Below are 288,358 nucleotides of genomic sequence, written 5' to 3' on the forward strand. Positions count from 1 at the left end.
TTCACTATATGCAAAATCTGAAAAACAAAAGAGCAAACAAAACAGAACAGAAACAGACTCAGATATATAGAATTAGTGGTCGTCAGAGAAGAGGAGAGTTGGAGGATGCACAATATAGGTTAAAGGAGTTAAGATATACAAATTTTCAGTTATAAAATAAGTCATGGGGATGTAATGTACACATAGGGGATATAGTCAATAATATTGTAATAACTTTGTATGTTGACGGATGGTAACTGTACTTATAGTGATTATTATTTCATAATGTATAAAAATATTGAATCACTATGTTAGACACATGAAACTAATATAATACTATATGTCAAGTGGTGTTGGAGAAGACTATTGAGAGTCCCTTAGACTACAAGGAGATCAAACAAGTCCATCCTAAAGGAAATCAGTCCTGAACATTCATTGGAAGGAGTGAAGTTGAAGCTGAAACTCCAATACTTTGGCCACCTGATAGGAGGAAGTGACTCATTGGAGAAAACCCTGATGCTGGGAAAGATTGAAGGCAGGATGAGAAGGGGACAACAGAGTATGAGATGGTTGGATGAGATCATCGACTCGATGGACATGAGTTTGAACAAGCTCTGGGAATTGGTAATGATCAGGGAGGCCTGGTGTGCTCCAGTCCATGGGGTCGCAAAGAGTCGGACATTATTGAGCAACTGAACTGAACTGATATGTCAAGTATAACTTAATAAAAAGAAAGAACACTCCCTTCCCTCAATGTTGCTCCCCCAAGAAAACTGATAATAGTTTTGAAAATAATCTTGCAGACCTCCTTCAATGCTTATATCTGGCTTGTCCAAATTTCTCTATATTTTAAGAGAATAAATAGGACCATGGTGTTCTGAAACTTGCTTTATTCCAGTTCATATTACTTGAAGATTTTATGTCAGTGCATTTACAAGTACTTTGTTTTTTAAGCTTTTATAATGTCACATTGAATGAACATGCCATAGTTTACTTAGTTGAGTTCAGTTCATTCGCTCAGTTGTATCCAGCTCTTTGTGACCCCATGGACTGCAGCTTGTCAGGCCTCCCTGTCCATCACCAACACCCAGAGTATACTCAAACTCATGTCCATTGAGTTGGTGTTGCCATCCAGCCATCTCATCCTCTGTCGTCCCTTTCTCCTCCCGCCTTCAATCTTTCCCAGCATCAGGGTCTTTTCAGGTGGCCAAAATATTGGAGCTTCAGCAACAGACCTTCCAATGAATATTCAGGACTTATTTCCTTTAGGGTCGACTGGTTGGATCTCTTTGCTTTCCAAGGGACTCTCAAGAGTCTTCTCCAACACCACAGTTCAAAAGCATTGATTCTTCGGTGCTCAGTTTTCTTTATAGTCCAACTCTCACATCCATACATGACTAGTGGAAAAACCATAGCTTTGACTAGATGGACCTTTTTGGCAAAGTAATGTCTCTGCTTTTTAATATGTTGTCTAATTTGGTCATAACTTTTCTTCCAAGGAGCAAGTGTCTTAATTTCATGGCTGCAGTCACCATCTGCAGTGATTTTGGAGCCCCCCCAAAATAAAGTTTCTCACTGTTTCCACTGTTTCCCCATCTATTTGCCATGAAGTAATGTGACCAGATGCCATGACCTTAGTTTTCTGAATGTTGAGATTTAAGCCAACTAATTCACTCTCCTATTTCACTTTCATCAAGCGGTTCTTTAGTTCTTCTTCACTTTCTGCAATAAGGGTGGTGTCATCTTCATATCTGAGGTTATTGATATTTCTCCCGACAATCTTGATTCCAGCTTGTGCTTCTTCCAGCCCAGCATTTCTCACGATGTACTCTGCATATAAGTTAAATAAGCAGGGCGACAATATACAGCCTTGATGTACTCTTTTCTCGATTTGGAACCACTCTGTTGTTTCATGTCCAGTTCTAACTGTTGCTTCTTGACCTGCATACAGATTTTTCAAGAGGCAGGTCAGCTGGTCTGGCATTCCCATCTCTGTAAGAATTTGCCACATTTTGTCATGATCCATGCAGTCAAAGGCTTTAGCATAGTCACTAAAGCAGAAATAGATGTTTTTCTGGAACTCTCTTGCTTTTTTGATGATCCACGGATGTTGGAAATTTGATCTCTGGTTACTCTGCCTTTTCAAACCCAGCTTGAACATCTGGAAGTTCATGGTTCATGTACTGTTGAAGCCTGGCTTAAAGAATTTTGAGCATTACTTTGCTAGCGTGTGAGATGAGGGCAATTGTGCAGTAGTTTGAGCATTCCTTGGCATTGACTTTCTTTGGGATTGGAATGAAAACTGACCTTTTCCAGGCCTATGGTCACAGCTGAGTTTTCCAAATTTGCTTTCATATTGAGTGCAGCACTTTCACAGCATCATCTCTTAGGATTTGAAATAGCTCAACTGGAATTCCATCACCTCCACTAGCTTTGTAAAGATTTACTGAGCATGGTCCCCGCCCATCAGAACAAAACCCAGTTTCCCCCTCAGTCATTCTCTTCCATCAGGAAGCTTCTGTATGCCTCTTTTCCTTCCCCATCAGAGGGCAGACAGGCTGAAAACCACAATCACAGAAAACTAACCAGTCTGATCACATGGACAATAGCCTTGTCTAACTCAATGAAACTATGAGCCATGCCATGTAGGGCCACCCAAGGTGGACGGGTCATGGTGGAGAGTTCTGACAAACCGTGGTCCACTGGAAAAGGGAATGGCAAACCACTTCAGTATTCTTGCCTTGAGAACCCCATGAACAGTATGAAAAGGCAAAAAGATAGGACAGGAAAAATGAACTCCCCAGGTCGGTAGGTGCCCACTGGAGATCAGTGGAGAAATAACTCCAGAAAGAATGAAGAGACAGAGCCAAAGGAAAAATAACACCCAGTTGTGGATGTGACTGGTGATGGAAGTAAAGTCTGATGCTGTAAAGAGAAGTATTGCATAGGAACCTGGAATGTTAGGTCCATGAATCAAGGCAAATTGAAAATGGTCAAACAGGAGATGGCAAGAGTGAATGTCTACATTTTAGGAATCAGCGAAATAAAATGGACTGGAATGGGTGAATTTAACTCAGATGACCATTATACCTACTACTGTAGGCAAGATCCCTTGGAAGAAATGGAGTAGCCATCATAGTCAGCAAAAGAGTCCAAAATGTAGTACTTGGATGCAATCTCAAAAATGAGAGAATAATCTCTGTTCGTTTCCAAGGCAAACCATTTAATATCACAGTAATCCAAGTCTATGCCCCAACCAGTAATGCTGAAAAAGCTGAAGTTGAACTGTTCTATGAAGACCTACAAGATCTTCTAGAACTAATTTATTTAACCAGCTCTCTATTAGTGAAAACTTATATATATATATATTTTCAAGGTATGTTATAACCATTGCAGCAATGAAATGTCTGTAAACTTTTGTTTAAGGATTGCAGTTTATCTGATTTCAAGAGTAATATGTGTTCACTATAGCCAATTTGTAGAATATATAAAATTATAAACTAAGTTTAAAAACACCTGGAATCCTACCACTAAAATACAAACATTGTAAACGTTTTGGTATATAGTGTATCTCTCTTTTGTGTCACACAGTCATATCCCACTCCTTGTGACCCCATGGACTGTACCCTGCCAGGCTTCTCTGCCTGTGGAATTCACCAGGTCAGAATACTTCAGTGTGTAGCTTTTCCCTTCTCCAGGAGGTCTTCCCAACCCATGGATTGAACCCAGGTCTCCTGCATTGCAGGCGGATTCTTTACCATCTGAGCCACCAGGGAAGTTACCCATGCCAGTATTCCTGTGCGTCCCTTGTGGCTCAGCTGGTAAAGAATCTGCCTGCAATGCAGGAGACCTGGGTTCGATCCCCAGGTTGGGAAGACTCCCTGGAGAAGGGAAAGGATACCCTGGTGGCTCAGAGGTTAAAGCATCTTCCTGTAACGTGGGAGACCTGGGTTTGATCCCTGGGTTGGGAAGATCCCCTGGAGAAGGGAAAGGCTACACCTCCAGTATTCTGGCCTGGAAAATTCCATGGACTACAGTCCATGGGGTCGCAAAGGGTCGGACACTACTGAGTGACTTTCACATTCCTTCTTCGGAGAAACATCCATTTAGGTCTTCTGTCCACTTTTTGATTTTGATTGGGTTGTTTGTTTTTCTGATATTGAGCTACATGAGCTGCCTGTATATTTTTGAGATTAATTCTTTGTCAGTTGTTTCATTTGCTATTAATTTTTCCCATACTGAGGGTTGTCTGTTCACCTTGCTTATAGTTTCCTTCATTGCTCAAAAGCTTTTAAGTTTAATTAGGTCTCATTTATTTTTGTTTATATTCCCATTATTCTAGGAGGTGGGTCATAGTGGTTTATGTCAGAGAGTGTTCTCCCTATGTTTTCCTCTAAGAGTTGGAAGCAACCTTGATGTCCATTGACAGATGAATGGATAAGAAAGTTGTGGTACATATACAGTTCTAATAAGGTGGATAAACCTACAGCCTGTTATACAGAATGAAGTTAGAAAGAAAGACAAATATTATATATTAACACATATATATGGAATCTAAAAAGATAGTGCTTATGATCCTACTTGCAGGGTAGCAAAGTAGACACAGACATTTTGGACACAGTAGGGGAAGGAGAGGGTGGCATGGTATGAGAGAATAGCATTGAAACATATACATTACCATATGTAAAATGGATAGATAGCCAATGGAAGTTTGATGTGTGACTCAGGGAACTGAAAGCCAATGTTCTGTGACAACCCAGAGAGGTGGGATGGGGAGGGAGATGGGAGGGGGCTCAAGAGAGAGGGGGCATATGTATATTTAATCCTGATTCATGTTGATGTATGGCAAAAATCATCACAATATTGTAACTCTTTGTGACCTTGGACTATAAACTGCCAGACTCCTCTGTCCATGAAATTCTCCAGGTCAGGATACTGGATTTGGTAGCCATTCCCTTCTCCAGGGGATCTTCCCAACCCAGGAATCAAACCCAGGTCTTCTGCATTACAGGCAGATTCTTACCATCTGAGCCACCAGGGAAGCCCTGAAAAGTAATTATCTTGTAATTAAAAATAATAAAATATAAAAAATTAAGCTCATAGAGAAAATAATTGCACAGGCAGACAGGACCTTCAAAATATAGAAAGAGAGAAGTTTTTTTTCTCACACTAGAAATGGATTCTTCTAAGCTGGGGGAGAAGAGTGGAGCCAAAACATAAGATTCTTGAATAGAAACAAGGATCTTTTACTTCATTTTGTAGCAGTTCTAGCAGGGAAGGATTAAGACCCTAGAAAGCAATGGCTGTGAGGTGTTTCTTGGCAGGCAAGTCTGTATGCAGAGTTGGCAAAGATTCCTGAGCCCCAAGAGCAGTGGGAAAGCAGCTAAGGACCTTTGATTTGAAGGGGCCAGGAGAGTGAGCATCTCAGTAGTAGTCGATATAGACCTCTGATTAATAACTAATAACTGTATGTTTGTCCTTTCATCACTACTATTCACCCCAATTACCTCCAACATCCAGGCACCACATAAAATATTGACAGTGTGATATTGATAAATCTTGGGGAAAAGACCATAAGAACTGACTGAGGTTAGTTTTTTCCCACCAGTCCCCCACCATTGAGCCCTTGGGGTTCAATGTCTGAAAGATAGGTGTTATTTTAAAATAGCTATATTTTTGCACAATAGAGATGGAGCTCTGAGGGTCATACACACTATAACGCCTTTAAGGGTCAATTCTCCAAACCCCACTTTTTATATCATGTAGTGGTTCACTTTGATGTTTTCTGCTCTGTTCAAGAAAAAAAAAAATTGTGACAGAAGGGAATTTATCTCATACTTATAAAAGGCTTGAATATCTGTATCTTAAGATTTTGGCATTAACTTTTACCCCTAACTCATATCCACATTCAGGGTGACACAAAGCTATACCCAAACAGAAGTCAGTTTCAGAATGTTCAACTTATTATCAGCTAGCTCCACCATAATTTGAAGTTATGATGCCAAGAAGTCTAGTTATTTGAAATCTGAAAAGAATATTGCCAAACCACACCTTTCAAAAATGTTATTAACATGTGATTTTTTTTTTTTGCTAAACAAGGAAGATGGGAAATGTAGTTGTATTCAGAAAGAATGTATGGAGACTGCCAAGAAAGCAAATAATTTTTGAAAGTCACCCTTATTTGGAAATATTCAAGTCATAGAACCATGGTTGTTTAAACAAATTCATCTACCATATCTCCTTTAGAAAATATGTGCTTCAAAAATATATGAAAAGGATTGAATACTATGCTACTCAGTTCTATGATTTACTTGAAAACAGCTCAGGTTAAGAAAAAAAATAGACAAAGCCTGCCAAGAATTGCAAGCAGCTTCCTGTAGTCATTGTGATGTAGTGGAAAAAGCAAAGCCTTTGGAGTTGGAGAGACCTGTTTGTGAAGCTTGGCTGCACTCTTAACTAGTTGGGTGACCTTGGGCAAGTAACTTTATCTTCCCTATGATTCATCTGTAAAAATAATTAAATTATATTAAATGAGAAAACATATGTGAAAGTGCTCATTGAAGGATATTTCCCCTTCTAGGCCACAATGGAAAAACAGAATAGTTATACATGGTTATTAGGTACAAAGTAATAAATACATGCATTCCTTAGTATGCACACAAAACTATTTAGATAAGTTCTGAAAGGCTCTGAACAGAGCAAAACAATGTAAAGTGATATTTGGCCAAATGCAAAATTATAACTAGAGCAAGATACATTGAAATAAATTCTACTTATTCTACTTTAAACTGCTCCTATAAAAATCCCTTTTAAAGTCACTAGTTGCTTTATGAAATTTGCTATGAGTGGGACATCTAAACAGTCTATTGTTTTTTTTTTTTTTTTAAATGCCAGGTGTTGCTATTTCTAAAGGAATTATGAGAAAGAGAGTAATAAAAAATATGGGTTATTTCTATCCTTTTAGCCATAATAAAACATCAGCTCGAGTCCAAAAGCAGCAAATAAGGTGACTCTTAGTGGAAGAAGACACTAAGGTTGATGGCAAAATTATAAGGTATTCACCCAACTCAAGGCATTCTCTTAGTTGTCCAAAAACTTCATGATGTTCTTTGTGTTGAAATAATATTCCCAAGAAACCCATGCTCTACTATAAATGCTATAACCTAGGGAGCAAACTATGGCACATGGGTCAAATTTGGGATGCTGTGTTTTTGTAAATAAAGTTTTATTGAAATACAGCCATCCTCATTCAGCTATGTGTTGTTATGGCTGGTTTCGCACTATCAAATTGAGAGAGTAGCACTGATATATATACACTACTGTGTGTAAAATAGATAGCTAGTGGGAAGTTGCTGTATAGCACAAGGAGACCAGCTTGTTGCTCTGTGATGACCTAAATGATTGGGATGGAGTCAGGGGTGGGAGGGAATTTCAAGAGGGTGAACATACATGTACACTTATAGCTGATTCATGTTGTTGTATGGCAGAAACCAACATACCATTGTAAAGCAATTATACTCCAAATAAAAAATAAGTAAATAAATAAATGAGTGGGGGAATAGAGTTAAGGAGTTGTGACAGAGACCACATGGCCCACAAAAGACCAAAATATTTACTATCTGTACCTTTACAGAAAAAATGTGCCAACTTCTACTCTAACTCCTAACAACTCACTTGCTACCTAAAATCAAAGGCAATATATTTAACCTATCCATGGGATATTTTCTTTAAAAGATGGCCATATTAACTCTATTTGCTGATTGACTGGGCTAAAATTTTTGAGCAGAGAAAGAGGCCTCCTTGTGCATTTTACCCATGCTTATTCCCTTTCCAACATAAAAGAAGTCAGCGATGTGGCACCCTACATTGGAAAGTTTGCCACATTTTGAATTTAGTGTGACTGTAGACTTTGCATTACAATACAGGCATGTGGAAGCTAATCTGAAGGTAGCTGCCTTTATTTCATTATTTTATTTAAACAAACCTTAGTACAGCCAAAGTCAGCTTTTCTGGGATCTACCAGTCCCTTAGATTTGCTCTGAAATAATTTGGCTGAAACACATTAGCTGTGTCACATTCTTTATAAGGTTTTGAAAACTTCGCAAATCACAGCAATGATATTTCTTGGAATACCGAGCAATGAGCTCCAGCACTGGTGAGCTTCATAAAACTTCCTCCCAAATCACCATTGACAGTCTGATTCAACCCACAGCTCATCCTACCAAATAATGTGATTTGAAAGATAAGGTATGCAAATTAAGTAAAATAGTGGCTGAAAAAACAGCAGAAGACAGGAATCGGAGCAAAATCTCCATTCTGAGTATGCAAGACTTCAAGATGGAGTCATGCTACAACGAGTAATTCAAATGCTTTAACTTACATATGTCAAAGGGTCTTTGATATAAGAATCTGGAGGAGAGAAAGTCGAGAAGATTAGTCTGGCTTTCTTTGTTCTTCATGGACATATTCCAAAATAAAGTTCAAATTAATGTTAGTCTTGGTTAGTTTTATCATGCCTACAACAAAAGTAAGGCATCTGTCATATTCTTCCCAATAAGTTGCAAGTTTGAAATATATTTTCAAAACCAATGTGGTGGGGGGAGCTTCTTTTTAAAAATAGAATCAAAATAAATGCCAGAAAAGTTTATAGTATGGCTACTGAGCAGAGGGAAATTTTAAATGGCAAATTAGTGTATCTTTAGCAACAGAGCAACATATAATGATATAGTTTCATATATTTCAGATAGCTCTTACTCAGTTCTCTATCTGGTTCTGCCATTTGGTGGCAAAAACTTTCACTTCTCAGTTTTTCTCTGTGAGAGGGGGAAAAAAACAGAATGAAAGCTATTCCTATAATAATATGGTGATTTGAGGACTTTAAGTTCTAAATTGTGTTATAAGTGTATCCAAATATATGTTGATTCTTTTGGAAGAAAAGAAAGGAAGCTTTTACCTCATTCCCTGGGGGCCATTTGCAAATATACTTTGACAGAGAGGTGTCAGTGAAGGGCAACAGGACAAGTATCAGCACACCAGAAGTCTCCCTATAGGGTCAGTAATTATTTAGGAGAGTCCAAGTAATGAAATGCCACTAGGTTAATAGCAATATAGTGATACATCTACCCACAGGATTAGGCAGTTGCAAAATGGGCTTGTGTCCTTAAAGCTGAGTGGCCAGCCACTGATGAGGGGCCTTGGACCACCAGTGAGGAAGACATGAAAACTGAAACACTAAAGCCAGAGAACAGGAATATTACTGGGTTTTCTTGGGGTGTGCCATTATGGTAAATTTCATTTTGTCCCAAATAAAAAGACTTTGGTCTTTATTGGAGGCCATGTCAACTGTTCATCAGGAATCGGGGCAATTTTAACCTATACACAGACAGGAGCAAGCAGAGGACTTTTTAATTGTAAATCAGATCATGCTAACCTGCTGTTCAACACTTTCAGTGGGTTCCAGTCACTTTCAGAATCAATCTGAAATCCTAATCATGGACTAGTATGGCCCTACATGCTTTTTTATTCTGGCCATCTCTCTGACCTCAGGTCTTACTGCTTAAATACCCCACTACAGCCAAAATCTTCTTGCTATTTTTAGAACATGACAAACTCATTCTTACCTCAGAACCTTCAGATTTGTTGTTCCTGTGGCCTGGAGTGCTAGTTCCTTGGACCTTTACACAGTTTATTACCTTAGTACATTAATGTCTTTATTCAAACATCACCACTTAAGAGTGGCTGTCCTTGATATAAAATTTACCCCCCATTTGCTTCATATGACCTCATCCTGCTTTTATTTTCCTTCCAATAATTATCATCATGTAATCATAGAATACCTATTTGTTGATTAATTTATCTCTCCCTCACCAGATTACAAGCTCCATGAGGGCAGGAACTTGGTTTTGTTCAGTCTTTACCCATGAGGCTTAGAAGAGGGACTGACATATACTGGGTACTCAGCTGATATTTATTGAATGGATAAATGAATTTTAAACAGATATTCAAATGAAATCAGCTTGTATAGAAATTTTGCTTCCAGACTGTTCAGTTCAGTTCAGTCATTCAGTCATGTCCGACTCTTTGTGACCCCATGAATCGCAGCATGCCAAGCCCCCCTGTCCGTCACCATCTCCCAGAGTTCACTCAAACTCACGTCCATCAAGTCGGTGATGCCATCCAGCCATTTCATCCTCTGTCGTCCCCTTCTCCTCCTGCCCCCAATCCCTCCCAGCATTAGAGCCTTTTCCAATGAGTCAACTCTTCGCATGAGGTGGCCAAAGTACTGGAGTTTCAGCTTTACCAGTAGACATCAAATATCTGAAACAGTCAAACATAAGACAATCAAATTTTAAATACTTCTGGAAAAGTTGATTCCTTAAGTGTCCTTTATCATTCCACAATTTAACTCGAGTTTTGATTTCATCCTACATGAAATCATTTAAGCTTGGTTCCTCTTCAGTAGCAAGGCATAAGGTTGGTATAATGCCAATTATTGGTGTCAGAATATCCAAAAACCCTATTTTGGCAAGGCTAGAGAATGATTTAAATTTCTTTTGTTCAGAAGAATCCCAGAAAGAGCAGACATAATTACTCGAGTCAAGCCTCAATTTATTATCCCCACTTAGTGCTATATAACTGCATACTCTTTCACTTGGAGTTGCTTGTCACTTAATCCGTAGGACACTTTTAATCAGCACTCGCTATTGTTTATGGAGTTGGTATGATGAACTGAATTAATCCACACACTTATTCGGGAGCACCTTAGAGAGAAAGTTGGAAGATTCTGGATGCAGTCTAGGGCCATGGAATGAAGACTTTATCTGTATTAATAAAGGTCAACAGCTCAGTCAAGTATAAACAGTAACACCATTATTAGCTCTACTATGTAGGTACCTAATTGAACAAATATTTCCTGCATTAGTTTACATTACTCCCTTTTGGGTTGTATGGCATCACTGATCCAATTGACACGAGTTTGAGCAAGCTCTGGGAGACAGTGAAGGACAGGGAAGCCTGGCATGCTGCAGGCCATGGGGTCGCAAAGAGTTGGACACCACTGAGTGACTGAACAACAACTCCCTTTTGGCATTACATATTCTACTCTGGTCATATTACATTACTCCTCTTTGTTGATTATTCCCTGTGGTTTTCTGCCTTAATACCTGTGCTCCAATTGTTCCCTATCTTCTACTATTGTTTGTTTCTTTTTAATGTATCTAACATACATCTTCCACTCACTCCAGTGTTCTTGCCTGGAGAATTCCAAGGACGGGGTAGCCTGGTGGGCTGCCGTCTATGGGGTCGCACAGAGTGGGACACGACTGAAGCGACTTAGCAGCAGCCACAGCAGCAGCAGCAACAACATACTTCTTCTTGTCAACTATAGGCCCAACCATTCACAGAAGGTCAACATCACATCAAAAAGGAAAAGAAAATAAATCTAAAGATCTGATCAGAAGATTTCATGGCTAAAACTTGTAGTAGAAGTACAGTAGGAGGAATTTTTTATGACAAATCTAGCCACTGAGAGTCTTGGGCTGACAGTCAAATTCCATGAGGGTCCATCTCCAGTGTATGAGATGAGAGTGACATAGTTCTGTGTCACTCAGTTCAGTTCAGTCCAGTCACTCAGTTGTGTCCAACTCCTTGTGACCCTATGGACTGCAGCATGGAAGGCCTCCCTGTCCATCACCAACTCCCAGAGTATACTCAAACTCATGTCCATTGAGTCGGTGATGCTATCTAACCATCTCATCCTCTGTAGTCCCCTTCTCCTCCTGCGTTCAATCCATCCCAGCATAAGGGTCTTTTCAAATGAGTCTGTTCTTCACATCAGGTGGCCAAAGTATTGGAGTTTTAGCTTTGGCATCAGGCTTTCCAATGAACACACAGGACTGATATTCTTTAGGATGGACTGGTTAGATCTCTTTGCTGTCCAAGGGACTCTCAAGAGTCTTCTCCAACACCACAGTTCAAAAGCATCGATTCTTCAGTGCTCACCTTTCTTTTTATTTATTTATTTATTTTAATTGGAGGCTTTACAATACTGTAGTGGGTTTTGCCATACATTCACATGAATCAGCCATGGCTGTACATGTGTTCCCCACCCTGAATCCCCCTCCCACCACGCTCCACATCCTATCCTTCAGGGTCATCCCAGTGCACCAGCCCTGAGAACTTTGTCTCATGCATCAAACCTGGACTGGCGATTTGTTTCACATATGATAATATACACGTTTCAATGCTATTCTCTCAAATCATCCCACCCTTGTCTTCTCCCACAGAGTCCAAAAGTGCTATACATCTGTGTCTCTTTTGCTGTCTCATATATAGGGTAATCATTACCATCTTTCTAAATTCCATTTATATGCGTTAGTATACTGTATTGGTGTTTTTCATTCTGACTTACTTCACTCTGTGTAATAAACTCCAGTTTCATCCACCTCATTAGAACTGATTCAAATGCATTCTTTTTAATGGCTGAGTAATACTCCATTGTGTATATGTACCACTGCATTCTTATACATTCGTCTGCCAATGGACATCTAGGTTGCTTCCATGTCCTGGCTATTATAAACAGTGCTGTGATGAACTGTGGAAAATTTCGAAAGAGATGGGAATACCAGACCACCTGACCTGCCTCTTGAAAAACCGATATGCAGGTCAGGATGCAACAGTTAGAACTGTACATGGAACAACAGACTGGTTCTAAATAGGAAAAGGAGTACATCAAGGCTGTATATTGTCACCCTGCTTATTTAACTAATATGGAGAGTACATCATGAGAAACCCTGGGCTGGAAGAAGCACAAACTGGAATCAAGATTGCCAGAAGAAATATCAATAACCTCAGATATACAGATGACACCACCCTTATGGCAGAAGGTGAAGAGGAACTCAAAAGCCTCTTGATGAAAGTGAAAGAGGAGAGTGAAAAAGTTGGCTTAAAGCTCAACATTCAGAAAACAAAGATCATGGCATCTGGGCCCATCACTTCATGGGAAATATATGGGGAAACAGTGGAAACAGTGTCAGACTTTATTTTGGGGGCACCAAAATCACTGCAGATGGTGACTGAAGCCATGAAATTAAAAGACACTTACTCCTTGGAAGGAAAGGTATGACCAACCTAGATAGCATATTGAAAAGCTGAGACATTACTTTGCCAACAAAGGTCCATCTAGGCAAGGCTATGGTTTTTCCAGTGGTCATGTATGGATGTGAAAGTTGGACTGTGAAGAAAGTTGACCGCCGAAGAATTGATGCTTTTGAACTGTGGTGTTGGAGAAGACTCTTGAGAGTCCCATGGACTGCAAGGAGATCCAACCAGTCCATTCTGAAGATCAGTCCTGGATGTTCTTTGAAAGGAATGATGCTAAAGCTGAAACTCCAGTAGTTTGGCCACCTCATGCGAAGAGTTTATTCATTGGAAAAGACTCTGATGCTGGGAGGAACTGAGGGCAGGAGAAGAAGGGGACGACAAAGGATGAGATGGCTGGATGGCATCACCGACTCAATGGACATGAGTTTGAGTGAACTCTGGGTGTTGGTGATGGACAGGGAGGCCTGGCGTTCTGCAGTTCATGGGGTTGCAAAGAGTCGGACATGACTGAGTGACTGAACTGAACTGAACTGAGCTGATGAACACTGGGGAACACGTGTCTCTTTCAATTCTGGTTTCCTCGGTGTATATGCCCAGCAGTGGGATTGCAGGGTCATAAGGCAGTTCTATTTCCAGTTTTTTAAGGAATCTCCACACTCTTCTCCATAGTGGCTGTACTAGTTTGCATTCCCACCAACAGTGTAAGAGGGTTCCCTTTTCTCCACACCCTCTCCAGCATTTATTGCTTGTAGACTTTTGGATAGCAGCCATTCAGACTGGCATGAGATGGTACCTCATTGTGGTTTTGATTTGCATTTCCCTGATAATGTTGAGCATCTTTTCATGTGTTTGTTAGCCATCTGTATGTCTTCTTTGGAGAAATGTCTATTTAGTTCTTTGGCCCATTTTTTGATTGGGTCATTTATTTTTCTGAAATTGAGCTGCAGGTGTAGCTTGTATATTTTTGAGATTAATTCTTTATCAGTTGCTTCATTTGCTGTTATTTTCTCCCATTCTGAAGGCTGTCTTTTCACCTTGCTTATAGTTTCCTTCGTTGTGCAAAAGCTTTTAAGTTTAATTAGGTCCCATTTGTTTATTTTTGCTATTATTTCCATTACTCTGGGAGGTGGGTCATAGAGGATCCTGCTGTGATTTATGTCAGAGAGTGTTTTGCCTATGTTTTCCTCTAGGAGTTTTATAGTTTCTGGTCTTAAATTTAAATCTTTAATCCAATTGAATTTATTTTTGTGTATGGTGTTAGAAAATATTCCAGCTTCATTCTTTTACAAGCTGTTGACCAGTTTTCCCAGCACCACTTGTTAAAGAGATTGTCTTTTATCCATTGTATATTCTTGTCTCCTTTGTCAAAGATAAGGTGTCCGTAGGTGTGTGGGTTTATCTCAGGGCTTTCTATTTTGTTCCACTGATCTATATTTCTGTCTTTATGCCAGTACCATACTGTCTTGATGACTGTAGCTTTGTAGCATAGCCCGAAGTCAGGCAGGTTGATTCCTCCAGGTCCATTCTTCCTTCTCAAGATTGCTTTGGCTATTCGAGGTTTTATGTATTTCCAAACAAACTGTGAAATTTTTGTTCTAGTTCTGTGAAAAATACCATTGGTAGCTTGATAGGGATTGCATTGAATCTATAGATTGCTTTGGGTAGTATACTCATTTTCACTATATTGAGTCTTCTGATCCATGAACATAGTTTATTTCTCCATCCATTTGTGTCATCTTTGATTTCTTTCACCAGTGTTTTATACTTTTCTATATATAGGTCTTTTGTTTCTTTAGGTAGATATATTCCTAAGTATTTTATTCTTTTCATTGCAATGGTGAGTGGGATTGTTTCCTTAATTTCTCTTTTTGTTTTCTCATTGGTAGTGTGTAGGAATGCAAGGGATTTCTGTGTGTTAATTTTATATCCCACAACTTTACTATATTCATTGATGAGCTGTAGTAATTTTCTGGTGGAGTCTTTAGGGTTTTCTATGTAGAGCATCGTGTCATCTGCAAACACTCAGAGTTTCACTTCTTCTTTTCCATTCTGGATTCCTTTTATTTCTTTCTCTTCTCTGATTGCTGTGGCTAAAACTTCCAAAACTATGCTAGATAGTAGTGGTGGGAGTGGGCACCTTTGTCTTGTTCCTGACTTTAGGGGAAATGCTTTCAATTTTTCACCATTGAGGATAATGTTTGCTGTGGCTTTGTCATTTATAGCTTTTATTATGTTGAGGTTATGTTCCTTCTATGCCTGCTTTCTGAAGGGTATTTATCATAAATGGATGTTGAATTTTGTCAAAGGCTGTCTCTGCATCTATTGAGATAATCATATAATTTTTATCTTTCAATTTGTTAATGTGGTGTGTTACATTGTTTGATTTGCAGATATCAAAGAATTCTTGCATCCCTGGGATAAAGCCCACTTGGTCATGATGCATGACCTTTTTAATATGTTGTTGGATTCTGTTTACTGGGATTTTGTTAAGGATTTTTGTATCTATGTTCATCAGTGATATGGCCTGTAGTTTTTCTTTTTTTGTGGCATCTTTGTCTGCTTTTGGTATTAGGGTGATGGTGGCCTCATAGAATGAGTTTGGCAGTTTACCTTCCTCTGCAATTTTCTGGAAGAGTCTGAGTAAGATAGCTCTTCTCTAAACTTTTGGTAGAATTCAGCTGTGAAGCCATCTGGTCCTTGGCTTTTGTTTGCTGGAAGATTTCTGATTACAGTTTTGATTTCCATGCTTGTGATGAGTCTGTTAAGATTTTCTATTTCATCCTGATTCAGTTTTGGAAAGTTATACTTTTTTAAAAATTTGCCCATTTCTTCCAAGTTGTCCATTTTATTGGCATATGGTTGCTGATAGTAGTCTCTTATGATCCTTTGTATTTCTGTGTTGTCTGTTGTGATCTCTCCATTTTCATTTCTAATTTTGTTGATATGATTCTTCTCCATTTGTTTCTTGATGAGTCTGGCTAATGGTTTGTTAATTTTATTTATCTTCTCAAAGAACCAGCTTTTAGCTTTGTTGATTTTTGCTATGGTCTCTTTTGTTTGTTTTGCATTTATTTCTGCCCTAATTTTTAAGATTTCTTTCCTTCTACTAACCCTGGAGTTCTTCATTTCTTCCTTTTCTAGTTGCTTTAGGTGTAGAGTTAGGTAATTTATTTGACTTTTTTCTTATTTCTTGAGGTAAGCTAGTATTTCTATGAACCTTCCCCTTAGCACTGCTTTTACAGTCTCCCAAAGGATTTGGGTTGTTGTCTTTTCATTTTCATTCGTTTCTATGCATGTTCTGATTTCTTTTTTGATTTGTTTTGTGATTTGTTGGTTGTTCAGAAGCGTGTTGTTTAGCTTCCATATGTTGACATTTTAAATAGTTTTTTTTTCCTGTAATTGACATCTAATCTTACTGCATTGTGATCAGAAAAGATGCTTGGAATGATTTCAATTTTTTGAATTTACCAAGGCTAGATTTATGGCCCAGGATGTGATCTATCCTGGAAAAGGTTCCATGTGCACTTGAGAAAAAGGTGAAATTCATTCTTTTGGGGTGAGATATCCTATAGATATCAGTTAGGTCTAACTGTTCCATTGTATCATTTAAAGTTTGTGTTTCCTTGTTAATTTTCTGTTTAGTTGATCTATCCATAGGTGTGAGTGGGGTATTAAAGGCTCCCACTATTATTGTGTTATTGTTAATTTCCCTCTTCATACTTGTTAGCGTTTGCCTTACATATTGCGGTGATTCTATGTTGGGTGCATATATATTTATAATTATTATATCTTGTTCTTGGAGTGATCCTTTGATCATTATGTAGTGTCCTTCTTTGTGTCTTTTCACAGCCTTTATTTCAAAGTCTATTTTATCAGAGATGAGTATTACTACTCCTGCTTTCTTTTAGTCTCCATTTGTGTGAAATAACTTTTCCAGCCTTTCACTTTCAGTCTGTATGTGTCCCTTGTTTTGCGGTGCATCTCTTGTAGACAACATATATATGGGTCTTGTTTTTGTATCCATTCAGCCAGTGTTTGTCTTTTGGTTGGGGCATTCAACTCATTTACATTTAAGGTAATTATTCATAAGTATGATCCCATTGCCATTTACTTTGTTGTTTTGGGTTCAAGTTTATACACCTTTTCTGTGTTTCCTCTCTAGAGAAGATTCTTTAGCATTTGTTGAAGAGCTGGTTTGGTGGTGCTGAATTCTCTCAGGTTTTGCTTGTCTGTAAAGCTTTTGATTTCTCCTACATATTTGAATGAGATCCTTGCTGGGTACAGTAATCTGGGTTGTAGGTTTTTCTCTTTGATCACTTTAAGTATGTCCTGCCAATCCCTCCTGGCCTGAAGAGTTTTTATTGAAAGATCAGCTGTTATCCTTGTGGGAATCCCCTCATGTGTTATTTGTTGTTTTTCCCTTACTTCTTTTAATATTTGTTCTTTGTGTTTGATCTTTGTTAATTTGACTAATATGTGTCTTGGGGTGTTTAGCCTTGGGTTTATCCTATTTGGGACTCTCTGGGTTTCTTGGACTTGGGTGACTATTTCCTTCCCCATTTTAGGGAACTTTTCAACTATTATGTCCTTAAGTATTTTCTCATGGCTTTCTTTTTGTCTTCTTCTTCTTCTGGGACTCCTATGATTCGAATGTCGGGACATTTGACATTGTCCCAGAGGTCTCCGAGGTTTACCTCATTTCTTTTAATTCTTTTTTCTTTTTTCCTCTCTGCTTCATTGTTTTCCACCATTCTATCTTCTAATTCACCTATCCTATCTTCTGCCTCTGTTATTCTACTGTTTGTTCCCTTCAGAGTGTTTTTTTTTTAATCTCATTTATTGCATTATTCATTATTGATTGATTCTTATTTATTTCTTATAGGTCCCTGTTAAATATTTCTTGCATCTTCTCAATCCTTGTCTCAAGGCTATTTATCTGTAACTCCATTTTGTTTTCAAGATTTTGGATCATTTTTACTATAATTATTCTGAATTCCTTTTCAGGTAGAATCTCTATCTCCTCTTCTTTTGTTTGGTTTGGTGGGCATTTATCATGCTCCTTTACCTGCTGAGTATTTCTCTGTCTTTTCACATTGTTTAGATTGCTGTGTGTGGGGTTGCCTTTCTGTATTTTGGCAGTTTGTGGTTCCTCTTTATTGTGGAAGTTCCTCCCTGTGGGTGAGGTTGGACATAGCTTTTCAAGGTTTCCTGGTTAGGGAAGCTTGCGTCAGTGTTCTAGTGGGTGGATCTGTATTTCTTCTCTCTCCTTTTGAAAACAATGGGCTGCCTTTCTGGGTGCCAGGTGTCCTCTGCCAGCGTTCAGGAGTTGATTTGTGGAATTTCCTCAGCGTTCAAATGTTCTTTTGATGAATTTGTGGGGGAGAAAGTGGTCTCCCCATCATATTCCTCTGTTATCTTTTGCCTGCCCCACAGTTTTCTTTATAGTCCAAATCTCACATCCATACATGACTACCGGAAAAACTATACCCTTGACTAAATGGATGTTTGTTGGCAATGTAATGTCTCTGCTTTTCAATATGCTGTCTAGGTTGGTCATAACTTTTCTTTCAAGGAGCAAGTGTCTTTATCATGGCTGCAGTCACCATCTGCAGTGATTTTGGAGCCCCCCAAAATAAAGTCTGTCACTGTTTTCCCATCCATTTAAAATGAAGTGATGGGACCAGATGCCATGATTTTAGTTTTCTGAATGTTGAATTTTAAGCCAACTAATTCACGCTCCTCTTTCACTTTCATCAAGCGGCTCTTTATTCCTTCTTCCCTTTCTGCCATAACGGTGATGTCATCTGCATATCTGAGGTTATTGATATTTTTCCTGGCAATCTTGATTCCAGCTTGTGCTTCTTCCAGCCCAGCATTTCTCATGATGTATTCTGCATATAAGTTAAATAAGCAGGGTGACAATATACAGCCTTGATGTACTCCTTTTCCTGTTTGGAACCAGTCTGTTGTTCCATGTCCAGTTCTAACTGTTGCTTCCTGACTTGCATACAGATTTCTCAGGAGGCAGGTCAGGTGGTCTGGTATTCCCATCTCTTTCAGAATTTGTCACAGTTTTTTGTGATCCCCATAGTCAAAGGCTTTGGCATAGTCAATAAAGCAGAAATATATGCTTTTCTGGAACTCTCTTGCTTTTTCAATGATCCAGTGGATGTTGGCAACATGATCTCTGGTTCCTCTGCCTTTTCTAAATCCAGCTTGAACATCTGTAAGTTCACAGTTCACGTACTGTTGAACTCTGGCTTGGAGAATTTTGAGCATTATGTTGCTAGTGTGTGAGGTGTGTGCAATTGTGCAGTAGTTTGAGCATTCTGTAGCATTGCCTTTCTTTGGGATTGAAATGAAAACTGACCTTTTCTAGTCTGGTGGCCACTGCTGAGTTTTCCAAATTTGCTGGCATATTGAGTGCAGCACTTTCACAGCATCATCTTTTAAGATTTGAAATAGGTCAACAAGAATTCCATCACCTCCCCTAGCTTCATTCGTAGTGATGCTTCCTAAGGCCCAGTTGACTTTGCATTTCAGGACGTCTGGCTCTAGATGACTGATCACACCATCGTAATTATCTGGGTCTTGAATATCTTTTTTGTAAGTTCTTCTGTGTATTCTTGCCACCTCTTCTTAATATCTTCTGCTTCTGTTAGGTCCACACCATTTCTGTCCATTATTGTGCCCATCTTTGCATGAAATATTCCCTTGGTATCTCTACTTTTCTTGAAGAGACCTCTAGTCTTTTCCATTCTACTGTTTTCCTCTATTTCTTTGCATTGATCACTGAGGAAGACTTTCTTATCTCTCCTTGTTATTCTTTAGAACTCTGCATTCAAATGGATATATCTTTCCTTTATTCCTTTGTCTTTAACTTCTCTTCTTTTCTCAGCTAATTGTAAGGCCTCCTCAGACAACCATTTTGCCTTTTTGCATTTCCTTTTCTTGGGGATTGTCTTGATCCCTGCCTCCTGTACAGTGTCATGAACCTGCGTCCATAGATCTTCAGGCACTCTGACTATCAGATCTAATACCTTGACTCTATTTCTCACTTCCACTGTATAATCATATAATCAAATCACGTTGACATTCCAGGAATCAGCAAACTAAAATGGACTAGAATGGGTGAATTTAACTCAGGTGACCATTATATCTACTACTGCGGGCAGGAATCCCTTAGAAGAAATGGAGTAGCCATCATTGGTCAACAAGAGTCTGAAATGCGGTACTTGGATGCAATCTCAAAAACGACAGAATGATCTCTGTTCATTTCCAAGGCAAACCATTCAATATCACAGCAATCCAAGTCTATGCCCCAAGCAGTAATGCAGAAGAAGCTGAAGTTGAATGGTTCTATGAACACCTACAAGAGCTTTTAGAACTAACACCCAAAAAAGATGTCCTTTGCATTATAGGGGACTGGAATACAAAAGTAGGAAGTCAAGAAACACTTGGATAACAGGCCTTGGAATACAGAATGAATCAGGGCAAAGACCAATAGAGTTTTGCCAAGAAAATGCACTGGTCATAGCAAACACCTTCTTCCAACAAGACAAGAGAAGACTCTACACATGGATATCACCAAATGGTCAACACCAAAATCAGATTGATTATATTCTTTGCAACCAAAGATGGTGAAGCTCTATGCAGTCAACAAAAACAAGACCAAGAGCTGACTGTGGCTCAGATCATGAACTCCTTATTGCCAAATTCAGACATAAATTGAAGAAAGTAGGGAAAACCACTAGACCATTCAGGTATGACCTGAATCAAATCCCTTATGATTATACAGTGGAAGTGAGAAATAGATTTAAGGGACTAGATCTGATAGACAGAGTGCCTGATGAACTATGGAATGAGGTTCGTGACATTTTCAGGAGAGAGAGATCAAGACAATCCCCATGGTAAAGAAATGCAAAAAAGCAAAATGGCTGTCTGGGGAGGCCTTAAAAATAGGTGTGAAAAGAAGAGAAGCAAAAAGCAAAGGAGAAAAGGAAAGATATAAGTATCTGAGTGCCGAGTTCCAAAGAATATAAGGAAGAGATAAGAAAGCCTTCCTCAGCGATCAATGCAAAGAAATAGAGGAAAACAATAGAATGGGAAAGACTAGAGATCTCTTCAAGAAAACTAGAGATACCAAGGGAACATTTCATGGAAAGATGGGCTCTATAAAGGACAGAAATGGTATGGACCTAACAGAAGCAGAAGATGTTAAGAAGAGGTGGCAGGAATACACAGAAGAACTGTACAAAAAAGATCTTCATGATGAAGATAATCACGATGGTGTGATCACTCACCTAGAGCCAGACATCTTGGAATCTGAAGCCAATTGGGCCTTAAGAAGCATGACTACGAAAAAAGCTAGTGGAGGTGATGGAATTCCTGTTGACCTATTTCAAATCCAGAAAGATGATGCTGTGAAAGTGCTGCACTCAATACGCCAGCAAATTTGGAAAACTCAGCAGTGGCCACAGGACTGGAAAAGGTAAGTTTGCATTCCAATCCCAAAGAAAGGCAATGCCAAAGAATGCTCAAACTACCGCACAATTGCACTCATCTCACACGCTAGTAAAGTAATGCTCAAAATTCTCCAAGCCAGGCTTCAGCAGTACGTGAATCGTGAACTTCCAGATGTTCAAGCTGCTTTTAGAAAAGGCAGAGGAACCAGAGACCAAATTACCAACATCCGCTGGATCATTGAAAAAGCAAGAGAGTTCCAAAAAAGCATATATTTCTGCTTTACTGACTATACCAAAGCCTTTGACTATGGGGATCACAATAAACTGTGGACAATTCTGAAAGAGATGGGAATACCAGACCCCCTGACCTGCCTCTTGAGAAATTTGTATGCAGGTCAGGAAGCAACAGTTAAAACTGGACATGGAACAACAGACTGGTCCCAAACAGGAAAAGCAGTGCATCAAGGCTGTATATTCTCACCCTGCTTATTTAACTTATATGCAGAGTACATCATGAGAAGCGCTTGGCTGGAAGAAGCACTAGCTGGAATCAAGATTTCTGGGAGAATTATCAATAACCTCACATATGCAGATGACACCACCCTTATGGAAGAAAGTGAGAAAGAACTAAAGAGCCTCTTGATGAAAGTGAAAGTGTAGAGTGAAAAAGTTGGCTTAAAGCTGAACATTTAGAAAACGAAGATCATGACATCTGGTCCCATCACTTCATGGGAAATAGATGGGGAAACAGTGGAAACAGTGTCAGACTTTATTTTTCTGGGCTCCAAAATGACTGCAGATGGTGACTGCAGCCATGAAATTAAAAGACGCTTACTCCTTAGAAGGAAGGTTATGACCAACCTAGATAGCATATTCAAAAGCAGAGACATTACTTTGCCAACAAAGGTCCATCTAGTCAAGGCTATGGTTTTTCCAGTGGTCATGTATGGATGTGAGAGTTGGACTGTGAAGAAAGCTGACCGCCAAAGAATTGATGCTTTTGAACTGTGGTGCTGGAGAAGACTCTTGAGAGTCCCTTGGACTGCAAGGAGATCCAACCAGTCCATTCTGAAGGAGATCAGCCCTGGGATTTCTTTGGAAGGAATGATGCTAAAGCTGAAACTCCAGTACTTTGCCCACCTCATGCGAAGAGTTGACTCATTGGAAAAGACTCTGATGCTGGGAGGGCTTGGGGGCATGAGGAGAAGGGGATGACAGTGGATGAGATGGCTGGATGGCATCAGTGACTCGATGGACGTGAGTCCGAGTGAACTCCGGGAGTCGGTGATGGACAGGGAGGCCTGGCGTGCTGCTGTTCATGTGGTCACAAAGAGTCGGACATGACTGAGTTACTGAACTGAACTGAACTGAATGGTCGAGTGGTTTTCCCTATTTTCTTCAGTTTAAGTCTGAATTTGGCAATAACGAGTTCATGATCTGAGCCACAGTCAGCTCCTGGTCTTGTTTTTACTGACTGTATAAAGCTTCTCCATCTCTGGCTGCAAAGAATATAATCAATCCTATTTTGGTGTCGACCATCTGGTCATGTCCATGTGTAGAGTCCTCTCTTGTGTTGTTGGAAGGGGGTGTTTGCTATGACCAGTGCATTCTCTTGGCAAAACTCTATTAGCCTTTGTCCTGCTGCATTCTGTACTCCAAGGCCAAATTTGCCTGTAACTCTAGATGTTTCTTGACTTCCCATTTTTGCATTCTAGTCCCCTATAATGAAAAGTACATCTTTTTTGATTAATTCTAGAAATTCTTTAGATCTTCATAGAACTGTTCAACTTCAGCTTCTTCAGCATTACTGGTTGGGGTATAGACATGGATTATTTTGATATTGAATAGTTTGCCTTGGAAAAGAACAGAGATCATTCTGTCATTTTTGTAACTGCATCCAAGTACTGCATTTCCAACTCTTTTGTTGAGTATGATGGCTACTCCATTTCTTCTAAGGGATTTTTGCCCACAGTAGTAGATATAATGGGTTATATCTGTGTCACTGGGTTAGCCAAAAACGTAGTTCAACAAATATTTTTAACACTTGTATACAAAGTCAAATAAGGCACATTTCCTGCCATAAGGGGTAAAAAAAAAGCACATGAACTAACAAATATAATAAATAAGATACATAATAAAATGCAATATGCTTAGGAACATATCATCTTATTCCTCTTTACCTCTGTCTCAATTTCTAACAATGTCTTGTACATAACAGATGCTTAATAAAGATTCATGAAATTGAACTAAATTCAAATTTCCAAAGTAGAAGGCATGGATTCAAATTCCACCTTGGAATAAATATTCTTTGTTCAATAAAGGCTTGCTATAGGGTATGTGGAACACTGGAAGCTTGTAAACATTAATTTCAAGTGCTAGGTCAAAATAACATTGAAAAAAAAAAAAGATCATTTTAACCCTATGTGCAAACTGCTACACTAAAATGGAAATTGAAAAATAAGGTAATAACTACTTATGATGCAAAGTTTCAAGTAAGATATATGTTAATATATCACAGCATCACCAAAACTATGTTTTCTCACCTCCAGCATTTTAAAAACAAATTTTCTTGGATTAAAGGCAAATAGGAAATATTCCACATTTCAGAGCCAGTTATCTTTGAAAATTCTGGAAATTCTTTCTTTCCTTTAATTTGGCTGTCCTGGCATGGCTTTCAGGATCCTAGTTCCTCAACCAGGAATCAAACCCAGGCCACGAGACTGAAAGTGCCTAGTCCTAACCCTTGGACTGCCAGAGAATTCCTGGAAATTATTTATCTTATTAATTTATCATGTAATGGGCTCATTACCATAGGTTACCATGTGACACAAGAAGGAAAATGGAGGCTCACAGTTCAGTACTCAATTTCTAAATTTATTTTAATGTAAAGTGACAGTTGGTAGAGAGATATCTTGAATGTTCTCCAACTTCAGTACTTATTTTAACCTATAAATTTGTGAGGTACAGGGCTGGATTAAACCCCTTAGAGACATTTGGCCCTGAAAACATTACAGTGACTTCACTTTACATATAATATAAAATTTAATATACAATTCACTGAACTGTACATTAAAAAGTCAGTTTTACTACATGATAGCCTGAAAAATAATGAATGATGTAATATCAACTAACTCAAGACATTCTATTTTTCCCATAGTGACTATCTGGATGTCTTGTATAAAGTGATAAAACCAAGTTCTGCCACCCTGAAATTTGTGACCCAGGTTTATAAACATGTGCTCAGACTACCTATTAGCACTTTGTAAGAAGACACTCACATTGCCTCCTCTATCTTTAGAATCCTAAGGACAATATTTCTTTAGTGCAATTCAGAGCTGAGGAACATCCAAAAATAAGCTTGCCTTGAGCAGATGTGTGAAAGATATAGGTCTTATACTGGCTACCAGTACAGACTTTCTGAGATGCAGAGAAGCCAGGTGCTGACATAATGTGATTTGAGGGCAATCTTGGGGCAATCTGATCTTACTGACCTGTATTACTCACCATGTACTCAATCCTCATGGCTCTTCTTAATGAGAAATGAACTACTTATCTGGATTAAGGCATTCTGTTATATCAGAGGAATAACATCTTCAGGAATTGGTTTATTAAACTAAAGTACATTCTTTTGCCACCCAGTCAAGCTCAATCCAACGATATGTGCAAGACTGGTCAACTGCGATGGAACAGGGATGGCAATGAGAGGAAAATAAAGCTGAAATGTGGTTCATGTTTTAATTCTGTTTCTACGTGTTTTTTAGTTATGCTTAGGTGTAGCTGCATTTTATACAATCAAACTATTTTTAGAGGATGGTGTAGATCTTAAAATAAATACTCTTGCATGTGTCAACTCACTCAAAGACGAGCCAGTGCATGGATGGCCAATTACAGATGGCAAAGAAGAGGAGAGCAAAAGAAGAGACTGAAAGGCACTCTATTTAGGAAAGAACTGGTCAGCAAACAGGTGAAGGAAGTGAAGGGGCAGTTAATGTTGTAGGAATTGATTAATTTTTCTGTCGTGGAGGTTGAGTGAATGAGATAGATTCTTCCTTGGCTTTCAGGCAAGGAAAGACTGGTCCAGGAAACAAAGCCAAGTGCCACAAGATACATGAAGCAGTCAAGATGCTTCTTCTAGGGTAGCTAAGCTTTATGTGGAAGGTGGGGAGATACACAGGGGTTTAACTCTGGATGGAACTGTTAGAAGTCTAACTCAATAGCCAAAAAATGAAAACAGCGCAAATATTTATCAGTAGATGAATGAATAAACAAATTATGACATATACATATAATGGAATATGATTCAGACATTAAGAAAGGAACAAAGTACTGATACATGCTACAATCTGGATGAACCTTGAAAACATTAAGTTTAGTAAAAGAAGCCAGACATGAAAGGTCACATATTATATAATTCTGTTTATATGAAATGTCTAGAGTAGAAAATTCCATATGAACAGAAACCAGAGGTTGGGTAAGGGGAATTTGGAAGTAAGTACTTCATAGGTAGGGGTTTCCTTTTGGGGTGATGAAAAATTTTGGAACTAGACAATGATAATGGGTATACAATATTGTGAACCACTGAACTGTTCACTTTAAATAGTTACTTTTCTGTGAACTTCATCTCAATAAAAAAATTAAGTTTTATTCAAATCAAAGGACCTCTAACTTTCAATACTCAAGGTCACTTAGTTCTTTTAAAGTTTGAGTGACATCAAAATCAGAAAATAATAACATTTAAAGATTAATGAGAACAGAGGCTAATTAGTTTTAAGTCTATTTCTATATGCTTTTATTTACTTATATGCTCTAACAAAGAATAAACAAAAATATGTATAACCAGTAGTGATATTCAAAATATTTAGCAAGTTGTACAGCATGGACTTTGACCAATAAGGTACAATGCCAGCTGTCAACAACCAACAGACAAGTATTTCCCTCACTTTATCTCTAATGACCAAATGTGATAGTTAATTTTATGTGTCAACCTGATGGGGTCACCAGGTACCCAGATATCTGGTTAAACATTGTTTCTGGGTGTGTCTGTGAAGGTGTTTCCTGATGAGATTAGCATTTGAACTGGTAGAATGAGTAAAACAGATTGCCCTCCCCAATGTGGGTGGGCATCATCCAATCTGTTGGATAAGAGGTAGAGCATTTGTCCCATCTCTGCCTGACTGCATGAGCTGAAATATGGGTCTTCTGCCCTTAGACTAAGAATTACACCATTGGTTCCCCTGGTTCTCAAGCCTTCAAACTCTGACTGAATCACACCACTGGCTTTCCTGGGTCTCTAGCTTGCAGATGACAGACTGTGGAACTTCTCACCCTCCAAAATCCCAAGAGCCAATTCCTCATAATAAATCTCATTCTATATATCTATATATATCCTATTGGTTCTGTTTCACTGGAGAACCCCAACTAATGCACCAAACTACTGGGAAGCTTAGCTAAGTAAACAATGAAGCTATAACCAAGGATCCATCACATCTCCTAAAACACTGCATCTGATGTACACACCTAGTACCCGGAAGAAAATAAATACTTTCATGAGTACTGGTATTGAAAGCCATATCATATATGTTTGTAAAGTATTACGGGCTGAATATTTGTGTCCCCTAAAAGTTCATATGTTGAAGCCTTAATCTCCACTGTAATAGTATTTGGAGATGGGCCCTTTGGGAGGTAACTAGAGTAATTAGGAGGTAATTAGATGAGGTCATGAGGGCAGGTCCTTGATCTGATGGGGTTACACCCTTATAAGAGACATCAAGGACTTCCCTGGTGGTGCAGTGGCTAAGACTCTGTGCTCCCAATGCAGAGGCCTGGGTTCCACTCCCGGTCAAGGAACTAGATCCCACATGCCACAACTAAGATCTGAGGCAGCCAAATAAATAAAATTTTTAAAAAGAGACATCAGAGAAGTTGCCCTCCCCTCCACTACACAACTCTTAACACCGAGAGGTCATGTGAGCACACAGTGAGAGGGTAAGTGCACGGCCTCAGAACAAAACCTACCTTCTCAGTATCTTGATGGTAGACTTTCCAGCCTCCAGAACTATGAGGAGGAAAAAAAAAAAGTTATGTATTTAAAGTCACCAAGTCTATTTGTTATGGCAGCCTGAATGAAGTAAGACATAAGGGTTCTAATTTTTCAACTTTTATCACCTGTATGAGGTCTTAATATTTCCTGTTTGAGGAGGTCAAAGAAGGGTTTATAACCTTATCCTGATGGCATTCTGTGTATGGGTCATTTTCTACATTACTTTCTTGGTTAGTATGAATATTAAGTAGCCTGATGTGGAACAAGGACTGCCGGAGTCCAGCCCCGGCTGATCCAGGGTATTAGAAGTGGGGACGGCGTCGGCGAGGGTCAGGATACAATAGCTTTAATTAGTTATTAATTAAAAATATAAAGAGTAATAGAATAAGGATAGCTCAGTAGGAAAATTCAGTGTAGAAAAGAGGCTGAGTAGCTTGGTTTACGCAGGAGACCAATAAAACTTCAAGACAAGAAGCTTGCACCACTCACGTAGGCCGCAGGCATCCTTCTGTTCTCCCGAAGGAGAGGAGACACTGAGGCCTCCCCAGTCGGATCTTAGAAGCCCAGGCATAATTAGTAAGCATGGTGGGTTCCGCGCTCCAGATGGAGACTCAGCCAGAGTGAGAGAGAGACATGGGGAGACCAGTATTTCGAGAAACTGATCCCAATTCTTTATTTTCAAGAGTCTGTTTTTATACACTGAGATGTTATACAAAAGTCACGTGGGGACAGCAGTCCTGACTTTTATTAAAGTCAGGTGCTTCACACAAATGTATACAGAGGTCTTAGGAGTGTTACATCATCTTCTGGCCAGGGGGGCCTGCTGACAATTTATGACCCTCTTCTTGTGACAGTGGTCAGTCAACCAGAACACTTTTTTCTCCAAGGGTGATTATTCTTAAAACAGACGCCACCCAAATAAAGTTACATTCCTATACGGTGAGGGTGTAGTGGGTTTTAGTTAAGGAAAGAATTTACTTAGCCTAAGGTCTAACGTGATTAATATCAAAGGTTAATACTTATTTCTTCTATATATTCATTAATGTGTGTAAGGGCAGGGGATATGGAGACTTAGCAACAAACATTGGCTCAACAAATGAAAAACCCTTCACCAATACAATTTCTAATCAGCCCATTATACTTATACTAATAGTTTTCTAACTTTTCTAAGGAACCTGTTTTTAGAAGGTTTAAAGCATCTCATGCCTCTCACAGTAGGGAGGCTGTGAGTGATCACATGTGGCGGGACAAGCCTGTCAGGCAGGCTAGAGAACCTTCAGAGGAGTTTGTAGGTTAAAACACTCTTATCACACCCAGGAATTTTGATTAACTGGAGCTCTAGCTTAACTCCTTCTCCGAAAGAGGTGGTGGGGGACAGCCCCCCGTAAAGTCAGGGGTGTAGATGAGCACAAAGTAGTAAAGTAGGCAGGGTCTGGTTATGGGGGTAGATGCTCGAGGATTTCCAGGGGGACTCCTGAGGCTCGATCCCGCCTTTGCGTATGTCAAGCCTCCTTTCTCATGACCTTTGTCACGGGCAGAATACCTCACTCTGGCCCGCAACAAAGGACAACACATTCTTTAGCATTTATAAAAAGAATGATGAGATGATAAAGTCAAAGTGATCTTCTCGTTCCATGTATCAGCAATTTTAAGTGAATACATACTTATTATTGATAAGTTGTAAATGATATAGGGGTTTATTTTTTTTCATTCCTAAAGTTCAGAACACTGAGATCTTTATTTTTTCAGTGAATTGCTTTGAACAAGCTTGCTTTGACCTTTCAAACTTACTAGTGAATAGTTTCTTGCTTGGCTTAAATGTTTCAGTTACCTAGTGCTTTTCCTAGCATGGTCTGCAACAGGGAAAATCATTAGACTGCATGTCAAGCTCCACTTGCTGTTGTGAGATTCAGTCAACAAATGCCAGGAAGGGGCATCCACAGGCCTTTGGAATTGAAACATGTCGACATGCCACATAAAGGTGAAGTGATAGATCTGGGTGACTTTTTATCATCTTTTCATCTGTTCTTGAACTGGTCTCAGACAAAATACATTTATGCTCTGATTACTATGATTAAGACTGGTATCAAGATGACCTGCTTTGTAGCTGTCTGACCAGGAAAACACATTCTATTCAATCTGTAGCTCATAAAATAACTTTCCATAAAAATAAAAGAATGAATGCCTTTATACTTGATTTGTCTCTTATATCTTTAAGATCTAATTCCCCTTCTATAAGGAGTAAAGTAAAATTTTGACTAAAATCTGTGAAAGGTAGACTTGCTACATTTAAAACAAGATTCCTTTTGTATCAGTTCAGTACAGTTCAGTCACTCAGTCATGTCTGACTCTTTGCAACTCCATGAATTACACCACATTAGGCCTCCTTGTTCATCAGCAACTCTCGGAGTTCACTCAAACTTGTGTCCATCGAGTCGGTGATGCCATCCAGCCATCTCATCCTCTATCATCCCCTTCTCCTCATGCCCCCAAGCCCTCCCAGCATCAGGGGCTTTTCCAATGAGTCAACACTTCGCATGAGGTAGCCAAATTATTGGAGTTTCAGCTTCAGCATCAGTCCTGCCAATGAACACCCAGGACTGGTCTCCTTTAGGATGGACTGGTTGGATCTCCTTGCAGTCTAAGGGACTCTCAAGAGTCTTCTCCAACACCACAGTTCAAAAGCATCAATTCTTCGACGTTCAGCTTTCTTCACAATCCAACTCTCATATCCATAAATGACCACTGGAAAAACCATAGCCTTGACTAGATGGAACTTTGTTGGCAAAGTAATGTCTCTGCTTTTTAATATGTTATCTAGTTGGTCACTTCAAGGCTGTATATTGTCACCCTGTTTATTTAACTTATATGCAGAGTACATCATGAGAAACGCTGGACTGGAAGAAGCACTAGCTGGAATCAAGATTGCTGGGAGAAATATCAATAACCTAAGATATGCAGATGACACCACCCTTATGGCAGAAAGTGAAGAGGAACTAAAAACCTCCTGATGAAAGTGAAAGTGTAGAGTGAAAAAGTTGGCTTAAAGCTCAAGATTCAGAAAACGAAGATCATGGCATCCGGTCCCATCACTTCATGGGAAATAGATGGGGAAACAGTAGAAACAGTGTCAGACTTTATTTTTGGGCTCCAAAATCACTGCAGATGGTGACTGCAGCCATGAAATTAAAAGACTCTTACTCTTTGGAAGGAAAGTTATGACCAATCTAGAGAGCATATTCAAAAACAGAGACATTTCTTTGCCAACAAAGGTCCGTCTAGGCATGGCTATGGTTTTTCCTGTGGTCATGTAGGGATGTGAGAGTTGGATTGTGAAGAAGGCTGAGCGCCGAAGAATTGATGGTTTTGAACTGTGGTGTTGGAGAAGACTCTTGAGAGTCCCTTGGACTGCAAGGAGATCCAACTAGTCCATTCTGAAGGAGATCAGCCCTGGAATTTCTTTGGAAGGAATGATGGTAAAGCTGAAACTCCAGTACTTAGGCCATGCGAAGAGCTAACTCATTGGAAAAGCCTCTGATGCTGGGAGGGATTGGGGGCAGGAGGAGAAGGGGACAACAGAGGATGAGGTGGCTGGATGGCATCACTGACTGGATGGACGTGAGTCTGAGTGAATTCCGGGAGTTGGCAATGGACAGGGAGGCTTGGCGTGCTGCAATTCATGGGGTCGCAAAGAGTCGGACACGACTGTGCAACTGAAGTGAAATGAACTGAGGTTGCTCACAACTTTCCTTCCAAGGAGTAACTTTTAATTTCATGGCCACAATCACCATCTGCAGTGATTTTGGAGCCCCCCCCCCCAAAATAAAGTCTAACACTGTTTCCACTATTTCCCCATCTATTTCCCATGAAGTGATGGAACCAGATGCCATTTGTATAGATTTTTGAAATTAGCTTTCATCTAAAGTGCCTTAAATTGACTATTCACTTTTCTAATAATGTTTTAGAAATCAATCACTTTTTATTTTAAAATATTATTCATGTGACATAATGTAGTAGGAAATATAATCAAATGGTTGTTTTTTCTGTCCATTCAGTAAATGTTTACAATCTAGAAAAACAAGTTGAAGGGTATGAGTGGTGTGCTGATTTAGGAGAAGAGATTGGGAGGTTCTCCTTGCTAAGTAGTAGATATTCAACACCATAGCAGCAGTTAATGATATGGTAAAATCCATGGAGAAGATCACATAGAAAATGAAATAAATCTTTTCATGTGTTTGTTAGACATATTTATGTCTTCTGTGGAGAAATGTCTGTTTAGTTCTTTGGCCCATTTTTTGATTGGGTCATTTATTTTTCTGGAATTGAGCTGTAGGAGTTGCTTGTGTATTTTTGAGATTAGTTGTTTGTCAGTTGCTTCATTTGCTATTATTTCCTCCCATTCTGAAGGCTGTCTTTTCACCTTGCTTATAGTTTCCTTTGTTGTGCAGAAGCTTTTAAGTTTAACTAGGTCCCATTTGTTTAGTTTTGCTTTTATTTCCAATATTCTGGGAGGTGGGTCATAGAAGATCCTGCTGTGATTTATGTCAGAGAGTGTTTTGCCTATGTTCTCCTCTAGGAGTTTTATAGTTTCTGGTCTTACATTTAGATCTTTAATCCATTTTGAGTTTATTTTTGTGTATGGTGTTAGAAAGTGTTCTAGTTTCATTCTTTTACAAGTGGTTGACCAGTTTTCCTAGCACCACTTGTAGGTACCATTTCACGCCAGTCAGAATGGCTGTGATCCAAAAGTCTACAAACAATAAATGCTGGAGAGGGTGTGGAGAAAAGGGAACACTTTTACACTGTTGGTGGGAATGCAAACTAGTACAGCCACTATGGAGAACAGTGTGGAGATTCCTTAAAAAACTGGAAATAGAACTGCCTTATGACCCAGCAATCCCACTGCTGGCCATACACACTGAGGAAATCAGAATTGAAAGAGACACGTGTACCCCAATGTTCATTGCAGCACTGTTTATAATAGCCAGGACATGGAAGCAATCTAGATGTCCATCAGCAGATGAATGGATAATAAAGCTGTGGTACATATACACAATGGAGTATTACTCAGCCATTAAAAAGAATACATTTGAATCAGTTCTAATGAGGTGGATGAAACTGGAGCCTATTATACAGAGTGAAGTAAGCCAGAAAGAAAAACACCAATACAGTATACTAACCCGTGTATATGGAATTTAGAAAGATGGTAACAATAACCCTGTATACGAGACAGCAAAAGAGACACAGATGTATAGAACAGTCTTTTGGACTCTGTGGGAGAGGGAGAGGGTGGGATGATTTGGGAGAATGGCATTGAAACATGTATAATATCATATATGAAACGAGTCGCCAGTCCAGGTTTGATGCACGATATTGGATGCTTGGGGCTGGTGCACTGGGATGACCCAGAGGGATGGTATGGGGAGGGAGGAGGGAGGAGGGTTCAGGATGGGGAACACATGTATACCTGTGGCAGATTCATGTTGATACATGGCAAAACCAATACAATATTGTAAAGTTAAAAAAAATTTTTAAAAAATAATCACAAACATACAAAAAAAAAATGAAAATGAAATAAAATGAGAAGATCCATCCAGATGAAATTAATATAAAGAATAATACACACAAATAGAAGTAATTACTGGACTTTGATGGTCACTGAAATGCATGAATTCAGAGAACATTTTCTCTTATGTTTGGATTTCCCATCACTTTTCCAATTGTGTGGCTTTCAGCTAGTGTATTTATCTTTATGGACACAATTGTGAGCACACTGTTCTTTTTGGTAATTATAAATTATTATAAAAATTAAAAATAAATATGGATTCAAAGAATAACTTTTTAAAAAGGACACTTTTATATTAAGTGTCTCAACCACCCAGGAACTGGTTTTGAAAACATGGACGGGGAGCTGGCTTTGAAAAAAGAGAGGTGAGCTGTGGGACTCAGGTAAGTCTCTATTCTTCTGTTTCTTTGTCTGTAAAATGGGGATATAATGGCATCTATCCTTTAGATGTCAAAAGTGTAGTACAAATAAATTCATGTAAAATACTTAGCATGTACTAAGCACTACATCAATAGTCTTTCCAAATGCCTTATTTTAACTCTATTCTATTAGAAGTATCATTGAAGAATTTCAGTAATAGCGTTTTATTCTTTTACCATACTTGCTGTGGCTTTCACACTTTTTTTGCTGCAGTGCTCCCTTGTTATTCCTGTTCATCCTCTTCATTCTTTTAATGTATTATTTCTTGCCTAGTTTGATTTGCCAATGGCACTTTTATCTTCAGGGACTGCTGCTTCCTTTCTAGTCTACCTTTTTCTTCATCCCCTTGCTACTATCTCTAGGCTCTCATCTGCTTTCACTCAAATCTGCATTCTTTTAGGACTTACAACCTCTGAGGCATGTTTAGTGTTTGACAGATTCTTGTTCAGCAGCTAAAGCCCTTCAGAGGAAAAGTAACATATAAATGAGGTGAGACTGGGACATTACTTTAGTGATGTGACTAGATTTTTTTTTTCAATACACATGCTAGAACTTATATTTTCAAGTAAGTGTTGTTATAGTCAAAGTAGTCACTGTGGGAATTCATTTATTTGTCTATAAGTATATAATTTTTATTAATAATATGGGTCTCAGGCAGTAAGTGTATTGTGATTTGGAAAGTTTATTGTGTTGCCGAATTCAGAGGCAGCCTTTCAACCTTCACACTCCATCAACTGCCTCATGGTTCCACTTCCCAAATTCTCCATCACAGTGGCTAGTCATTATAATCACCCTCTCACATTTAAGCTCAACTGTATTCCTCCTTGCTACATATTACATACTTGGAAAAAATCCCAACTCCAGTTAAATTTAACTTTCTGCAACCTCAAATAGAACCTTAATGTTCTTCAAGAATCATATTACATTTCCCAAGTCCATTCATTCTCCCACTCTCATAAATTGCTATTTCATATTTCTACTCTCCTTAAACTTTGAAAATTTCCTCCTCCCATTGTTACATTCACCTGAAAGAAAATGGAAAATAGAAAACTCCCATAATCCATGCCACTGCATGGACCCAACTACATACTACAGAACTGTTCCTGTTTGCACATGTTCTTATCTAACACCAACTCTTCTACTTGTCCACTAGATCCCATCCCCAGTCACCTACTCAAGGACATCACCCTGCAATTCATGCCTCTTTTTCCTGTATCACCCAGTTTCTACTTTCTACTGTATCATTGCCATTAGCATTTAAGAAACACTGTTATTTCTCTCATTCGTAAAATGAGAGATCTTATTCTATGTCTCCCTCTAGCAACTGCTCCACTCATTTTAATTCTCTATAGCAAATCACCTCCTAAATAGAAACTGTCCACACTGCCATTCTCTGTTGAGCCCATTGCAGTCAGGCTTTTGTCACCATTGTTCCACAAAAAGTTCTTTCAGGATCACCAATGGTCTTCACATTGATAAATCCAACGTTCAATTCTCAGTTCCAACCTTATCTGACTTATTAGCAGTAATGGGTATAGTTGATCACTCTCTCTTGCTTGGCTTCCAGGACCTCACACTCTTCCAATCATTGACCTCTTTTTATGTCCTTTACCAATTTCTCTCATTATCCCAACTTCTAGAGAGCTTGAGGTCAATCCTTGGTCTTAGTCACTCCTGCATCTATTGAACCTTGAGGCACTTTTTGGTAATCTCATCCATTATTTAAATAGTTTTTGTATGTTGATGTATATAAAATCATCTAATCAGACTTCTCCCTTTTCAGACCTACACATACAACTGTTTACCCACTGTGTCTATTAGGGTGTCTAATAGGCTTCACACCCTTCAGTTCAGTTCAGTCGCTCAGTCGTGTCCAACTTTTTGCGACCCCATGAATCACAGCACGCCAGGCCTCCTTGTCCATCACCAACTCCTGGAGTTCACCCAAACTCATGTGCATAGAGTCGGTGATGCCATCCAGCCATCTCATCCTCTGCCGTCCCCTTCTCCTCCTGCCCCCAATCCCTGCCAGAATCAGGGTCTTTTCCAATGAGTCAACTCTTCGCATGAGGTGGCCAAATTATTGGAGTTTCAGCTTCAGCATCATTCCTTCCAAAGAACACGCAGGACTGATCTCCTTTAGGATGAACTGGTTGGATCTCCTTGCAGTTCAAGGGACTCTCAAGAGTCTTCTCCAACACCACAGTTCTAAAGGATCAATTCTTCAGTGCTCAGCTTTCTTCACAGTCCAACTCTCACATCCATACATGACCACTGGAAAAACCATAGCCTTGACAAGATGGACCTTTGTTGGCGAAGTAATATCTTGGCTTTTCAATATGCTATCTAGGTTGGTCATAACTTTCCTTCCAAGGAGTAAGCGTCTTTTAATTTTATGGCTGCAATAATCATCTGTAGTCATTTTGGAGCCCAAAAAAATAAAGTCTGACACTGTTTCCACTGTTTCCCCATCTACTTCCCATGGAGTGATGCGACCAGATGCCATGATCTTCGTTTTCTGAATCTTGAGCTTTAAGCCAACTTTTTCACTCTCCTCTTTCACTTTCATCAAGAGGCTTTTTAGTTCCTCTTCACTTTCTGCCATAAGGGTGGTGTCATCTGCATATCTGAGGTTATTGATATTTCTCCTGGCAATCTTGATTCCAGCTTGTGCTTTTTCCAGCCCAGCATTTCTCATGATGTACTGTGCATATAAGTTAACAGACCCCAAATCAAATTCCTGTTATCATCCCTCAAACCTGTTCTCACATTTTCCCCTTATCTTAATAAAGAACAACTCCATCTTTCCAATTGTCCAAGCTAAAGGTCTGTCATCCTTATTCTTCTCTTTTCCCCATGCTGCTGCTGCTAAGTCACTTCACTCATGTCTGACTCTGTGCGACCCCATAGACAGAAGCCTACCAGGCTCCCCTGTCCATGGGATTCTCTAGGCAAGAACACTGGAGTGGGTTGCCACTTCCTTCTCCAATGCACGAAAGTGAAAAGTGAAAGTGAAATTGCTCAGTCATGTCCAACTCTTTGCTACCCCATGGACTGCAGCCTACCAGGCTCCTCCACCCATGGAATTTTCCAGGCAAGAGTACTGGAGTGGGGTGCCATTGCCTTCTCTACCTTTCCCCATGTCCCACATCTTATTTATTTACAAGTCCTGTCAAAAGTACTTTCAAAATATATCTGGAATGCAAACATTTCTCACCATCTCTACTGCCACTGTCCTGGTCCAAATTATTACTGTATTTTTCTGGATTACTACAATGCTGGTCCAAACTATTACTGTTTTTCTGGATTACTACAATAGTCTTTCCCTGCTTCCACTTTTGCTCACCTCCTTGCAGTGTCTAGTTGCAAAACAGCAACCAGAGCAATCCTGTTAAATACAAGTCAGATCACCTAACTTGTTATCTCAAACACTGTAATTTCTCAGAGTTAAATTCAAATCTGTTACAATGACCCATAAGGCCTTACTATATATGATTGCCGTTTTACCCTCTGAATTCATTTCCAGCCCCTTGCTCACTTCAGGTCAGCCACAGGGGTCTCATTTCTGAAACCTTCCAGTCATTTTTCCTCCTTCAGAGCCTCTTCACTTGCTGGTCTCTCTACTCGTAATATTCTTCTCACAGACAATCACGTGACTCACTCCCTCACTTTATTCAAGTCTTTCAATGCTGTTTTCTCTTGTACTTTTTCTGAATTATTATTTATCACCATTTCACATATATTTTACTTATGTTGTTAAAAGTCTGTCCCCTCCTCCAAATCATAATGTAAGTTCATGAGGCAAAAATTTTGGTTGATTTGTTCATTGTGTCTACAGGACCTAGAATGGGGCTGAGCACATAAAACATGCTCAATGCATTACGTTGCATAAACAGTTTCTGGCTTAAAGGCCCTCAGCAGACAACCATTCACATTCTGTAATATGGCATACTTATCTGGGGATTCTAGGAGCAATAATGCTGATTTTAAACAACAAACAAATAACTTGGAAGTAAGGTAAACAAAATAACAAAATGGAATTCCAAAGGGAATGAGATTGCAAAGATGAGAAGTTGAGGAACAAAGGGAAGAATAAGGCAGTGAGAGATGAACAGCATGAGCCCTTTGACGGGGGTGCCCCTAATGCCATCATCACACCCCTAAGGCCCCGAGGTCCGTCGTGTATTTTCTAAATGTCCACCTGCACTGAAGTGAATGTGGTCCAGTTTGACAGTTGAGTGGGACCAGGAATGCACTGATTAAGTTAGAAGATGTCTTAGAACATATCACAGCATCCACTTGGATATGAGGATTTCCTACTATTAGTTGCATTGGGATACAGACTCTCCTACCATGCAATGTAGTAGTTGTGAAGAAACCACTGAAAGAGTTACAGAGGATACAGACGTTCTCTTATGATACCATTGTACAGTTAGTGGAGAAATCGCACCACTTTGGATTTTTCTTTAAATTCAAAGCCTTGAAAGCCTATTAAAGTCTCCATTTGCAGGAAGAATAATAATTAGGAACCCATATGGATATCACCAAGTACAAATCTGATGATGAAGGAGGTGGCATTTGATTGATGTGTGAGTACAGGCTCAACAACAGTCTGTCTTCTGCCAGCTGATGGTGAGTACAGCAAGCTTGTTCTGTATGACTCAATTTTGGCCTCACACTACTAGATTCCTTCAGTGCCTAACACCTCATCTTCTGTCTCTGGGTGAGTGGTAGCAATCCTCAAGAATCTTAGATTCTGGGCAAAATGTCCAACATCATTGCAGTGGAAAGTAGGGAGGTAGGGGACCAAAAACCCTGTTCACCTGATGAGACTAATAAACTCATTCGAGCCAGGTATCGTGGATACAGCAATGAATGATATACAACCCCTGCACTCAAAAGCTCAAACTCTCATGGGGATTGGATTGGGGATATATAATCATATAAATAAGCCATAATATAATGTGTTAGGCTTCCCTGGTGGCTCAGATAATAAAGAATCCATCTACAATGCGGGAGACCCGGGTTCAGTCCTTGGGTTGGAAAGATCCCCTGGAGAGGGGAATGGCAACCCACTCCAGTATTCTTGCCTGGGAAATCTCATGGACAGAGGAGACTGGTGGGCTACTGTCCATGGGGTTACAAAGAGTTGGGACATGACTGAGCAACTAATACATAACATGTTTAGTGCATTGTAAAAGTAAAAGATGCTGTAAAAGAATATCAAGGAAGGAAATCTAGACTGAGTGGGATCAGATAAATCTTTCAGGAGGTGATGCCTGAACCAAGGCCCAAAGAATAAGTAGGAAAATACTATAATAGGAGAAGGAGCATTTTTGGCAGAGAAGATTATGAGCGAAGGAATGAAGGTGAATCATGGCATGGTGTGTTCTGAGGAACTATAAACCATTCATGGTTGCTGGCTAATGAAGTTTGAGTTAGTCAGTAGTGGGTCATGAAGCTGGAGAAGCAAGGGAGAGCCAGATCTTGGAGGCCCTCTGTCCCAGCTTAAGGACTTTCCCTTGTAAAAATGGGTGCAGGAGAACAGGGGGCAGTGGATATGAGCATGGAAATAACATAGTCAGCATTTCAGAAACTTTCCCTCACCAGAGAATGTAGGCTGCATTGAAAATGGCAAGATTGGAGACAGGAAAAAGAGCAGGGAAATAGTGATTGTAACTCAGGAGAAATGATGATATTTAAACTAGGAAGATGAGAATGAGGATGGAGAGAAGAGCTGAAGAAACACGCCAAAGCTAAAATAAGTAGGTCTTAAATGTTTACCAGGGGGAAAGGGAGGAGGGATAAATTGGGACATTGAAATTGACTTTTACACACTACAATATATAGGGTTGGGCAAAAGGTTCCAGAAAAACCCGAATGAACTTTTTGGCCAGCCCAATAAAATACCTACTGTCTAGCACAGGGAACTCTACTCAATACTCTGTAATGACCTATATGTGGGAAAGAATCTTAAAAAAGAGTGGATATGTGTATATGTATCACTAATTCACTTTGCTGTACAGTAGAAACTAGTACAATGTTGTTAATCAACTATACTCCAATAAATTTTTTTTACATTAGTAGGTCACCAATGACTGACTGGATGTTGGGATGAGGAAAAAAGGAAGAAGCAAGGATAATTTCTAGCTTGGATATCTGCATGAAAGGGGGTATCATACTTTCAAACAGGAAGTAAAGGAAGAGGAGCCACTTATGAGAGAAGGTACTGAGAATTACTGGACTGGCATTAGTGGCTTGCCACCTCTTAATTTGTTAGAGCAGCTGACTTTAGGGGTCAATGGAAGCTGAAAGTTGAATGTAAAGCTAAATTGCAAAAGCCAAAGAGGGGCTATGTATTAAAAGATGGAGCACAGTTCTAGGAATCAAAGACCAGAGATGTGAACCCAATAGATGGCATGTGAGGAGAGGTACATAAAATTGCACTCTGACTTATAAGGCATGAAGTTAAACTGGCTGAGGTTAAAGCACCAGGAACAGAATAGTCAGTGATATGTGCTTTGAAACTTCTTTGTAAGCATGTTTTCAGCTATATGGAACAGAAAATCCTACCCCAAACGGTGTAAATTGTGAAGACAATGTCTTAACTCACAGAACAAGAAGTGTCAAGGTTGAGTGGCTCCAGGGTTTTGTTTTGCCTTATCTTCAGTGTTTCAAAGAAAAATTCAACGACAAGTTTCATCCCATCTTTGTGCTCTGCCATCCTCAAAGTGTCAGTTTTCTACTCATTTATTCTTCTCACTATCATAAGATGAATATTATAGTTGCAGCCATAACATCTAGACGTAACCATGACCAGTGGAAGCAGAGACCATATGTTCTTGAGGCTATCTTTCTAAAGTAAGGAAACTATTTCCAGAAAGCCCCAATGAAACATCCTCTCATATCTCATTGATGAGAATCGAGTAATATATCCATACCTCAAACACTGACAAGGAAAAGGAATTTATTATGATTGATTCAGACTAATAATGATTCATGACCTCAGCAGGTGATATGATGGTGGAGATGGTTTCATGGATGTATACATATGTCAAAACATAATAAATTGCACCCCTTAAATATGCACATTTATAAAAAATATATAAATATTTTGATTATTCTTCAATAAAAAGTTTTTGGAAAATATTTCCATTGTCAAAAATTGTAGAAATAGCATACAATGTTTGAGATTTTTCTAACCTCGGAGGCTGGAAATGCACACTCATAGATTAGAAGTTTAGAGAAGACTTGAGTATATAAACCTACTTCAGTTCAGTTCAGTTCAGTTCAGCCACTCAGTCATGTTCGACTCTTTGCAACCCCATGGACTACAGCACGCCAGGCCTCTCTATCCATCACCAACTCCTGGAGTTTACTCAGAGTCATGTCCATTCAGTCGGTGCTGCTATCCAACTATCTCATCCTTTGTCATCCCCTTTTCCTCCCACCTTCAACCTTTCCCAACATCAGGGTCTTTTCAAATGAGTCAGTTTTTTGCATCAGGTGGCCAAAGTATTGGAGTTTCAGCTTCAAAATCAGTCCTTCCAATGCATATTCGGGACTGATCTCCTTTAGAATGGACTGGATCTCCTTGCAGTCCAAGGGACTCTCAAGAGTCTTCTCCAACACCACAGTTCGAAAACATCGCTTCTTCAGTGCTCAGCTTTCTTTATACTCCAACTCTCACATCTATACATGACTACTGGAAAAACCATAGCTTTGACTAGACAGACCTTTGTTGGTAAAGTAATGTCTCTGCTTTTTAATATGCTGTCTAGGTTGGTCATACCTTTTCTTCCAAGGAGCAAGTGTCTTTTCATTACATGGCTACAGCCACCATCTGCAGTGATTTTGGAGCTCCCAAAAATAAAGTCACTGTTTCCATTGTTTCCCCATCTATTTCCCATGAAGTGATGGGACCAGATGCCATGATCTTAGTTTTCTGAATCTTGAGCTTTAAGCCAACTTTTTCACTCTCCTCTTTCACTTTCATCAAGAGGCTCTTTTGTTTTTCACTTTCTGCCATAAGGGTGGTGTTATCTGCATATCTGAGGTTATTGATATTTCTCCTGACAATCTTGATTCCAGCTTGTGCTTCTTCCAGCCCAGCATTTCTCATGATGTACTCTGCATATAAGTTAAATAAGCAGGGTGACAATATACAGCCTTGACGTACTCCTTTTCCTATTTGGAACCAGTCTGTTGTTCCATGTCCAGTTCTAACTGTTGCTTCCTCACCTTCATACAGATTTCTCAAGAGGCAGGTCAGGTGGTCTGCTATTCCCATCTCTTTCAGAATTTTCCACAGTTTGTTGTGATCCACACAGTCAAAGGCTTTGGCATAGTCAATAAAGCAGAAGTAGATATTTTTCTGGAACTCTCTGGAGTTTTTGATAATCCAGCAGATGTTGGCAATTTGATCTCTGGTTCCTCTGCCTTTTCTAAAACCAGCTTGAACATCTGGAAGTTCACGGTTCACGTATTGTTGAAGTCTGGCTTGGAGAATTTTGAGTATTACTTTGCTAGCGTGTGAGATGAGTGCAATTGTGTGGTAGTTTGAGCATTCTTTGGCACTGCCTTTCTTTGGGATTGGAATGAAAACTGACCTTTTCCAGTCTGGTGGCTACTGCTGAGTTTTCCAAATTTGCTGGCATATTGAGTGAAGCACTTTCATGGCATCATCTTTTAGATTTGAAATAGGTCAACTGGAATTCCATCACCTCCACTAGCTTTGTTCATAGTGAAACTTCCTAAGGCCCACTTGTTCACATTCCAGGATGTCTGGCTCTAGATGAGTGATCACACCATCATGATTATCTGGGTCATGAAGATCTTTTTTGTGTTGTTCTACTGTGTGTCCTTGCTACCTCTTAATATCTTCTGCTTCTGTTAAGTCCACACCATTTCTTTCCTTTATTGTGCCCATTTTTGCATGAAATGTTCCCTTGGTGTCTCTGATTTTCTTGAAGAGATCTCTAGTCTTTCCCATTCTATTGTTTCCCATTCTACTGGGAAATAGAAATCTCCTTCACCCAACTTTTCTCAAAGTTCTGTCACAATAATATCCTTCCACTGTGTAACAGTTAATATCCCATAGACATTTTGGAAAAAGCTGCCCTGATAATGGTTCTCAAAATGTGGCTCACACACCAGCAGCATCAGCCTCACCTGCAGACTTGTTGCTGCTGCTAAGTCGCTTCAGTCATGTTCGACTCTGTGCGACCCCATAGATGGCAGCCCACTAGGCTCCTCTGTCCCTGGGATTCTCCAGGCAAGAACACTGGGGTGGGTTGCCATTTCTTTCTCCAATGCATGAAAGTGAAAAGTGAAAGTGAAGTCGCTCAGTCGTGCCCAAATCTTAGCGACCCCATGGACTGCAGCCTACCAGGCTCCTCCATCCATGGGATTTTCCAGGCCTGAGTACTGGAGTAGGTTGCCATTGCCTTCTCCGGCAGACTTGTTAGAAATGCAAATTACCAGGCTCTACTTCAAGCCTACTAAATCAGAACTGTGAGGGTGGAGCCCACGAATCTGCATTGTAACAAGTGCTTCAGGTGATTCTGAAGGACACTAAAGTTTGAGAAACCCTCTTTTAGAATGTGACTGATCTCTTGTATTTCTGATAAACTCTGTAAACAATGATAGTATATTTGGAATGAATAAATAAATAGATCCTTTTGTTGCTGTTGCTTAATTGCCCAGTCATGTCTGACTCTTTGGGACTTCATGCACTGTAACCTGCCAGGCTCCTCTGTCCGTGGGATTCTCCAGGCAAGAATATTGGAGTGGGTTGCCATTTCCTTCTCCAGGAGATCTTCCTAACCCAGGGATCAAACCCAGGTCTCCTGCAAATCTTCTGCATTGGAAGGCAGATTCTCTACCACTGAACCACCTGGGAAGCCAAAAAAATCCTACCAAGAAAATATTTCTGTTTCATACCCAGCAGGACGACTATAATTAAAAAGACACAAGAGCAGGTGTTGGTGGGGATGTGAAAATTTGGATTCCTCATATGTTAATGGTGGGAACGCAAAATAATGCAGATTGGAAAAGTTTGGCAGTTCCTTATAACTTTAAACTTAGAGTTGGTAAGATGCTGTTCCTATGGATAGATCCAAGAGTACTGAAAATACAGTCACTAAAAAATTTGTTCACAAATGCTCATATCAACATTATTCATAATATCCATTGGTCAAAACAACCCAAAAGTCCATCAATACTAATGAACATATAAAACTGTTAGATCCATGCAATGGAATATCATTTGGCCACAAAAAGGAATGAAGCTCTGATATGTGCTACAATGTGGCTTGACTTTGAAAAGATGCTAAATGAAAGAAGCCAGTCATAAAACCCCAATATTATATGATTCCATTTATATGAAATGTCCAGAATAGGTAAATATGTAGACACAAAAGGTATATTAGCAGTTGTGAGGCACTGAAAAGAAGGGGATATTATTGAGTGACTGCTAGTGGGACAAGGTTTGTTTTGAGGGTGATGTAATTGTTCTAAAAATTACATAATGGTGATGAATGTACAACTCTGTAAATATACTGAAACCACTGAATTAAACACCATAAAAGGGCAAATTTTATTGTATGCAAATTATATCTCAAAGATAACATTAAAAATGTAATTTCAGCTACCTTTGCTCTTAAGTTCAAATTGTTTCTCTGCACTGTGTTTTGCAATATCTGGATAACATGCTGATGATAGTTATCTGTAGTGAATTTTCAAAAATGAAACCATATGAAATGTCTGTGTTGCTTAATGCTCTGTTGAGATCTGAAATTTGATTCTTCTACTTCCTCAAGTGAATTTCCCCCTTTTTTAGTTGCCAGGGTGTGTGTATGTGTGTGTGTGTGTGTGTATAAAACATGATGAAAAAATTTTAAAAACGTAAATAAATAATATGGTTGGGTTGCTATTTCCTTCTCCAGGAGATGCTCCCAACCCACAAATTGAACCCATATCTACTATGTCTCCTGCATTGGCAGGTGGATTCTTTACCACTGAGCCACCAGGGAAGCCCTTAGTTTGTGGTAATTTGTTACAACAGCCACAGGAAACTAATGCACTGTCTTTTTGATTTTGTGAACTTATGCTTTGGCTCAATAAGTCATAGCCTGTGTGCCCTAAACTTCTAGGAGCCAGCAAAATTACAGCAAGTAATTCTCATATCCTGATATGAAGCAAGCCTGGTATTAGATCATTTACATTTATCTTGAATATACATCTAGTATTATTTTTTCAAATATGTCCATCTATGGTATTTAATAGTATATTAACTCATATTATTAAAGTCATAGTAGCTTTCTGTCATTATATAATACCTCAAACAATGGCTATTGAAAGTAATAATATTATGTAAGTTTACAAATACATTTTTAATTTAAATTTATTGTTGTAAAATGAACATATAAAACTTACAATTTAAATCATTTTAAAATACATAATTCAGTGGCATTAAGTGCATTCATAATGTAGTATAACCATCATTACTATCTAGTTCCAGCAGTTGTTATCATCCCAAAAGTAAGCCCCATACCCATTAAGCAGTAACTCCATAATATACCCTCCCTACAGCTCCTAAAAATCCCCAATATGCATTCTGTCTCTAAGGATTTGCTTATTCTGGATATTTAATTTAAATAGAATTATACAATATGTGTCATTTTGTTTTCAGTTTATTTTAATTAGTATGTTTTCAAAGTTCATCCATATTGCAGTACAAATCACCACCTCATTCCTTTTCATGGATGAATAATATTCCATTGTATGGACTTACCACGTTTATTTATCCATTCATTCACTGATGCATGTTTGGGTTGAGTCCATGTTTTGAGTAGTGAATTTGAATAGTGTTGCTATGAACATAGGTATACATGTCTTTGACTATCTGCCTTCAATTCTTTGGGGTATTTATCTAGGAATAGAGTTGCTGATTTCTATGGATTCCCTTCTTGGATCACAGCTTTTTCAAGGTGAAGGAGCTTGTGAAACTCAATGAAGCTGCCAGCTGTGCTGTGCAGAGCCACCCAAGTTGGACAGGACATAGTGAAGAGCTCTGACAAAATGTGGTTACTGGAGGAGGAATGGAAACCCACTGCAGTATTCTTCCCTGGAGGATCCCATGAACAGTATAAATGGCATAAAGATATGACAGCAGAAGATGAGCCCTCAAGTTTGAAAGGTGTCCAATATGCTTCTGGGGAAGAGCGGAGGGCAATTACTAATATTAATAGCATCAGTAAGAATTAAGTGGCTGTATCAAAGCAGGAACAATGCTCAGCTGTGGATATGTCTGATGGTGAAAGTAAACTCCAGTGGAACCTGGAATGTTAGGTTCATGAATCAAGGTAAATTGGATGTGGTCAAGAGGAGATGGCAAGAGTGAACATCAACACTTTAGGAATCAGTGAACTAAAATGGATGGAAATGGGTAAATTTAATTCAGATGACCATTAGATCTATGACTGTGGGCAAGAATCCCTTAGAAGAAATGGTATAGCCCTCATAGTCAACAAGAGTCCGAAATGAAGTACTTGGGTGAAATCTCAAAAACACAATGATCTCAGCTTGTATCCAAGGCAAATCATTCAATATCACAGTAACCCAAGTCTATGCCCCAACAGCTGATGTTGAAGAAGCTGAAGTTGACCAGTTCTATGAAGACCTAAAACACTTTTTAGAACTATCACAAAAGATGTCCTTTTCATCATAGGGTATTGGAAAGCAAAAGTAGGACGTCAAGAGATACCCAGAATAACAGGCAAGTTTGGCCTTGGAGTACAAAATGAAGCAGAGTAAAGGCTAACAGAGTTTTTTCAAGAGAACACACTGGTCATAGCAAACATCATCTCCCAATAACCCAAGAGATGACTCTATACATGGAAATCACCAGATGGTCAGCACAGAAATCAGGCTGATTATGTTCTTTGCAGGCGAAAATGGAGAAGCTCTCTAACAGTCATCAGAAACAAGACCTGGAGCTGATTGTGGCTAAGATCATGAACTCCTTGTTGCAAAATTCAGGCTTAAATTGAAGAATATAGGGAAAACCAGTAGGCCATCAGATATGACCTAAATCAAATCCCTTATGACTATACAGTGGAGGTGATGAATAGATTCAAGGGATTAGATCTGGTAGACACAGTGCCTGAAGAACTGTGGATGGAAGTTTGTAACATTATACAGGAGGCAGTAGCCAAAACCATTCCAAAGAAAAAGAAATGCAAGAAGGCAAAGCTGTTGCCTGAGGAGGCTTTATAAATAGCTGAGAAAAGAAGAAAAGTGAAAGGCAAGGGAGAAAGGGAAAGATACACCCAACTGAATGCAGAGTTCCAGAGAATAGCAAGGAGAGATAAAAAGAAAAGTCTTCTTAAATGAACAATGAAAAGAAATAGAGGAAAACAATAGAATAAGAAAGACTAGAAATCTTTTCAAGAAAACTGGAGATATCAAGGGAACATTTCATACAAGGATGGGCACAATAAAGAACAGAAACAGTAAGGACCTAGCAGAAGCAGAAGAGACTACGAAGAGGTGGCAAGTATACAAAGAACTATACAAAATAGGTCTTAATGACCCAGATAACCACAATGGTGTGCTCACTCACCTAGAGCCAGACATCCTGGAGTATGACATCAAGTGAGGCTTAGGGAGCATTACTATGAACAAAGTGAAGAAGACAGAATTAACAGTTGAGCTATTTTGAATCCTAAAAGATGATGCTATGAAAGTTCTGCACTCAGTATGCCAGCAAATTTGGAAAACTCAGCAGTGGCCACACTGGAAAAGGTCAGTTTTCATTCTAATCCCAAAGAAAGGCAATGCCAGAATGGTCAAACCACCGCTCAATTGTACTCATTTCACATGCTTGCAAAGTAATGCTCAAAATTCTCCAAGAGATGGGAGTACTGGAATACCTTATCTGTTTCCTGAGAAACCTGTATATGGGTCAAGAAGCAACAGTTAGAACTGAACATGGAACAACTGATTGTTTCAAAATTGAGAAAAGAATAGGACAAGATTGTATATTGTCACCCTGCTTATTTAACTTATATTCAGAGTCCATCATGCTAAATGCCAGGCTGGATGAACCACAAGTTGGAATCAAGATTGCCAGGAGAAATATCAGCATCATCAGATATGCAGATGATACCACTCTAATGGAAGAAAGTGAAGGGAAACTAAAGAGCCTCTTGATGAGGGTGAAAGATGAGAGTGAAAAAGCTGGCTTGAAACTCAACATTAAAAATACTAAATCATGGTATCTAGTCCCATCACTTCATGTCAAATAGAAGGAGAAAAACTGCAAGCAAGAATGGATTTTATTTTCTTGGGCTCCAAATTCACTGTGGACAGTGACTGCAGCCATGAAATTAAGATGCTTGCTCAATGGAAGGAAATCTATGACAAACCTAGACAGTGTGTTAAAAAGCAGAGACGTCACTTAGCTGACAAAAATCCATATAGTCAAAGCTATGGCTTTTCTAATAGTCATGTACAGATGTGAGAGTTGGTCCATAAAGAAGGCTGAGCATTGAAAAACTGATGCTTTTGAATTGTGGTGCTGGAGAAGACTCTTGAGAGTCCCTTGGACTGCAAGGAGGTCAAACCAGTCAATCCTAAAGGAAACCAACCATGAATATTCATTGGAAGGACTGATGCTGAAGCTGAAGCTGCAGTACTTCAGCCACCTGATGCAAAGAGCTGACACATAGAAAAGACCCTGATGCTGGGAAAGATTGAAGGCAAAAGGATAAGAGGGAAGCAGAGGATGAGATGGTAGATTGTATCACCACCTTAATGCACATGAATTTGAGCAATTTCTGGGAGATAATGGAAGACAGAGGAGCTTGGCCTGCTACAGTTCATGGGGTCACAGAACGCTGGACACGACTTAGTGACTGAACAGCAACAACAATGTTACTTCTATACTTAACTTGAGAAACTGTAAAAACTGTTTTATACAGTGCCTGAACCATTTTACATTCCCACTAGCAACATACCAAAGTCAATTTCTCCACATCCTAGTCAACACTTATTGCTTTTGTGTGTGGGTGTCCTTCACATGAAAAAGAAATAAAACACATGGGGTACAAAATTAATATATAGTAGCCATCATAATCAGTGTGAACTGACATCTCACTGTATTTTGATTTGTATTTTCCTCATGATTAGTGATGCTGAGCATCTTTTCATGTGCTTATTGGAAATCTGCATATTTTATTTAGAGAAATATCTATTCAGGTCCCATGCCCAAATTTCCATTGGGTTGTTTTCTTTTTAGTTGTTGAAATATAGGAGATGTAGAAACAGTGTCAGACTTTATTTTTTGGGGCTCCAAAATCACTGCAGATGGTGACTGCAGCCATGAAATTAAAAGACACTTACTCCTTGGATGGAAAGTTATGTCCAACCTAGATAGCATATTCAAAAGCAGAGACATTACTTTGCCAACAAAGGTCCGTCTAGTCAAGGCTATGGTTTTTCCTGTGGTCATGTATGGATGTGAGAGTTGAACTGTGAAGAAGGCTGAGCGCCGAAGAATTGATGCTTTTGAACTGTGGTGTTGGAGAAGACTCTTGAGAGTCCCTTGGACTGCAAGGAGATCCAACTAGTCCATTCTGAAGGAGATCAGCCCTGGGATTTCTTTTGGAAGGAATGATGCTAAAGCTGAAACTCCAGTACTTTGGCCACCTCATGCGAAGAGTTGACTCATTGGAAAAGACTCTGATGCTGGGAGGGATTGGGGGCAGGAGGAGAAGGGGATGACAGAGGATGAGATAGCTGGATGGCATCACTGACTCGATAGACGTGAGTCTGGGTGAACTCTGGGAGTTGGTGATGGACAGGGAGGCCTGGCGTGCTGCGATTCATGGGGTCGCAAAGAGTCAGACACGACTGAGCAACTGAACTGAACTGATATATAATCTGGATGCTAGACTCTAATAGATCTGTGATTTGTAACTATTTTCTCCCATTCCATTGATTGCCTTTTCACTATCTTGATACTGTTCTTTGATGCAGAAAAGTTTAATTTTGATGAAGTCCGTTTTCTTTTTTTTCTTTTGCTGATTGTGCTTCTGGGGTCATATCTAAGAAATCATTGCCAAGCCCACGGTTACAAAGTCTTACCACTCTGCTTTTCTTCTAAAAGCTGTATAGTTCTTGTTCTTATATTTAGTTTTTTATCCATTTAGAGTTAATTTTAGATCTAGTGTGAAATAGGTATAACTTCTGTCTTTTGCATGTGGATATCCCATTGTCCCATATTTATATGTTTGATGTTATAAAGGGATCCTTAAAGAAAGAATATGCTCAGTAATATTCACTGTAGTATTCTTCATAGTAGCAAAAAAAACTAAAACACCAAACATGTTCAACAATAGATCAGTAAAATCAATTGAGATAGACCCTTATGATGTAATATTATGTAGAAAAATAGTACTGTGTATATGTATTTATTGTAGTAAAAAGTTGCTCATAAAATATCATTAAGTTAAAATTTTGATTAAAATTCAGTGACTGCATACATGGGCTTCTCTGTTGGCTCAGTGGTAAAGAATCTGCCTGCCAATGCAGGAGACTCTGGATCAATCCCTGCAATTGGGAAGAGACCCAAGAGAAGGAAATGGCAAACCAGGCCAGTATTCTTGCCTGGAAAATCCCATGGATAGAACAGCTTGGTAGGCTACGGTCCATGGGGTCACAAACTCTGTGTGTGTGTGTGTGTGTGTGTGTGTGTGTGTGTGTGTGTATACACACATATATTTGTATATGCATAGAAAAAATTTTATGAGATGTACACCAAAGAGCTAACTGTGGCTATCTCATTCCCTGGAGAAGGGAAAGGCTACCCACTCCAGTATTCTGGCCTGGAGAATTCCATGGACTGTATAGTCGGACACGACTGAGCGAATTTCACTTTCACTTCTGGAAGTATTTTCTTATTTTTGTTTAGATTTACTCTCTAAATTTTCTATAGAAGTAAAAATTATTGCTTTTGCAATTTTTCATAAAGCTTCATCTTACCAGTGATGAGTAGTCTCCATTTTCTAAAAGATCAGAAATGAATGATTGTTCTAGTCTGTCTAAGCCTCTAGTACCAACCCGTTCTAGCCTGCATTAGCTGACTTGCCTGTCCTTGGCATCTTGCCTATCTGAGCTCTAATTTCCTTCTGATACTTCTCATTAAAGCAAGCTACACTTTCAAGTCAAGTCATTCTACCATGCAGCTCTTGTCTATTGGATTTATCCACTGCAAAAATAAAGGTGTGAGTATGGGACATGACTGTTACAGTTCATCTCCCAGCCTAGATTAGCCCTCATGTCTATTTTAAGTCTGTGGTTTAGTTGGTCAGATTAGCCTTTATTCTGAGCACACCTTAAAAAACTGCAATTGTGACTACCAACTAGTGGAGGTGCTGCAGAAATTTGCATATGCTGAGGGGAGAACAGAAACTGAGCAATCAGTGGCTCTCCAAGATCTTTGTTTCTGGTTAAGACCCATGTATGGTATCCAACATATGTAGTAGTACCAGTTCCTCTCTAAACTAGAAAATTTCTTTTCTTATTTTTATGAGTGTTGATTTTCACATTTTATTGCTCGGTTTGCTCACCCTTAAATAGTTCTGCTCAAATCTTTGAGTATACCATGCTGATCTGCAACCAACAGTTAGATATTTTTCTCCTTTTTATTTAATGGATTCCAGGAGGCCTGATCTCTTGCCAATGTTTTCTTTGTGATTTCATCCAATGACTATCAGGCAGACAAAGTCAATTTTTCAGAATCAATTTCTTTCTCTTTCTCGCACCCTCCCTTCCTTCCTCCACCCCTGTTTTCTCTCAAAATGCTTTTATCAATAGCATGGGCTTAGAAATTGAACATACTATGTAATTTTTCTTTATTAGAAGAGATTTGTTTCTCTGTAATGATATATCTGCTATTTGAATCCATTGTTGAGATTAAATTCAATCAAAATAATCATCAGTTTGTATCTATTCAGCCTCTTTTCCATTTTTTTTTCCTTCTGATTTGCCTCAGAGTTCTTCTTCCTGTTTATTCACACCTGTCAGAATCTTAGTCACATTACTAATTCCTTTTCAGCTTAAGCTCTCTTCAGCCAGTATCCAGATAAATCACTTGGAGTAAGCAAGATCATCTTTGATATCTGATTCTAATTGAACTCCAACTTTGTGTACAGCTTAAACTCTTCATTCAAAGGGCTTCATACTCCCAGAAATCCACAAACTTCAGGGAGTTTTAGCTTAAGAATCATTTTTCAGTGTTTTCTGGTCTTTGTTCTCTCTCCTATGCCTGTTTGACAAACATAGACATAATATCTGTGTTCCTTGGACATTTCACTCTGAGACCTGTATTTCTTTTTTCCCTTAGAAAATAGTTGAATTCTTTTTTGTTGAGTTCCAGGGTGTTTGGTACATGTGGGTTCTAATAAATCATAAATAGGAAAGCTGACTCTCCTGTATAAGAAATAAGATATTTTTTCATTGTTGTTGTTGTTATTTAGTCAATCAGTTGTGTCCAAGTCTTTGTGACCCATGGACTGTAGCCTGCCAGGCTCCTCCATCCATGAGACTTCCCAGGCAAGAATACTGGAGTGGGTTGCAATTTCCTCCTCCAGGAGATCTTCCCAACCTAAGGATCAAACCTGCATCTCCTGCATTGGTAGGTGGATTTTTTTTTTACCACTGAGCCACCAGTGAAGCCCTATATGCCTGTGAAAAAAACACCCAGGGCATTTCTCCATTAGCTTTATTAGATTTAAGAGGAGAATTTTTTTTCTATGGTCTGAGTCCTGTAGACTTAGTGGAGCTATCTTGCCAGCATATTTACACCATATAATTCAGGTGATGGCTTGATGAGATCCTGACTAGAGAGATTCTAACACATAACACTCTTTCAGTCATCATCATAGAAGATCACACCCTTCTTCTTGAAACAATGTTCCCTTGATTTCTATGACATCACCCTCGTTCAGCTTTCTTCCTTTTATCTGGCTATTCCACTGGCATCTTTGTTGGTTACTCCATTTTTCACCAAACTTTAAATCTTGGAGTTCCTCAGGGTGTGGCCTTTTCTGCTTAGTTGATTTCATTCATTTGCAGGGTTTTAGTTATATACCAGTGACACCATCCTAGAATTTCATACTGAACCCAAAACCTGTCTACTATAGGTATCTGATAGGTACCAAAAATTCATCAGGACAAAAGGTATATTGAAGATTTATATTACCTTCCCCAAACTTCTGTTCTTCCTTTGGTACTTGGCATTTCAGTTAAAGACACCACTATCCACTCAGTTACTCAACTCAGAAAACCAGGAGTCAACTTCAAACTCATCATCTTTCTTCTGCCAACAGTTAATCACTATGTCCTTATTGATTCTACCTCTGACATCTCCCTCAAATCTGTCCACTTCTCTCCATCTCCATTGCTAGGACTCTATGACAAGACAACAGGTATCACTGGCCCTAGGTCTAGCCTTGTCGAGCTCTCTGATCCATTTTGCACACTGTCCATCTAGTGACCTTTTAAACACATTAAAGAGGTTGTATTATTCTTGAACAAGAAAACCGCTCAGTGATTTCCTGTGACTCTTAGGATAAAGCCCAAGAGCCCTCACTCACTCTCCTTGAGCTATTCTGGCCTTCTTTTACATTCTCCAACATGCCAAGTGCCTTATCAAATCAGATCCTTGGCACATGCTGTTCTATTTGGAATATCCTACAACATCCTCTCCCTCTACTCCCAGTTTAACCTTCAAATGAATTAATGAAGGAATGCATTCTACTAGAACTGATACTATGCGAACTATGAATGGTGGTAGTTAGGAAATTCTTTGGTTCACGTAATGGCAAACACATCAAACAGAAAAATATACAAGCACTATAGGAAGTTCTTCCTGTTAGACCTGCCTTAGTATGAATTAATATAATCAAACTTGGTTTGTTTTTCTTGTTGATAAAGCAATAATCTCTTCTATACAAAGAAATGAATAACTTTAAGAAGATGTTTCTGCAGCATCCACACTGTTACAGCAAAAACGTTGCATGAAAAATGGAAATTTTACTGTGTCATCATGCAGATGTAAATATAGATTTTTGACTGAATGTTTCCATTTTCATCTAAATATTTGTGGTTGTCTAAGGCAGAGACATTATTTTGCCAACAAAGATCCATCTAGTCAAGGCTATGGTTTTTCCAGTAGTCATGTATGGATGTGATAGTTGGACTGTGAAGAAAGCTGAGCGCCGAAGAATTGATGCTTTGGAACTGTGGTGTTGGAGAAGACTCTTTAGAGTCCCTTGGACTGCAAGGAGATCCAACCAGTCCATTCTAAAGGAGATCAGTCTTGGGTGTTCTTTGGAAGGACTGATGCTAAAGCTGAAACTCCAGTACTTTGGCCACCTCATGCGAAGAGTTGACTCATTGGAAAAGAATCTGATGCTGGGAGGGATTGGGGGCAGGAGGAGAAGGGGATGACAGAGGATGAGATGGCTGGATGGCATCACTGACTTGATGGACATGAGTTTGGGTGAACTCTGGGAGTTGGTGATAGACAGGGAGGCCTGGCGTGCTGCAGTTCATGGGGTCGCAAAGAGTTGGACATGACTTAGCAATTGAACTGAACTGAACTGATATACATTATCTGCTTTATTAAACCATCCACTTATTTTCAGAAATATTTAAAATATGGTACTTAAATTATCAAACTAGATTCCTGTGGATCTAAGCCCTCTGTGAGGCCAAAGATGAAATAATTATTTTTTTAAATTTAATTTTATTTTTAAACTTTACATAATTGTATTAGTTTTGCCAAATATCAAAATGAATCCACCACAGGTATACATGTGTTCCCCATCCTGAACCCTCCTCCCTCCTCCCTCCCCATACCATCCCTCTGGGTCGTCCCAGTGCACTAGCCCCAAGCATCCATTATCGTGCATTGAACCTGGACTGGCATCTTGTTTCATACATGATATTTTACATGTTTCAGTGCCATTCTCCCAAATTCAGATGTTATTACTGAAATAATTATTTAAGTAATAACATCTGGATGATAAGATTTTCCAAAATTATATTTAGTAGCAAGATAGGACATCAGAAAAGGTTAACAGTGAGATTATGTTGGAGTTAGATGGTTAGTGGCTCAATAATTTTTTTTCTATATTATTTACATTTTATATGTGAATTTAAAAAGATAAATTGTTTTTGCTTTGTGTTTAACTATATATATGTTTCTTTGTTCAGTAATACGGAAAGGATATTGCCAATAGGAAATGTTAGAACAATGCCCCATCTTAGTCCAATTTTATCCCTAGATTGCTCAGAGTTTAAAATAAATAAGAAGCAAATTGTCCTAGGCATGTAACCGGATACTGTTCAAGGGCTGTCTCCTACTGTAACAGGTGTGCTTTCAATGGTCTTTTATTGCTCTTTTTATCCCCTTCTTGTTCTGTTGTCCCCTAGAGTCAACAGCTGTGACTACTGTTTGGTCTCTATAGCACCCAGATTCCTTTCTCCTTTCATTTTTCAGCAATCTCATTTTCCTAATGTATTTGTTTTACTGATATTGATTACGCTGCAGGGTGTACTGCAGTGGCTGTTAGACTCTGAAGCTCTATTTAATCTAGTTTTAATGCAAGTGATTCCATAAATTTGTGTAGATTATACAGAAGCTAACTCTTTCTGGACATAGTAGAAACCCTCTAGCTCCCTATACCACATGCTCTAAAGCCCCATGGCCTCTTCACTGGGAATGACCCAGGACCCCAAAGTAAAGCCTGCCGCAGGTCAGACATACATTCTCCTCCCAAACATTCATCTCTTACTTGTTCAAAAACTGTTTATTGAAAACTACTATACCACCATGTGTAAAATAGACAGCTAGTGAGAAGTTACTGTATAGCACAGGAAGCTCAGCTCAGTGCTCTGTGGTGACCTAGAGAGGTGGGATGGGCAGGGAGGGAGGCTCAAGAGGGAGAGAATATATATATACTTATGGCTGATTTATGTTGTACAGCAGAAACCAGCACAGCATTGTAAAGCAATTATCCTCCAATTTAAATTAAAAAATTACTTTGTGCAAGGTATTTTACTAGGAAATGGAGATATATAGATAATGAAGATGCAGTGCATGCTTAAGACTGACAAGTCTTATGCTCTGTTGAAGGAAAGCCTCCTAGGAACTTGTTTGGAAAACAATGATTTTCGAGGAATACACTAACCAGTTCTGTCTCCAGGCTGGGTTTCTATCCTGCTATTCAAATCTACAGATACTAGCTACATCATCTAACTGGATTTTCAGCCTCTAGCAGCAAGGCTTACTTTGTGGCCAGCCCCCACAATCCTAATTGACGTTAACTAATTCCTTTATCTACCTTGTTGTTACTGTCTCTCCTGAGAAATAGGGATTTTGTACAATTCAGGGGTTTCAATATACTGACAGAGTCCTTAGTTTGTCTAAAGTGTAAAATCAAAGAGAGATTATGTCAACAACCAAGGACCTCTCAGTTCAGTCCTGAATGTTTTTTTTTCCTCTAAGTGCAACCCAAAGTTGTAGATGTCTTCTTGAACTGATAGTGTTTACTGGTGTCACTAAATATGTACATGTATACAGACAGATTTTTACCATCCCCTAGATTCTCTAATGTTTAGTATATTCTACACCATCTAATGTATTACATCCTTAAAGCCATCCACCCGATTATCTTTCCATTTAAAAAATTGGGACATAAGGTTAGAATATATTTATACATGTATTTAATGTATTATGGACTCTGTGGGAGAGGGAGAGGGTGGGAAGATTTGGGAGAATGGCATTGAAACATGTGAAATGTCATGTATGAAACGAGATGCCAGTCCAGGTTCAGTGCACGATGCTGGATGCTTGGGGTTGGTGCGCTGGGACGGCCCAGGGGGATGGTATGGGGAGGGGGGAGGGAGGAGGGTTCAGGATGGGGAGCACGTGTATATCTGAAATTTAAAAAATAAAAAAAAAATAAAAAATAAATGTAAGTACAATGAAATGACAGGAGAAATATCAATTACCTCAGATACGCAGATGACACTACCCTTATGGCAAAAAGTGAAGAGGAACTAAAAAGCCTCTTGATGAAAGTGAAAGAGGAGAGTGAAAAAGTTGGCTTAAAGCTCAACATTCAGAAAACTAAGGTCATGGCATCTGGACCCATCACTTCATGGGAAATAGATGGGGAAACAGTGTCAGACTTTGTTATGACCAACCTAGATAGCATATTAAAAAGCAAAGATATTACTTTGCCAACAAAGTTCCGTCTAGTCAAGGCTATGGTTTTTCCAGTGGTCATGTATGGATGTGAGAGTTGGACTGTGAAGAAAGCTGAGTGCTGAAGAATTGATGTTTTTGAACTGTGGTGCTGAAGACTCTTGTGAGTCCCTTGGACTGCAAGGAGATCCAACCAGTCCATCCTAAAGGAGACCAGTCCTGGGTGTTCATTGGAAGGACTGATGCTGAGGCCGAAACTCCAATACTTTGGCCACCTCATGCGAAGAGTTGGCTCATTTGAAAAGACCCTGATGCTGGGAAGGATTGGGGGCAGGAGGAGAAGGCGACGATAGAGGGTGAGATGGCTGGATGGCATCACCGACTCCATCCACATGAGTTTGGGTGAACTCCGGGAGTTGGTGATGGACAGGGAGGCCTGGCGTGCTGCAATTCATGGGGTCGCAAAGAGGCGGACATGACTGAGCGACTGAAATGAACTGAACTGAACTGACAATGAAATATGAAAACTGTATACTCCCTCAAAAAAGACTTGAGTCTTATGGTAGAGACAAACACAATTGCAGAAAATTACTTTGAAATATGGTAAATAAGGGTGAAGGAGAACTATGGGAATCACAAAATAAATACTTTTAGTGTCAGAAAAGCTTCCCAGAAGAAGTAATATCTAAGTGGGGATATAAAAGGTCTGTAGGAATTAATCTCACTAGAGAACAGCTATCTTAGGTGGAGAGGGCAGTATGTGTTTATAAAGGCATAAAACCTTATAATAGCATGACTTTCTGGTTCTATTTATCAGTAATTTTTCATGACTACAACTTATGATCCACAGGTAAGATTAGAATAGTGAAAGAAGTGTGAGGATGAAACTAAGACAAATTAACTACACTCAGAAGTATCATAGGATCTATAATTTGGAGCAATAAGATCCATAAAATGTAAGTAGAGGTATGATATAATCAGAATATAGTCTTAGATGCATCACTTTTGTGGCAGTATGGAAATACAGATAGGAAAGAATAAAGACTTAATGCTGTTGCCATGATCCAAATGAGAGATGACGATAAACTGAGCTAAAGCATTGTAGTGGGAATGTAGAAAAGAGGACATGTTCAAGAGATATTTAGAAAGTTGAACTTGCTAGTACATGTAATCATAGAGTTATGATACAATATGGGAAGTGCTGTAATAATAGTAAATACAAAATAGTATGTAAAAGAGAGAGCTTTATCTTTTGTCTGGAAGGGCTGGCAGAAACTCTAATGAAGGTGAGCTTTGGTTACCCCAGGCACAGGAAATATCATGTGCTAGGACACAAATAAGGAATGGAAGTAATTGTGTGTTCAAGTGAGTAGCTTTGTGTGCATGTGTTTCACCAATACTTTCCCCCAACTAAATCTTTCTCTGAATCTTAATATTTAAAATAGAAGTGATGAACAAATTCCTCACGAAGTTTAAATATTTTGGCAAAAAATTCCACTGTTTAATAATTCCACTATTTGCAGGACTCTGGAGCACCCTACCCTGTGAGTTCCTATGGAACCCAGTTGAAAACGTGCTGGGGTAGAACTTTATCTACTCAAGTCCAAAGCACTGAGCTAGGCCTAGAAGTAGATTGTTAGACCACTCAAAAAGAAATTACATGAGCTGCCTCTGATAGGTGGGCTGTCCCCTGAGTCTCAGCTGTGTGCCATATATTACCTAAAGCACTTAGTGTCCTGTGCTGTGCTGTGCTTAGTCACTCAATTGGGTCCAACTCTTTGCAATCCCATGGACTGTAGCCCACCACACTCCTCTCTCCATGGGGATTCTGCAGGCAAGAATACTGGAGTGGGTTACCATGCCCTCCTCCAGTGGATCTTCCCAACCCAGGGATTGAACCCAGGTCTCCCACATTGCAGGATGATTCTTTACCAACTGAGCTACCAGGGAAGCCCACTTGAAGCACTTCAAAGAGATTTATTTAACTTCTATAAAGGAGAATCAGCAAAACCAGGTAAATGGGTAACTTTGTGATTCTCATCCTCCCTTTTCTGTACTGAGTTCCTTTGTCTAAAGAGCCAGTGGCATTTCTGCAACCCTCCTCCACCTCTGTACCATCATCTACACTTGAGTCTGAATATAAGTGAATGAATCCCTTGTCCCAATGACATAAGCAATGCATGCATGTTGAGTTCTAGACTGAGTATGTAGTAATGGTGGTGGTTTAGTTGCTTTAGTCATGTCTGACTCTGTGCGACCCCATGGACAGTAGCCTGCCAGGTTCCTCTGTCCATGGGATTCTCTTTTCAAGAATACTGGAGTGGGTCGCCATATCCTCTTCTAGGGGATCTTCCTGACCCAAGGATCTAACTTGTGTCTCTTACGTTTCCTTCATTGGCAGGCGGGTTCTTTACCACTAGTGCCACCTGGGAAACTAGATTGAGTATATGACCTTTTTAAAAATCGTATTATAATGTCTTGATGAAATCCCTAGGGATACTGCCTTCCTTCTTATTCTAATCTCCTGCTTTACACATTATTCTGTCCTGTGGGTCAATGTTGTTTCAACTGGGTACCCATTCTCCTAGGATACACAAAGACTTTAAAGAGTTACATAGGCAGGTTTTGTTTGTGTCTGTTTTTAACCAATTTCCAGATTTTTTATTTCCATGGGTACTCTTTCTTGAGCTTGATCTGTGTGAGAATAAACCTGATGGTCTTACTTTTCCACCTTCCCTTCTCCCACTTTACAAAAGAAAAGCATGTCTCTAACTCAGGTCAAAGCTCACCTTGGTGTGTGGTCCCAAGGTATAAATACCTCCTAGACATCAAAGATGGGAGAAGGCAATGGCACCCCACTCCAGTACTCTTGCCTGGAAAATCCCATGGACGGAGGAGCCTGGTAGGCTGCAGTCCATGGGGTTACTAAGAGTCGGACACAACTGAGTGACTTAACTTTCACTTTTCACTTTCATGCATTGGAGGAGGAAATGGCAACCCACTCCAGTGTTCTTGCCTGGAGAATCCCAGGGATGGCGGGGCCTGGTGGGCTGCCGTCTATGGGGTCGCACAGAGTCGGACACAACTGAAGCGACTTAGCAGCAGCAGCAGCAGGACATCAAAGAGACCATTGGAAATATTGGTGTTGTTATTCAGAAAATATATTACTTTAATGATGTGATAACAAATCCTTTTGTAAACCAAGTACAGCTGGCCCTTTCTATCCACAGATGTGGAAACTGTAGGCTATGGAGGGCTGATTATAGTTTTTTAATGCCATGTTGTCATTTGATAAGTCATTATATATAATTTTGATAGATCATCATTGTGTAATTTTTGGAGTTAGTATTCAGAAAATGTTCAATAATGATACTGTTTTAACTACACTCTGTTCATCCCTTGGCCACTTATACAAACACGATTTCTCAACACTTAAATGTACTGAAAATGCTGAACTTGGTATCCTTCTAACAATAAGTAACATTTATCCACAGAGAAAGGAACTACTTTTTAAAAAAATCCCCTTCCATCATATTAAGAGATGTATTGCCAATAATAGTCTATTTTATATTTATTAATTATAAAGTTAAACATATATTTGTGTTATTTTAATCATGTACTGAGTGTAATGAAAATAATCCCTAAGGCTCAGAGCTTTACAGTCACAGGAAACAAGCATATTTACAATGTAAGTTTATGTTTGTTTCTATGGCAGAGATTAGGCTGCAATGATCAAAGACTTTCATAAAAAAATATATTACATTAGGATATAATTCTATGGCATGACTAGAATGAAATTAAGAGTTCAAGAGAAATAGGTAAAACATTTGACTATTTAAAAGAAGTTAATTTGTCTTTTAAAAAATTTTATTGGAGTATAGTTGATTTACAATGTTGTATTAGTTTCAGGTATACAACATAGTGATTCAGTTATACATATACAGTCCCTGGAAACATTTACAAGCAGCTGCTATGAGTGTTGGCTGCTGAGGGCTCACAGTTGCCCCTCTTCTCTGGAGAACTGCTGTGGGCTGATAGGAGATGCTCACTAAGAAGGTTACACTCCAGTCTGGAAGGCGCAGATATCCAGATTAACTGATAAGAGCTTCAATAGGCTGGTCACCAGGGAACAATACCACTGTGTGGTTCATGCTACCAATCAATCAGTATGGAGCTGTCCTTTCCAGCTCTAAAACCAAGCACACTCATCTCCTCCTTGTTGATCTATTCTATCTAGCATCTTTCCCCTCAAACAAACCAGTTTCAAATATACTGAAATGTGCTCAGTAAATACTCCCTCCCAACACCAGCCCCTTAGAATCTCATACAATAACTGGTATCTTAGAGAATCCTCTAGCAACCTTAATCTATCACCATCTGATTTGACTTTCCTGCCTAGATTCAAATGGTCTTGAACTCAGGGAACCCAGAGCATAGAGGAGAAGTAATTGCTTGTGAAGCATTCATTCATGTCTTCATTCATTGAAAAATACATTTTGAATACTCAGTATGTCAGGGACTGTTCTAGGCTCTCAGGATAGATATATCAGTGAACAAAAGGTCCTTGCTCTCATGGAGCTTACATTCTAGCATGGAGAAACAAGACAATAAACATAGTAAAGAAGAAAATTAAATATTGAAAGGAAATAACTGCTGTAGAAAAAGAAAAAATTTAAAAAAGAAAAAGAAAAGATGGAGCAAGGACAGACATGGGAAAAGGAGGCTGTGTGAATAAAAAGGGTCATCATATTAAATTGATGCAAAATAATATCTTCATTCACAGCATTTTTTACCAGGCTTAGCTTTGGAAGCTTGGAACTTCTTTTTTTTATTAATTTTTTAAACACTTCATGCATTGATTTATTTGAACAGCTTTATCGAGATATATTACATATATTGTAGAAGGCACCCATTGATTGTACATTCTTTTAAAAGATTTCAATATATTTGTAGATATGTGCAGTCATCACCACAATAAATTTTTGTTTGTTTTTGGCATCCAACAGCATGTGGGATCTTGTTCCCCAACCAGGGAGCAAACCTGTGTCCCTTGCATTGGAAGCGTGGAGTCTTAACCACTGGACCACCAGGGGAAAACTAGCCTCCTCCTAAATTAATATTACACTAATAGGCATAGGACCTATTTGAGTTTGAGCAAACTCCAGAAGATGGTGGAAAGAGAAACCTGGCTGCAGTCCATGGGTTCGCAAAGAGTCAGACATGACTGAGCAACTGAACAACAACAAGGCATAGGACACTGATGCTAGGCCCCAAGTCCCACATTCAGAAATTTTCCATTTCCTCAATAGATTTAAATATCCTCTCTCTGATCATTGTGGATTGCAAAAGCACAAAACTTTTTATATTTGTCATTATTTGCTCTTTGTCATCCATAGTTGTTTCTATTACAGAAGGAGTTACCCCATTAAATACTGGTCATTTCTCACCAATTTCAATTTTTTATTCTCTACTTTTATTTTTGTCATGACTATACTAATCTCGCGACATAACACCGTCTAAATTTCTACTCATGATGACACGGAGTAAAGTTGCCAGTTTTAGCAAATACATTTAAATTTAAGTGGGAATTTCAGAGAAACAACAGTTTTTCTCTGTAAGTATGCCCTGTGCTATATGTGGGACATAGTCATACTTTGTATTTATATTATATATAAATATATATAATTGTATATATAAATACATAATAGAGAGAATAGTTATATTATATTTATACAAAAAATAATTTGTTGTTTACATGAAATTCAAATTTAAATGGGCATCCTATGTTTTATCTGGCAGTCTCATGCATGATTCAATTAATTTCATCAAGGTTGATTGACGATTAATATCTATGATGCAATGTTATTCTATATAAAGCACTTATTCTCAAATTATAATCCTAAGACTAGCAGCATCAGCATTACCTGGGAACTTGTTATGAATGCAAATTCCTGGGTTCACCTCAGGCAAAACAAATGAATCAGAAACTCTGGGCTTGGGGCCCAGAAATGTGTTTTAGCAAGCCCATCAGGTAATTCTGGTGTATACTAAAATTTGAAAACAACTGATATAATCACTTAAGTGAAGAATCTTTTTTTAAAAAATGATACAAATAAACTTATTTACAAAACAGAAACACAGGGATTCACAAACTTAGAGAAGGAATTTATGGTTACTGGGGGGAAGGGGGGCATAAATTGGGATATTGGGATTGACATATATACACTACTATATGTAAAATAGATAACTAATAAGGATCTACTATATAGGACAGGGATCTGTACTCAATACTTGGTAATGGCCTATATGGGAAAAGAAGCTAAAAAAGAGTAGATACATGTATATGCATAACTGATTCACTTTGCTGTATACCTGACACTAACACAACATTGTAAATCAACTATACTTTAATATAAAATAAATTGTTTTAATTTAAAAAATTATAAGAAAACATCTGATATATACAGTTCTGTTACTGTCCTGCCCAGATCTCACTGGTACACCCACCAGGCAGCTGCTGAAGTCCCACAGTTGTCCCCCTTTATTGGGGGAATTGTCCTCAGCTGTCAGAGCTGACTCTCTCAGGTAGCTGTGCCCCAGGTTGGGGGTGGCACATCACTTCTTTTTTTATTTTTAATTGGAGGGTAACTGCTTTATAATGTTGTATTGGTTTCTGCCATACAACAATATGAATCAACCATAGGTATACTATCCCCTGAACTTCCGAATCCCACCAGGGGTTCGCTGGTGGCTCAGACGGTAAAGAGTCTGCCTGCAATGCAGGAGACCTGGATTTGATCCCTGGGTCGGAAAGATCCCCTGGAGAAGGAAATGGCAGCCCATTCCAGTATTCTTGCCTGGAAAAGCCCATAGATGGAGGAGACTGGCAGGCTACAGTCCATGGGGTTGCAAAGAGTCAGACACAACTGAGCAGCTTCACTCAAATGCTTTCTGCCATACAACAATATGAGTCAACCATAGGTGTATGTGTATAGGTGTGTGTGTATATATATATATCCCCTGGCCCATAACTTCTGAACCACTGATAGAGGTGTGAAAGGCTGACTTCTTGACAAAAATGGGAGAATTCTGAAGTGTGGTTTATGCTCCAGAATCCTAATCCCATGGGTCAGATCAAGGCTTGGCTTTAATCTGAGACCACATCTTTTCCCAGTTCTTTTCCCTTTTATCCTGCTCCTCTGATTCATTGACAGGTGTTTCCTAAAGAACATTCTCTCGACACATTATTCACAACCAAATCCCTGCTTCTGCAGAATCTGACACAAGATGAATGGGGTTGATAATATTCATAAAATACTGCAACATTAGGCGTAAACACAGCACATTCAGCGAGTAGACTAAATGTCTGTGTGTTAGTCACTCAGCCGTGTCTGACTCTTTGTGACCCCATGGACTGTAGCCTGCCAGGCTCCTCTGTCCATGGAATTCTCCAGGGAAGAATACTGGAGTGGGTCACCATTCCCTTCTCCACATGTAACCACGGATACTCTTTGAAGACAAGGAAAAATCATTGCAATATTTTAAGCATCAAGTTTAAAGAGTTAGCATTTAGATAGTAAGAAGGAAAGAAGAGGAGAGAATTAAAAGGAATTGATGGGGGAAAAGGGAGAGAAGAGGATGAATCTGACACATTAAAGAACAACACTGGCAATATTAAAATATGCTTGCATATAAATCAGGTAACAACTCAACTCAATTACCAAAAATAGAGACCCTTGAAAGCTGATGCCATGTCTTCAGCACTTTGCATGAGACCTGGCTCACAGTAGATGCTCCACAAATGTCTGTGAATGATGGGTGTCCAAGGTGATACCAAGATTTTTAGGTTGGAAACATAGATGAACAACATCAAGAAAAATAGAAAGCTGGGAAGATGATTTTATTTTTAAATAAAGGATTTGAGGTGACCCAAATTTGAGAAACTCAAATGAAGATAACTATAGATAGGTGTGGCCAAAAAAAGTTGAAAGGTCAGGGCCAAACATATATATTGGAGAGTGAGTTTCTGTTATTACAATGTCATTCTTCATAATTTGGCACCAAGCCTAGGCATCTGATCACAGTTTTAAATATACAAAAAAAAATTGTTAAATACAAGTATCTAGCTACTCTTTCATTTGAATCATCTTTTAGAAATTTTTCTTAGAGGAAACTTTTTGGTCAAGGACTTAAAATTTAACAAAAGATGCTTCTGTGTAGCAAATGATTGTGGAAGAAATTTATTCTCACCAGGCAGCAACTTTAAGAAGATTAGACCCAGCAAGATAAGATGCCATTGGTATTTAACTTTTCCCTTAGGAGAAGTTTGTGTTTCAATTAGCCTGTGGGTTTTCACATATTTTTTTTGATAACTTTGGTTCCCCAATGAGATTTGAAATGATATTTTATGAACTAGCCACTCCTGAATCTCTGCACAGAAAAATAAGATCTTGCTTGATTCACTGCATGAGATAAGACTGAGTTAAAAAACAGACATTTCCTATAAAAGTCCCTGTCTCTTCTCTGAGACCTTGAAGGCATGTTTCTTTGATATTATGTACCGATTACATTATGTATTGAGGACGTGATGATTCATGCCTCCCAAGAACCATGTGTATTGTCTATGTAGCTCCATTTTAAGAAAAGCAATTTCATGTATGTTGAAGAAAATGTAGGCAATATGGATGTGGCTCATGAGAGATAAAATATAAATGTGCAGACAACCTAGAATTTAAGATGACTCTGAATCAAGTGTAAACCATAAGAGAAAGGGCTGAAGTAACAAGAACAGACTAGAACAAAAGTAAGCCATAGAACCTGAGTGATTGAGTCAAGAACAGCTCATGGAACCTGACTAGGTCAAGTGTCCAAGCTAAGGTTTTATTCAGGGGATCTGAAGGAGAGTAGTTCAACTAGGCTGTCAGGGTAATTGCTATTTTGCTGTTTTATCATTGATCTAAAATCTTAGGCTTATGTATAAAGTCCAGTTAGACCTATTTTTCTGTAGTTACCATGGGATTAATAGTTGTTCAAGTTGGCATAAAGGTGAAGGAGGTTGAAACTAAGAAGACAAATGTAGCCTTGGCTCCAGTCTTATCTAGACAATTATCATTTGTTTTCCTGGGTATGTTTTGGAACCTGAAGTTGTTCACAGTGTGAATGTTCATACATCCTTCATGGTGGGGCATAAATGTCAATTCTGTGGAGAGTTCTGACACCCAAAAGGAAAAATTCTTCATTCTCTGAGCAATGGGAATGAGTAACTGGTGATAAAAATGGCAAATGTTCTGTTACTTGAATAGTCCTGACATTTTTGGCCAAAGATAGCATGTTAAAAGAAAAGAGACACCTTTCTAGTGAACATCTCTAACGCTCTGCTCTTTAAAACTGTTAAAGATTTTTAACTTCTGTGAAAGACATTGAAAAGAGAATGGTTAAAATAAATTTGTTTTTCAAAGAACGATTTCTGGAAGTAATCAAGAGTGCATCCTAAAGAATGGCAATTGTCCATCCTTTCTTGCTAGTAGCTATCAGCTGCTAGTAGCAAACAATGCATCATTTGGTATCAACTGATACTTTTTTCCCCACGTTTTTAGATTCCATTTTTAATGATACATTTTTCTTATTTGTGCTTTTTTTTAAAATGTGTGATTTTCTTTTACAGTTGATGGGCATTGTACCAGGCATTTTATTTCATGTATTAGGCTAAGTTGATAAACAATGAAGAAACTAAAAAAATACAGTGGCTGAAATGACATAGAATATGTTTTTCTCCTTTGTAACAGTCTGGAGGTAGGAAGCTCTGCTCCACAAGGTCATCCAAGTCCTTGGGGTTCTTCTATCTTTGCTTTCCTTGTTCATATGATCAACACCCACTCAATTCTCATGAGAAAAGGAACAAGGATGTGAAGGGCAAGCAGTTTCCTTTTAAGAATGTGACCTGGAGGCTGTACTTGCCACTCACACGTGATTGGCCAGGCGGTGGCATGGCCAAACTTAGCTGCAAAGCAGATTGGAATATGCAGTCTTTGAGTCAAAACTCAGGTAGTTCTGTTACTAAGAGAAAGAAGGTAAGGATGAATAGTGAGGGACAAATAGCAAACACAGACATCACACACTCTATGGATCCAGAGTAAATAGCTACATCTTTCCAGTTTGAATTTCCCTTTTTTATTTTTTTTTATGCATCTTAAGAAATCTGAATAGTCTTTGAGAATACTCCAATTGGCTGTGTATCCATCATCATCATCATGAAAGTAATGGCTACCTCTTATTCATTGCTTACAGTGATGTGGGCAATCATTAGTGTGATGTATTAAGGTGGCATTAAAAGCATTTATGGAGAAGGCAATGGCACCCCACTTCAGTACTCTTGCCTGGAAAGTCCCATGGACAAAAGAGCCTAGTAGGCTGCAGTCCATGGAGTCGCTAAGAGTTGGACATGACTGAGCGACTTTACTTTCACTTTTCACTTTCATGCATTGGAGAAGGAAATGGCAACCCAATCCAGTGTTCTTGCCTGGAGAATCCCAGGGACGGGGGAGCCTGGTGGGCTGCCATCTATGGGGTTGCACAGAGTCGGACACGACTGAAGCGACTTAGCAGCAAGAGCATTTAACATCACTGACGTGGTGGCTCACTTGGTAAAGAATCTGCCTGCAATGGGGGAGAGCCAGGTTCTATCTCTGGGTTGAGAATATCCCATGGAGATAAAAATAAAAAGCAGTCTGGGTGGCAGACTATCTTCACATGTCCCCAAGTCTGTGAAGTACCTTAGAGAGAAGAAATGGCAACCAACTCCACTATTCTTGCCTGGAGAATTCCATGGACAGAGGAGCCTGGCCGGCTACAGTCCATGGGGTCACAAAGAGTTGGACATGACTGAGCGATTAACAACCAAGAGAATCTAAGTAGTATTTAAGTTCTGTGATTCCTCACAAAAATATTGGGGTTTACAGTCATAACTGAACCCCAATTTTAAAATTGTACTCTCTACTTTCTATGCAGTTTCCTTTTCTGTTAAACAAACCACTTAATCCAAAAATGTATCAGCATTCCTCCCTAGTGGGTGGCTAAGATATAAACTAATTCTGAGTACTTTACTTACTGAACCTGGAGTTGGGCAAAAGCTGAAGCTCTAAGACATCTAGTAGGAACCAAAATGGGAAGAAAAGTCACCCAAGAGAAACAAATGTGAGGTGAACCAGAATTGACAAAGTGGCAAGATGAAAGAAAATGTTTTTAACTTTCTTGTATAAGCATGTTTCAGAATTTCCACTTTGAAGCAAGACTAGACACATTTGTGCTCTGTTCTCCATATGACCTATCCATTCCAGCAACACGCTGTCAATAAAAAGCAGTCTGGGTGGCAGACTATCTTCACATGTCCCCAAGTCTGTGAAGTACCTTAGAGAGTCTTTGAAAGCTGGCACTGGTGATAGTGTATAAATTCTCACAATAGTACTATGATGGGAGTATTATCAACTGGTACTTTTAAATGAACCCCAGCCAAATAAAGAAGTACAAGTAATTACTATAAATAAGATGGAAGGACAAAAAAGACTGTGTTACTATGGTGTGCAAAAGAATATTCATGGTGTATTTGGCAGAACATATGTTTTCATCAGCTTATATTGTGTACTCAAATCCATATTCTAGAGGCTGCATTTAATATTGCCCACTTGTCACATAGGCATGTTTCTATTAGGAAAACTGTTCATTAAGAGGAGACAGTAGGTACATTAGTTACAATCACAAACTTTGAAGTCCAGAGTGCAAATCTTGGTTATCACTTCAAGGTTGTTTGACTCTGGGGAAGTGTCTAAACGTATTTGAGCCTCAATCTTCAACACAGCGCACAGGGTTATAGTGAGAGACAAATAAAGTCATGCATGTAAAGAGATTAGCAGAGTGCTTGATACATAGGAAGTACCCCCAATGACAGGTGCTGGGATACAGCTATTATTTCATTCTCATGGAACTAAATGAAAAAATATATATCAATTTGTTAAAGTCCCACAAAGAGCACCATGACTTTCAAGCACCGTGACTAACACCTGAGAAGGGGCTTCCTTGGTGTTTCAGCAGTAAAGAATCCACCTACCAATGCAGGAGACATGGGTTCTATCCCTGGGTAAGGAAAATTCCCTGGAGGAGGATATGGAAACCCACTCCAGTACCCTTGCCTGGAAAATCTCATGGACAGAGGAGCCTGGTAGGCTGCAGTCCATGGGGTCGCAAAGAGTCAGGCACTACTGAGCAACAAACACTTACACTTAGTGACTAAACAGCAACAAAAACAGTTGAGCAACCTTGAGAATGACTTCCCCAGTATAGCATAGCCTGTGCCTGAATTCAAGATACTACACCTTAGAAGAGAATTGGACTAGAAGTTAACCTTTGGATGAACAAAAGACATGAAGAGACTTCAGGAAGGAAAACCTCAAGAGGAAAGATGGTGCTGAAGGACAAAAACCCACATGCAAAGGTCAGAGGGTTATGAATCACTTAGTCAAAGCTATGGTTTTTCCACTAGTCGTGTATGGATGTGAGAATTGGACTATAAAGAAGGCTGAGCACCAAAGAATTGATGTTTTTTAACTGTGGTGTTGGAGAAGACACTTGAGAGTCCCTTGGACACCCAGGAGATCAAACCAGTCAATCCTAAAGGAAATCAACCCTGAATATTCATCAGAAGGACTGCTGCTGAAGCTGAAGCTCCAATAGGTTGGCTACCTGATGCGAAGAGCTGGCTCACTGGAAAAGACCTTGATCTAGGGAAAGATTGAAGGTAGGAGGAGAAGAGGGTGACAGAAGAAAAGATGGTTGGACAGCATCATTGACTCAATGGACATGAGTTTGAGCAAGCTCCAGGAGATGGTGAAGGACAGGGAGGCCTGGCATGCTGCAGTCCATGGGGTCACAAAGAGTCAGAGACGACTGAGCAACTGAACAACAACAGCAGCAGCAGAAATTTACACAACATTGTAAATCAACTATAGTTCAATTTTAAAAAGAAAGAAAAAAGTCATAGGTTATGAAGTACAGGATCTTCAGGAAGACTAAATATTACTGCTTTGCACTTGAGTTTCCACAATTGCACTAGCTTTGTAGAAAAGGGAGGAATCACAAGTTCATGTTTTCCTGGCTCCATTCCCATGCACACTCTAGTAACTTCACTCCCTATTTTGTACCCATACATTCCCTTAGGTCGTCTCTCTGTCCCTTCCCCACTGCTCACCACCACCAAAAAACAACCTGTTAAACCAAGATAATACCTCACAAGTTCTCTGGGAATCAGTACTCATGGCCACCGCATATCTCCCACTTCTCTTCTCTTCTTCTAGGGCTTGCTCTGGGTATATATACTGTCCTGGCCAATGGCTACTCAAAGCAAAACCTCCACTTGGTATCTGCCAAAGGCAAGCCTGGTGACCAGCAGTATCTATTCCCAGGTTGTCAGTACCCAATAGGGAATGTGCTCTCTTCCAACGTTGCACTCTCCTGGGTGCTGCCAAAGCTGCTGGCACTGAGGTTGCTGTCATATTACAACAAGGTTTTTTTTTTTCTTCACATTTTTTTTAAAATTGGAGATCTTTTGATGTAAGTTTCAGGCCTGGGTTCAAAGTGCGGGGGAGCTGGGAGAGATGATATCTGTGACAGACATTTTTGATAGACTCACATAATCTAGCCAAGGCTCTAACATGAACCCAACTGCCCTCGAATCAAGTTATGTGACAGTCTTTTAACTTTGGATGATTTCTTTCCCAGGAGGCTTCTTGATCCTTATGCCTTATCAAACCTCCTATGTGCCCAGCTAGTTGCACCTAACTTTTATAGTAACTGCCACTGAAGTTGACAATAGGGTTCTTTACTATGATGGGATGGTCAGAAGAATGGACAAAGGACACAGAGGTGAAATTCATTGAGTAGTTCAGTTTATCAAGGATCACTGAATAAACACTGTCTGCTTCACAACGGCCTTGCAAGGCTTCCATTATTACACTCATGTTCCAGGTCTTATACTCTGTTATACCGATGCTCAAAGTAATGGGATCAAGGTTCACACAGACAGTAAAGGACAGAATTTAAATTAAGTCTTCCTACTCCAATTGCCCCTACCTGCAGTAACAGTCTGCATTTTAATCACAAGGAATAAATATAATTGACCCTAGGGGATTAGGGTAAATGTATGAGGAGATAAAAATGCACACATTGGAGTCTAGAGCATTACATTTTTACAACAGACTGTGACCACTCTAAGTGTCAACAAATTATGACCTGAAGGCCCACAACTTGGTTTTTTAAATAGTTTTATTGGAACACAGCTGTGCTCATTGTGCTCATTCATTCACTTACATACAGTATACAAGCACAGAGATGAGTTTTGTCACAGAAACTATATTCATGCAAGCCTAAGATATTTATTTTCTGGCTCTTTAAGAAAAAAGTTTAGGAACCCCTGCTAACCCATCAAAATGTCCCAAAGGTTCAGGAAATGTCTTCATTAGTACATGATATCCCCCACCACCCCACCCAATCTTTAGAACCATAATGAATCTGAAAAAGACTTAGTCCTATATCTGGGGAGAAATTATCAACACAAAGTACCCACAGAGCTCTAGGTCATGCTTAAGAATAGTGCCATGGCACAAAAGTTCTTAAACTGGGGCTAGTATGTATTTGCATAATAAACTTTTTGGGAGAAAAGATCCATAACTTTATCATATCAAAAATAGTTAGGAATAACCAATGTAATTCTTGTCAGACGGATATAGGTTTAAGTCCCAATTCAGGTACTGACCAGCTGTGTGATTTTAGCAATTAGTTAAACTCTTGGAGTTTCTCTTATTTAAAAAGTGGTTTATATAGATGATCTCCTAGGACCAGGTCATCCCCTGAATGTGTGCATCTACCTGAAACTTTAGATCACTAAGTGATTCCTGGACTTTGTCCTTTCCCTATTCCCTTAAAATGAATGTGACCACCACCTGGACCACCTCATCAGGTGAAGCAAACTATGATATATCCATACAATGAAATATTACCTACCCCACAATTAAAAGGAACTACTTATCCATACAATGGATAGATCTCAAGAACCTTATGCTGGGTTAAAAAAAGTCAGACTCAAAGACTATTAACTGTATAATTCTATTTATATGACATTCAGGAAAAAACAAACTACAGGGACAGAGATCAGATCAGAGGTTGCCAGAAACTAGAGTGGAGCAAAGAGATTGATACAAAAAGTGAGGGAAACAGAATTTTGAACTCCTGTGACCTTCAGCCTAGGTTTTATGCCCATGAATATGTTGTGTTACAAAAGGAACTCTGTAGTTGTAATTAAGGTTATTAGTCATTTAACCGTAAAATGACAAGATCAACCTGGAGTATCTAGGTAGGCCCAATGTAATCATATGAGCTCTTAGAAGCAGAGGAAGAAGGGAGAGATTTTTGAAGCACAAGAAGGATTCAACTTGCTGTTGCTGGCTTGAGGATGGAGGGGCCAAGTGTCAAAAAAAAAAAAAAAATGGGGAAGTTCAGTCCTACAGCCCCATGGAATTGAATTATGCCAATCACTTGAATGAGCTTGAAAGCAAATTTTTTACTCATCTCCAAAAAGGGACTCAAACCTGGGGAACACTTTGATTTCAGCCTTGTGAGACCTTGAGCAGAGAAACCAACACTCTGTGCCTGGATTTCTGACCTATGGAAATATGAGTTAATAAGTGGATGTTGTTTTAAACTGCGAAGTTTGTGGTAATTTGTTTTGACAGTAATAGAAAACTAATACAGCAGGGCATGAAGGAAGTCTTATGGGTAGAAGAAATACCCTATCATTTATTTCAGGCATTTTTTCAGGTTTACTGAGATATGATTGACATATAATGTTGTCCAAGTTTCAGATGTACAACATGAAGATTTGATAATATGTAAAGATTGTGAGTTGATTACCACAATGCGGTTATTTAACACATCCATCATCTCACAGAGTTATTTTTTGCTTTGTGGTGAGAATTTTTAAGATCTACTCTCTTCAGATCAGATCAGATCAGATCAGTCGCTCAGTCATGTCCGACTCTTTGCGACCTCATGAATCGCAGCATGCCAGGCCTCCCTATCCATCACCAACTCCCAGAGTTCACTGAGACTCACGTCCATCAAGTCAGTGATGCCATCCCGCCATCTCATCCTCTGTCGTCCCCTTCTCCTGCCCCCAATCCCTCCCAGCATCAGAGTCTTTTCCAATGAGTCAACTCTTCGCATGAGGTGGCCAAAGTACTGGAGTTTCAGCTTTAGCATCATTCCTTCCAAAGAAATCCCAGGGCTGATCTCCTTCAGAATGGACTGGTTGGATCTCCTTGCAGTCCAAGGGACTCTCAAGAGTCTTCTCCAACACCACAGTTCAAAAGCATCAATTCTTCGGCGCTCAGCCTTCTTCACAGTCCAACTCTCACATCCATACATGACCACTGGAAAAACCATAGCCTTGCCTAGATGGACCTTTGTTGGCAAAGTAATGTCTCTGCTTTTGAACATGCTATCTAGGTTGGTCATAACTTTCCTTCCAAGGAGTAAGTGTCTTTTAATTTCATGGCTGCAGTCACCATCTGTAGTGATTTTGGATCCCAGAAAAATAAAGTCTGACACTGTTTCCACTGTTTCCCAACTTTCAAATAATATGCTATATCTTGATTATGGTGGTAGTTAAACAACTGAGTATGTTTGTCAAAATTCATAGAACTGTACACCTAAAAAGGCTATAGTTTATGTAATGCATGTGTCAGTAAACCTATAAAAATAAAATAAAACTAATCAAAATAGATTGTAAATGGGTAAATTTTATAGTATGTAAACTATACCCCAAATAAAATGGATTTTAAAAACCAAATTGAAGGGTCATCTACTAGAGAGCTTTCCCTTTACTCTCATCTTTCCCTGACTACAGATAACCAACCACTTTCTTGCTACAACTGCACTTTTTTATTTACTTCTATTTTTCTCCTAACACTATATTGCCATTTTGAATTATAACTGTATTACTAGCAGACTCTAAGTGCACAGACAGTGTCTTCTAGTCTGGATCATGAGTGCCCAAAATACAGAAGGTGTTTTATCATTTTTATTTGATTTATGTTTTTATACATGAATGTTTTTAAAACCTTTAAAAGATTTTTTTTCAAAAATGTTCTGCCTGGATCTTTTCCTCAGAGTAATAAATTCCATATGTTTATTACTGTGTTAAGCATTTCAATTTCTTTTAAATTCAAAATCACTTCCTTAGATTTCAAGGGAGTACTCTCCATTTCTGGTATTTTTTAATACAGTGAAATAATCCAGGTGTGTCTTATTTGGAGACTTAGATAATATATGTATTTTACATACAGTTTTTCTAGAAAATAATCAGGCTGGAAATGCCCTTTCAACAATATCTATGTCCATCATAGGTAGGGGTGCCAGATAAAATACATCATGCCTCAGTAAATTTGAATTTCAGAAACACAACAAGTAAGTCTTAATAAAAGTATGTTTCACACAATATTTAACTGGGTGTTATTTGTTTGTGCCCTCCAAGAGGAGGAGTTCTTTATTTAGGAAGGTGCTAAGTCTGACAGCCTTAATTATAGCATACACTTATGAATTAAAGCAAGAGTTCAAGAATCATGTTTTACTTGGTTTTATAAATTTTTAAAAATATTTATTTCTTCAGCTCTGCCAGGTCTTCACTGTGGCATGTGAGATCTTTAGTGGTAGTATTTGAACTCTTAGTTATACCATTTGGAATCTTGTTCCCCAGCCAGGAATCGAACCCAGGCTCCCTGCATTGGAAGTGTGGAGTCTTAGCCACTGGGCCACCAGGGAAGTCCAAGAGTTCAAGACTAACATTAATGTAAATTTGTGTTTTAAGTATGCTGAGGTTTTACTAAGTGACAATCACCTACATCATGGGCCTGGGTGGGAAGTGAGATGTGCAGACTAACTCTGAGGGCAGGGATGCAGGCAAAAAGGAAATCTGCAATAAACTGGATCTGCTAAGAAGTGACTTCATGCTACTGGGGAGGGCTGCAAGCATTGCCTGAAAGTTGTACACTAATGGAAGTAAGAGACTGCCACTTAGAAAAACTTATTCAGGCAGAGAGGACTTTGGGGAAGAAATACTGGATAAGGAGGTGCCAGAAGGATTCCACAGGAAGGTGAAAGTTTGAGAGTTAGGCAGATGGCTGCTGAGAAAGAATCTTTAATTCCTTAATTTGAACCAAAAATATTGAGCACCTAATATGTGTCATACACTGTGCAAGCGACACCATTCAAGGTAGAGATAAAAGCCCCCCTCCTCATGGAATTTACATGTCAGCTGGGGAGCAGGGATACACAGCATATACAAATCAATAAGGAAAGCATATATAGTGCTATGGAGAAAAATGAAGCAAGTACGGAAGATAGGAAATGTGGATGGAGAAACTTAAGAGTACCCAGAGAATGCCTCATTGACAGTGACATTTGAGCAGAGACCTTAAATAGGTGAGGAGAAAGGTGATGCTTCTATCTGGTGTAAAACTAGTCCAGCAAAGAGAACATCTATATGTGTGATAAAAACCCAGCTTTGTCTAGGAAAAGCAAGGTCAATGTGGCTGAAGCCCAGTGGAACTAGTAGGAGAGGGGTTAGGGAGCGAGATGCAGAGACTTCCTATGGGGCCTTATTGGATAATATAAGGATTTGTTCTTTTAACTGTGAGTATTAGCTGCTGGAGATTTCTGAGCAAAAGAGTGATTCATAAAAAGCTTGCTCTGGCTGCTTCCCAGGTGGCGCAGTGATAAAGAATCCGCCTGCAATGCAGGAGACACAGATTCGATCCCTGGGTCGGGAGGGCCCCCTGGAGAAAGGCATGGAAACCCATTCCAGTATCTTGCCTGGAAAATCCCATGGACAAAGGAGACTGGCAGGCTACAGTCTATAGGGTCACAGAGTTGGACACGACTGAGCACACACGCATTGGCTGCAGCATAGAGGATAGAATGCAAAGAGACAAAAGACAGAAACAGCATGACCAGTTTTAAGACCAAGTCCAAAAAAAAAAAAAAGACCAAGTCAGGTATATGAATAGCTGATTCACTTTACTGAACACCTGATACTAACACAACATTGTAAATCAACTATACTCTAATAAAATCTTAAAAAATAGAAATAGAGTAAAATAAAATAAAATAAAAAGACCAAATGAGGAAGAGATTGCAGCTTCCTTCACTGAATTATAGCTAAAAGTGGTGAAAATAAATATTTAGTAAAATGACACTGAGGTGCTGGTCTTTTCTTTTAAGTAAAGACAGTTTTGTGTAGCAGAATCCAATAGCTTAGCTAGGTGCTTTGTTACAGATCTGAAGAAGGAGGATCAGTACGTTGCATTACAAGAATATTGCAAACAGTCTATGAATTATATAACTTGTCTGGGCCCACCTATCTGAAGCCTCTTATCTCTTTAGGACAAGCTTATAAGGTTAGTGTGATAATGGTCTAGCTAAGCTAAATGTTGTAAGTATAGAGCTGTAGAAACTGAATTGTAAAGAATGGGGACTTGGTCTTGCTTAATGCTTATGTATGTGGTTATCTGCCTCTGCTCTTGGCAGCTAACTAAAGCCAACCTTAGCCTATGAGCATGTTCAATGTTGGATGCTTTTCTATTTGAGAAATTTAAATATAACATAAAACTAAAAGCGGTTTTGTATTTACTAATGCATTGTCCTTGTTTGTTTAGTTATGCTCTGTAGTAAAGAAACACTCCTATGACATTCTGGTTTTACACAATAGATAAATAGAGTTCTGAATGATTTAGGCACCACAGTTCCCCTAGGTGATTCGGATGTAATTTGGTTGAGGCTCATGGAGCCTAAAGAGTAAGTCAATTGGCCTGGAGGGGGATTCAAACCAGAAGCTTAATGAACCAGCTTTAAAGCTCATTAAATAAGACTGTTCACCGGACTATATAAGGACAGCCCGATGTTCCCCATACTGTCAGGAGAAGCTCCTTCTAAGTGAGGATATGTTGGACTAAGGAAGTTTCAAGTGAAAGAACATAGAAACAAAGCAAAAGCAAAACAGCCCAAAGCTGAGGCCATGTGGAGGAGAATCTGTTTAGCAGGCATACTCTGGCAAGACACCAGTAACAAAGAACTGCCAGCCACATGGCTCTCTGATGATGCTCACCCTTAGCCAGTTTCATTAATTAGAGTTGTCATATTATATACAGTGGTCCCTTGGTATCCAAGGGGGATCAGTTCCACAACCCCTGTGAATACCAAAATCCATGGATGCTGAAGTTCCTTATATAAAATGGTATAGTGTTTGCATATAACCTATGCATAGCCTCCTGTGTACTTTAAATCATCTTTAGATTATTTATAATACCTAAAACAATGTCAATGCTATGTGTGTACTTGTAAATACAATGTAAATTATATGTAAGTATCTGCCTGCATGTAGCAAATTCAAGTTTTGCTTTTGGGAACTTTCTGGAAATTTTTTTTAATATGTTTGATCCATGGTTGGCTGAATCTAAGGATGCAGTATCCATGGATACAGAGGACCTGACTGTATATGTAGCTTTATCCCCACTTCTGGGGATTTCTGCCTTTTTTTCTATCATTTTCTTCATCATTTGAGTTTCTTTTCTCTGCATCTTTTCCAACACTATTATACCTGTCTTATACACAAAGCACAACTACAAAAAAAATGTCACAGGAACAGACACCTCAAGGATTTATGGAAAAGTAGGATGATGACCTACTGGAGTCTTCCCTCTTATTTTTCTTAATGATATTGAACATTATCCAGATTATTTTAGTCAAAGCAACATTTGGGCAGCTGTCTTCAGGAAACAGTCTATAAAGACTTTTGACTCCCTTTCCTAGGATGCAACAGGTCAGAACTCATCATTTTAAAACATGCTTGAGGGGACTTCCCTGGTGGTCCAGTAGTTGAGAATCTGCCTTCCAATGCAGAGGACTAGGGTTTGATCCCTGGTTTTGGAACTAAGATCCCATATGTTGAGGAGTAAGTAATCCCGTGTGCCAAAACTACTGAGTCTGTGCGCCATAACTAGAGAGTCCGTGCACTGCAATGAAAAATCCTACATGATACAATGAAGATCCTGGGTGCTGCAATTAAGATCTGATGCACCCAAAAAAATTAAATATTTTTTAAAAATTTAAAAAGACATGCTTGAAAAGATGGAGAAGTGAAGAGACTGGAAAGGTGGAATTATAATTTGAAAAACCAATTTGAATGGAGGTAAGTTTTTGGGAACATTCATTTGAGTGGCTTTTTGGAGAAAACACTTTATGTTTGTATAGTGCTTTATAGTTTAAAAGCATCTTTCACCGTATCAGTTTAGTTCAGTTCAGTCTCTCAGCCATGTCTGACTCTTCGTGACCCCATGGACTGCAGCAGGCCAGGCTTCCCTGTCTATCACCAACTCCCGGAGCTTACTCAAACTCATGTCCATTGAGTTGGTGATGCCATCCAACCATCTCATTCTCTGTCATCCCCTTCTCCTCTTGCCTTCAGTCTTTCCCAGCATCAGGATCTTCTCCACTGAGTCAGTTCTTCACATCAGGTGGCCAAAGTATTGGAGCTTCAGCTTCAGTGTCAGTCCTTCCAAGGAATATTCAGGACTGATTTCCTTTAGGATGGATCAGTTGGATCTCCTTGCAGTCCAAGGGACTCTCAAGAATCTTCTCCAATACCACAGTTCAAAAGCATCAATTCTTCAGCACTCAGCTTTCTGTATAGTCCAACTCTCATATCCATACATGACTACTGGAAAAACCATAGCTTTGACTAGACAGACCTTTGTTGGCAAAGTAATGTCTCTGCTTTTTAATATGCTGTCTAGGTTGGTCATACCTTTTTTTCCAAGGAGCAAGCGTCTTTTAATTTAATGGCTGCAGTCACCATCTGTAGTGATTTTGGAGCCCCCAAAAGTAAAGTCTCTCACTGTTTTCATTGTTTCCCAATCTATTTGCCATGAAGTGTTGGGACCAGTTGCCATGATCTTAGTTTTCTGAATGTTGAGTTTTAAGCCAACTTTTTCACTCTCCTCTTTCATTTTCACCAAGAGGCTCTTTAGTTCTTCACTTTCTGCCATAAGGGTGGTGTCATCTGCATATCTGAGGTTATTGATATTTCTCCTGGCAATCTTGATTCCAGCTTGTGCTTCATCCAGCCCATGATGAAGTACATCTCATGATGTACTCTGCATATAAGTTAAATAAGCAGGGTCACACTATACAGCCTTGATGTACTCTTTTACCAATTTGGAATCAGTCTGTTGTTCCATGTCTGGTTCTAACAGTTTCTTCTTGACCTGAACACAGATTTCACCATACAGTTGCATTTAGCTCTCACTGGGACTCTGAGGAGAAAGGTGAGTGGACTTCTCCAACACTACACAGTAATTGAGCAATGATGCTGGTATTATAAACAAAGTCTGGCTCCTCATTTCAGGCTAAGCTGCATTATTATTTATTAGGATCCCCTGCAGAATCTTGACATCACAAAACAAATTTAGAAATATTTAGAAAAAATTTTATTTGAAAAATAAATCTAAAAGTTTTATAAGGTAAATGTGTAAGAACTTTATGAGGTTGAAGGTTTCAAGCTCTAAAACACTAGTGATCAAAATCACTATGAGGGACCCAAGGAGAATTTTATCTAAGATCATCAATGGTCAAAAGCAGCTACAGCTGGAGGACTTCTAGAATTCTTCATTCTTGGTGAAAGATATTTTCATTTCATGCCGGGAGCTGTTATTTCTCCAGCACTCAGATTACTTTATGAGCCATTTGCTTTGCAAGTAAGTAGTTTTTTTCTCTTAATGGAATGAAATAATACACTGTGACAGCTCATTATCAAATTGGAATGCAGAGACAACCTTGGCTCATATAAATTTGCCACTGTAGAAATTATAAAGAAGAAAATAACTATATAGTATATAAAGTGAAGTTTGTTACCCACTGAAAAAACTCTGAAGAGACTTTAGTACAGTAAAGGATTTCAACTTTAGTAAAATATTCAAATCATGAATAACATGCAAATGAAGTAAGACAGTTCATATTTCTTGAAATTCAGACTGCTCAAAAAGCTTTGAAATCTCAGAATATAGATAGAACAGTTTCCCTATCTATAGATGTCTATGAATATGAAGTCACTTAGCAGTCATTTAGCAAACTAAATAAATATAAGCAAAATGTTACTACTGGATATTAGTAGATGAATGGAACAGATGAACTGGTATCAACAAGTAGGAAAAGAGGTTGATTCTAAAGATGGAAAGAAATAATTATGTAGCACATCACAAATTCAAAGGCTCATATTCTATCTAGAACAGTGCATACTACATCATTTTTGTTCTTTTTGAAGAAGTATAAAAATATTCATAAAAGGGCTTCCCCTGTGGCTCAGAGAGTAAAGCATCCACCTGCAATGCAGGAGGCCCAGGTTTGATCCCTGAGTCAGGAAGATCCCCTGAAGAAGGAAATGGCAATCCATTTCAGTATTTTGCCTGGAAGCTCCCAAGGACAGAGGAGAGGATTCAAAGAGTAAAAGATTAATGATTTTGGACTATGACATCTGAATGTGCTAAAGAAAACATTGTAGGGAAATAAAAAATAACACTGTTGGTAAGCCATGTAATATAACAATTTGGCTATCTGCTTGGTTGAGTATAAAGCTTTATGTGTTTTCCCAACGGAACCCAAATATTTAGCATGAGAACAATAATGCTGGTACTTTTTTAAAAAAGCATGCTATTTTAAGGCCTTTGTAATTATTTATAGTCTGCCCTGTGAATGCCTCACAAGTCTAAATCAGAAAACCATAGTTTTTTTAAAAAAAAAAAATTGTTCTTTGCTTGCTCCTAATCATCTGATTTTGGAAAGTACAAAATTCTGGGAATTTTATGTGATTATCTTTGATATTACTAACACACTGTGGATGGATCTTTAATGGCAATTGACAATTAATGCAATTATCTGAAATGACCCAGGCAAAAAGCTCATTCTTATCTGTATTTATAAAGCATTTTACTCTGATCATCAATGCTGAAGGTATAGTAGCAAGATGGTGTCTTAAATTTTTGATGCTAATAAATTTGATGTTAAACTCACTATGTCTTAGAATATAAGTGTTAGAAGTGGGATAGGAATAAGCATCTATTAACCACCTTATTGGGAGAGTAAGTTGGTGCAGCAACTGTGGAGAACAGTTTGGAGGTCCCTCAGAGAACTAAAAATAGGATTACCATATGACCCAACAATCACACTCTTGGGTATATATCCACACAAAACTATAATTCAAAAAGATATATGCACCCTTATGTTCAAAGCAGCACTATTCACAATAGCCAAGACATGAAAACAACATAATTGTCCATCAGCAGATGAATAGATAAAGAAGATATGGTATATATAATGGAATATTACTCAGCCATAAAAAGAATGAAATAATGCCATTTTTAGCAACACAGATGGACCTAGAGAGTACCATGCTAAGTGAAGTAAGCCAGACAGAAAAAGACAAATACCATGTGATATAACTTATATGGGGAACCTAAGTGTTGGTCAATTGTGTCCTCTTTGCGATCCCATGGACTGTAGCCTGCCAGGCTCCTTTGTCCATGGAATTCTCCAGGCAAGAATACTGGAGTACCCTTCTCCAGGGGATCTTCCTGACCCAGGGATGGAACTCGGGTCTCCTGCACTGCAAGCAGATTCTTTACTGTCTGAGACACATGGGAGGCCCTTATGACACTAATGAACCTATCTATGAAACAGAAATAGACTCATAGACATAAAGAATAGACTTGGTGGTTGCCAAAGGGGAGGGGGTTGGGGGAGAGTTGGAGTGCGAGGTTGAGATTAGCAGATGTAAGCTTTTGTATATAGAATGGATCAACAACAAGGTCCTATTGTATAGATAGGGAAATATATTCAATATTCACCATAATGGAAAAGAATATTTTTTAAAAGAATGTATGAAGTGAAGTGAAGTGAAGTCACTTCAGTCGTGTCCAACTCTGTGCGACCTCATAGATGGCAACCCAACAGGCTCCCCCATCCCTGGGATTCTCCAGGCAAGAACACTGGAGTGGGTTGCCATTTCCTTCTCCAATGCATGAAAGTGAAAAGTGAAAATAAAGTTGCTCAGTCGTGTCTGACTCTCCGCGACCCCATGGACTGCAGCCTACCAGGCTCCTCCATCCATGGGATTTTCCAGGCAAGAGTACTGGAGTGGGGTGCCATTGCCTTCTCCAAAAAAATGTGTATATATATATATATATATATATATGTGTGTGTGTGTGTGTGTGTGTGTATACCACCTGATTTCATAAGGAAGGAACTCAAGCCCAAAGAGGTGAAACGATATACTATATATCACAGAAGTAAATGCTGATGCAGTGGGAATACAACTAGGTCTCCAGTTTTCCAGCACAGTATACTTCTGACTTCAAGAGATTGTCTCAAATTTTAATTGGTTACTGCCAAAAGTATATGATGATCTATTTTACAGAACTTTCTGATTTTAAAGTGATAGGAAGAGTAACAATTCACTGACCACCTGGTAGGTACCCCCGCCTCTGTGCTAGTCAACTTATTATTTGGAAAAACTGACATTATTGGCAACATCATGTCTTCTGACCAATGAACATGGTATATCTCTCCATCTTTCATTTCAGACAATATTCAACTTCTTTTGGCAGCTAAGTAAAATCATTTCACTCTGAAAACACTGTTTTTTTTGCTTCATTTATTTCTGTTTTTCAGAACAGTTGCTGGGCCATTCTGCTCTCATTTTAAGATGGAATGATAACCAGTAAGAATTCAGGGAAAATACAATGTGTTTATTCAGAGGAACACAATTGGCTCTAAATTAACATAGAAATGCCAGCAAGATACTTCTATGATATTCACTATGAAAGATTTTCAGGAAAAATATTATAACCTGATATTTAATTTTTAACATCTTTATTAGGATGTAATTTGACATTCCATAAACTAGATACAATTAAATTTTACAATTAAGTTCTGACACATGTGCATATACATGAAATCATCACCACAACCAACATAGTAGACAGGACTTCCCTCATGGCTCAGTGTCAGAGAATCCACCTGCCAATGCTGCAGATATGGGTTTGATACCTGTTCCGGGAAGATCCCACATGCTGAGGAGCAACTAAGCCCTTGGACCACAACTACTGAGCCTTGCTCTACAGCCTGGGAGCCACAACTACTGAGCCCATGTGCTGCAACTACTGAAGTCTGCTCACCCTAGAGCCTATTCTCCATAAGAGAAGCCACCACAATGAGAAGCCCACGCACCACAACTAGAGTACCCTCCAGTCGCTGCAGAAGAGCCCATGCTGCAACGAAGACCCAGCACAGCCAAAAAAATAAATATATTAAACAAATAAATAAATAACACTTTAAAAAAACATTGTTGTTGTTCAGTCTTTAAGTCATGTCTGACTTTTTGCAACCCCATGGACTGCAGCACACCGGTCTTCCCTGTCCTTCACCATTTCCTACAGTTTGCTCAGACTCATTTCCATTGAGTCAATGATGCCACCCAACCAGTTCATCCTCTATCATCCCCTTCTCCTCCTGCCATCAATCTTTCCCAGCATCAGGGTCTTTTCCAGTAAGTCAGCTCTTTGTATCAGGTGGACAAAGTATTGGAGCTTCAGCTTCAACATCAGTCCTTCCAATAAATATTCAGGGTTGATTTCCCTTAGAATTGACTGGTTTGATCTCCTTGATGTCCAAAGGACTTTCAAGGGTCTTCTCTAGCACCACACAGTGGAAAAATATAGCACTCCTGAAAAGTTCTCTTGGCACCCCTTTGTCATCCTTTCCTAACACTCAATCCCTACCTTCTGCATTCCCAGGCAACCACTAATCTTTTGTTCACTGCAGGCTTATTTGCATATTATAATATTTTATATAAACATGGAATCATACAGTCTGAATTCACTTTTTGGCTATTCAAGTTTTTGCATGTATGAAAATTTCATTTCTTTTTAATACTGAGTAGTATTACATTGTAAGATATATCACTTTGTTTATCCTTTCATTTGTTGAAGGATATTTAGGATGTTTCCTGTTTGGGGCTATGTTACAAATAAAAATGTTATGAACATTTGTGTAAAAGAATTTTCATGGACATAATTCTTTAATTTTTCTTGAATAATTGCTTAAGAGTTTAATGGGTATATCATATGTTAAGTATATGTTTAATATTTTAAGAAGCTGCTTTATCTTTGACAAAGGAGGCAAGAATATACAATGGAGAAAAGACAATCTCTTTAACAAGTAGTGCTGCAAAAACTGGTCAACCACTTGTAAAAGAATGAAACTAGAACACTTTCTAAAACCATACACAAAAATAAACTCAAAATGGATTAAAGATCTAAACATAAGATGAGAAACTATAAAACTCTTAGAGGAGAACATAGGCAAAACACTCTCCGACATAAATCATAGCAGGATCCTCTATGACCCACCTCCCAGAATATTGGAAACAAAAGAAAAAATAAACAAATGGGATCTAATTAAAATTAAAAGCTTCTGCACAACAAAAGAAACTATAAGCAAGGTGAAAAGACAGCCTTCAGAATGGGAGAAAATAATAGCAAATGAAGCAACTTACAAAGAATTAATCTCAAAAATATACAAGCTAATCCTGAAGCTCAATTCCAGAAAAATAAACGACTCAATCAAAAAATGGGCCAAAGAACTAAACAGACATTTCTCCAAAGACATACAGATGGCCAATAAACACACGAAAAGATGCTCAACATCACTCATTCTCAGAGAAATGAAAATCAAAACCACAGTGAGGTACCATTTCACGCCAGTCAGAATGGCTGTGATCTGAAAGTCTACAAGCAATAAATGCTGTAGAGGGTGTGGAGAAAAGGGAAACCTCTTACACTGTTGGTGGGAATGCAAACTAGTACAGCCACTATGGAGAACAGTGTGGAGATTCCTTAAAAAAAAAACTGGAAATAGAACTGCCATATGACCCAGCAATCCCACTGCTGGGCATACACACCGAGGAAACCAGAATTGAAAGAGACACATGTACCACAATGTTCATCACAGCACTGTTTATAGTAGCCAGGACGTGGAAACAACCTAGATGTCCATCAGCAGATGAATGGATATAAGAAAGCTGTGGTATATATACACAATGGAGTATTACTCAGCCATTAAAAAGAATACATTTGAATCAGTTCTAATGAGGTGGATGAAACTGGAACCTATTATACAGAGTGGAGTAAGCCAGAAAGAAAAACACCAATACAGTATACTAAGGCATATATATTTAATTTAGAAAGATGGTAACAATAACCCTGTATGAGAGATAGCAAAAGAGACACAGATGTATAGAACAGTCTTTTGGACTCTGTGGGAGAAGGAGGGGGCAATGATTTGGGAGAATGGCATTGAAACATGTATAATATCATATAAGAAATGAATCACCAGTCCAGGTTTGATGCAGGATACAGGAAGATTGGGGCTGGTGCACTGAGATGACCCAGAGGGATGGTATGGGGAGGGAGGTGGGAGGGGGGTTCAGGATTGGGAACACGTGTACACCCATGGCAGATTCATGTTGATGTATGGCAAAACCAATATAATATTGTAAAGTAATTAGCATCTAATTAAAATAAATTTAATTAAAAAAAAAGAAGCTGCCAAACTGGCTTCCAAAGTGATTTTACATTTTGTATCCCCACAAGCAGTATATGGGTGTTCAGGTTCCTCCACATCCTTGTCAACACTTGGTATGGTCAGTCATTTTCATTCTAATACAGGCATACCCCAGAGATAATTGTGGGTTAAGGTCTAGACTACTAGACTAATAAAGTGAGTATCATAATAAAGTGAATATATCATAATAAATTTAGTCACAAAATTTTTTAGTTTCCCAGTGCATATAAAAGTTGTGTTTACACTATACTATAGTTTACTAAGTGTGCAACAGATTATTAAAATATATATAAAAACAATTAAAATATTTTGTTGCAAAAAAATGCCAACCATCATCCAAGCCTTCAGTGAGTCCTAATATTTTTAGTGGGAGATGGTCTTGCCTTATGTTCATGGCCACTGACTGATCAGGGTGGTACTTGCTGAAGATTGGGATGGCTGTGGAATTTTCTTTAAAAAATGATTAAATAAAGTTTGCTGAATTGACTCTTTTGTTGAAGTATAGTTGATTTACAATGTTGTGTTCATTTCTGCTGTACAGCAAAATGATTCAGTTTTACATATATATGTATATTCTTTTTAACATTTTTTTCTATTATGGTTTATCATAGGATATTAAATATAGTTCTCTCTGCTATACAGTAGGAACTTATCGTTTTTGATTGACTCTTTAACTCGAACACTTAGAGGCCACTATAGGGTTGTTAATTGGCCTAGTTTTAATGTTGTTGTATTTCAGGGAATGAGAAGGCCTCAGGAGAAGGAGAGAGCTGGGGGAATGTCTGGTCGATCGACCAGTCAGAACACACAAAACGTTTACTGGTTAAGTTCACCATCTCATATGGGCATGGTTTGTGGTGCCCTTCTCCCCTGCCAAAAATTAGAACCATAATATCAAAGATAACTGATCACAGATCACCATATCAAATATAAAAGTAATAAAAAATTGAAATATTTTGAGACTTACCAAAATGAGACAGACATGAAGTGGAAAAGTGGCACCCTTAGACTTGCTAGACACGGGGTTACCACAAACCTTCAATTTGTAAAAAGAGCAGGATCTAAAAAATGCAATAAAATGAAACACAATAAAGTGAGGTATGTCCATGGATGGAGAAGGCAATGGCACCCCACTCCAGTACTCTTGCCTGGAGAATCCCATGGACGGAGGAGCCTGGTAGGCTGCCGGCTTTGGGGTCACACAGAGTTGGACACGACTGAAGTGACTTAGCATAGCATAGCATAGCATGTCCATGGATGTGTGGTGGTAACGTATTTTGTGGCTTTAATTTTCATTTCTTCAATGACTAATGATGAGTATATTTTCATTTGTCTATTTGCCATTCATATATTTTCAAATCTTACCCACATTTAAATTTGGTTGTTTGTTATTGTGCATGCAAGTCTTTATCACCTAAGTACAAAATTTTCAGCCATTCAGTGGCTTGTCTTTACATTCTTTTAACAGTGTCTTTCAAAGAGCAGAATTTAAAAGTTCTGATGAAACCCATTTTATCAACTTTTGGCTTTTACAGATTGTAAATACTTTTGGTGTCATATCTAAGAAATATTTTCTAAATCCAAGGATGCAAAACTTTTCTCCTATGATTTCTTCTAGAAGTTTTATATATTGAGGTTCTAAATTTAGGTCTATGAACCATTTGGGGTAAATTTTCATTTATGACAAATGTATGGACCTGCATTAATGCTTTTTCATATAGATATTTAATTGTTCCAGCACAATTGGGGGAAAAAAAACTATTCTTTCTCCACTGAACTGCATTTGATTCATTGTTGAAAGTAAGCAGCATATATATGTATGGGCTTATTTCTTAACTCTCTATTCTGTTCCATTGACCTACATGTTTATAAAGATAAACTAGTGCAAAGACACTAGTAACATAAGGTTTTGACTATTATAAATTTATAATGAGTCTTGAAAACAGATACTCTTACTCCTCAAACTTTGCACATTTTTTCAAAGTTGTTTTAGCTAGTCCTTTGTCTTTCCAGATGAACTTGAATATAATATATGGATCTTAAACATCAATTTAGATAAAACTGACAAAATGACAAAAATGAGTCTTTTGGTCAATAAACACCATATATCTATTTATTTATAATTTCTTTAATTTTGTTTTGTAGTTTTCAGTATACTAGTCTTTAGCATCTTTTGTTAGATTTACACCTATGTATTTCATGTCTTTTTATGCTCTTGTCAATGGTATTGTTTTATTTAAATACAATTTCCAATTGTTAGTTACTAATATATAGAAAAAACATTGATGTTTCTATTACCTTGTATCCTGCAATGTTGTTAACGCATTTTTTATATCTAGTAGCTTTTTTTGTAGGTTTAATATCTTCTATATAAATGATCATGTTATGTGTGAACAAAGACAGTCTTACTTCTTTCTTCCCAATTCAAATGCCCTTTTTTTTTTTTTTTTTGGACTGAGAACATTTCTTTACTGTAACTTACAAAAAATAAATACAACTGTCTCTAATCTTTGTGAGCAATTTCTCTAAAAATCTAAAATCTGTAGGAAACTTAAATTGTTCTCGGACTAGAGGAAAGAAGTGTCTGTAGTAGTTCACAGGAATACTCAAGTTTAGCGGTACCAGCTCATCTTTCTAGTCGAGAAGACTAAGGTCGATGTGGAAGTAGACATAAGGAAATTAGTCTTGGTTGTGGAGTTGGAGTCCAGGGATCTCCACGGATGCATCCAATATACTTGCAGCTGCAATTTCATCCAGATGCCTGACGATGGAGTTCAGAACCTGTCGTAAACGTTTGGTGCATGACTTCTTATGAGGCTGGAGGAGAACCGCCTGGAAGTTCACTGGCAGTCCATACCTGAGCACAGACTTCACAAACACTCTCAGTGCCTTGATGTGGATCCAGGCAACAAAGGCTTCACTGAAGTGGACCTTGAGCCATCACAGCACTGGGCCCTCACCCTCGCCCTCATTCTCTCTCTCTCTGCCACTCTGCCCCGCAGAGGGCCTATCAGGGTTCCCTAGCGGGGTTACCTTAACCTTGTGGTCCGGGAAGGTGGATGATCCCTTTTTAAGAGCAACACAGGAAGTTTGATATTGTTGCTTCTTATCCGACAGCAATCGGGTCATCTCTTCCCTTTCCCTTTTAATTTCTTTTTCACCATAGTAAAATTCTCGTACACTGAAATTATTCTCTTTGACTTTGGTTTTGAAATCATCGATCACTTTTCAAAACAGAGTCACGGTGAAGAGGCTGCCCTCCTTGTCCTCAGCGACCAACTTGGTTGACCGTGGGACCACCATGAGAGGGATTCATAGCGTTTTTGCCATTGTATGTAACTCGGCTTGGGGACAATGACCAGCAGTGTGATCAGGTACTCAGAATCTAGCACGAAGTCTTCTTTGCTCACAATGTCGCTCAGGGTCCGAGTGAAAAGGTTTTCCATGGATTTCTTCTCCAGATTCTCTAGGTTTGTCTTCAGAGTGTTGTAGGCAGCTGTTCAGGACTTCAGGTCTATCTCGAAGGCACAGGTCGATCTGTGCCAGTTGCTTTGCCAGAATATCCACCATGCTCACCAGTGGCTGCTTTGCGGGATACTTGGCCACGTCCCATTCGAAGTGGGTCACAAAGGACGTTAGGTCAACTCCGTTGGCCAGAAGGTTCTCCTGGACCTTTCCCTTGGCGTCTTCCATCACTTCCACCACGCTCTGGGCCATTCTCCTTATGAGACTTTCAGCAAAGATATCAAGCTTCGCCAGCTCATCAGAGAGGCCAACAAGGGAATCCAAGGTCCCCACCTTGAAGTCAGGAATCGTGAATTTGGTGTTATAAGACAGGTTAGACTTGGAGGTTACTGTGTTCATCCTCTTCAGGGCTTGTAAATTTTCCTTATCTCTGGGGGCAGAAATTAACCAAAACTCCGACATGTTTCTAGTCTTCTTTGATCCAGCTCGAGCACACCGAACGCAGTTCCTTTTGCTTTCGATCGCTGATGGCCTGGGGACAAACTGGCCCCGAGGAGATGCCACCTGCCCTGGCCCCTGGGAGGGCACAGCAGAGGCGCCGGCTCCCGGGTTCCCACGGAGAAAAGTCGTGGAGGGCACGCGTGGGCCGAGGAGGAGCAGGGACCAAGGGGACGCGGGCAGCTCACTCTGGTCCCCCGGGTCGCGACGCGCGCCCTCTCCCCTTGCCGCCTCGGATCCCCGAGCCGCCGTCCTTACTGGGAGCCCACGGGCCGCGGGCCGCGCGAGCAGGCAGTGGGCGGGCACGGGGCCGAAACGCACGGCCAGCTCCCGGGAGGCAGCGGCTTCTCAAATGCCCTTTATGTCTCAGCTTATTATACTTACTAGTTATACTTACTAGAACATTCAGTACAATGTTGAATAGAAGTGGAAAGAGCAAACCTCCTCCTCTTGTTCCTGAACCATTAAGTGTGATTATATCTTCAGAGTTTTCATGGACGAGAATGCTTTCAAATTGAGACAGTTTCTATTTCTAGTGTTCTGAGAGTTTTATAAGAAATAACCTTTTTGTTGCAGAATTATAAGAGATCTCAAAAATTTCTGAATACTGGACCCTTATCAGGAATGTGATTGCAAGTATTGCCTCCCATTCTGTGGCTTGTCTTTTTGCTCTTAATAATGTTCTTGGATGGAAAAACGATTTTAGTTTTGATGAAGTCCAATTCACAAATTTTTACTTTTGTTTTTTGTGACTTTGGTGTCATATTTAAGAAGCCATTGCCAAATCCAAAGTCACAAAGACTTGGCATATTTGTTTTCTTCTAAAAGTTCTATAGTTCTATCTTTTACACATAGGTCTCTGATCCATTTTAGCTGAAGTAAGAGCCCAATTTCATTCTTTTACCTGGGAATATCTAGTTGCCCCAGCACCATTTGTTCAAATGACTATTCTTTCCCCATTGAATGTTCTTGGGGAAAAATCAGTTGATCATAAATGTGAGTGTTTATTACTGAACTCTGTTTTCTATTCCACTAATCTATATGTCGATATATCTATTCTTATGTCTTACAATTAATGTAGCTTTGTCAGTTCAGTTCAGTTCAGTCACTCAGTCGTGTCCCACTCTTTGCAACCCCATGAATTGCAGCACGCCAGGCCTCCCTGTCCATCACCAACTCCCAGAGTTCACGCAAACTCACATCCATCCAGTCGGTGATGCCATCCAGCAATCTCATCCTCTGTTGTCCCCTTCTCCTCCTGCCCCCAATCCCTCCCAGCATCAGAGTCTTCTCCAATGAGTTAATTCTTCCCATGAGGTGGCCAAAGTACTGGAGTTTCAGCTTTAGCATAATTCCTTCCAAAGAACACCCAGGACTGATCTCCTTTAGAATGGACTGGTTGGATCTCCTTGCAGTCCAAGGGACTCTCAAGAGTCTTCTCCAACACCACAGTTCAAAAGCATCAATTCTTCAGCACTCAGCTTTCTTCACGGTCCAACTCTCACATCCATACATGACGACAGAAAAAACCATAGCCTTGACTAGATGGACCTTTGTTGGCAAAGTAATGTCTCTGCTTTTGAATATGCTATCTAGGTTGGTCATAACTTTCCTTCCAAGGAGTAAGCGTCTTTTAATTTCATGGCTGCAGTCATCATCTTCAGTGATTTTGGAGCCCCCCAAAATAAAATCTGACACTGTTTCCACTGCTTCCCCATCTATTTCCCATGAAGTGATGGGACCAGATGCCATGTTCTTCCTTTTCTGAATATTGAGCTTTAAGCCAACTTTTTCACTCTCCTCTTTCACTTTCATCAAGAGGCTCTTTAGTTCCTCTTCACTTTTTGCCATAAGGGTGGTGTCATCTGCCTATCTGTGGTTATTGATATTTCTCTCAGCAATCTTGATTCCAGCTTGTGCTTCTTCCAGCCCAGTGTTTCTCATGATGTACTCTGCATATAAGTTAAATAAGCAGGGTGACAATATACAGCCTTGACGTACTCCTTTTCCTATTTGGAACCGGTCTGTTGTTCCATGTCCAGTTCTAACTGTTGCTTCCTGACCTGCAGGAGGCAGGTCAGGTGGTCTGGTATGCCCATCTCTTTCAGAATTTTCTACAGTTTATTGTGATCCACACAGTCAAAGGCTTTGGCATAGTTAATGAAGCAGAAATAGATGTTTTTCTGGAACTCTCTTGCTCTTCCCATGATCCAACGGATGTTGGCAATTTGATCTCTCGTTCCTCTGCCTTTTCTAAAACCAGCTTGAACATCTGGAAGTTCACGGTTCACATACTGCTGAAGCCTGGCTTGGAGAATTTTGAGCACTACTTTACTAGCGTGTGAGATGAGTGCAATTGTGTGGTAGTTTGAGCATTCTTTGGCATTCCCTTTCTTTGGGATTGGAATGAAAACTGACCTTCTCCAGTCCTGTGGCCACTGCTGAGTTTTCCAAATTTGCTGGCATAATGAGTGCAACACTTTCACAGCATAATCTTTCAGGATTTGAAATAGCTCAACTGGAATTCCATCACCTCCACTAGCTTTGTTCATAGTGATCCTTTCTAAGGCCCACGTGACTTCATATTCCAGGATGTCTGGCTCTAGGTGAGTGATCATACTGTTGTGATTATCTTGGTCATGAAAATGTTTTTTGGCCAGTTCTTCTGTGTATTCTTGCCACCTCTTCTTAATATCTTCTGCTTCTGTTAGGTCCTTACCATTTCTGTCCTTTTGGAGCCCATTTTACACGAAATGTTCCCTTGGTATCTCTAATTTTCTTGAAGAGATCTATAGTTTTTTCCATTCTGTTGTTTTCCTCTATTTCTTTGCATTGATTAATGAGGAAGGTTTTCTTATCTCTTCTTGCTATTCTTTGGAACTCTTCATTCAGATGCTTATATCTTTCCTTTTCTCCTTTGCTTTTCGCTTCTCTTCACAGCTATTTGTAAGGCCTCCCCAGACAGCCATTTTGCTTTTTTTGCATTTCTTTTCTATGGGGATGGACAGGGATCCCTGTCCCCTGTACAATGTCATGAACCTCAGTCTATAGTTCATCAGGCACTCTATCTATCAGATCTAGGCCCTTAAATCTATTTCTCTCTTCCACTGTATAATCATAAGGGATTTGATTTAGGTGGTTTTCTCTACTTTCTTCAATTTAAGTCTGAATTTGGCAGTAAGGAGTTCATGATTTGAGCCACAGTCAGCTCCTGGTCTTGTTTTTGCTGATTGTATAGAGCTTCTCCATCTTTGGCTGCAAAGAATATAATCTATCTGATTTCAGTGTTGACCATCTGGTGACGTCCATGTGTAGAGTCTTCTCTTGTGTGGTTGGAAGAGGGAATTCTGACAGAATATGGTCCACGGGAGAAGGGAATGGCAAACCACTTCAGTATTCTTGCCTTGAGAACCCCATGAACAGTATGAAAAGGCAAAATGATAAGATACTGAAAGAGGAACTCCCCAGGTTGGTAGGTGCCCAATATGCTACTGGAGATCAGTGGAGAAATAACTCCAGAAAGAATGAAGGGATGAAGCCAAAGCAAAAACAATAAACAGTTGTGGATGTAACTGGTGATAGAAGCAAGGTCTGATGCTGTAAATAGCAATATTGCATAGGAACCTGGAATGTTAGGTCCATGAATCAACGGAAATTGGAAGTGATCAAACAGGAGATGGCAAGAGTGAACGTTAACATTCTAGGAATCAGCGAACTAAAATGGATTGGAATGGGTAAGTTTAACTCAGATGACCATTATATCTACTACTGCAGGCAGCAATCCCTCAGAAGAAATGGAGTAGCCATCATGGTCAACAAAAGAGTCCTAAATGCAGTACTTGGATGCAATCTCAAAAACCACAGAATGTTCTCTGTTCTTTTCCAAGGCAAACCATTCAATATCACAGTAATCCAAGTCTATGCCCCATCCAGTAATGCTGAAGAAGCTGAAGTTGTACGGTTCTATGAAGATTTACAAGCCCTTTTAGAACTAACACCCCCAAAATATGTCCTTTTCATTATAGGGGACTGGAATGCAAAAATAGGAAGTCAAGAAACACCTGGAGTAACAGGCAAATTTGGCCTTGGAATATGGAATGAAGCAGGGCAAAGGCTAATAGAGTTTTGCCAAAAGAACGCACTGGTCATGTAGCTTTGCAGTAAGTTTTAAAATCTGGAAGTGTAAGTCTTCCAACATTGTTCTTTTTCAAGATTGCTTTGACTATTTAGGACCCCTTGCAAGTTCATATGAATCTGAAAACTGGTTTTTACATTTCTGGGAAAAGGCCATTGACATTTCAGTAGAGATTGCGTGGAATGTGTAAATCATTTTGCGCATAATTGCCATCTTAACAATACTGTGTTCCAAACTATGAACATAGGCTGTCTTTTCACTTATTTAGAGCTTCTTTGATTTCTTTCAAAAGTATTTTGTAGTTTCACATGTATAAGTCTTTCACCTCTTTGGTTAAATTTATTCCTAAGTATTTTACTAATTTTGATGCTGTTATAAGTGTAATTGTTTTCTTGATTCCCTTTTTGAACTGTTTATTGCTAATATATAGAAGTACAATTAACTTTGGCATGTTGATCTTATATCCTGTAAATTTGCTGAATTCACTTATTAGCTGTAACTTCTTGGGGATTTTCTATGTATATGATCACTTCATCTGCAAATAAAGATATCTTTACTTCTTTCTTTCTAATCTGTATGCCTTTTGTTTCTTTTTATCACTCAAATGTTCTGGTTAGAGCTTCCAGTGTGTTAAAATATGAGGTTCTTATGTTTGAGAATGTACATTAAGTTAAACTAAGCTAATCAAGTTTTCATTACAAAGCTCTGTCAAGACATTTTTTATTAAAAAGAATATTTTATGGTCAGCATATTACTATATAATTTATGTATATGTGTGTGTGCATGTATGTGTACATGCTTAAAAGATTCTCAGAGTACATGTGTTAAAGATTATGGACCTGATTTAATTTGCTTGGCAATTTTTTTTAATTATAGTGAAAACATATACTTATGGCTAACCTATAACTAATTTATCATGTATTTTGTGTTATTAGAATCTTAGTTACTGTGGTTTTATAGTACATACTTATTTAAATGCCAATAGTATTGTCAGATATATATATTTCATAGTGTGGGAAATTTTTAATTACCCTTAAAATATCTTTTTATCTGCATGTAGGCATATATTTAAATTTAGTTATTATAAGTGAAGCTCCCTTGGACAAAAGATATACTGTATAATGTATATGGTACAAAGTCACATACAGAAAAATGTATTTTAATCAACACTGAAGCTCTATCTGAAAGTATGCTTTTGCTTATGTCAGCATCTTGAGGACATGATATCTTTTTAAGCCCGTATAGTGTTTTGGGGGCTGAACAAAAGATTTAATAATCATCATAAACAAAAGCACACCAATATTTTTCCATTAAAAAATTCCTGAGAGGGCAGATAGTACATGCGAAACTGCGTAAATAGAGTTCTAACTCATTTCTAGAGGCAACTGAGGTACTTATCGCTGTGTGTGCTTTTGAATATCACTCTCTCTAAACCTCAATATTTTTCATCAGTAAAATAAAATAATATTACTTATATAGCTCAAAACTCATGGGGTTTCAAGTATAATATACAAAATTGTGTGTTTTAACAAATTATATAAACAAAAGACAGGAGTATGTAAATAATTTTAAAATTAAAAGAATAAAGATTTATAAGAAATGTTTGAAAAGCAACAATTTAAAACTTTGAATATTATATTTAAGGTTATTTCATCATGAAGATTATCTGTCATAACACAGTTAAAACTTTGATAAGCTGTCTTGGATTTCATTAAAAGGTTTTCTTATGACACAATAAAGAAACAACTTAAAATCTCTAAAAATTTTTTTCCTATAAGTTTTGATTTGCATAATTTAATGCCCCTCTGAAAATTGTTATAAACTTAGTTAACAGCCCATGTTACTGAGATTCTTTTGTACTATTTTATCATATTTAGAATCTGTCCTCTGAGCTAGCCTGATGTGGAGAGAGAACTAATCTTTTTTTGCGGGGTAGGGGATAAGAAGTAATGCCAGATGCCAACATCAAGACATCAAGGTATTCAAATGTGAAGAGAGTGTATTTTTCCTTGTAAAATTATTCAGAACTAAATGCAGAACCATCAACTTTTCAGATATTTTTAAACCTTCTGATGGAAGTGTGAATTAAATGCTCATTGAAATGATCAGAACAGGTAAACTAGCTGAGTTTTAGCTGAGGAGGTGAAATGCTTTAAAATAAAGGAAAACTCCAAATGAGGTGTATATTTTGGCTCACTACATATTCATTTTGGGTGTGTTCCAAATTCTCAATTTAATATATTTCTACTTTTTTTGACTCGGCTCCTAGCCTCCTCCCTCCCCCACCTGACCCCCACCTCATTCTGGTTGAGCCTTTATACTAAGAAGTGTAGAATGAGGCACTTATAGTTAAGACACTTATCTAGATAATTCAACCCAGATCAACAAGTGAAGAGCAATTGGCATGGCCAAAAAAGGGCTTTTGGTTCACTTTTTTTTTTTTTTTTTGCAGAGGGATGCAGGGCTTTAAAATAATTCATTTATGAAATGAATAGTCTTCTTCACTGAAGATCTTTCCATTCATTCAAATAAATCTTGTATGCTTAGCAGACATGCAGAAACAGGGAAAGATGAAAACCCAGAGACTTAAAGCAAACAGGCCTCCTAAAAATTAACCAGCCCACTGGAATATTATATAATCAAGCAACACCCTCTAAATAACGTTAGAGTTGCCAGGTGTGGTGTGGGTCATAATAATACTAAAAAATTATTTTGGTATCTCAAATTATTTGGTATTTCAAGTTTAACTGGGCATCCTTTAATTTTATTTACTAAATCTGGCAACCCTATTAAGGTGCTATTCTATCACATCTATGACATTTAAAATTCAGAGTCAGGCTTTATAATTAAGCATTCTTTAAAGAGGGCTTCATAGGTGGCTCAGTGGTAAAGAACCCGCCTGCCAATGCAGGAGATGGGGGGTTAATCTGTGGGGGTGGGAGAGATCCCCTAGAGAATGAAATGGCAATGCACTTCAGTATTCTTGCCTGGGAGATCCCATGGACAGAGGAGCCTGGTGGGCTACAGTCCATAGGGTTGCAAGAGTCAGACACGACTTAGTGACTAAACAACAATTCTTTGACGAACAATAAAGTGTCAAATCATTACATTGTACACCTAAAACAAATATGGCATTCTAGTCAATTCTATCTCAATAAAAATGTCATCCAAAAAAGTTATTCAATAGCATACTTGAGTTGATAATGTCTGTACAGAATATCAACTATTCATTCAGTGCTTTCGATAATTCTCTACACTTTCCTAGGACCTTGTAGTTTTGGAGAAGCTTGGTTTAATATTTCGAAGAACTAAAAAGCCTCTTGATGAAAGTAAAAGAGGATAGGGAAAAAGTTGGCTTAAAACTCAACATTCAGAAAACTAAGATCATGGTATCTGGTCCCACCACTTCATGGAAAATAGATGGGGAAACAATGGAAACAGTGAGAGACTTTATTGTTTTGGGCTCCAAGACCACTGCAGATGGTGACTGCAGCCATGAAATTAGAAGATGCTTACTCCTTAGAAGAAAAGGTATGACCAACCTAGACAGCATTTTAAGAAACAGAAACATTACTTTGCCAACAAAGGTCTGTCTAGTCAAAGCTATGGTTTTTCCATTAGTCATGTATGGATGTGAGAGTTGGACCATAAAGAAAGCTGAGTGCCAAAGAACTGATGCTTTTGAACTGTGGTGTTGGAGAAGACTCTTGAGAGTCCCTTGGACTGCAAGGAGATCCAACCAGTCCATCCTAAAGGGAATCAGTCCTGAATATTCATTGGAAGGACTGATGCTGAAGCTGAAGCTCCAATACTTTGGCCACCTGATGTGAAAAGGTGACTCATTTGAAAAGACCCTGATGCTGGGGAAGATTGAAGGCGGGAGGAGAAGGGGACAACAGAGGATGAGATGGTTGGATGGCATCACCGACTCAATGGACATGAGTTTGAGTAAACTCCGGGAGTTGGTGATGGACAGGGAGGCCTGGCGTGCTGCAGTCCATGGGGTCACAAAGAGTCGGACACGATTGAGCAACTGAACTGAACTGAAATGACTGAAAGGGGCTTCCCAGGTGGTGCTAGTGGTAAAAAACCCGCCTGCCAATGCAGGAGACATAAGAGATACGGGTTTGATCTCTGGGTCGGGAAGATCCCCTGGAAGAGGGCACAGCAACCCAAATGTTCTGGTATCCTTTTCATTATATGGCATTTATCCCTTCCAGTATTCTTGCCTGGAAAATCCCATGGACAGAGGAGCCTGGTTGGCTACAGTCCATGGGGTTGCAAAGAGTCGGACACAACTGAAACAACTTAGCACTCACAGAAATGACTTGGGAAAAAAAAGAATAGTCAAAGAGTTCTTACACTGCTACGTGTGTTTTTTTTTTTTTTTTTTTTTCCGTAACTGTAAAAACAAAAGATTTAAAATCTAACTGTTCCATTATTTTTCTAATAATTTAGGATGGTAATAATTTCATCTACAGAATTCAGATTCTAAGTTCCCATGCAGTGTCAACTTCAATGTTTTAGATTTATAAGTTTTCTGACCATCCACGGATCCTCTGTCTTCTCAGTAAGGGCTCTCTATTAATACTACCCTTTCTGTTTCAGTGAACTGGGGGAAGAGGAAAATCCAGAAACACCCCTTTGCTATTAGTCCTGATTCAGTGTGCACAATATGGGCTCTGTGTCTGCTTCATACTTGCTGAGCAACAGAGGGTTAAAATCTTTTATAATATCACCACTCAAATTGCTGTTTACCATGTAAAGTACAGAGTACAGAGTGAGGAGAAAGGCCACAAAGGTCATTATGCTTTGGTGGCAAAAGAGCTATCATTATTTTCATTCTATGCAGTGTCAAGAAGCCATTTATTAAAAGACAAAATTGGAAATTCTCCACTTTGCTCTTTTTGAAGACTGTTCTATTCTATTTCCACAACCTGAGGAAAAGAAAGAAGGCTTTACAAATAGAGCACTGCAATTGTCAGGGTCTTCTGGTGTCCACAGGCTGCCCTCATACAATGACACTATGCTCATTGTTGAGACAACTGAATTTCATTTTTTCCTTATATTAAATTGAAATACTTTAAGTCTTGTTGCTGAAGCTGGTTTCATGAGACTGTCTTACCATTTGGTCAGTCACTGAGGGAAACTAATCACATGAAGTTTTCAGCCTGGAGGAATCTCTCCGCTCTCTGAAGACACATTCTCTTTCATTTGTATGGCATTTATCCCTTTATGCTGTGTATTATAGTTGTTTGTGGCTTATCTTCCCTATTCAATAATAAAAACTCTGTGAGATCTCAGCAAGGCCCATGTCTACTCATCCTAATCCCCTTATCCAGAACTTTACATTGTATATTGTAAATTCTTGATAAATATTTGCTGAATGAATGAATGTGTGGACTGTTTCTATTTTGTACTAACTACAGCTATACAATGATCATACCCAGATGTGTGGGACTTCCAAGCAAATAGAAAGGACTTTCTTCCCTTTTCTTAACTCACAATAAAAGACTTTGCAGTTCTGTTATCCAAAAGTACTTGGATGCATAAAAGAAGAGGAGAAAGATTTTGGCATTTTCCTCACTAACAAAGTCTAAAATATAAGTAATCCTCAGTAACTAGATTTCTGGGCCCCTGTGGATGAGTGGAGAGGTTTAGCTGAAGTTAGTATTGACTGTGAGTACAGGGTAGCCTAGAGTCTTAATACAGGCCTCTTATCATCCTCTAAGCCAAGTGGTGAAAGCTCCAGACTGGTTGGGATCTCATCCATAATTAAGTGGGTTTTAGGTCAGTGTGTTTTTGCATCTTTGTAGGAAGGCTTGAATGTGGCCAGAAAAGGATGACAAACACTAAAGGGCTAGAAAAGTTACTCCGGAACAAGTGGAGAGAAGAATTTTTTTTTTTAATCTTTGATATAATAACAGGATAAATCATGCAAAATAAGAAAGTGGCCATGAAAAAAAGTGGAAGGCTAATATTGAAAAACTTCTCTGAGTAGAAAACCAAGGGAATATATTCAATATTCAGGAAGCTAAGGAGAGAGTTTTTCATCTAGAAAGAAGTCGTCCTAGATTCCAGAACGCATGAATCTTGATTCCTTAGAAATAAAGGTTGGAGGGAGAAAACATAAAAGACAAAGAGATGGATCAAGCAAAAATGGCTAAAGTTGAGGAGGAGAATTGTGGACGCCATGGGATTGGGGTAAAGGAATATGCCTAAGCCCTCTATTAGAAAATCAGATAAGAATTATTGAAATTTGATTAATCAGTTAAACAAGGATACCAGTCATTGTACCAGTTTCTTTTGCTAGGTGATCTGATTTAATCCTCCACTAACTATTCAGGTAGACATTTTTTATCTCCATTTTCCAGATTCTATAGATAGCGGCTCATATACAGTCATATTCAAGATCACACAGATAGGAAGAAATTGAGAGAGAAATCCAGCTCAGGGGTAATTCAGATGGTTCCTGACACATGGAAGCCCATGCTCTTTCCACTACACTTAATGAACAGAGTTTGCATGGGCCTGGTTTAAATGACTATATCTATATTTACTGCTATATATTCTATTTGTTGTGCTTCCCGATGGCTCAGGAGGTAAAGAATCTTCCTGCCAATGCAGGAGATACAGGAAACACGAGTTCAATCCCTGAGTTAAGAAGATCTCCTGGAGAAGGAAATGGCTACCCTCTCCAGTATTCTTGCCTGGAGAATCCCACGGACAGATAAGAGTGGTGGGCTATGGTCCATGGGGTCATAAAGAGTCAGACACGACTGAAGCGACTGAGCACACACATATACATTCTATTTGTTACCCCGAGGTTTCAATATTAATAACACTGGAATGTATTTAATTTCACAATAAATAAAAGTGAATGAAATCCTTCAGAGGAGAGAAATCAAAAGGGAAATTAGACTATTTGAAGGCATATGTCCCATTTCATGAGGTTGTGACAACAGGAGAAGTACATACTTGGACTCCTGCCACTTCCCCTCATCCCCTTTAGCCCTCAATCCTCTAATTTAAGGAATAGTTTAACTTAGTTACCTCTTACAGGTGAGCCTCACCTCATACCCTGGCCCAATCTTGATTCTAAATGGGGTTGCAGGGCCAGTGTGAAGCCAGATAAAAGAACTTAGTGGTCATTAACCACATTGCTCAGTGAGACCATGACCACTGAAAGAACCACTGGAGACTTTGTTCCTTCTCTCACGTAGGCCTGCATATAACTTGTGCTCCTTCTTCTACTTTAGCCCCTCTAATGTTGTCCTGCCTTCTCTCTCCCTTGACATCCTTGCCTCCAGCTTCAAATCCTTCAAAGGACTGGATTTGTGGACTTTGAACTCTAATAACTCCAATGACTCACTGGTACCCAGTGCCATATCTTACAGATGCTGACCACTACCAGCACTTTCTGTGATTCTATTATTAACAATGAAATCTGTGAACTTTACAAAGCATTGTTACATTTGTTTATTTCTCCCAGTCCTCACAGTCTTGTGTGCTTTGGTACAAGCATTTTCTTACCCTCATTTTAGGGATAAGAAGCCTGAAGAATTTTTACTTGCCCTGGGTCACAAGAATATAAAGTAGCAGAGCTCCTTTTTCTGATTTTCTGACCAGTGCTCTTCAATCTCTGCCCTGTTGCATTCTGACTATCCTTTCTGTCCACTGGCTGATACACTTGTTTCAGATCTATCTTTGACCTCAAGTTCTCAAAAATTTGCTTTTTTATTTTGCATCTGTGGGTCCACTTCTTTAACTCATTTTCCTCTCTAGCCCAGAGATTCTAAAATTTCCTGGGATGCCTGTTAAAATGTGGCTTCTGAGGCCCCAAACTCAGGGGATGTGATTTAGTATGTGTGAAGGGAGGATGGAGGAATCACCATTTTAATGATTAGTCTAAGTGATTGTGATGGAAGGGAGTCAGAGACCACCCTTTGAGAAATGCTGTTTTAATTATTCTGAAATAAGGCTACAGGCAGACAATCCTCAAAGTGAAAACTGCTGGGGATTCTTGAGTTTGAGTGTTGTGTTGCCTTGAGTTACAGAGCTCTTACACAATGTGACGTGAATAATGTGGAACATTCAATCAACACAGTTGTTCACTGAAATAAAATGTCAACATTTCAAGTCATTTTTTCAAAAGCCTTCTAAAGAATCACTCCCTCTATACATGGTCCTATTTAAAAGGAACTACAGCTGCTCCAACTTTTGTAACTAACACTTCCAAATCTGTCTATAAAATATTTAAAATGAACAAAGTGCAGCTACAGCTATATCTGCAGTAATGTAGAACAGATCCATTGCCTTCAAAATTATGTCTGATTAATTAAAACTAACAGAAAACTTTACTGAATAAGAATGCAATTTTTAAGCAAATAAGCAATGGAAAAAATCACAAATGGAAAAATCAATAGATTTGGACTACACAAAAATGGAAAAACTTAAAGCTCAAAAGCCATTACTAAATAAGAAAACCTAAAACACAAGCCACAAACTGGGAAAAATATTTGCAACAAACATTAAAAAGGGATGATCGATTTGAAATACTAAATAGCTCACAAAAATCAAAAAGGAAAATGTGAAAAACACAAGAAAAGAGATGAAAACACATGAGACAAGTTCAAGAACTTAATGGCTAGATTTTTTTTTAACAGATGTTCAATATTTTAATTTTTTTTTTTTTTTGGTCAATCAAATTAGGAACTTTTAAATGATTATTTGGGAGACAGTTTAGTGTAAAGGACAGGCACACTTAAACTGTTGGTGGCTGGGTAAATTGATACAAACTTTAAGATATTTTTAAAGTTCTTATCATGTATGTTTTTTGAAAAAAAAAAATTACATACTTAGACCAGCTAAGTTCCTTTGTAGGATTCTAGCCTAATGAGATGATCAGAAATTCAAACAAAGATTACAGAATTATTTTTAAGATGGAAAAATTGGAATCAAACTGAATGTCCAACAATAAAGTATGTGATTTTTAATAAACAACCCACGGTATATTTATCTGACAGAATGTTAAATAACTATTTAGACGGGTGTTTTCAAATACTTAACAGCACTTGAAAATGTTTCAAATATAAGGATACTTTGAAGAGCCAAGACAGCATTGTATGTATAATATAATCTGAATTAAATAAAATATTTATATGCACTTTAAAAATATGTAAGTAACTGCATCAAAATGCTAACAATCGTTATATCTGAGTATTGAGATTTTTACTCTCTTCTTAGTACTTTGTGCTAGCAATTCTCTACAATGACCATATGTTACTTTTTAAATCAGAAAATGCAACAAATGGTATTTCAAAAGTCCTTCTGAAAGCATAACATAAAGAAGGAAAAGTTGTCAACTTAATTTATAGTTTGCAAGTGACAGAGAACATTCACCACTTGTTTCTGTAGCAGGCACTGAAATCCATTTATGGAATGCCAGTGACCTTATATTCTCAAGACAACTGCTTATCTGTCTCCCTAATTGAAAGAGAGGAATATGGACTCAAGGCAACAGTCTCTGGGAACAGATGTCTGAAGGAAGATAAAACGATTAGCAGGATAAAGCAAAATAAAATTTTTACTAACATTCCTTGTTTAACTATATTCTAATTTAGAACTCTTAGACCAAAACATTTCTTGTATAATCCCTACCCAAATTGACCAACGTAACATCATAAATACTTATAAGATTTTTTTTAACAGAAAAGACTTTCCTTCAAGATATTTAAGTTGTAATTATAAGAGAAATGTCATATTCCATCCTTAACAGTTGGATGGCTGGGTAGGGGTTAATTTTGGTAATTAAAAGACCGAAAAGGAAGATGACACAGGCTGGGTACTTGACCCAACCCAACAAAGATCAACTTTTCAGGATAAAATACCAAAGAATCTTAGGCATCCATATGAATTTTGTATGTATCACGCTTGATAGACTGATGGGCCAGTGATAATTTTGGTATACTACTTGCTAGCTGAATACCCACCTAGAGGCAAAAATTCTTCATATGAAAATCAGCATGGAAAATGGTCTTATTGTTTGCTGGGCAAATGAAAACAAAGCAGGGGTCACTTCAGGTAACCTGGAAGGGAGTTAGAGCCAAACTTTTTATCCCAGCCCCATAAGAAGTCACTACTTGAACATTCCCAACTCATAGTGGGGAATTAGATTTGGTGAGTTTAATTCTCCATGTTTAAAAGAAGAGGTTCAAAACTGAGAGATTTTGGGACTTCTATGTGGTCCAATGCTTAAGACTTCACCTTCCAATGTAGGAGGTGCAGGTTTGATCCCTGGTAGGGGAGCTAAGTCATTTATGCCTCATGGCCAAAAAATTGAAGCATAAAACAGAAACTATTGTAACAAATTCAATTAAAGACTTTAAAAATGGTCTACATTAAAAAAATCTTTAATTAAAAAAAAACTGAGAGATTTCAGAGGTTGATGCACTATATCTAATTTATCACAGCTCTGCCCATGGCTAGACATGCCAATTAACACAATGTGTAGTCATTGTATACAGTGTAATTTGAAAGATATTTTAAAGATTATGCATCCAAATCTCCCTTTCCCTATCTCCTCAAAACAGGTTGTCTTGAGGCTGGATATACCAGCATTCACCAAGGCATTTACTGCTTGGGAAGGATGGCAAGGAGTTACCTAATAACACATTAGCAGAGATGAGTTTATCTAACGCAAACCTATCCTTTAGTACTTAGGGAAAGAAAGCAGAGACTGAGAGCACACAAGGAAAGGCAGATATTGTAGGGATCCTATGAAGTGGGGGAAGAGTTACTCAATAACAGAAAAGAATGCATGAAAGAACCCTAAAGACAATTTTGCCTACATGAACTCAACTGACATCTGTTGAACCAGGTACTGTGTCAGCACAGCAAATACAAAGGAAGTGGCCTTCCCTTAGATTTCATGGGGAACTGGGGAATATGCAAATTTGAAAGTTTAGTTGATTCTCACAATCTAGTAAAAGCTCTGGCAGACAATTCAGCCTCTTCTTCATCTTTTATCACACATTTATTTGCTCTATTATGTACCTGGGACTTAGAAACTAGGGACAGGTGCCAATAAGGTGGTATCACTGCCCTCAAGGAGCTTCCTATACCTAGTTTGGAAACATAGACAATCAACAATGAAAGCACCATGCTCTGGGAGCCAAGTATGAGATGCTATGAGAGTGCAGAGATAGAACTATTAGCTCTGCCTTATGGAAGCTGGAGAAGTCCCCTCCAAAGATATATCATTTGATGGGGGACTTGTAGGATTGTTAGGGATTTGCTAGTTTAAAAAAGAACACAAGGGACTTCCCTGGCAGTCCAGTGGTTATGACTCTGTGCTTCCATTGCAGGGGGTGTGGGTTCCATCCCTGGTTGGAGAACTAAGATCCCTCATGTCCAGAGGTGTGACCAAAAAAAGGGTTATCTCAGAGAGGGATAGAGGGTACTATTTACTGATACTTTATATATATTTGATCCTTCATTTTCATTCAATAACAACTAACTGAGCACATGCTATATGATATATACCTGGCAGTATGCTCAGGGTCCAATTCTCTGAATATTCTTATGAGGATACAAGGCATATGAAGACTAAATAACTTTCCCAAAACTACACAGAGAGCAAGAGACAGATTCAAACCAAGTTCTGACTGTCCTTAAATACACGTTTTCTATCCCACTGCCAAAACCAGATTAGATACGTACAGGCATATTTGGGAAATGATGAAATAGCCGATTTGGTTCAAATATGAGGGAATGTGTGGATAGGGGGAGAAGTGGCAGCAGACAATCTGTGGAATGTTTCACTAATTTGCATGTTAAAGTTTATATATCTGATCATTTGCATTCAATTTTAGAAAAGAGGAAATAATTCCTTTTTGTGCCTTTTCAAGAAAATTCTGGAACAGGTACAATAATAACTTCTTAAAGGTTTTAGAAACTTATGACCCCACAGTTGAGGAGGAAAATAAATGAAGAAAGAATTAAAATTGATTCTCAATGCACCCATTTTTTACTTGCAATTAAAACACCATGAATATTTATCACCCAGCTTTCCAGACAATATCCCTGAACCCAACCACAAAGGGAACAGTTGTTTAAAGCAAATATGACGATATCAAATAAAGATGACAACTTTCATGCTGCATCATAGCTATATTGCATTTATGTAATTTCATGTTTTAATTTTCCAAAAACCATTGTCAAATTCTGCATATATCTTGAAAATTCATTTCTTAGAAAATTAAATTTCATTAAATCATCTACAACTATATTTAACAGTGTTACAGAAGAAAGTGTTTGCAATAATGTTTAAGTTGTTGAGTGGTGCAAATCACCAGTTTCATGGGGTATCTATTAAGCCTTCAAGGCAATAATTGAAATAACCAATTTTAGTTACCATGGAAAAGAATTGTCTCTTTTACTGAGAATTAAGATGTTGGTTTTAAGTTTGTAGGTATTAATAAGATGTTCCAAACCTTCAGAGGATTTTCTTTCCTCCACACAGGTGGTGCTAGTGGTAAAGAATCCACCTGCCAATGTAGGAGACTCGAGAGAAGTGGGTTTAATCCCTGGGTCAGGAAGATTCCCTGGAGGAGAAAATGGCAACCCACTCCAGTATTCTTGCCTGGGAAATTCCATGGACAAAGGAGACTGGCAGGCTACAGTCCATGGGGTCCCAAAGAGTTGGACACAACTTAACAGATATACAAAAAATGGGTTGATACAAATACTAATGGAAGTATTGATTCATTTTTGAAAAATGTATATTTAATTCAAAATGGAAAGTAAGATGGAGGAAAGACCTTAATGTTCTAAATCATTTACAGTAAAATTAATGATGCATATTACTATTTTAAATATTCTAAGATAAATTTTAAAGAAGATAGATTCCTGGATAACTGGCTGTAGTCTGGCATATCCATTCACTTTGGGCATCTTGGGGACTCCAACACATAATCATATGTCATTGAGTGGTAGGAGAGGCTGGTATTCATATCTGGATGTAAAGGAAGTACTGCCAACACTTTGCAGTCTATTACCTATGCCTCTCTTCTTGCTGGGTGTTCGACTCTGTTAAAAGTTGAAACTTAAACTGCTCTAGAATGACTATGTCATGCACTTGATTAAGCAGTACCTGCTTCAATCAAAGTAACAAAGAAATTGGAAGTGATAAATAAGCCTAGAATCTGCTTCTCAGATTTGGTGAAGGGAAAGGGCTTACTCTACTTTAACGAAAGAGAAGGACTTTTGTATACTCAAAAATAAGGAAAGGGAGAAATGAGAATAAGAAGGCAAACTAGATGAAGACTTTCCACTGTGGGGCAGAATGACCTGTAAAGTGACCTCTTTGCAGACACTGAATTCACTCTTGTTGTAAATAATTTACTCCAGCTTCCCCAGGAATAATGTAGTGACTTTCATGCCTTTTAGAATCAAAGTAATTAATTAATGAAGGTAAAAGTGTTAGGCGCTGAACTGTGTCCAACTCTGCGACCCCATGGACTGTAGCCCCCCAGGCTCCTCTGTCCATGGGATTCTCCAGGCAAGAATACTGGAGTGGGCAGCCATTCCCTTCTCCAGGGGATCTTCACTTACCCAGGGATTAAACCTGGGTCTCCTGCATTGCAGGCAGATTCTTTACCATCTGGGCCACCAGGGAGAGAGCAGACATAAAAGAGGAGTCCAAATGAGAGATCTTCGCTTTATAGGACCTGTGCAGGTCATTGTCTCAAAAAACAGCAAATCACCTCTACACTGAGCTGCTTTTGGGTTTTCCTTGCCTTCCCTTGCTTCCTTGTCAAGCCCTCATCTTGGATTTGATCCTTAAAACTTGGATTTTGCATTTCTTTTGATTGACAAGGGTTCCTGATCTAGGTCAGTCCCAGTCCTACTTTTGCTCTGTAAGTGAAAGGCTTTGGAGACCCACTTACACCCAACCTGCTATCTGACTTTAGCCAGTACAGTATTGTTGTCGTTGTCTTCTCTTCACCAGGAAACTGACAGTTGGAAGGGACTCTACCCTGCTAAATAGCTTGAGTTAAGGCAAGGTCACTGGAATGCATCAATCTGTAGCATATATGCAAAATCACACTTAAAACTGAATTACATAGAAAGACTATAATCCTCCAAATGTCACTTGGTAAGGTAACTTTAAAAGGACTTTGAACAAACCAAAATATTATGGCAAGTTGTTTTGCACCTGTGAGCCTCTGTTTTAGTGAGTGAAGGGGATGGTCTATAATGTGCCTTCCAACACAAAAATTCTATGATTTTCATTATCCAGCTATTTTAGTTTGTAAATTTGATGCTTCAGGAGACCCTCTATTAAACAAAATTAAAGAAAATGTCAGCCATATGCTGAGTTTTGTTATTAACACATTTATTTTAGAATATATTTCATTTGTTTAAAACTACCTCCCTCCAACACATAATGATTTATATAACCCAGAATTAAGAGTTCATTAGGTAAGACAAGTTGGGCTATAATAGTGCATTTTCTGGAAAATTTGATAAATTAGGCCTCTGTCTATATCCTGCCTAGAGGGTAAACTGAAAATTTGTTATTTTGTATTTGTAATAACAACTGGTTTGACTAAGCTTTTCACTGAAATTATCCTATATTTTAATATCCCTTAGAATATAGCCTGAAAACATTATTTGCTTATAGTCTTCATAGTCCTGAAATATCTATGTTACTAACCCTGGACATCACCTAAAATATTATTAAAGAGGAAGACAGAGTTACACTCTTTCTGTTTCCATTGGCATATATTTCTATTTCATGGGTCCACTGACTTACTCTTCAAAGTTGACAGTGTCATTTGGTGGAAAGAAAGCACCATGTGTAACATTATAAAAATAAATACATGCTACTATACACAGCTAACATTAGATTCTTCATAAGTATAATAAACATGGCTTTTTATCAATGAGATTTACCACTAGTGGGCTAATCAATTTTCCATGAAATTGATGATTTTAATCAGTTGTGCTCCCATGCTTTATTTCTTGGGACAAAGTATAGTGAACATTTCCTGTAAGATCCTATGGTTCTATTTACAGGCTGTAAATGTGAATGTATTCACACACTGTAAGATGGAGATCTATCTCTTCCCCACCCCTACACCTCCCAACTTCTGCATTACCAGCCAAATGATATTGGGAAAACATTACTAAATTCCATAAGCCTTAGTTTTCTCATTCTAAAATGGGGATAATAACACTTCCATTCATGGAATAATCATTAGCCTTATATGAGATAATACATATAAAGTTCCTAGTACAAGTCCTGCCACATAGAAGGAGCTCACTAAGGGATAGTTGTGCATGGGTGCTCAGTTGCCCAGTCAAGTCTGACTCTCTGCTAGTTGTCATTTTTTCCCCTTGATGGAATTCTGCCATTGTGATCACATTCAAATTTGAAAGGCGACAAAGAAATGAGAGTAGAATACAACTATCCATCAACTGCTTGGTATTAAAGATTGTGAAGACCTAAGATTGTAATGTGCAAAGGGTGCTAATTTCTGTCTTAATATGTTTCATATCTTCAGTCATGAACCAATTCTAATGTAAATACATACACCCCTTTAAGAATACAACTCCACCTGGATAGCAAGTCCATATTGGGGTAAGCACAGGAACCCAGACAGTCAGCAAACTAAGTTGTTTCAGTCCCAGCCTTGCTTTTATAAATAAAGCATTACTGGCATATCACCAAGGCCATTTGTTTATGGCCATTCTCTATGGCTGCTTCTGTACTCTAACAGCCAATTTGAGTAGTTACAACAAAGACTATATGGCCTGTATTCCAAAAATACTTATTATCTGGCCCTTTATAGACAATGTTTTTGACTCCTGACCTAGAATATTCCTAGGAGTCTGATCGCATTTCACATGATATCCTTTCCTGAAGATTCCCAAATATATATTTTTTTAATTTAAAGCTTAGTTTAGTTCTAGATCTACTCCATTACAGCACTAGATGAGATGTATCTTACAACAACAGTGCCAATGTGTAAAAGGGAACCCTCTCTGAATGGACAGGTTTACACTCTACTTACACCTTTGTTAGGCGACCCTATGATACTGACAAATAAACAAACCAGTGGATATACTCTTGGTCCTGAATTATCAAAAAGATGTTTGTTGGTTCAAATGAAGTTTCTGTGACATTTTATAAGGAAACTCTTGGCTATTTAGACCAAATGTACAATTATCTTTCTGATGGCAATTAGTTACGAAAACATTTGCATGATTTAATCCCTAAATCAAATATAGTCACAGGATTACTTTAACCTTTCTAAAAGTATCAGAGGAGAAATACATCATTTTTTCTTTTTTGTTATCCAGGTTCTGTTTCTGGCTTATTTGATTTGTTAAAATGTTTCTGCAATGTTTAAATCTCTTTTGTAGTAAATTAAAGCACTTTGTCCTTTGTCCTTCTTGCAATGACAGTGACAGACAAGGGATCATTCTAAATAAGATGTAGATGACTTATCTTTCAAGGTCCTTTTGATTTCTGAGTTTAGTTTGTCTCTTGCAATATAGATCTTTCCTATACTTGTATACATGATATATCCTCACTAGTGTGGTTTTCATGTGCTTCAGCAGCCTAATTGTGTCACTCTTTTTTAAATACCAGTTTTATTGAGCTATAACTCACAATACCATACAATTCACCTGCTTAAACGGTACAATTCAATGGGTTTTAGTGTACAGAATTGTGCAACCATCAATTTATTTTAGAACACTTTCAAAGCTGCAAAAGGGAACCCCATTAACAGTAACTCCCCATTTTCCTTCAAATCCACTGATCCCCACCCCAGCCCCCAGCAAAAGCAAATCTACTCTTGGTCTCTATGGATTTTCCCTTTTTGTACATTTCAGATAAATAGAATTATATAACATGTGGTTTTTTGTAACTAGCTTCTTTCATTTAGCATCATATTAATATTTTCAAGGTTCACCTATGCTGTAACTTTGTCAATCTCTTTTTAAAGTCACATTTTGCATGTTTAGTAAACATAGACTCAAATATTTATAGCATTTAACCAATAACCTATGTGGTGAAAGCTCTTTTTTCTGTCCCTTGATCCACCCATCTGCCAGCAAATAGTTATAGCATTTAAAAATACTATTATATTCTCTCTCTCATACACTAACACAGATACACACACTCTAATGCACACAGAAACTTTTAAATTCACCAAAATCTGGCAAACCTATTGGAGAATCAAACAAACAGGAATAATAGGCTAAGGGCTTCCCTAATGGTCCAATAATTAAGATTCCACACTTCCACTGCAGGTGGTGAGGGTTCTAGCAAAGATCTTGTATGCCCTGTGGCACTGCAAAAAAAAAAAAAAAAAAGGCTAGATGTGACTGCCTCTTTAGGAGCCTGATTAGTGGCATGGAAAATTATGGATAATCCCTGTGAATTGGGGGATTTACAATTTATTCCAAGGAGTCTCTAGTATACCTTTGCCAGGCCCTTCTCATAGGAAACCTCCAATATTTGAAATACACTCTGGTGAAGGTTTAGGTTGGATATTTCATTCAAAAGAATGCTTTTATAACCCAGACATACGAAATGGTGAAATCAAGATATATACGTGAGCCAGTGCACTCACCTCTCTTGCCCTATAATTTCAGGCATGTTCATTTTTCCTCTAAAATCAAAATGTGATATATTCCAATTAGTTATGTAAACCTCATGGAGGGGGGGAGTGGAGATTAATATGACTATGTCTAAAGTACCTGAGAACTGCTGTAACTAAAACCAAGACCTTCTGTAATTTGCAGTTTAATCATTATACAACAAGATTTGGAAGTCCATTCAATCTCTAAGTTTAGCAAATACTTTCTCTCTTAAATAGTTTAAATAGGTGAGATCTCAAGCAATCATCTTTTCGTTGAGGTTATCACTGGGCCTTTAGGATAGGCAAATTTGAAGCTCTTGTGTTGCCTATGAGGAAGCAGGAGCCCAATCCCAGAAATGACCCAGAAGCCATCCCTTTTGTTTCTCTCCAGGAATGGAATGCCTGTCCTTTCCATTTAACCTTACCAAGTCTTATGTATCTTTTAAAGACTAACTCAAGTCCTATTGTATAAAAGATGCCTTCTCTGATTACGTTAGCCCAATCATTTTCATTCTTTTCAGAATTCCTACAGCATCCTTTATATATTCTATCTTGAATTATTTTCTGATTATTTTACATGTTGCTTTTGCTACTCAGTCATTATTAGGCTATTAATTCCATCTGTGTTGAGACCATACTTTTTCTATGTGGCTTGTAACATTGGGTGGGCAAAAAGTTCATTTGGTTTTAAGTAAAAATTAAAGACATTTTTCATCTTCTCCAAGAACTTTATTGAACAATATATTCCCCACACGAATAAACTTTTGGGTAAACCCAATATTTAATACAATGTTGAGAACATGATAGACACTTAAAAGAATGCTGCTAAGTCACTTCAGTCGTGTCTGACTCTGTGCGACCCCATAGACAGCAGGCCACCAGGCACCGCCATCCTTGGGATTCTCCAGGCAAGAACAGTGGAGTGGGTTGCCATTTCCTCCTCCAATGCATGAAAGTGAAAAGTGAAACTGAAGTTGCTCAGTCGTGTCCGACTCTTAGTGACCCCACGGACTGCAGCCTACCAGACTTCACCATCCATGGGATTTTCCAGGCAAGAGTACTGGAGTGGGGTGCCATTGCCTTCTCCGAATTAAAAGAATACTGTGGACTGATTACATTTTTAGCAGACAGTCAAAGTTGGTGGCGGGGGGGGGGGGGAATTTAATTTTGAGGATTTCCAGTGGTGATAATGATCTTCATTGACCTTATATAATAGAAGGTTAATGTTGATCAAATATGTCTTAATCCAGTAAAGACGTCATTAGGTTTTTGTCTTTTTTGTGTATGAGTTAGTTTCTTTTTAAAATTTATTTTTAACCTTTATGGCAGAAAGTGAAGAAGAACTAAAGAGCCTCCTCATGAAAGTGAAGAGGAGAGTGAAAAAGTTGGCTTAAAACTTAACATTTAAAAAACTAAGATCATGACATCTGGTCCCATCACTTCATGGCAAATAGATGGGCAAGCAATAGGAACAGTGACAAACTTTATTTTCTTGGGCTCTCAGGAAGGGTGGCAGTGAGGAGATACCCCTTGTCCAAGGTAAGGAGCAGCAGCTGAACTTTGCTGGAGCAGCTGTGAAGAGATACCCCACGTCCAAGGTAAGAGAAACCCAAGTAAGACGGTAGGTGTTGCAAGAGGGCATCAGAAGGCAGACACACTGAAACCATACTCACAGGAAACTAGTCAATCTAATAACAGTAGGACCACAGCCTTGTCTAATTCAATGAAAATAAGCCATACTTGTGGGGCAACCCAAGACGGGCGGGTCATGGTGGAGAGATCTGACAGAATGTGGTCCACTGGAGAAGGGAATGGAAAACCACTTCAGTATTCTTGCCTTGAAAACCCCATGAACAGTATGAAAAGGCAAAATGATAGGATACTGAGGGAGGAACTCCCCAGGTCAGTAGGTGCCCAATATGCTACTGGAGATCAGTGGAGAAATAACTCCAGAAAGAATGAAGGGATGAAGCCAAAGCAAAAACAATACCCAGCTGTGGATGTGACTGGTGACAGAAGCAAGGTCCGATGCTGTAAAGAGCAATATTGCATAGGAACCTGGAATGTCAGGTCCATGAACCAAGGCAGATTGGAAGTGGTCAAACAAGAGATGGCAAGAGTGAATGTCAACATTCTAGGAATCAGCGAACTCAAATGGACTGGAATGGGTGAATTTAACTCAGATGACCATTATATCTACTACTGCAGGCAGGAATTCCTCAGAAGAAATGGAGAAGCCATCATGGTCAACAAAAGAGTGCGAAATGCAGTACTTGAATGTAATCTCAAAAACGAGAGAATGATCTCTGTTCGTTTCCAAGGTAAACCATTCAATATCACACTAATCCAAGTCTATGCCCCATCCAGTAATGCTGAAGAAGCTGAAGTTGAACGGCTCTATGAAGACCTACAAGACATTTTAGAACTAACACCCAAAAGAGATGTCCTTTTCATTATAGGGGACTGGAATGCAAAAGTAGGAAGTCAAGAAACCTGGAGTAACAGGCAAATTTGGCCTTGGAATACGGAATGAAGCAGGGCAAAGACCAATAGAGTTTTGCCAAGAAAATGCACTGGTCATAGGAAACACCCTCTTCGAACAACACAAGAGAAGACTCTACACATGGACATCACCAGATGGTCAACACTGAAATCAGATTGATTATGTTCTTTGCAGTCAAAGATGGAGAAGCTCTATACAGTCAACAAAAACAATACTGGGAGCTGACTGTGGCTCAGATCATGAACTCCTTACTGCCAACTTCAGACTTACATTGAAGAAAGTAAGGAAAACCACTAGACCATTCAGGTTTGACCTAAATCAAATCCCTTATGATTATACAGTGGAAGAGAGAAATAGATTTAAGGGCCTAGATCTGATAGATAGAGTGCCTGATGAACTATGGAATGAGGTTCGTGACATTGTACAGGAGACAGGGATCGAGACCATCCCCATGGAAAAGAAATGCAAAAAAGCAAAATGGCTGTCTGGGGAGGCCTTACAAATAGCTGTTAAAAGAAGAGAAGCAAAAAGCAAAGGAGAAAAGGAAAGATATAAGCATCTGAATGCAGAGTTCTAAAGAATAGCAAGAAGAGATAAGAAAGCCTTCCTCAGCTATCAATGCAAAGAAATAGAGGAAAACAACAGAATGGGAAAGACTAGAGATCTCTTCAAGAAAATTAGAGATACCAAGGGGATATTTCATGCAAAGATGGGCTCAATAAAGGACAGAAATGGTATGGACCTAACAGAAGCAGAAGATATTAAGAAGAGGTGGCAAGAATACACAGAAGAACTGTACAAAAAAGATCTTCATGACCGAGATAATCACGATGGTGTGATCACAGACCTAGAGCCAGACATCCTGGAATGCGAAATCAAGTGGGCCTTAGAAAGCATCACTATGAACAAAGCTAGTGGAGGTGATGGAATTCCAGTGGAGCTATTTTAAATCCTGAAGGATGATGCTGTGAAAGTCCTGCACTCACTATGCCAGCAAATTTGGAAAACTCAGCAGTGGCCACAGGACTGGAAAAGGTCAGTTTTCATTCCAATCCCAAAGAAAGGCGATGTCAAAGAATGCTCAAACTACTGCACAACTGCACTCATCTCACACGCTAGTAAAGTAATGCTCAAAATTCTCCAAGCCAGGCTTCAGCAATATGTGAACCGTGAACTTCCAGATGTTCAAGCTGGTTTTAGAAAAGGCAGAGGAACCAGAGATCAAATTGCCAACATCCTCTGGATCATGGAAAAAGCAAGAGCATTACAGAAAAACATCTATTTCTGCTTTACTGACTATACCAAAGCCTTTGACTGTGTGGATCACAATAAACTGTGGAAAATTCTGAAAGAGATGGGAATACCAGACCACCTGACCTGCCTCTTGAGAAATCTGTATGCAGGTCAGGAAGCCACAGTTAGAACTGGACATGGAACAACAGACTGGTTCCAAACAGGAAAAGGAGTACGTCAAGGCTGTATATTGTTACCCTGCTTATTTAACTTATATGCAGAGTACATCATGAGAAACACTGGACTGGAAGAAGCACAATCCGGAATCAAGATTGCCGGGAGAAATATCAATAACCTCAGATATGCAGATGACACCACCCTTATGGCAGAAAGTGAAGAGGAACTAAAAAGCCTCTTGATGAAAGCGAAAGTGGAGAGTGAAAAAGTTGGCTTAAAGCTCAACATTCAGAAAACGAAGATCATGGCATCCGGTCCCATCACTTCATGGGCAATAGATGGGGAAAGAGTGGAAACAGTGCCAGACTTTATTTTTGGGGGCTCCACATCACTGCAGATGGTGACTCAAGCCATGAAATTAAGACGCTTACTCCTTGGAAGGAAAGTTATGACCAACCTAGATAGCATATTCAAAAGCAGAGACATTATTTTGCCAACAAAGGTCCGTCTAGTCAAGGCTATGGTTTTTCCTGTGGTCATGTATGGATGTGAGAGTTGTACTGTGAAGAAGGCTTAGCGCCGAAGAATTGATGCTTTTGAACTCTGGTGTTGGAGAAGACTCTTGAGAGTCCCTTGGACTGCAGGGAGATCCAACCAGTCCATCCTAAAGGAAATCAGTCCTGAATATTCATTGGAAGGACTGATGTTGAAGCTGAAACTCCAATACTTTGGCCACCTGATGTGAAGAGTTGACTCATTTGAAAAGACCCTGATGCTGGGAAAGATTGAAGGCAGGAGGAGAAGGGGACGACAGAAGATGAGATGGTTGGATGGCATCACTGCGTCAATGGAGATGAGTTTGAGCAAGCTCTGGGAGTTGGTGATGGACAGGGAAACCTGGCGTGCTGCAGACCCTGGGGTCGCAAAGAGTCAGACATGACTGAGCGACTGAACCAAACTGATAGTTGAATCACAATGTTGTGTTAATTACTGCTGTACAGCAAAGTGATTCAGTTATACATATATATATATATATTCATTTTCATATTCTTTTCCATTATGGTTTATCGTAAGACATTGAATATGGTTACCTGTGCTATATATTAGGACCTTGCTGTTTATTCTGATTTTTTTTTGTCTTTCTTTTTTTTTAAAACAAGTGGAAATCTGAAAATACTCTTGGACATGTCATAATTATTTATGAAAACCTGCTTGTAAGATGATTGGCACGTTTTAGGAGACATTCAGATTCTTAGTAACCTTTGAGGTTTGAAAAATATTTGAAAGTACCTATTTAAGGAATTAACACATATGCTTATATATGTGTATATTTTGAGTTGGAAAAATGAAAACACCCCTCACTTAGTAAACAATGAAGACAACTGCTCAAATTTTTATATTCTAGATCAAGAATTTTCCAGCTCTACCAAGATTTTCTCCATGTCTAATATTTTAACGGTAAAAAATCTTTTAAAATTCCACTTAATTTTTTTAAAATTCCAGTTTCACTGTAATGTGAAATGTCCACTCTGTGGACATTAAACTGTTATTTTTAATAAGATGTGACATGTTGAATAAAAAGAATAACTGATGATCCATCCAAGAACCTAAAGTATCATAACACTTCTAGGTAGGAAGTTAGGTATGAGCAATGAGGGATGGCTTAGCAGAAAAGGATGTAAGCCAATCTCTAAACCCCATCCCAGACATATCTAGGAATCCTCACAGATATGGTACAAAAATAACCACAGAGAGTTTTCCAACTCCTGCACATGCTACCCTAGGCACACAGTAGATACAAACTAACTTCTTAATGTATCAGTACAATAGGGCTGATACATTGATGACATGTGCAATACAGCCGTTTTTATGTAACTTGCACTTGTCAATCAACCTTGAGCCTAGCCCATTTGCATTCCCTTTCCCTATTGGTGGTGGGTACCAAGCCCTATTTTGCACAAGGCAGATCCAAGAGGAAGAGATGGGGAGTATAAAAAGAGAAGCCAAGAGGGATCATAGCTACTCCTTTGGGGCAGCCCACTCCCATGTCTTGGAGGTGTAATATCTGCTGTCTGTTTAATAAAAGATCTATCTGCTTGAGCTGTAACTGAGCTGTAACCAGCCTGTTGTTTTGAATCCTTATTATGACAAGACAGGAGCTGAGAAATCCTGCCTGCTTGAGCTGTAATTAGTCTGTTATTCCAAATCTGTTATGACAAGACAAGAATTGAGGGAGATAAATAAACCAACCTGACAACATGGTAAACAATTATCATATAAATCATAAGATGAAAGAAAAATAGATTGGTTCCTGGAAATGAAATGATACATTAAGAAGTAATTAGTTAAAAAATAGATTGGTACATAATCATACATTTAGACACTGAGAAAACAGTCAGATGAATTCAAAAAAAATTATTTAGTATTGAATTGAACACGAATCCTTAGTTCTTACTTACACAATGGTTGTATAGTAAAGCCACATTTTAGTAGACCATAAAAAGGAGGTATATATATATATATATATATATATAAAAGAAGTGGATAAAAAGGAAAAAATATAATTTGCCCTAGGAAAATTTCTGGAAAAAACTCAGACTATGTGCACACAATAAGTTGTTTACTGAGCAGAGCGTTCATCAGAGCTATAGGAAAAAGAGCAAAGAAAGGATGTTCTCGTGGAAACGAGGAAAGAAAGGTAGATTGGATAAAGATAAAACCTATGGGGAAACTTGGATCCTCCTATGATATCAAAGGAATACAGGAAGAAGAAATGATTTTTAAAATTTTGTGATGTTGATTTTAAGTTATTACAAAGACATGTGGGGCTGACAATTGGAGATGGAAGCAAAGGGGAAATATTTAAGCTATTAATTCAAAAGATCTGTGAGAGATTTAGGTATAGAGCCTTTTGTTTTTGTTTTTACAAGAATAGAAACATAAAATATCCATTAGTTCAAAACCACCTACTGAACTCCTGTGTGCTCGGTGCTATGCATGGTGCTGTTAAGGTGAGTTAGAACTCAGAATATTATCAAAAAGATAAGAAACAACAAGTGTTGGAGAGGGTGTGGAAAGAAGGGCACACCCGTGCACTGTTGGTGGGAATGTAAATTGGTACAGCCACTATGGAAAATAATATAGAGATGCCTCAAAACACTAAGAATAGAACTATCATTCAATCCAGCAATTCCACTTCTGGGTATTTATCCAAAGAAAACAAAAACACTAATTTGAAAGATACATGCATTCATATGTTTATTGCAGCATTATTTCCAATAGCCACAATATGGGAAGGAACCCAGTGAAAGTCAAAGTTGTTCAGTCATGTCCAACTCTTTATGACCCCATGGACTGTAGCCTGCCAGGCTCCTCTGTCCATGGAATTCTGCAGGCCAGAGTACTGGAGAGGGAAACCATTCCCTTCTCCAGCGGAATCTTCTCAAACCAGGGATCAAACCCATGTCTCCTACATCTCCTGCACTGCAAGCAGATTCTTTATTGCTGAGCCACCAGGGAAGCCCACAATGGAATATTACTCATCCATGAAAAAGAATGAAATCTTACCATTTGTGGCAACATCGATCAACCTGGAGGATATTATGCTAAGTGAAATAAGACAGGCAAAAACAAATACCATATGATTTCACTTATATGTGAAATCTAAAATAACAGAACAAATAAACAAAACATAAATAGGCTTAGAAATACAGAGAACAAACTAGGAGTTGCCAGAATGGAGGGGCATGGGGGAATGAGTGAAACAGGTGAAGAGGAATAAGAAGTACAAGCTTCCAGCTATAAAATAAATTTCATGGGGATATTATGTACATGTATGGAATATAGTCAATATCATAAAAACTTTTGATGATAACTGGACTTGTGATCATCTCGTAATGTATAAAAGTATCAAATCAACATGTTGTACCCCTGAAACTAATATAATTTGTTTGTTAATTATAACTCAATTTTTAAAATATGAATAAGATTCAAAAACCTGCCTTTGAGCTTCTGAAAGAGACCCTGAAGATCATCTGTGCAAGATTCTTTTATATGGATAGAAAAAACTATGAACTTTGGGTTACTTTGTGAATGATTCTATATGTCTTAAACTGACAGTTTGAAAGATCAGAATGAAATGCAGTTTTATTAGAGCTTTGAGTCCAAGGCCCCTTTCCTAGAGCAAAACACTAACCTCTGAAAAGAACTTTTAGATTTTGGGTAACACAAAAGTAGCTTAGTTACATCAAAATAGCTATTTTAGGAATTTTCATTAAAATGGAGTTCTACTTGGATTTTATTGTTGAGCTTGTTAAACAGGAATCTCAACCACCATCCAAATAGGGCATGTTTTATCTGTTGGAAACTACGGAGGCAGTGAGATGTAGTGCTACTGTCTGGGCACCCCCATGGCTTTGAAATTATGACCACTGAACTTCTAGTAAAGTGACATTTCTTGACCACAAACTCTTGTTGAATTCTGACATCCTTAGTGTTAGTAAGTAAATTAAAGCTTATGTAAAGCTCCTATGTAAGTTTTTTAACAAAACAAAACAAAACAGGAAAGCCTAAATAGCATATCCTTAGGATTCTTAATATTTTGACTTATTCTAAACTCTAACACTTGAAAAATATACTAAAATAGAATACTAAGGTAATTGAGACAAATATACCTATTCTTGAAAATTTAGCTTGAAGAGTCCCTTCATACAGACAATCTAAGTCTGTAAATTTAAGTTTTAAAGCTGCTGCTGCTGCTAAGTCACTTTAGTAGTGTCCGACTCTGTGTGACCTCATAGATGGCGGCCCACCAGGCTCCCCCATCCCTGGGATTCTCCAGGCAAGAACACTGAAGTGGGTTGCCATTTCCTTCTCCAAAGCAGGAAGGTGAAAAGTGAAAGTGAAGTCGCTCAGCCATGTCGGACTCTTAGTGACCCCATGGACTGCAGCCTACCAGGCTCCTCCATCCATGGGATTTTCCAGGCAAGAGTACTGGAATGGGTCACCATTGCCTTCTCCCAATTTTAAAGCAGGTGGACTGTAAAGCTAGGGAACTCTACTCAGTGCTTGTGGTGACCTAAATGGGAAGGAAACCCAAAAAAGAGGGGATATACATATATGTATAGCTGATTCGCTTGGCTATACAGTAGAAACTAACACAACATTGTAAAGCAACCAAACTCCAAAAAAATTAAATGAGACTGGAAGCTCTTCAGGAGTGATTTACAGACAACATAAAATGTAGAAAACTAAAGTACTGTATCAGTGTATCTAGAAATTTTGTGTAAAGAATTCCAGAAACCATACCAAACCTTGGGCTATTACTGAAAATTAGAAATCTCATTTTGGAGCCTTTTGTAAATGTGTGTAGCGATAGAGTGCACAGTTCACACAATGTGAACATATTGAAACTGGTACTTTTATGCTGACCCTAGCCTGACCCAGTACAAAATCTCTCACACCAGAAATTTAATATTTCTGAAAGCTTGATGATTGCCCTCTCATTTATTTTTCACCTTTCTGTGCCTTTCATATGTTCTTCCAGCTGGTTAATTATTAATTAATATTTAACAAGGCTTTTTCACAATGCCAATTCCTTCTCTGCTAGTATAGCCTTTAGGCAGTATATGAACTCTCCTTCTATGCCCATTTAAGAAGCCAGGACACTCACTATAGGTTAATTTCTCTAAAGAAATCCAGAACAGCAGATGAAGGGAGGTTTCCTCGACAAGACCATTCAATGTTTCAGGCCACTCTGAATTTAGTAGATTTTCCTAGTGCATATAAAATAAAATGGATTTGAACCAACTTAAAATTCTTAAAAAAATTTCCAAGCACACATTGCCTGAACAAAATGGTTGCGACTGAAACGGGAAAGGGCTTAGCCTTTCGCTTCTTGTGCCACAAGCCAGTCTCTTGATTCCAAAGACTGGAATGCAGATAAGCAGGGAAAACCTCAGCGCACGGTAATGAAAGAGGTCAGCTATGACACAGAGGCCAAGAAGAAGAAAAGATACTCTAGGAAGCAGGAGTATGTCTCCAAGTTTTCTCTGGTGAAAGGAGATTGATGAGAATTGACATCTGTTTACAGTCAACCAACTGGAACCACGTAACTTTCACGTCCCTCCCCACCTCCACCCCTCACTCCTTTCCACATGGACAAACAGACCACACAGGTGATTTTGGCCAACAATGTACTTGGCATGAAACCCAAAACATGAGAGCCTCTTCCTGTCCATGTATCTGCTCCAGAGAACTAGTTAGAAAGGGAAGATTGCTGAGGTTTTCCCTCTGCGTTGCTCCGCACCTGAGCTGATTGGAGCCGAAGAGACTACTGATGTATACTAGTAACGTCCCTTCCCACGTCCAGATTCTTTTTATGATTCTAGGTTGAAACTGTACTCTCCAGACTTAAATAGGGTCTTGGTAACGTTCAAACTCTCACTCCCACATTCTCATCTTTTCATGTATTGTACACGGTTTTTGAGAACGTGGTACCCCAGCCAGGCCTTGAGGACTTCTAGTCTCTTCGGAGCTAGGGAAGGGGAGAAAGGGAGCAGAGGACCAATCTCCGCTCCCAGCCGTAGTTACAGTCCCCATCCCTCCAAGGCGCCCATCCCTGTGCCTTTTGTCCCAACACCCCACCCAGATGATGTGACAGGCTCGTGGCCCAATCCCCTTCCTGGTTCCCAGGCCGACTGCTAGCACCACCCGAGCCAATGGCGGCGGCCGAGGGGCGGAGGGCCTGGCAGAAGGGGCGGGAGCGCTGGCTTTAGAACCACAGCCGCAAAGATTCCGAGCGGCAGAAGTTGTCTGAGTGCGTCGGGCGGAGACAGTTGGGCCAGATCCGGTACTCTGCGACTTTCTGTAAGTGCTCTGCAGGTACAGGAGGGCACGAGGGGAGCAGGGTCCCTGAGCGTGGGCAGGAGCGGGTCCAGAAGAGAGCATCTCCAGGAACCTCGGCGGGAACATGCCTGGCACGGGGGGCGGGGGCCTGAGAGGGAGGCTGGAGAGATTTCTGTCCCAGCCTTGGGCGCCAAAGCGACCGTTCGCAGCAGGGATGGGTGGGAATGACCTAGTGTTCCCCATGACTGCTACCCGCCGCAGACACGTTTTCTGACGTTCACTGGGGGAGATGGTGTTTTCTCAATAGTTGCTCTTAACTTGTTGCCAACCTTGGGCTTGAGTCCTTGACGCCAACCCTTGCCCTTCTTCCCTTTACCGGCGGCGGCCCCGAAGTAGAAACCCAGCGCCTAAACTTCCCTCGATCGTCCTTCTCCAGCTACTGCCACCCTCCTTCCCCCGCCTCCGCCGGCTCCGGACTCAGGAAATCCCGGAGCTCGCCGCCTGCTACGCCTCCAGCACCGGCTCGCCCGCCGCCGGTGACCTCGCAGGCTCACCTCGGCCCCCGGCTCCGCGGGGTGCGGTGGCCCAGGGAGAGAACGAGGCTCTGGTCGCCTGCCTTCCGCCTGCTTCCCTGGCCAGTAGCGATCGCTTAGCAATCGCACCGCGTCTCCCTATGAGTAAGCACTTTTTTCCTTTCAGTAGCAGGACATGCCCATGCCATTAGGATAGTACCTTTCCGTTCTTCACTCTCCCGATTCCTCGCCGCCCCGTCTGCTCTTTTCTCAGCTCCTCTGGCTCCGCACCCTCGAGCGCAGACGGTCCCGGCGGCTCGGGAGACAGTCGAAAGGGACGGTGGGAGAGGGGCAACAGCCCCCTTCTCCCACACAGCTGCACTTGCCAGTGTTTACTTTTCCGCACCCGCAGTACTTAGCGCCCTAATGAGCGGCGGGGCTGGGGGGCGGGGAACGCCGACCACCCGCGCCCTGGCTTCTCGCCAGTCCCAAAGTTGCCGCCGCCGCCGCCGCTGCTGCTACTGGTTTTAATGTGCTGGCGGCTCCAACCGCCGGGCTTCTGGGCAGAAGATCCCAGCCTGGGAGGTGGAGTGAACTTAAGGCTTTAAGATACTTCCCGTACGCGACGCTTCTTGCTCCACACCTTATCTTCACGACATCCCGGTTGGTGCTCAAGGTTGAGTTTAGAATTAATTCTCCGTTTAGGATCAGATAGACAGGATGCTGGGGGTACTCGACTTGTTACTGGGGATGAGGGTGGGGACTGGGAAGACAGCTTGGCAGGCCGCACAGTAGGTACCTAGGTGAAATGAAAAACTACTGAGAGATAAGCAGATAGTCCGCTTTATAAGATGTCACAGTGTATTTGGGCGCCTAAACTGGATCCTGAAGATGCAGTTTAGAGCGAATTCCAACATACTGGCGGACACATGCCAATTGGCATCACGTGCCCCAAGTCTCTGATGCCCCTGGGGTCATGATCACATGACTTCTTTTGACTTTAAAACTGGAATGTAATGGCTGAAGTCCATTTTCCCAAAAATACGCGACCAAAAAGGGGAGAGGGTGTGAACTAGCCTCTACTCAAGGGAATTCTACTTGGATGTGGATGAGGGGAACAGAAAGGGAATTTGGTGCTCAGATTTTATCCAGAATAAAAACAGAAGCTGTTTTTAAAATAAGGGCTTGAAATATGTTTGTTCTGGGATATATGTCTCCCCTGTGGCTCTTCAATCTAGTTACAGCTTTTCTGAATTTTAAAAATATCTTACTAATTATTTCCTGGGAAAATTGTCCTTTTATTCACCCCCTGTTTCATTCTGAAATGATTGATTTGAAGCCATATCCCATAAGATAGTGTTTTCCCATAAGATAGTGTTTTTAAAAAATTAGGCTTTGTCCATGTACCTAGGTCTGGCCTATATTCCAGTTGAACTGTTCTCTATATTAGGCATCTGCTTGAAAGTGGTGGATAATCTCTTGGCTAAAATTAACCATCAGTTACTGTGGTTTGAAATTGGATCAGAAATAAGGCACAAAAACAGTGGACACTAAATTTGAGAAATGGAGCTGACTGGGTTTGTGCCTCTCAATACTTTAGCAGAATAATGAGATGCCACAGAAACAAGTTCTGTAAGGACCAATACCCACCCAAGTGACCCAAGTTAAGACTACTGTTGGAAAACCGTTACGGTTTTTGTGATTTAGATTATGTATTGCAGAGTACAGAAATGGGCAGCAGAATCTCTGAGGTCAAGAGTTTAAATGCTTTACTTATTTACAAAAATGGATCCAGTTGACACATATTCAGTCTTGAAAACAACTAGGGCAGCTATAAATGAAACTGGAAACAGTTAAGAGATTTTGACTTTGTATGCTTTAGCCAAAAACCCTTTGTCTACGTACTGCAGCAACCTCTGAATGACTTGAGCACTCCATTTTCATGCTGTGCATGGGTTTCTGAGCCTAAAAACTAGAACAACTTTAAAGCACATAGCTCTGACCGCTAGGCTTAACCTGGCAGCGCAGATTAGCTGGAAGTGGACTCAAGCTGCACCTGAGTTCATTGGGAGTTAAGGACACACTGCTAGATAGACCCCCCTAGTGGAAGTGAGGTGATAATATAATTTTAGATTGAACTAATAAATATTTAACCTTAAAAAAAGAAACAGTACAACTATCCAACTAGGTTAAAGTGGTAGGGAGTTAAGTTCTTTTTAAAATAACATTAACTCATGTCAAAACAGGATCCTCACTAGGCTCTCTGTCCACAGTCTTTTGTCTCGGAGGTGTCCACTTGTTTAAAACTACTGACTTCATTTTTCAGTGGTATGGTCTTATGAACCCAGGCTTTCATCAAAATTAGAGGATTATGAGTCTAATACTTAATTTCTATTGTTAGATCTAGAAGGTGATCAAACTCTTTGTCTAGGGTGGGAGAGCCAAATAAATTATGCTTTGCCTCCATGGGGTCGCAAAAGAGTGGGACACTACTTAGCAACTAAACAACAACTTGATTTTACACAGATAATCAACACTCAGGTTGAAGGAATCCAATCTGATGGCATCATTTAGGGTCAGTTGCTAAAAATGTCTAGGCTTAATACATTTTGGGTAAAAGGATTAATTATGACTAGTGAGTAATATTTGGGTTGAGATTAAGTTTCTTCTACAAATGGTTACAAGTACATTAGACTTAACTGTGACTATTTATACTGGCAGAATGTCAGTATCCAAGGCACTATCAGGAACTACATGGAAATTTTTGTTGTTCTTCAGTCATGTCCGACTCTTTGCGACCCCATGGACTGGCAAGTCAGGCTTCCCTGTCCTTCACTGTCTCCTGGAGTTTGCTCAAATTCATGTCCACTGAGTCGATGTCTCTCCAAGGCAAACAGTGTGACTGTTACTGAAAAGAAGTGGGTAGTAGCTTCACCATGGTGTTTGAGCACTAAGGAGATTCTTTTTGGTGAAACTGACAGAGAAAAGAAAGGAAATCCACTGCAATTTTTCCATATTCTGTTTTAGGCATTTCTGCTTGCCTATCCAAGAAATATACTAACGTAATAATATTCTTGGCACATATGACAAATTTGTGAATTTGCTACTGTGTGACTAATGTTATTTCTTTAAAATATAGACCATTTCTGTCATTCCTTATCAGAATTTATCATAATCTAGGTGGAATGTATATGCAAAACTGTTTGTTTTTGCTGTTTAGTACAGATTCCAGAAGTAGCAGATATAAAATTGAAAACAAACATCTAACATCTATCAATACATGACGACTTGGGTATCTGTTTTTGGAATCACTTTGTAATTGCTCATGCTGTTTTGGTGAATAGTAATCCGGGGGGAAAGTTTGATGTGTGAAAATAATAAAACTCAGTTTAGAAGAAAACAGCTAGATCACATTTTGAGTCTATATAATTATTCTAGGGAATGACATACCATATAATGTATGTTCAATGTGTTGGTGGTTTCAAAAGTTTTTCGGATACATTATACTGTTGGAAGATCTTTTAGATACCAGTGGTCATGACTCGCTGTTTTTAGTTATGAGAGAGCTTTGGTTAAAATTATGGTCTAGAAATATTAAAAATAGTCTAATCATGAAATGTCATTCTCAGGAAAAGATCTGATAATACTTGGGCCAACTGGTAGTTATGGAGGTGACAGTTTCCAAAATTTTAATATGTTTAATAACATTGAATTTGCCATATTCTTAGCACTTGAAAGACAAATATTGCTGAGTATAAACTGTTTTAGGGATGAAAAAGTATTGCTGTTAAATGAAAATTGCAACGGTAAGGGGGAAGTATGTTGGACTTCCTTCAAAAGAACTAGATTCTAGACATGGTTCTGCCACTGACTCATAATTTGACTTTGAGAAAGTCACTAAAGATTATTACATTATTATATAACATTGAGTACATATGTGTGCCAGACACCACACATTTTCTCATTTATAAACTGAGGGCATGGCTCAAGGACTTTGTGTCTTTTATATAGAAATAGTATCGCTTATTTCAATTTTATTTATCAGTTGATTTGTTTGCCAATTTTAATGCAACTATATTGCATGCTAAGTTGCTTCAGTCATGTCCAACTCTTTGCTACCCTATGGACTATAGGGTGCCAGGTTCCTCTGTCCATGATATTGTCCAGGCAGGAATACTGGAGTGGTTGCCATGTTCTCCTCCAGGGGATCTTCCCAACCCAGGGATTGAACCCTAGTTTCTTATGTCTCCTGAATTGGCAGGCGGGTTCTTTACCACTAGCACCACCTGAGAAGCAACTGTATTTAAGCTAAATACCTTGTTGGAGAATTGGTGACTATATAGGAAGATGATCACTGGTGGCTTATGCAGTGACTAATGTTATTTCTTTAAAATATAGACCATTTCTGTCATTCCTTATCAGAGATTTTTGGCACATTAAACTTTCTGATTTTATATTGTAAGAAAGCTTAATTTTTCTTAGCAGTCTAGAAATTGGTTTGATGATAAGGTGGTAGTGTTGTTTACTGGAAAAAACTCCAGGGTCTTTTAATCCTCTACAGTTCGCACAGATAGGCCATCTTAAGTAAATTATGGAAGTTCTCTGTGTTCATATCTGGATTTTACTTTATTTGTAAACCATCTGTTTCCGATCTACGTATTTCACAGGGATGCTGAAAGGATAAATGAGCTATGTAAACCTTGGCTCTTCAGCAGACAGGTGCTATATAAATTCAAAGCACTGTAGTAGTATATCATAGAAGCACCAAAGTTTTAACAAGAGTTTACAGAAATAGAATTCTCATCACTTAAGTCTTGCTACATTTTTACTTGTCTGTAATAGTCTCCAACCATCCACTTTTACAAGCTAAGGAGAAATAAAGCCAGACATAATAAAATGAAAAATAAGAGAAATGGTTGATAACAAGAGCATTAAGCCCTATACATGTAATACTTTGTTATATTCTTTTCCCTCAAATATTGTGCCAAGTAGCCGTTAAAGCCATTAATGTGGTGTGGGTTTTTTTTCTTACTTTTCCCAAGCAACTATAGAGCAGTATTTTGGCATTCATTGCTAAAGCTTACAAAGCACTTTGGCTTATCATACTTCATGTTTTTTGATTGCCTGTTATAGGAGGTTTTGTGTAAAACTGCGCATGAAAAATCAAATGTTTCTCTGTGTAATTGCACTCTAAATTGCATATGTTAAGTATGGAAAAGTACATAATGAAGGAGATAATCTGTATGTTTAAGTGTCATGCCATCATTAACACAGAAAAGGTGAGAAGTGAATGTAGATTTTCTTTTGAAAAACAAACCTTGGGCTAGATAACTTCTGAGGGGTTGTTTTAAACCCCCACCCTCAAAATTGTTAACTTGGAATTAATTTTCAATGTCTGTTGTCATCTTGCCAGTTACATAATGGTTCTTTAACTCTGTCATTCTTTGCATTATCATATGTTTTTATTTTATTAAAATTATGTTTGATATCATTTGTTAAAATATCATTTGTGAAGTAACAGTATCTAATGAAATTGAAATAAGCAGAAAGCCTTAAGTTAAAGGACTTTTGAAATTAACTGGTATCGTGTGGCTAGTTCTGAAGAGAAGGTTCTTTTTGCTAAAAGAAATAATTTTCTTTTGTAAAATCTGATCTCATTTCTACCATCTCTGGTTTTAAAAATAGCAAATCATTTTTTGTAATCTTGTAACCCAGTTATTGAAAATAAAATTTTGATTCTCTTAAGCTGTTTTTAGTTTATATGTATATATATATTTATATAAAATATAAATACTTTCTATAAAATAGAATTTGTGAGGACAGTATAATAGCTTTGAATATTCATATTATTACATTCTACATTATATGCTCTAATTACATAGTGTTGTGCTCATATTGACATTCTGCTATTGACACTGAATTATAATATTAATACATTGTCCTTTATAGATGAATGTAATTTTTAAGCTTTTTTTCTGTATTTATTTACTTGCTTATATGTCCTTGTTTTTGCCATTTCTTAATGTCTTTTTGACATTTTGGAGCTTGTATTTCAGTGAGGGAGAATTTCCATTTAAGACTGCTTTCTTGGAGGTAAAAATGACAAGAGATGATTCCTTCAGTATATCCTATTGCTATAATAGTCAATAGGTATATTTAGTTAATCTGCTGGAAAAGTGTCTTAAGTAGTGTGTACTTCAGATGTTTTTAATCACTTTATGTTGGATTAAAAAATACAAGGGCACTGTAAAAATATTAGAAGAAAGCAAAAATTTTTATAAAGAATAAAAGAAAAGATTACTTGTAATCATACCACCTGTTCATATTTTTTAATCTGTTTCCTGTATAGAAAGTTAAATATTTTAAACATTGGGATCATGTTGTATATACAGTTTGTATCTCTTTTTTTCACTTATTATACTGTGAAAATGTTTTCATGTAATAAGATATTTTTGAAAATATTTAAAATTACTGCATGAGATTTCATAATTTATTTCACTAATTCTAGGTTGTTGGAAAATTTTTTTCTTTCCATATATTATAGATAATACTTCAGTGAACATCATGGGGCAAAAAGCATTTTGTGACTCTGAGAATTTCTTTGGGATAAGTATTTAGAAGAAAAATTGCAAAGATTTTTGTTTTTAAAGATGAATTCCTTTGACAATCTTTGAAGTTTAAACACTGGCTTACCCAAAAAGAGCCTTGATTTTAAAGAACAGCACTCAGGAAAACAAAAAGCCATTCTTTATATAGTGTTTTGTATGTGACTAAACTGGAGCTGGTTTAGGTAAAGTATATGTCTTAGGAATATTGTGGTTTCCTCTGATCTAGTTAGCAGGTGCAAAGCAGGATGAAGTAGAATCCTGTGGGGTGCACAATCCTAGGAAGTTCTATTTTTTGAAATGGAACTGTTAATGGGGGAAGGGAGACAGGTTTGTACTTAATTAGCCTTTAGATTTCAGATTGCTGTAAAACTCTGTTCAAGTATGGAAACCCTATTTGTGACCAGAAACTTTCAGTATCCTAAAGAAACTTTTAATCCTGAAGTTGGTTAAATGGCTGTGTTTGGGGGTTCTTTTTTGTTTTATTAATTTATTCTTACTGAAGTATAGTTGATTTGCAATGTTGTTAGTTTCTGGTGTATAGCAAAGTGATACAATTTTATACATATGTATTCTTTTTCAGTTTCTTTTCCATTATAGGTTATTACAAGATAGTGAGTGTAGTTCCCTGTGCTATATAGTAGGTCTTTGTTTTATATTTTATATATAGCAGTATGTATATGTTAATCTCAAACTTATTCCCCCTTCCCCTTTAGTAACCATAAACTACCATATGATCCAGCAATCCCACTCCTGGGCATATATCTGGAAAAGATGAAAACTCTAATTTGGAAATATACACATACTCTGATGTTCATAGTAGCACTGTTTACAATAGCTAAGACATGGAAACAACCTAGATGTCCATTGACAGATGAATGAATATGTGCTGTGTGTGTGTGTGTATATATGTGATGGAATATTACTCAACCATAAAAGGAATGAAATAATGCCATTTGCCACAACATGGATGGACCTAGAGACGATCATACTAAGTGAAGTAGTCAGACAGAGAGAGACAAATATAAAATTATATGATATCACTTATACGTGGAATCTAAAATATGATATGAATGAGCTTATTTACAAAACAGAAATAGACTCACAAACAAATTGCTCTGTTTGTCGATAGGCTTTTTTATCTCAGGCTGTGCAGTTGCAGCTCAGTGATACATCAGTTGGGTTCCAGACTACCACCATAATATGAATCACACCAATTTTTTTGACTTCCTAGTACATATAAAAGTTATGTATACAATACTGTAGTCTATTAAGTGTGCAATAGCATTACGTCTTTAAAAAGTACATAATTAAAAATATTTTATTGTTTAAAAAATGCCAGTTAATCATCTGAGGCTTCAGTGTATCCTAGTAACATTGAACATCACTGATCACCAATCACTGTAACAAATATAATGATAATGACAAATTGTGTAATATGGTGAGAATTCCCAAAATGTGACACAAAATGAGAAAATGCTGTTGGGAAAAAGATGTCAGTAGATTCCTCACTTGATGCAGGCTTGCCACAAACCTTCAATTTGTAAAAAATGAAATATCTGGAAAGTGCAATAAAATGAGGTGCGCCTGTACTTTGACACTGTTCAATAAACTCAGTTATATATTTCATTCAAGTTGCTTAAATAGCTAAACTGAGATCAAATAGTGGTAAAATTTCTGATGCCATCAGTTAATTTGTGCCTAGATTCCATGTATAGTGAATCCCCCAATTACAACACTTAACAAATATTTTGTATATTTAAATGACTCATTGTACACTGCATCTCTCTCTCTAAACTTATCTCATGCTGCTTCATAGACCCTTCCTGGATGTTTGTTTCCTTCCCCCAGTTCATCGGTGGCACTAAGGACCATGTTGTTCTGGGCATTCTCTGATGACCCAGAAGTGATGTGGAAAATGTTTGACCAGACAACTCGTTCTCACCACTTCCTTTTTTTGTTCTCAGAGGTATTATGTACATGTTATATTTTGTAGTCGGACTGGAGTTTAGTATAAAATGTGGGTTCCCATGGTTTTGCTGTTTTATATCTCTGTGACATTGGGGAAGTTCTGTAACTCCTCCAAACCTCAATTTTACTATCTATAAAATGGGGATGATATGACTTGTTTTAATGTTGTCCTTAAAATTAAAGAACATTTATAAAGAAACTAGTGGGGACTTCCCTGACAGTCCAATGGTTAGGAATCCACGCTTTCACTGCTGAGAGCAGGGGTTGGATTCCTGGTCAGGGAATTAAGATCCCACAGGCCATGTGGCACGCCAATTTTTAGGTCAATTAATGTTGCCTTAGGTGATCTTTATCGGGTGTCTGTAGCTAACTCTTCATTTTCCTCTGATTTACTCTTTTTTTCTCTTAAGTATCACCACTGAAGATAAATAAGATAGGTGTTTTTTTGTTTGTTTTATTTAATGGTATTGTGAAAATATGACTTCCTAATGCTTTGCATTACACATGTGGAGGATTTTAACAATGTTCCAGGTTGAAGAAGCTCCTTGACTTAGCTAGAAACCCTTTTACCATTTGCCTTTTTATGAGGATATGCCATCCAGCAGTCTAAATTCACCCTCAAATGAAAATTGGAAATGATACTCTTTTAATATATTACGGACACCACTATAAACTCATTGCTACTAACAAATTTAGCTTAGATCAGGATGGAAGGTAATAGATAATGTTGATGCCTATTTTGGAGGGTAGGGAAAAGAAGCTTCAAGTTCTTAAGTATTTGTTTCTACAATATAGAAATAGTATAAACATGAATTTTAAAAGTTTACCTTTGAAAAATAGGGGAAAAGAGAAATTAAATCAGTCAAAACTTAAAATGCTGGGGAAGGCAGAGAGTTATAAATTAAATCAGAATCTTAGTCATGGGTGAATCCAAAACATATTCATTTTAAATTTACGATGCCTATTATTTCCTCTAGTGGAAGTTTTCAAAAGCAAAAACCAGGAAATGATGAAGGACATTGACACATTCAACAAATATTTTGAGCAGTTTGTGGGTCTCCAGTTTAAAGCTACAGTTGAATAGCTTTTGTAAGTGGTTATGAATAATTAAAAATTTATATTTTGTCTTACAATAATTAGAAAACAATATAGCCAAATTAACATTAAGTATAGGTAGCCAAAAAGTAATACTGATGGAATAACATGTGTAAAGATATAAGCCAACCCATATATTTGGTATCTTTTCCTAAATCAAAGTTTTCCAGCATTAGTCGCCCCCCTCCAGAAATGAAAACAAACTAGAATATATTTATAGGAGCAAGCAGATCATGGCAAACTTCCCTTACCAGAGAGGGTTTGTGTAAAGATGAAGGGAATGTTGCTATGTCAAGTACTTAGAAATGTGTAAGGATTATATAAAAGCAGGCCTATAAGGCATTTATAAAGAGATGTAAAACTCAGGGAAACTTTAAAATATGCCCAGAGTTATCATGTATATATTGCTGATAGTACAAACTACAGATGGAGTAAGAGTTAGCCAAATATAGTAAAATGGACAATGCCTTAATTAGTCTATTTGTGGAATTCTTTCATCATTCAACTAAAATAAGTTTAATGAAAGCTGCTAGGTGCTAGGGCTACAAAGATGGTAAAATACTCCTGCAGTCTAGAAGAAAAGACATAATACTGGATTTCATAAAACCTAAAAATATTTTTACATGTAGAAAAGGAACTTAAATATGGCCTTTTTTCTCAACATAAAATAATTTCTAAATTTAAACCTTGTGTGAACAAAGACATTCATGTATAACCCAATATAATCAAATCTAAACTAAGAACAAATCAAGTTTAAACATTGTTATTCCCTGCAATAATTATTGCATCCTAGAAAAAGTGCCCACCATGAGTTAATTTTACTTAAATAGAACATTGCTCAGCCTATAAATGAAGGTCAGCAGACATCAGTGTCTTGGAATAAAATAGCCCTTTGGCAAGAAAGTGAGCCACTCCCCATTTAGTTTTTACAAAAATAAAATTCTTTCCAGCTTTACTAAATTGTAGATGTTGTGCACAGCGTGTACTTCTGCAGTAGTCGGTTCTGCAGCTGTGGAAATATCCATGTATGCAGAAGCCCTAAAAACATTGATTCACTATTACTTGCACATGCAGCTCTCATACTTTCTATAGTATAGCATTCTGTTAAGTTTTATCTGATTCAAGGATAATAGCAAGTGACTACAAGTATAATGGGGCTTCCTTGGTGGCCTAGCCAATAAAGAATCCACCTGCAATGCAGGAGACCTGGATTTGATCCTGGGTCGGGAAGAGGTATAGCAGATGCTTACTCCTTGGAAGGAAAGTTATGATCAACCTAGATAGCATATTCAAAAGCAGAGACATTACTTTGCCAACAAAGGTTCGTCTAGTCAAGGCTATGGTTTTTTCTGTGGTCATGTATGGATGTGAAAGTTGGACTGTGAAGAAGGCTGAGTGCCGAAGAATTGATGCTTTTGAACTGCGGTGTTGGAGAAGACTCTTGAGAGTCCCTTGGACTGCAAGGAGATCCAACCAGTCCATTCTAAAGGCGATCAGCCCTGGGTGTTCTTTGGAAGGAATGATGCTAAAGCTGAAACTCCAGTACTTTGGCCACCTCATGCAAAGAGTTGACTCATTGGAAAAGACTCTGATGCTGGAAGAGATTGGGGGCAGGAGGAAAAGGGGACGACAGAGGATGAGATGGCTGGATGGCATCACCGACTCGATGGTCGTGAGTTTGAGTGAACTCCGGGGGTTGGTGATGGACAGGGAGGCCTGGCGTGCTGCAATTCATGGGTTCGCAGAGTCAGACACAACTGAGCGACTGAACTGAACTGAATGGGCTACAGCGCATGGGGTCAGAAAAAGTCAATGCAACTGAGCATATGTGCACAGGTATAAAAGTGTTAGTGACTCAGTCATGTCTGACTTTTTGCGACCCCGTGGACTGTAGCCTGCCAAGCCCCTCTGTCCATGGAATTCTTCAGGTAAGAATACTGGAATGGGTAGCGATTTCCTTCTCCAGGGGATCTTCCCGGCCCAGGGATTGAACCTGGGTCTCCTGCATTTGCAGGCAGATTCTTTACCATCTGAGCCACCATGGAAGCCCAGTACACAGGTATAACTGACACCTTAATTTTCTGCCTTGAACTTCTTGATTGTCTCAGACTTTGAAATGACCCAGGATTCCAAATGTGGTCATCGTTCTGTTTGATGGGAGAGGATCAAATGGATGCACCATATTTGGATGTACTATGTCCTCTGTATATGGCTTGCTTGAAAGATAGCACTAAATTCCTGCCATATACCATGGAAAACACTGTTCTTCTAGGGAGAAAGGAAAATAAACCCATTCTCCTGATTCTTTCACAGTACACCTGGCACATAGCAGGTCTCCATAAATACATTTGAAAGAGGTCTTTGTTAATAAAGATTAAAGTGTGAAAACCTAATCAGCAAATTGGTAGCTTATGAATCATAATTGAATAAAATACATCATGATGTGAACCTATCAGAAGACTAAGCAAAGGGCTTCTTTGGTTTTCTTCCTCTCACTTGTTTTAAATGGTCAGGAATGAATGTTACAGATAGCACTTTCATTATGAGAACTGCTTAACTTTAGGATCAAAAAGAAAACTGTGACATATTAATATTTTTCATTTTTAAAGCAGTTTTATTGAGATAAAATTCACATTCTCTACCACTCATGTAAATTGTATAGTTCAGTGGATTTTAGTATATACACAGATGTGTATGACCGTCACCAATTTTTGAACTTTCTCATCACTGCAGAAAGAAACCCCATACTTTTAAGCTATCCCTCCCCCCAGCCATCTATCTCTCCAACCCCAAGCAGTCACTAATCTACTTTCTGTCTCTACAGGTTTCCCAGTTCTGGACTTTCATATATAAATGGAACATGTAGTCTTTTTTTGACTGACTTCTTTCCTAGAATATTGTTTTCAAGGTTCATTGAAGTTGTAGCATATATCAACACTTCATTCCTTTTTATGACTGAATAATAGTCCATTGTATGGATATATGACATCTTGTTTATCTAATCATCCATTGATAGACATTTGGGTTTTTTCCACTGTTTGGCTGTTACGAATAATGGGACATGTTAATATTAAATGTCTAACTACAGGTCAGCTAATGGATTAGAAGTGGTACTGACAAGATAATATTTCATGTATCACTACTCTGCAGTTAATGCACATCCTTGCTTTCACTCTGAGCAGTACTGATTTCTACATCTAAGTGAAGCTATTTTTTCCTGTTTCCTGAAGCTTAGTAGCTTATTATCAACTTGTTCCCAATACTAATTTTTCCTTAATATTTTTACTTGAATAATGGAAAATCTGTAAAAGTTGTATAATCACATTTTTTAAATTTTTTTGAATAATAGATTTATCCAGCATGCCTTGTTTAAACACATTTATCAAACACCTAGTATAAGGATCAAAAGTAAGCAGTATTAAGTCTTGCAGAAGTAAATGAAAAATGCTTTGAAACACAGTGGTTTTCAGTCAACCTAAGGCATTATTGAGCATATATAATATATTTATTTTTTAATATTATTCTTTAAATATGAAATATAAACACAGGACAAAATTCAAATGCTATAAAGGGACATAAAGAAAATAAATGTGCCTCTGACTCTGATCCCCATTTCCCTTCACAGGAGGTGACCATTAGTACTAGTCCCTTGTGTATCTACCCAGAAATAATATTGAATACATTTGGCACTTGACATTTTCAGAAGAGCTTGGTGTTTTACATTTAGAAAGTGCAGCATTACATTTGAGGGAGCCTTTACCTTTTGACTCTTTAGGGATGAACATGAGAATGAGGGATTATCATCCAAGGATGATGAAAAAGAATCACCTTCAGTTACAGAGTTTTTCTTGTAAGAACCCTTCTGGTCAAAATAGCTAATGATGCCTAGAACCAATCTCGGCAATTATCTTCTGTATTCAACCCACAGAGAATTTCCTGGGCCTAGTTTCCTTCCTCTTCTGGGCAGCTAGCACCTTGCAAACCCACTAGGAAAGGATAGGCCTCCCTGAGAGAGAAGAGCTGTAGTTCAGTCAAGAAAAGATATGATTTCCAGGAGACCCATTTAGAACTTCCTGTTGAACTTCCTATTTAATTGCTTGGGGCTTCCCAGGTGGCACTAGTGGTAAAGAACCTGCCTGCCAATGCAGGAGATGAGAGAGATGTGGGTTTGCTCCCTGGGTCGGGAAGATCCCCTGGAGAAGGAAATGGCAACCCATTCCAGTATTCTTGCCTGAATAATCCCATGGACAGAGGAGCCTGGCAGGCTACAGTCCATAGACTCACAAAGAGTCAGACACGACTGAAGGGACTTAGCATGCACATATGCATTTCATTACTTAATTCATTTGTTTTGTGTTTAGCTGCTCAGTTGTGTCCCATTCTTTGCTATCCTGTGGACTGCAGCCCACCAGGCTCCTCCATCCATGGGGGTTCTTCAGGCAAGAATACTGGAGTGGGTTGACATTTCCTACTCCATTACTTAATTCATTTAACAGGGCTTTATTAATGATCAACAATGTGCTAGGCACTGTTATCACTAAGATAAATAAAATAATGTGCCGTTATTTGAAGAGCTCAGAGTCTAATCCAGCCACTGATTTTTGCAAATGAGGCAACAGAGAAATTGATTTTAACTTGCCACATCATGAAGTGGTAGAGCGGTGGTGGGGGACAGAGTCTCCTGATACCTAATCTGTCACGCTTCTCACCATAAATTTAAACATCACATCCAGAATCCAACTTTGTTTACTAGGAATGCTTCTTCCTCTTCCTCCGTGAATCAATTTATACTAACTGGAGTTTTCTTTCAGATGTTAACAAAATGGGGAATGCCGTGTCATTAAAAGTTGACATAATTCTCCAAAACTCACTTCACCTATGACTTAAGCAGCATTATTTAACTTGACCAACTCTTCCATAGCTTATGGGAATTCATTGGTTATAGCTTTAAAGTAGTAAATTATTTTCTAGGTTATATTTTCAACCAAGGCATTCTTATACTTACAAAACTGCAGTCCTAATCACTGATGTTAAAGAGTTTCCTACATAGCATTGCATCCAGAGAATTTTGAAAACTCTAATACCAATATATTGGATATACATTGAAGGATTTATCATTCATATTTCTTCCAAAATAGTTGTAGTTATGTCTATAGTGTCTTGGAAAACTTTGTGGAAATAATGTTTAAAATAAGATATGAAATTTTTCAAGTAAACTTTCTTATTTTATCCCCATCAATTTAATGATACTATAGTCTGTGTTTAATTCTGTTTTTTTAGCTGAACTTTTTACTTAGCAGAAATTGTAGACATGTACTTGTAAGAAATAACAGAGAGATCTGTACCGTTTACCCAGTTTCCCCGAATAATAACCTTTTGCAGGACCTTGGTACAGTACTAAAGCCAATGTTGACATTGAAATAGACAAGATGCAAAACAGTTCTTTCACTGCTAGAAGCCCTTTTGTTACTCTTTTGTAATAGCACACACTTCTTCCTTCCCCTGCACCTGCCCCATTTCTTTATACCTCTGGAAACCGCTAATCTGTACCCCATTTTTATAATTTTGTCATTTCAAAAATATATAAACAGAATCAGAATTATATGCAATTTTTTGGCTTTTTTCATTCAGCATAATTGTCTGGAGTTCATTCAAGTAGTGTTTAATGATTCTTTCTTTTTATTGCTGAGTAGTATTCCATGGTGTAAATGTACCATAGTTTATTTAATCAATCATACATTGAACAACATTTGAGCCATTTCTAGTTTGGGCTGCTACAAATATCAATATTTGTGTACAGGTTTTTCTGTGACTGCAAATTTTCATTTCTCTGAGATTAATGCCCAAAGAATACAAATCTCTGGGTCATATAAGAGTACATATTTAAATTTATAAGTCCTAAAATGTTTCTCCATAGTAAATGTACCATTTAATCTCTTACCATCAATATATGAATGGTCCAGTTTTTCCACATCCTTGATATAATTTGGTTTTGTCACTTTTTTATTTAGTGTAGAGATAACTCAATTTTGTTTTATTTTCCATTTCCCTGTGGTTAATGATGCTGAGCATCTTTTTATGTGTTCATTTCTCATCTGTTTATCCTCCTTGGTGAAGTATCTTTTCATATCTTTTGCCTATTTTCTAATTGGGTTGTTTTTTTAATACTGAGTTTTGAGAGGTCATAAAATTAAAAGACGCTTACTCCTTGGAAGGAAAGTTATGACCAACCTAGATAGCATATTCAAAAGCAGAGACATTACTTTGCCAACAAAGGTCCGTCTAGTCAAGGCTATGGTTTTTCCTGTGGTCATGAATGGATGTGAGAGTTGGACTGTGAAGAAAGCTGAGCGCCGAAGAATTGATGCTTTTGAACTGTGGTGTTGGAGAAGACTCTTGAGAGTCCCGTGGACTGCAAGGAGATCCAACCAGTCCATTCTGAAGGAGATCAGCCCTGGGATTTCTTTGGAAGGAATGATGCTAAAGCTGAAACTCTAGTACTTTTGGCCACCTCATGCAAAGAGTTGACTCACTGGAAAAGAATCTGATGCTGGGAGGGATTGAGGGAAGGAGGAAAAGGGGATGACAGAGGATGAGATGGCTGGATGGCATCACCGACTCGATGGACGTGAGTTTGGGTGAACTCCAGGAGTTGGTGATGGACAGGGAGGCCTGGCGTGCTGCAATTCATGGGTTCGCAAAGAGTCAGACATGACTGAGCAACTGAACTGAACTATATATTCTAGATAACAATCCTTCATCAGATAAGTGGTGTACAACTCTTTTCTCCTAGTCTGTAGCTAGTCTTTCTGTTCTCTGAACAAGGTCTTTCACAGAACAAAAGTCTTTATTTTGACAAGGCCAAATTGATCTATGTTTCCTTTTGTAGATTGTCTTTTTGGAGTCACATCTAAGGTCCCTTCACCAAACATGCTTCCTGGTGAATTTTTCAATTTTTTTCTAAAGTTTTATGGTGTTATGTCTCACATTTAAATCTATGGCCCATTTTGAGTTCATTTTTTTGTGTAAATCTTTTTATAAAATTATAAAAAATGAGGTCTAGGTCAAAGTTCTTATTTTTTTCTCTCTTATGGGTGTCCAGTTCCTGTAGCACCATTCCTCCACTTATGTGCTTTTGTACCCTTGTCAAAAATCAGTTGAGCATATTTGTGTAGGCCTATTTTTGAGTCCTCTGATCTGTTGCATTGATCTGCACATGTTGCTCTGTAACCACATTATCCTGACTGCTGTAGCTGTAAGAAATGTCTTAACACCAGGCAGAGAGAGTCCACCCACTTAAATTTTTAAATATCTTTTACCTGTTCTAAGACCTCTTCCTTTCCACAAAACATTTTTAGAATAAGTTGGACTATGACCACAAAAAAACTGTGCTGTCGATAGAAATTTCATTAATAATGAATAAATTAGAATTTTGAGATTGCATATGTAATGTTAATTTAGTTAAAAACGGTAATGGCATTCTTAAAGAAGACAATTTAATTTCTTTTGTAGTCTCATTCTAGGTCTTATTTTCTAAAGTGGTGGCCATGTTTATGATTTTTAAATCACTGAATACATATTAATTGGTCATTTCTCTTCAGATATAACTTGGACATCTTTTTTTCATTGCCAAAATTGAAACTTCTTTACCATAGGAATAACACATTCTTGATTTTGGTGTATAACTTTCAAGTTCTAAATCATTGTTATGTTTTTGAATTTTAAAATTATTTGAAGAGTTCTTTGCAGAATTTTAAAAGACCCTCCCCCATTAGATTTCTCTTTACAAGACTCCTAAACTTACTGCCTTAAGGAAAGTATGGTTTACCTCTTCTGTAGTTTTAAACAAATGCATTTCCCCAAAGAGCAAAATAGAATATGCCCCAAATCTTTGGGGTTTAGGTTATTGGACCTCAGGATGTGTTTGTTAGTCATAAATAGCAAAGCAAAAGTTTTTAAATGAGAACTTTTGTGCATTCTCATGCTTTGATCTTTGATTCTGAAAACTAAAATCCTAAAAATTACAAAAAGAATCTGGTAAACCTCTTAATTTTAAAAAAAGCACTTGAAAACTTACTATTAGGGATTTAAAAAAAGAGAAGAGGATTGTTAAACTGATGAGAGGAAGAGAAAATGTCACCTTGTTGCTTTTGGGTGTGGGAAAAGGGAATGAGATCATGCTTTCATTTGTGTCTTGCTTTCTCAAGATAAGCTTTTCCACCCTTCTTTCTGCTTCATGGTTCAGGGTGGAAGCACCAAAAAAAAAAAAAAAAAGAAACCTGGCTCTCTTTCCCATCCTGTTTATATTCTAAATTGGCTTTTATTGTTTTAATAAATATATCACTGGCAGCCTATAAACATGGTATTAAGTGGTTACACTCAGAAAGCAGGAATTTGAAAATCACCGTCCAGTTATACTACCTTAAACACAATTAACACAATTACTTCTCAATAAGGAAAACTTACCTGTATTATAGAAATGTAGCTCATAGTTTTAATATAGTTATTACAGTGAAATTTACTACTACTATTGTCTTCAGAGTTCTGAAAGAATAAAAATGTGAGCCAAGAGTAGTAAGCCAAGACATCATTTAAAAATAAAGGTATTAAGCAGTTCCTGTAAATATAAAAGAACTAATAGAAAAGAGAAATACTTGAAAGTGAAATTCAGCCAATTGAAAAATAGGGCAATATTAAGATTTTAAGAATTGAGAAGTCTTGGAAAAAGGATGTGTAATGATCATTCAAACTATTTAAGTACAGAATTAATACTGAAAAAAATTAATACCGCTAATATCAGTGATTTTTTTCTTCCCCACCTATTCCTTTGTTTAGGTAATAGTCACACTATAGCAAAAAGTATTCTGTGATGGAAAGAAAGTGTAATTTAAGGAAGAATGCAGTATAATGGTACTACTCACCATAAACAGATACTCCAACTTCTTTCTTCCTATATAGCTTATCAGCCTTTTTAAAATTTTGTCTAATGAGAGACTCTTTAATGCTCATTCTCTAAAGCCAAGAACTCTCAGAGCCAGTGAGCCTACTATAGTCTACCCCATCAAAAGAACCCTGCTAATGGCTTTAGCCAATTTCTGAGGTAACAGTACCTGGGAGAGGGATTAACTAGAAGTAAGAAGTTACTTTGGACGACTTTTTCCTAACAATGAGTTTTAACAGGCAAGGGCCACAAAAGCCATTTGATTTATGGGAGAATTAATTAGAATGAGACTTTTTAGCTGGACCAGGGTTACCAGACTGCCAAATAAAATACTGAGCAAGCAAGACTGGTCAGTTACAATTCAGTCTCTAGAAATCTGAGCCAGCAGTAGTGTTATGTTTATGGATTCAGCTTCATCCATGAAATACGACTGGGGTATCTCAGCAAAAATAAAAGTTACGGGGTATCTCCCAGACATTTGAATAGCAAGGGCATATAACACTGTGTAAGACTGTGGTTATTTTTGCAGCTAATCTTAAGGATAAATCTACATTGTATTCAGGATGCTGTGTTGGGCCAAACTTAACAATGACCATTATGTGTAGAAAATAGCAACCATTGTTGTTGCCCTAAGCTTTCTCTGGAGATTAAAAAACATTTTTAATTAACCTAATAAAACCCTATGGAACAACAGACTGGTTCCAAATAGGAAAAGGAGTACGTCAAGGCTGTATATTGTCACCCTGCTTATTTAACTTATATGCAGAGTACATCATGAGAAACACTGGGCTGGAAGAAGCACAAGCTGGAATCAAGATTGTCAGGAGAAATATCAATAACCACCCTTATGGCACCACCCTTATGGCAGAAAGTGAAGAGGAACTAAAAAGCCTCTTGATGAAAGTGAAAGAGGAGAGTGAAAAATATAGCTTAAAGCTAAACATTCTGAAAACTAAGATCATGGCATCTGGTCCCATCACTTCATGGGAAATAAATGGGAAACAGTGGAAACAGTGTCAGACTTTATTTTGGGGGGGCTCCAAAATCACTGCAGATGGTGACTGCAGCCATGAAATTAAAAGACGTTTACTCCTTGGAAGGAAAGCTGTGACCAACCTAGATAGCATATTCAAAAGCAGAGACCATTATTTTGCCAACAAAGGTCCATCTAGTCAAGGCTATGGTTTTTCCTGTGGTCATGTATGGATGTGAGAGTTGGACTGTGAAGAAAGCTGAGTGCTGAAGAATTGACGCTTTTGAACTGTGGTGTTGGAGAAGACTTTTGAGAGTCCCTTGGACTGCAAGGAGATCCAACCAGTCCATTCTAAAAGAGATCAGTCCTGGATGTTCTTTGGAAGGAATGATGCTAAAGCTGAAACTCCAGTACTTTGGCCACCTCATGCAAAGAGTTGACTCACTGGAAAAGACTCTGATGCTGGGAAGGATTGGGGGCAGGAGGAGAAGGGGATGACAGATGAGATGGCTGGATGGCATCACTGACTCGATGGACATGAGTTTGGGTGAACTCCGGGAGTTGGTGATGGACAGGGAGGCCTGGCATGCTGCAATTCATGGGGTTGCAGAGTCGGACATGACTGAGTGACTGAACTGAACTGAACTGAATAAAACCTTAATGGCAACATAACCAAAGAAATTAACATAACGAGAGAAGAGTGGATAGAAGCAGAAAACCTAATGCAATTGTTGAGTTATCCTGGCAAAGGAACCCTAAAGTATGTGAAGCCAGTGACTGTTTCCTTGTCTAAAAAGGCAATTCCAATACTATAAACACACACACACGTTTGGAATTTTCAGATAGATCTTTAAGGTGGCTGTTTTATGACAAACTCCCAAAGAAATGGAATTTATCTGTGATGTGTTTGAAAGTGTATATGTATGTGTTTGAAAGAATTAAGGAAAGAATTAGACTGACAGAGTGCCTAGTGGTCGTTGAAGTGACCATTGATTATTTTAAAGACATTTTGTTAGACAACAAGGCAACACTTTTCCTCTGGAAACATGTCTCCACAGTATTAGCAGAAGTCAGAAAGTATTCCACATGCAAATATATCTGAATCTCTTCGTGAATATATTTAACACTTTGAAGTGATAGCTACATCTGGTAACAAGTATAAGCCAGCATCTTATAAACTCTGGCTTCACATTACCACTTATCTGAGTTAGTCATTTAAGGGGGTTTTATAAGTCTTCCTAAGAACTGACAAGGTTAATCTTGGGTTAGGACAGGCAGGCAGGAAATGCTGAAGCAGCTCTTCCCTTTAATACAATTATGTAAAGTTTAAAAATAAAATAAAATTAGAGAAAAAAAAAAAAAGTAGTTGTTTTAAAGTTAAGAAAGCTAAAGCATTGAGATCATGACAGCTAAGTGAGACTTTTTTTTTTTCCTTTGTGTGGCAACTTTGAAGAAAAACTTGATAAAATTCAGAGTTCTTTATACTTTCCATTCCACTTTTCTCTGAAATGCCTTTATTTTCTAAAGTGGAGAATTAAAAAATCATTTCAGCTGCCAAATATGAAAATAGATTCAGTGCCACTAGAAAGATGTAACCTACCATTTCTTTGGCTGTATTAGCTCTCAAGAATCATTCTATTTTGTAGTTTACCCAATAGGAGTAGATGTCTTTTATGTTTATTTATATGATTTGCATTAAAAGTGCTACAGGTTTGTTCTTGATTATGTAAAACCACACAGCCAATGACAGTGAATTTAATCCCTTTAGGATGCAATGTTATTATTACATATTATTTAACATAATTTTTTTTCATTTGAAAGTAAATATTTATTCCTGAATTTTTTTCTTCCATTTTGTTGAGACATAATTAACATACAGCATTGTTTAAGTTGAAGGTATACAGCATAATGATTTGGCTTACATACCTCATGAAATGATGATCACAGTAAGTTGAGTGAACATCCATTATCTCATATAGATAAAAAATATAAAAGAGAAAGAAAAAAATTTTTTCCTTGTGAAGAGGACTCTTATGATTTGCTCTCTTAACAACTTTCGTATATAACACACAGCAGTGTTTATTTCTCATATTGTGCATTACATCCCTAATACTTATTTATTTTAGAGCTGGAAGTTTGTACCTTTTGATTACTTTCATCCAATATTTCCTCCCCCACCTTCCTTAACAGACATATATTGAGTACCTACTGTGTGTCAGGCACTGTTCTCAATACTAGAGATAGATTGGTGAAAAGACAAATCACTGCCCTCATAGAGCTTAATGAATATTAAAGATGAAATAGAGAATTTTTAAATCTTTTAATCTGTCACTCCGATTTTAAAGACATACATTGAATGAGTTTTGAGAACTCTTGCACATTTTGCCTGAAGTTTAAACAGGGATAATTTGACCATTTGTTTGGAATATATGGCAGCAAACTGGAAGATGATAATTAAAGCAAATTATTTTTTTGATTCTTGCTTTTATTTTTCATTTATCAGTGTTACAGTTAGACCCCTTGAGTAACTTAGGAATGTTACTGATTTAACTTGTGGATTTCTTCCTTAGGATGGTCTTAATTTATACAAGGGGATGTGAATAGACATAGTAATCTTGAAAATTAAAATATGGCATTTATAAACACCATCTTCACTCATTGGAAGAATTATAGAATACTTAATATATTTAATGTTCACCATGGAAAGTGGATGTATTACTCAGTTATTTTTGCCTATGTGAGTAGTACAAGAGCTGACTCAAAGGAGATGACATGATGGTTCCTGTCCTGAAGTGAAATAAGATGATGGGGTTGTGGTGGAAAAATGATGTGGTCATGCCCATATTTGCTCATATCTCTTGTTCATTTCCTTTTATAGAGGAAAACCAAAGAGAGTCTCATTTCTTATTTTTTTTAAGTTTCCTTTTTGTATTTTCTTTTCATGCCATTTTCCTTTTTTCCCCTTAAAATTGCATTATCATAATTTGCAATTCATTGGATCAAGTTGTGCTTTGAAATACTGTAAGTACCCCTTAGAATGGTTGTAGTAGAGACATTATACCCATTTTAAGCAATTGATTACATATATGGACACAGACATCCTGAGCTCCTTGGGTGTAAAAGGCAGGTTTCATAAATCTTTCTATTTCCTGATGCCAAATAGTACAGTGCCTTTTATAGAGTGGATGTTCATTCAGTGTTTGTGCAATGAATGAATATGAGCCAGGAATTTTATTTTTGTTTTCCAAAATACCAAATACTTTATAAGCTCAAGGAATTTTTAAAATACTTATTATTATGGAAAATTTTAAACATACAAAATAAAATAGCATAAGGAACCCCCTCAGTTTCAACAGTTTATCAATATCTGATGTTCTTTTATTTCATCCTTTCTCTCCTCTTCTTTTATTTAGTGATTTTAAAAAATATTTATTTTCTTTATTTGACTGCATCAGGTCTTAGTTGTGGCATGTGGGATCTTAGATTTTCATTGTGGCATGTGGGAACTTTTAGTTGCAGCATGCAGAATCTTTAGTTGCAGTATGTGGAATTTTCAGTTGAGACATGAGTACACTTAGATGTCACATGAGGGATTGAGCCCAGGTCCCCTCCTTAGGGAGCCTGGACTCCTAGCCACTGGACCTTCAGGGAAGTCCCTCCCCTTCATCTTTATTGTTGTTTGGGATTTGCTTTAAAATAACCTACTTATTATTTCACACATAAATACTATAGTGTTCTTCATTTTTAATATTTTAAAGTAGTAATAATTTCTGCATTTCATACAGAGTTTAACTTTCAAACCCTTTCTTTTCTAGTGTATGTGTCAGAGAAGGAAACTCCTATTGATTATAAGAAGAAAAATCCATTTGCTACATATAAGCTGGATATTTTTAAGTAGTTTTGTAACAAATATATTGCCTTTCTTAATATTTTAAAAAAATATATTAAAAGTTTGTAAAAACTACATTATCATCATAAGCCCCTGTCTCAGGGACATGAACCTGATTCTGCAAAATGTTCAGAATTGATATTAACGAATTAGTTTTTCTTTTAACAATTAAACAGCACAGAATACATGTTAAAACTTATTCTGGTAATTTCATTCTCAGTTTTAAAATGTCTTGTTAAAAACCTATGGATTTTATGTTTTTTTGTTTCTCTAAAATTGGATGACTCCGTCGTAAATATTAGTAAATAATAAAGCACTAGTTATCAATAAAGAAGTATGCCATATAGTCCCTTGGAGATCAAAGTTACTTGTTTAGTGACACTAAGATGTTCTTTGCTTTTTCAATGTACTGACAAAAGCAATAGTGGGTAAAACTGCTGGTGCCCTAGCATTCAAGGCAGTGGCCCCACACTATATTAGTAGTCTTTGTATTCAACACCATACCCATCCTGTTAGGAAAAGACCTACACCATGTAGTTCATTACTGAATGTTCTTGATTAAGAAAGAATTGATTTTATTAAATCTCAGCTCTTGGGTATACATCTTTTCAATAGTGGGTTTGATGAAATGGGAATACATAAAAAAATTTCTGCTGCATATGGATGTACAGTGATTGCCCTGAGGAAAATGTGAAGTTGTTTGAATTGCAAGCTAAACTAGCCATGTTTTTAAAAAAAAACAGAAAATGAATTTTACTTAAAAGAGCAAATGACGCATTAACTGATTATTCAGAGCTGGATATTTGGCAGATACATTATCAAAAATGAATTGTGTGCTAGTCACGGCAAGGAAAACGACTGAGGGTATTTGTTGCCAATGATAAAGATTTCAAACAAAAATTCAAATTCTTGAAAACTTGCATCAGCCACCATACATCAATACTTTGACTTTTCTAATGAGGTTGGGGGTATTTTTAATGAAAGTGACTTGTTAGATGTTGTAAAATGAAGTGTGACAACATTTGGACAATCTGTATTAGTTCCATATGATCCATGCATGATGTTATGAAATCAAGCACTTAAAATCAATCAATCAAGTAAAAGGTCCATTTAAACTACAAGACAAACCAATGGGTTTTAGTGTAACAGTATGAAAAAGTCATTGATTTGGTATCAGATTCCACACTGCAACTAACATTTAAGAAACTACAGCTGCCCCAGTTTTGGCGTGGTATTAAGAAGAATATCTAATTATCCGGAAAGGCTCCTAAAACACTTCCTTTTTCCAAACAATATATCTGTAGGAGGCCACATTTTCTTCCTATACTTGAATCAAAACAACATTGCAACAGGCTGAATGCAGAAGCAGATATGAAATTAAACAAAAATGTAAACAATATCCTCTTCTCACTTTTTTTTTTTTCCTGCAAAACCTTTATTTCTTTTTGGTTCAGGGCTTGGGTGAGGGCCCCAGGGTGGTTTAAAAAAAACTGCCTAGACACATTTGTGAATTTGATCTTGTTGCTCATCGATCCTTGCACGCTTCTCTTCAAAGGTTGTAATAGCAGCCATTACTTCTGACACATCGGGGGGAAGTTAACATTGTTTTTAAATGTTTGCTTATTTCAAATTGAATTAAAATGAAACTCAGTAGAAAAAGAAAAAAAAAAACTGCCTAGTGGCTGCAGGTAGTGGTTCAGGCAACAGCCCTGACTTCAGGGGGATGCAGAGGCGCCCCTCAAAGGCCACTGGGCTCTAGAGACTCCAGTTGTACTTGAGGGTGAGCCCTTGGAAGAGCTACTGGCTCAGCTTCACATCCCCCCACCTCGTCCCCAGTCTATGGGGGTTGGGGATGGGGCTGATCAGGTGGTTGTAATCTACTTGATGAGTTTCATTTACTCCTCCAGGAAACAGCTCTCTAGGAAGTCACAGGGATTGCGGTCTGTGCAGCCAGAACCCAGGGCATGCAGGGTCTGGCTCAGGTTCTTCTCCAGGGCCATGGCAGTTTCCTTATTGTCCAGAGTTTTATTCCATTCATCTTGGGGACGGCTTCTGCACATGCTAGAAGAGAGCATGGGATACTGCGCTGGTTTTGCATTTTCAAGAGACACTGTGCACCCTTGCCCTTTTCCACAGTGGACTCATGGAAGAAGTGGTCCACACCCTCCAGAGCTATATCTTTGTGGTGGAAACAGAAGCCCAGAGAGAGGTAGGTGTAGGGGGACCCAGATGCAGGATGACATAGTGGTTGACCGCAGCTTTCATCTCAGTGAAATAATTCTGACCAATCTGGGAGCTCATGGTTGATAAGCAGTAAGGTGCAAAACCTCAAAAAAAAAAAAAAAAAAAAAAAAGGTGTTGATTGATTCCAGAGGCCAAGGATGGCAGAGTGGTTGGTTCCTAAGATTACGACTGGAAAAGAGGTTGAGGGTGACCAGAGTCTGAGAAAGGGGGCTTCCCTGGATCTGTTGCATCCAAACACAGTTGAAGCAAGAAACATCTACAGGAGTGCCACATGCACTGTCTCCCCCCACTAATTTTTTTAAGGTAGTTTCATTTTTAAATGTTATTTATATTCAGATGCAGCAGGTTTATCATTGTTTTTAAATAAATATCTTTAAAATCTCCTAGTTGTAACTTCTAATATGATAATAAACACTGATTTAACCCACATATTCAAAAGCTCTTTGAGATCCTCAGGTCCTGAGGCCAAAAAGTTTAGGAGATGCTGAGTTAATTGGGTTTTTTTCGTTTGTTTCCTGTCCTTTCCTGTTTCCTTTCCTTTCCTACCCTTTTTTTGAATGAGAGACCCTCAGAATAAGAAGGTCTGGAGCACCTGAGTTATTTCTTTATATGATTTTAATAGCTGTGAACAGAACACAGATGTCTTTCCCCCATTTCATTGAGATATAATTGACTTATAAAATTGTATTAGTTTAAGGTGTACAGTGAGATGATTTAATGTATATATATATTGTGAAATGTTTCCTACAGGTCTAGTTAATATCCACCACCCCAGAGTTTCAGTGTTTTTCCCCTGTGATGAGAACTTTTAAGATCTACTTGCTTAGCAACTTTGAAATACACAATTCAGTATTGTTAACTATGTATAGTCACCATAGATGTCTTCCAGATCAGTTCCTTATCCCATGTGTAGTTCAGTTGATAATCTGGAGGACCTGTGCTTTAAATCCTTCTATTTATTTCAACCTTTTGTTTTAGGGCATTAAGATAAGGTATATAATTTAATATGTAATAAGACATCCTGTTTTTAAATGTTGATTACTTTGTTATGCAAATACAGAACCAACAAATATTTTCTGTTGGAGAGATACCCCTTGGAATATTGAAATTAAGATGTTCTTGTGGCTTATTTCTCCCTCAAATCATCACGTAAACCAGATCTACTTGATTGCTGAAACTGACATATCCACTCAACAGGAAGTTTGTGTACCTAAGACTGTTCCTAGTATAAATTTCCTAAATTTTCTGATCTAGCCCAAAATTACAGTAGCAATATCCTGCATCTTAATTTGATACCTGTTTTATGTTAGATCCCTTTGCATTATTTGTTTGTTTGTTTTATAACTCATGAAGATGGGTAAAGTCCTGTTCCATTAAAGAACAATAGATGAGTGTTATTGAGGTGTGGCATTAAGTACAGTGGGAGAGGCCTCCATCGTATGTGTCAGACATGGAAAGAATATACCCGGTACTGGGTGTGGTAGAGAGAGGATGACGTTTGAATGAAAGTTGGAAGGGACTTTAAAAATACTACATCTAGGTCTTGTGTCCTAACTGTGGATTACACCAATCCATCTACGAAACTCATGAAACTTTGGGTGTGTCTCTTTCCTTCCTTTCCACCCAGGAGGGTGTGTAGGTCCACAGGTGCATGTGTGTGAACTTTTAACTTTATGGATTTGTTGGTAACATCTGAGAGAGAGCGTGAGCTTTACGTGTACAGATAAAACACGGGTTGGTTTCCATTGGCTTTCCCCAGCATTCATCATGATGGATTTGGAATGAAGTATAAAACTTGTTTCATTCTGTGGCCTGCTTATAAAAATGTGAAACGTATTACACAACTCTTGCCACCATCTATTCCCAAACCAGTTGTCATTACCCATAGTAAAAACAGATGCTGTTCACATATATAGTCACACACATGCACAAACACAAACATTGATACCATCCCTCCACCAGCCCCACACACCTGTGCATAACTCTTATGATGAGACATTTATAAAATTGCTGAAACTGGCTGAACTACTGATGGGATACAACAGTCTTAGGAAATGTCCTGGTATTTTACCAAGAAGTGCGTACTCAGTTGTTCAGTTGTGTCCAGCTCTTTCCTACTCCAGGGGATCTTCCTGACCCAGGGATCAAACCCACTTTTCCTGCATTGACAGGCAGATTCTTTACTGCTGCACTATCTGGGAAGCCCCTTACTAAGTAGAAGACATCCGTTTTTAAAAAAGAGTATCCATTCCTAGAACTTTCATCGCAATATTTTGCTGTCGAAATGATTTCTATTATGTTATGCTGCTGCTGCTGCTGCAAAGTCACTTCAGTCGTGTCCGACTCTGTGCGAACCCATAGACGGCAGCCCACCAGGCTTTCCCATCCCTGGGATTCTCCAGGCAAGAACACTGGAGTGGGTTGCCATTTCCTTCTCCAATGCATGAAAGTAAAAAGTGAAAGTGAAGTCATTCAGTCATGTCCGACTCTTTGAGACCCCATGGACTGCAGCCTACCAGGCTTCTCCATCCATGGGATTTTCCAGGCAAGAGTACTGGAGTGGGGTGCCATTGCCTTCTCCGATGAATAGACTTTAAAATCAGTGCTTGGGTGTTGACAGATTTCACTGTGATCAAAGATTAGCCTTAGAGTTCAGAAAGCTAGAAAGCATATACATTTCAGATGACCATGAAAGCAAAAAGCAAGTGACCTGTTTCTGGGTAGCATGATCATTGAAGTTCATAGTACTTGGGACAGTGTTGTAAAGTGACAAGTGTAGCCAAGTAAAAGGTAAGGCAGGGAAAACCTAACATTGCTGGCCTGGTACTGATACCATTTTCTTAGTGGAGGCAGTTGCCTATGCCCCGGTTTTCCCTGGAAAAACCTGATACACGTATGCCCTTTCTTCTAGTTAGCTCAAGGTGCTTGAGCATAGCTTCAGTTTAGTTCAGTTCAGTTCAGTCACTCAGTCGTGTCCGACTCTTTGCCACCCCATGAATCGCAGCACGCCAGGCCTCCCTGTCCATCACCATCTCCAGGAGTTCACTCAAACTCACGTCCATCGAGTCGGTGATGCCATCCAACTGTCTCATCCTCTGTCGTCCCCTTTGCCTCCTGCCCTCAATCCCTCCCAGCATCAGAGTCTTTTCCAATGAGTCAGCTCTTCACATGAGGTGGCCAAAGTATTGGAGTTTCAGCTTTAGCATCACTCCTTCCAAAGAACACCCAGGACTGATCTCCTTTGTATAGGTTGGATCTCCTTGCAGTCCAAGGGACTCTCAAGAGTCTTCTCCAACACCACAGTTCAAAAGCATCAATTCTTTGGCGCTCAGCTTTCTTCACAGTCCAACTCTCACATCCATAAATGACCACTGGAAAAACCATAGCCTTGACTAGATGGACCTTTGTTGGCAAAGTAATGTCTCTGCTTTTCAATATGCTATCTAGGTTACTACCCCACATAATCCCTGACTGGCCACAGGCAGCTAGAGCTATCCTTCTTTCACAGATGGTGAAACTGAGACCCAGGAAAGTTGGAGAGGCTTTCTTTAGTGAGTCAGCAATGAAAACAGATGGAAAAACACATCCTCTGACTCTGACACTCTATGCCTTCTGTTTTGGATTGTGTTGCCTTTTGATATTTCATGCAGTTTTTGTGATTGGTGAAATAAAGTGCTTGCATTAAGGAGACAGAGTATAATCCAGTGTCTACTAATGGTGGTTAGTGATGAGAATAGGAGTACACTTTTGCCTCCTAATGTGATGTGTCCCTATCCTTTTTATAAGCGAGTGTAACACAAATCATCTCCTTATTCTGAGAATTCAATATGTTATCTTAAAATGCTTCACTTTGTTTTATATTATTTACAAAGGACTGGCGGATCTATTATCTCACTTTCATACTTGTTAAGTAGATAAAGCAGATGGTATTATGCATATAATATACCAGATAGATGATAACAGTGGCTGCCACTTGCTGAGCACCTTGCTGGAACCAGACCCTGTTATGTACTTATCTCATTTAATCATCATCAACACCCTTTGAAGTACATGGAATTAGCTCCACTTTTATAAATATGAACCTGGGGCTTGGAGAAGCTAAGTTGTGTGATCAAGGTCACAAAGATTTCAAGTCTGTCTGATTCCTAAGACCCGGATGCTCCTGTTGCACTCCATTTCCTTTCAAGTGACTGACTTGCTCTATGTCCGTCTTAGACATGATCTCCGGAACCTAGGTCAGTACTTGTATTGATTTATTGTTGTCTCCCATAAAGGGCAAGAACTCACAACTCACCAGTTGCTTCATTGAGCAAGTAACTGATTAGAATTGCTAGACCAGTTAAACAAAATTCAATAATAAGCATATAGCAGTTACCACATACCTAATGCTTACCATGTGCCAGGCTATGATCTAAAATTTGAACACACATTAAATCATTTAAGCATCACAACAATGTACAAAAGTTATTATTAAGTGACATAGTTACTATTATCATCCCTGGATGAGAAAATAGGAACAAGAGTTTAAGCAGTTTGCCCAACGACAATGTAGAAAATTGTGGAGACAAGATTTGAAGCAGTCTGGCTCAAGAACGCTGAGCTACTCAACAGTACTGCCTTTCAATAGAAAATTCAGTTCAGCAAGTGCTAGCTTAGTTCCTGTATGCTGTGCTGTGCTTAGTCGCTCAGTCAGGTCTGATTCTTTGCGACCCCATGGACTGTAGCCCACCAGGCTCCTCTGTCTATGGGATTCTCCAGGCAAGAATACTGGAATGGGTTGCCATGCCCTTCTCCAGGGGATCTTCCAGACCTAGGGATTGAACCCATGTCTCCTGCATTGCAGGCGGATTCTTTACCCTCTGAGCCACCAGGGAAATCCCTTCCTATATGCTGCTGCTGCTGCTGCTAAGTCGCTTCAGTCGTGTCCAACTCTGTGCAACCCCATAGACGGCAGCCCACCAGGCTCCTCTGCCCCTGGGATTCTCCAGGCAAAAACAATGGAGTGAGTTGCCATTTCCTTCTCCAATGCATAAAAGTGAAAAGTGAAAGTGAAGTCGCTCAGTCGTGTCCAACTCTTTGCAACCCCATGGACTGCAGCCCACCAGGCTCCTCTGTCCATGGGATTTTCCAGGCAAGAGTACTGGAGGGGGGTGCCATTGCCTTCTCCGTTACTATATGCTAGGCTGGTAAAAAATAAAATTCTTATACTTAATAGGTTACATTTTCAACTCAAACAAGATGTAGATACTCACAGTAAATGCTCTGACATCTAGCATGTGACATGTAAGCCTTGTATGAAGACATGAATAAGTATGGCTCGAGATGAATAATTGAACGTTAAACGGTCTGGGACAGTTAATTTGCCTTTCTAATGTACTTTCCTGGAGAAGGCAATGGCACCCCACTCCAGTACTCTTGCCTGGAAAATCTCATGGATGGAGGAGCCTGGTAGACTGCAGTCCATGGGGTCGCTAAGAGTCGGACACGATTCACTTTGACTTTTCACTTTCATGCATTGGAGAAGGAAATGGCAACCCACTCCAGTATTCTTGCCTGGAGAATCCCAGGGACAGGGGAGCCTGGTGGGCTGCCGTCTATGGGGTCGCACAGAGTCGGACACGACTGAAGTGACTTAGCAGCAGCAGCAGCAGCAATGTACTTTCCTAGGGACAACTGACTTTGCCTCTGGGGGAGAAGCTGGTTCTTTGTGTTCTAAAATAAGCAGGTTATTTGGCTAATGTTTAAACTTTAAATAGGTATGTGGGTTGCAGCTATTTGACCTGAAACAACTTAAAATTCCTTTGTGTTTTTTGCATGATTTCAGCAGAGCTGTAAAATTCACTTTTCTCTAAATGTTGTGAAGTTCAAACTTATTAATACTTGGCAAAATACTGTGAGGCTGACAGGAAGGGGATTCATAAGTATTGTATCATTCCTTTGTCAGGGTATTCTTTCTCTAGCAGGAAGTGTTATGACTTGCTCTGTAAAGTTGCAGTTGTAAGAAGAATGTTGGGTTTCCAGACTGGCAGTTTTGGGCGTGGGAGGTTCCTTCTATTAGTACTGTGAAAAACAGGCTTGCTCTCGTCCCAGAAGAGGAACTATTTTAATATTTCATTAGGCTCTAACTTTTATAGTATGGAATATTTAAGCAGAAATTGAAACATCTTGAAATCCATATTATGTGTTTGGGTAGCTATACATTTGGAGATGCTTTCTAAATCTATATATTCAAATAGAAGCAAATTTGTTCTAAAAGAAAATTCTGAAGTTTAGAATCTGACATTTTCTAAATATATATGTATATTCTGTATTTTCTTTATTTGGGGAATATTTTAGGGACTTTTTACTTTTTAAAAATTGGTTTTGTAGGCACTTCACTGGCAATCCAGTGGTTAGGACTTTGTCTTCTAATGCAGGGGGTACTGATTCGATCCCTTCCTGGGGAGCTAAAGTCCCACATGTCTCATGGCCAAAAAACCAAAACATAAAACAGAGGCAATATTGTAACAAATTCAATATATGCTTTAAAAATGTTTTTAAAAGTTGGTTTTGTAATCCTAATTATATAGCTGTATCTATCTAGTCAGATGCTCAAAGGTTTAAATGACAGATCCTTACTTTATATCTTGGAGGTGAGGCAAAAGGGGATGGAATTACAAATGCCTTTGAGCCCTGTTAAATAGTTTTTCAAAAATCTGTGACCTATAAGTTGAGGGCAGCTATCATGACAGAATATGACAAACAGTTGTTCTAGTGTTTATTCATACTTTCCAAAATACATTGAAAATCATTGGTGATGAGATTTTGGTGGTGTTAAATAACATGGTAATGATACTGGTTTCTGATACTCACAGACTCCACCAGGGTTTTCTATCACATAGTGGTCACATAAGCATTATTTTTCTTATTTCAGAATAGCTGGTTATATAAATCTCGACTCTGAATCAAGGGCAACCTCTTAGTTGTTCTTACTACAACTCAAATGAAGTAAAACGTGAAGAAACAAAATAATCTAGTTTTCTCGATTAACAAGTACCTTATTTGAGAATATATAAGCAAAGTATGTTACACTACAGGAGACAATTTCAATGACTAATAGAATAAACTTTCAGCTTAGCTCAAAGTCTAAGCTGAAATTTTATCTCTAGTGATTCTGAGCTGTACATCACAATATTTTGTTTTGAATTAACTAGTCTGATCTTGCCCTGTGAGAGATATATATCTAAAGGTTGCCCTTGGCTGCGGTGTTAATTTTCATAGGAAAGGAGAATGGAAATACTCCTCAGGTATGAAGGTTAGTTAATTTCATTAGAAGCAGATATATTTTTTTCATAAATCATTCAGATATTTTTGGAAAGTGTAAAAGTTTACTTAGGCAATGAGGAAGGGATTGGACCTTTTAAAAAAAGAATATGGTATTTCAATCCAAGGATTTAATAATTCTTAGCTTTGTAAAGATGGAGGAGAGGTATAACTTTGTTGTATCTTTGGATTTGATACAGTATTCTTCATAACAGGAAATGGGGGCTTTTTGAATATGGTTAGGATGTACATTAAATGAGTACAACACTCTTGTCTGGCAAGAATTTAAAGAATGTCTTCAATATGACAATTGATTTGACTTTTTCTGTTGGAAAAATTATTAACTTATTTTTAAAAAGTCATTGCTTAAACATCTTATTTTTTTATTAAGACAAAAAGAGGAAAGGAAACTTTTACTTAAAATGGAAGTATTTGATATTCCTCCAGGAAATGACACAGGATTGGGCACTCTTTGGGGTTTAAGTGACTCATAGATATCGGTACTTGAAAAACAAGATCAATTAGAATCTAGTTTATGCTAGATTCTAGAATAGAAGAAAGTTTATTTCCAGAAAGTGAACTCATTTAATAGCTACGTAGGGTGAAATCATTCACTAGATGTCTGGCGTTTACTTTAAAATAATTCAGGGAAAAGAGAGGGGGTGAGAGAGAAGGAGAGGGAGAGCACACAGCTGAAAAGAGGACAGGTAAAGAGAATCAATGGGAAAATCCTGATAAATGTAGAATCTCGATAATAGGATTGTGGGTGATGTACAATTTTCTCTTCTGTATATCATAATAAAAATTTTAAGTATAGCTTTAGTTTGCAGCAATTTACGTCTATTTCTAAATGATACTTTTATCTGTAATTTGCAGGTTTGTCAAAACATGATGTGTATTATTGTAAAGGTGAAATGTGCTGCTTGATTGTCAAACTTGTTGCCAAGCAAAAACTGTTTCTGAAAGAAAAAAAAAAAAACACTTTCTGTTTGACTTTCAGTTAAATTCAAAGGACAGGTTGCAAACATCTTGAAGAGTTTTGTAGTATCTTGAAGTATTAAATAAGAGTAGACAGTTAAACCATGCTAACAGGCCAAGTGCATGTGAAGAATGTGGGCGCACTATTATGTCTGAAGTGTTTTGTTCCCAGCTTTCTTTACAGAGTGTGCATTTTTGAAACCACGCGAGACAGCTATTTAGCCTGCATTATGTTTGTTCCCTTTCCCTACTTGCCAACATCAATTTATTCAACAAACATTTTGTAAGGGCTTATTGTGAGCTAAGATACAAAGTCAAATAAGATACCAGCCCTGCTTTCAAGGAACTCACAGCCTAGCAGAGGAGATAGAGAAGCAGATGGTTATCACACACTGAGGAGGGTACTGGAATGGGGGAAGGGGAGTCACTGGTCAGCAACCAGAACCCTATGCCGTGTCTCCTTTAAAACAACACAGATACAACAGTTGAGGTGGTTTAATTGATTGTAGGTATTGGAGAAATAGGGAGAAGACTAAGATGGCTCAGTTTAAGTCTGTGTGCCCCTGCCCCCATGTGTCACTGTGCAAATAACAGCCTCCTTGGCTCCCCTGCCCCTCTTAATAAACCTTCACCCTTCTCTCCTGCATCTGCGGGCCTTGGTCGAGCAGCATACATGCAGAAGATAGCAATCTCTTCTTCACATCAACTAGTAAGCTAATGTTTAAGTGTCCTTGATGTTTTTGGATCCAACCAAGAAAAAATTGTAGCTATATGCAGGCAGTTACTTGGGGAGAGTTAGCCTTCAGTCCCTGATAGAACCTTCCAAAGTTCATTGCTCAATTGATTTGGAATTTGAAATGTATTTTGTCATGTAAATAGTAGGTAAGATTTGTTGATGTATGGCAAAACCAATACAATATAGTAAAGTGATTAGCCTCCAATTAAAATAAATAAATTCAAATTAAAAAATAAAAATAAGTAATAAGAAATTAAAAAAAAAAAAAAAGATTTTTTTAAGGTCACTTTACAAATGTCCCTGAAATGGTATGCTATGTCACCAAAATGATGTTTTCGGGTTTGTATTATCAGGATCTAAAGGAATTGTAGAAACATAGTTGCTAAATGTATCCAAATCAGCCAGCTGCTTTGTTCTCTACTTCCGACTCTTGTACAGCCTAACAGCATATATGTGTGTGCGTGCATGTGCGTGCATGCTCAGTTGCTCATTCATGTCTGATGCTTTGGGACACAATGGACTGTAGCCCACTTGGTTCCTCTGTCCATGGAATTTTCCAGGCAAGAATACTGAAGTGGGTTGTCATTTCCTTCTCCAAGGGAACTTCCTTACCCAGGGGTTGAACCTGTATCTCCTGCATTGGCAGGCAGATTCTTTACCACTGTGTTACTAGGAAAGTCCATATATAACAGTGCTTCATGGGAAAATACTATCTGTTTTATTGGGAGTTATCTAGCAATGTCCTCTTGTGTAGTTTACCAATTTGTGGCTGAAATGTCAAGTAGAATTACCAGAGGATCTAGGCCAAAAAAGCAACCTAGGTAGGCAAAATATGCTCTACTTGTTGAATTTTGCTTTCATCATAGAAGCTTATTCTCTACTTGACTGTAATGAGCAATTTTTAATAATGCTGAAATAAATTCTGGAATAATAAACAGTAACATATTTCACCACTTATTCTGTCTGCTTTCACCTTTCCTAAACTTTCAGGGCTAGGAACCTATAACTTGAAACAGGGAACCTGTGACACAGGTGAGACCATTTAGAGAGTAACTCACTTGTGACTTTCAGAGCAGCAGATGATTGAGAAAGATCATATAAACTCTTAAACTGCTACAGTTCCTCCTTTACCAAGATTCCACTAAAGTTTTCTAAAAGGAAGCAAACAAAACTCCAAGCTACAGTCACCTGGAGAAAATAAGCTATAAGGTTAAAAACTAATCATTAAAAAAAAAAAAAAAGAAAGAAAGAAAAAAACTATGGGTACCACAGTGATGGCTCTTGTGTGTTAAAAAAAAAATCATATACTCAAAATAAATCACACTGATACTTGAGTGTGTGCTTATATTTATACTAAATTATTAGCACTGATACAATGAGAATAGTTGTTTATAGTAGTTAGCATATAAGAGGCTGAAATTAAGCCATATTAAATACAGGGAAGCAGAAACATGTCATATATAGGAATGAATGTGCCACAAGAGAAGGTCAGCATTCTTGTCCTTATTTTTAAAAAGTCTGGCCTGTTTTTTGGTCAGTACCCACTTAACACCAATGTTTGGAAGAAAGAATGTTTAGAATGCTTTCATATATAGTCCCTACTGAACCTGTTGCCGATTATCTGTATGTTTTACACAGTTACAGTTTTGGTGATTTCAGTTCAAGGATTAATTGAATCCCTTCTTTAAATAATGAAAATGAATTAGCATTAGGTAAAAGGGTTCCTATCTTCATTTTCTGGCAACTTTTTATATTTCTCAATATCATGGTCACATTTGTTAAAAGTTTTGGTTTTTTTGGCTGCACCTGGCAGCATGTGGGATCTTAGTTCCCTAACCATGAATCAAACCCATGCACAGGGTCCTAACCACTGGACACCAGTGAATTCCTGGTTAGGAATTTTTTAATTATCTTCCATAGGATATAATAGGCATGTACCTTCTTTCCATAAAGCACTGTGTAGCCTCTTCATTTTCATTTTTATGGTAAGAGTAGTTAATTACCTTCTCTCTCACATACTCTTTATTTTATTTTATTTTTTTTACATTTACTGCACAGCTCTGTTTTGGGCAAAGTCACTTAATTACTGTAGGTTTTTGTTTCTTCCCTAATTTCAGTAATCATTGGATATTGGGAATACTGGGAATTAACACCACCCTCAAAACATTGCAGTCGGTTGGAATATGTTTCGAGGCATACTTCTGTACCCAGAGTCCAGCAAAAGATTATCATTGTGGGAATATCCGAGAGGAAGATGAAGTTTAGATTCTGTTCTTGAGAAACAAACAATCTTGAAATAAGACATCAGAACAAGTAATTAGACAAGTATTTGTGTGCTGATGGTGAAAGAATGGTTTTCTTTGATAGGGGAAGATTATTCTCTTTGACCAGGTTTGAGGATCTGTGTGGAGGAGGCAGATGAACTGAATCTAGTAGGATAATGGATGTCCCAGCCAGACTGTCCTCACCCACTTATATAACTATAGGAGGATGTCTGTGATTAAATTGATGAATTTTGTGGTGACATTCTAAATCCTGTGGGAGTTGAAGAGAAAGATCAGCAGGGGTGTGTAGTCATTGGAAAACATGGTTTGAGAGAGGATGAGGCTTCTGCTGAAACTTGAAGGATGAGTAGAATTTGGGTAAGGAGATAAGAGGAATAAAGCAGAGGGCATTTTAAGTCTGAAAGGTAGATACAGAGAGAGGGAGTTCTTACTAGGAGGGAGAGATAGAAGTAGTGGGGTTAGGATAAAACAGAAGGTACTGATGTAGGAGTAGGACATGTTCAGGAGAATGGTGCATGCTTGTGTGTGCTTAGTCGCTTTAGTTGTGTCCAACTCTCTGCGACCCTATGGACCATAGCCTGCCAGGCTCCTCTGCCCATGGGATTCTCCAGGTAAGAATACTGGAGTGGGTTGCCATTTCCTTCTCCACAGGAGGGTGATAGTGATCAAAAAGCTAATTTTGAGTGTTGTTGAAAGGTTAAACTGGTTAGATGTGACTAATAGGAATGCCAGAAGAGCCAGAATACCTGGAAAAGTTTAGACAAGCCATTTCAGCATAATAATTATAGCTTCCTGAAATGAGACTGACATGATCAAAATGGTTGTGAACCCTAGATGTGGACCTTTTTTGATTCAAGGTATTTACCAAGAGGGTCCTACTGTATATAGCAAAGGGAACTCTGCTCAGTGTTTTGTGGCAGCCTGGATGGGAGAAGAGTCTGGGGGAGAATGGATACATGTAAATGTATGGCTGGGTCCCTTTGCTGTCCACCTGAAACTATCACACTAGTTAAATTGGCTATGAGTGAGTGAAGTCGCTCAGTCGTGTCTGACTCTTTGCAACCCCATGGACTGTAGACTAACCAGGTTCCTCCGTCCATGGGATTTTCCAGGTAAGAATACTGGAGTGGGTTGCCATTTCCTTCTCCAGGAGATCTTCCTGACCCAGGGATTGAACCCAGGTCTCCTGCATTGTAGGCAGACGCTTTACCATCTGAGCTACCAGGGAAGATACCTCAATGCAAAACAAAAAGTTTAAAAAGAAAATAAAAGATTTATTGAGAATACACTTGTGTCCCTGTGTTGTGCTAAGTGCTGTGGTGAATACAGAGATGAGTAAGCTGTGTTACTACTTAAATAAGTTTATAGTCTTGTTGGGGAAATAAATTCACTCACTAAACTGTGATTGAGAAAGCTATAATACAGCATAACAATTGAGAATGCTGACTCTGGTGTCAGGTGGAGTTGGGTTGAGACCTAGGTCTCCCTCTCTTGAGCCATGTGACTGGGCAAGTTATTCAACTTCTGTAAGCCTGTTTGCTTTACTGTAAAATGGAAATAACAGTATTACATGGTTCACAGAGTTTTTCTGAGAAGTGACTTTACATAATGTATAGCACAGTTCATTTAAATAATAAGTCCTCCATTAATGTTAACTGTTATAATATAAGCTTACAATGATATGTTATTATATTATCTTAGTTACGATTATTACCTACTCTGTAGCCATTGTGAGAGGGGCTGGGAATATGAGGATGAAGGAGAAGCAGTCCCTTCCATCAAAAAGCTTTTGTATAATAGTATTAAATGTTATCCTTTTGTGACTGTATTTTCCCATTCAAAAATTGGTACATATGATCTGACAGTAAGATATTTAAAATTATAGGTATCTGAAAGGATTCATGCTGGCTGTAATAGAAGAAAACATACAGTTCTGTGAGAGTCCTGGGAAAAGATAATTTTTCCCTCAGATGGGGACCATCCAAGAGGCTTTCTCAAAGATTCTTCTGAAGAGTAGATGGGAGAGTAGATGCCCTGATTGGGGCAGAGGTTATCTTTATAGAGTGATTCCAGGGTGTGTAGTGCATGTAATGGGAAGAAACATTGGGAAGATAGTTATCAATACAGAAAAGTGTGTAGGGTTCTTGGATATTGTGCCAAAAAGTTAGGACTTGCTTTCATAGGGAATATACCTTAGATCTGCTCTTCAGGAAGTTAGCAGCATAAAGATTACATAGGAGGAAGATTGGACTGTAGATAGATAGACTAAAAGGTCTTTAGAAAAAGCTAGACATGAAGTGATAAAGGGCTATGATAATCCAAAGGGTTTAGTGATTTACCTCAATCTCCCTTTGTTTCTTGTGTCCAAACTTCTTGAATTTATAAACCTGGAGATTGAGGAAAGTTGAAAAGGAGACTGAATTTGACGGCAGAGGTGTTCGAAAAGGGGAGAAATAACATCGAAAGTTCAAATGTAAATACTTAGACTTTCCTGACTGGGGTTTTCCTCTTTGACCTTCCTTCTCCCTTGGCCAGAAGATTAAGTCCAGATTTTGAGTCTCAGCCTTCTAAATTAGACCCTGACTTTCTGCTCCAACTGTGTTTGTCACAAACCCTAGGCACAGTGCTCCAAGCACACTATCTTTCTTTAGCGCCAGAATATCATCTTCTCTGTGCCTAGAGTGCCTTTACCAGTGATATCTGTCTGAGGATGTCCTCCTTATGTTTTAAGATAAAGTTCAAAAGTCACCTTCTCTGGAAAACTTCCTGAAGCCCGTCACTGTCACCCTACCACTCAGTAACTAGCATGATGGCATTAATACTATGTCTTTGTTTTCCATCTTTGTCCCCTCTGGACAGTAAAGTCTTCGAGAGGATACTTTGGATCCTAAATCTCTATATATGCAGCACCCAACATGGTGCCTGGTACATATTAAACATTCACTTAAGGCTTGAATATAAATGAATAAGTTGGGTGAGTATGATAGACATTCAAGTTGAAATCTTCTCAAGTCATTTGGAAACATGTCACTAGAGCTTGAGTAATCAGAGTGAGAGTGGGTGAGCTTTAACTCATAGGGTTGCATGCCCATCTGACCTGGAGACTAGTGCTGTTGACTTACCAGTTAGGGAGGAGGCAGGGTGGCAGTTTCTGTTGGTACAGTTAGGTATGTGAAGTGTGGGTGTTCTGAAGCATTGCCTGTTTTGGACAGAGGAAGGTGACAAATACACAAATACAAATAATGTATTCTTCCATGTTTTATCCACCTTCTCTTCTTCATGATTTGAACTTATTAGCTTAACTGGTGTGTGTGACCAAATGGCTGATTTTAAGTCATCAGCCTCACTTTCCCAATTCTGTTTACCTGCTAGTGGCTGATGAATAGCCCCTGCTTTTATCTTATAGTTCCTTTCAATTTCAAGAAAAAAATACAAAATTCACAATCAACTCTTGATTATCCATGGTTGATTTTCCCACTGTGTGTGCCCTGCTGCCTGAGTCACGGTTGGTTGTGATTGACACAGATTAGAAAATTTAGTCTTCTGCATTCCTAAAGTGAATCGCTTTAGGGGATAAAAACAGGCACTCTCTCCTCCCCCCCCCAACTCCCGCCGCCTCCACCCCCCATCAAATGCTTTTCAGAATTTGAGTAATTGTTTCAGGTAGTTAGTTGTAGGTACACCTTTCTCAGCAAAGATTTGTATTCAGGGTTTAAGTATAGTTAAATGAGCCAGTGGAATGGTTTTGTAATTGCTGTATTGTTAGTCAAACACTGTAATTAGGGATGACTTCATAGGCATAAGATTCCTCTATGGGAGACGCCCTGAATTCAGACTCAGTTGTATACCATATCCTTTTATGAAAAACAAACAAACAAAGTTTTGTTTGCTTTTGTTTCATTCCCTTATTTAAAAATCTGTTTTCCTGTCTCTCGATGTTTAAGGAGAGAGAAGGTTTGCTTTTTTCCTGCTATTTTCCCTTTATAGAAAAGGCCAGCACTGGAGCTAGGGAGGAAAACAGATTTTGGGACAAAGTGCTCTGCAGATGACAGAATTCAGAAAAATGCAGAGACCTTGGAAGCTTTTATTTTTGATTGGTATTTCATTTGGCTAAATTTAAATGGAGGGAAAATATATAAATACATTTATTATTATTTTTTTAATATCAGTGCCTGCTCTCTCTCCATATAAGTAAAGTTCATTTTTTTTTTTTTTTTTGTGGGAAGACAGACTGGGGAAAAGGACACATTTCAACCTATTTCAACAGTCAGACTTTCTTTTTGCCTACCAATCACATACTGTGAAATTTTATTCAGCAATAATATTTACCTTTTACCTCTTCACCTTTCATTTTTCATTGCTCACAGGAAAAAAAACTGCAAAGTAGGAAGAATGTGACAGTATTGACAAGCTGTTAACTATTTTTTAAGTGCTGAACTGAACTGAATATAATTAAAAAAAAAAAAAAAAACTCTCCTGGCCATTCTTCAAGTTGTGTTTGGAAACTGGCCTTATGCAGGAGCCAAATTGACTCATGGATAAAAAGTGGCTGACAAATTTTCATTAGTCCCAGCCTTCTTAAATTACTTTGACTTAAAGGCTTATAGTTTTTATATATGAAGGAGATCTGTCATACTCTGCAGTTGATAATTATAGGGCAAAAGACATAACTTTTTGTATATTTTATTTAAAAGGTTCTTCTTAGTAGAACTCATGCCTTATATTTATACATAGCCTCTTAATTACTTAGGAATTGATTTGTTTCTCTTTTTCTTTCATTAAGGATTTGAAGTTGCTGTATAATGCTTAGTGGTTTATAGTGTACCTTCACATACCATCTTTAATCTTCATCAGGACCCTAGGGAAGTAGTTATTATGGCTGTTTTCAAAGGAGGAAACCGAGGCTTAGATAGATTAAATAAACTCACTCATAGACACACTGCTAGGAGGTCTCAGAGCAGGGACAGATTGATGTCTTCTGATTCCACATCTCTCAGTCTTCCTGTGTTGACATACTACATCCTTGGGTGGGGAACAAGTTTGCTGCAAGTATGCAGGATTCAATCAAGGTGTTTATGGGGCAATAATCATCTGTTTTGCTTCCTAAACCCCAATCTGGAATGTTTTACTTATTTTGAGAGAAAGAGTACAATGAATGTCCTATAAAGAGGGTAGTGAAAGTGAAAGTGAAGTCGCTCAGTCGTGTCCGACTCTTTGCGTCCCCATGAACTGTGGCCTACGAGGCTCCTCTGTCCGTGGGATTTTCCAGGCAAGAGTACTGTAGTGGATTGCCATTTCCTTCTCCAAGGGATCATCCCGACCCAAGGATCAAACCCAGGTCTCACGCGTTGTAGACAGCCGCTTTACCGTCTGAGCCAAAGAGGGTAGAGCTTTCAGTAATTTTAATTTGTACAGTTTCTAAAAATCTGATATTCCTGGCTGCTGCTGCTGCTGCTAAGTCGCTTCAGTCGTGTCCGACTCTGTGCGACCCCGGAGACGGCAGCCCACGAGGCCCACCCTGTCCCTGGGATTCTCCAGGCAAGAACACTGGAGTGGGTTGCCATTTCCTTCTTCAATGCATGAAAGTGAAAAGTGAAAGTGAAGTCGCTCAGTCGTGTCCTACTCTTCGCGACCCCATGGACTGCAGCCTACCAGGCTCCTCTGTCCATGGGATTTTCCAGGCAAGAGTACTGGAGTGGGGTGCCATCGTCTTCCCTAAATTATTTAAATACGGTATTTTCTTCTAAGATAGTACTTAATTGCTGGATTCCATCAAGTACCCATAAGTAATCTTAAGGACAAACCTTTTTTTTATTCATGCTGCTGCTGCTAAGTCGCTTCAGTCGTGTCTAACTCTGTGCGACCTGAGACAGCAGCCCACCAGGCTTCCCCGTCCCTGGGATTCTTCAGGCAAGAACACTGGAGTGGGTTGCCATTTCCTTCTCCAAATTTTTTTTTTTTATTCATAGTGAGAAAAAAATCTGCATTAAATAGTTAATTTAAATATTATGATTTTTGTCAACTGAGGTGTGTATTGTGAGGCTTTTAAATTTTGCATTGGATTTCTTAGTTTTAGTTCAGGTGCTTCAGGGTAGCATTTATTTATTTACTTTCAAATAATCATAAATAAAATGGAGTTTATTTAAGTGGGAGACTCCTAAATTAAACTATGTTGTTATCCTGAACGAAACAAATATTCTTTGGGTAATATATACGTGTTACAGTTCTTTTAATTCTTAGTCGTGTCTCTTCTTGTCTCCTGTAGCTGAAAAATCTGAGCTATCAGTGTAAAAGGGGTCACTTTAGGCTTTCATGATGGTATTTAGACAGGAATAAGAAATTAGGAAACTTGAAAGTGTATTTTGTGGTTTTTTTTTAATGATGCATTTTATTAATTATTTTAAGTAAGCATGTGCCTTGAAATCATTTCTATGAGATGTATGTATATCCTAATTTTGCAGGATGAACAAAAGTGCTACTTTCTTGGCCTGCTTGAGATGAATTTAATAATCCTTAAAGTTTTCAGAGTCTTTCCCCCATATCTACCTTTTACTGCAACCACTAATTCACTTTGTGTCAAATCATAATTATCTACATCTTTGTCTTCCCCAGATTGTAAATACTTTGAGGGCAGGAACTAGACATATAACAGAGACCTGGGTAAAATTGTGTGAGGATAGAAGTGCATATGTGTTAAGGGAGGGGTATAAAGAAGAGGGAAGACATTTCTACCCTGTTAGCCCTGCTGCCTGCAAAGGGGAGAACTGGGAGAGAAGGACTGATTCAGAACCCACTGGTTAGCCAGAATGAAAGGTGCTGCAGGTTGGGGCTGGGGCTGGGTATGGGGTGGGTGGGAGGTACATGTCCAGAACCACTTTTGCCTAATTTTCTTTTTTATAGAAGTGATATAACAATATAAGAATAATATATACTTTTTTTTAAATTTTTTGGAACTCTGCATCAGATGGGTATACCTTTCCATTTCTCCTTTGCCTTTTGCTTCTTTTCTTTTTTTTAAATTTAAATTTATTTATTTTAATTGGATGCTAATTACTCTACAATACTGTACTGGTTCTGCCACACATCAACATGAATCTGCCACGGGTATACACGTATTCCCCATCCTGAACCCCTCTCCCACCTCCCTCCCCGTACCATCCCTCAGGGTCATCCCAGTGCACCAGCCCCAAGCATCCTGTATTGAACCTGGACTAGTGATTCGTTTCTTATATGATATTATACATGTTCCCGTGACATTCGCCCAAATCATCCCACCCTCTCCCTCTCCCACAGAGTCCAAAAGACTGTTCTATACAACTGTGTCTCTTTTGCTACCTCGCATACAGGGTTATTGTTACCATCTTTCTAAATTCCATATATATGCATTAGTATACTGTATTTGGTGTTTTTCTTTCTGGCTTACTTCACTCTGTATAATAGGCTCCAGTTTCCTCCACCTCATTAGAACTGATTCAAATGTATTCTTTTTAATGGCTGAGTAATACTCCATTGTGTATATGTACCACAGCTTTCTTATCCATTCATCTGCTGATGGACATCTAGGTTGTGTCCATGTCCTGGCTATTATAAACAGTGCTGCGATGAACATTGGGGTACACGTGTCTCTTTCAATTCTGATTTCCTCGGTGTGTATGCCCAGCAGTGGGACTGCTGGGTCATAAGGCAGTTCTATTTCCAGTTTTTTAAGGAATCTCCACACTGTTCTCCATAGTGGCTGTACTAGTTTGCATTCCCACCAACAGTGTAAGAGGTTTCCCTTTTCTCCACATCCTCTCCAGCATTTACTGCTTGTAGACTTTTGGATAGCAGCCCTTCTGACTGGCTTGATATGGTACCTCACTGTGGTTTTGATTTTCATTTCTCTGATAATGAGTGATGTTGAGCATCTTTTCATGTGTTTATGTATGTATGTCTTCTTTGGAGAAATGTCTGTTTAGTTCTTTGGCCCATTTTTTGATTGGGTCGTTTATTTTTCTGGAATTGAGCTGCAGGAGTTGCTTGAATATTTTTGAGATTAGTTGTTTGTCAGTTGCTTCATTTGCTATTATTTTCTCCCATTCTGAAGGCTGTCTTTTCACATTGCTTATAGTTTCCTCTACATATAAAACTCTAAAGACTCCACCAGAAAATTACTAGAACTAATCAATGAATATAGTAAAGTTGCAGGATATAAAATCAACACACAGAAACCCCTTGCATTCCTATACACTAATAATGAGAAAATGGAAAGAGAAATTAAGGAAACAATTCCATTCACCATTGCAATGAAAAGAATAAAATACTTAGGAATATATCTACTTAAAGAAACTACAGAGCTATATATAGAAAACTATAAAACTCTGGTGAAAGAAATCAAAGAAGACACTAATACATGGAGAAATATACTATGTTTATGGATTGAAAGAATCAATATAGTGAAAATGAATATACTACCCAAAGAAATCTATAGATTCAATGCAGTCCCTATCAAGCTACCAACGGTATTCTTCACAGAGCTAGAACAAATAATTTCACAATTTGTATGGAAATACAAAAAACCTTGAATAGCCAAAGCAATCTTGAGAAGGAAGAACGGAACTGGAGGAATCAACCTGCCTGACTTCAGGCTCTACTACAAAGCCACAGTCATCAAGACAGTATGGTACTGGCACAAAGACAGAAATATAGATCAATGGGAAAAAATAGAAAGCCCAGAGATAAATCCACGCACCTATGGGCACATTATCTTTGACAAAGGAGGCAAGAATATACAATGGAGAAAAGACAATCTCTTTAACATGTGGTGCTGGGAAAACTGGTCAACCACATGTAAAAGAATGAAACTAGAACACTTTCTAACACCATACACAAAAATAAACTCAAAATGGACTAAAGATCTAAACGTAAGACCAGAAACTATAAAACTCTTAGAGGAGAACATAGGCAAAACACTCTCTGACATAAATCACAGCAGGATCCTCTATGACCCACCTCCCAGAATATTGGAAATAAAAGCAAAAATAAACAAATGGGATCTAATTAAAATTAAAAGCTTCTGCACAACAAAGAATAATATATTGTTAAAAAACATATATTTTGGATTATTATTGACTCACAAATTGCCCAAACAAGATGGAAACTTTAGAACTGAAGGAGAGGCCACGTGTTTTCAATTTTCTGAGACAGTCTCACTTTCAAACTTTCTATGCCATTGTTCTGTGTGATGTAATTACTAGAGAGGGGCAATTATTTCACATTAAAAACATGATTACTTAAAATATGTGTAAAGAAAATTAGAGTGAAACCTATAGAGTATTTTGGTAATCAGAAATGTTGAACATCATATTAGTAAGGTATAGAATATTTTAAAAAATACCATTAGCAGGTTGCAGGCTAACTTAGGCAAAATCATTTTTTACTCTCCAAATCTTGAAAATGACTGCCTTTGTATACAACTGAAGATCTTTCTTTACCCTATAGATCCTGAGACTGCTCTGAAAGGTGTTTTTTACACAGCTTATCTACTGACAAGTTGTCCATCTTTAGTGACATTTTAACACTAGAGGTAAGAAAAGTTTTATGAACAGACAAGTTTTTGAAAAGTCTGCTATTTAATTTTTTAAAAACATGAGTCATTATACATGTGTGTTGTATTAGGGTGGAAACATAGCGAATAGTATCATATGGTCATTTTAAATCTTTGCAGGGATTTGAGAAACCTGAGTTTGAATTCTAAAAGGAGTAAGAATATTTACCTCAAAAGGCTGTTATGAGGGTTCAGAGAATTAGTAGGAATATGAATTTATCTGATGTAGGGCTTGGCACATAGTTGTTGAATGGATGAATTTATGAAAGTACTAATTTTTTGAGTCCCTTACTACATGACGAATTGTGGTTAGTTCTAGAAGTGACAATGATGGGTGTGCAGAAGACAGATGTGGTTCACTCTCTTTTGAGCTCTTCTGTATTAAATATTAGGCATCATGGCAGACAGAAGAGTTGGCAAGTAATTTTTTAACTTTTAATAAAAATGTTTAAAAGAGATAAATATAAGATCTCAAATTTGCTTTTCATATAGTTTTTGAACTTTAACAGGCAACACATTTAGGGCAGTGACACTATCCTGTATGATACTATAATGGTATCCATTTTGTGTATACAAAATGCATAGTATGTACAGCACAAAGAGTGAGCCTAATGTAAACTGTTGACTTAGGTGACAATGATGCATTAAAGAAGGTTCATCAGTTGTAACAAATGTATCACTGATGAAAGATGTTCATAATAAGGGAGGCTGTTAGAGTGTTAGGGCAGGGGGTATATGGAAACTAAATTCTCTGCTTTTTGCTCAGTTCAGCTAAAAAGTAAATTTCTTTAAAAAGATTGTGTATGTGAAAGTCACTCAGTCATGTCCAACTCTTTGCAACCCCATGGACTTTAGCTGGCCAGGTTCCTCTGACCATGGAATTCTCTGGGCAAGAATACTGGAGTGGGTTGCCATTTCCTCCTCCAGGAGTTAAAAAGATTAAATGAGAAAAAAAAAAGAAAAAGACAACAAATAATCATGTGCATTTCCTTCTGTCTAAAAGTTGTTAATAGGTTTGTATGTGGGGATTTTCCATTGTAGTACAGACCTCCTTTCTCTATTGCAGGAATCAATCAAGATTTTCTGTAAAGGTCCCCTCATAAATATTGTACACCAAGAGGCAAAATAAGAATATTATATTATTTATGTCAAGGATTTAAATATTGTTTCTACAATTTTTTACTGACAAAATTCAAAAAATAATAACTATTTGAGTACTTTTTTCGGCAATACAGCTGTAGTTATGAGAAAAAATGGAATTCTTTTTTTTTTTTTTTCTGGGATAACATTTCATTTTATTGAAGTTCAAACATTTGACAGCAGATGTTTATCTGAAAAAAAAACAAAACAAAACATACAGATGGTTGGAGCCATACAGAAATAAGCAGTGGTCCAGATTGGTCCCACAGACCATAGTTTGCCAAGCCCTGTTTGTTGGTTAAATAGGTAAAATAGGGCCAAATCAGGAAGAGTATAAGCTCAAATAATGTTAATAAGTTGTGTACACAAAGATGTGTTGATAAGCATGCTCTTGTGTGTATTTCTGTATCAAACCCAAAAATAATTTGTTTTAGTTGATTTGTTCTTTAATGGGGATGATTGGTAGCTGTTAGTATGCTCCGATTTGAACATAAGATTTTCCACAGTGAATGACTCTTAAATGACTTAAGGGGAAAAAATGGTAACTATGTGAGGTGATAGATGTGTTAACTTACTTTATTGTGGTTAAGTTACTATATATTTCACAATATATGTATATATCAAGTTGTTATGTTGTACAGCTTAAACTTACACAATATTATGTCACATATCTCAATAAAGACAGAAAAAAGGGAACTAGCCAGTAAGATAGATAGATGCTAATTGAAAAAGTTATTTTTTAAACATTTATTGGCCATGCCATGTGGCATACGGGATCTTAGTTCCCCCTCCAGGGATTGAACCTGTGCCCTTTGCAGTGGAAGCACAGAGACCTAACCACTGGACCACCAGGGAAGTCCTAAAAAAGTTATATTTTATTTGAATCTTTAGTCACATAATTTTGACTTCATTTTGGCTCATATAACCAAGAATCTATCATTGCTTGCTACCTTGCCCCTTCTTTACATTCTTTGAATGCAGCATAAGACTTTGTCCTTGAAAGGAAGATTGAGAAGTATTTTTGTCTGAGGAGCTTTTGACCAATGATAATTTCTCATTTGTTTTCTTCATTATGGCTGTAGCTAGAAATATGGGAACCTATTCAGATAGTTCTAGTAGTTTGCATTTCTGTCTAAATTGTCCCTAAAATGAGAGTTTACAGAATTGCTTATAATATATTCATCACAAATTTTTTGTCTTAAAATTTTTTTCTTCCAGTTTTATAGATATAATTGACATACAGCATTGTAGAAGTTTAAGGTGAACAGCAAAATGATTTATATACATCATGAAAAGATTATCACAATAAATTTATTAAACATGCATTATCTCATATAGATACAAAATAAAAGAAAAACATGTTTTTCCTTTTGATGAGAACTCTTAGGATTTGCTCTCTTAACAACTTTCATATTATAGTTATCATGTTGTACATTACATCCCTATTACTTACTTATAACTGGGAGTTTATACCTTTTAACTGCCTTCATCCAATTCCCTATCCTCTGGTAAACCCCTGCATCTTGTAACCACCAATCTCATCTCTTTTTCTGTCAGTTTGTTTTTGAAATATAATTGACCCACAACACTGTTAGTTCTTGTTACCTAACATAGTGATTTGATATTTCTGTACATTCCAAACTGATCACCAGGATAAGTCTAGTTTTAATTATGTCACCACACAAAGATATTAGTTATTTACTATATTTCCCACACTGTACATTTCATACCTGTGACTCAGTTATTTTTCAATTTATAATTGGAAGTTTGTACCTCTTTACCTTCCTCACTTCTTTCCTCCCCCTCTCCCCTCCCGTCCTGCATCTACCTGTTTGTTCTCTTTATCTGTGACTGTGTTCAAGTCTTAACCCTTTTTGGTTTCTCCTTAGATCTTTAAATGGATGAGATGGCTACCACTCAGATTTCCAAAGATGAGCTTGATGAACTCAAAGAGGCCTTTGCAAAAGTTGGTGAGTTGTTTTTTTGTAGGGTAACTATGGTAAAGCAGTGTTTATTTGGCACTAATGAAAGTTATTTCTCTGAAAAATTATGTGAATGGTTAATCAGGAAACTAGTTAAAATCTATGGAATAAAGTTCTAGAAGCCACACTTTAAACTGTGTCATTGCTAATTATAGCTAGTATCTAATATGGTGAGAGGTTTTTAGTCCAGGGTCCCAGTCTTTAACTGGGGGCTTCTGTGGCTCCTGAAATTTGTAGACAAATTTTGTTTTACCATATTTTTCTGAGGAGAGGATTTGAAGCTTTCACTATATTCTCAAGGAGCCAACTGACCCCCAAAATGTTAAGAACCATTAGATGATATTGTGTGTGTGTGTGCATGTGCACATGTGTGTGTGTGCATGCTCAGTCATGCAGTCATGAGTGACTCTTTGCAACCCCATGGACTATAGCCCACTAGGCTCCTCTGCCCTTGTAATTTTCCAGGCGATAATACTGGTGTGGATTGCCATTCCCTACTCCAGGTGATCTTCCTGACCCACCTGGGAATCTGGGATGATAGTTTACTTTTAATTAACATGGCATTACTGCCTTTTTCATGGATGTATTGTGCCTTTGGATAATGCACACTGTTCTACCTTCTTGAATTATCATATGTATAAGATGGGAAGGATTATCATACCATTTGTCTTATCCTTTAACATCATATAACATGTCTTCAAATTTAGCAGCTATGGAAGCAACTTATAGTATTTACCTTCCATTGTTTAAGTGCTCAGGTCAAGTCAGTAAAGATAATGAGAAAAGACCTGATTATTGATTTGTGTACTCAACAGGTGCTTTCAGAGGGAGAGTATTACTGTTTGATATCTTCTTAATATGAAGTTAAATCATAATAATTTGTTATTTAAACCAGAATCTACTCTTTGACCTGTGTTGGAAACCCCAAGTGAAAAGTGAGAAAATACACATCTCTTGTTGTTCACTTGCTCAGTCATGTCCGACTCTTTGTGACCCCATGGACCGTGTCATGCCAGGCTTCCTTGTCCTTCACTATCTCCTGAAATGTGCTCAAACTCATGTCCATTGAGTCGGTGATGCCATCCAACCATCTCGTCCTCTGTCACCCCCTTCTCCTCTTGCCTTCAATCTTTCCCAGCATCACGGCCTTTTCCAATGAGTCAGCTCTTTGCATCAGGTGGCCAAAGTATTGGAGCTTGAACTTCAGCATCAGTCCTTCCTATGAATATTCAGGGTTGATTTCCTTTAGGACTGACTGGCTTGATCTCCTTGCTATATTCCCATATATTTGTGAGTATATTTATGAAGGCATTTGGTAACAACAACATGCCTTGGGAAAGGTAATGACAGTCCCCCCCCACCCCAACAGCCAGAGTGACTATTCATAATCCCATCAGAATTCTAACTAGGAAAAAATAGTCCTGAATCTTTAACATGACTATGTGTGTGTATGAAAAAAAATATAGTTAACTTGCCATTCATACCACTTACTGGACTACTCAATGTACTACTCAATTTAATATTAGATTGATTATGGAAAACAGCAGGTGGATTCTTGGCTGCAAGACTATTTATATCACATTATTCTGTAGAAATTGTTTTTTTTTTTTTATCATTGTTTCCTTTGGACTTTCTGTTTTATTTTTATTCATCTTCAGTGTTGGGGACAGCCTTTTATTTTTTTATTTTTTGGTTATCCATTTTATTTTATTTTTTGAATTTATTTTTAATTGGAGGATAATTGCTTTACAATGTTGTATTTGTTTCTGCCTAATTTGTTTTTTTATTGCTAGAATTTTGGTGTGGATACCTTATTGTTGCTATTACTTAATCTTCAAAGCCTCACCTCCTCAAATCAATGTTTACTGTTGAATACAGGTTTTGTTCTCATGTGCAGCATCTTAGAAATATTTGTGTGAAATATTTTTTAAAAAATAAAATTAATTCAAATATTATTTACCTGATGGCACTGGAATAGTTTTGTCAGTAAAAGAGCTTAATTGCTCTTTTAAAGCTTAATGATATAAAAAGGGGTTGACCAATTATCTCCAAGGAGGAAATGGGGCTAAATTGGGCTAATGAGGAATCAATTAGAACTTGGACTGCAACAAAGGGTCATTGTAGAACTTCTGTCTTACTTTAAATCATATATTTTGGAGGGTTTAGGGAAGGCAAAGACCTTCTCAAAGCTGAGAGACTGGACCATGTGTCTTACTGAAGCCCTACCAGGCATATATTCCTGTGATATGTAGACTCTTATCACTCTGTGTGCTATAAACAGGAATTCTGGAGTCCAAATTTTCTACCTGTTCCACATAATATTCTTTGTATTCCCCCTCAATATCTAGCTCACTGTTGTACACGTTTAGTTTTCAATGCATAAATAATTCCATTCTAAGGAATTATACATAGTCTTTTCATGTAGTAGGACTTTATCACAAAGGGTCTTTGTTATGAAGATTTTCATCATGGCAGAATTTATTGCTGAAGGATTTGGCCATTACAGTGTAACACATAAAATTTGTATTTTTCAGCATATTAAAAACTGTGTATAGTCTTTCAGAAAAGTGTTTAAAGACCCAGTTGAATCTAGATTTTCTTTTAAAATCTTTGTAGTTTTTAGTTATTCTTATTTACAGAGCCCTTAGGCAACAACTATCAAAGGTATTATGGAAATCCCTTTTTTTCCCCTTCATTCAGGAAAACTTGTTTTTAAAAACAAGGTCCATATCTTATTTTCCTGACAAGGACAATTCTTTTTTATGGGGAGTGAAGGGAGGACTACTTTATCTCAGTTCAATTGTGACAAAATATGGAAATCATTATATGATTTTTCCCATCTATTAACAATAATAGCCTTGATTATCTCTTTAGAAATTCAGCAAAATCATAGTGTATGGAGAAAATCTCTGTAATTACCACTAATCATGGGTTTTGTTCAATCAATTAATACTGCTTTAAAATTCCCTCTATTAGCAATAAAAATCGAGTACTAAGACTTAAAGTTTTCCTTTCACTCACTTTCTGCACCTGCTTCATGTTAAGTTCCAAGCAGTATATTTTCATCTAATTATTTTCATTTTCTCAATATTTGTTTCCAGTATTTCTCAATGGGATAGCAGAAGCCTTGGCTCTCATTTTTTCTTACATCATGATGTTTCTGTTTTAATTTAAATGCTGCAAGGCTGCATAAATTCATTCTAAAGAAGAATACATAAAGCTTTTCAGAACACTTAGGAAGTAAATATTTTACCAAGTAGAAAATGTCTTTTACATTTTGAAACTTTAATCTTGTTAGGGAAGCTAGAGTTCATTTGAATGATTACTTGTCATAAAAGTAAATTCATGTAATATAGAAATTCTCAGATTGGCTTTAGTCCTGCAAACACTTACATCTGACTTTTTTCTCTCCTTAGAAGCAGCCACTCTGCTTTAAAAAACAAAACAAAACAGGAATTCTACACTTTTGAAGTTAAAGAATAATGGGGCTTCATAAGTGACTAGGAATACTGTGGGTATATTCCTTTGAGGCTGCCCACCAAACTAACCCAAAAATTTTTGGTTATGGTAATTGTAGCTGTACCAGATTTTCTCATCTCAGGAAATTAAATGTTATCAAATTACTTGATATTCTCTAGTATATAAAAATCACATCGAGATGATGTGACAAAAAGTACAGTGATTTCATTTAATTTACTTTTAGTATTCAATAAAATGACACCAGTGTATATTTGTTTAATTACGGCTTAAAACATAAAAACTGGCCAGAAGGGAATGGCAGGACATACTTAAAGTGATGAAAGAGAAAAGCCTACAACCCAGATTACTGTATCCAGTAAGGATCACATTAAAATATGAAGGAGAAATCCAAAGCTTTACAGGCAAGCAAAACTGAGAGAATTCATTACCACTAAACCAGCTCTTCAACAATTGTAAAGGATCTTCTCTCGACAGGAAAAACAGAAAGGGAGTATAAACTTGAACCCAAAACAACAAACTAAATGGCAATGGGATCATACTTATCAATAATTGCCTTAAATGTAAATGGGTTGAATGCCCCAAACAAAAGACAAAGACTGGCTGAATGGATACAAAACCAAGACCCCTATATATGTTGTCTACAAGAGACCCACTTCAAAACAAGGAACACATATAGACTAAAAGTGAACGGCTGGAAAAAAGATATTCCACACAAAGAGACCAAAAGAAAGCAGGAGTAGCAATACTCATATCAGATAAAATAGACTTTTAAAACAAAGGCTGTGAAAAGAGACAAAGAAGGACACAACATAATAATCAAAGGACTAATCCACGAAGAAGATATAACAATTATAAATATATATGCACCCAACATGCTGCTGCTGCTGCTGCTGCTATGTCGCTTCAGTCGTGTCCGACTCTGTGTGACCCAATAGACAGCAGCCTACCAGGCTCCCCTATCCCTGGGATTCTCCAGGCAAGAACACTGGAGTGGGGTGCCATTTCCTTCTTCAATGCACCCAACATAGGAGCACCGTAATATGTAAGGCAAATGCTAACAAGTATGAAAGGGGAATTTAGCAATAACACAGTAATAGTGGGAGACCTTAATACTGCACTCACACCTATGGATAGATCAACTAAACAGAAAATTAACAAGGAAACACAAACTTTAAATGATACAATAGACCAGTTAGACCTAATTGATATCTATAGGAGATTTCACCCTAAAACAAGGAATTTCACCTTTTACTCAAGTGCACATGGAACCTTCTCCAGGATAGATCACATTCTGGGCCATTAATCTAGCCTTGGCAAATTCAAAAAAATTGAAATCATTCCAAGCATCTTTTCTGACCACAATGCAGTAAGATTAGATCTCAATTACACGAGAAAAAATATTAAAAATTCCAACATATGGAGGCTGAACAACATGCTGCTTAATAAGCAACAAATCGCAGAAAAATCAAAAAAGAAATAAAAATATGCATAAAAAGAATGAAAATGAAAACACATAACCCCAAACCTATGGAACACTGTAAAAGCAGTGCTAAGGGGAAGATTCACAGCAATACAGGCTTACCTCAAGAAACAAGAAAAAAGTCAACTAAATAACCAAACTCTACACCTAAAGCAACTAGAAGGAAGAAATGAAGAACCCGAGGGTTAGTAGAAGGAAAGAAATCTTAAAAATTAGGGTAGAAGTAAATGCAAAAGAAACAAAAGAGACAATAGCAAAAATCAAGAAACCTAAAACCTGGTTCTTTGAGAAAATAAATAAAATTGAAAAACCATTAGCCAGACTCATAAAGAAACAAAGACAGAAGAATCATATCAACAAAATTAGAAATGAAAATGGAGAAATCACAACAGACAACACAGAAATACAAAGAATCATAAGAGACTACTGTCAGCAACTATTTGCCAATAAAATGGACAACTTGAAAAATGGACAAATTCTTAGAAAACTACAACTTTCCAAAACTAAGCCAGGAAGAAACAGAAAATCTTAACAGACCCATCACAAGCACAGATATTGAAACTGTAATGAGAAATCTTCCAGCAAACAAAACCCCAGTACCAGATGGCTTCACAGCTGAATTCTACCAAAAATTTAGAGAAGAGCTATGAAATTAAAAGACACTTACTGCTTGGAAGGAAAATTATGACCAACCTAGATAGCATATTGAAAAGCAGAGACATTACTTTGCCAACAAAGGTCCGTCTAGTCAAGGCTATGGTTTTTCCAGTGGTCATGTATGGATGTGAGAGTTGAACTGTGAAGAAAGCTGAGCACCGAAGAATTGATGCTTTTGAACTGTGGTGTTGGAGAAGACTCTTGAGAGTCCCTTGGAGTGCAAGGAGATCCAACGAGTCCATCCTAAAGGAGATCAGTCCTAGGTGTTCATTGGAAGGATTGATGCTAAAGCTGAAACTCCAATACTTTGGGCACCTCATGCAAAGAGTTTACTCATTGGAAAAGACCCTGTTACTGGGAGGGATTGGGGGCAGGAGGAGAAGGGGATGACAGAAGATGAGATGGCTGGATGGCATCACCGACTCAATGGACAAGAGTTTGAGTGAACTCTGGGAGTTGGTGATGGACAGGGAGGCCTGGCGTGCTGTGATTCATGGGATCGCAAAGAGTCGGACACGACTGAGTGACTGAACTGAACTGAACTGAACACCTATCCTATTCAAACTCTTCTAGAAAACTGCAGAGGGAGGTAAACTTCCAAACTCATTCTATGAGGCCACCATCACCCTAATACCAAAAGCAGACAAAGATGCCACAAAAAAAGAAAACTATAGGCCAGTATCACTGATGAACATAGATGCAAAAATCCTTAGAAAATTTCCAGCAATCAGAATCCAACAACATATTAAAAAGATCATACATCATGACCAAGTGGGCTTTATCCCATGGGTGCATGGATTCTTTAATATCCCCAAGTCAACCAATGTAAAATACCACATTAACAAATTGACAGATAAAAACCATATGATTATCTCAATAGATGCACAGAAAGCCTTTGACAAAATCCAACATCCATTTATGATATAAACCTTCCAGAAAGCAGGAATAGAAGGAACATACCTCAACATAATAAAAGCTATACATGACAAACCCACAGCAAACACTATTCTCAATGGTGAAAAATTGAAAGCATTTGCCCTAAAGTCAGGAATAAGACAAGGGTGCCCACTCTCACCACTATTATTCAACATAGTTTTGGAAGCTTTGGCCACAGTGATCAGAGCAGAAAAAGAAATAAAAGGAATCCAGATTGGAAAAGAAGAAGTAAAAGTTTCACTGTTTGCAGATGACATGATCCTCTACATAGAAAACCCTAAAGACTCCACCAGAAAATTACTAGAGCTAATCAATGAATATAGTACAGTTGCAGGGTATAAAATTAACACACAGAAATCCTTTGCATTCCTATATACTAACAATGAGAAAACAGAAAGAGAAATTAAGGAAACAATTCCATTCACCATTGCAACAAAAATACTAAAATACTGGGAGAAGGCAATGGCACCCCACTCCAGTACTGTTGCCTGGAAAATCCCATGGATGGAGGAGCCTGGTAGGCTGCAGTCCATGGGGTCTCAAAGAGTCAGACACGACAGCGACTTCACTTTCACTTTCCACTTTCATGCATTGGAGAAGGAAATGGCAACCCACTCCAGTGTTCTTGCCTGGAGAATCCCATGGACGGAGAAGCCTGGTAGGCTGCACTCCATGGGGTTGCACAGAGTTGGACACGACTGAAGCGACTTAGCAGCAGCAGCAGCAGGAATATATCTACGTAAAGAAACAAAAGACTTATATATAGAAAAGTATAAAACACTGATGAAAGAAATCAAAGAGGACACAAATAGATGGAGAAATATACCATGTTCACGGATTGAAAGAATCAATATAGTGAAAATGAGTATACTACCTAAAGCAATCTATAGATTCAGTGCAATCCCTATCAAGCTACCAACGGTATTTTCCACAGAACTAGAACAAATAATTTCACAATTTGTATGGAAATACAAAAAATCTCAAATAGCCAACCAATCTTGAGAAAGAAGAATGGAACTGGAGGAATCAACCTGCCTGACTTCAGGCTCTACTACAAAGCTACAGTCATCAAGATGGTATGGTACTGGCACAAAGACAGAAATATAGATCAATGGAACAAAATAAAAAGCCCAGAGATAAATCCACTCACCTATGGACACCTTATCTTCAACAAAGCAGGCAAGAATATACAATGGAGAAAAGACAATCTCTTTAACAAGTGGTGCTGGGAAAACTGGTCAACCACTTGTAAAATAATGAAACTAGAACACTTTCTAACACCATACAAAAAATAAACTCAAAATAGATTAAAGATCTAAACGTAAGACCAGAAACTATAAAACTCCTAGAGGAAAACATAGGCAAAACACTCTCTGACATAAATAACAGCAGTATCCTCTATGACCCACCTCCCTGAGTAATGGAAATAAAGGCAAAAATAAACAAATGGGGCCTAATTAAACTTAAAAGCTTTTGCACAACAAAGGAAACTCTAAGCAAGGTGAAAAGGCAGCCTTCAGAATGGGAGAAAATAATAGCAAACGAAGCAACTGACAAAGAATTAATCTGAAAAATATTCAAGCAACTCTTGCTACTCAATTCCATAAAAATTAACGACCCAATCAAAAAATGGGCCAAAGACCTAAAGAGACTTTTTTCCAAAGAAGACATACAGATGGCTAATGAACACATGAAAAGATTCTCAGCATCACTCAAAACCATAATGAGGTACCATTTCACGCCAGTTAGAATGGCTGCTATCTAAAAGTCTACAAGCAATAAATGCTGGAGAGGGTGTGGAGAAAAGGGAACCCTCTTACACTGTTGGTGGGAATGCAAACTAGTACAGCCACTATGGAGAACAGTGGGAGATTCCTTAAAAAACTGGAAATAGAACTGCCTTATGACCCAGCAATCCCACTGCTGGGCATACACACCGAGAAAACCAGACTTGAAAGAGACACCTGTACCCCGATGTTCATCGCAGCACTGTTTATAATAGCCAGGACATGGAAGCAACCTGCTGCTGCTGCTGCTAAGTCACGTCAGTCGTGTCCAACTCTGTGCAACCCCATGGACTGCAGCCTACCAGGCTGCAACCTAGATTTCCATCAGCAGACGAATGGATAAGAAAAGCTGTGGTACATATACACAATGGAGTATTACTCAGCCATTTAAAAGAATACATTTGAATCAGTTCTAATGAGGTGGATGAAACTGGAGCCTATTATACAGAGTGAAGTAAGCCAGAAAGAAAAACAGCAATACTGTATACTAACATGTGTATATGGAATCTAGAAAGATGGTAATGATAACCCTATATGCGTAACATCTAAGAGACACAGATGTATAGAACAGTTGTTGGGACTCTGGTAGAGAGGACGAGGGTGGGATGATTTGGGAAAATGGCATTGAAATAGATCACCAGTCATTTCGATGAATGAGACAAGGTGCTCGGGGCTGGTGCACTGGGATGACCCAGAGGGATGAGATGGGGAGGGAGGTGGGAGGGGTGTTCAGGATGGGGAACACACGTACACCCGTGGCGGCTCCATGTCAATGTATGGCAAAACCACTACAATGATGTAAAGTAATTAGCCTCCCATTAAAATAAATATATTTATATTGAAAAAATAAAAACTACAGCCCAACCAAATAAATAAATAAATAAACAGACCAGTGCTCTTTCACTGTGCCGTCTGGTTAATTATCGATGGAATATTGGAAATTAAGTTCTCAGGATAGTCTGAAAGCCATGTTTTGACTGTGTAGAAGATAGGTGCACAGATTATAGGTGTGTTGGGCAAGAGCAGGAGCATACATATGTGTGTGTGTGTTCTTGTGTGTGTGTGTATATTTTAAGTGTTCCCACTGAAACGTGTTAAAAGTGTTCCCAGTGGTAGCAGGTGGGAAATCATGGCCTATTTTGAGTTGGGAAACAGTTGATAGACAACATTTTTGATTGCCTGGTCTCCAGCCCTCTAATCTTGTCCAGCCTTCAGCTGTACTTGACCTCCACCTTTGGGGATCCAGTATTAGGATGAACTCTTTGGTAGCAACCTCTATTCTACTGTTAGCTGGGATTCATTAAACTGCATCTTTTATGTATTTTCTGGAATGAGCTACCTCAAAAGGTATAAGTTGTGAAAGGCAAAACCCATGTTTATCTAAGCATCTGGAGATGTTTAGCATCTCCCTTTTCTAAAGTTTTAATGGCTAATGAAAGCTCAACTTTATTGCTTAGATCTGAGGATGGAATATAATCTAAATTCTTCTGCACAGATTTCTTGGCTGAGTCTTAAATTAATATTTTGTGTGCTTTCACAGGCGGTCAGGATTGTGTGTGTGTGTGTGTGTGTGTAAATCCATTTTTGCTAGATACATAGATTCTTTTTGTCATTTTTTAGTGCAAAAAATTTGTGGAGTTTATCAGTTAAACTAAATGGAACTTTTAAACACAGCATTTTGTAAAGGATGTGCATCTGCACTTGATTGTTTTTCTTCTTTAAGTCCTAATGAGCACTGTCCACAGTGGGTTAGTAAAGAAGTTGCATATGTATTGCAGATGAGGACAGACACATGTGACCTGTTTATAAGGAAAGACACTACATTTAGACAGAATCAAGGCTGGATAAAGCAACACACACACACACCCCCCTAAGAATCAAGGGAAATCCCAGTTTTTCTCACTGTCAGATTTATAAGACAAAGTAGCACCCCAAAAGATGCATTTGAAGTGATAGATTGCACCACATTCCACCTGGACATGGGCAGTGTAAAACAGCAGCTAAAATCAAAACCACTTGAATTCTGGCTCAGCTTTCTCCAGACAAGTACTTAAAATAGCTTAAATAACAGGATGCAAGGGGAGGGAAAACATTTCCTTTTAAGGATATGCATTCTTGGTGTGATTCAAACTTCTGCAGGAACATGGCTGTATAATAAATTTCTTTACTTTAAGGTTATTTGGGGGGAGGGTTTGGGGAGAGTTAACTGACATCTAAAATAATACTTGTTAAGAGCATAGTAAGGTTTTGTGGTTGTTTTTTTTTTTAAGTGCAGATATGAATCTACACGTGTCATCATAGACAGACAGACAGACAGAATCTGTTGTTAAAAACATTTGATTCCTTTCTGATGAATTCAGCAGCCAGTGTAAAAGACAGAGGCCTCTCTGTTACACCCTTGGGAGCATCTTTGTGTGTGTGTGTGTGTGTGTGTGTGTGTGTTTTCGAGTATAGCAATTTTTCTTTAAAAATAGAACACTTAATTCATTTCTTGAAATTTAGCTCTGGACTCTATGTGGAAACTTTGTTCAGTAGGTAGGTGGAGTTTCTTCTTCCCTCCTCTCCCCAGCCCGTCAGTGTCTACCTACACTCACCATATTTTGTGAACCAAAAAGTTGAGACCCATGCTTGCAGAAACATTGAAAATGCTCTAGATAATATAGGCTGTATGATAATGTCTATGTTATCAGGTGGTCAAAAATACCATGCTGGAACAGAAGAGTTTTCGAAATGCAAAACTTGTTCCACCCCATGCCAATGGGTAGTTAATGAAGAAGGGGCAAATGAGCCAGAAAGGGCCTCCAGAATATTGACAGCTTTAATGAGAAAATAAAGGACTACCATCATGCCAGGAGGTTGTGATTTCCAGTTGTTAAAATTGTTTTTTGTGTGTGTTTTGGCTGGAGATTGGGAATAAAATTAGCCTAAAACTCTTTTAAAGTAATTGCACCCTATTTTGTCTTTCAAGTACTTTAGCAGCTGGGAGATTTTCTAAAATTAATCGCAAGCTGCCTTTTAAGGCTCCCTCTGCCTTCTTATTGAAATTAAAATTGTTTTCTTCAAAAGGTATGATTTAGAGACAGAAAGTTTTGCAGTAATTTACTAGTACTAACACTAAAATGCCTTTGATCTCAGGAGGTAGTACAAGCTTGCCCTGCTTTTAAAATATGGAGAAACAGAGTAGGTAAAAGGTAAAACTTTACAAATATGTAGAAGAAGATGACATATGGTCAACTATTCTTTTCCCATACCAGGAAAGATACAGGAGAGAGATTTCAAGTAACTCCAGATTTTATAAGGATTTTGAAGCCACAGTTTCAAGTAAGAACCAGACATTCTGTCTGGTTAATTCTGTATCTTTGGTGTCGAGCCCTGTGCCTGCCACAGAGTAGGTACTTGATTTGCTCTGGAGATTGATTCATGCTATGCAAGTGCACAGTTTTTCTTAATAAAGTCAAAGCAGGTTTCTACATTTAGAATGAGAGAGAGGTCCTGACCTGACAGCCATCACTGGTAGTCTACTTGGATACTCCTTGGTGGGTGTGTTCACTTAGAAAACCAAATTACAGATCTGAAGGCTGCTGGGTGGGGACAGAATTAGAACAAAGGGAATGAGATTGAATGTTATTTAAGGGATATTTCTGTCCTCAGGGTTTCCTGATGGAGTGCCATTCAGTCTATCAGTGCTATTTCTTCATTTTTTGCTCATTGTTGTTTGCTTATTTATGTTTTTAAAATGCTCATTAGATTAGAGCATTATTTTCCTGGTTTAATACTTGAGGATCCTAATAAGAACCTACTGTATAGCACAGAGAATGCTCAATATTCTGTAATGACTTACATGGGAATAGAATCTAAAAAAGAGAAGGTGTATGTATATGTATAACTGATTCACTTTGCTGTAGAGCAGAAACCAACAACATTGTAAATCAAATATACTCCAATAAAAATTAATTTAAAAATACTTCAGGATCTCTTGTTCTACAAAAATAATTTTTTCCCTTTGCTTATTTTGTGCAAGGTACTGTGCTACATACTGGGGTTGGAGAAAGATTTAGGAGAATCTTTGTCAGGAGATTTTTACAATATCATAAGATTGTCAGGTAATGACAAATTCATATTCCTCCAGACCCCCTTTAAAACATTTCTGTCCATTGCTGAAAGCATCTGTTATTACTTCTCTTACTTCAAAATGGTATTTCCACATGTGGTTATTTTATGCTAGTTATATTTTAGGGTGGCTATTTCCTGGCATCTTTTAATCACATCAGTGAGCTTCTAATTAATGCTCAAGAGAGGTTATTTCAGCGAGGGTGCACACAAGTGGTAGTTCCCCCATTGCCTGCACTTCTCTTCTACCTGAAGCAAAGAAACTGCCAGACAGACTAGACTCAGTGCCTTTGTGAGTTTCATGTAGCTTTGAATTCATTATAGTTCTCCAGCATAATAAATAAAATAATAAACATCTCTGCCTTCCACTTCTATTATATCACTGAGAATACAAAAAGAACAACACACTAGGTCCAAGGTGGAGTAAGTAACACAATTTCAGAAGTCAGAGGAAAATAGAGTATGTTTTAAAATATCTTTCTATCAGAAATTGGTTGTGTGGACAAGTTTTGATAGTCAAAAGGAATACGCCATCTCCTTCTCTATAGATATAATAAAATGAAGGAATATGCTGGTTGGATACTGAGGTTTAATAATGATCAGAATGTTATTACTCTATATTTGTTTTTCATATGTATGATGGTTTTTTATCTCCAGTTTTTTAGAGCTAAAAGGGGGTCTTCTCTAAGATCAAATGAAGCCCCCCTTTTACAGATGAGAAAACTATGATCTGGAGAGATGACTTAGGCGAATTAAATGTAGTTAGAGCCTGTGTCACATTACTCCCTCTTATTGTGTATGCTGTGTATCTTTCGCTTTGTCACACTCCCTAGAACTGAGTTGTCTTTTCGCTTTTTAAAGAAAATGGGAGAAACAGATTGGTATGTGCATGGGGAAAGGTGTATTTAAATCCAAGAATTTCATTCATCAGAAGTTGCTAAAATCCTACCTCAGTGCCATGTGGATTACTTTGTTCTTTTTAGCAAATGCAGATGTCATTTTCGGATTGATTTCTGCATATAAACACTTACTAATAAAGTGTTTGATGTATGGCCTTTTATATGTTCAAAGCAAAAACAGTGAAGATGTGCCCTAAGGGGAATCAAGTACTTTACCTTGAAGGAACTATTAGTGATTTTCAGAAGTGTTGGGTACTTTGGTGATGATGCTTTAAAAGTATGAATATTTTAATTGATAGATTTAAAATATGGTAATCTATGCTTAAGAATATTTGACTCTAGAATCATATACTTCATTAAAACTAAACATAACAATTTCATCAGCTTTCAGTTTATTAGGGAAATGGTTTCATACAGGGGATTTAATATTGTAATAATTGGCCCACATTGGCTAATATCAATTTTGCTTCAGTCACACTTAGAAGAAAATCCAGTGTGTGTACCATGGTCTATAAGAGCTTACATGAGCAGTTCCCTGACCTCATCTCTCATTTTCTCCTTTGCTTACTCTGCTCAAGTCATACTGGATCTTTGCTGTCCTCAAAACACATCAGACACACTTTCACATCACAGTCTGTACTTGTTCTTTCCTCTACCTAAAATCTGCCCCCCACAAATAGCCACATGATTCACTTTCTTACCTCAGGTAAGTCTTTATTCAAATATTACCGCATCAAAGTGGCCATCCATGATGATTCTATCTAAATAGCACTCCCACCATCACCCATATCCCCACCTGTCACTATAACCCAGAGTTCTTCAACTTCAGCGTTACTGAAATGTTGAGCTGTACAATTCTGTGTTGCAGGATGGGAGTGGGAGTGGGGGTCATATGCACTGGACGATTTTTAGTAGCATTCCTGGCCTTTGTGCACTGAATGTTCCCTGAAGGGCAAAATAGCCCCCATTCTAATCCCTTACCGCTCTTTATTTTTCTTCATAGCACTTATGCTATATGTTACTTGCTTATTGTCATGAGAAGGTGAGCTTTTGTCTAGCAAGACTTTGTTTCATTGGTTGCAGTATCTCCAATCTTAGGAATGGTATCTGGTGCAATTTTGTTTTATTTTTTGTTTTGGTACAGTTTTTAAGTAATATATCAAATAGATTAACTTCATAGTATATATTCTTGAATGGTGTTGGCATCATCTTGAATCATTTCTCTATTCAGATTGTTTCCCTCTATTATAATTAGATTTATATATGAAAATCAGTGGAGGACCTAAGGAATAAAAAGCATTTCTGAACATTTAAGTATATGAAATAGCTGGTGAAAGTCCAACTGTCTACTAAAAGATTACACCTCAGGACATTAGCCCTCTTTTCCAATAAATTAACTTTTAGTCATTGATCAGTTTTATTTTTCATTTTTAATTGTTTCAGAATAAGCATTATCAGCACTTAGATACACTCTGTTAAAATTATGAAAGCACAAAAATTTTAAAATTATTTGTAGACTTCATTTAAACATTTGCATTACTTACGACTGCATTTATTTTTATGAACTCTGTATTTGTTTTGGATTAACATTTATTTACATTAACTCTTGAAAAATTGGCACTCAAGAGGATAGCATATTTCAGGTGTTCTATGTAATATAATTAGCATTAATCACAAACTGTTATCTTTGACAAAGGGGAGAATAAGGGGCATAAAACTCCTAAATAGCTACAGTAAGAATTGTTTTATAGCATGGCAGTGTTTTATTGGTGTATAATCTATTCTGAAGTCCTGTCAGCTTTATGATTTAATGATAATTTTATTAGACAACTGTGCTTTCCTAATATTGGGGATGCTATTTTTAAGCTAAGCTACTTATACAGTTCAAAATACAAGAAACATGATGTAAGCCATGCCCTTTCAGTTAAAATTTGCATTTCCCTTTCAGACCTCTTTAGGTAGCAAACAATAAGAAAGGATAATACTGTATTTAGGCGAGCTTATAAACTTTAAGCTTTAAGAACTGAGTCTAAAATGAAGAAAAATATTCTATAGGTTAACTTATTTACTTTTTTGCTTGTTCTCCCTTATCAAAAAGACCTCAACAGCAATGGATTCATTTGTGACTATGAACTTCATGAGCTTTTCAAGGAAGCTAATATGCCATTACCTGGATATAAAGTGAGAGAAATTATTCAAAAACTCATGCTGGATGGTGACAGGAATAAAGATGGGAAGATAAGTTTTGACGAATTTGTTTATGTAAGTATGTGAAAACCTACTATTTATTAGAAGTAATGATTGCTTCTTTGTCTTGTGGGGTCTTTTAGTAATAAGTCCTATTAAGTTCCTAAATATATCATAGTAGTATTGTTATAACTAATAAAATTTCTCTCATCTCACCCACTGCATTTAGTTCATTCTTTTAGCTATTAGAATATCTTAACAAAAGAACTGAGAAAAAACACTGACAGAATCAAAGATATAACACTGTGCTTGCTGTGTAAGGTGAACAGTCTCCTTGTGGGGGTGTGGGGGCATCATTAAAGGACATTTTTCAAGGTGTGAAATCACATCCTTGAAGTGCTCTTTTCTATAGGTGAACAGCGTGGTCCCAAATGTTAATGATACACCCTGACTCACAGTCTTGGAAGCTTCCTGAGTTCAACTTTCTGATTAAAAACATGTTTGCTAAACTTGTGGCAGTAGTAGTTAACTGTACTATTTTCCCTAGGATGATGATTTTGATAATTAAAAGTTAGAAACATATCTTTTTAACCCATTGGAAGAGGCAGTTAAAATTCTTGTTTTCTTCTCTAGTATCATCAAATACTCTTCAAGGTTAGGGGCTGATTTCTTAATTCTATACCCAAGCACCTAGTGTTCCATACTCAGTGCTTAGCGAGTGTGTGTGTGGTACTCATTATTGAAATTTAATGCTTTTAGCTGCTAGCTAGTGGGGTCAAAATTTTTCTGGACATAGGACATTTTCCATCCATATTCATTGACAAAGTATTTGAGATAGATATTAAAGAATAGCTGTTTCCTCAATTAAGAACACTCTTAAGATTTCATCATTTTATTATTCATTTAAGACTCAGTTTGACTAGATCTTATTTGGCATTCTTTATGTGTATTACAGATAGTAATTAGTGCCTAATATTATCACAAACTTCCTAGCACTCCTATCTTTTCTAAGGTTTGTTTTTGCCCCAAGACACCTGAAATGATAACATATACTCCCATCAGTAACCACAGCTCAATATAGCAAGTGAAATTCTGATATGTTTTCTCCTATTAGAATTAGCCCCTTTAGAACACTTGGAGCGTTCCAGAAGCAAATTGACTAAGTAATGATGTCTGCTCTTCTGATAGATAGCATTTGCCTGGGGGGAGGGCAGGGAGGAAGGGAGCATTACTGTTTTAAAATGGGCAAGGATCAGAATTATAATGCTATTATAGTTCTTTTGCAATACTGATTTCCTCCCCACCATTTTTTGCCTCCAGTTATTGCCAAAGCCTTTTGTTTTAAATCCTGTGTTCAATAGTAAGTTGCAATTGACTTGCAATGTGAGCACTTGCATATCCTCTGATGTATAACTTGCCCCTCTTGTAACCGCATGTTTAATTGTGAATTTAAAGCAGCTTAGAGTGGTGGTGAACTACGATTGCTTACTTTTGATATAGTTTGCTGCTCAGCATTTTTTAATCTACTATGAAGAACAGACTTAAATAATCAAGATGTGCAGTGTGCCAGTATTTTTAAGGAGACGGTTATGAAACTGTCTTTGAGAAAAATCATCTTAGGGAAATATTTAATTTTGTATATTTTGAAATGTTGCTGATTCCACACAGCTGTTTGTGGCTGTGACTAACCTAGTATTTTCTTTAAAAGTGAATAATAAGCTTCATAATTTTGGCATCACCGGGACTTTTTTAAAAATAATGAGAACCTTGTTGGTTAAAATATATATATTTTAGAATTGGAAGAAATCAATATGTTTATACTCCTTCATTTCTCAAAAAAAAAAAAAAAAAAAAAGCCTGGGTTTCTCAAAAAGGAAGTGACTTGCCCAGCATTACACAGGGAACTAGTGGCTTTGTCAGTTACCCCTCTTTGTTCAAAAAACTGGTAAGGAAGACAGTAAAATAACTCACCTGAAGTTTCAGAATGATACCACCATGACTGTACTGAAAGAAAGATGGGTGTATGATTAACCAAGCAGACATCTGTTCACTCCCATCTGACTTGTCATCAATGAAACCTCTTACAAATCATTAGACAAAATATGGTAGATCCTAGTTATCTGAGAAAAAGGAAGTGTTGCAGGAAGGGGGATCCCTTCTAGGGCCCGAAACTGGGCTCTTGTCTAATACTTAGAAATGAATTGTCTGAGGAGTGTGCTGACATGTGCTGACAAAGCAAGATATTTTACTGGGAAAGGGCACCCCGGGTGGAGAGCAGTAGGGTAAGGGAACCCAGGAGGCAGCTCTGCCAGTGGCCTGAAGTCTCGGGTATTATGGTGATGGGATTAGTTTCCAGGTTGTCTTTAGCCAGTCATTCTGACTCAGAGTCCCTCCTGGTGGTACACACCTTTTTCAGCCAAGATGGATGCCAGAGAGAAGGATTCTGGGAGGTGGTCGGACATGTGGTGTCTCCTTTTGACCTTTTCTGAACTCTTCCAGTTGGTGGTGGCTTATTAGTTCCCTGTTCCTTACCAGGATCTCCTATCATAAAACAACTCATGCAAATGGTTATTATGGTGCCTGGACAGGGTGGGCCATTTCAGTCAGTGTGCTTCCCCTAAAAGAAGCGCATTATTCCTGTCAGGGATTAACATAAGGAAATAGAAATAAGCATGTTCTTGCATGTTAGATTTTTGGTTTTTATTTGATTGCTGCTTAAAAGGTATTAATTGCAAACCAGGCTACCAACAAAATGTCTGTATTAATATTGGAGAAGGATATATATATATATATATAGCAGAAAAGAGTCCCCAAATTATATGTAAACGTCACACATTAAAATTAAATATATATTAACTGATCTTGTTTCTCTTGAGTATTTTAAAACTAAGTTACTAGATTTTTATACTTCTTAGATTGTAGTAAGGTATTTTCCTACATCTATCAAAAGACCGGTATATCATAGAGATAAGTAAATTCATATAAGCAAAGTGCTTAGAACTGTACCTGGTATATAGCAAATACTATAGAAGTGTTAGTTGTTGGTAGTTATTTCTATTTATTAAACAGGCAGTGTTCTCTTCCTATTATTACTAAGTTTAGGCCTATAACAGATTTCCAAATAGTAAAAATTCAAACCTAGTATATTGGAAACAAACCTCAAACACTGGAAGCCAGTCATATTTTTTTGCAATTCTTTCTGAAATCTTTCTTTCTTAAACTCCTATGTCTCTGCATTGCTTTGGTTTAGCCACTAGCGTTCATCTAGGAAGGTGATGACACTTTTAAAAGGAATACAGGACATACATGTTTCATAAAAGAGACTGGAAAAGATGTATAGAACCAGAGAGAGCAGTGTACACCAGGAGCTTGTTCATACATGATAAAGCAAGTCCCTCCTCCTGGAGGAAAAACAGCATGAAACAGTGAGCTCATTAGTATCACAACAGGCAGCTTTGAATAGATTCATTGACAACTCTCCAGCACTGTAGCTGGCCTGGTGTTTCCTCTGATTTCAGAGATTCTTGTTAAGCCAAGGCTTATACTCAAATTTGCCTTATCATCCACTGGAGAGTTTTCTTTACTAAAGTAGAAAATAAAGTGTTCATTCTCACGTGGTGAATCTATTGAATAAATACGTAAATCTTCAGTCATCTCCTATCTTTTAACATTTGTTTAAAATATAAAGAACAGATGAAAATACCATGAAACTGCAAATTTGCACTTGGCTTGAAGAATTTATTTAAAGATATTTAGAAAAGAAAGGTCATGTAAATTTTGTAAGACAATTGAAAATGTAACTAATTTAATTGCATCTTTGCATTCAACATGTCATTCCCAAGCATCAAGGGTTTAAGTAGAGCTATGTAATTGCATTAGAATATTGTAGAGATTCTTTTTTTAAATGATTATTATTTGTACTACTCCTCTTTTGCATGATGTATGCAAATTTGGATTTTTTCAGCTGAAGTTGTGATCATGGAAGCAACCTAATTTTAGAAGGTAGTGATCCTTAAGACAGAAATAATTGTGATAAGAAAAATAACTTTTCATATGTCATTCTGAGGCAGTAACTCCAAGGCATTCACATTGGGAGCTTTTTTTTTGTCATTATAGTGATTTATAGTATCTCAGTCTTGAGGAAAAGACTTAGATTTTGGATTTTAATTTACTAGACACTGTTCTACTAAATGAAGTAGAGTTCAGAATGAGGTGGGATAGTGAATATTGCTTTTTCACTGAGCAGATGGATAGTTACCAAAGAGGGACTTGTTTGAACAAAATGTATCACAATGAAAACTGCTACATTCCCAAGCAACCATTTTGTTGTATAACCTTGGCTTGGATGGTAAAGTGAAATAAATGAAATTCCAGTTGAAATCAGAGTGTGAGTAAAAATGATTTTAATAATTTGAAAATTCCCCAGAGTACATGAGTCAGCTCCACACTATTGATATTTAATAGGAGTCAGTATAATGGCCAGAGAGAAGGAAGAGTGATTTCATTGGTAGTCAGTATGTGTGTGTCTATATATTATACATAATAGATGGAGGCGTGCACACACACAAACACACACACCCATTCTAAAAGTCAACCTCTGAAATTACAGGCATAGCACAAAATCACAGCTATAGAAAGTGAATAAGCTTGATTTTGTAAAACTTCGTGCCTACCATTTTCCTAAATAAAATTGGGTTTATAAGTCCAAGGAAGGCCAGGATTTAAGGATGGTAACAGGAAAAGATGACTTTGTGACAGGGTTATAGCAACTTTCCTACTGGTTACAAAAGTCACTCTCTCTTGGTCAATTAATTACAAAAAGGTATCCTCCTGGAAAGACTAAATGTGAAAAGGCACTGGTGTTTCTGCCTGCCACAGTCTTGCACAAGACCCCAGGCCTGCTTAGGGGAGTGTGGGCTGCATTTCATGCCTGCTCATGCCTGCTGTCACAGACACAGCCTGAACTGCTAAATACCACGACTCTGTTCTGTGACCTTCACATATAGGCTGCCCCTCCTGAGGTGTGTGTATGAGTATGTACTTGTCAATAATGCTAAAGGGCTTTGGGTTATCTTCTATTTGCTCAGTGACTTTTCCATTAGGGTTCTAAGTTTCCTTCAATAAACCTGTTATGTTCCAAACAACTTTTAAAGGAGTTTTTATCAAAATACTACATCTTGCTCTTGTTTTTCTGATGGTGGCTAATTTAGCCATGCACATTGATAGCTCAGGAACACATTGGAGGTTAGGTAAGTTCCAGTATTTCAGACTTACATAAGCAGACCTTTGGAATGTCCAGTCATTCAGTCAATGGGTTAGAGTAGGGTGTGAAATTTGCTTTGTTCCATCCTGGTTTTGTGCCTTATTGTGAAGAGAAAATCACTGAAAAGCCTCTTTTCTGGGTTTATTCATCTCCTGCTGCCAACTAAGCATATTTTCCCCCTTATTATTCTGTTCTAGCTGTTACCAAGCTACCCTAGGATAAGAAATATTTTTTTTTTGGTTGAGCTATAAAATTTCCATATTTCTTTGCACTGTATATCGTGCTTAAAGAAAGGGGAAATCCTTCAGTCTTTTATTTGCAGGAAAAGAACAGAGTCTTCCTTGTTCTAGAAAATTTATAGATTTACCTATGCCTTTGAACTACGCTAGTTTTTGGCTTAAAGCAGATTTCAATGCATGTGACATTTAATGTTTTTGACAAGTGTGTACAGTTGATTTCTGGTGCTTAATTTTTGGTAACAGTATTGAAGTACTTGTTTAGCATTTTAAAAACTCAAGCTTAGTTTGCTTTATCTTTTAACACTCATCACCTGTGGGGGGGAATGTAGGTTACCAGCATATAAAAGAAGATCAATATGCTTATAGTTGTGCCAGATTGAAAATTGTGAATCAGCAACATGTTTTCATTAATAGATTTTCCAAGAGGTAAAAAGCAGTGATATAGCCAAAACCTTCCGCAAAGCCATCAACAGGAAAGAAGGGATTTGTGCTCTGGGAGGAACTTCAGAGCTGTCCAGTGAAGGAACGCAGCATTCTTACTCAGGTAATGGTTAACACAGTGAACTACATAGGGTGCCTGCTATAATGTCAAGGAGAGGCTCTAGAAAAACCCTGCCTCCTAGGTAAGAATACAGTTGAAGTTGTTGTGATCTGTATTTGGACTGTGGCTAATACTTGCCATAAAAGCATTACAGGTATTTATTATATAGCTTTGTTAGCTTTTAAGAGCCATGATACAATATGTGCACAATACTGATATGATACAACACATGATACAATAATAGGCTTTATTATAGCAGTGTGTGCTGTTGCTTTAGTCTTGTTCGACTCTTTTATGACCATATAGACTGTAGCTCCCCTGGCCATGGGATTCTCCAGGCAAGAATACTGGGGTGGGTTGTCACGCCCTCCTCCAGGGGATCTTCCTGACCCAGGGATGGAACCCACGTCTCTTTTGTCTCCTGCATCAGCAGGTGGGTTCTTTATCACTAGCACCACCTGTGGTAATACAAATAGAATTTTTAAAGAATTTTGTAACTAACTTCCAAGAATTTTGTAATTTCTGTAAATATCAGTTAACCTTGCTCTATTTCTTTGTTAATTTTATAGCTCCTAAGAGCTATTGTGTTGCATTCAATTGTTTGGGTTTCCAAAGAGGATAACACAGGATTATGACACACTAACTGCCGTGCTCATGAACACCTATTTCAGGCTTTAGAGTCAAATATTTAACCTAGAGTATAAACTAATGTCTTCTTATTCCACATAATTTTAGAGGAAGAAAAATATGCTTTTGTTAACTGGATAAACAAAGCTTTGGAAAATGATCCAGATTGCCGGCACGTCATACCAATGAACCCAAATACCGATGACCTGTTCAAAGCTGTTGGTGATGGAATTGTGCTTTGGTAAGATTTCCAAGAGTAGTCTTCCATGTAATTGATACAGTCATTTCTGGATGCCTGACGGATTCTTCTTGGGGAAAAACTAGAATTGAAATCTGTCTAGGTTCTGTCCATTTCATCTTCAGGTCTGTCTGTGAAAGTGCCACCAAAGGTGAATATAAAACTCAGTCATTCAGACTGGACACATCTTCCTAGAGGAGCTTTCAGCTTCCAGTTTCTTCTCATCATGGAGCAAGCTAAGCATTTCAACTTTGTTAAGCCTTTTATGTCAGTATCTCTTTATTCTCAAGTACCATAAATTCCAAAAGAGAAAAACAGGCCACTTGCCACTTTTCAATGTCCAATTACTTATTTCTGAAAAATATGTTTGTCACTGCTGCTGCCCTAGACCCAACAGTGTCTCAGCCAAAAAGGTAAAAGATTATCAACAGCTTGTCAGTAGATTTACCTCTCTTTTGAAGTAGTAGAGCACAGTGGTTAACAGCATGCTCTACAATCAGTCTGCCTGGTTCCTTTTCAGGCTCTGCCTCTCAGTATCTGTATAACTGTAATCAAGACACTGACCCCTTTGAACTCTCCTACACTATTGGAGGGAATGTAAATTGCTGCAGCTGCTATAGCCAAAAGTATGGAGGTTCCTTAAAAAACTACAAATAGAGTTACCATGTGATTCAGCAATCCCACTCTCGGGCATATGTCTGGAGAAAACTAAAAGAGATACATGCACTCCAGTGTTCATAGCAGCACTGTTTTACAATAGCCAAGACACAGAAATGACCTAAATGTCAGTTGACGGGGAATGGATAAAGAAGATGAATGGAACACTACTCAGTCATAAAAAGAATGGAATTATGCCATTTACAGCAACATGAACGGACCTAGAGATTATCATACTAAGTGAAGTCAGAGAAAGTCAAGTACTACATGATATCATTTATATGGGAAATTTAAAAAAATGAACTTATTCATAAAACTAGCAGACTCAAGGACATAGAAAACAAGCTTATGGTTACCAAAGGGGAAAAGGGGGATAGTAAATTAGGAGTTTTGCATTAGCAGACACACAATATATATAAAGTACACTATACACTATATGTAAAACACTTAGTGTTTTATAATGTATATCAGATCAGATCAGATCAGTTGCTCAGTTGTGTCTGACTCTTTGTGACCCCATGAATCACAGCACGCCAGGCCTCCCTGTCCATCACCAACTCCTGGAGTTCACTCAGACTCACGTCCATCGAGTCAGTGTTGCCATCCAGCCATCTCATCCTCTGTCGTCCCCTTCTCCTCTTGCCCCCAATCCCTCCCAGCATCAGAGTCTTTTCCAATGAGTCAACTCTTCGCATGAGGTGGCCAAAGTACTGGAGCTTCAGCTTTAGCATCCTTCCTTCCAAAGAAATCCCAGGGCTGATCTCCTTCAGAATGGACTGGTTGGATCTCCTTGTAGTCCAAGGGACTCTCAAGAGTCTTCTCCAACACCACAGTTCAAAAGCATAGACATACACTATATATAAAATAAACAAAGTCCTACTGTATATCATAGGGAACCATATTTAATATCCTGTAATAAACCATGTGTGCGTGTGTTCATTTGCATCTGACTCTTTGACCCCATGGATTGTAGCCTACCAGGTTCCTCTGTCCTTGAAATTCTCCAGGCAAGAATACTGGAGTGGGTTGCCATTTCTTTCTCTAGTAATAAACCATAGCAGGGAAGAATTATTTTTTAAAAAAAGGTATTTGACTGCTTTGCATTTCAGGATCCATCCATTATGATCCCCATATTATTGTGCTTGCTCAGAAAGTTGTTGTGAGCATTAAGTAAATACATGTTGGAACACTTAGAACAGTGCAGTGGGTATATTTCTGATGACAGTGTACAATATATAAAATTCATTTTTTTTCCAATACGATCATTTTGGTTGTTTAAAAAGATGATTTCTAAAAATGTGAGATATGCTTTTACTTGCCACTTATAGGCTGTAAAGAAATAATTTCCAATATTTTAATAGACTCATATGATACTATTTATTTAATATTTAAATTTTGCATGGAAATAAGCATGGTTTTCTCTAAAAATAACTTGTTTTAGGGCAGTAGTATAAACATCTAAAATGTTAGAGTCTAATTCCAAATTTTACCAAATGAGGTTGTTCTAAGTCAGATCCTGCCCCAATTAATACAACTTTTCTTTTTATCAATATTATCACTGTATTTCTAGCACCAAATATAGTACCTGTGCATCATCTAGTTACTCAATAAATATTTGGTGAATGAAAGAATCTCATGCTCAACTAATTTTCACTCTTTGTAGATGAAATCATTTTAATTATACATTATATAATCTAACAGAGAGATTCATCTTCAATGTGGGATGTTATCTGTTTTTAACACTTAACAAAGTTTTTAATATCCAAGTAATTCATTCTTGTAAAAGAATGTGAAAAGTACAAAACATTAAATAAGAAAATATGCCATAATCCCCAACTCAGAAATATTCAACTACTATAAACACTTTGGTCTTTCCTTTATTTGCATTTTTATATGTATGTTTTTTTTTTTTGATCAACCTGACTGAAGTCATACATTGCTTTTTTTTCAGATTACATGAGATACGTGTTATAATAAGCCTTAAAATATTTGTGAATATTCATGGATTATTTAAAAAATAAGTCAATATTTTAAAATTTCTGTTTCAGTAAAATGATCAACCTTTCAGTTCCTGATACAATTGATGAGAGAGCAATCAACAAGAAGAAACTCACACCATTCATCATTCAGGTATGCACTCTTCTCTCCTTCCATGAAACTACTATTTGAGGACCTGTTTTATAGACTGAAGGCTCTGCATTTTGCATCTTCTCATTTAATTCTTACAACAGCTCTGAGTTGAGGATTATTTTCCAGATTTCATAGAAGCTGAGATGCAGAAAGATTTCAGAGGTGTACCAAGGTTAATAATGCTGGAACTAAAGTTCAAATCCAGGTCTAACTGCAAAGCCCTATATTCTTTTCATTACATTTTGCATTCAAACATATAGAAATAAGCAAGCATGTTTAAGCTCTTAGTTAATTAGCATGTTTAAAGAATAGAAAGCTTTTATTTTCCATCTAGTATTAGGGTGTTATATAGCAGTATTTCCTCATGAAGACCATCTCTTGGGATGAGGACATTCAGAACTTGTAGAACTCTCATGTGTATTCAGTAGACCTCTCATTTAGGCATTTTAAGAAATTCAACACATAACCCACATGGATATACTTACTCTAGTAACTCAGCCTTTTCCTTTAGGGTCAGTATCTTTCAATAGGGACTAACTAAAAATGCCGTTAACTTGCCTTGGAAATCTGAAAAAGACTATAAAAAAGAGGCCAGATTTGTTTTAGCTATGCTTTTAACACCAAAGCTTGGATATTGCTTTCTGTGGATAATGTATGGGTAAACTTAATACATAATTTCATTTCAGTGAAGGGAAAAAAAGACTAAAAAACCAGAAATGTCAAGAAGCAAGTATTATAAATTGGCTGTCTTGCAGGAAAACTTGAACTTGGCACTGAACTCGGCTTCAGCCATTGGATGTCATGTTGTGAACATTGGTGCAGAGGATTTGAGGGCTGGGAAACCTCACCTGGTTTTGGGACTGCTGTGGCAGATCATTAAGATCGGTTTGTTTGCTGACATCGAATTAAGCAGGAATGAAGGTAATGAAACAGAGTCATGATCTTGAAAATTGTTTATTGGTTATTTTTTTCTAGTCATGCAGACTGTCATACTTTCACCTAATTGCGGTGATTAGATGATAACTAGAATTAACAGAAGGTAATGTTATAGTGTTATTCAGGAAAACAGCCTAATCACAACTTTCTTCTTTAGTAGTAATTAACATTTGTCTGGCTCTTTAGAATTCATTTCACAATAAAGACACGAAAACCTAGAGAGTTTAAGGAATTTGTGCAAAGTTCTTTTCTGCTCTACTCACATAGTCCCCACCCCATTACCACCCTCAGGCACACCATCTCCTTTAATTTTAATACCTTTTCTATTATATTATACATTTATGGCTCTTCAAAAATATTCTAACCTGCCCTTGATGGTCTCATATTTCCTGAATTAGCAGAAGCACCATTTTTATAGCATAGGTTTTGATATCACATCATAGACTTGTAGAATGTATAAGCGTATGTGATACAATTGTCCTAAGGTCCTAGGAAGTGCTACATTGTCCTCTCCTTTTGAAGTTTAAAATATTAAGCATCACTCCAAATATTCACATTTTCTTCCAGAAATCACCATATCAATCTTCAGTTACTTTGGGGGAAGAATATATATTGGGAGTTCTCAGTATTTCTGGGTCTCACAATACCTGTCAACAGTCCTATTCTGCATCCAAGACTTTATGACACTTACAATTTTCAGTCCACTCAAAGTGGCCTGTATTTGAACAAATAAAAATTTTCTATCTGCTGGTCTCTTCAGACAAGTATTTATCTTGTTAGAGTTGAAGTCCAGTGAACAAGGAAAGGAAGACAACAAAATTAAACTACATTGGCTCATATAATAAGTCAAATGATTTATCTCTGACAAGGTCTCAGGTGCAGAGAGGTCAGGCTGTTTAATCCTTTCCAGCCTTTTGACTTGGAGATGGAGAACATGTGGAGGTTTCTGTACAAGTGACAATGTTACCTCTGCCCTAACTTAAATCCCTCAGTGCCAGAGTGACATGGTGTGAAGTGAAGTCTATGAATGATGAAACTTGCCTATTAGAGATATTACTTAGACCTCTTTGGAAGTCAGGCAGTTTTAGTCTTCTTGTTCAGTATAAATCTCCTTTTATCTTATGGGAGGTAATTATTGCATAAGGACTATACAACTTCTCCATGGAAACAGTGCCTAAATTTAGATAGTTCTCTGTGCAGATGCTCAAGCTTCTACCTCTTACCTCTGGGGATATTTACCCAAAAACCCTTGGCTGCTTCTGCACATTCAATTCAACAATAAAAAATTGTTGAAGAGCCTTTACATGTTAGGTGCTATAGAAAATGTAAAGTTGAATTCTTTTTCTTTAAAAACAGGTATGGCAAAAACCACTACAATATTGTAAAGTAATTAGCCTCCAATTAAAATAAATAAATTAATTTTAAAAAACAGGTTTAACACTTCAAGAGTTAGTTATGCTTAAATATAAATACCATAGGGTTTGATTACTCTTTTAATCAAAAGGCTCCAAAGTTTTAAACATACTCCCCCAAGCCTTTGATTTTAATATTATTTAAGAACAATTTATGTAAATATATGACATAATGTGACAATGTTCAACTTAAAAGCTAGAACTTACTTGGCATTTGGAATATGAAGAATAATCAAGATGTTAAAATATGTAATGTTGTGTATTCTCGTAATTAAGTGTTTCTATCAGTATCATCTTATAACTAATTATATACTTTTATCTTTATTATTAGACTGTGAGTACCTGAAAACTAGGAACTAGGTCACAGTACTTTTTGTACCTCTGTTACTTACTTAACAGAGTGTCAAAAGACTCAATAAACATGTAATGACTGTTACCATGTAATATATTGGTTGGGTTTTTCTTTTTCACCTTTATAGCCTTGGCTGCTTTACTTCGAGATGGTGAAACTTTGGAGGAGCTTATGAAATTATCTCCAGAAGAGCTTCTGCTTAGATGGGCAAACTTTCATTTGGAAAACTCAGGCTGGCAGAAAATCAACAATTTTAGTGCTGACATCAAGGTAACTGTTTAGTTAAATATTTCAGTTCAGTTCAGTTTAGTCGCTCAGTTGTGTCTGACTCTTTGCGACCCCATGAACTGCAGCATGCCAGGCCTCCCTGTCCATCACCAACTCCCGGAGTCTACCCAAACTCATGTCCATTGAGTCGGTGATGCCATCCAACCATCTCATCCTCTGTTGTCCCCTTCTCCTCCTGCCCTCAATCTTTCCCAGAATCAGGGTCTTTTGAATTGAGTCAGTTTTTCACATCAGGTAGCCAAAGTATTGGAGTTTCAGCTTCAACATCAGCCCTTCCAAAGATAACCGAGGACTGATTTCCTTTAGGATGGACTGGTTGTATCTCCTTGCAGTCCAAGGGACTCTCAAGAGTCTTCTCCAACACCACAGTTCAAAAGCATCAATTCTTTGGCACTCAGCTTTCTTTATACTCCAACTCTCACATCCATACATGACCACTGGAAAAACCATAGCCTTGACTAGATGGACCTTTGTTGACAAAGTAATGTCTCTGCTTTTGAATTTGCTATCTAGGTTGGTCATAACTTTCCTTCCAAAGAGTAAGCATCTTTTAATTTCATGGCTGCAATGAAATTTCACCATCTGCAGTGATTTTGGAGCCCCAAAAAATAAAGTCAGCTACTGTTTCCAGTTTCCCCATCTATTTGCCATGAAATGATGGGACCAGATGCCATGATCTTCGTTTTCTGAATGTTGAGCTTTAAGCCAACTTTTTCACTCTCCTCTTTCACTTTCATCAAGAGGTTCTTTAGTTCTTCTTCACTTTCTGCCATAAGTGTAGTGTCATATGCATATCTGAGGTTATTGATATTTCTCCCCACAATCTTGATTCCAGCTTGTGCTTCCTCCAGCCCAGCATTTCTCATGATGTACTCTGCGTATAAGTTAAATAAGCAGGGTGACAATACACAGCCTTACTTCAGGGGCACATAATAACATGAAGACTTCAGGCCAGCTTAAAGGAGGGAAAATCCTATGAGTTTATCACCCAGCCTCATTGCCTCTAGGCCCTGATGGTAGATTTCAGTAGAGAGACTGAGCCAAGTAAGAGCACCACCACTAATTCTAGCTTTCATTTTGTGGAAAGGGGTTTAAGTATTACAGTGCTAACATTTTCTATTCTGCCTACCGTTCAACATACTGTACGAAAGATCAGCAGTCATGACTTCTGTTTCTAAGTGCCTTTCCCAGGCCTCAGTGTACCTGTGTTAGTAAAGGCCTAGAATAGAGAGGGCCTCAGGATTCCCCATCCCCTTTCTTATTTGGCAACTCTCCTGTCATGTGCTGCCTCCTTTAGCCATTCAGTTCTTGGAGGTGGTTATATACTCTTATGTATGTCTGTATCTTCTACCTCAGCCCTGCCCCTATTTTTAAAATTTAAATATATTTAAAAAAAAATTTTACAATGTTGTATTTGTTTCTGCCATACCACAACACAAATCAGCCATACATTCCCCTCCCTATCTAGCCTCCTACCCCTCTCCCCATCCCATCCCTCCAGATCATCACAGAGCACCAGACTGGGCTCCCTGTGCTACACTGCAAATTCTCACCAGCTATCCATCTTACACTCGACAGTGTATATATGTAGATGCTACTCTCTCCATTCGTCCCACTCTTTCCCTCCCCCACTATGTCCACAAGTCCATTCTCTACATCTCTGTCTCCATTCCTTCCCTGTAAATAGGTTCATCAGTGTCATTTTTCTGGATTCCATATATATGTATTAATCTACTATATTTGTTTCTCTCTGACTGACTTCACTCTGTATAACAGGCTCTAGGATCATCCACATCACTAGAACTGACTCAAATCCCTTTTTAATGGCTGAGTAATATTCCATGGTGTATATATACCACATCTTTTTTATCCATTCATCTGTTGATGAACATGTAGGTTGCTCCCATGTCTTGGCTGTTGTAAACATTGCTGTTATGAATATTCAGCTTCCCATGTAGCTCAGTTGGTAGAGTCTGACTGCAATGCAGGAGACCTGGGTTCAGTCCCTGGGTTGGGAAGATCCCCTGGAGAAAAAAATGGCAACCCACTCAAGTATTCTTGTCTGGAGAATCCTATGGACAGAGGAGCCTGGCTGGCTATATTCTATGGGGTCGCAAGAGTCAGACATGACTGAGTGACTAAGCACATGTGAATATTGGGGTACATGGGTCTTTTTCAGTTATGATTTTCTCAGGGTATATGCCCAGTAGTGAAGTTGCTGGGTCATATGGTAGATTTATTCCTGGTTTTTTAAGCAGTCTCCATACAGTTCTCCATAATGGCTGTATCAGTTTACATTCCCACCAACAGTATAGGAGGGTTTGCTTTTCTCTACATCCTTTCCAGCATTTATTGTTTGTAGAATTTTTGATGATGGCTATTCTGAATGGCATGAGGTGATAGCTCATTGTAGTTTTGATTTGCATCTCTCTAAGGATTAATGATGTTGAGCATCTTTTCATGTGTTTCTTGGCCATCTGTATGTCTTCTTTGGAGAAATGTCTGTTTAGGTCTTTTGCCCATTTTTTGATTGGGCTGTTTGTTTTCCTAATATTGAGCTATATGAGCTACTTATATATTCTGGAGATTAATCCTTTGTCAGTTGTTTCATTTGCAATTATTTTCTCCCTTTCTGAGGGTTATCTTTTAATCTTATTTATTGTTTCCTTTGATGTGCAAAAGCTTTTAAGTTTAATTAGGTCTCATTTGTTTATTTTTGTTTTTATTTCCATTACTCTAGGAGGTGGTTCACAGAGGATCTTGCTGTGATTTATGTCAAGGAGCATGCTACCTATATTTTCCTCTAAGCTTTACAGTTTCTGACCTGATATTTAAGTCTTTAATCCATTTTGAGTTTATTTTTGTCTATGGTGTTAGAAAGTGTTCTAGTTTCATTCTTTTGTGGCTGTCCTGTTTTCCCAGCACCACCTATTGAAGAGGCTGTCTTTTCTCCATTGTATATCGTTGCCTCTTTTGTCAAAGATAAGGTGCTTGTAGGTGTGTGTAAGTTTATCTCTGGACTTTCTATCTTGTTTTATCAGTCTATATTTCTGTTTTTGTGCTAGTACCATACTGTCTTGATGAATGGAAATTTGTAGTATAGTCTGAAGTCAAGAATGTTGATTCATTCAGCTCTAATTTTCTTTGTCAAGATTGCTTTGGCTTTTCAGGGTATTTTTTGTTTCCATAGAAGTTGTAACTTTTTTTGGTTCTATTTCTGTGAAAAATATCATTAATGGTTTGATAGGGATTACATTGAATCTGTAGATTGCTTTGAGTAGTATAGTCATTTTCACAATATTTCTCCCAATCCAAGAACATGGTATATCTCTCCATCTGTTTGTGTCATCTTTGATTTGTTTCATCAGTGTCTTATAGTTTTCTGCATACGGGTCTTTTGTCCCTTTAGATAAGTTTATTCCTAGGTATTTTATTCTTTTTGCTGCAATGGTAAATGGAATTGTTTCCTTAACGTCTCTTTATGATTTTTCATTGCTAATGTATAGGAATGCAAGGGATTTCTGTGTATTACTTTTATATCCTACAACTATACCATATTCATTGATTAATTCTAGTAATTTTCTGGTGGAATCTTTAGGGTTTTCTATGTTATCATGTCGTCTGCAAATAGAGTTTTAATTCTTCTTTTCAATCTGGATTCCTTTTTATTTGTTTTTCTTTCTTCTCTGATTGCCGTGGCTAGGACTTCCAAATCTAGATTGAATAATAGTGGCAAGAGTGGGCACCCTTGTCTTGTTCCTAATCTTAGAAGAAATGCTTTTAGTTTTTCACTATTGAGAATAATGTTTGCTGTGGGTTTGTCATATATGGCCTTTATTATGTTGAGGTAGGTTCCTTCTGTGCCTACTTTTTGGAGCGTTTTTTATCATGAATGGGTGTTGTATTTTGTCGAAAGCTTTCTCTGCATCTATTTATATGATTATATGACTTTTATCTTTCAGTTTATTGATATGGTTAATCACATTGATTGATTTGCATATGTTGAAAAATCCTTGCATCCCTGGGATAAATCATACTTGTTTATGGTGTATGATCCTTTAATGTGTTGTTGGATTCTGTTTGCTAAAATTTTGTTGAGGATATTTGCATCTATATCCATTGATGATATTAGCCTGTAATTTTCTTTTTTGGTGGTATCTTTGTTTGCTTTTGCTCTCAAGGTGATGGTGGCCATGTAGAATGAGTTTGGGAGTTCTCTTTCCTCTGAAATTTTCTGGAGGAGTTTGAGCACAATAGGTGTTAGCTCTTCTCTAAACTTTTGGTAGAATTCACCTGTGAAGCCATCTGGCCCTGGGCCTTTGTTTGCTGAAAGATTTTTAAATCACAGTTTCAATGTTGTTGTTTGTGATTGGTCCGTTTATGATTTCTAATTCTTCCTGGTTCAGTTTTGGAAGTTTGTACTTTTCTAAGAACTTATCCATTTCTTCCAGGTTGTTCATTTTATTGGCATATGGTTGCTCACAGTAGTCTTCTATGGTCCTTTGTATTTCTGTGTTCTGTAGTAACTTCTCCTTTTTTGTTTCTAATTTTATTGATTTGAGTCTTCTCCCTTTTTTTCTTGTTGAGTCTGGCTAGTGGTTGTCAATTTTATCTTCTCAAAGAACCAGTTTTTAGTTTTATTGATCTTTGCTATTGTTTCCTTCATGTATTTTTCATTTATTTCTTTACTATTTCTGTCCTACTAACTTTGGGTTTCTTAATTTATTTTTTGTTTGTTTTTTTCTTCTTTTTCTATTTGCTTTATGTGTAAAGTCTGGTTGTTTATGATGTTTTTCTCATTTCTTGAGGTGGGCTTGTATTGCTATAAACTTCCCTCTTTTGTTGTGTCCCATAGGTTTTGGGTTGTCATGTTTTCATTGTCATTTGTTAATTTCCTTTTTGATGCCTCAGTGACCTGTTGGTTATTTAGAAGCAGGTCATTTAGCCTCCATGTGTTTGTGTTTTTTAGTTTTTTTTCCCCCTGTAATTCATATCTAGTCTCATAGCATTGTAGTTCAGAAAAAATGCTTGATACAATTTCAATTTTCTTAAATTTTCTGATGATTGTGACTGAAGATGTGATCTATCCTGGAGAGTGTTCCATGTGCACTTGAGAAAAAAGTGTATTCTGCTGTTTTAGAAAGGGAATCTTATTTTTAAATGAATATTTTAAAAATTATCCTTTGATATTTTTTAAAAAACATATTCTGCTTTTAATATTTTTAAAAAGCAGAGGATTGCTGGGTAATGTGAAAAGGAACTTCTAATTTATATTTGAGTTCAAATTTTCACCTAAAGCCCCTTTTCAGGGTAGTAAATTACAGACTCTTTGGGGTCTACTCTTTACCTGTCTTTCTCAAGTGCATAGGGAGAAGGCACATACAAATTCTTTCTGTACCTTTAGTAGGTAGTTGTAAGTGAAAGCACTTTCACAACTGTAATGCACTACTCCTAAAGAGATAACCTCTGTGCCACTAATGGTAAGATCTGGGTTTGCATTCCATGAATTGCTCTGCACTGGCTTTCACTCTCACCCGATTCTCCCCATTCTTAGAATAATTTCTGGCAAATGTATCAAATGTATATAGTTGGCTCATTGAAGATACAGCTTTCTAGGCCTCTCCCAGAGATCTGTACTTGGCGAGTCAGAGCTTACATCTGGCCATATCCATATTAAGCAACTTCCCTGGGGGATTAGGATGTACACAATCCATAGGAGTTACCATGAGAAACATTCCTTTATAATCTGTTTGGACTGTCAAGGCCCAGTAATAGAAAACTTCCAAAGCTGGGAAGGTGATCTTCAGATGTAACATTGATCTCAGGTGGCCTTGGCCTATAGCAGCTTGAAGCAGGGATTCTGTTCCCAGCTAGAGATTGAGGTCAGGCTACAGCAGTGAGAGAACTGAATCCTAGCCAGTAGACCACCAGGGACCAGTGGGACCAAGGCCCTGGCCCATCAGCTGTGTAGAAATGGATTTCCACATAGAGATTGAGTAAAACAAGTGTTTATTAGCAGGAAAATGTATATGTGAATAGACTCACATGGGTGGGCTCAGAGAGACAGTTGCACCCTCATAGTGGTTTATATCACTTTCATGGAGCATTTCTTCTGGGTTTCCTTTGGCCAGTCATCTTTCTTTGTCTGGTTCTGAGTCCGTATTTGGTTTATCTCAGGATACTCCCATGTGTGCATGTGTATCTCTTAGCCAAGATGGATTCTAGTGAAGAGGCCTATGGGTAGGTTGACATCACTTACTTTGAGCTTAAGACAGAAGATACATGGGTCCAGGCTGAAGAGTTTCTCCCCTGTGGACAGAAATTCTATAATAGCAGAAACTCCATAAAAGCTGCCTTGCCCAGATAAGAGATAAAAGACCATATATTCCTTATTCTTAAAGTCAAGGAGACCTTCCCAACTACACAGGCACAGAAAGGCTCAATGGAGGTCAAAACGGAGGGGGTATCACCTCAATTTCTGGCTGGAAACCAAAGCCCTGCTTCAAGGCACTGTGGACTGAGGCTACCCAAAATCACCATGATGCTACCTCTTCTATCTCTTATCTGGGCAAGGCCCAGCCTGCTCCATCATCCAGCTTTTATGGAGTTTCTGCTATTAATATTATGGAGTTTCTGTCCACAGGGGATAAACTGTTCAGTCTGGGGCCCTTGTATGTCCTGCCTCAACATGATAACAAAACCACTCCAATTCCTGTCCTCTGGTATTCCAGAGAGGCAGAATTGTACTTGACATGTGTGTTGAAGACCCTCATTAAATGTTTACAGTAATACAGTGGTTTTCAGGTTTTGTTCTGTGTAGCATCCACACAGCCTGAATTCATCCAGCCCACATCCCATATGAGCAATGCCGTTTTTGTTTTAGGTATTGGGATTCCAAGTAAAAATGTTCAAGTGTTGAAAGAGGTCAAGGGCTTAAAGAGAAGCTCATTTGGTTAAATATATTCAGATGATTAAGGGTTTACTGTTATTTCACCACCTCAAGTAGAACTCATTTCAAATTTTTTGTCATTTCAATTTATAATTTAATGCATTAACACAACTAATCTCTTCTCCATAGGTTATGGTATATACATATTATGCTTTGTCATGATATAACCTGTTTATTTTCTCTTTCCCTATGCTTCCTGGATTTCTGCTATCCTACTTGTTTCTCGTGCTTGTTTTATCTGTCAAGCTTATTGACTTCAGTAACTCAGTGAAGGTACAGAACTAGTTATATGTTTTCTAGCATTATTGTATTGATGATATCAATAAACTGTAAAGTCATGACAAAATCCAGTTAATCCATATTCAAGGCAGACACAAGGCCAGATAGGTGGACTTTTCTGGGAAAAGGAACTGTTAAATTAGAAGATAGAGATTTGTGTCACATTCTTACAAAATCCAATGCAAATATCCTTCCACACATGGGACAATAGGATACATTCATTCTTTGTAAATGTGATCTCACTAATATTTGCAATTCATTTTTAGGATTCCAAAGCCTATTTTCATCTTCTCAATCAAATTGCACCAAAAGGACAAAAGGAAGGTGAACCACGGATAGATATTAACATGTCAGGTTTCAATGTAAGTATAGGTGTTCTTATGAATTCTACAAGCTTAAAAAATTGTCAATTTCTTATAAATAACAAGAATGCTTATAATTGCATGTTATGATGTTGGCAGTTTTAAGTATTATCTTAAATTTTATTACTGTAGATATAATTTGTAGACAGAAAGACCAGCTTTGATTTATGTTAATAGTTTATTAGTGAGTTCTGTAATTATGGTGGTGTTGGTTTTTATGGATGGCATAAAATATTCAGAGTAAATGTAGGGAAATAAGCACTAGAGGCTAACCTTTTCTGAGTTTTTGGATTATAATCATAATGATAGATTTAATGAAAACATATTCATATATGCATCTGTAATATTCTTATGTTGAGAGTAATGTGAATGTGTTTACAAACTCCTGATCCCTGAAATCCAATTTGGTGAATTACTGTCACGGACCATGTTCCCTTGTTACATCACTTATTTTCTCAATGACCTTGGACAAGTTCCTTTGTTCATACATGAAGTAACAAGTTGGCCTAGACTATTGAGTCTCAACTTTCTAGGATCCTGTTGTTCTTTATATTCATTAGATATGGAATGGATTCTACTGATTTTTAAAAAATGCACATTTCTAGCATATTTCATATCCACTTCAGATTGAGTGGATTACACTTGCTAAACCTTTTATGCTGCCCTTATCAGAACTGAATTTGTACTGACTTGTAGTACTTATATTTTTGTCTGTTTTTAAATGTGAAATTCTTCAGTTCAGGTCACTCTTGGCACAAATGAGAGGCCCTCCTGTGTGTGAAGGAAGCTCTCTGGGATGGCTAGTCAGGTGATCTTATGCCTAGGTAGATAACACCAGTGTACTGATTCTGATTATGATACACCTCTTCTCTAGTCACTTCTCCCTGGTTGATCTTAAAGCACTCCCTTCATTGTCTCTATCCTCTTCAGAATCCTTTAAGGATTCCCCATTGACTCAAGAGTTTAGTCTGAAATGTTCTGCTGAGCATGTGAAGGCCTGCTACACCATCTTGCTCCATCTCTTCTAGCCAGGGCAATTTCCTACTGCTCTGTCCACGCACTCATTTTACTGTTGAGTCTTTCATAATGCTTTTCCCTTGTTTTTCAGTGTCCTTTATCTTTGTCAGTCTTATACCTTCTTTAGGGATATATATCTCCATTATAACATCCAGTTTCCTCATGATCCTTTGTGATCCCTCTCTGTCCCCATACTCCTCCATCCTAGGCAACCACTGATTTGCTTTCTTTCAATTTAGTTTGAATTTTTGATAATTTTATGGAATCATGTAACAGGTGCTCTTTTTTTTAATCAAGCTTCTTTCAGCATTATTATTTTGAGATTCATCTGTGTTGTTACATAACTCAGAAATTCATTCCTTTTTATTGCTGAATAATAGTCCAGTGGATGGATATGCTATAATTTGTTACCCATTCACCATGATGAACATTTGGATTGTTTCCAGTTTGGGGCTATTACAAATACAGCAGCTCTGAACATTCATATACAAGTCTTTGTGTGAGTTTAGGCATTCATTTATCTTTGGTAAATACCTAGGAGTGGAATGGCTGGGTAATGGTATATGTGCATTTAACTTTTCTAAGCAGCTGCCAAGTTGTTTTTCAAAATGGTTGTACCTTGCACATTGCTACCAGTAGTACATGAAGGTTCCAGTTCATCCACATGCTCACTGACACTTTAATGTGGTTAGTTTAAACATTAAGAATTTTAACACTGGTAGAGGTGTCTCATTGTGATTTTAATTTGCATTTCCTTAATGACAAATGATGTTGAATATCTTTTCATGTAGTTATTTGTTGTCTATACATCTTTGTTTAAACACTTTACCCATTTTAATTGCATTGTTTGCTTTCTTATCAAGTTTTGAGTGTTTTATATATTTTGGATATAAGTCCTTGATTGGATATATGATTTGCAGATACTTAGTCCCAGTGTTTTTCCAAGAACAGACATTGTTTAATTTGGACAAAGTCAGATTTAGTCATTTTTTTTCTTTGACAAATCATGCTTTTGATGTTGTATCTAAGAAATTTTAGCCTAACACAAGGTCACAAACATGTCTTCTTATGTCTTCTCTTAGAGGTTTTATAGTTGGGGTTTTATATTTAGTTTTATATTGATAGTTTTGAGTTCATAAATTTACATGTGTGTGTGTATTGTAGGTTAATTTTGAATATGATGTGAGGTATGGGCTGACGTTGTTTTGGGCATATATATATTTTCATTTGATTATTTTTTGTTTCATTATTCTGTATCTTAATTTTTAAAAATTGTTGCTATTTCAACGTTTCCTTCTACTCCAATATTATCAATGCTTTTTGTTTAAGAATGCCAAGATGATTAAAAAAAATACGGGATTTAAAAATAGATAGTAAAAAGCACGAACCAGAAGCATTAAAGTAACAAGTGACAGATTAAAAGAAATAGAATAGGCTCTATGAGATGAACTCGCTAGGCTCATGGAGAATCCCAAAGACTGAATCCCAGTCAATTGCCCATCTGCTGGTGGTTACGGATTGCTCTGCAATGGTAACAGTGAAGGGTAACACAGTAAATACCCATTCTTCTGGAGACCTAGATGATCGAGGCACCTCACTGGAGATGAAAAAAGTAAAGATAGCATCACCCATTAAAGACAGAGTTAAGACTCAAATTATAGAATCCGAACTATGTTGGTTTATAAGTAACGTTTCTCAAATTTCCTTTATCTCTTATTTCCCTCTTATTATAAAAATCCCTTCTTACCTGAAACTGTTTTCCAGAAGAGCTACATTTACCCTTGGGCATACTGGGGTGGCCATGTCTGTAAAGTCTGGAGGGGGCAGGTCACTAGAAACGAATAATCCAAAAGCAATTGTTCCTCCTGCAGCTTCAGGTTTTTGACTTTTATTGTTGGGAGGTGGGAATGGTGAGCACTGGGGAAACTATTTTTAATTTGGTCTCAAGTTATCAGATCTATAATTTATAATCCTCACCAAACTGTATGTTAGTCAAGAAATCAGCATGCATCTTTCCAAAAGGAAAGAAGTTGGGGTGGGGGAGAAGACAAAACGAATTCAGGAGTCCTAGGAATTAGTTAAAAGTAAGTATTTTACACATAAATAGACAACTTTGCTTCCTGGATGGAAAAGTAAAAACAAAAAGTAGTTTAAGAGAAAGATGATAATTTGAAATATGCAACTTAAACCTCAAAATTATTGGAGCCTGGTATCCTTGATTATTATTTAAAAAAAAATTTTTCTTCATAATTCCTTCATCTTTTTCAGCCTTACACCCTCTTTAGGGTTTAAATTTAAAATCTGAACAGGTTTCACTTTTTTCTTAAAGAATTTTGGCATGAGAGAAGTAATCTCAATTGAGTTAAATCTATTCTGTCCTTAGATACATGATCTGGTGCCATCTAGGGTATTCTCAAGGTACTGCATATCCAGCACAGCCAACTTTGTTTTGTTTTGTTTTGCATTCAAAACAGTAATATAAGTACCATGTGTTGGCTAAGAGAAAATAGAATTGTGTATCCAGCCTATCATTGTAGGGCAAAGTTTCTATATTTTTAGTATGGCCTTTTTTTTTTTTTTTTAAAAAGTCTTCTTATTTTACTTCAATAGGAAACAGATGATTTGAAGAGAGCTGAGAGTATGCTTCAGCAAGCAGACAAATTAGGTTGCAGACAGTTTGTTACCCCAGCTGATGTCGTCAGTGGGAACCCTAAACTGAACTTAGCCTTTGTGGCTAACCTGTTTAATAAATACCCGGCACTCACTAAGCCAGAGAACCAAGATATTGATTGGACTCTATTAGAAGGTAACTAAAGGTTTCTTAAATTATGTTTGGGGCTACACAGTGGAAATACATGGGCCACGATGATTTCATAATCTTGATTTAATAAGTTTCCTTATCCATTTAGCAACTGTCTACTAGAAGTAGTCCCAAGGGCTGAGTAATAAGTGACACCTGATAGAAAGGGATGATAACAAGGGAACTTTTATTTTAATTTACTTATTTTTGGCTGCTCTGGGTCTTTGTTGCTGCATGCCGGCTTTCTCTAGTTGCTGCACCCAAGGGCTACTCTTTGTTGTGGTGCTCAGCTTTCTCATTGGGGTGGCTTCTCTTGTTGAGGAGTGTAGGTTCAGTAGTTGGGCTTCATTGCCCCACGGCATATGGGATCTTCCCAGACTAGAGATCAAACCTGTGTCCCCTGCTTTGGCAGGAGGAGTTTTATCCACTGTACCACCAAGGAAGTCTGGAAACTTTTAAAGTAAGCTAGCCTAGGATCACTTAGTATAAGGCCACTTAGTAAACCAATGTTTTATTTTAATATTTTATATTTAGGTCACTTATTTTTAAACCTCCCTCCAAAAAAATGCCCATGTGCATAAAATTTGACCTATATAAATCTGCAGTATGTGTTTCATTCTTCCATAGTCAGACTAACTAAAACTGCTCTCAGTTCCTTTCACCTTTAACCTACTCAAAAAATAATAATGCATGTAATTTGGGAAAGGCAGAGTATACATTTTCCAGATTATATATGCATGAAGTATAGTACTTAAAAATTAACAAATTTAATTAGTAGCTCATTGCATATCCACTAGCATTATTATGAAATCAGATGGTAAAGAATCTGCCTGCAGTGCAGGAGACCTGGGTCCGATCCCTGGGTTGGGAAGATCCCCTGGAGAAGGGAATGGCTACCCACTCCAGTATTCTTGCCTGAGAAATTCATGGACAGAGGAGTCTGGCAGGCTACAGTCCATGGGGTGGCAAAGAGCAGGACACAACTTAGCAACTAATACTTTGAACTCTCAATTAGCAGCTCATTGCATATATACTAGGATTACTATAAAATCTTTAAATTTTATGCTTTTGAAGTTTCAAATGATTTGTTGCTCTAATATAGACATGTAAAAAAGTACATATATGTGACTTAGTATTTTTAAATGGGTAGAGAGAAGATGTAAGTTAATGTGAGTATAGAGGTTTGTATGACCATGGCAAATTTTTCTAATAAAAACTAAACTGATAATATCAGTTATTTTAGAAGTATGGGGATTTGGGGAGATACTGGAGAAGGATGAGATGGAGAAGAGATTATAAAAAGTTCATATACCTCTTAGCTGATTATAATAAGCTTATATTTTTACTTTTAAAATAAAGTCATCCAATTTAAAAAACAAGAGAGAATGTATTCAGAGAGACTGCTTGGAGATTCATATTTGAGAAAACCTCTAGATCTGAAAAAAAAAAAAATAAACTAATCTAATTGTGGGTTGATGTTATATGCACATATGCAAGGTGTTTCATGATTTTATAAACACTGTGAATATTTTTAATAGGAGAAACTCGTGAAGAAAGAACCTTCCGTAACTGGATGAACTCTCTTGGTGTTAATCCCCATGTAAACCATCTCTATGCGTAAGCCTTCCAATGCTATTGTAAAGTTTTGAACATCACGAATGGATGCTGCATAAATAATTATAGCTCTAAACCTTTTCTAAATGTTAGTTTGTAGTCATTACTTTATTGAAAAATTTGATGACTTCCATTATCATTTCCCAAATACACAAAAGCCCATATTATTTCTTTACATGGTCATTAAGTGAAAGAATGTATAAGTATCTTTCTAACACCCTAGGGAACAGAGACTTTATATTTTGAAACGGAGACCAGAGAGTACATTAAGTAGACCATCCATGATGCCTTGAGGTCTTTGTGCTCACTGTTCTCTCAGCCTGAAATGTTCTTTTCCACATCAAATACCTTATTCCCTTGCTATATTCAAGCCGCTGATTCAGATTCTAACCGCCGCCACCTACCACTCCCTAACTCCTAATCTTGTTCTTTTCGTTTTTCATAGCAATTAAATACATTCCCCTAACCCATTTATCTATATACTTGTTTATTCTCTTTCTTTCTCTGACTCTAAAGGACTGGGATTTTTCTCCTATGAGCCCAGCTTATAGAACAGTTCTTTGCAAACAATAAGCTCTCAATAACTACTTTCAAGTGAATTGGATGGTGTTAGCTCTATTTTTAGCACAGATTAATAAAATGCATGAGTCTTTTGACAGTGTAGTGTCCTTGTTTTTAAGGAAACAGGCCCTGCTCTCTGAAAACACTGATCAAACTCTCTTTAAATCATCAGTGACCTCCAAGATGCCCTGGTAATCTTACAGCTATATGAACGAATTAAAGTTCCTGTTGACTGGAGTAAGGTGAATAAACCTCCATACCCGAAACTTGGAGCCAACATGAAAAAGGTAGCTAATTAAGTTGCTGCACATATTTGTTACAGACTGTTTTTGTTTTCAATTTGTGTTTGGGAAACTCTTTGAGCTTCTTGAGGACAGAAACTATGTCTTACTTTGTGCGCACCTGCATATACAGATTAAACAAGTGAAAATCTTTAAACATTTTCTTTTGTTTGTTTGCAGCTAGAAAACTGCAACTATGCTGTTGAGTTAGGGAAGCATCCTGCCAAATTCTCTCTGGTTGGCATTGGAGGGCAAGACCTGAATGATGGAAATCAAACCCTGACTTTAGCTTTGGTCTGGCAGCTGATGAGAAGGTATGGTACACAATTTTAACTGCTTAAGCTTCACTATCATACACGTCTGTGATCTAGTCTTTACTATTTCTAAGGAAACGTATCAATGACTACCTTTGAAATTCTTGTGTTTAGACTATGAAGTGAGCTTAAGTAATGAATATATGTTGGATGGCCAATGGGAAATGCCTTCTTGAAAGTGAGGCAGCAGAACTGTGAATATTTCCCTTTTTTCATAATATGCCTGACACAATGTTTGTGACAGATTTAGTGTTCATGAATAAAAACAGCAAAAATTATGAACATGTATATATTTGAGAAAGAAGATCTCTTAACTATAATGCTAAAAAGCAATTCATTATAACTGGGTACCAGTCAAAGCACAGCTTACTTTAAGTTGTTACCATTGGTTGGCCTAGTACAAAGTGAGCCTGCAGTAGACTGGTGGACTTACTCATTAGAGCACTGAAAATCGTCCTGCCACCAATGCAAAAAGAAGCTCAATGGCAAGCCACTACTACTTGAAATTTTTTTTCATATAATGTGAATGTCTTCTCATGAAATCTTTTCTTTAATCTCTCAAACCTAAGGAAAAGAAATGAAAGAGAAAGCATCTTTCTAATATTTGTATTTTTTCTAATAAACTAGAACAGAAACTGTTCTGTTTTTTTTAATTAATTTTTATTGGTATGTAGTTGCTTTCCAATGTTGTGTTAGTTTCTGCAATACAACAAAGTGAATCAGCTATATGTTTAAATATATCCCGTCTTTTTCAGATTTTCTTCTGATTTAGATCACCACAGAGCATTGAGTAGAGTTCCCTATGCTATACAGTAGCTTCTCATTAGTTACCTGTTTCTTCTGCTGCTTCATTTAGATATACCCTCAATGTCCTGGAAGATCTTGGTGATGGTCAGAAAGCTAATGATGACATCATTGTAAGCTGGGTGAACAGAACATTGAATGAAGCTGGAAAATCAACCTCCATCCAGAGTTTTAAGGTAAGAATTCCATTTTTGACTATTAAACGTTATGTTTGCTATAGAAAGTATCTATAGTTTGGAAGGCTAGACTTTGGTTTTTTTGTGAGTGAGATTGTTGTGGGGGTAATGACATGATTCTTTTTTAATTCACTAGACTTTGATTTTGACAGCTTTATATAAGTGATCATGCATTAATTTTCACACATGGAAATTCTTAAATGTATTGTCCTTTTACTCTAGGATAAGACAATCAGCTCCAGTTTGGCAGTTGTGGATTTGATTGACGCCATCCAGCCAGGCTGCATAAACTATGACCTTGTTAAGAGTGGCACTCTGACAGAAGATGACAAGCACAATAATGCCAAGTAAGGAATGCTGCCTAATATCCTGATAAGGGCATAGGCATTGTAGGCAGGCAGATCTGCATTATCATTCAGGTTCTGCCATTTAAGAATGGTGTCAGCTGGGGGAAACGTCTTCTAGCCTCAGATTCCTCATCCATAAAATGGGAGCAATAATACTTACCTTAGAGATTTTGAAATGAGTAAAATACGTAAGAGCCTACCATTGTTGCACCTGACCTAGTAGGTAGGTGCTAAGTCAGCCATTGGTTTGTAAGTTATAGAAATAATGTATGTGTTAAAGCAACTTAGCTGCAAACTTAAAACAAGGGAAAAAGGGGCAAAGGATAAGCATGCCTTTGATAGGGTTTTCTTTGTCACACTCTTTTTAAATATTTTTAAAACTTACTGTGCATAGCCCACCTTACTACATATGTTGAGTTTATTATCTTGGTCCCTTAAGTGGGCAGGATGCTAAACTCTCAGCTGAAACCATGCCTTGAAAGTTTCCTGCATTTTGACAATATTGAGAAGGTCTTTTCCACCTGCCTCTTCCCTTCTTCTCCAAAGACCTAGACTGTGATCTGGTTTCATGGGCAACTCATGAAAGCTTTCCTAGTATACACTGAAAATCAGCTCCCAACAGGGCTTCACAAGATAGCTAAGAAGAATTACTGCAAAACTTCATTTTGGCATCACATACTATGTCAAATCATCTCTTCCCTCCTTGAAAAAAAATATTTGCAGCATAATATGGTAAAGATTTATAGAGAACTCTTTAAACTTCTTTTTCCAGAAACTTGATCATATTTAAAGATTTCTGTTACAGAACACCTAGAAATGCCTTGTATATTAATTGAGGGGTGCTCCTGAAAATTTCCTCAGCTGGACATGTCAGTTCTTAACTCCTTTCCTTTCTCTACCCTTTTCATTCCTTGCTTCAGCCACTCTGGCATGTACCATATAGACTCTGTCTCTTCCCTTGAATATTTGGAAGTATTCACTGCATCTGTGAAATTGTATTTTGCATATAGCACAGTTTTCCACTGTGTCTCTAAGATCTCGTGATAGCCAATGTTATCTTTTTTTTTTGGGAGGGATCTAATTAATTTTATTTCATTTTTAAACTTTATCTTATTACATGCTCAATGAGAATATCAACATCTGAGTATATATACATATTTTCAACATCTGGATATATATATATATATATATATATATATATATATGTATGTATACACACACATATATTCTGGAAAAATGTTTTTTCATATCAGTTCTCCTAAATTGTTCTCATTTTACATTGTAGAAAAGGAGTGAATAAATATTATCAGCCCCAAATAGTAGAGCTTAAAAATCTGGTATCACTTATGAGTGACCTCACAAAAGAGAAAACAATGAAAAATGAAGTCATTCTGATTTGAACTCTTGCTGTAGAAGTTTTGTATCCCAGACAATTGAGTATATGAGAGGAAATAGATGCCTTATGTTGTGCCCTTGACTAACTGGAATTGAACCTCAATTTTTGTTTCCTCCAAAAAATAGGTACGCAGTGTCGATGGCTAGAAGAATTGGAGCCAGGGTGTACGCTCTACCAGAAGACCTTGTGGAAGTAAAGCCCAAGATGGTCATGACTGTGTTTGCATGCTTGATGGGCAGGGGTATGAAGAGAGTGTAAAATAACCAATTTGAATAAAAAACAACCTTGCTCCCAGGTGCATGATTAGCAGTACAGCAATTTCTGGCTGAAATGCTCATGGCTTAAGAAACTTTGGTTATTGAAAGGACTGTTTAGTTTTAACAAGACTAAGTTAATCATGGGAGCCCTCAGGTGAAAGAGTTTTAGTAACAACAACTCCTCTTTCCCATAGTCAAGGTGGATTTGTCAGGCCCACCTGAAATGTGCCCATAGTCAAATCATTTACTCGCTCCTCCTAGATCGCTGCCCTTGACGTTTCCCATTGCTGTACGTATTTCTATGTATCTGTTTTTCTCTTAGAATGTCCACCTCTTGGGACTTGCTTAGATGACTGAATATGAATATTATTGGTATTAGACAATAATTTGCTTTCCATCCAGTATGCTAGTTCTTATTCAAGAACTGTGGTCAGAGGGTATTTGTATATGAGTATCCTTTGCTTGTCTTTCTAGTACTGAAAATTGACAGAAGTAACTGGCTGTGCAGAATGTAATAGAAGCTTTTCATATTCTTTTATTCTTAAAATCAGTATCTTTTTACAGTATTCTTTCTACATGATCCTTTTTTGTACATTTAAGAATATTTTGATTACATTAAATAAGACTGCTGATTTTGCTACTTTTTTTAAGGGGTCTTCAAGTAAGTAAAAAACATACATTATAGGTAGAGGGAAATGTACCTTGAATTTCTATCTTCTCTCCCACACTAAAGCTGTAAACACTTGACATATTTTGTCCTGAAACACTTGGTTCAATATATACTTCTTTGTTTTAAAACATGTACCATCAAATTCTCTCTTTAGATTTTAAATGCTGTTGAATATGACACTTTTGAGGAGAGAGTGGGCTCAGAATTTAGGAAGGATATGATAGGCCAAGTATGCTAAGTCTATATTAAATTTTCTAATTTTACACCTAAGATAAGGAGATGTGGTCACTAAAAAATAAACATGTATGTAGGACTTAATGTATTCTAATGTACTCTTGCTTTGTCAAGCTGTTTGCTATAGTTTTTAAGATCATAATGTTACTCTAACTCTGAAAAGTTATGTACTCTGATAGCAATGTATTAGTTCAAATAAAAGCATTTACATAATTAGTCTCTTCATGCCTCTGTCCCTTCGTAGTATGCCTATGTTTGCCAGGTTTTTTTCTCCAATATTCTAACTCATTTTCTGGTGTATTTTATAAAATGATGTTTGTTAAATTTATGCTTTTGGAGCTGAATTACACGGATGGACAGAATGAGGTAAGATGGTTTTCTCCAACTTACTAAAATTTCCTTATCCAGTTTCTCCCTTTTTCTTTCTTTTCCATGTTACTCAATCTTTTCAGTGTTCAGTAATGACATGATATGTGTTTGCATGCGTGCTGAGTCATTTCAGTCTTATCCGACTCTTTGCGACCCTACAGATTGTAGCCTGCCAGGATCCTCTGACCACGGGATTCTCCAGGCAAGAATACTGGAGTGGGTTGTCATTCCCTTCTCCACAGGATCTTTCCAACACAGGGATAGAACCTGCATCTCCTGCAATTGCAGGTGATTCTTTACTGCTGAGCCACCAAAGAAGCCTGTTCTATGATATACAGGTCAAACCAATGGGGATCCAAACAACCAGGTTGGTTTGTGACAGGTTTTCTTAGCCTCATCACTACTAACATTTTGGGCTGGATAATTCTTTGTTGGAGGTGGGAGGGAGCTGTCCTGCACATTATTGCAGGGCATTTAGCTGTGTCCCTGGCCTCTATCCACTAGATTTCAGTAGCATACCCCCAGTGTGTAGACCAAATATGTCTTCAGAACTAGCCAAATGTTCCAAGGTGGGGGCAAAATCAACTCTAATTGACAAACTGTTGTTTATGGTACCATTTTAACGTTTTGTGTGAATGAGTAATATGAAATGCAGTCCTTTAAGGAACTACATGGTGATAACTATAAAATATTTTTTATTTATAGCCTAAGAATAAGAAAGACCTTTATTAATATGATATGAACCCCAGAGACATAAAAGAAAGATAAATGTGACAATTCTGCTTTTGCAATAAATGAGTAAGCAAAGTCAGAATATAGATGACTAAGAAAAAAAGTTTGGTCCCATTGTCTTAGTCCATTCAGGCTGCTGTAACATGGTATTATAGACTAGGTGATTTATAAATACCAAGTTTATTTCTCACAGTTAGGCAGTCTGGAAGTCCAAGATCAAGGCACTGGCAGGTTTGCTGTGTAGTGAAAGCACACTTCCTAGTTCATAGATGGCTGTCTTTTAGCTGTAACCTCACATTGTGATAGGGACAAGGAAGTTCTGGAGTCTCTTTAATAAGGGCACAACCCCACTCATGACTTCACCTTTATAACTTAATGTCCCACCTCCTAATACCATCACACTGGGAGATTATGTTTCAACATATGAATTTTGGAGGAGCCTGAAACATTTAGTCTATAGTACCTGTATGATGGATTTTCTTAATATAAGGCTAAAAGACCAGTCTCTGCAAATATATACCAGGGTAACTGATTAGACAGGACAGTTGTATCTTATGACCTGTCTCCTACTTTGTATTTCCTATGCTTATCTACATTTGTTTCCCTTCAGGTACAAAAATTCTCTGTAAGTAATACCTTGAAGTGGCTTTGAAGCAAGATATTAATAAAAAGACTTATTCCATCTTGTCCTTTATTCAAAACAGGAGCTAGTTTCTTGGGTGGTTCGCTGTACAGAGCCCACCATCTGTAGAAATGCACCTTTGGTTACTTAAGTGTTCTCATGAAACAGTTGGCCTGAACACACCATTTCTTTTTTCCTCCAAATAAAGGGTTAAAATCACTAATATATTAAGAAATCTAACAAATCTATAAAAGAGAAAGTTCCATTAGAAAAATGGGCAAAGGAGATCAATATCCAATTCAAAGCCTATAATTAAACAAAGAACATTAAAAGGGAATGCTGATTCTCAAAAAGTAACAAGGATTATGTAGTTTCAACCAACAAAGAGCTGCCTTTTTTAGTAGACTTTATTTTTAGAGCAATTTTAGGTTCACAGCGAAATTGAGTAAAATGTACAAAGATTTTCCATATACCTTCAGCCCACACACATGTGTAAGCCTCCTTCACTAACAACATCCCCTACCAGAGTGGTACATTTGTTATAGTTGATGAACCTACATAGACACATCCATAATCACCTATAATCCATAGCTTATCTTGGATATTCTGTGGATTTTGAAAAATGTGTAATGACATGAATCTACCTTTATAGTATAATATATAGGATTTTCATTGCCCTAGAATCTTCTATTCTCTGCCTTGCCATCCCTCCCTATTCCCTAACCCCTGGAAACCACTGATCTTTTTACGATCTCTATAGTTTTGCCTTTTCCAGAATGTCAGAATCATACAGTATAACCTTTTCAGATTGTTTTCTTTCACTGAGTAATAGTCATTCTATTGAATAGAATAGGCATTCTATTGAACTGCCTGTTTTATGAACTGCCTGCTATTGATTTTTTTTTAAAGTAATTGATAAATTATTTGATGCTGATGAAGGTATGAGCATACAGGCATCCTCTGACACCACAGATGGAAGAGTGATCAGTTTATAGATTGTTGAAGGCAATTTGTAATTACAGAGAAACCAAACCTAACATATCCTTCAACTCTGCAGCCAGCAGTACAGCAGTGTGCCATGATACATCTTGTAATACAATAAAGGGTTGGTGAGATAAACGTGGTCCATCTACACAATGCAATATTTATGTAGTTGTTAAAAAGATGGCTGTGGCTCATGCAGAGAACTTGCACTGGTCATCTGTTTTACCTATGGTAATATACATTCAATGCTATTCTCTCAAATCATCCCAACCTCGCCTTCTCCCACTTAGTCCAATAGTCTGTTCTTTATGTGGAATCTGAAAAAAAGGCGGGGTACGAATATTTACAAACCAGAAGTAGAGTCTCGAATGTAGAAAACAAATTTTTGGTTACTGCAAGGAAAGGAGGGGATAAATTGGGAGATTGGGATTGACATATACATACTACTACATATAAAATTGACATTTACACACTGCTATATATATAAAATAGATAACTAACGACAACCTACTGTATAGCACAGGGAGCTCTACTCAATACTCTGCACTGACTTGTATGGGCAAAGAATCTAAAAAAGAGTGGATATATGTATAACTGATACACTTTGCTGTACAGCAGAAACTAACACAATATTGTAAGTCAACTATTTTCCAATAAAAAGTTTAAAAAATAAAAGATGGCTGTGGCTCTATAATGACAAGGAAAGATGCCCTGTGTTAATCCCATTTTAGAAAAATAAACGATAGTGTATATATATACATAGATAGATAGATAGATAAAAGTGTTAGAAATTCCATAAATATATTTGTGTAGTTATACTTGGAGAGATGGAGTGTGATACCAAGGGGTTTTTACTTTTTATATTACATATTTCTATAATATCAGAAGGTTAAGATTAAAATACACTATTACCATAATCAGGCAAATAACAGAACTTTTTTAACTTAAAATGAAGTTAAGAGTGTTACAGTGAACATGTATATATTCTTTACCTACGTTCCTCAGTTGTTAGCATTTTGACATAGTTGTTTTGTATCTGCATGTTTTTTTGCTGAACCATTTGAAAGTAAGTTGTAGATATTGTGATATTTTACTCTTAAATATTTCATCATAAATCTGAGAATAAGGACATTTTCCCACATGCTACAACATTGTCGTATCTCCAAAATATAATATAGATATGTCTAATAAAAGTGTAAATTAAAAATTTCCAGATGATTCCAAAATATCTTTTTTAAAATATAAATTTATTTATTTTAATTGGAGGTTAATTACTTTACAATATTGTATTAGTTTATATGGAATTTAGAAAGATGGTAACGATAACCCTGTATGCGAGACAGCAAAAATATCTTTTTAAAATTTTTTCTTGGTGGATAGTTAATTTTCAATGTTGTATTAGTTTCAGGTGTACAGCAAAGTGATTCATTTATACATATATTCATTCTTCTTATATTCTTTGCTCATATAGGTTATCACAGAATATTGAAGAATAGAGTTCCATTTGCTATCAAGTATGTCCTTCTTGGTTATCTATCTTATATATAGTAGTGTGTATGTGTTCATCCCAAGCTTCTGATTTATCTCTCCCCGCCACGATTCTGTTTTGGTAACCACAAGTTCATTTTCAACATCTGTGAGTCTTTCTATTTTGTAAAAAGGTTCATTGGTATTTTTTAAAAAATTAGATTCCACATATGAGTGATATCATATGATATTTGTTTTTCTCTGTCTGGCTTGTATGATAATCTCTAGGTCCATCCATGTTGTTGCAAATGGCATTAATTCATTGTTTTTTTATGGCTGAGTAGTATTCTATTGTATACATATACACATCTTCTTTATCCATTCCTCTGTCAATGGACATTTAGTATAGCTTATCTCTTCATTTAGTTAGGTCTTCTTTATTTAATTAGCATTTAAAATTTTTTAGTATACAGATTCTGTACATTTTTTAAAGTTTATACTTAAGTATTTCCTTTTATTTGGAGTTTTTGGCTAGGTTCTTTGGGATTTTCTACATATACAATCATGTCATCAGCAAAAATTTGTTAAGATGGTAGATCTCATGTTAAATGTTCCTACAGATAAAAACAAATCATAGAACAGTCTTTTGGACTCTGTGGGAGAGGGAGGCGGGGGATGATTTGGGAGAATGGCATTGAAACATGTATAATATCGTATAAGGAACGAATCACCAGTCCAGGATCAATGCAGGATACAGGATGCTTGGGGCTGGTGCACTGCGATGACCCAGAGGGATGGTATGGGGAGGGAGGTGTGAGGGGGGTTCAGGATGGGAAACACATGTACATCCGTGGCAGATTCATGTTGATGTATGGCAAAACCGATACAAATTGTAAAGTAATTAGCCTCTAATTAAAATAAATAAATTTAAATTTAAAAAAAAGAAAAAAAAAACAAATCATTGCTAAATTAATGGGAAGTGGTCCTCTGTCATTCATATACTTTCCCAGAAACACTGCCTGGGAAGGTTTATTTCAAGGATCAGCAAGATGGAGATGACAACTACTTACTGGAAAGCAAATAATATTGGTAAAAAGTTTTTAAGTAAAACCATTAAACACCAGGTAAAGGAACTTGCAGCAACTCATGAGGAATTTATCAGATTTTGTCCACTTTGTGAAATGTCCCTCAGGGAAAAATTTAGGACTTCAGTCTTCCTCTTTTGTCACCTTTTATTCAACATACTTCCTGTGCCTAGAGAAGTTCTCCAAGTTACATTTTACTTTGAGTCTTCTGTTAAAATATTTTTCATAAACAGTCAGTTAAACAATACTGAGCAACTGCTTAATTTCAGGATTTTGTCTAAGGCTTGAATAAGATGAACGAGGCCCATTCTTTTCTTGAGCTCAACAGTTGCAGATCTGGGATATGAATACTTACCATTAAGTTAAAGTGTGACTGTGGAAGTTTGTATCCAGAGCACAAAGTCAAAAAGGGTAAATCTGAACAGGGGTAAACAATGTGTGTAGGTTGGGGTCCTGGTACTTGGCAAAATCCCCGATGCAAAGTGATGCTTTAGCTGCTGATTTATTTCTTGCAAATTTGATGGGAGATAAAGGGTCCCAGATAGGTTTTTTTAAATCCTACAGGCTTCTTGAGGTTCAGATTTGACCTATATTTACTCCTGGGTTTCAAAATCTTAATTTTAAAACTGCTACAACTCGCTGGATTTCATGGAAGGGGATCCTTGTAAGGCTTGACAGCCGAGACTTAAAATATAGATAAGACAGTCCTCTCAGAGTCTGTGTCACCCATAAGAAACAGGAAAATAGCCCCTGGCCTATGGGAGCTGGCCTAGCATTCACGGCTCAGTCAGTTCTCTCGTGAGCATGGAGAAATTCATGTGCCAACATCTGACAAGGCCCCTCTGAGGTGGTTACAAAGTGAGACCAAAACAAGACCACTGTGTAATCTTGTCTGAACACAGACAAAATATGAATGTCCTCTAAGTCTCAGTAATGAACAAACATCCTCTCCTTACTGATGGTAGGTACTGCTGCTATATTTTCTCTAATACAGCTTTAGCCTTGGTAAAATCTAGTGTGGTTTTATGGTGTTGATTATAAATATTTCTTGTCTTTAGATACTTAGGACTTACACCTTGTCTTCTCTGACAACTAGCCTTGATTTTGCCTTTCCCAATCCCAGGCTCCAAATTCAGAATCATAAAATTACTAAGACATCTTTTATGCCTAAAAAATCTTTGGGTGTCCTGAAGTGGCCACTAGAGAATATGAAGATTTGAGTCTCAATTCTATATAAGAATAAATTTTTCTACCATTTAATCAAGTCCAAACTGTAAAAATAATGGTAATGATAAACTTGACAAATTAAGAGTTTATATTCCTATATTAATTTTGCATAAATAAAGTATGGTAGTTATGTCTTTCTTTTTTTTGCTTATATTATTATTATTTTTTAATTTTATTTTATTTAACTTTACAATATTGTATTGGTTTTGCCATATATCAAAATGAATCTGCCACAGGTATACATGTGTTCCCGATCCTGAACCCTCCTCTCTCCTCCCTCCCCATACTATCCCTCTGGGTTGTCCCAGTGCACCAGCCCCAAGCATCCAGTATCATGCATCGAACCTGGACTGGCGACTCGTTTCATATATGATATTATACATACTTCAATGCCATTCTCCCAAATCATCTCACCCTCTCCCTCTCCCACAGAGTCCAAAAGACTGATAGTTATGTCTTTCAATGATTGGATACATTTCAAGTTAAAAGAAACATACATTTAAGCACAAAGACTGATGCACTGACTCTGCCAAGTATTTTTGCAGGATTCTGGATTCACTGATTATTTTTCTTTTTTGTTCAAAATATTTGTGGGTAGGCACTGGGGGTACTGACTCAGTTACATAGGATTTGTAAAAAGTCTATTTTTTAGATTCAATAACCAAGACATACCCACTTTGCAAGCTGTAACAGCAACAATAAAATACGTGAAAACTTCAATAGCTTAGTTCTAAAGTCTTCACTAAATGTAATGGCTCTAGTGCTGTATACACTCTTCCATGAAAGAAAAGCGTTCACCACCTTTCAGCTAGTCACCTAAGAAATATTGCAATATTTCAGAGCTAGTCACACTCTTTCCTTCACCTGAAATAGAAAACCCCTATGGTTGCTTATAACTTTTCGGAGGTTGTCTATGTGCCCTGGACGGACCTCCTAGAGACTCAAAGAACTTTGATGCAGTTGTATTTGTTAATGGGTCAAACATAAAAAAATAAAATCAAAAAACTGCTACATAAGATATGCTATTCAGTTCAGTTCAGTTGCTCAGTCGTTTCCGACTCTTTGTGACCCCATGAACCACAGCATGCCAGGCCTCCCTGTCCATCACCAACTCCCGGAGTCCACCCAAACCCATATCCATTGAGTCGGTGATGCCATCCAACCCCTTCATCCTCTGTTGTCCCCTCCTCTTCCTGCCCTCAATCCTTCCCAGCATCAGGGTCTTTTCCAGTGAATCAGCTCTTCGCATCAGGTGGCCAAAGTATTGGAGTTTCAGCTTCAACATCAGTCTTTCCAATGAACACCCAGGACTGATCTCCTTTAGAATGGACTGGTTAGGTCTCCTTGCAGTCCAAGGGACTCTCAAGAGTCTCCTCCAACTCCACGGTTCAAAAGCATCAATTCTTCGGCGTTCAGCTTTCTTCACAGTCCAACTCTCACATCCATATATGACCACTGGAAAAACCATAGCCTTTGATTAGATGGACCTTTGTTGGCAAAGTAATGTCTCTGCTTTTTAATATGCTATCTAGGTTGGTAATAACTTTCCTTCCAAGGAGTAAGCTTCTTTTAATTTCATGGCTGTAATCACCATCTGCAGTGATTTTGTAGCCCAGAAAAATAAAGTCAGCCACTGTTTCCACTGTTTCCCCATCTATTTGTCATGAAGTGATGGGACCGGATGCCATGATCTTCGTTTTCTGACTTTTGTGCTTTAAGCCAACTTTTTCACTCTCCTCTTTCACTTTCATCAAGAGGCTCTTTAGTTCTTCTTCACTTTCTGCCATAACAGTGGTGTCATCTGCATCTCTGAGGTTATGAATATTTCTCCCGGCAATCTTGATTCCAGCTTGTGCTTCCTCTAGCCCAGCATTTATCATGATGTACTCTGTATGTAAGTTAAATAAGTAGGGTGACAATATACAGCCTTGACATACTCCTTTTCCTATTTGCTATTACAGATTTAAATATCCTCTTGAAATGTTGAAAACTTCTCATAGAAATTAAATTGGTTCTTATGGCTCAATTAATTGTCTGTGCTCAGACTAACCAAGAAAATATTTAAAAGGATATTTTATATTGATAGTAAACAGGTGATTTTGGGTTAATTACATGATGTCTACATGGTGTAGAAACAAAGATTTCCTGACCTCTCCAGGAACCCCTATAAAATTAACAATGACTTAACAGACCTTGAGATGCTTGGCCATTATCTAAGAAGATAACCTTGATAAAAACAGATTTTAGCAAAAATACTTCATGGTATCACACTGAGTAGCAGAGCTAGTTTGACCACAACATTGAACTAACAGTCGGGGAAATGGTAAGAAATATTGTTGAGGGTGTTTTCAGGGCATGTCCTACCTGCAATTTGACAAATCCTGAAAGTCTGTAAATGTAGGAAATAGGAACCAAAGCTTCAAGGTCCCTTTTAAACATCTCCAAGTGGGAAATGACTGGGTTCTGGTTACTGTATATTCTTGGAGTGGGTTGAAGCCTCTCTGCTGGAGAGCTAAGTGAAATGATTCCCCACTCCTAATGTCAGAAATCCCAAGGTTTCTCTAGTAATAGGGACACACATTTTACTAATATCATTATTTTAAAATTCTTTAAAGTATTAACACTTTACTCAGAAATTCCTCTGTACATACCATATTCAATCTCAAAAAACAAAGAAAGTTAAGAGAATTCTAGAAGTTTAGTTATTAAAGCTCTCAAAAACCCTCAGACTTCCCAGGTTTAAAGTATTGCCATTAGCCCTATGATGATAAACTCAGGTCACTCAAGGTTCCACAATTATCATCCTTGTATGTTCATAAATAGCTGCCTCATGCATCTGGGAATTTCACCTCCAATTCCAGATTCTACTTTATTTACAGGCTAATGTGACTGAGTGCTCCAGGAGACTTATAGAATATCTTCAACTTTATGACTAATGGATATAAGGCACATCTTCAAAATACTTACCTAAACATCCCCTGTGAGATCTGCCACCTGAAGTTTGGTCTTCTGAAATAGGCAAAAGAGATAAAACTTCATTGAGCCTTAGTGAAAAGTATCTTGTTGGTACTGTTAACAACTGATATATCATTAAAACTCCAAGATACTGATACTTAGACTTTTCTTTTAAAGTATATCAAATGTTTACCTTAAAAGATATACATCATTTCCTCCCACACTACTGGAAGTTCATTTCATCAGAAGACCTTAGACTGAGGATTCATAGGAATCCTCCAGAAGCTGCTAACTGAGGAAGTGGGTAGCTCCTGCCCGAGACAACAAAAGCTTCCGTCTTCAGAACTGGATAGGTTCCATCCAAGATGACAGAATGGAGATTAATTTTCTCATTTTTTAACACTCTTTCTGTCCCTTTACCATTCTACTAATATTACCTATTATGACACTTTTACACCCTCCAGAACACTATTGTGATCTCCCTTCTATTGTTGTTCAGTCACTAAGTCATGTCCAATTCTTTGCAATCCCATGGACTGTAGCACGCCAGGCTTCCCCATTCCTCTGTTATCTCCTGGAGTTTGCTCAAACTGCTCAAACTCATGTCCATTGAGTCCGTGATGCCATCCAACCATCTCATCCTTTGTCACTCCCTTCTCCTGCCCTCAATCTTTCCCAGCATCAGGGTCTTTTCCAATGAGTCAGCTCTTCACATCAAGTAGCCAGAGTATTGGAACTTCAGCTTCAGCATTACTCCTTCCAATGAGTATTCAGGGTTGATTTCCTTTAGGTTTGACTGGTTTGATCTCCTTGCTCTCAAAGGGACTCTCAAGAGTCTTCTCCAGCACCACAATTTAAAAGCATCAATTCTTCAGCACTCAGCCTTCTTTAAAGCTTATCTTCATCTGATTACTTTTAACCTTTTAAAAAGCTTTTTTATCTTTTTTTTATTTCATCCTATTATATTTTATCTCCTGTTAGATACTCTATCACCATCCAGTTAGTTTTAAACCCCTTATTGCCCTCTTCTGACACTTTAGGGAAAACAAAACTCTCCTATATATTTTTCCCAGTCATAGTTGCTGCTCTGAATTTATCTGATTGCTAGATCTAATATCCTCCACCAGACCATGGGGACATGAATTTAACATAAATTCCTTTAAACATCTTGGAAGGAAGACACTCTTATAAGCCCCTTCTGGCACTTAAGCTTCCCTCATATCATTAATCACACTCTTCAGCCTTATAAAATTGTACCTTGACCTTACATCATCAGAACACTTCTGCTAAAGGTTTTTTTTTTTTATAATACCATCAGCAAGACCTGCCAGTCAGTAGTAGCCAATAATATTGAGGCCTCTTGACCATGACAGTCAGTTCACCCTCTTCAGAAAACACCCTGCTTTGCTGACCTATTTAATTCCACTCAAAATATGTCTCCCATACTTAATACCATTGCACTATACACTTAAAAATTGTTAAGATGGTAAATTTTGTTAGGCATATTCTACCACAACTACAAATAAAAAATGCACTCTGGAAAGAAAAAAAGTATCTTCCTTGAAGGACACCAAGCTGGCCTCCCCTTGTGATAAATGATACTTACACTCCCAGTATGGTTTACTTCCAACTAGGATACTCCATTTTACATGGATAGGCTTCTACCAATCTGCCACGCACTGATTTATTCCGTGTACTCAGGATAATTATGAGACACTTCTACATATTTAAAGGTACCATCCCTCCTGTGGATCATGTGGAAAAAAATACTACCTAGAAAACTTCAAAATGCAGTGCACTGAAGCTCATTAAAAAACAACCCCTCCATGGAGGCGGTCCTAAGATAGCAGAAGAATAGGATGGGGAGACCACTTTCTCCCCCACAAATTCATCAAAAGAACATTTAAACGCTGAGTAAATTCTACAAAACAACTTCTGGATGCTGGCAGAGGACATCAGGCACCCAGAAAAGCACCCTATTGTCTTCGAAAGGAGGTAGGAAAAATATTAAAGACAAAAGAGGGAGGGAAGGAGCTCCATCCTGTGAAGGGAGTCTTAAAAAGAGAGAAGTTTCCAAACACCAGGAAACACTCACTGCCGAGTCTGTTGCGAGCCTTGGAAGCACAGAGGGCAACATAATAGGGAGGAAAAATAAGTAAATAATTAAAACCCACAGATTACGAGCCCAGTGGTAACTCCCCCAGTGGAGAAGCAGCGCAGACACATGTGCCCGCCACTAGCAAGCGGGGGCTGGGCAGGGAGGCGCTGGCTGCATTGCTTAGAGTAAGGATCAGGCCCAAATGCCCTGAGGATAATCAGAGCGAAATAATTTGGGCTAGCAAACCAGACTGTGGGATAGCTACCAAGTGAAAATCCCTAAGACACTGCCAGGCCTGCGCACAGAACAAAGGGCTGAACAGAACTAGCCGGCTGCAGACCATTCCCTTCTGGTGACAGGCAGCCAGAGCCGGAAGGGGGCAATTGCAGCCCCAGAAAGACATTATCTACCTAACTGCAAGCAGGCTTCTTTGCTAACTAAGACCTCTTGGGGTTCTGGACAGTCATCATCCGCCTGAGAAGGTGCACCGGTTGTACACCCAAAAAACCCAGTGGCAGGGACGGGAGAGGTGCTAAGTCGCAGTGACCATGCTCGCCAAACACCTCATCACCTGAGCTGCTTGGAGCTTGGAAAGGCACAAAACACAGGCCCAACGGAGTCTGCGCCTCTGAGGACTACTCGAGTGCCTGAACCTGAGAGGCTTAGACCTGGGATATGCATGCAACCCAGAGCTGGCCTCGGACAGTTCCCGGTGAAGCAACCTAAGGCCTGAGCTGTGCGGGCAGGGAGGGTGCAAGTGCCGTGAGCGGGGGCAGGCCCAGTGTGGCTGAGACACTACGAGCACATGCCAGTGTTATTTGTTTGCAGCATCCCTCCCTCCCCACAGCGCGACTGAACAAGTGAACCTAAAATAAGTGTCCACCACCGCCCCCTTGTGTCAGGGCGGAAATCAGACACTGAAGAGACCAGCAAACAGAAGAAGCTAAAACAGAGGGAACCACCTTGGAAGTGACAGGTGCAACAGATTAAAACCCTTTAGTTAGTACCGACTACATAGGAAGGGGCCTATAGATCTTGAGAAACATAAGCCAGACCAAGGAACTAGCCGAAAATGAACTGACCCCACACTGCCCACAACAACACCAGAGAAAGTCCTAGATATATTTTTACTGTTTTTATGATCATTCTTTTCTTTTTTTAATTTTTTTTTTATTTTTAAGTCCTCTATTACTCCTTTAATTTTCATTTTTATAACCTACCATTACTTTTCAAAAAAAGACTATTTTTTAAAGTAAACTTCATATATATATATTTTTAATAATTTTTGTGACTTTTTTCTTCTTCTTTTTTTAATATTGTATTTTTGAAAATCCAACCTACACTCTACAATTTTAATATATGTTTTTTGGTATTTGTTATCAAATTAGTACCTTTAAGAACACAATCTTCAGTATCCATTTTTACTTGGGAACGAGATTATTGGCTTGATTGCTCTCTCCCCCTTTGGACTCTCCTTTTTCTCCACCAGTTCGCCTCTGTCTCCTCCCTCCCTCTTCTCTTCTCTACCCAACTCTCTGAATCTCTGTGTGTTCCAGACGGTGGAGAACACTTAGGGAACTGATTACTGGCTGGATCTGTCTCTCTCCTTTTCATTCCCCCCTTTTATCCTCCTGGCCACCGTTGTCTCCTTCCTCCCTCTTCTCTTCTCTGTATAACTCCGTGAACATCTCTGAGCGGTCCAGACTGTGGAGCGCACATAAGGAAGTGATAACTAGCTAGCTTGCTCTCTCCTCTTTTGATTCCACCTCATCTCATTCAGGTCAACTCTAACTCCCTCCTCCCTCTTCTCCATGTAACTCTGTGAACCTCTCTGGGTATCCCTCACTGTGGAGAAACTTTTCATCTTTAACTTAGGTGTTTTATCAACGGTGCTATATATAAGGAGAAGTCTTGAGACTACTGTAAAAATAAGACTGAAAACCAGAAGCAGGAGACTTGAGTCCAAACCCTGAGAACATCAGAGAATTCCTGACTCCAGGGAACATTAATTGACGGGAGCTCATCAAACGCCTCCAAACCTACCCTGAAACCAAGCACCACCCAAGGGCCAACAAGTTCCAGAGCAAGACATACCACGCAAATTCTCCAGCAACACGGGAACACAGCCCTGAGCTTCAACATACAGGCTGCCCAAAGTTACTCCAAAACCACTGGCATTTCATGACTCATTACTAGACACTTCATTGCACTCCAGAGAGAAGAAATCCAGCTCCACCCACCAGAACACCGACACAGGCTTCCTTAACCAAGAAACCATGACGAGCCATGGATACAACCCCACTCACAGCGAGGAAACTCCATAATAAAGAGAACTCCACAAACTGCCAGAATACAGAAAGGCCACCCCAAACTCAGCGAAATAAATAAGATGAAGAGACAGAGGAATACCCAGCAGGTAAAGGCACAGGATAAAGGCCCACAAAACCAAACAAAAAAGGAAGAGATAGGGAATCTACCTGATAAAGAATTTCAAATAATGATAGTGAAAATGATTCAAAATCTTGAAATAAAAATGGAATCACAGATTCCATTTTTGCCTGGAGACAAGGATTGAGAAAATGCAAGAAAGGTTTAACAAGGACTTAAAAGAGATAAAAAAGAGTCAATATAGAATTAATAATGCAATAAATGAGATCAAAAACACTCTGGAGGGAACCAACAGTAGAATAAGGAGGCAGAAGATAGGATTAGTGAAGTAGAAGATAGAATGGTAGAAATAAATGAATCAAAGAGGAAAAAAAAATGAATTAAAAGAAATGAGGACAATCTCAGAGACCTCTGGGACAATGTTAAATGCCCCAACATTCGAATCATAGGAGTCCCAGAAGAAGAAGACAAAAAGAAAGACCATGAGAAAATACTTGAGGAGATAATAGTTGAAAACTTGCCTAAAACGGGGAAGGAAATAATCACCCAAGTCCAAGAAACCCAGAGAGTCCCAAACAGGATAAACCCAAGGCAAAACACCCCAAGACACATATTAATCAAATTAACAAAGATCAAACACAAAGAACAAATATTAAAAGAAGCAAGGGAAAAACAACAAATAACACACAAGGGGATTCCCATAAGGATAACAGCTGATCTTTCAATAGAAACTCTTCAGGACAGGAGGGAATGGCAAGACATACTTAAAGTGATGAAAGAAAATAACCTACAGCCCAGATTACTGTACCCAGCAAAGATCTCATTCAAATATGAAGGAGAAATCAAAAGCTTTGGAGACAAGCAAAAGATTAGAGAATTCAGCACCACCAAACCAGCTCTCCAACAAATGCTAAAGGATATTCTCTAGACAGGAGACACAAAAATGGTGTATAAACTCGAACCCAAAACAATAAAGTAAATTGGAACGGGATCATACTTAACAATAATTACCTTAAACATAAATGGGTTGAATGCCCCAACCAAAAGACAAAGACTGGCTGAATGGATACAAAAACAAGACCCCTATATATGTTGTCTCCAAGAGACCCACCTCAAAACAGGCGACACATACAGACTGAAAGTGAAGGGTTGGAAAAAGATACTCCATGCAAATAGAGATCAAAAGAAAGCAGGAGTAGCAATACTCATATCAGATAAAATAGACTTTAAAACAAAGGCTGTGAAAAGAGACAAAGAAGGACACTACATAATGATCAAAGGATCAATCCAAGAAGAAGATATAACAATTATAAATATATATGCACCCAACATAGGAGCACCACAATATGTAAGACAAATGCTAACAAGTATGAAAGGAGAAATTAACAATAACACAATAATAGTGGGAGACTTTAATACCCCACTCATACCTATGGATAGATCAACTAAACAGAAAATTAACAAGGCAACACAAACTTTAAATGATACAATAAACCAGGTAGACCTAATTGATATCTACAGGACATTTCACCCCAAAACAATGAATTTTACCTTTTTCTCGAGTGCACACGGAACCTTCTCCAGGATAGATCACATCCTGGGCCATAAATCTAGCCTTGGTAAATTCAAAAAAATAGAAACCATTCTAATCATCTTTTCTGACCACAATGCAGTAAGATTAGATCTCAATTACAGGAGAAAAACTATTAAAAATTCCAACATATGGAGGCTGAACAACACACTGCTGAATAATCAACAAATCACAGAAGAAATCAAAATATGCATAGAAATGAAAGAAAATGAAAACACAACAACCCAAAACCTATGAGACACTATAAAAGCAGTGCTAAGGGGAAAGTTCATATCAATACAGGTATACCTCAGGAAACAATAAAAAAGTCAAATAAATAACCTAACTCTACACCTAAAGTAACTAGAAAAGGAAGAAATGAAGAAACCCAGGGTTAGTAGAAGGAAAGAAATCTTAAAAATTAGGGTAGAAATAAATGAAAGAGAAACAAAGGAGACCATAGCAAAAATCAACAAAGCCAAAAGCTGGTTCTTTGAAAGGATAAATAAAATTGACAAACCATTAGCCAGACTCATCAAGAAACAAAGGGAGAAAAACCAAATCAATAAAATTAGAAATGAAAATGGAGAGATCACAACAGACAACACAGAAATACAAAGGATCATAAGAGACTACTATCAGCAATTATATGCCAATAAAATGGACAACGTGGAAGAAATGGACAAATTCTTAGAAAAGTACAACTTTCCAAAACTGGACCAGGAAGAAATAGAAAATCTTAACAGACCCATCACAAGCACGGAAATTGAAACTCTAATCAGAAATCTTCCAACAAACAAAAGCCCAGGTCCAGATGGCTTCACAGCTGAATTCTACCAAAAATTTGGAGAAGAGCTAACACCTATCCTACTCAAACTCTTCCAGAAAATGGCAGAGGAAGGTAAACTTCCAAACTCATTCTATGAGGCCACCATCACCCTAATACCAAAACCTGACAAAGATGCCACAAAAAAAGAAAACTATAGGCCAATATCACTGATGAACATAGATGCAAAAATCCTTAACAAAATTCTAGCAATCAGAATCCAACAACACATTAAAAAGATCATACACCATGACCAAGTGGGCTTTATCCCAGGGATGCAAGGATTCTTCAATATCCACAAATTGATCAATGTAATACACCACATTAACAAACTGAAAAATAAAAACCATAAGATTATCTCAATAGATGCAGAGAAAGCCTTTGGCAAAATTCAACATCCATTTATGATAAAAACTCTCCAGAAAGCAGGAATAGAAGGAACATACCTCAACATAATAAAAGCTATATATGACAAACCCACAGCAAACATTATCCTCAATGGTGAAAAATTGAAAGCATTTCCCCTAAAGTCAGGAACAAGACAAGGGTGCCCACTCTCACCACTACTATTCAACATAGTTTTGGAAGTTTTGGCCACAGCAATCAGAGCAGAGAAAGAAATAAAAGGAATCCAAATTAGAAAAGAAGAAATAAAACTCTCACTGTTTCCAGATGACATGACCCTCTACATAGAAAACCCTAAAGACTCCACTAGAAAATTACTAGAGCTAATCAATGAATATAGTAAAGTTTCAGGATATAAAATCTGCACACAGAAATCCCTTGCATTCCTATACACTAATAATGAGAAAACAGAAAGAGAAATTAAGGAAACAATCCCATTCACCATTGCAACAAAAAGAATAAAATACTTAGGAATATATCTACCTAAAGAAACTAAAGACCTATATATAGAAAAGTATAAAACACTGGTGAAAGAAATAAAAGAGGACACTAATAGATGGAGAAATATACCATGTTCATGGATCAGAAGAATCAATATAGTGAAAATGAGTATACTACCTAAAGCAATCTATAGATTCAATGCAATCCCTATCAAGCTACCAACGGTATTCTTCACAGAGCTAGAACAACTAATTTCACAATTTGTATGGAAATACAAAAAACCTCGAATAGCCAAAGCAATCTTGAGAAAGAAGAATGGAACTGGCGGAATCAACCTGCCTGACTTCAGGCTCTACTACAAAGCCACAGTCATCAAGACAGTATGGTACTGGCACAAAGACAGAAATATAGATCAATGGAACAAAATAGAAAGCCCAGAGACAAATTCATGCACCTATGGACACCTTATCTTTGACAAAGGAGGCAAGAATATACAATGGATTAAAGAGAATCTCTTTAACATGTGGTGCTGGGAAAACTGGTCAACCACTTGTAAAAGAAGGAAACTGGAACACTTTCTTTCTTTCTTTTTTTTTTGGAACACTTTCTAACACTGTACACAAAAATAAACTCAAAATGGATTAAAGATCTAATCATAAGACCAGAAAGTATAAAACTCTTAGAGGAGAACATAGGCAAAACACTCTCCCACATAAATCACAGCAGGATCCTCTATGACCCACCTCCCAGAATATTGGAAATAAAAGGAAAAATAAAGAAATGGGATCTAATTAAAATTAAAAGCTTCTGCACAACAAAGGAAACTATAAGCAAGGTGAAAAGACAGCCTTCAGAATGGGAGAAAATAATAGCAAATGAAGCAACTGACAAACAACTAATCTCAAAAATATACAAGCAATGCCTGCAGCTCAATTTCAGAAAAATAAGCTACCCAATCAAAAAATGGGCCAAAAGCTAAATAGACATTTCTCCAAAGAAGATATACAGATGGCTAACAAACACATGAAAAGATGCTCAACATTACTCATCAGAGAAATGTGAATCAAAACCACAATGAGGTATTACTCAGCCATTAAAAAGAATACATTTGAATGAGTTCTAGCGTGGTGGATGAAACTGGAGCCTATTATACAGAGTGAAGTAAGCCAGAAAGAAAAACACCAATACAGTATACTAACACATATATATGGAATTTAGAAAGATGGTAATGATAACCCTGTATGCAAGACAGCAAAAGAGACACAGATGTATAGAACAGTTTTTTGGACTCTGTTGGAGAAGGGGGGCGATGATTTGGGAGAATGGCATTGAAACATGTATAATATCATATAAGAAATGAATCGCCAGTCCAGGTTTGATGCAGGATACAGGAAGCTTGGGGCTGGTGCACTGGGATGACCCAGAGGGATAGTATAAGGAGGGAGGTGGGAGGGGGGTTCAGGATTGGGAACACGTGTACACCCGTGGTGGATTCATGTTGATGTATGGCAAAACCAATACAATATTTTAAAGTAATTAGCCTCTAATTAAAAAAAAAAACAACAACAACCCCTCCAGAAGTTCTGTTTAAATGCATACTTTATAAGTGACAATTTCCTCTTAGGGGTAATATCACTGACAAGCATGGCCCGAAACTCGCCTTAGACCCTAATAAATCATAAGTAATACAATTTCAACTTTGAAAGACAAACTAGTCTAAACCCATCAGGATTGCTATGGACAACCATGCAGGCCTTGATAATGTCTTAACCAGCCAAACTGGAATTTACGCTGTGGCAAACACTCCTTGCTGTACCTATTGATAAAGGTGAGTCATATATCAGGACCCATAAAATGAAGCCCACCCCAGTGGCCAGGCCTACATCACAAATCTAAACCTAAATCAGCAGGCACTTATAGGAAACACCTGTCACGGAATCCTCACACACCGATAACTATCCACCAACTCCGCTTTAGTGATTTACCTTAGAAAATAGGGCTTACTAGCCTTAGAAGGAAATCCCAGACCTCCTAGCAAATCATACCTTCTTTTGGCAGTGTCTCATCAAACTGTATAAAACTTGCTCTTCCCAAAATCCCTCAGGAAGAGTGCTTCATTGTTTGTGAGGCTCTGTACTACCCCATCCAGGGACGGTTTTCCCCTACATAATGGACATCGAACTCGTAACCAAGTTGTTTTGTTTCATCAACTGACAGTTACCACTCCAAAACACGGGTGAAGATACTCACAGAACCCTGTTCGTTTGCTGCCTCTTCAGCCATTCTCTGGGATTTCTGGTAAGCTTGTCTCAGGTTTATCCCTGCTTATTTGTGTTCTGAGTTTTTGGAGTTTGTTTGTTCTAATCCTTCTGAGTGGAAAATTGGGGTGTGAAAGACTCCAGACTTGTCTAGGTGAGACTTACTGGGCCACAACATTTGAGTTTGTTGCCAACTTCACCTACCACATAAGCCAACTTCAGGAGGTTTTGATAGGTCTCATGAGCCATGCACAGGCAGCCAGAAACAGTAAGTCTCATTGAACTAGGGAGGATTATTTCGACAAGGGAAAATAATGGATACTCTTCAATATAAGAAAGCAAGATGGACACTGTTAGGGGCTTTGCAAACCTTCAAGGTAAGTCCACAGCATAAACCACAGGGGGACTCCGGGAAACAAATTAAGATAAGATATTCTAACTGCTTTGACAGATGGTACATCAGAATCTAAGCAGGCACATGTTGGACTATTTAAAACCATTAGGATGTCTGCCACTGTAAAGAAATCTTGTGAAAGGAATAATAGATCTATTGCTAATGCAAATCTTGGAAACCATAGCCACAAAATTGGTGACTACAGGTGAAGCACTTAAAATCTGTTAAGAGTGCTTGCTACCTAACTCTAACCTTATCCGCCAACCTCAAGAAGCGTGTGCATGCTCAGTTGCTTCAGTCATGTCCAACTTTTGCTACCCATGGACTGTAGCCCACCAGGCTCCCCTCTCCATGGGATTCTCTAGGCAAGAATACTGTAGTGAGTTGCCATGCCCTCCTCCAGGGGATCTTGCCAACCCAGGAATTGAACCTGCATCTCTTATGTATCCTGCATTAGCAGGTGGGTGAAGGTCTATACAAAGAGGTATGCTGTAAAACACCACAAAATCCCCAACCCAGTAGCACATTCCTCTTAGGTATTAATTTGGCTCTGAGAGACCTAAGACTTAGCTAAAGAAATGGCATCCTCAAGTTTCAAAGAATTAAGCACATGACCATCTGGAACACCTACTAATTCTGTGTCTAAGTAGTGTGCTCCCTTCTGAAGCTATCACTATCTACAAAAATGGCAGAATTTTACTACGGCCACCTAGAATCACAGTGGTCATTGTGGGGTACACTTCAATTAGACAAGGTCATTCATTTAAGAAGTGTACTTGAAAGTAAGAGTTCCCAAGTCAAACATACACAATGGGATACATATTTTAACTGGCATGTAGAAGCCTCCAAAAGGCCTCAGAATTCCCAAATGGCTTTTGGATGATTCATTGAAGAAGACCAGGAAACATTAAAGACACAAGTATCTAAAACAAGACTGTAAGACTAACATGACTCCTACTACTGTATTCTCCTTTACCTGAGTATACAGTCTACTAATCCTCTATCTGAATTGCCATTCAACTCTGAAGGGACTCAAGTCTGCCAGGTTAATGGCCTTACATATACCCTCATATCTACCCTTGAAGGAGGGCCTCTTTTTCTTCTAGTCCTGTGGGGCTCCTGCAATTAAGCTCCACTTGCCTTCAAAACCAAATACTCTGGGGGCTCCTTTTTCCAGTCCTGTATCCACAGGCTGGGGAGCCTGATGTGGAACTCAGAATTCTCACTCCTGTGAGAGAAATTCTACAATATTCTACAATTCCCCAGTGTGTGGGTCCCCCACCCAGGGGGTTTGGGATTTGATTATATCACAAGTCCATCCCTCCTATCTCTCCTATCTTATTGTGATTCCTTCTTTGTGTCTTTAGTTGTAGGAGATATTTTCCTGTAGGTTCCTGTCTTTTTCATTGATGGTTGTTCTGAAGATAGTTGTGATTCTAGTGTGCTTGTGAGAGGAGGTGAGCTCAAGGTCTTTACTCCACCATCTTGGCCACTCTACAGAAGTCTGTACTTAGTTGGGAACTAATGAAATTCTGCCCTGAAATGGCCAAGATGGGGCTCTTTTTGACATTCCAAAACTGGTTTTTGTCTATGCAACTATAAAAAGCCAGCTTGATAAAAACATCTTTTCAAAAATCAGATGCTATAGGAACAAAGGCCTTCTAGGAGGAACTCAAACAAAACCCTGTGCCTTTGAGAGGTAAATGTTCTACCAAGGCTCTCAGGAACTCTTACCTTACTTTTGCTTAGACCATCTCTACTTTCTGAGACTGAGGAGAGAAAAGGGGGAAACTTTAAAATTTATTTACTTATTTTACTTGAGGATAATTACTTTACAATATTGTAATGGTTTTTGTCATACATCAATATGTATCAGCTATAGGTATACATGTGTCCCCTTCCTCCTGAATCTCCCTCCTACCTTCCTCCCCACTCCATCCCTCCAGGTTGTCACCAAGCACTGGCTTTGGGTTCCCTGTATCATACATCAAACTCCCACTGACCATCTATTTTACATATCATAATGTATACATTTCAATGCTATTCTCTCAAATCATCACAGCCTCTCCTTCTCTCACTGACTCCAAAAATCTGTTCTTTGTCTGTGTCTCTTTTGCTGCCCTGCATATAGGATCATACATAGGATCATCAGTACCATCTTTCTAGATTCCATATATATGCATTAATATATGATATTTGTCTTTTTCTGACTTCACTCTGTATAATAGGCTCTAGGTTCATCCACCTCATTGGAACTGACTCAAATGTATTTCTTTTTATAGCTGAGTAATATCTCATTGTGTATATGTACCACAACTTCCTTGTCCACTCATCAGCTGATGAACATCTAGGTTGATTTCTTGTCCAGCTATTGTAAATAGTGCTGCAGTGAACTTTGGGGTACATGTGTCTTTTTCAATCCTGGTTCCCTCAGGGTATATGCTCAGTAGTGGGATTGCTGGGTTGTATGGTAGTTTTATTCCTAGTTTTCTAAGGAATCTCTATACTGTTCTGCATAGTAGGGGGAAACCTTTTAAACTCAAGCAAGTAAATTTAAAGTTATTTATAAACTAGTGAGTTTATGTTATAATATCTGATTTATGACTAAGTTTCAGAACAAAGCTATGACATCTCTAGTGTGTGTCTGTACATTATAGATATGATATGCCTCTATCTCCAAATGGTATTGCCAAAATTAATTTGTAAATAAGATCTATTTAATTTGCTTAAAGTAAGTTTTCAGAAATATAGAGAAACTAACCCAAATGAATTTCAGGGTCACATGATCCTGGAAACATTCAGATTAAAGTAATATTTGGTATTAAATTTAGTTTGATTTTAATTAATATGGACATGTCTTTAGAGTTATAAACATTAAATATATAATACCTTTATTCTACCTAGGTTTGATAGAAGTCAAATAAGATCTTATCACATTTATTATATAATTTGTTGGCAAGAAAAATAACTTGGTATGATATTTTCATAAATAAATTAAATGTAATGAAATAAGAGTTTTTAGGTGAACTCTAAGGATAAATATGTTTTATATTCTATCTATTTAAACATATTTCTCCAGATATATAGTAACTTGAAACCTTAGAGTTTTGCTATATTAAGTTAAATGTGGAATTTTATTGAATATCTGTATTATTCCAAAATAAGTTACTGAAACAGTTAATGAACATAGGCTTCCTTTTACAGAGAAACTAAAGATATTTAGGACTCTTAATAAATATGTTTGGTGCCATATTGATACATTTTCTATAAGAAAATACATACGTTTTAGAAATTATAAATAGTGTTAATCAGTTTGCTAGCCTAGAGAATGCTAATGTAAAAGACTGCCCCTAATTCAGACACCAGTCACAAGTCTCAGGTTACTACTTGTACTTTTGAGCAATTGGTTATAAATCAAAGGTTCCCATGACCCCTCCTCAGGTTTAATAAGTTACTAGAACAGCTCACAGAACTCAGTAAAATGCATATGCCTACTGCTTTATTATAAAGAATACAACTCAGGAATAGCCAAATGGAAGACACGTATGTGGGGGCAGGGAGATGCAGAGCTTCCAGGATCTCTTCAGGCATGCCACCTTCCAAGCACCTTGATGTGTTCACCAACTCAGAAGCTCTCTGAATCCTATGGATGAGGGGTTTTATGAAGATTTTATTATGTAGGCACAATTCATTAAATCATTGGGCATTGGTGATTATATTATTCAAGCAAGGTTCTCTAGAGAAACAGAACCAGTGAGAATTGGCATTGCTCATGTGGCTATGGAAACCACGAAACCCCACTAATTAGCATCTGGTAGCTGGAGACCCAGGAAAGCCAGTGGTGGCATAATTCAGTCAAAGTCTGAAGACCTGAAGAACAGGGGAGGCAATAGTATAATTCTCAGTCCAAAGGCCTAAGAACCCAGGGTAGGGGTTGATACCAAAAATCACCCTCTGTATACCAGTACCAAATTGAATCTTAGAGATAGAGTTTTGAGTGAAATGTAAAAGAATAACTTTATTGCTTTGCCAAGCAAAGGGGACAAGAGTGAGCTAATGCCTTCAAAACTGTGCGTCCCAACCTGGGGTGGGAAGGAGTTGTGAGGAGTCTTATAGTCAAGGAGTGGAGTTGATCATAAGGATAAGGGCACATCCAGGGCTCGCATTTTTTCAATACAGAGATCATCTTGTATCAGATGGTCTCATGATGGGCTTCTGTGATTCTTGATGTTATTGAACTTTGACCTTCTCTCTGGAGTGAAGAATGCTTCTTCGAGTAGTTAACATCTTCCTTTTGGTGGGGATTTTTAATTCTCAATGATATCTTTGAGCATATCATTATGTTGTTGTTCAGTCGCTCAGTCATGTCCGACTCTGCAACCCCATGGAATGCAGCATGCCAGGCTTCCCTGTCCTTCACCATCTCGCGGAGTTTGCTCAAACTCATGTCCATTGAATCAGTAATGTCATACAACCATCTTGTCTTCTGTTGACCTCTTCTCCTCCTGCAATCTTTCCCAGCATCAGGGTCTTTTCTAATGAGTTAGCTCTTCACATCAGGTGGCCAAAGTATTGGAGCTTCAGCAACAGTCCTTCCAATGAATATTCAAGATTGATTTCCTTTAGGATGGACTGGTTTCATCTTCTTGCAGTTGAACAGATTCTCAAGAGTCTTCTCCAACATCACACTTCAAAAGTATCAATTCTTCTGGCTGGCGCTCAGCTGGTCTTTATGGTCCAACTCTCACATCTGTACATGACTACTAAAAAAAACCATAGCTTTGACTATAAGGAACTTTGTTGGCAAAGTAATGTCTCTACTTTTTAATAGGCTGTCTAGGTTTGTCATAGCTTTTCTTACAATGAGTAAGCTTCTTTTAATTTCTATTGTTTCCCATTGTATTGTTTTCCTCTATTTCTTTGCATTGATCACTGAGGAAGGCTATTTTATCTCTCCTTGCTATTCTTTGGAACTCTACATTCAACTGGATATCTTTTCTTTTCTCCTTTGTCTTTAGCTTCTCTTCTTTCCTCAGCTATTTGTAAGGCCTTATCAGATAACCATTTTGTCTTTTTTAATTTCTTTTACTTGGGGATGGTCTTGATCACTGCCTCATGTACAATGTCATGAACCTCCCTCCATAGTTCATCAGGCACTCTGTCTATCAGATCAAATCCCTTGAATCTGTTTGTCACTTCCACCATATAATCATAAGAGATTTGATTTAGGCAGATATGAATGACCTAGTGGTTTCCCCTACTTTCTTCAATTCAAGTCTGAATTTTGCCATTAAGGAGTTCATGATCTGAGCCACAGTCAGCTCCCAGTCTTGTTTCTTGCTGACTGTATAGAGCTTCTCTATTTTTGACTGCAAAGAACATAATCAATCTGATTTCAGTACTGACCACTTGGCAATGTCCATGTGTAGAGTTGTCTCTTGTGTTGTTGGAAGTGGGTGCCTGCTCTGACCAATGCGTTCTCTCGGCAAAACAATGTTAGCCTTTGCCCTGATTCATTTTTTATTCCAAGGCCAAATTTGCCTGTTACTCCATGTATCTCTTAACTTCTTACTTTTGCATTCCAGTCCCCTATGATGAAAACGACATCTTTTTTTGATGTTAGTTCTAGAAGGTCATATAGATCTTCATAGAACCATTCAACTTCAGCTTCTTTGGCATTAGTGGTTGGGACATAGACTTGGATTACTGTGAAATTGAGTGGTTTGCCTTGAAAATGAACAGAGATCATTCAGTCATTTTTGAGATTGAAACCAATACTGCATTTTGGACTCTTTTGTTGACTATGAGGGCTACTTCATTTCTTCTAAGGGATTATTGCCCACAGTAGTAGGTAAAATGGACATCTGAATTAAATTTGCCCATTCCAGTTCATTTTAGTTCACTGATTCCTAAAATGTGAATGTTCACTCTTTTCATTTCCTGTTTGACCTCTTCCAATTTACCTTGATTCATGGACGTAACAGTCCAGATTCCTATGCAATATTGTTCTTTACAGCATTGGACTTTATTTTCACCATCAGACACATCCACACCTGGGCATTGTTTCCACTTGACTCAGCCTCTTCATTCTTTCTGGAGCTATTTCTCTGCTCTTCTCCAGTAGCATTTTGGGCATCTACCGACCTGGGGAGCTCATCTTTCTGTGTCATATCTTTTTAACTTTTCATATTGTTCATGAAGTTTCAAGGCAATAATGCTGAAGTGGTTTTCCATTATCTTTTCCAGTGGACCACGTTTTGTCAGAACACTCCACCACGGCCTGTCCATCTTGGGTGGCCCTATATTCCGTGGCTCATAGTTTCATTGAGTTAGACAAGGCCTGATCCATGTGATTAGTTTGCTTAGTGTTCTGTGATTGTGATTTTCATTCTGTCTGCCTTCTGATGGATAAGAGGCTTGAGGAAGCTTCCTGATGTGAGGGACTGGCTCTGGGGCAAATTGGATCTGTAAATTGGGCCATGCTCTGTAAATCTTTTGTAAGGCCTCCCCAGAAAGCCATTTTGCTTTTTTGCATTTCTCTTCCATGGGGATGGTCTTGATCCCTGTCTCCTGTACAATGTCATGAACCTCTGTCCATAGTTCATCAGACACTCTATCTATCAGATTTAGTTCCTTAAATCTATTTCTCACTTCCACTGTGTAATCATAAGGAATCTGACTTAAGTCATACCTGAATGGTCTAGTGGATTTCCCTACTTTCTTCAATTTAAGTCTGAATTTGGCAATAAAGAGTTCATGATCTGAGCCACAGCTCCTGGTCTTGTTTTTGTTGACTGTATAGAGCTTCTCCATCTTTGACTGCAAATAATACAATCAATCTGATTTTGGTGTTGACCATCTGGTGATGTCCATGTGTAGAGTCTTCTCTTGTGCTGTTGGAAGAGGGTGGTTGCTATGACCAGTGCATTTTCTTGGCAAAACTCTATTAGTCTTTGCCCTGCTTCATTGCATATTCCAAGGCCAAATTTACCTGTTACTCCAGGTGTTTCTTGACTTCCTACTTTTGCATTCCAGTCCCCTATCATGAAAAGGACATCTTTTTTTTGGTGTTAGTTCTAAAAGGTCTTGTAGGTCTTCACAGAACCATTCAACTTCAGCTTCTTCAGTGTTACTGGTTGGGGCATAGACTTGGATTACTGTGATATTGAATGGTTTGCCTTGTAAACGAACAGAGATCATTCTGTCTTTTTGAGATTGCATCCAAGTACTGCTTTACAAACTCTTTTGTTGACCATGATGGCTACTCCATTTCTTCTGAGGGATTTCTGCCCTCAGTAGTAGATATAATGGTCATCTGAGTTAAATTCACCCATTCCAGTCCATTTGAGTTCGCTGATTTCTAGAATGTCGATGTTCACTCTTGCCATCTCTTGTTTGACCACTTCCAATCTGCCTTGGTTCACAGACCTGACATTCCAGGTTCCTATGCAATATTGCTCTTTACAGCATTGAACATTGCTTCTCTCACCAGTCACATCCACAACTGAGTATTGTTTTTGCTTTGGCTCCATCCCTTCATTCTTTCTGGAGTTATTTCTCCACTGATCTCCAGTAGCATATTGGGCATCTACCGACCTGCAGAGTCCCTCTTTCAGTATCCTATCATTTTGCCTTTTCATACTGTTCATGAGGTTCTCAAGTCAAGAATACTGAAGTGATTTGCCATTCCCTTCTCCAGTGGACCACATTCTGTCAGACCTCTCCACCATGACCCGCCCGTCTTGGGTGGCCCCATGGGCATGGCTTAGTTTCATTGAGTTAGACAAGGCTGTGGTCTTAGTGTGATTAGACTGACTAGTTTTCTGTGAGTACGGTTTCAGTGTGTCTGCCCTCTGATGCCCTCTTGCAACACCTACAGTCTTACTTGGGTTTCTCTTACCTTGGACATGGGATATCTCTTCACGGCTGCTCCAGCAAAGCACAGCCGCTGCTCCTTATCTTGGACGAGGGGTATCTCCTCACCGCTGCTCCTTCTGACCTTGAATGTGGAATAACTCTTCTAGGCACTCCTGCGCCCGCGAGCCACCCACCACTCCTTGGAGGTGGGGTTGCTCCTCCCGGCCCCCACCCCTGGCCTCGACCATGGGGTAGCTCCTCCCAGCCACTGCCCCTGGACTCGGACGTGGGGTAGCTCCTCCTGGCCAGCGCCCCTGACCTTGGACGTGGGGTAACTCCTCTTGGCCTCCTCCTCTTGGGCATGGGGTCCTCCCGGCTTCTGCCCCTGACCTCAGACGTGGGGTAGCCACCCACACTGAATGCGCTGGTTGCAGCCGCCAGCGCTGAAAAATAGCTGTGAAAAGAAGAGAAGCGAAAAGCAAAGGAGAAAAGGAAAGATATAAGCATCTGAATGCAGAGTTCCAAAGAATAGCAAGAAGAGATAAGAAAGCCTTCCTCAGCTATCAATGCAAAGAAATATAGGAAAACAACAGAATGGGAAAGATTAGAGATCTCTTCAAGAAAATTAGAGATACCAAGGGAATATTTCATGCAAAGATGGGCTTGATAAAGGACAGAAGTGGTATGGACCTAAGAGAAGCAGAAGATATTAAGAAGATGTGGCAAGAATACACAGAAGAACTGTGCAAAAAAGATCTTCACGACCCAGATAATCATGATGGTGTGATCACTGACCTAGAGCCAGACATCCTGGAATGTGAAATCAAGTGGGCCTTAGGAAGGAAGCATCACTACGAACAAAGCTAGTGGAGGTGATGGAATTCCAGTTGAGCTATTTCAAATCCTGAAAGATGATGCTGTGAAAGTACTGCACTCAATATGCCAGCAAATTTGGAAAACTCAGCAGTAGCCACAGGACTGGAAAAGGTCAGTTTTTATTCCAATCTCAAAGAAAGGCGATGCCAAAGAATGCTCAAACTACCGCACAACTGCACTCATCTCACATGCTAGTAAAGTAATGCTCAAAATTCTCCAAGCCAGGCTTCAGCAATACGTGAACCATGAACTTCCAGATGTTCAAGCTGGTTTTAGAAAAGGCAGAGGAACCAGAGACCAAATTGCCAACATCCTCTGGATCATGGAAAAAGCAAGAGAGTTCCAGAAAAACATCTATTTCTGCTTTATTGACTATGCCAAATCCTTTGACTGTGTGGGTCACAATAAACTGGAAAAATCTGAAAGAGATGGGAATACCAGATCACCTGACCTGCCTCTTGAGAAATTTGTATGCAGGTCAGGAAGCAACAGTTAGAACTGGACATGGAACAACAGACTGGTTCCAAATAGGAAAAGGAGTATGTCAAGGCTGTATATTGTCACCCTGTTTATTTAACTTCTATGCAGAGTACATCATGAGAAACGCTGGGCTGGAGGAAGCACAAGCTGGAATCAAGATTGCCGGGAGAAATATCAATAACCTCAGATATGCAGATGACACCACCCTTATGGCAGAAAGTGAAGAGGAACTAAAAAGCCTCTTGATGAAGGTGAAAGAGGAGAGTGAAAAAGTTGGCTTAAAACTCAACATTCAGAAAACGAAGATCATGGCATCTGGTCCCATCACTTCATGGCAAATAGATGGGGAAACAGTGGAAAAAGTGTCAGACTTTAGTTTTTTGGGCTCCAAGATTACTGCAGATGGTGACTGCAGCCATGAAATTAAAAGATGCTTACTCCTTGGAAGGAAAGTTATGACCAACCTAGATAGCATATTGAAAAGCAGGGACATTACTTTGCCAACAAAGGTCCATCTAGTCAAGGCTATGATTTTTCCAGTGGTCATGTATGGGTGTGAGAGTTGGACTGGGAACAAAGCTGAGTACCGAAGAATTGATGCTTTTGAACTGTGGTGTTGGAGAAGACTCTTGAGAGTCCCTTGGACTGCAAGGAGATCCAACCAGTCCTTTCTGAAGGAGATCAGCCCTGGGATTTCTTTGGAAGGACTAATGCTAAAGCTGAAACTCCAGTACTTTGGCTACTTCATGTGAAGTGTTGACTCATTGGAGAAGACTCTGATGTTGGAAGGGATTGGGGGCAGGAGGAGAAGGGGACGGCAGAGGATGAGATGGCTGGATGGCATCACTGACTCGATGGACATGAGTCTGAGTGAACTCTGGGAGTTGTTGATGGACAGGGAGGCCTGGCGTGCTGCGATTCATGGGGTGGCAAAAAGTCGGACACAAGTGAGCGACTGAACTGAACTCTGTAAATGTTTAATCCAATTTTCTGTTGATGGGTGGAGCTGTGTTCCCTCCCACTAGTTTGGCCTGAGGACTTATGTCAGCATGCCACAGCTCACAGACCTGTTGTATTCAGTGCCTGTGACCCTCTGGCAGGCAACTGTTGAACCACATGTCCTCCAGAGACTCCTGGACACTCACAGGCAAGTCTGGCTCAGTCTCTTGTGAGTCCCTGGGTCTTGGTACACATAAAGTTTTATTTGCGCCCTCCTGAGGAGGGGAGGGTATGAGGTTTGATGCGAAATTCGATCATTATGTACATCCTAGTATATCCCTTTAAAGGGAATCAGAGCTCTGCCTCAAGGCTACACTGTTGTTTCTTGATTTTCCTCTCTTGTCTTTGAATCTTCTCTCTAGTGGTTCCCTAGTGGCTTCCCAGGTCAAGAATCTGCCTGCAATGCAGGAGACCTCGGTTCGATCACTGGGTCAGGAAGATCCCCTGGAGTCCAAAGGAATGGCAACCCAGTCCAGTATTCTTGCCTGGAGAATTCCATGGACATCAGAGTCTGATGGGCTACTGTCCATGGGATTACAAAGAGTCAGACCTGACTGAGCATCTTTCACTTTGGAACTCAAGGAGGGTCATGGAGATTGAATGAAGCCTATTTCCTACAAACAAGGAGTAGGGGAAGGTAGGACACAGAAAGCTTTTTGTGCCTAGGCCCACAGGTCTTTCTTGGTTTCAGATTGAGAGATGATTTACTGCTGTTAGTCCTGGTCCCAAGGCCCAAGAACCAGGAGCTGTAATGTCTGAGGGCATGATTAGCTGGATATCCTGCCCCAAGGGAGAGAGACAGACAGAGAATTCACCATTTCTCTGCCTTTTTGTTCTATTTGGGCCCTCAATAGTTTGGATGGTGCCAGTTTACACTGGTGAGGGTGATTGAACTCAATCACCAGTCCATTTTCCCTCCCTGGAGGTCAGAGGATGGGGCTGAAAGTTTCATCCTCTAATCATGCCTTCATCCTTCTGAGACCAGCCCCCAGACACCAGTAATCTCATTAGCATAAAAAACACATTTTTATTCCTTGAGACATTCCAAGAGTTTTATTTTTTGACTTTTTTTTTTTTTGCTGTGCTGTGCAGCATGTGGCATCCTTGTTCCTTGACTAGGGATGGAACCCACACCCCCTGCAGTGGAAGTACAGAGTCCCAGTCTCTGGACTACCAGGGAATTCTCTCCAAGAGTTTTACAATCTGTGTGCCAACAACCAGGGACAAAGACCAAAAATTTATTTTTTATTATATCACAGCATACAATCTAGAACAAAGCACTAATTCTTTCAATCCTCTGTAAACCATCTAATACACATTAAAACCCCATATTAAGTCATTTCTTACAATCATTTATGGAGGTCATCCATGGTTTCTTCAATAAATAAGAAATCTCACTTTTTTTCACTACAGGGATGGATGGTCCTAGTGTTCGTTAATGCAGGAAGCAACAGCCTGCATCTTCAGGTTGTTTGCAAGGAGAGTGAGAAAGTGCATTTAAGTTTTGCTTCTACTCACATACCCAGAACTGGTCTCCTTGTCTCCAGTTTTCCTTCAGTCCACTGCCTTATTTCCTCTGGCTTTATTTTCGAAAAAGAGGAAAATAATTTTGCAACACACCTACATCACCCCTAGAAAGAGCTCAAAGTACTTAGCATAAAACTACTTTTAAAGATCCGTGAGGCAGGGGTACACTGATGGCTGCCCTGGGGGACGTCGTCCTGGATGGTTACCTGTACCCGGCGTGCGCCCTCTACTCGTACCGGTGCCTCTACCCGGCCGCCGCCGCCAAGGGAAAAAGCGGGGCGGACGAGATAAAAAAATAAATAAATAAAAATAAAAATAAAGATCCGTGAATAACTGAATGAAATTTGGACTAGTTTTTCTGTGTTTGAAAGGACCTCTGCTCATCAAGCTTGCTGTGGATTCCTACAGACTTCCTTTTAAAAACATTTTCAACAAAACTGGAGCCTCTGTGTTTGTCCTGTATTTCCATTAAAAGTTTCAGATATTCTTTCCTGATTAAAGTGGTTTTCTTTAAAAGAGTTCTTAAATGTGGACAGAGGATGTAAAAAGGACAGATTTACCAATGTGGAAATAAGGTTGATAATAAAAATTACACTTGCTAACATTATCAAGATATGCTTGGGAAAAGCTTCTTTCACCAAAACTCGGTCAGTTCCTTTTGCTTTGTCTGGGGCGCCCCCCTGTGACCACCTGGAGTTGTTCTGAGAAGTTAATGTTATACTCAGTTTGAACAGGTCCTGCCATCTAGTCATTAAATTGCATAATGCAACTTGCTTATTTAAAAATTGAACTAAAGGCAAGGAAAGCTTTAAACTTTGGGAAAATATTATGTCTTTAGAAGGAAAATAAGGGAAGGATTTTGACTTGACCTTGAAGCTGAGGTTACCTTTAATCCTAGCTACATATGACCATGTGTGTGGGTATTTGTGGTGGCGCTATGATAAAGAGGACTTCCCTGGTGGCTCAGACGGTAAAGCATCTGCCTACAATGTGGGAGACCTAGGTTCAATCCCTGGGTCAGGAAGATCCCCTGGAGAAGGAAATGGCAACCCACTTCAGTATTCTTGCCTGGAAAATCCCATGGATGGAGAAGCCTGGTAGGCTACAGTCCACAGGGTCACAAAGAGTCAAATATGACTGAGCGACTTCACTTTCACTTTCTTTAGTGGTAAAGAACATGCTTGCCAATGCAGGAGAAGTAATAGACGTGGGTTTGATCCCTGGGTTGGAAAATCCCTTGGAGGAGGAAATGGCTCCCCACTCCAGCATTCTTGCCCGGAAAATCCCATGGAAAGAGGAGCCTGGTGGACCACAGTCCATGGGGGTCACAAAGAGTCTGATACCACTGCAGCAACTTAACACATGGGTATTTATCTTGAAATCATGATGGGATATATTTCAGGCAGGAAGATTCTGAGAGCAAAATAGGTAATTATGTAGATTTTAGGAAAAATATTTGCCAGCCTAGGCCTCTCGTGCCCCCTACAAGGGTGCAGAAAGCATGAAGGGACCACAATTTATATCCCAGTGATTTCAGGGAGATAGCAGTGAGCAGCATCTTAGAGTGAGACCTTAGTTCCTTGAGCAGATATTGAATCCTGGTCACAGTGATGACAGTACAGAATCCTAATGGAGACAGAAGATAGATGGGCCCAGGCTGAACAGTTTCTCTCCTATTGACAGAAACTTCATAAAAGTTTGATGATGGGGGAGGCTGGGCCCTGCCCAGATAAGAGATAAAAGACCACATATTCCTCATTCTTTTTTAAAAATTTTGATTTATTTATTTATTTTATTTTTTAACTTTACAGTATTGTATTGGTTTTGCCATATATCAACATGAATCTGCCACAGGTATACACGTCTTCCCCATCCTGAACCCTCCTCCCTCCTCCCTCCCCATACCATCCCTCTGGGTCATCCCAGTGCACCAGCCCTAAGCATCCAGTATCATGCATTGAACCTGGACTGGCAACTCATTTCATATATGATATTATACATGTTTCAATGCCATTCTCCCAAATCATCCCACCCTCTCCCTCTCCCACAGAGTCCAAAAGACTGTTCTATACAACAGTGTCTCTTTTGCTGTCTCGTATACAGGGTTATTCTTACCATCTTTCTAAATTCCATATATATGCGTTAGTATACTGTGTTGGTGTTTTTCTTTCTGGCTTATTTCACTCTGTATAATAGGCTCCAGTTTCATCCACCTCATTAGAACTGATTCTTGTAGGTACAGAAAGGCTTTTTGGAGGTCAAAAGGGAGGGGGCGCTGTCACCTCATAGTCAGTGATGTTAACCTCCCCATGGGCCTCTTCACTAGAATTCATCTTGGCTATGTTGGAGAAGACTCTTGAGAGTCCCTTGGACTGCAAGGAGATCCAACCAGTCCATTCTAAAGGAGATCAGTCTTGGGTGTTCATTGGAAGGACTGATGCTGAAGCTGAAACTCCAATACTTTGGCCACCTCATGTGAAGAGTTGACTCATTAGAAAAGACTCTGATGCTGGGAGGGATTGAGGGGCAGGAGGAGAAGGGGACGACAGAGGATGAGATGGCTGGATGGCATCACCGACTCAATGGATGTGAGTTTGAATAAACTCCGGGAGTTGGTGATGGACAGGGAGGCCTGGCGTGCTGCAATTCATGGGGTCACAAAGAGTCAGACACGACTGAGCGACTGAACTGAACTGAACTGAAGAGATACACATGCACACATGGGAAGATCCTGAGATAAACCAAATACAGACTCAGGACCAGAGAAATGAAAATGATTGGCCAAAGGAAACCCAGAAGAAATGCTCCATAAAAGTGATTTAAACCACCACAAGGGCGCGTCTTTCTCTCACTCTGAGCCTGCCTGTCTGTCTATCCACATGTACTCTTTTTCCTCTTAATGAACTACTTCTTTCACTACTTTCCATCTCTATGGAAATTCATTTCTACACAGCTGAGGGGCCAAGGAAGGCCTTGTTACTGGCTAGGATTTGGTGCTCTTACTGCTGTGGCCTGACCTCAGTCTCTGGTTGGGAACAGAAACCCTGCTACAAGCTGCTGCAGGGTGAGGCTACCCGAGATCAGAGCCACTAGACCATGAGGGCTAGAGACTACAGTCTGCAATCCAGTTCTTGTCTACCTTGAAAAAAATTGACAAAAAGAAGGTAGACAGGAAAAGGCATTTATTAAGAAAACAGAATACATGCTGACAGACAAACAGGTGAGCTCAGAGAAGTTGTGACTTTGGGACATTTAAATCATTTTATAAAGGAGCCGTCTTCTGGGTCTCTGTTTTCCTCTGGCCAATCATTTCGTTTGGACCAAATAGCTGATTTGCCTCAGGACCCTCCCTATGTGCACACACATCCTTTAGCCAAGATGAATTTCAGCCTAGGGACCTTTGGGTAGTTAGTAAGTCTTATCATTGTCTGGTGTCCCTTTCCTTCGTCACCTCCAAGGATTCTTTCTCTGCATGTGCATTTGAGGTCTCCCTGACTCCAAGGATCAGAAATATGTGACCTCTTGATCTTTAATCCAAGCAGGGCTTAACACCTCTCTGCCCCTGCCATTACTGTTATCTTACAATGTCCACAGGAGATAAAGTCTAGCTGTTTACCTGGTTCCTATTATTATTCCTGTCTCGAAGTATAAACAGGAGGCTGGTTATAAATGTCTAACCTGGAGCCCATCCATCTCCTATCTTACCAGAAGGCCAGAGAGAATTGTAGAGTTCCAGGGAATGCAGGGACTAGGGGCGTGAGCTTGATGCACTGAGTATTGAACTTGTAAATCAAAATCCATCCACAGGCAGGAGCAGAAACCCTGAGGGGAAGTAATGTTCAAGAACCCAAGCTGAGGCAAAATGGGAGAGAACAGGAGCAAGCCAGAAACCAGGTCAGGATGGTCCTGGCCTGTGGCTGAGAAAGGAACTAAACTCATCTCTGTTGGTGTTGAAACTGGGTGGACCCAGAGAAGGGGAACTGGAGCTGGAGCTGAGGCTGGGGGTCTATTAATAGAAGCATCAAGTGTTACGAAGTTTGAAGGTCAAGTTTGTCTCCACTCTGTAGGGGAACAAAATTTGCCACCCCCAAATGTCTCTTTGGCCTGCAGATTATTTTGAGCTGAAAACAATCAAGACCCCAAAGACTCAGGAAATTTTGACTTTCCTCTAAAGAATGTGGATAGAGTATCTGTTCCAGGAAGGGGTATGACCATAGAAAATTATAAAATGGACTAGACAGGGAGGAACCTAGCAAAGTCTGTTTGGTAAAATTCCTCTCAGTGTCTAGTTGTCTCTGCCTGGCCCAGCATACATTTGTTTACCAAACATTTGCTTTTTGTGTGAATTGCTCCATGTGAATTGCCATCCCCCCTTTGAAGTCTCAAACCACTACACCCAACATTCTCTTTTGTTTTTAGCTGAAGATGATATTAAATGTGAGGGTTTCAGAAATTTTAGTGAAGTTTTTAATTTTTCTGGGTCTTTTCCATGAATACATTATGAATCTTTGATTTTCTCCTATTAATCTGTCTCATGACAATTTAATTCTTAAAACAGCCAGAAGAGCCTAGAAACGTAGAAGAAATGAAATAAAAAAGTCCATTTATAGCATGGAGAGAGCAATTAATTTGAAGCATGAGTACCCCACATGTGTGAATTTATCATGTGAAAACCTGGTTCACAACGGCAAAAGCAGTTAGCCTCTTTGGACCTTGGTTTCCTGGCATACTTGCTTATATTACCTTTCATACCATCCACTGCTGTCCCTTTTATTAAGGAACTCTTTCTTCTGATGCAGGTCAAACCCTTGTTCATTGTTGTATCTCTCTGTTTGTTTATGCTATCAATGGGCCACATTCCTTGCCCCCTCTCTTTTTTGACATGTACTCTGACCACCATGTACAGGCCAATGGCTACATGAAGTTCCAGAGGAATACTTTTTGCTGTTTTGGCATTCCTATATTTGAGCATTTCCTTATCATCAAGCCTATATCCTTTGGTAGGCTCTCCAAACAAAGGCAGCTGTATTTTGTTGGTACAACATTTGATCTTGAATATGGTCTTTCTATTGTCTATTTAGAACCTTATTGACCATACTCTGGCTCCATGTCCAAATATTTACTTGTGGTCTGGTTTCATTTTATGGATTGCTACTTGAGAAAAATCAATGTGGCTCTTTGGTTAATTGTATCCTCTAGAAGTTGACTCTCAGGTTGCTGTGTTAGTGTGATGGCTCAGAGACAAATGATATCTAATCCTCATGACCTAGCCCTGGGTTTGAATAAGTATGTATGCTAAGTGAAATAAGCTGGACAAGAAGGTTCAGTTCAGTTTAATCGCTCAGTCGTGTCTGACTCTTTGTGACCCCATGGACTGCAGCACGCCAGGCTTCCCTGTCAATCACCAGTTCCCAGAGCTTACTCAAACTTATGTCCATTGAGTTGGTGATACCATCCAATCATCTCATCCTCTGTCGTCCCCTTCTCCCCCCACCTTCAATCTTTCCCAGCATCAGTGTTAGTCAGTTCTTCACATCAGGTGGCCAAAGCATTGGAGCTTCAGTTTCAGCATCAGCCCTTCTAATGAATATTCAGGACTGATTTCCTTTAGGATGGACTGGTTGGATCTCCTTGCAGTCCAAAGGACTCTCAAGAGTCATCTCTAATACCACAGTTCAAAAGTATCAATTCTTCGGTGCTCAGCTTTCTTTATAGTCCAATTCTCACATCCATACATGACTACTGGAAAAGCAATAGTATTGACTAGATGGACCTTTGTTGGCAAAGTAATGTCTCTGCTTTTTAATATGCTGTCTAGGTTGGTCATAACTTTTCTTCCAAGGAGCAAGTGTCTTTTAATTTTATAGATGCAGTCACCATCTGCAGTGATGTTGGAACCCCCCAAAATAAAGTCTCTCACTGTTTCCATTGTTTCCCCATCTGTTTGCTATGAAGTGATGGGACCAGATGCCATGATCTTAGTTTTCTGAATGTTGAGTTTTAAGCCTTTTTCACTCTTCTCTTTCACTTTCATCAAAAGGCTCTTTAGTTCTTCTTCACTTTCTGCCATAAGGGTGGTGTCATCTGCATATCTGAGGTTATTGATATTTCTCCTGGCAATCTTGATTGGAGCTTGTGCTTCATCCATCTGGCATTTTGCATGAGATACTCTGCATCTAAGTTAGATAAGCAGGGTGACAATATACAAAGGTTACAAATATTTTAAAATATTATATGATTCCACTTATATGAGGTACTTGTTGCTATTTTTCAGTCACTCAGTCATGTCCAACTCTTTCTGACCCCATGGACTGCAGCATGCCAGTCTCCCTGTCCCTCAGAATCTCCCAGAGTTTGCCCAATTTCATGTTCATTGCATCAGTGATGTCATCCAGCCATCTCATCCTCTGATGCCCTCTTCTCCTTCTGCCCTCAATCTTTCCCAGCATCAGGGACTTTACCAATGAATCAGATGTTCACATCAGATGACCAAAATACTGAAGTTTCAGCTTCAGCATCAGTTCTTCCAATGAATATTCAGGACTGATTTCCTTTAGGATTGACTGGTTTGATCTCCTTGCTGTCCAAGGAACTTTCAGGAGTCTTTTCCAGCACCACAGTTCAAGGCATCAATTCTTTGGTGCTCTGCCTTCTTTACGGTCCAGCTCTCACAGCCGTACATGACCACTGGGAAAACCATAGCATTGACTATATGGACCTTTGTCAGCAGAGTAATGTCTCTGCTTTTCAACACACTGTCTAGGTTTGTCATAGCTTTCCTACCAAAAAGCAATCATCTTCTGATTTCCTGGTGGTAGTCACCAACTGCAGTCATCCTAAATTTTCTAAAATTGAATTTTTTAATCACCTTTTTAATTTGTTTTGCATTATGATAGAGCATTAGCATTTTGAATATTTCCCAAATTCTTGGTATATACACAATGCCTTAAGCTGTGGCCCCTTTCATCTGTCTTCTGCCATCTAGGCCTGCACTTGCCCCTTACTTTGAACTCAGAGTATATATGAACACAGAGACCATATTCTAGACACTGTGAGGGCTTCCCTGGTGGCTAAGATGTTAAAGAATCCTCCTGCAATGTGGGAGACCTGGGTTTGATCCCTCAGTTGGGAAGATCCCCTGGAGGAGGGCATAGCAATCCATTCCAGTATTCTTGCCTGGAGAATTCCCATTGACAGAGGAGCCTGGCGGGCTACATTCCATAGGGTCACGAAGAGTTGCACTTGACTGAGTGACTAAGCAGAGACACTGTGATAGTCCCCAAAATAGCTATCCAGCCTGAGACAATCATTTACTTGAAGGGGAGAGAAGGTACATTTATTAAGTGATTACTGTGAGTCAATGTCTATGCTTGGTGCTTTATATAACACTATTTCAATAGTCTTTCAATCCTCACCAAAATCTGAGAAGTATACAAGGTGCCCATGCTATAAATGAGGAAAAACTTAGGTTAAGTAATACATTCAAAGTGTTAAAACTAGAATGGGGACTCATTGTTATTTCATGCTCAGAACAGTCCTAGGTTCATTCACTCTAAAAATAAGTTATTTGAAAAAGCACTTCTAGAATCGTGGCATGAGAAGCTCCATGGATCCCCTCTATCAGCAAAACAGCAATAACTGGCAATTAAAAAAATATTTAATATATCTAGAAATTACTTAAAGACTACAGCAAATGAAGAAACATTTAAAAAAAAAAGAAATTATTTTTACTTTATTTATTTATTTTGGCTAGGCTGTGTCTTCATTGTGTGCCAGGGCTTTCTCTAGTCATAGTGAACAGGGACTACTCTTTGTTGCGGTGCTTGGGCTTCTCATTATGGTGGCTAATCTTGTGGCATGCAGGCTTCAGTAACTGCAGTACATGGGCTCTGGAGCAGGGGCTCCATGGTTGTGGTGCACAGGCTTCGTTGCTCTATGACATGTGGAATCTTCTTAGACCAGGACCAGGTATCGGACCCATGTCCCCTGCATCAGCAGGCAGATTCCTATCCACAGCATCACCAGGGAAGGCCCTGGGGAAACATTTATTCAATAAAATCTAGTAAATCTTGGTAAGATGAGCTAGAGTCTATGGCATTTGAACTATGACCTATTCCCCATCTCCCACCTTGCCCAGCTCAGTGCAACAGAAACTCTATTCCACGTGGTTATAGCTAATTACACAGGACTTGCTCCTTTTCCAGACTTCAGTTTAAGACAATGATTTCTCCCCATGAGGGGTTGGCTCCAGCATTCTCTATCCTTCCCACCTTTATTGCAGAAGCTCTTTCCAGGCAAGAGAGATCCAAGACTCCCTTCCTCTACCCGGCTTACTTCCATAACACAGAAACTCTGTCCTAGGCACAGTAAGCTGAGAATACTAGGCTTCAATAATCTTCACACCAGGTTCCCTATAGGGCAGAGATTCCATACTGGGAGAAACAAACCAAGAAGACCAGCGATGACCCATCCCCTCCTGCCCCCACCGCCCAGCCTAGAGTCTTGCTTGTATGGGAATGACACTGCAAGAATAAAAGTTCCTGTTCCATCTCTGGAGCAGTAGCACAGAGATTCTGCAGAGGGTGAAAGTCAGGCCATAAGAACAGAGCTGCATAGCTCTCCTGAAGAGACTAACATTATTTGGAATAGAGACTGAAGATGTTCAAGTTTAAGAGTGCTGTAAGAAGTACAGGTTTTGCTGCTGAGCAAACAACAAAAATGCAGAAGAGCAGATGGAGCTGTATAGGAGTAACATTTCTATATCTCACTGTCGTTGTTGTTGTTGAGTCACCCAGTCGTGTCTGACATTTTGCAACCCCATGGATTGCAGCATGCCAGGACTCTCTGTCCCTCACCATCTCCCAGTGTTTGCCAAGTTTATGTCCACTGTGTTGGTGATACCATCCAGCTGTCTTATCCTCTGATGTCCTCTTTCCTTCTGCCTTCAATCTTTCCCAGCATCAGGGACTTTACCAATGAGTTGGTTCTTCACATCAGATGACCAAAAGACAGGAGCTTCAGCTTTGGCATCAGTCCTTCCAATGAGTATCCAGAGTCGATTTCGCTTATGATTGACTGATTTGATCTTGCTGTCCAAGGGGCTTTCAGGAGTCTTCTCCAGCACCACAGTTCGAAGGCATCAATTCTTTGGCATTCTGCCTTCTTTACAGTCCAGCTCTCACAGTCATACGTGACCACTGGAAAGACCATAGCCTTGACTATACGGGCCTTTGTCAGCAGAGTAATGTCTCTACTTTTCAACACACTGTCTAGGTTTGTCATAGCTTCCCTACCAAGAAGCAGTTGCCCTCTGATTTCATAGCTGCAGTCACCATCTGCAGTGATCTTAGAGCCCAAGAAGAGGAAACCTGTCACTACTTCCACCTTTTCCCCCTCTGTTTGCCCTGAAGTAATGCTGGATGCCATGATCTTAGTTTTTTAATATTTAGTTTTAAGCCAGCTCTTTCACCCTCCTCCTTCACCCCCGTCAAGAGTCTCTTTAGTGCCTCTTCACTTTCTACCATTAGAGTGCTGTCATCTGTATATCTGAGGTTGTTGATGTTTCTCCTGCCTATCTTGATTCCAGCTTGTAACTCATCCAGCCCAGCAGTTCTCATGCTATGTTCAGCATACAGGTTAAACAGGGTGACTGCAGACAACACTATTGTACTCCTTTCTCAATCTTTTTTTTTTTGTTTGTTTGTTTAGCAGTAGCCATTTGCACTTGCTTTATTATAGTTATTCAAAAAGTATCCTACAAGTCAGGCTTTGTTATTGTTGTCCAGTCGGTAAGTCATTTCCAACTCTTTGCGACCCCATGACCTGTAGCACACAGGGTTCGCTGTCCTTCAGTATCTCCCCGAGTTTGCTCAAATTCATATTCATTGAATCAATGATGCTATCTAACCATATCATCTGGAGAAGGCAATGGCACCCCGCTCCAGTACTCTTGCCTGGAAAATCCCATGGATGGCGGAGGCTGGTAGGCTGCAGTCCATGGGGTCGCTAAGAGTCGGACACGACTGAGTGACTTCACTTTCACTTTTCCCTTTCACGCATTGGAGAAGGAAATGGTGGCCCACTCCAGTTTCTTGCCTAGAGAATCCCAGGGACGGGGGAGCCTGGTGGGCTTCCGTCTATGGGATCGCACAGAGTCGGACACGACTGAAGCGACTAGCAGCAGTAGCAGCAGCAACCATATCATCTAATTCAGACTTTATATTACTTCTAATGACCCTTCTCTGTTATGTTTAAATCAATTAAGTTTTTTAAAATTTAAATTTATTTATTTTTGACTGTACTGAGTCTTTGTTGCTTCAAGGGTTTTTCCTAGTTGCAGCAAGCAGGGCTACTCTCTACGTGTGGCGCAGGCTTCTCACTGTGGTAGTTTTTCTTGTGGAGCATGGGCTCTAGGGCATGCAGGCTTCAGTAGTTGTGGCACATGGGGTCTGTAATTATGGCTCCTGGACTCCAGAGAACAAGCTTAGTTGCTTTATAGCACGTGGGATCTTCCCAGACAGGGATCAAACTCATGTCTCCTGCATTTTTAGGCAGATTCTTTACTCCTGATCCATCAGGGAAGCTCTAAATCAGTGTAGTTTTTTTTTTTTTTTCCTAAGTTTATTTATTTTTTAGTTGAAGGATAATTGCTGTACAGAATTTTGTTGTTTTCTGTCAAAACTAAAAGTTAATCAGCCATAATTATACATATTGTCCCCTCCCTTGTGCACCTCCCTCCCATCTCCTTCCCCATCCCACCCCTCTAAGTTGATACTGAGCCTGTGTTAGAATTCCCTGAGACAAAGCAAATTCCCCTTGGTTATCTATTTTATATATGGCAATGTAAGTTTCCATGTTACTCTCTCCATACATCTCACTCGCTCCTCCCCTCTCCCCTTGTCCATACGTCTGTTCTCTATGTCTGTTTCTCCATTGCTGCTCTGCAAATAAATACCATCTTTCTAGATTCCGTATATATACATTAGTGTACAATATTTATCTTTCTCTTTGTGATGTACTTCACTCTGTATAATAGGCTCTAGATTCATCCACCTCATTAGAACTGACTCAAATGCATTCCTTTTTATGGCTGAGTAATGTTCCATTGTGTATATATACACCACAACTTCTTTATCCATTTATCTGCTGATGCACATCTAGGTTGCTTCCATGTTCTAGCTATTGTAAATAGTGCTGCAATGAACAATGGGATACATGTGTCTTTTTCAATTGTGGTTTCCTCAGGGTATGTGCCTAGGAGTGGGGTTCTGGGTCCTATGGTGGTTTTCTTCCTAGTTTTTTTTTTTTTTTTTTTTAACAGGAATCTCCATACTGTCTTCCATAGTGGCTGTAACAATTTACATTCCCACCAATAGTGCAAGAGGGTTGCCTTTTTTCCACACCCTCTGCAGTACTTATTGTTTTTAGACTTTTTGATGATGGCCATTCTGAGTGGTGTGAGGTGATATCTCATTGTAGTTTTGATTTGCATTTCTCTAATAATGAGCAATATTGAGCATCTTTTCATGTGTTTGTTAGCCATCTGTATGTCTTCTTTGGAGCAATGTCTGTTTATGTCTTTTCCCCACTTTTTGATTGAGTTGTTTGTTTTTTCTGCTATTGAGTTGTATAAGCTGCTTGTATATTTTGGAAATTAATCCTTTGTCAGTTGTTTCATTTGCTATTATTTTCCCCCATTCTGAGGGTTGTCTTTTTGCCTTGCTTATAGTTTCTTTTGCTGGAAAAAGCTTTAAGTTTAATCAGGTCTCACTTGTTTCCTTTTGTTTTTATTTCCATTACTCTAGGAGGTGGGTCATAGAGGATCTTGCTTTGATTTATGTCATTGAGTATTCTGCCTGTGTTTTCCTCTAAGAGTTTTATAGTTTCTGGTCTTACATTTAGGTCTTTAGTCCATTTTGAGTTTACTTTTGTGTATGGTGTTAGGAAGTGTTCTAATTTCATTTTTTACATGTAGCTGTCTGTTTTCCCAGTACGACTTATTGAGGCTCTTGTTTCTCAATCTTGAACCAATCAATTGGTCCATACAGGGTTCTACCTGTTGCTTCTTAACCCATACACAGGTGTTTCAGGGGACAGGTAAGAGGGTCTGGTATTCTCATCTCTTTAAGAGCTTTCATTAATTTTTTATGATCCACACAGTCGAAGGCTTTAGCATAGTTGATGAAACAGACATAGATGATTTTTGACATGCCCTTGCTTTCTCTGTGATCTGGCAAATACTGTCAACTTGATCTCTGGTGCCTCTTCCTTTACTAAACTCAGCTTGGACATCTGGAAGTTCTTGGTTCAAATAATGCTGAAGCCTAGCATGCAAGTTTTTAAACCTGACTTTTACTAGCATGGGAGATGAGTGTAATTGTCTGATAGTTAGCACATTCTTCAGTACTACCCTTCTTGGGAATTGGGATGACGATTGATCTTTTAAAGTCCTGTGGTCACTGCTGGGTCTTCCAGATTTGCTGACATATTGAATGCAACACCATGATGACATCATCCTTTTGGGTTTTGGACAGTTCTACTGGAATTCTGTCCCATTCTCTAGCTTTATTAACAGTAGTGCTTCCTAAGGCCCTCTTGACCTCACACTCCAGAATATCTGGCCCTGGGTTACTGACCATACCATCATAATAATCCAGTTCATTAGGATCTTTTTCATACAGTCTTTATATGTATGCTTTCCATCTCTTCTTGATCTCTTCAGCATCTACTAGGTCTCTACCATTGCTGTCCTTTATTGTGCCCATCTTTGCTGAAATATTCCATTGATATTTCTAATTTTCATGAACCTATCTCTATTCTTTCTCCTTCTTTTGTTTTCTTCTGGTTTTATGCACTGTTCCTTGATGAAGGCATTCTTGTCTCTCCATGTTTTTCTGTCGAACGCTGCATTTAGTTGGATGTACCTTCTCATTTCTCCCTTGGTTTTTGTTTCTCGTCTTTCTTCAACTATTTTAAATCCTCCTGAGACAGACTCTTTGCCTTCTTGTTTTTCTTTTTCTTTGGGATGGCTTTGTTCACTGCCTCCTGTACAGTATTATGGACCTCTGCCCATAAGGCTTCAACCACACTGTTAACTAGATCTAATCTCTTGAATCTATTTGTTACTTCCACTGCATATTCATAGGGGATTGGATTTAAGTTATACCTGGCTGTCCTACTGGTTTTCCCTGCATTCTTTAGTTTAAGCATGAATTTTGCTATGAGACTTCCCTGGTGGCTCAGACGGTAAAGCGTCTGTCTACAATGTGGGAGACCTGGGTTCGATCCCTGGGTCAGGAAGATTCCCTGGAGAAGGAAATGGCAACCCACTCCAGTACTCTTGCCTGGAAAATCCCATGGATGGAGGAGCTTGGTGCAGGCTACTGTCCATGGGGTCGCAAAGAGTCGGGCACGACTGAGTGACTTCACTTCACTTGCTATGAGAAGCTGATGAACAGAGCCACAGTAAGTTCCAGGTCTTGTTTTTTTCTGCCTGCATACAGCTTCTCCATCTTTGACTACAAAAAATGTAATCAATCTGATTTCATATTCTCTTAGCAGAACTCAGTTATCCTTTGCCCTGCTTCATTTTGTTCTCCAAGGCCAAACTTGCCTGTTACTCCAGGTATCCCTTGACTTCCTTCTTTGGCATACCAATCCTCACTGATGAGTAGAACATCTGTTTTTGGTGTTAGTCCTAGGAGGTCTTCTAGGTCTTCATAGGACTGATCAGCTTCAGCTTCTTTGGCATCTGTGGTAGGGGTAAAGACTTGAATTATTGTGATGTTGAATGGCTTGCCTTGGAAAAAACCAAGTTCATTCTGTCATTTTGGGGGTTGCACCCAAGTAGTGCATATCAGGATTCTTTTGTTGATTATGAGGTCTCCTCCATTTCTTATATAGGATTCTTGCCCACAGTAATTGATATAATGGTCATCTGAATTCAATTCACCCATTCCTGTCCAGTTTAGCTCACTGTTACTGAGGATGTTGATGATTATTCTCACTGTCATTAAGTTAGTAAAAATACAAAGTAAAGCTTATTAGCTTTACTATTAGTTAATATGAATTAGTTAATATGAATACATTAGTTAATATGAATACAGAAAGTCCTAGTGTAGTCACTAAGAAAATAAAATTTAAACTATATCATTAATGCAAACCAAATGCTACACTGAAAAATTTCATTTACAAATGAAGCCAATAAAGATAAAAAGGACAAAAACCATGAATTTTGGAAAAAAATAAAATACTCATAAATTTGATCATATTAATAATGATGCAAAATGCTAGGCTGAATGAAGCACAAGCTGGAATCAAGATTGCCAGGAAGAAATATCAATAACCTCAAACACACAGGTGACACCATCCTTATGGCAGAAAGTGAAGAAGAACTAAAGAGCCTCTTGATGAAAGTGAAAGAGAAGAGTGAAAAAGCTGGTTTAAAACTCAACATTCAGAAAACATCTGGTCCCATGACTTCATGGTAAATAGATGGGGAAACAATGGAAACAGTGAGAGACTTTATTTTGGGGGGGCTCCAACATCACTGCAGGTGGTGATTGCATCTATGAAATTAAAAGACACTTGCTCCTTGGAAGAAAAGCTATGTCCAACCTAGACAACATATTAAAAAGCAGAGACATTACTTTGCCAAAAAAGTCCAGTTAAAGCTATTGTTTTTCCAGCAGTCGTGTATGGATGTGAGAATTGGACTATAAAGAAAGCTGAATGCCCAAGAATTGATGATTTTAAATGTGGTGCTGGAGAAGACACTTGAGAGTCCCTTGGACTGCAAGATCAAACCAGTCAATCCTAAAGGAAATCAGTCCTGAATATTCATTGGAAGGGCTGATGCTGAAGCTGAAGCTCCAATACTTTGGCCACCTGATGTGAAGAACTGAGTCATTTAAAAAGACCCAGATGCTGGGAAAGATTGAAGGCGGGAGGATAAGGGGATGACAGAGGATGAGATGATTGGATGGCATCACCGACTCAATGGACATGAGTTTTAGCAAGCTCTGGGAGTTGGTGATGAACAGGGAAGCTTGGCGTGCTGCAGTCTATGGGGTCTCAAAGGATCAGATACAACTAATTGACTGAACTGAAATGAATAATTATGTAAATTATGAATGAATTGAACAATCTATTCAAAAAGCAAATATTCTGAGACTAGATAAAAAACAAAGATAAAACTATATGCTTTCTACAGGAGACATAATTTAGAGTCAAAGATATACATTTTAAATGAAATGACTGAAAAATACATATAATGCAAACATCAACCAAAGAGAGAATTGGGTATACTGTACTAAGGAAAAAATGATTTTTATTAAAAACTGATGCTAGGGATAAAGAAGAACATTTCATAATGATAAAAGGGAACTCTATTAGGAAGACATAATAATTATATATGCACCTAACAAGACAACTGAAAAATGCATGGAGGGAAAAAAAAAAAAAAAAACAACTGATGGAAATGAAGAAAGAAATAGACAATTCAACAATAATTGCTATACTTTACTAACTCACTTTCAATAATGGATAGAAAGACTAGGCAGAAGATCAACAATGAAATAAAGATCTTGAATGATAATATAAACCAGATGGACCTAACAGACGTCTATATAACAATTTATCCCATACAGGATATGCATTCTTCTTAAGAGTGCAGGGAACATTCTCTAGAATATCCTATATGCTAAGACATAAGACAAACCTAAATAAATATTAAAGGGTTCAAACCATATCAAGTCCATCGTCTGAATATAATGAAATTAGAAAACAAAACATTTTGAGAAACAGACAAATATGTGGAAGTTAAACAGTATACTCCTGAATAATCAAAGGGTCAAAGAAAGAATCACAAGAGAAAGTAGCAAATATATTTGGCTCTTCAACAATGTGGGGTTTAAGGCAACAACCTTTTCTGTAGTCGAAAATCCATATATAACTTGTAGTTGGCCCTCTATGTGGTTCTTCCAAATCCTTGATTTCACCTCTGCTGATTCAACCAGCTGCAGATGGTGTAGTGCTGTAGTATTTACTATTGAAAAAAAATCTTTGTATAAGTGGACCTACACAGTTCATATGCCTGTTGTTCAAGGGCCAACTTTACTTTGAGAAGAATGAAAGAGAAAACACACCACACCTACGTGAGGGGATGTAGCAAATTAAACTCAAATAGGCAGCCATAGTAAACAATTAGTTCTAGAGCAAAATTAATGAAATAGAGAATAGAAAAACCACAGAGATACTCAACAAATTAAAACTTGGTTATTTAGAAAGGTCAGTGCTGCTGTTGCTTCTGCTGCTAAGTCACTTCAGTCGTGTCTGACTCTGTGCGACCCCATAGACGGCAGCCCACCAGGGTCCCCTCCCTGGGATTCCCCAGGCAAGAACACGAGTGGGTTGCCATTTCCTTCTCCAATGCATGAAAGTGAAAAGTGAAAGTGAAGTCACTCAGTCGTGTCTGACTCTTAGCGACCCCATGGACTGAAGCCTACCAGGCTCCTCCATCCATGGGATTTTCCAGGCAAAAGAGTACTGGAGTAGGGTGCCATTGCCTTCTCCAAGAAAGGTCAATAAATTGACACAACTTTAGCGATTTTGATCAAAGGAGGAAGAAGACTCAAATCATTAAAATTAGGAATAAAAAAGGAAAAATTGCTACCAACTTTAGAGAAATAAATATAATTGTAAAGGAATACCATGATGCTAGTTAGAAAATGTAGATGAAATGGACAAATTTCTAGAAATACACAAATGACTGAAATTGACTCAAGAAGAAAATGAAAATCTGAATAGCAAGAGATAGAATTAGTCATTTTTAAACTTTTTGCCCAGCCCACCTCACAAGTCCCCCCTTACCCTACCTAGATCCTGATAGCCTTGCTGCTGAATTCTGCCAAATATTTAAACCAAAAATCATGCTAATTCTCCATACATGCATTCTAAATGTATCCATAGAAGTGGAAAGAAACATTTCCCAACTCATTCTATGAGGCAGTATTACTCTGATGACAAAACTAGATGTCAGTTATTTTGTAGAATTCTCCTCAATTTTGCTCCATCCAGTATTTGCTCATGACGAATACCATGTTTTGCATCTTTGACAGGAAAATGACAGAAATGATACTGTGTTCATATCATCTCATTCTATCAGGCAGTTCATGATTTCAGTGTCCCAATATTGATGATATTCACTTGGATCACTTGATTAAAGTGGTTGCTGACAAGATTCTCCACTGTCAAGTTACTCTCCCCTATCTTATATTTTAAAACAGTTTTTTTTTTTGTATTTTATTTTATTTATTTATTTTTAATTTAAATTTATTTTAATTGGAGGCTAATTAATTTACAATATTGTATTGGTTTTGCCATACATCAACATGAATCCACCACAGGTGTACACGTATTCCCCATCCAGAACCCCCCTCCCACCTCCCTGCCCATACCATCCCTCTGGGTCATGGAAGCAACCTAGATGTCCATCAGCAAAAGAATGGATAAGAAAGCTGTATTTTAGAGTATATAAATATTTTATTCCTCACCAAAATTAGGTTTATTAATTTACTTGTGTCTATTTGATTAAGAGTCTTTTATTTTACTAAATGAATCATGAGCTGTCACTATCGTTATTTATTTTGAAGTTCACATTGTTCCAGCCTCAGACAGTGGGAACCTCCTTAAGCCTGACTCTCTGTCCTTTTGATATCTCCCCATAATTCTTTGAAAAATTTGATGCTTTTGGTACAAGATATTCCAGGCTCATCTTATACTTTTCCTGTCCTACCCATGGAATTAACATTTTCTCCAAGAAGTCTCAAGTATTTTTAGTGGAAAATGGAATTTAGAATCCAATATATGAGATCTGTATGTACTCATTATTTCCCAGTTCCTCTCATTGACAGAGTCTGGGAAGTGTACATGTGTGTGTGCATGCCTGTGTGTGTGTGTATCCTCCCAATATAACTCAGGCTCTGATATCAAAAAATGCTGGATTGTCCCCAACTCATGTGAATGCCTTTCTCAACATATTCAGACTCTGACACCCACTCCAGGCAATCCTTATATAAACATACCCCCCTTACTCTGCTTGGACTTTGATATTCTGCACTGTGACACCCCCATGTGCAGATGCTCTCCTTGTTCCACTTAGCCTCTAACTGCCCACACAGGGTTGCCCACCTCCATGCATAGATGCCCTCCTCACCTTGCTTGGCCTCTGACTTTCTACGCAAACCTGCCTCCTCTTTTTGGATTTCATCTTCTCTGGACTGAGGCTTTTACTCTGTATGCCTGGCCAGCTTCTTATTTAATATCCTCCAGACTAAACAGGCTCTTATCGTAGCAAGCTGCTCTGCTCTGTGAATGCCTCTTAATCCCACTTTGGCACTGATTGCCCATGACACATCCTAGCATGGATATCCTTTTTTCCCTGCTCAAATTCTGACATCTCATGCTACACGCCTCCCTTCCCTGCTCTTGTGGATCTGATCACTTCACCCTATTTGAGTTCTGACTCCCTTTACTAGGCTACTCTGACTGCATGGATATCCTTTTCACCCCTATTTCACTTCTAACATCTCACACTGGCCCACTATGGCTCCATGACCCCTGTCATGAATACCTGTCTTGATCGATCTCACCTAATTGTTTGTGATGAGTTGCTCAGCAAGAGGGAGAAGGGGAAGAGAGAGGGGGGTTCTTGAACTGAACTTTGAAGCATAAGTGAGCATCACCAAACAAAGATAGATAAACCACATTTCAGGTAGGGAATTTAACATGTGAAAAATGGGGTATAGAAAAATAATTCTTCAAGTCTATATTTTTTCCCAAGGGTTACTAAATAATGCATCAACATTAGTTGAAGAAACTTTCTTCTCCCAGTGTAAAATGACACCTTCTACCTTTATCATATTCTTAATGTGTGTGTCTATGTATCTTAGTACATTTGGGCTGCTATAACAAAATACCAGGCATAGAGGTGCTTGTGAACAACAGAAATTTATTTCTTACAGTTCTGGAGGCTAGAGGTATAAGATCAGCATAGCAGTATGGCCAGATGAGGGCCCTTTTCTGAGTTACAGACTTCTCTCCTATAGGAAGTCTCCTGCGTATGAACAAGTTCCATTTTGAGAGTGTACTTTTAAGCCCAATTTGTTTGTAAGCCCAGCAAAGTTAGCCTTATAACCCAAATAACAGAATCAGCTGTATACTGCTGCTTTAAAAAATAATAATTAATTTTTTATTGAAGGATAATTGCTTTACAGAATTTTGTTGTTTTCTGTCAAACCTCAACATGAATCAGCCATAGGTATACATACACCCCCTCCTTTTTGAACCTCTATCCTATCTCCCTCCCCATCCCACCCCTTTAGGTTGATACAGAGACCCTGTTTGAGTTTCCTAAGCCATAGAGCAAATTCCTGTTGCTTTCTATTTTACATATGGTAATGTAAGTTTCCATGTTACTCTTTCCACATATCTCACCCTCTCTTCCCCTCCTCCCATGTCCATAAGTCTATTCTCAATGTCTATTTCTCCACTGCTGCCCTGTAAATAAATTCTTCAGTACCATTTCTCTAGATTCCATATATATGTGTTATGATATTTATCTTTCTCTTTCTGAGTTACTTCACACTGTATAATAGGTTCTAGGTTCATCCACCTTATTAGTGAAGTGAAAGTCACTCAGTCGTGTCCAGTGCTTTGCAACCCCATGGACAATATAGTCCATGGAATATTCTCCAGGCCAGAATACTGGAGTGGGTAGCCCTTCCTTTCTCCAGGGGATCTTCCCAACCCAGGAATCGAACCCAGGCCTCCTGTATTGCAGGCAGATTGTTTACCAGCTGAGCCACAAGGGAAGCTGATCCACCTTGTTAGAACTGACTCAAGTTTTAGAACTCAAATTTAGAACTGACTCTTTTTTATGGCTGAGTAATATTCCATTGTGTATAAACACCACAACTCCTTTATCCATTCATGTGTTGATGGAAATCTAGGCTGCTTCCATGTTCTAGCTATTGTAAATAGTGCTGAAATGAAAAATGGCATACATGTGTCTTTTTCAATTTTTGTTTCCTCAGGGTATATGCCTAGGAGTGGGATTGCTGGGTCATAGGGTATACTGCTCTTTTACACATGCTTTCAGACATCCTGTGCTAGAAATCAACATAGTGTTCTAATGTACTCTATACAGTACTGTGCTGTAAAATACACAAAAGCACAACCACTTGTAGAGGATGCATGCATGTGACAATATCCACCAGACACATGAATTAACTTATGTGACTGGACATGGGAATGCAAGTTTGAATCTTTGAAATTTCAATTTGAAGATTCCTATATAAGGGACTTACTGTATTCTCACATGGCAAAAGGAGCTAGGGAGCTCTGTGAGTTCTCTTTGTAAGAGCATTAGTCCCCATTCTTGATGGCTCCACACTAACGACCTAAATATCTCCCAAAGGCCCCACCTTCTAATGTCATCACACTGGATATTAGGTTTACAACATGAATTTTGGGAGTGCCACATTTATACAAAAGCTGTATGTGTGTGTGTGTGTGTATGTAGTTGAGTTGATTTCTGTGCTCACTTCTTACCTCATGAGCTGTAAGTCTAACCATGTACCAGTACTAGTCGTATACCATTACTTCTCTATGTAAGTGTGTAGGCTATCCATACGCTTCAAAATCTAGTAAGGACAACCTTCATGCTCATTAATCTTTTTCAGGAATCCTGCCTCTTATAACTTGTTTATTTTTCCACATATATTATAGAATTAGTTTATTTCTCATATCAATCATATTAGTATTTTTGTTGAAATCTAACCATAATTTTATAATAATTTGGCAACAATTGATATCTATATAAAATCTTTTCATACTCCCAAAAGATACATCTTTCCATTTCATCATGCATTTCATTGTGTTTTTCAGTATTATTTCAGAATTTTCTTCAAATAGCTATTGTAGATTTGTTCTTAAATATATTCTTAGTATTTATGTTTCTAGCTATTATAAATTGTATCTTCCATTATAAATGTAATTGGTTGTTAGTGTGCAGGAAGACTGTTCTATATATTATTATTTTTATCCAGCCATCTAGCTCAATTCCTTTAAAATACAGCTGTCTCTCAAAGTCTGTGAGAGATTGGTTCTAAGACACCACCACCAAAGATCAGATACCCAAATTCACAGATGCTCAAGTCCCTTATAATAAGTAGCAGAGCATTTTAGTATTTGCATATAAACTGCACATATACTGTCATATACTTTAAATCATCTCTAGATTACTTATAATACCTAATACAATGTAAATGATATGTAAATAGTGGACAGCATGTGATAAATTTGAATTCTGATCTTTGGGAATTTCTGGAATTTTTAAAATTTTTATTTATTTATTTATTTTACTTTACAATATTGTATTGGTTTTGCCATACATCAACATTCATCCACCATGGGTGTACACGTGTTCCCCATCCTGAACCTCCCTCCCACCTCCCTCCCCATACTATCCCTCTGGGTCATCCCAGTGCACCAGCCCCAAGCTTCCTGTATCCAGCATCAAACCTGGACTGGAGATTCGTTTCTTATATGATATTATATATGCTTTAATGCCATTCTCCCAAATCATCCCCCTTCCCTCTCCCACAGAGTCCAAAAGACTGTTCTACACATCTGTGTCTCTTGTGCTGTCTCGCATACAGGGTTGTCATTATCATTATTCTAAATCCCATATATATGCGTTAGTATACTGTATTGGAATGAGATTCGTGACATTGTACAGGAGACAGGGATCAAGACCATCCCCATGGAAAAGAAATGCAAAAACGCAAAATGGCTGTCTGGGGAGGCCTTACAAATAGCTGTGAAAAGAAGAGAAGTGAAAAGCAAAAGAGAAAAGGAAGGATATAAACATCTGAATTCAGAGTTCCAAAGAATAGCAAGAAGAGACAAGAAAGCCTTTTTCAGCGATCAATGCAAAGAAATAGAGGAAAACAACAGAATGGGAAAGACTAGAGATCTCTTCAAGAAAATCAGAGATACCAAAGGAACATTTCATGCAAAGATGGGCTTGATAAAGGACAGAAATGATATGGACCTAACAGAAGCAGAAGATATTAAGAGATGGCAAAAATACACAGAAGAAGTGTACAAAAAAGATCTTCACGACCCAGATAATCATGATGGTGTGATCACTGACCTAGAGCCAGACATCCTGGAATGGGAAGTTAAGTGGGCCTTAGAAAGCATTACTACGAACAAAGGCTAGTGGAGGTGATAGAATTCCAGTTGAGCTATTCCAAATTCTAAAAGATGATGCTGTGAAAGTGCTGCACTCAATATGCCAGCAAATTTGGAAAACTCAGCAGTGGCCACAGGACTGGAAAAGGTCAGTTTTCATTCCAATCCCAAAGAAAGGCAATGCCAAAGAATGGTCAAACTACCGCACAACTGCACTCATCTCACACGCTAGTAAAGTAATGCTCAAAATTCTCCAAGCCAGGCTTCAGTAATATGGAAACCATGAACTTCCTGATGTTCAAGCTGGTTTTAGAAAAGGGAGGGGAACCAGAGATCAAATTGCCAACATCCGGTGGATCATGGAAAAAGCAAGAGAGTTCCAGAAAAACATCTATTTCTGCTTTATTGTCTATGCCAAAGCCTTTGACTGTGTGGATCACAATAAACTGTGGAAAATTCTGAAAGAGATGGGAATACCAGACCACCTGATCTGCTTCTTGAGAAATCTGTATGCAGATCAGGAAGCAACAGTTAGAACAGGACATGGAACAACAGACTGGTTCCAAATAGGAAAAGGAGTACATCAAAGCTGTATACTGTCACCCTGTTTATTTAACTTATATGCAGAGTACATCATGAGAAATGCTGGACTGGAAGAAACACAAGCTGGAATCAAGATTGTCGGGAAAAATATCAATAACCTAAGATATGCAGATGACACCACCCTTATGGCAGAAAGTGAAGAGGAACTAAAAAGCCTCCTGATGAAAGTGAAAGTGGACAATGAAAAAGTTGGCTTAAAGCTCAACATTCAGAAAACGAAGATCATGGCATCCGGTCCCACCACTTCATGGGAAATAGATGGAGAAACAGTGGAAACAGTGTCAGACTTTATTTTTCTGGGCTCCAAAATCACTTCAGATGGTGACTGCAGCCATGAAATTAAAAGACGCTTACTCCTTGGAAGGAAAGTTATGACCAACCTAGATAGCATATTCAAATGCATAGACATTACTTTGCCAACAAAGGTCCGTCTAGTCAAGGCTATGGTTTTTCCTGTGGTCATGTATGGATGTGAGCGTTGGACTGTGAAGAAGGCTGAGTGCCGAAGAATTGATGCTTTTGAAGTGTGGTGTTGGAGAAGACTCTTGAGAGTCCCTTGGACTGCAAGGAGATCCAACCAGTCCATTCTGAAGGAGATCAGCCCTGGGATTTCTTTGGAAGGAATGATGCTAAAGCTGAAACTCCAGTACTTTGGCCACCTCATGTGAAGCGTTGACTCATTGGAAAAGACTCTGATGCTGGGAGGAATTGGGGGCAGGAGGAGAAGGGGATGACAGAGGATGAGATGGCTGGATGGCATCACTGACTCGATGGACGTGAGTCTGGGTGAACTCCGGGAGTTGGTGATGGACAGGGAGGCCTGGCGTGCTGCGATTCTTGGGGTCGCAAAGAGTTGGACACGACTGAGCGACTGATCTGTTCTGATCTGATACTGTATTGGTGTTTTTCTTTCTGGCTTACTTCACTCTGTATAATAGGCTCCACTTTCATCCACCTCATTAGAACTGATTCAAATGTATTTTTTAATGGCTGAGTAATACTCCATTGTGTATATGTACCACAGATTTCTTATCCATTCATCTGCTGATGGGCATCTAGGTTGCTTCCATGTCCTGGCTATTATAAACAGTGCTGATGGAATTTTTTAAATAAATATTTTTAATCCACACTTCATGAATCCCTGCATGCAAAACCCATGGATAGGAAAGGGTGACTGTATAGAGTACTTTTCTTTGGAGTCTCCTGGCATCAGAAAATAATGTTGGTGTTGCCTCCATTGCTTTATGTTTTAAAAATAAACTTTAAAAAACCTTAGAATGATTTTAGACTAACAAAAAAGCAAAGATAGTTGCCATATATCAAAAAGTTCCAAAATATCATGCATATTGTTATAAACTAGAATGGCTATTTTATTTTAAGATTTTTTCCTATTAAGACTGTCTAAGTTTTTACCTAATGTCCTTTTTCTGATCCAGGAACCCATCCCAGATCCTACATTGTATGTAGCAAATGTCCCTTTAGGCTCTTCTTGGATGTGACAATTTCTCAGACTTCCCTTATTTTTCATGACCTTGATAGTTTTGAGGAGTACTAGTCATGTATTTTACAAAAAGTTCCTCAACTTGGATTTGTCTGATGCTGTTCCTATTAGCCTGGGACTATGGATTTTTGGGGGGTATTCCCTTGTGGTTCAGCTTGTAAAGAATCCACCTACATTGCAGGAGACCTGGGTTTGATCCCTTGGTTGGGAAGATCCCCTGGAGAAGGGAAAGGCTACCCACTCCAGTATTCTGGCCTAGAGAATTTCATGGACAGTCACAAAGAGTCAGACATGACTGAGTGACTTTCATTTTCACTTTCACTTCATGGGTTTGAGGGGAGGAAGACTGCAGAGGTGGAGTGTCCTTCTTACCACATGATACAATCTACGTGCCTCATCCCTGGTAATGTTGACCTTGACCACCTGGCTGAAGTAGTGTTTGTCAGCTTATTCCACTGTCAAGTTACTCTTTTTCTCCCTCTCCACATTGTTTTTTTTTTTTTTTTTGGAATGAAGTCACTGTATGTAGCTCACTCTTCAGGAATAGGAAGTTACACTCCACCTCCCTGAGAGCTGAATTACCTATGTCAATTATCTGAAATTCTTCTGCATGAGAAATTGGTCTATTGTCTCACATGTATTCAATCATTTATTTATATCAGTATGGACTCATAGATATTCATTTTATACTTTGGGGTATAATACAAAAAGATTACTTACTTAATTTATTACATTGCTCATCTTGTTATAGTTTTGGCCATTGGAAGCTCATTCCTGTCTTCTTTGACATAACCCCATTATTTCAGGTCTTTTTTATTTTTTAAGCACTTCCCCTTTGATATGATAAGATTCCCCCGGACTCCTCTTCTATATTTCCTCTCTGATCCCTACAATCAGTCATTTCTGCAAGAAGCCTGGCTCCTTTTATTGGAAAATAATATTGGGAATCAAGATCTGTGCTTATTTCTACATAATTATTTCTTTCAGATTTTGGGAGTATCATTTCTCTTAAACCCTTTCAGCTAAGAAGATAAAGAAATATATGTATGTATACTCATGTGCCATTTATTTAACTGTTCAAGTATGCATGTATAACAGTATCAGAATTGTTAACCTGTACCCCTACGAGAAAAAAACACTATCAAGTGTTCTGCTTTTATATTTTACTTTTATATTTTACTGTCGGTCTTGCAAACTCCATTCATTTCCAAAGTTACTTAAGTCAGGGGATCTTAGTGAGGTGGTTTCATACATTCGTAATATAATTCCATTCTTTAGTCAAATTCTGCATTCCATTCTTGATGTCAAATTAAAAAAAAAATATGCATGCATTGATTAAATTTTCTGCTGTAAGGTTCTCCTGGTTTTCACAAATATGTAGTGTCATGTATTTTCCATAACATTATACAGAATAGTTTCACTGCCCTAAAATAGCCTCTCTGCCTGGAGAAGGAAATGGCAACCCATTCCAGTATTCTTGCCTCGGAAATCCCAGGGATTGAGGAGCTGGTGGGCTACTATCTATGGGGTCTCAAGGAGTCAGACACAACTGCGACTGAGCACAGTCATTTTTAGGAAGAGTGTAGGCCACACAAAATACATCAATGGCTCCTAGTTTGTGGCCTCTGGTTTAATATCTAACTTTCCCACTTGTCCCTCTGCTCCATAGGGGTACATGCCCATGGGTCTGCTCTGCACAGCCCAGGGTCTGGATTCAACAAATGGAATAATGAAAATCAAAGACGGAACCACCTTCCCAGTAGAGCACTAGGTTCAGAAAGAATACACTGGCATGGAAATGGCCACTCCCCACCTCTTTTTCAATTTTCCTCTAGAAATTTTGCCATTTCCCTTTAAGCCCTATGCCCAGTTGACCCCCACAAGCCTCCTTACCCTCTGCCCAGAAGTCATCACAGTCACCACATGGGTTCTGGATGGGGTGGGGCCCATTGTGACATCACCAAGGGCCCAGCCCTGGCTGGTTCTCAGTCCCAGGTGCCAGGGCAGATGAGCACACAGGGAGCCATTTCCTCTTGGCTCACCATGTAGTCCCCAAAATGGTTCCTGTGCTTATCCATGGGTGTTACCTGTGTCTACACCTTAATGTTTACTTCTCAGAGAGAGAAAGCCGAAGAACTCCAGGGAAGGAGCTCTGCAGAGGAAACTTTCTAATTTGGCAGAATCTACCAGAGCAAGCCAAAGACTGGCTTTAGATTATGTTGCTCTGGCTTTTCTTTATTGTGCTCACGTACGTGACAGTGAAGTTGACGGGAGAGAGTGGTGAGAGTAATGTGCAGACTCCTGCCTGTCAGGGTGGTTCATTTGGCTCTCTGGGACAGAAAAAGAAAAAGGCTTTCCCAGACAAAGACTATATGTTCACTATCTTAATCCAGCTCGAGATGGACCTTGTGAAATTTGTGTCCAGGGTGTGGAATCTGAAACTTGCCACAGCAACCTGCAGTAACCTCAACCCTCCCAATGTCGACGTTCCCTGCATATGCACACAATAACATTACACTGTATGAACTCTGGTGAGACAAAGACTCCGATTGAGTGGATTTGTGTATCAAAGTAGGAGAGGATAAGGCATTGACATACCTTATCCAAACTAATAAAACTATTTTGTAGCAAAAGAAAAAAAGCCTCTGATATTTTTTATTTGCTCTACAGTTTGACATTTTCCAGACTGTCATATAATTGGCAGCATGCAGTGTATAACCTTTTCCAGACTAGGTTATTTTACTTAATAACATTCATTCAGGTTTCATCCATTTCTTTTTGAGATTTGATAGTTCATTTCTTCCAATTTATGGGTGAGAGAGAGAGAGAGAGAGTATGAATTAAGCTGTTATAAAATTCATGTGCATGTTTTTGTGTGGGCATTAACTATCAAATCATTTGTTGAACAATCTAGGAGTGTAATTGATAGTTCATGTTGTATAACAATGTTTAGCTCTGTAAGAAATTGCTTGCAAAGTGATTCTACCATTTTGCAATCCCACTAACAATGAATAAAAGTTCTTGTTGTTCCTCATCTTTGCCAGTAATTGGTTTGTCAGATTTTTGTATTTGACCATTCCAATAAGTGTGTAGTGATATCTCATCGTTTTAGTTTCACTAGTCTTCTCTAAAACATTATCTTATTTTCATATTTCCATTGCAGCATTTCCATTGTGTTTTATTACCATCAATTCTTCAGGAGTTTTATCTGAGGCTTAAATAGATCTTCTGCTCAGCAAAACTTCTGCTGCTGTTTATACCATCAGTGATTGTTTTGCTTAACTAGTCCTCTAATAATTTTCATGAATGGACTCATAACATGAAATCATGTATAACACTGAGCATGTTTTCTTTTCCTGAGTATCGCTTTGTCCACTCATGTTGAGTGCCTCCACACAAAAGTTTAAGTTCAGCATGAACTCCCTTCCATCATTTTTTCCAGTTTATTTAGATTCTCTTATATACTTACTGCTGCTGCTGCTAAGTCGCTTCAGTTGTGTCTGACTCTGTGCGACCCCAGAGACAGCAGCCCACCAAGCTCCCCCATCCCTGGGATTCTCCAGGCAAGAACACTGGAGTGGGTTGCCATTTCCTTCTCCATGTTTACCAAATCTGTAATAGTACCACTTACAGTTGTAGTGGTACATTTACCCTGAAGTTTTGTTACAAGCAAATATGTATTTTATCAGAATCTTGACTTATGTGTCTTCTTCATATAGTTTTGAAAAACTACATGCTCATTATTCAAGTTTTTAATAATCTGTGCCTCTTCTCCACTGAGATTCTAATGAGTTCATATATAACGATAGAACTAGAGAGCAACATAAAATACATTGGTATAGTAATTGAATAAATTATATTTTAAAAATGACAGTAACAAAACTGTTTGCTATTGGTAACAATTTTCTCTCAGTTATTTTGTAATTTTGAAAGTCCAAATGCTCTTCGATATAATCTATAAACAGAGAAGGTAAATTAGCAAGCACCTCAATTGACATAGATTTATAGAATGTCTAATGATTGGTTTTAACTAGTTTCACTTAGAGTCTTGTAGTTCAGTTATAAACATTCTTGTTTTTCTGTCAGTAAAGAGAATTTGCTAGTTCTCTTGGGGGGAAGACTATTTTGCTCAATATTTTCCTATGCTTTTGATTTTCAAGAGAAGATAAATCTTAAGACACTTGTGTTCGAATGTCTGGTACTGTGTCTAATGAATATTTTTCTAATTAATATGTTATCATTAGTAAAATGTACATTCTGTTTAATTCCAACACTGATTTAAAGTGACTCATGAACTGACTGATGATAAAAGAAATATTTCGGTTAAATATGTTTGGGATTGACATGTACACACTGCTATATTTAAAATGCATAACCAACAGGGACCTACTCAATAGCACAGGAATCTCTGCTGAATACTCTGTAAGGACATACACAGGAAAAGAATTTGAAAAAGAATAGATATAGGTATAACTGAATCACTTTGCTGTAGACATAAGCTATTGTAACATCGCTAACCAATTGTACTCCAATATAAAATAGAACATTAAAAATGAAAATAAGTTTTCTATATATAGGTCTTTAGTTTCTTTAGGTAGGTATATTCCTAAGTATTTTATTCTTTCCATTGCAATGGTGAATGGAATTGTTTCCTTAATTTCTCTTTCTGTTTTCTCATTATTAGTGTATAGGAATGCAAGGGATTTATGTGTGTTGATTTTATATCCTGCAACTTTACTATAATCATTGATTAGTTCTAGTAATTTTCTGGTGGAATCTTTAGGGTTTTCTATGTAGAGGATCAAGTCATCTGCAAATAGTGAGAGTTTTACTTCTTCTTTTCCAATTTGGATTCCTTTTATTTCTTTTTCTGCTCTGATTGCTGTGGCCAAAACTTCCAAAACTATGTTGAATAGTAATGGTGAAAGTGGGCACCCTTGTCTTCTTCCTGACTTTAGAGGAAATGCTTTCAATTTTTCACCATTGAGGATAATGTTTGCTGTGGGTTTGTCATATATAGCTTTTATTATGTTGAGGTATGTTCCTTCTATTCCTGCTTTCTGGAGAGTTTTCATCATAAATGGGTGTTGAATTTTGTCAAAGGCTTTCTCTGCATCTATTGAGATAATCATATGGTTTTTATTTTTCAATTTGTTAATGTGGTGTATTACATTGATTGATTTGCGGATATTGAAGAATCCTTGCATCCCTGGGATAAAGCCCACTTGGTCATGGTGTATGATCTTTTTAATGTGTTGCTGGATTCGTATTGCTAGAATTTTGTTAAGGATTTTTGCATCTATGTTCATCAGTGATATTGGCCTGTAGTTTTCTTTTTTTGTGGGATCTTTGTCAGGTTTTGGTATTAGGGTGATGGTGGCTTCATAGAATGAGTTTGGAAGTTTACCTTCCTCTGCAATTTTCTGGAAGAGTTTGAGCAGGATAGGTGTTAGCTCTTCTCTAAATTTTTGGTAGATTTCAGCTGTGAAGCCGTCTGGACCTGGGCTTTTGTTTGTTGGAAGATTTTTGATTACAGTTTCAATTTCCATGCTTGTGATAGGTCTGTTAAGATTTTCTATTTCTTCCTGGTCCAGTTTTGGAAAGTTGTACTTTTCTAAGAATTTGTCCATTTCTTCCACGTTGTCCATTTTATTGGCATATAATTGTTGATAGTAGTCTCTTATGATCCTTTGTATTTCTGTGTTGTCTGTTGTGATCTCTCCATTTTCATTTCTAATTTTATTGATTTGATTTTTCTCCCTTTGTTTCTTGATGAGTCTGGCTAATGGTTTGTCAATTTTATTTATCTTTTCAAAGAACCAGCTTTTGGTTTTGTTGATTTTTGCTATGGTCTCTTTTGTTTCTTTTGCATTTATTTCTGCCCTAATTTTTAAGATTTCTTTCCTTCTAGTAACCCTCGTGTTCTTCATTTCTTCCTTTTCTAGTTGCTTTAGGTGTAGAGTTAGGTTATTTATTTGACTTGTTTCTTGAGGTGTGCCTGTATTGCTATGAACTTTCCCCTTAGGACTGCTTTTACTATGTCCCACAGGTTTTGGGTTGTTGTGTTTTCATTTTCATTCGTTTGTATGCAAATTTTGATTTCTTTTTTGATTTCTTCTGTGATTTGTTGGTTATTCAGCAGCGTGTTGTTCAGCCTCCATATGTTGGAATTTTTAATAATTATTTTCCTGTAATTGAGATCTAATCTTACTGCTTTGTGATCAGAAAAGAGGCTTGGAATGATTTCTATTTTTTTGAATTTACCAAGGGAAGATTTATGGCCCAGGATGTGATCTATCCTGGAGAAGGTTCCATGTGTGCAGAGAAATATACCATGTTCATGGATTGGAAGAATCAATATAGTGAAAATGAGTATACTACCCAAAGCAATTTATAGATTCAATGCAATCCCTATCAAGCTACCAACAGTATTCTTCACAGAGCTAGAACAAATAATTTCACAATTTGTATGGAAATACAAAAAACCTCGAATAGCCAAAGCGATTTTGAGAAAGAAGAATGGAACTGGCAGAATCAACCTACCTGAATTCAGGCTCTACTACAAAGCCACAGTCATCAAGACAGTATGGTACTGGCACAAAGACAGAAATATAGATCAATGGAACAAAATAGAAAGCCCAGAGATAAATCCACGCACATATGGACACCTTATCTTTGACAAAGGAGGCAAGAATATACAATGGATTAAAGACAATCTCTTTAACAAGTGGTGCTGGGAAATCTGGTCAACCACTTGTAAAAGAATGAAACTAGAACACTTTCTAACACCATACACAAAAATAAACTCAAAATGGATTAAAGATCTAAACGTAAGACCAGAAACTATAAAACTCCTAGAGGAGAACATAGGCAAAACACTCTCCGACATACATCACAGCAGGATCCTCTATGACCCACCTCCCAGAATATTGGAAATAAAAGCAAAAATAAACAAATGGGACTTAATTAACCTTAAAAGCTTCTGCTCATCAAAGGAAACTATTAGCAAGGTGAAAAGACAGCCTTCAGAATGGGAGAAAATAATAGCAAATGAAGCAACTGACAAACAACTAATCCCAAAAATATACAAGCAACTCCTACAGCTCAACTCCAGAAAAATAAATGACCCAATCAAAAAATGGGCCAAAGAACTAAATAGACATTTCTCCAAAGAAGACATACAGATGGCTAACAAACACATGAAAAGATGCTCAACATCACTCATTATCAGAGAAATGCAAATCAAAACCACTATGAGGTACCATCTCACACCAGTCAGAATGGCTGCGATCCAAAAGTCTACAAGTAATAAATGCTGGAGAGGGTGTGGAGAAAAGGGAACCCTCTTACACTGTTGGTGGGAATGCAAACTAGTACAGCCACTATGGAGAACAGTGTGGAGATTCCTTAAAAAACTGGAAATAGAACTGCCTTATGATCCAGCGGTCCCACTGCTGGGCATACACACTGAGGAAACCAGAAGGGAATGAGACACGTGTACCCCAATGTTCATCGCAGCACTATTTATAATAGCCAGGACATGGAAGCAACCTAGATGCCCATCAGCAGATGAATGGATAAGAAAGCTGTGGTACATATACACAATGGAGTATTACTCAGCCATTAAAAAGAAAACATTTGAATCAGTCCTAATGAGGTGGCTGAAACTGGATCCTATTATACAGAGTGAAGTAAGCCAGAAGGAAAAACACCAATACAGTATACTAACGCATATATATGGAATTTAGAAAGATGGTAACAGTAACCCTGTATACGAGACAGCAAAAGAGACACTGATGTACAGAACAGTCTTATGGACTCTGTGGGAGAGGGAGAGGGTGGGAAGATTTGGGAGAGTGGCATTGAAATATGTAAAATATCATGTATGAAACGCGATGCCAGTCCAGGCTTGCTGCACCATACTGGATGCTTGGGGCTAGTGCACTAGGACGACCCGGAGGGATGGTATGGGGAGGGAGGTGGGAGGAGGGTTCGGGATGGGGAACACATGTATACCTGTGGCAGATTCATTTTGATATTTGGCAAAACTAATACAATTATGTAAAGTTTAAAAATAAAATAAAACAAAAAAAAAAAAAAAAAAAAAAGGAAAATAACCTTTTCCTGAAGACAAAAATAGCAATATAAACTAAACAATGCTGAGAATGAAGCAAATGATTATTGTACTTCATGGTACACTAGCTTTATCAATATAATATTAGTCGTTATTTGAAATGGAAGGAAATTAACACAGCATTGCTCTTACATATGAAGGCATATAAATACACAGCTTACTTTAAGTCGTTTTACCATGGATTAGCCTAGTACAAGTGAGCCTGAAGTATACTGGTGGACTTACTCATTCAGTTCAGTTCAGTCGCTCAGTTGTGTCCGACTCTTTGTGACCCCATGAATTGCAGCACGCCAGGTCTCCCTGTCAATCACCAACTCCCGGAGTTCACCCAAACTCTTGTCCATCCAGTTGGTGATGCCATCCAGCCATCTCATCCTCTGTCGTCCCCTTCTCCTGCCCTCAATCCCTCTCAGCATCAGAGTCTTTTCCAATGAGTTAACTCTTCGCATGAGGTGGCCAAAGTACTGGAGTTTCAGCTTTAGCATCATTCCTTCCAAAGAACACCCAGGACTGATCCCCTTTAGAATGGACTGGTTGGATCTCCAAGGGACTCTCAAGAGTCTTCTCCAACACCACAGTTCAAAAGCATCAATTCTTCGGTGCTCAGCTTTCTTCATAGTTTACCTTTCACATCCATACATGACCACAGGAAAAACCATAGCCTTGACTAGACGGACCTTTGTTGGCAAAGTAATGTCTCTGCTTTTGAATATGCTATCTAGGTTGGTCATAACCTTCCTTCCAAGGAGTAAGCGTCTTCAAATTTCATGGCTGTAGTCACCATCTGCCGTGATTTTGGAGCCCCCAAAAATAAAGTCTGACACTGTTTCCGCTCTTTCCCCATCTATTTCCCATGAAGTGATGGGACCAGATGCCATGATCTTCGTTTTCTGAATGTTGAACTTTAAGCCAACTTTTTCACTCTCCTTTTTAACTTTCATCAAGAGGCTTTTTAGTTCCTCTTCACTTTCTGCCATAAGGGTGGTGTCGTCTGCATATCTGAGGTTATTGATATTTCTCCCGGCAATCTTGATTACAGTTTGTGCTTCTTCCAGCCCAGCATTTCTCATGATGTACTCTGCATATAAGTTAAATAAGCAGGGTGACAATATACAGCCTCGATGTTCTCCTTTTCCTATTTGGAACCAGTCTGTTGTTCCATGTCCAGTTCTAACTATTGCTTCCTGACCTGCATATAGGTTTCTCAAGAGGCAGGTCAGGTGGTCTGGTATTTATCGGAGTCCAGCTCCAGCAGCTGGAGAAGGAGATGGCACCCCACTCCAGTACTCTTGCCTGGACAATCCCATGGATGGAGGAACCTGGTAGGCTGCAGTCCATGGGGTCGCTAAGAGTCGGACACCACTGAGCAACTTCACTGTCACTTTTCACTATCATGCATTTGAGAGTGTCATTTCCTAGGCAGGTTGATAAGGAGTCTAGGGGTCCCCAAGGAGAGAGGCGTCTGGAATTCTCAAGGAGGAAGAAAGGACAAACTTTTTTTTCTTTCTCTACATTCCTTAGGATTATGTAACAATAATGTATCCTGCCTGAGGACAGTCTTTGGATTAAACCTTCTGGCTAATTCTGTTATCTTAAAATGTAAATTATGGGAGTAGGTCTGGTGAGGTCTTTACAACCTCCAGACATTCTTTGGATTCATTGGAGAGTATATAACTTCATTGCTAACACTAGCAAGTGGGTATTCTTTCTGCCGCCTTCTGATGCCTATGTCAGAAGCTTTCTCTATCTCCTTTATACTTTAATAAAACTTTATTACACAAAAGCTCTGAGCAATCAAGCCTCGTCTCTGGCCCCGGATTGAATTCTTCTCCTCTGGGGGCCAAGAATCCTGGTGTCTTTGTGTGATTCAACAACAACCTTTCATCTTGGGGGCTCGTCCGGGATCCTTCAGGACAAGGTAAGGGTGCTTGGAGCTTTAGTTCTTTGTTCTCTTAGAGAACACGTTTTCTGCTTTGCTTTACTAACTCTACAGTGTGTTTGTATGAATGAATGACATGCCCTGCATGAAGCAAGTAAGGAGCCCTGCTCTGCAGTTCCATGGTGATCTCATACAGCTTATGGCAGAAACCTGTCAGGGGTTTATACTGACCTGCCAATGCCAAGAGGCACCCAATGTCTCCTTCAGGAACTGACCATAAATGGACAAAGCACGTGGAGCAAACTCTCCTTTCTAGGTCAAACTTTTCGGTCTCTTTGACCATTTCATAACTCCTTGGGAATTAGAAGTACTAACCTAATCTATTGGATCATAGACTTTCAAGGGACTTGTGATCTATACTGTTACTGTGTACTGTGGCTTAGGTCCCAAACTTGGATTGGTACTCAAGAAAGCACCTAGCCTTGCTGGGAATCAAAAGTTAGGAAGCTAGATGTAGCTCTAGCTCCAAGAACATCACTGAGGTTAAAGGTTACTCAGATTGGGACTGCAATGGTTTTTTTCCTTTGGTAACACTGCCTCTTAGTGGATAAGAGGAGGCTATTATACTTGTGTGGTGATGCTTGGAAAGAACATCTCAGTTTTATCTTCATGTCAGTCTTATTGTGGTCAGGAAATACTCAGGGTCCAGGGTCATGCACAGGCACTCAGGTGAAAAATGTTTTCCCTAGTGGTCTTAGCTTGGGAGGCATTCCAGGTTACTCTGATTGCACCCTGGGTAGCTTCAGAGGCAAGCAAGGTTAAGGGTGAAGAGCTGGACGTCAAGTAGGGATGCTATCAGGTCTACCCCTGGTGCATCTCCATTCCATTTTGGTGGTAGAACCAGGAGGGACACGGACTGCGCCTGCCTCAGTAAGGGACAGACTAAGTCCGACCAGGAAGGAAAAGCTTTTGGTGTAACGTCTGTCTACACCCCCATCTAGAGCAGGGAGGGATGCTTCCAGTAGAAAAATGGCCATGGTCGCTTTTTTCCCTCTTACAGATGGGAGCTAACAATTCCAGCCTCACTCCTTTGAACTGTATCCTGAAAAACTGGGAGAGATTTGATCCCCAGGGCTTCAAGAAGACACACCTGGTCTTCCTATGTGATACTGCATGGCCACGGTATCCATTGGACGATGGTGAACGGTGGCCAGTTGGAGGGTCTCTTAAGTATAATACTGTTCTACAATTACACCAGTTCTGTAAGGAACAAGGGAAATGGGTAGAAGTAGCATATGCATTGCCCTTTTCCTCTCTGTGAAATATGCCAGACTTATGTCCTAAGGGTATAGATTTGGGCGTGAAACCTTACAAAGAGAAAAAGAAAAACAGGTTTCTCCAATCTATCCCTGGGATCATAAGCACAGAGCAGCCAGAGAGACTGAGGAACAGCCACATAAGCTGTTGCCTCTTTATGAAACGAAACACCCACCGGAAGAAATAATCAATCTGTGAGAGTTAATAAGCCTTTTTCTTATCAAGAAATACAAAGAATCAAGGAGGATCTGGGAGACTATTTAGAGGACCCAGAAAAATATATTAGAGCTTTTAAAGGTGTTACTCTGCTTTATGACCTCACTTGGAAGGATGTGATGTATATCTTGGGACAAACGTTGACTCCTGAATCTAAGACTCGAGTTTTGGGAAAAGCGGTTGCTTATGGAGATGAATGGCTTGGTAATGAATCAGTAGGGAAGAGGGAGAACGAGATAGTGGCCCTCCCCACTGGGAATCAGGTGGTCCTAACTATAGAACCAGACTGGGACTACAACACAGCTAAAGGAAGATTGGATCAGAGTCATTTTGTTACATGTATTCTTGAAGGACTTAGGCAGGCACATTTTAAGCCTTTAAACTATGGCAAACTGGCAGACATAGAACAGGAAGAGAAGGAAGCTCCTGGTAAATTCCTAGATAGACTGAGAGAAGGCCTTCGCAGATTCACTGAGATTGATCCCAAAAGTGAAGAGGGAAAAGTGATCTTAAAGTATAGATTTCTCACTCAGTTGGCTCCAGATATCCACTGTAAGCTATTAAAATGGGCGTATGGACCAAATCAGTCTTTAGATACTCTGTTACAACTGGCTCAGACAGTCTATTATGGTAGGGAATATGAGGAAAAGAAAGAAAGGCAAAAAAAAAAAAAAAAAGACAAAGGAAAAGGCAGAAGCCTTCACCATGGCTATGAAAAACGTTCTTAAACAGCCTGAGAAAAATGCCCAGAGGGGTCTATTACTGTGGAAAGGAGGGGCACCTCAAGCGGGATTGCCCTCAGGCATCTAAGCCGCTCCTGGCTCCATGTCCGGTCTGCAAAGGACCACACTGGAAGAGAAACTGCCCCCAGAGGCGTAGGTCTCCAGGGTCGGACTCTCAGGACAATCAGGACTGAAGGTGCCTGGGGGGCCCCATACAAGCTCCCGTCCTAATTACACCTGAGGAACCCTGGGTATTAATAATTGTGGGGGGCCAATCTGTTGATTTCCTTTTAGATACTGGGGCAACTTATTCTGTGCTTACTGAAGCCCCTGGCCCACTTTCTTCCCGATCCGCTTCCATAATGGGACTGTCTGGACGAGCCAAAAGGCATTATTTCAGTTATTCTTTATCTTGCAACCGGGATTCTGTGCTGTTTTCACATGAGTTTCTGATTGTGCCAGAATCTCCCTCACCCCTTTTGGGAAGGGATATACTGAGCAAGGTCCATGCCTCTGTTTTCATGAATATGAAGCCCTCCCTTTCTCTCCCTTTAGTTGAACAAAATGTAAATCCTAGAGTATGGGCTGATGGAAAATCTGTGGGTCGAACACAAAATGCTATTCCTGTAGTTGTTAAGCTCAAAGACCCGCACGTATTCCCACATAAGAAGCAGTATCCATTGAAACCTGAGGTTAAGGAAGGGTTAAAACCCATCATCAAAAATTTAAAGGAGCAGGGACTATTAATTCCCTGTAACAATCCTTGCAACACTCCTATTTTGGGTATAAATAAATCGAATGGTAAATGGAAACTAGTTCAAGGTTTACAAATAATAAATGAGGCTGTAGTTCCTTTACACCCCGCAGTGCCTAATCCTTATACTCTATTGTCTGAAATTCCTGAACAAGCCAAATATTTCTCAGTAATTGATTTAAAAGATGCCTTCTATTCAGTGCCTTTGGCGGAAGAAAGCCAATTTCTATTTGCCTTTGAAGACCCTACGCAGCCAGCTTCTCAGTTAACCTGGACAGTTTTGCCTCAGGGATTTCGTGACAGTCCTCACTTATTTGGACAAGAAGCGGTGGTGTTACAATATGCAGATGATATTTTGCTCTGTGCTGAGACAGAGGAAGCTTGTTCACGAGCCTCAGAAGATTTCTTAAACTTTCTGGCAGGCTATGATTACAAGGCATCAAGAGAAAAGGCTCAGCTTTGCCAACAATCGGTTAGATATCTGGGCCTAATCATATCAGAAGGGACTAGGGTCATAGGCCCTGAGAGAATTAAACCTATAGTAAATCATCCCCTAACTATGACTTTAAGACAATTGAGAGGATTTTTGGGAATCACAGGTTACTATCGAATTTGGGTTCCAGGTTATGGGGAACTTGCCCGGCCTTTATATAAACGTATAGCTGAAACTCAGCAGGGCCCAAACCGACAAACTGGTTTGGTATCCAGAAACTCAAAAGGCTTTTAAGGTTCTTCAGACTGCTCTCCTGCAAGCTCC

General features: G+C 38.4%; 1 protein-coding gene, 1 long non-coding RNA gene and 1 pseudogene across 5 annotated transcripts; 1 reads left to right on the top strand and 2 right to left on the bottom strand.

Moving 5' to 3' along the window:
* Positions 1 to 9,452: 9,452 nt before the first annotated feature.
* On the bottom strand, positions 9,453 to 123,785 carry LOC132344290 (uncharacterized). Its single transcript, XR_009493507.1, has 3 exons — positions 122,872 to 123,785; positions 27,561 to 27,600; positions 9,453 to 10,296 (listed from the first exon to the last, which is right to left on the bottom strand). It is a non-coding gene; the product is annotated as an uncharacterized lncRNA (long non-coding RNA).
* On the bottom strand, positions 87,930 to 89,751 carry LOC785735 (V-type proton ATPase subunit C 2-like; annotated as a pseudogene).
* Positions 122,092 to 218,871, top strand: PLS3 (plastin 3). 4 transcript variants are annotated; one of them, NM_001045923.2, is given in 18 exon segments: positions 122,098 to 122,160; positions 169,151 to 169,235; positions 172,286 to 172,366; positions 187,826 to 187,989; positions 193,831 to 193,960; positions 194,693 to 194,825; positions 197,528 to 197,609; positions 198,365 to 198,530; positions 200,437 to 200,579; positions 207,793 to 207,819; positions 208,092 to 208,187; positions 211,815 to 212,010; positions 213,543 to 213,621; positions 214,352 to 214,466; positions 214,641 to 214,774; positions 215,631 to 215,754; positions 215,977 to 216,101; positions 217,623 to 218,871. In NM_001045923.2, coding segments are annotated over 16 exon segments (1,920 nt in total). In that variant the 5' UTR covers positions 122,098 to 122,160; positions 169,151 to 169,235; positions 172,286 to 172,293; the 3' UTR covers positions 217,756 to 218,871.
* Positions 218,872 to 288,358: the final 69,487 nt, after the last annotated feature.

This window comes from Bos taurus, chromosome X (assembly GCF_002263795.3).
Source record: "Bos taurus isolate L1 Dominette 01449 registration number 42190680 breed Hereford chromosome X, ARS-UCD2.0, whole genome shotgun sequence".
Lineage (NCBI taxonomy): Eukaryota > Metazoa > Chordata > Mammalia > Artiodactyla > Bovidae > Bos > Bos taurus.

Excerpts from the sequence above, each read along its gene's own strand:
- PLS3 (XM_005227914.5), top strand. The coding sequence starts at position 172,294 with ATGGATGAGATGGCTACCACTCAGATTTCCAAAGATGAGCTTGATGAA. Across the intron at positions 187,990-193,830 it reads GTTTTGACGAATTTGTTTAT|ATTTTCCAAGAGGTAAAAAG; the intron begins GTAAGTATGTGA and ends TTTCATTAATAG. Across the intron at positions 212,011-213,542 it reads TGATTGGACTCTATTAGAAG|GAGAAACTCGTGAAGAAAGA; the intron begins GTAACTAAAGGT and ends TATTTTTAATAG.